Source organism: Rattus rattus, chromosome 2, assembly GCF_011064425.1.
Source record: "Rattus rattus isolate New Zealand chromosome 2, Rrattus_CSIRO_v1, whole genome shotgun sequence".
Taxonomy (NCBI): domain Eukaryota; kingdom Metazoa; phylum Chordata; class Mammalia; order Rodentia; family Muridae; genus Rattus; species Rattus rattus.
In genome coordinates this window covers 226622292-226910649 of record NC_046155.1, presented here as the reverse complement: position 1 = coordinate 226910649, position 288358 = coordinate 226622292, and the positions used below count along the sequence as shown (strand labels likewise).

The following is a 288358-nucleotide window of genomic DNA, read 5'->3' as shown; positions in this document are numbered from 1 at the left end:
CTTCTGTGGGAGACCAGCCAAGAGATGTTCACTCTCTAGGCTATAGTAGGTCTTCATAAACAACATAACACCATTTGTCATAAACAGTTGAAAGTCCTTGCTTACATTCTTAGTGCTCTAAGCAGACCAGAACCTCCTGAAAGTAGGACTTTCTTACAGCACATAATCAGCAGTCCATTTTTGATAATATTACATATTTACTGACTACAACCTCAATTTCACCAAACTTTAAAAATGAATGTGTATAAGAAGGATGGCTTATGTTGGCTCTAGAGTATGCTGATTAGTTTAATTAGCTGAACTCTCTCAGGAATAAACACTGGTGAGAAATTGGCATTGGATTTTCAAGTATGTATTCTGTTTAGAATAGTTAAGAAATAAAAGCAGCAAGTCAATACCTAAGTAGAGATAGGCTGTAATTACCTCTTTCATCCCAGAAAAAGAAATCATAAAACTGAAGAACGGGAGAAACCTTAAAACATATTCAAGCCAACTTCCAGGTACAGTGGAAATAAACTTCCCCAAGGTCTCACACAGGGTTACTGGCTGAATACCAAAATCCAAGTCTGGCAATGTGTAACCCTGCACAGCTCTCTCCATACTCACTGCTGTGAAGTTTCCATTTCCAGGGCTCATCCATCCAGCATGGAATGTAGAGAATGTGGTCTTCTCTCCCTCTCTCACTGAATAATTTTTAGCAGCTTCTTTGATTACTTTCTGTTGCCCTGCTGTGCTCGGCTGCGCTCACCCTTGTAGAGGACATCTGGTCATACAGCAGAGAAAATTATCCAGTGCTTTTTCTTTTTTTTCCCCCCTTAAACAACATCCCCTCAGTCAATCAGCCAACAAGTTATTTATTGAGCAGTTGCTCATGCGACCAACACGAGGCTCATGAGATAGGGCTGGCTGCTTTTAAACTCGATTCATCCATTAGACAACTGTTTGCATGATTTTGACTTGGCATGACTCAAAGGACAATATTTTTCAAGGTCACTGAGAACCCAGCAGTGGGAAGCTGACTTGGTAATTGATTTTACATGGAATCATGCATCTTTGGCTGGGTCTCAATGTTAGCTTTAAGGCTATTGGATAGGCAGCAACTAGGATTGACTTTGGTCCTCAGCCTGTCAACCACTGTGCCCACCTGACCTTCAAATTTGATCACTGATACTGAGTAGCCACAAGGAAATAGTCACAACACAGGGCATCTAGTTTGACTTCTAACATCTTCATTTGAAACAGGTAAGCAGTAAACTTTTTTATTTTAACTAGACTGAAACACTACATGGACATATTTACATTAAACACAGAGCCAGATAGATGGCTCAGTAGTAAAGGCATTTGCTTACAAGCTGGAAGCTTTGCATTTGATCCCTGGAACACATAGTAGGAGAATATTAATTCATTCAACTTGCTCTCAGAGTTCAACGTATGCACTACAGCATGTGCATGCTCCATATACACAACTTTCAAAAGAAATGTCAAGAAGATATATTGAAAATTAGAATACTTTTTCCTGGGTATCCTGCGTTTCTCTATGCTATATCTGACGATTCTAACACCAACTACATGTAGATAACATTAAGGACAAAAAGCTTAAGTCTTACCTACACAACCTTTTTTGAGTTCTATTTTCCTATGTTAATCAGTAACAACTGGTCTAACAGTCAGTTAGCAAGGTCAAGCTATTGGCCAATATTTTGGGTCAGAAACAGAGTTTTAGTAGGTGTGTGGTGCACATAGTGATTATCAACTCAATTTAGAAGCCAGATATAGGAATTTGAAGACTGATTTTGCCAATATTTTTTTTGGGGGGGAAGTTATGTCATGCCCGTGTATGTAAAATGGGGTGATAGTCTATACCTTAAAATCACCAGTGATAGGGCCACCAACCCACTCACAAAACTTTTGGCTCCAAATTTATCCCGTGTATAAGAAATGCAGATGGGGATGGAGCAGAGACTGAGGGAATGGTCAACCAATAACTACCCCAACTTGAGACCCATTGCATGGGCAAGCACCAATCCCTGACACTATTAATGATACTGTATTCTGCTTGCAGACAGAAACCCTAGCGTGGCTGTCCTCTGAGAGGCTCCACTCAGCGCTGACTTAGACAGATACAGACACTCACAGCCAAACAGTGGATGGAGCTTCGGGACTCTTATGTAAGGATAGGAGGAAGGATTACAGCCCCGAAGGAGGTAGGGAACGCCACAGGAAGACTACAGAGTCAATTAACCTGGACCCTTGGGACTTTCAGAGTCCGAACCACCAAGTAAAAAACATATAGGGGCTGGACCTAGACCTCTCTGCACATATGTAGCAGATGTGCAGCATGGTTTTCTTGTGAATTCCAAACAACTGGAGCTGGGGCTATTCCAAAAGCTGTTGCTTGTATGTGGGATATGTTATTTTATCTGGGCTACTTTATCTGGCCTCAGTGGGAGAAAATGTGCCTAGCCTCACAAAGACTTGAAGTGCTAGGGTTGATGGATACCCATGGGGTCCCCACTGACTCAAAGGAGAAGAGGGGTTGGAGGAAGGTTTGTGGAAGGGGGTGATGGGGAGGGGCCCAGGGTAAAGTGAGATTAAAAAACTACTATAGAAGTTAATAGACTGTACATACACCAGTATGCCATTAAAAAGTCATTATTTACAATACCTATTTACTTATTTAAAATAATCCATTGAGTTTTTAAATACTACAACAAATATCTAACAAACCTAAAATAATCGACTTTAGCTTACAAAACTTCTTTTATCCAGGTGTTGTTGTTTCACTTCTGCTCACAGGTTTGGAATGGTGAAGAATCAGTCGTTCCTAATGCTTTTTGCTTTGGAGTTTGTGGCAGTGTACCATAAGGTGAAAAGAGAATGTTCTGCAGGGCAAAGTTCAAATCTGGACACAGCCCAGGGAGCTAAAAAAGAGAGAAACAAACACAGGACACCCTTCCTGGCAGATCCCTCCTTGGAGAAATCCCATGACATCTGGGTGCACGGCAAGCCTACAGCATATGTGCCTTTAAAGAATTTCCAGATTTAAAGCAGATCAAACTGCTTATGTGTAACATTAAGCTCAAGCCACCTGTTCAAATCCATTTCGTAAAAGGATTTAATCGAATGCCCCTGAGAATTGACTTATTCAATCAAGCATCAAGCAGCACTCTGCTGGCTTAGCTCCATATCAAACCCTGTGTATCAAACCACCGATGTTACGCATCAATCAAGATTAGTCCGCATCTACAGGGGTGTCCTACTAGATGAATTAGGATATAAACGATTTTGGGAAAAGTAAGACATTTTAGAATTACTTTTAAGTATAAATAAAGCAGTGGAAGAAGGAAGTGACTGTCAATGTGCTGGTAAAGACTGCACACCAGCATTCTTCTAAAGGATTGGCGTCCTCCAGAATTGGCTGACAAAAATCCACTATGATTAGGAAGGATATGAATACAGCATCTGGATAAAAGAAGTTTTGTATGCTAAAGAATCCACAGGCTCTTAATGGGAAAAATGGACTAAAATTTGCTGAGTAGGAAAACTCTTGACATTTTTTTAGATAATGTCACAGTCTGTTTCCATGTAACCATGCCATTAAATTAGGAAATATAAATATAATTTAGGATTCTGTCTTTGGTCAATGAAAAAAGAATCATTCTTCTTGGTCTTTTTTTGCTTCCAATAATCCAGATATAGAGCTTCTTCTTCTTTTTTTTTCATCTTCTACTGTAATATAATGAAAAAATAATTTCATTTACATGTAAATTAAATTATATCCTGTTATTCTTCAATTGCCACTTGAAAAGGAGATGAAAATTTTAATACACTCCAGAAGCTTTGGAAATAAGGTTCTGAGGAAGGCCTGCCAGGAAGTAAGGCCCCTTGACCAATGCTATATGCTGCATGCAGTGGGCTGCCTACGAGGAGCAGGTGGCTTTTGGCCTCAGCACCCTGATGTTGGGATGACTGCCTTGAGTGCTATACATACATGTCTTTCCAGTTGGCAGCAAATTGAAAATTTTGTCTTTCTCTGTTGAGGTTTTGTCTTTTACTTGTATTGTTATGTTAAATATTGTCCCCCAACCCAGGGAAAGGGACAAGAGATTCTGCATGTATCCAAGTGACATATCTAAGTCATGCTCTGTAACCTTGCTCTACAAGTTATCCCTAATTGGTGAATAAAGATGCCTATAGCTAATAGCTGGGCAGAAGAGATAGGCCAGGTTCTTAGGTTCCTCGGGATTGGGGTCTGAGAAGACCATGCAGAAGAGAGAAGGCGACGAGAGGAGAAAGCTGCCAGGGGATAAGTGAGTTCTGAATACATGGCCACGAGGACAGCCCAGTTGCAGTTAAGAGCAGCCTAGATGGAACATAGCAAATTATAAATCAGGGTTATTGAAGGAAAAATGGCTTCTAATAACATAGAGGGTAGATATCTGCCCAGCTCTAGTGTTGATTAAGGCTTATTGTAAAAATAAAAGTTGTGTGTCTTTTGTCTGGGAACTGAATGATCAAAGGCAGGATAGAAACCCTGATTTGAGATCAAATATATCCCAATTAAAATGCCTGTGGAAATTTTGCGCCTGGATCAGAAATGTGAAGTTAGTGAGAGAGAGAGAGAGAGAGAGAGAGAGAGAGAGAGAGAGAGAGAGAGAGAGACAGGGATAGAGACAGAGAGACAGGGAGAGACAGAGAGACAGAGAGAGAAAAGAAAGGACAATGAACTAAAATTTATATGTATGTAAAAAAAATATATGTATTAAAACACAGAAAGAAACCTTTGCAGTGAAGTGTGTAGTATTTAACTAGAAAGACATAGAACAAGGATGATGTATGTTTTATTTAGTCTCATTTCTGCTGCTGTGACAAATACCAGGATTCAAAGGCAACTTATGGGAAGAAAGGTTCATTTTTTTGGCTTACAACTCCAAGTCATGGTCCATGGCTGAGGAAAGTCAAGGCAGAAAGTCAACTTAGGCCTGCTTGCCACTGCACATGGCAATACTGCCAACCAAGGTACTCTGCAGACAGGAAGTACAGCAGGCACCATGCAGAGTGCTGCTTGTGAGCTGGTTCACTCATAGGCTTATGCTTCTTATGACAGCCCATGAGCAACTGCCCAGAACTAGTGGCACTCATACTGATGTACATTCTCATATATCAACGATCAAGCCAATACCCCAACAGACATGGTCACAGGCCAATTTAATGTGAGCAGTTCCTCAACTGAAGCTCTCTGTCAGATGACTGTAGGCTGTGTGAAGTTGACACTTAAACCTAACTAGGACAGTATAGGAAGCTATAATGTTGGTAGCTGATAAATCTGATTTATCAGTTTTATCACTAAACACTGAAAATATGTTGTAACTTTAATACTCGTCACCAGAATGATTATGATTCATAAAAAATAAAATTTATAATCTCATGAAATACAACAAAATAAAAAACAAACTGTTGAGATTCCAGAGTATCAAATAACCCTATTAAAAAAATAAGGTACAGAGCTAAATAAAGAATTCACAACTGAGGAATATTGAGTGGCTGAGAAGCACCTAAAGAAATGTTCAACATCCTTAGTCATCAGGTAAATGCAAATTAAAACAACACTGATATTCCACCTCACACCAGTCAGAATGTCTAAGATTAAAAACTCAGGAGACAACAGATGCTGGCAAGGATGTGGAGAAAAAGGAACACTCCTCCATTGTTGGTGGGATTGCAAGCTGGTACAACCACTCTGAAAATCAGTCTGGCAGTTCCTCAGAAAATTGGACATTGTACTACCTGAGGATCCAGCTATACCACTCCTGGCCAACAGATGCTCCAACATATAACAAAGACATATGCTCCACTATGTTCATAGCAGCCTTACTTATAATAACCAGAAGCTGGAAACAACCAAGATGTCCTTCAACAGAGGAATGGATACAGAAAATGTGGTACAGCTACACAATGGAGCACTACTCATCTATTAAAAACAATGACTTCATGAAATTCATAGGCAAATGGATGGAACTAGAAAATATTATCCTAAGTGAGGTAACCCAATCACAAAACACACACACACACACACACACACACACACACACACACACACACACACACAGTATGCATTCTCTGATAAGTGAATATTAGCTCAAAAGCTCAACATACCCAAAATATAATTTACAGATCATGTAAAACTCAAGAAGAAGGAAGACCAAAGTGTGGATGCTTCAGTCATTCTTAGAAGGGGGATCAAAACTCACAGGAGGGAATATGAAGACAAAGTGTGGAATGGAGATTGAAGGAAAGGCTGTTCAGAGACTGCCCCAATCTTGGGGTCATCCCATAGACAGTCACCAAACCCAGACAGTATTGCAGATGCCAAGAAGTGCATGCTGACAGGAGCCTGATATTGCTATCTCCTGAGAGGCTCTGCCAGAGCCTGACAAATACAAAGGCAGATTCTCACAGACAACCATTGGACTGAGAATGGGGTTCCCAATGGAGGAGTTAGAGAACTGAAACTCCTGAAAGAGCCGAAGGGGTTTGCAACCCCATAGGAAGAACAATAATATCAACCAACCAGACCCTCCAGAGCTCCCAGGGACTAAACCACCAACCAAAGAGTACACAGGGATGAACTTAAGGCTCCAGCTGCATATGTAGCAGGGGATAGCCTTATCTAGCATCAATGGGAGGAGAGCCCCTTAGTCCTGTGAAGGCTCGATGCCCCAGTATAGGGGAATACCAGGGCAGAGAGGTGGGAGGGAGTGGGTGGATTGGTGGGGGAGCACCCTCATAGAAGTGAGGGAAGGGGGATGGGATAGGGCTTTTCCAGAGGGGAAACTGGGAAAGGGGATAACATTTGAAATGTAAATAAAGAAAATATCCAATAAAAGAAGAAAAAAATAGCAAAAATGCAGAGAAATCAAAGAATGAGTGAGTTTTTCATTAAGTATAACATTTTTCCTTTCCCTTCTCAAAAATAATGTAGATTTTCCTTTTAAAATGTCTATTAAAAAGCAACTGTATCCCAAATTTTGAAAATGACAAATTAATAGAAATATTAATAGAAATGTTGACTTATCATGACTGGTTAATGATCTCATATATGAAAAGATTGTGTAAATTAACAAGGAAACAAATGTCATTTTCTACAAGGTAATATCATCTACCAATACTATCTATTCAATATTCTTTCTCTCAATCAAGCCTACTGTCTGGCACATTATAAACACTCAATATAAATCAGTTAAATAAATTATTAAATTGAAAGTACTAAGGGGAAACTCGCACTGGGGGAAAAAACTAATTTCAAGGCTCAATTACAGAAGAAGAAAGATATTAATTTATAAATATACATAGGAATCTCTAACCTCACTAGTAATTAAAGATATGCAGATTAAAATCCAATAAGACAATGCTGTCTGCTTTTCAAATTAGTCAGAGCTGTGATGATTAATGAACAGTGTTTGAAGAGTTTGATAGAACAGATAGTAACATGGAAAACTGTTATGAGATTTTTAGGGCTTATGTATCTTAATAAGAATACAGCAAGAGTCTTTTGATTAAGCAGCAACTATCAGAGCTATTCAAGGATATTTGTAACTAAAATTATACATTATTTTATTACTGTTTTATTAAAAATAACCAGATATATCAATAGTATAGAATTACTTGAATTTTATAAAGACACATATAATGTGAACTAGCATGCAGTCATTACCGCTGTGTTCTAGAGAGACATTAGTAAATGGCTTGAGAAGAGGATTAGGAAAACTAATGAGGAAACAGTAAGTTACAGAGACTATGGTTTCATAGGTGTGAGGTCAGATAATTATACTTGTGAGTTTATTCTGTTCTGTGAACCAGAGATCTAGGGAGGAGGAAGCAATCTGTGCAGTCTTCTCCTAATTGTTTGCAAAGGGTAAATTATATGTTCCATAGAGAAAGGCTGTTGGATAACTCATCAGAACAGTAATGTGGCTTCCTCTGGGAGGAGAAATCAGCTAGGATTGTTTAAGGTTTTAATATTCTGATGTATTAGTTTTCAAATTTTATATTACTTCTCTAGTGAGAAGTGTATTCTAAACAAACATGAGCAACAGCCAAGTTTTTCTTTTTTGTATGGAGGTTCAGCAGAGGCTTTAGGGTCCTCTAGGGAAGGAGGGAGAGTCTCCGAGATATCTCTATTTCTTTCCAGAGGAAGGGAGGCTAAATGGAGTCAGTCTTCCTGGAGTCCTGCTGGGAGAAAGCCTGGTTGGTGGGAAGCAGGCACAGCAAGGTGGAAAGACACCTGGTTAGGTACAGGAGCCTCTAGAGTTTCCTTACATTTCCCATCATTCCCTGTGAGGCTCAGGGAGCAGACATGCAAAAGGGAGACTTAGAAGCCATGCAAATACAGTCTCTTGGAGTGACCTACTATCATTTGTCTGCTGGAACTTCACAGGGGTAGCAGATGAAACACCCTCTGTAATGAAATCATGGAATAGGTGTGTCTCTATGAAGAAGGAACAGGAGAGGCTGCATAAACTGTTGAGGCAACAAAGAGAAAGAGCTTGCCATACAATCTGGAGGATGAGAGTTCAATACCTAGACACTGTGTAACTGTGGAAGGACAGGCCCAACTTCACCATCATATTTTGATTTCCATGCATGAATGGGTCCACAGAGTGCGGACCATACATTCGCTCTAACAATAATAAATAACAATCTTTAAATATAAAGTGGAATGTGACAGATTTGACAGGTTAACATCTGATATGAGCTCAGGCTTTTGCACACAAATGCATAAGCACTTTGTACACACATGTGCAGAAAATGGAGAGAAAGCAAGAATGAGGGCGAGATATGATTTTGATTGATTCAGAACTACAGGGAAGAAAGCCATGTCAAGACCAAGGCAGAAGCATAGAACTGATGCATCAACTTTAGAAGACTGCCACATCTGTAACTGGAAGGGGTAGAAGGACAATCTCTCAGAGCTTTGAGAGGAGCAAGGCCCTTTTGATTTCATGTGTTATGACTGATTAACCTGACATAAGGTTCCTGAGTTGTGGTCTTCATTGTTACAGATCTACCTAGGAAGCTGCTTAGTCTGGGTGGGATTCTGGGGTGGAGCGAAGCCCAGAGAAGAGTCTTTCCCATTCCTTTTAGTGCCAGACAACTTCCTCACTACAATCCTCACAGGGAACCACACTGATAATGACTCTCTCTGCCATCTTCTCTTACCAATTGTTTATATTTTCTTGAAAGGTTGTAGGTCAAATACTCACTGGTGCCTTTGGTGATCCCTTTGAAAAGGAGGTTCATACTTGCATGGATTTGAAAGATGTCCACTAAAGAGTATTAAAGCAGCCAGTAGTTCCTGAGAATGACCCCATTTTCAAGAGCTTAAATATCTGCTGAATTTTGCCTGAGTGCTTCTACATGGCCTCTCTGTGAAAGTGAAGTAGAAGGAACCCTCATTTCACTGGGTTATAAAACACAAGCTTGAGATCACCTGGTCTCTTCTCAAAGACACAACACTGACAAAGAAATAGCCCAGCTTCCATCCCAAATAGAGGATGACTCCCCATAAGAAGGGCAAGCAGCAAGATGTTTTTCCTTCTTCTGTTATATTAACTTCTCACAGATAGAATTCCAGGCAAGACCTGAGGCAAATGTTAAGACCTGTGTTAAATGATTAAAAGAAAATAAGATTTGAGAGCATTTGCATGCTCCTGTTTAAGGCTGATCACTTTAAAAAATATTATTGACCAACATTGTTTCTAAGGTTTCTGGGAACCGTGTGAACCTGCATACAGTACTGAATGATTTCTGCTGCCAGTATCTTATTTACAGCTCTGCTATAAGAGAACAAGGGAAAAGCTATTGCTGATTTGGTTATTAGACATGAACACACATGGGTCAGAGTTTCAAGGGCATTATTCATTGGCAGCACTCTACAGCCTGCTAGGAACACCGATGCATGCTGTGCAAATACAGCAAGAATGTCTTTATAACTAATGTCAGAAACACCAGCAGTGTAGATAGGATATATAGGCAGCAAGTTTACATGTTAAGCCCCTGGGTCTGTTTAATTGTGCAGGCTAGTTTACCCAAAGAAAATGAAGAGAATTGTCTGTGGTAAATGTAGCTTTTGGATTCCATAACACTCTTCCACCTCAGCTATCCTTGTAGTCTTAGTACACATCCTTCTAACAATACTGCAATTCACTTGGCTCCCAAAGAATTATATCTCCTTATAAGATACACTAATTCTGCTGATCAGAATGGATTGTATTTTTCTCTAATTATAATTATCTTTTACCAGTAACAGAAGTAGATTTCTAGCCTGTCCAGAGACATCAACGTCTGCTTGATTTCAGGTTGCTTGTATGTGGAGGAGGTATTAGTATAAATTTACGGCTCAGGTTATGAAAAATTGTATTGATCATGTATACAGACCACAGTTACGAGATGAGAAAATGAGAGAGGATTATGTATAGAGAATTATTCTCTAGAACATGATCTCAACATGTATGTTTGAAGCATCAGAGATACAGTTTCCATAGGACTTTTTCAGACAAGTGTAATTTGTTCCTGGATTCATACTAAGTGAGAATATGGTGAATAAAATAAATTCACTGCTTCACTCCTTCTTTCAAAGGGGAACAAGAATACCCTTGGCAGGGAATAGAGAGGCAAAGATTAAAACAGACACAGAAGGAACACCCATTCAGAGCCTGCCCCACATGTGGCCCATGCATATACAGCCATCCAATTAGACAAGATGGATGAAGCAAAGAAGTGCAGGCCAACAGGAGCCGGATGTAGATCTCTCCCGAGAGACACAGCCAGAATACAGCAAACACAGAGGCGTATGCCAGCAGCAAACCACTGAATTGAGAATAGGACCCCTGTTGAAGGAATCAGAGAAAGAACTGGAAGAGCTTGAAGGGGCTCGAGACCCCATATGTACAACAATGCCAAGCAACCAGAGCTTCCAGGGACTAAGCCACTACCTAAAGACTATACATGGACTGACCCTGGACTCTGACCTCATAGGTAGCAAATGAATATCCTAGTAAGAGCACCAGTGGAAGGGGGAAGCCCTGGGTCCTGCTAAGACGGAACCCCCAGTGAACTAGATGGTTGGGGGGAGGGCGGCAAGGGGGGGAGGATGGGGAGGGGAACACCCATAAAGAAGGGGAGGGGGGGGGGGGGATGTTGGCCCGTAAACCAGGAAAGGGAATAACACTCGAAATGTATATAAGAAATACTCAAGTTAATAATAATAATTAAAAAAAAAGAAATAGAAAAAAAAATAAATTCACTAACCAGCCCAATAGCCTAATCATTAGTACTTGTGAATCTGTTCCATTATATCTAAACAGTACCAGGCAGATATTAAGCCAAAGCTCTTGTGATGGTGAGGTTATTCTGGATTATGTGCGTGAATCTAGAGCAATTAATTATGAGTCTTGAGAAACAGAAGCAGATAGTAGGGCAGAGAGTCAGTGTCCGAGAGGTGCTGCATGAGGAAGATCTGACTGGACTTGGCACCTACAGACAGGAATGTCTGGAAGCTGGAGGAAGCAAAGCCACAGATGTCTCTGTCTTCTGAAAAGAACACACCTTAGCAAAACAACAGGAGCCTGGGAGGATCCCTGTCAGAAAAATTATAAAGTAAAACTGTTCTGAATGGCCAAGGTTATAGAAATGATTGCAGTAGCAACTAGAAGCAAATGTGGGAAATTATAAATTCACATCAACACTTCCATTAAAAACGTAATCAGCTTTACTCATTCACTTACATAAAGACAGAACAACTTTTCTTAGAGTTAGCTCGGAGGTTGCATGTTTATTCAGCATGCCAAGGGTTTACTTCCTATTACTCCAAAAGAGATACAGAACACACACACACACACACACACACACACACACACACACACACACACACACACGAGCGCGCACGTGCATACACTCTTGCATGGATTATCACACGACTGATGTCTACCAAGTATGTATGAGCACTGATGGTGTATTTATCAATGATACACCATCAGGTATCTACTCTCAAAATAGCTGCTGCGTGCCCAAGGCACTGTTTCTGGTATACATGAGTGACCAAGAAAGTAGAGACTCCTGCCTTTGTGTGGCTTTTGCTTTTCCGTGGGCAAAGCAGCAGATAATACAAAATTGATAGACCAAAAAAGACAAATTGCTTGGTGCTACCAAGAAAATTAAATAGGATAAATGATAGAGATAAATTAAGGGAAAACATCTGCGTTAAATGAACGTGGAAAACCTCTATGAAGGGACATTTTAGCCTAGACCCGAATAAATAATAATAATAATAATAATAATAATAATAATAATAATCAGTAAGGAGGAGGAAGTGGAAGAGGAGGACAAAAAAGAAAGAGAAGAAGAAGCAGAAGATAGAGGAAGGGGAGAGAGGAGGAGGAAGAGGAGCACAGGAAGAAGACAGGTGGGAGAAGAGGAGGAGGAGGAAAAGGGAGGGGAAGAGGAAGTGAAGTAAGGGAGCAACTTTAACATTCCCAACATGGAATGTCTCAGACTTAAGTACAGTTCCCATTGTAAGTGCAAAGTAAGTGCAAAGATGACTACATCAGCCCTCTCTTCCTGTGGAAAGAGTGTTGACATTGTTGATTTGGCTATGGGACATACGGGTCTCTCTTGCCTTTAGTTTCCGTACTTTTTACACTTGCTGTCTTGTTTTCTCTCTTTTACTGCGATAACGTCTTCTGAGAAAAGTGCCTTAAGGAAGAAAGGGCCCATTTTCAGCTCAGACTTCAGCGTTCAGTCCATCATCCCAGAGAAATCAGGGCAGCAGTCATTTGAGGACGCTGGTCACAAGACACCCACCGTCTGAAGAGGAGAGCAATGGGTGTATGCTGTTGCTCAGTTCAGGATTCCAGCATGGGAATGGTGCCCAGGGCAGGGGCTTCCCACCTCAACTACTGCAGTCAAATAATTTTCACAGGTATGTGTATGGGCCTATCTTCCATGTCACTGAGTTTCTGTCAGGATGACGATTACATCACACCACTGTGCTAGATTTGTTTAATTTTTTTTCTTCAGTGTTGGTTTCACCCTTGCACCCTCTCTTTTAAAGCAGTTATTTGGAAACCAAGATCCCTTTGCATAGATTTTGACGTTCTGTTCATCAGTGACTGGAAGCGGAGTCAGAAAGTAGATCAAGATGGCAGGAAGAGAAGACGAGTGTCTGCCTGTTCTTCCGTCTTCATGAATGGCCTTCTCCTAGGTCTTTCATGTTGCCATATGAAATGTTATTTCTAGTAACAACCCGCATAACCTTTGATGTTTCCTCGTTCTTTGTCTAAGAGAGAAGAGAAGAGCAGAGAAAGCAGGAGGGCTGACTGTTGCTAGGCACCAAGCTGACATTCAGGAAGTGACAACGAAACACAAGGAGATTTAAAAATAAACAACGTTTTAATCTTCAGCTGCAATTCCAAGGACTCAGATTAAGTTATTTGATTATTGGTATTCTCTAAATAGATTTTTTTTAAACAGGAAATAAAAAAACAGGGGTCGGGGTGGTATGTTCTGTCAATTGTTACAATTACAGTTGTTTCTTCTACTAACATGTAGGACATTGAGATTTACGTTTATGATTTGCAGGTCAGTGGACAGAGGAGTGCATTTCTGCAAGGCTAATAGCAAACTTGTGCCGTTCAAGTTTCAGTAGAGCAGGTCTGAGTGCTTTCTTTACAAGGTGGGTAGGAGTATGGCCACAACCATGTTAACCCTTGGGTAACTGCTGTTTGTACCCCTTTCATGAGGAGAATTTTACTTAGACCCCAACCTTCTGAGTCTCCAAACCCACTCATTAGACCAACAGGAAGGTTCTCTCTAACCTTCCTTTGCAATCACCACCACCCTAAAACTCTCCTATGAGCTCTGTGGAGCCACACTTATCCCCTAGGTGCCTGACATCAGCATCGTATATTGATTTTTAAATCTGTAGTCATAAATGGTAATAAGTGAGGGAAGCCTAGCCCTGCTTAGAGGAGCAATAACCAGGTAATGTGTTACTTTGCAGAATTAGTAACAAAGGCCCAGGAGACAAGGTGGCTACTTGCAGTGGTTGACAACATATCTTCCAAAGCTGAACTCTTTGGTTTTCAACTTGCTGTGGAGTTTGCATGCAGTGTGACCTTAGTCAAGAGCTCTATCTTCAATTTTAAGCACGGGAAAATGGCGATAGCTATCTCATTGTTTTTAAGATGATTAAACAGATGACAGTTGGAAAGTTCTTAGCAAAAAATGCTTGACTCAGAAAGCTTTGTGTAAGGAGTGGCAATTATGTGGTAATACTCTGGCCCAAGGAATGACCCAACTTTCATGTGATCCTAGTATTTGGTCAATGCTTTTTTTCCCCCCATTTTTAAACTATATTTAGAAAAAGGAGCTGTATACTTCTTTCCAAATGACAACCCTTGTGAATAAACACATTTATTGTTTTTATTCATATAGCAAGATAGGCCTTGCTATATGACCCTGCCCACATAATGAGTTTCAGTCAACACAGGTTAGTGAAGATAGTTCTCCATCCTTTTTATTATAGATTACATGACTAATTGTATACAGTATGACCTGCCTCTTTGCTCTTTAGCCCACACCCATTGTACAAATACCAGATGTGCAGCATAATCCCTGACCAATCACCAATCACGGCATTCCTCTGACACTCAGTAGCTGAGCAGTACAATCTGTCCACAGGCTTCACTAAGGGAGCAAGCCCTGCTTGTAGTTCTTCGCTTTCTTCTCCAGATGAGTCTATTAGATAATTTATGCAACTGAACAATCACCAGAGGGATCTGGCCAACCAAAATGAGGATGTACCAAAGACATTAAGAGGACAGAGCATTGAGTGACTATGGAGAAAGCTGCAGGAAATAGCTGCCTGGAGGATGCTGATTCTGGCCTTCTCTTGAGTGACATGGCTGTACAGGCCATGGATTGTAGTGGGAGTGAACTTACCAACATAAATAAGGTAAAAATCATGTGGCAAAAAGAATAAGGCTTGCCTAGAGAGTGTGACATAATCCCTTTGAAAGCTCTCTGTGAGTTATTTCATGAACTTCACAGTGTAGTGATGAAATGCTTGAGAGCTATCAAAACTAGACAATAGGGTGACAGTTCTCCAATGTGATGATGATGCCCTTCCTGTAAGAGGGCAAATGTTCAATCTATGCTTGGTGAATGAACAAAGAAATGGCTAATTCCCAATAGAGTGCATATTTTAACATCAAAATAAGTTTAATCAAAACATAATCCATGGGGCTGATGTGTGGCTCAACAGGTTAAAATGCCCACTCCATGAGCATTAGAAATATTGATTCCCAGCAGCCCAGTAGAAGCCTACTGTGGTCACATGGATCTGGAAGCCTAGTGGTTATAGAAATGAGTGGGGCACACAAGAACATATCTAGAACTCATTGGGTAGCTATTCTAGCCAGTCACTGAGCTCTGGGTTTAGACAGAGACCCTACCTCAAAGTAAACGGAAAATTGTAGTAGAAGACATCAGATGTCCACATCTGTCCTCCATATGCATATGCACACACATGCACACACACCCTCAGACACACACCACAAACACACACACACACACACACACACACACACACACACACACACACACACATATCCCATACCCATCATATCAAACTAGGTTCTAAACATCTTTTGAGAATTCTCTGTTTAGATCCGCACCCAGTTTTTAACTGAGTTATTTATTTTCTTGGTAGCTACTATTTTGAGTTCTCAATATATTTTGAATATTAGCCCTTTATTGGATGTGCAATTGGTAAAAATCTTTCCCATCCTGTAGGCTGCCACTATGAATGATGATATCCTTTGTCAGGCATGCAGAAGGCTTTCGGTTTCATGAGATCCCATTTATTAGTTGTTGATCTAGTGCCTGTACCAATGGTGTTCTGTTCAGAAAGTATTTTCCTGTGCCAATGACTTGAATGAAACCAGTAAGCTAAATCAATATCTGATTTGAACGAAGACCCAGTCCATGAGATGGAACCCATATCCAACACTGTTTGGGTGACCAAGAAACTAGATAGCCCAGACTGAGGATGAAAGCAATACTACTGTCCTACTAAAAGAATATAGTGACAAAATGAATTCTAATGGCATTCTGCTATACTCATGGCATCAGAGAAGTTTCCTCCTGCAGCAGATGGGAACAAAGACAGAGACCCAGAGCCAGACAATATGTCTAGAGCAAGGGACCTTGGAACACTCAGCCCTAAACGTGATGTTCCCATCTGTGCTGGAGAGTTTCATGTCAACTTGACACAAGCTTGGAATCAAGCTTGAGAAGAGGGAGCCTCACTTGAAGGGGGGAAAATGCCTATAAGATCAGTCTGTAGGCACGCCTGAAGGGCATCCTCTGAATTAGTGATTGATTGTGGGTGGGGCCGCTCCTAGTATGGTCATCCTGGGTTCTATAATCATTGGCCTTTAGAAGTCTGTTTATTTTCTAATGTGAGATTGAAAGGGCTAAATCTGGTTGGAAGGTGAGATGAGGAGGAACTTTGAGAGTAGAAGGATGCAAAACCATAATCAGGATATATTGCATGAGAAAAAAATCTATTTTCAATGAAAGAAAAACAGAGACCTTTGACGTATTAATTAATTCCATTGAACTCATTTAACATCATGCACATGCATATATATATATATATATATATATGTGCTCATTCACTGTGGAATCACTTATAGTAGGAAAGTAAAAATAACATGTTATGGTAGTGAAAACTGAATTTATATTAAGGAGTCAGTAAGGCACCAGATCATGTGTCTGGTTACCAAGGAAATGTTATGCAAGTGGCTGTATGTCACACGGTATCATCAGGCCTGGTAATGATTTTATGAATTGTACAACTGCAGAGAGAAAACAGTGGTTTTCTGTTTGTTTGGTCTTTTAACTTGGCTGACCTTGAACTCACAGAGATCCATTTGCCTCTGCCTCCTTCATGCTGGAATCAAAGCTATGGACCCCCATTCCCTGTCATTACTGTTTATGAGAGAAGAGGAGGAAACTTGTCTCAGATGTCTGCCTAGAGGTGTGGAGGAAACTTGACAACACCGGACAGGAACAAGGTAGAAGCTGTTCTCAGAAGCCATACCTAGAACTCATGTGTACTCAGACTATGGGAAAAGAAGAAGACATTTTCCCAGCAACTAAGTCTCTTAGCAAAACAACACCATCAAAATGATGAAATTATTTATACTCCTGTATCCTTTCCCCAGTGGGCAAGGAGCATCTACAGGGACCCACATTACCTTTGCCTGGAACACAGGAAGGTGGCCACTAAAATCACCCTACATTGTGTTATAAGGAACTAAACTTTGTGTGAAGGCCCAAGCAATTTAATGGCAGCTTTTACTGGGAATTCTGACTACATTTAAACTGAAGTGACTATGGCCATAGACTATCCAGTGTCATCCTCTGGTCTTCTCTTGGGGGAAGATGATCATCCTTGTGGAGTAAATATTGATGACAGATGTACCATGAAATTATGTGTAATCCATCAATTACTGACATGATACAGTATTAGGGAAATCATCACTTAAAAATTGGCAGGAAATGTGTGGCAGTGTGAGCCATCTGTAGGCTACACAAATAAGAGAAGCTAGGCAGAAGCATGACAGTTTATATTTACGTGAAATAATAAAACTTGTATATGAGTGAGTGTGTCTGGAAAAGTGCGTGAGAGAGAGGTGAAAGCAATTGCCACTAAGAAGGAAAAGGGAACTATGGTAAAGGAAGAAATTTATGATTCGCCAAATCTTCTATTGTTATTTATGTGAGATGTGTTAAGGTAACTGAGGAAGGAAATATTTCTAAAACCATAACAAAATCCTCAGTTGTTTAGATTACTAAATTTTATAGTTTCCAAGTCAATACTGTGATGTGGTATGATCATTTGTGGGCAGGGAGAGAGACTAAACAAGGAGCCGTCCCATGGGCATATGCTTACCAGATGCTGACCAGGGTAGCATTCTGCCTTCCGGTTTCAACCTCATAATCTCATTGTAAATAAATATAGTGTTCACTCTCTCTCTCTCTCCCCTCTCTCTTTATGCTTTTCTTGAGATCTTTTATTTAAAAATGCACTCTGACTGCATACATGGTGCTGACAGGCTGCCTCATGCCTCTAACTGCAGGAAGGTTGTCGTGTCACTGTTCTGGAAAAATGAATAATTTTGGGCTTCAGGTTGCTCTTGGCTATTGGCCCAGTGTTAATGAAACAATATGTATGAAATGAGATTTCTTCACAGACAGAGCACAAACACAGCTATACATTGGCCAGTTGATGAACACATGACTGGACATGAGTTCCTTGCATGAAACTGCCCCCGTATTTCTCATAGGAGTGATGTTTCTATAAATCATTGTCTAACTCAGTGTTTATGGAGATTTCTGAGAGTATAAATATAAATAACAAGACTTAGCCACACTCACCATGTGTGTTTTTGTGTGAATATATATGTGTGTGTGTGTTGTATTTTCCTTCATCCTCAAGAATATATTATTGGACACTTGAAATACTCTACAATCTTCTGGTTTTCATGATAATTTCTAAACAGATATAACTGAAGAAAAGTACAGTGGTCCTATTTATTTTCATTATTGTGTATGTATGTGGTGGAGTGTAAGCAAATCAAACATGTGTATTCAGGTATGTGTTCCCACTTTGCAGTAGAGGCTGTTGGGCCTCTGACCTGTCACTCCATGGCTCATTCCCTTGAGATGATCTCTCATTAAAGCAGGAATGAGACTGTCAACCAGCAAACCCAGTGTTGTTCTCTATTCTGCCACCTGCCTCCAGCACTGGGCTCATGGGGTCATGCAGCCACGACCAGCTTTTATATGAGTGCCGAAGGTTCAAACTCAGATCTTCATGTTTACCTGCTGAGCTATCACGAAGGCCTGAGTGAACCTGTTTGCCTTATAGGAGAGATGCCCTCCTTATAAGAGACAGGCATTTCCTGTAGCTGAGACCTCATCCTTAGCAAAGTTCAGCCTTGCTCAAGTGCCTGGAATCCAATGGGTTTACCGCTCAGATTACTGGAATCATCAGCTACCAGAATGGTATGGTAGACTGTCTGGAGCCTGAAAAGACGGGAGGGGAACAGTGCAAACTCACACAGCTTGCTCCTGGTGAAAGACATTCCACAGCTCAAGCAAGATCTCTCTTTCCTGTTGGGGAGAAAATACCAAGGACAAAGGCAAGGGTGACATCAGAATAGCCAGCATTAGGAGTTTAGAAGAGAGACACTGTTATCCGGGTGAAGATACCCATAGTTCATGGAAGTAGCAGAGGGCTTCTTGGTGGCAAGTTAGGCATGTGACAGAAGGAAAGGGAGATTGAGACAAGAAAGGAGGACATCAAAGGATGGCCATAATAAAGAACATTTCCCCCATAATGCCATGGAATGCATTCCACAACACATCCTGAAGTTCATTAAGGTTTGTTCATTTAGGGAAATCTGGGCCAAATGGGAAGCAGGGAGCAGCCGCTGAAATCCAGCCGTGGGAACTGACTCGGAGAATAGCCTGTTTAAGCACTGCTGCTGGGCATCTGATAGCTCTTGTGTACTTTGACCTGGAAAAGACAGATTAACTGGCATTAAGACTAATCTATGCTTTAAAATAGAGCTTCCATTTTATTTTCTCTTTCAAGGAGAGTAGGGCTCATCTTTGAAAGAGTCAAGTTACCTTTTTTGGTGGGATTATGTATGTTTCCCCATCATTCTCCTGTCCCTCCCCTCCCTGCAATTCCTCCTATCTCACTCCGACTCTTTCTCAAAACTGGGCCCTCTATTTCTTTAATTATAATCGATGCACCTGTGTGTAATCATTCACATGTGCTTAGGACTGACCTCTTCAGATTGGCTCACCTAACACAGGGACCCTGGAGAAGACTGATTCCCCCTCTCTCTGCAACCGTTAATTCCCTATAACTCTTCCTCTAGGGGTTAAGTAAGCCTTGTACGAATTCCCCCATCTACATTGGAATGTCAATTGGTGGTGTCATTTTTTTTTAGGTCTTGTTTTCATATTACCTGTGTATCTCTCTCCTGCCACATATAGCAGATACTATCACATAGCACATGTCCAGTCCTGGGCCTCTGGTTCTTACAGTCTTTCTGCTTCCTCTTCCTCAATGTCCCCCAAATTAGGTGTAGGGACTGAATTGTAGCTGTATGAGTTGGGCTGGACGTGCCACAGTCATTTATTTGTTTCCTGCATTTTGACTAATTGTGGCTTTCAATAATGTGCATCATTTTTCTTCAAAATGAGACTTCTTTGGTGAGGGGTGAGATCCATAACTATCTGTTGGTAAAATGGTAAGTAACTGGGATCATATTAAGTTAGTGAAATAGCAGTAGTAGTCTCGGTTTCCATAATGGATTCCCTTCTGCTGACTGAGTCTTGGGTCCAATTATCAAGCTATTTTGTAAAGAAAGAAATATAGTTATGGAATAGATTATAACATATTTCTGGCATAAATAATGATGTTACTTTTGGGCAATGGATAAAGTCCTTTGTGAATGTATGTTTTTGACCTGGGTGTGGCCGTTTCAAGGATCCCAGATCCTCACACCTATGGGAACGCCAAAGCATTCTCCTGGGATCCATGCGCAGATGTTGTCAATGTGTGCAGAACATGCAAATCATATCTTTCTCCTCCCAGATGTTTATAGCCTAAGACTGCCCTCCTATAGAAAACACTTATTGAGATTAGCTAAACTTGCCTCCTTGTTCAGCTGTATAAAATAACCCCACCTCTTTCTTGTGAAGCTGTATACAAGTCAGGTGACTCCTTGACTCAGGTGTATGAAAGAAACTCACCAACTTTCTGGGGTGCTGCCGCTGTGACTCCCTCAGAGTCCATGGCCCACCGGATCCCAGGTTTGCACGTGTACGTGTGTCTGTTCTTTCTTCATTCCTTTGTTGCCTCAGTCAGGACAAGCCCAATGCTGTGCAGATCATGACAGCTACTAATAGTATTGTGGACTCACTAGGAATCTTAGGTGTGGAGAGTATAGGAATCTTTTAAGAAGTCTTCTTCTTTTATGCTTACTAACAGGGAAATAGTCAAGGAGAAGGATCAAAAGCATGATCATGTGACTCAGTAAACTTCCCAAAGGATTATGGATATTTCAGAAGTGTCATGAAGAACTGATACAGATTTGTCTAGTATATTATCCATACTTTGAGTGCAGTACTTTTGTTAATGCCTCTAAATGTCTTCATCACTAATGACTTTCATGATCGTCACATAGCATCTGCCCCCAGTATCAGTATCAGTCCATTTCAGCAGTGTTACCTGTAACTTAACTAAAGACAAAGGCAGACCATGTACCCATGCTTGAGTGATAAACACAGTGTGTTGGAAGATGAATATTTTTAAGCAGTTTGGAATGATGAGTCAAAAATGAAGCAGATGTAATTCAACTGAAATGAATACAAATGGTCCCCCTTTATATCTTTAAAACATTAAATGTAAAGTGCAGGCTTTGGAACTTAATGTACAACACACGAGCATGTATAAGATGAAAATCTTAGGAAATGTGGATTTTCAGAGTAGAAGTTTGTGCCCAGATCAAGGATAGGGAAGCCCAATATGCTCCAAGCACAGTAGCCCATATCACAATCTTTAGATTCTACTTTGTTAGATGTCATCAGACTCACAGATATATTAGATCATAATTCTGACAAGCCATTAGAATCAGAGCAATTAGGGTTATTTAATCTGTGAAAGGAAAACCCCAAATGTAAGTAGTCTACACTAGCTGGACTTTGATATTTAAGAAATGATCATGTGAAAGATTCAGTAGACTTGTCGTCTGTACTTGCAATGAGAGCAAAATGCTGCAGTGAGCTAAGTGGATTGTTAGAACCTGACATGGTGAGAAGATGGTGGCCAGGGCATACACAGCAACCACATCAGGGAGAGTGGGCAATGTACAAGCACAGGAGAGCTCTAAGGCACTGGGAAACAGCAGCATGTTTGTGTTCCAGGTTGCTTTGCTGTGCTGGAGAAGAACTTTCTGCCATCCCAAGAGATTATAACAAGGTGAAGGAGTCTAGATAAAGTAAACACAGAGACTGTGGGGTTTGACTGTAAACAGAACTTTGGAGAATATCGAAACGCTACTGCTTAATCGCTTTTCCAGTTCCTCTTATAATTAACAGGGAAGGCAACCTCTCCAACTGCTTCAGAAAATTTCAAAATTCTAATCTAGAAGTACACAGAAAGACGATGAATGAGCAAAAGGAACACAGTAATAAATTAGAAACTGGAATTTAATTAACAAAGAAGGCAAAGCACGAAGCAATTAAAAATATCTTGCTTGACGTAGGCCTAAAGTTAATGGAGCTCTAGAAAACAGGCTTGGGGAATATTCAGATTGGAAATATGGTTATCATAGTTCCTTTCAACAACAACTGAACCTCAAATCTCCACGTTTACTCTCTCTATTCCATAACATGCTTCTTTGTAAATAGTGGATATTAAAAACTGAAGAAACTGTTGACCCAGAATAGCCAAGTTCATGAGTTAGCAATGGGTGGGGCTACTTATTACCTGCTCTGAGGAAAAGGGAATAGCAAATTCATGTGGAGTCAACACCACCTTTCTCAACAGGAATCACTTAGTGGAGATTATTAACCTATTCTCTTCACTAGTTTTCTGAGACGTTTATTTTATAGCAGAGACTTGTAGTCAGACAATATTTTTTATGTCTCCTTATTTATGAATTCAAAAGAAGTCACTAAGATAACAAATTAGAGGTTAAATGGCACGAAAGGGCAGAGACTGGAATAGTTGAAGGTTCAAGTGGTTAAACGTGGACATTTTGTCACCTAGCTGAGAATGTAGTCTGATTCTGCTCTTTACAAAGCTATACGATATCAGCCAATACTCCTGTGTGTCTTTCTTTATCTATAAAATGAGCTACTTCATAGGATTGTTGAAAGATTAAAGAAGTCACTTTGTAACTATTCCTAGACCATGACAGAAAGCAAAAGTATGCTAAATTTTACTCTTCTCTGTGGCTCATAAAATCACCTTGTTGGTCAAGTCCACCAGCTTCCTTAAGATTCAGCTTTCTCTACTCTGAATTTTTATCACTTGACTGGATACTGGCAAACTATCTTTCTAGGTCCTCTTAGTAAATCAAATCATTATTCCTTTCAATATTCTGTTAGTTATGTATTAGCTACCAATTTTGTTTGGTAATTTATTCTTGAATAATTAATCATATGGATATTTTACTAGCTTTAAGCATTTAAAAATATAAATAAAATGTATAATAACACAGAGATGGAACTACCATGGACATGTTGTGTGATAACCTTGTGCACTTCATACAAAGGAGCAAAGAAAACTGAATATAAAGAGCAGCATCTTGAGTAAGATCTACACAAAAGCATATACATGAAAACAAAAGGTTTTCAAGAATATAGCATGTGTGCAGAATCCACTGGATCAACAACAATAATTCTAGCACTCAGGAGGCTAACACAGGATCATGACCAAAAGTTCCAGGCTATGTTGTGAAACCATGTCCCAAGAAACACCACCACCACCAAAGGGAGAAGGTCATATAACAAATGAACACGGTAGAGGTTCTCATAATAAGAGTAGACGACCAGATTTAAAAGCAAAGGGGTTTTGATCAAGTTTCTATCCAATTCCTCTACTTTCAATTACTCCTATTTGCCTAAACTTTTCATTCCTAATTTCATATGTTCTCTCTTAAACACACTCAGCCCACTTAGTGTGGCTAGTGTATGCCTGAGTATGGGACCATCCATAGGAACATAAGGAGCCTATATTAGGGACCATATCCCAAAAAACCTGAATCTGTTTTCCCCAAGAAGGTGTTAAAGATTTCAGCAATGCACCATGGTCTGAGAAATAATGGGAGTTGTAGTGAAAGAAGAATGAGAAAACCCCAGATAAGAGGCAACAGCAGTAGTGGCAGGAATATTATAGGAGTAACTTACTACTCTATGCCTGGATATAAGACCTTATCTGCAGTGCAGAACACCTACCTTTGACATGGAACTTGTGTCTATTTTAATTATCCTTGATATGGTCTGATCTATTCATTACCAGTTCCTAAATATGCACTTTCACCTCTATACTGATGTTCCAGCTGAACATCTCTTTTATGACTTGGGCATATCCCTCCCAAATTCATGTGTAAAAGCATTAATTCTTCAATGTTAAGTGCTAAGTGTGTGTGTGTGTGTGTGTGTGTGTGTGTGTGTGTGTGTGTGTATGTATGTATGTATGTCTGTCTTGGACCTGGTGGAAAGTGTTCAAGTCACAGGACTGGAGCCTTCAAAAATAAATGAATGTCTTTCTCAAGGAATGAGTTAGCTGTCTTGACAAGGTTACCCCATTATTGGATGATCTTATGTCCTCTCTCCCCTTTAGATTTCCACAGTGTCATGAAGATCCTTGAGTCCCACAGCAGATACAGCTACCAGATCTTGGACATCCCATTCTCTAGAACCATGAGCCAGCATGAACTTTTTTCCCCTTGTACATTACAGGTCCTAAATGCAAGTCATAGTAACTAATACCATCTCCTTTATAAAACCTTGGACTTAACATAGCTGTTTATGGTTCATAAACTGGCTTCATATGTCTTACTCCTAACCTCTGTGATATTGTAACCTTGTTTGGTCAATCACAGTGCTACTGTGATTATATTGAGGCTCTTTTCTGTGATGTTCTCTGTGGACACAAAGGCCAGCAGAGTCGGGCAAGAAGGAAATTCATCAACAAGACTCAGTAATTAGTGTTGGTTTAAACTTCCAGAATCTGACACTGGTAGCTTATTTTAGACATATTTAAATACAGCACAACTTTGGAACAGTTTCCTGGTGTCAATTATCACAAGCTTAAGGCATGACTGCATTGAAACTCTTTGGCAAAGGGCATGTGGCTTCTTCCATTAAAATGGATTCTATTGGCTGAGAAATGATGCTCAGGATAAAGGTCAAGGGAGGGGGGGTGGGGATTTGGCTCAGTGGTAGAGCACTTACCTAGCAACCGCAAGACCCTGGGTTCGGTCCCCAGCTCCGAAAAAAAAAAAAAAAGAAAAGAAAAAAGGTCAAGGGAGGAAGAGTCTGGGTACAGACAACAGTCTGGTAGATTCAGGTGTGGTCTGGCCCTACAGATTGTATAGATCACCAGGCTATTAACTATACCTATTCCCCCAAAGCAGGTATATATTCCTTCATCGAGGAGACAACCCTGCATGTTTAACATCTCTCGTTACCATGTGTTTATCTGTGAGCATAAGGGTCTCATCCCCTCTACAATTTCCTACCTGGAATTTCTCCCTTTAAAAGGTCTCTATCCTGGAAGACCAATGTGGAACTCATCAAAACTTTAAGCTTGTGCATTCTTTCCCTTCGAGCTTTTGTGTTATTAAGTCTTAACTATTCCTTCATCTTCTGCCCTCTATAGTCCTCCAGATCCTTTCATAGCGCTGGAAATAAAGAATATGACAGCCAGGGGAACATCTTGCATCATGACCAGGAAACTACAGAGGAGAAAGTTATATTTGCTAGTCCCCATGAGTTTTTCCCTCAAGTAATTTTTTTATCCAACCCTGAGCAGGGTTGGGTACTGCTACGACAGATATTTTTAAATCAAGGATGTAACTTTCATATTTCCATTTCTGGAGAATGTGAAGACAGAAAGGTTCAGAGAATGAAACAAATTGTACCCTATTTGAAGTTGGGGGTCAGACTGAGCTGTCCATTTGTAGGTAGCTGCTTATGTATTACTGGTACTTTTCTAGATTTCTGTTTTCTTAGTTGAAATTGGCACCATGCCTGACAGATGACATATCACAAACAGGAACTCTCCTTCCTCTCCTACAGCAGCTCCTCCCCATTGCTTATGATACTTGCTACCTCCTGTTGGTTTGTTATCTATTCAAAGTTGTAGCAGAAAATGTCACTGCCAACTTTGACAACTCTATCATATTGCCTAATTTTGAAATATATGGTCTTATATGGTACTAAAATTTAGTGTTCTCTTCCTTATTTAAAGTATTTCACTATTCTGAGGGGAGGTAGGTGGTATATCTAGGAGAGAAGGGAGGTGGTGAGGAGAGGCTGAGGGGAGGGAATTGCAGTCAAGATGTAGTATATGAGATAAGAATACAACATTTTTTTTTTATTAACTTGAATATTTCTTATATACATTTCGAGTGTTATTCCCTTTCCCGGTTTCCGGGCAAACATCCCCCCTCCCCCCCCCTTCCTTATGGGTGTTCCCCCCCCCTCCCCCCCATTGCCGCCCTCCCCCAACAGTCTAGTTCACTGGGGGTTCAGTCTTAGCAGGACCCAGGGCTTCCCTTCCACTGGTGCTCTTACTAGGATATTCATTGCTACCTATGAGGTCAGAGTCCAGGGTCAGTCCATGGCATAGTCTTTGGGTAGTGGCTTAACCTGGAAGCTCTGTTGCTTGGCATTGTTGTACATATGGGGTCTCGAGCCCTTCAAGCTCTTCCAGTTCTTTCTCTGATTCCTTCAACGGGGGGTCCTATTCTCAGTTCAGTGGTTTGCTGCTGACATTCGCCTCTGTATTTGCTGTATTCTGGCTGTGTCTCTCAGAAGCGATCTACACTTCTGCACTTCTTTGCTTCATCCATCTTGTCTAATTGGGTGGCTGTATATATATGGGCCACATGTGGGGCAGGCTCTGAATGGGTGGTCCTTCAGTCTCTGTTTTAATCTTTGCCTCTCTCTTCCCTGCCAAGGGTATTCTTGTTCCCCTTTTAAAGAAGGAGTGAAGCATTCACATTTTGATCATCCGTCTTGAGTTTCATTTGTTCTAGGCATCTAGGGTAATTCAGGCATTTGGGCTAATAGCCACTTATCAATGAGTGCATACCATGTATGTCTTTCTGTGATTGGGTTAGCTCACTCAGGATGATATTTTCCAGTTCCAACCATTTGCCTACAAATTTCATAAAACTCGTTGTTTTTGATAGCTGAGTAATATTCCATTGTGTAGATGTACCACATTTTTTCTGTATCCATTCCTCTGTTGAAGGGCATCTGGGTTCTTTCCAGCTTCTGGCTATTATAAATAAGGCTGCTATGAACATAGTGGAGCACGTGTCTTTTTTTATATGTTGGGGCATCTTTTTGGGTATATGCCCAAGAGAGGTATAGCTGGATCCTCAGGCAGTTTAATGTCCAATTTTCTGAGGAACCTCCAGACTGATTTCCAGAATGGTTGTACCAGTCTGCAATCCCACCAACAATGGAGGAGTGTTCCTCTTTCTCCACATCCTCGCCAGCATTTGCTGTCACCTGAGTTTTTGATCTTAGCCATTCTCACTGGTGTGAGGTGAAATCTCAGGGTTGTTTTCATTTGCATTTCCCTGATGACTAAAGATGTTGAACATTTCTTTAGGTGTTTCTCAGCCATTCGGCATTCCTCAGCTGTGAATTCTTTGTTTAGCTCTGAACCCCATTTTTTAATAGGGTTATTTGTCTCCCTGTGGTCTAACTTTTTGAGTTCTTTGTATATTTTGGATATAAGGCCTCTATCTGTTGTAGGATTGGTAAAGATCTTTTCCCAATCTGTTGGTGGCCGTTTTGTCCCAACCACAGTGTCCTTTTTGCCTTTACAGAAGCTTTGCAGTTTTATGAGATCCCATTTGTCGATTCTTGATCTTAGAGCATAAGCCATTGGTGTTTTGTTCAGGAAATTTTTCCAGTGCCCATGTGTTCCAGATGCTTCCCTAGTTTTTCTTCTATTAGTTTGAGTGTGTCTGGTTTGATGGGAGGTCCTTGATCCACTTGGACTTAAGCTTTGTACAGGGTGATAAGCATGGATCGATCTGCATTCTTCTACATGTTGACCTCCAGTTGAACCAGCACCATTTGCTGAAAATGCTATCTTTTGAATACAAATTTTTAAAAAAAAAAAAATAAAGTATTTCAAGCATTTGTGCCTCTGATACACATTTGTATGCTGCAGATGTCATGTATTTTAATAAAGACCGTCTGTAATGCTATCCTTGCTCTCTCTTCAGGGACATCTCCAGAGTATCTTTTCTCAGATCTCCTTTCCTATCACTTAGCAAGGCCAGTCATCATTTTCTCCAACTTTCTCTGAGCTGTGTGAAAACTTGAGTACAGCACTGTCATGGTTTGAATGAATATAAAACATTCTCCCAGTTTGTGTGTTGAAGGTATGGTCTCAGATAGTGTAGTTGCATCACGGAGATTGGACCAGGTAGGTGATGACGTCATCCATGTTGATCTGTTGGGTTATAAATGAATGGGCTATTAAAATCTAGGTCTTGCCTGGAGGAAACGAGTTGCAGGAACTGCCTTTGTAGAGTTTGTTTGTTTTCCACTCATCTCTCACTTGCTCTTCTTTCTGGTTACTAGGAAGTGAATAAATGTCCTTTTGCCCTTCCTTCACCAGATATCTGGACACACTATTTCAGCCTTTCCTTAAGCCCACAGCAATGATCTCAGCTGTAAAGGGTCCGAAACTTTTGAAGCTATGAGCCAAAATAACACTTTCCACCTTCAGTGCATTCCCTTGGGTATGAGTCCCAGTGGAGTAGAGGTGAGCAATACCAACACAATCTTCACTGCACTAAAATGAGGGGACATGAACTTTGCCTTAAACATCGACTATTGAAATTGCTGTCAGGAATTGTACCCAGATAAAGAGCACCCTATGGAGACACAGCTACTGTTTCCTTAGTAAATGTCATCAAATATTGAGGTTAACGCTGGAGCCGGTGCCTCAGATTTCATCTCATACAGACAAGCTGTGTCACCTTGAGCAGGTGATGTAACTTCTCTGTGCTTCATGCCCATCAGTGACTACCTCCATATGTAAAACGATGCTGATGAGAAGTGTTATTTCTAAGAGACCCGATGGTTAATCAGTTTAATGCACGTAATACAATAAGGAGGTGCCTGGCATGTAACTGTTCCTACATAAATACGTTCTGTCGCTCTCAGAGTACCTGCTCAACTCTATGGTTATAATTTCAGGTAATGAAAAACTTCATTAAAAGACTCTGGCCAATATTTATTTTCCAGATCTCTGAATTCAATTACTATAAATAATGTGGGTAAAGAACATGCAGGGATGTATTTATAATTCTATTCCTTGGACACGGGCTTGTTTGCATACACGATGGAGCACACACAGGAGCTAGGTGTTTGGTGAGCATGGCTTAGCTTGCTACTTAACAGTGCTGTCAATGTGAAGAATGAATGCTGTACATAAATCTAAAACTTGGAACCTTACACAGTGTCTCCAAGATCAAAGGGGTTTAAGGCAGTGCTTCTCAACCTTCCGAATGCTGTGCCCATGTTGTGGTGGCACCTAACCATAAAATGATTTTCATTGCTGCTCCATGGCTTGTGATTTTGCTTCTGTTATGAATCATAATGTAAATATCTGTGTTATCTGTTGGTCTTAGGCAATGAACCATGAAAAGGTTGTTCTACCCCCAAAGAAATCATGACACACAGGTTGAGAAACACTACTTTAAACCCTAATTCCTGCATACAGTGCTGGCTGACATGCAATAGCAATGAGAAGCTTCCTTTCCTCTTGCTGTGATAATGCTCAGAAATGATGTAGCTTTGGTCACGATGTTATTTACACAACAAATGCTGGCCCTGTACAAACCTAACAGCTTAGCGAGTATGTCTATACCAGAACTGACTAGGGACTATCTAAAACCATACCCTATATAGTAAGTAAGAATTTTACAATTTTAGTTTCTTTAAAAATATTATAAGAATATTTTATAAGAAAAATAAGAATGTAATATAATGTAAAGTAATATAAAATAATAGAAAATATAAGAATATAAGAAATATTATAAGAATTTATTTTCATTTTAATCCCAGGTAAGGCATATGGGGCTGCTTCAGACTGCCCACTGGAGGTGACTGATTTATCTCATGCTCTAAAAGGTGCATGATTTTGCCAGCTGCAGATAGTTTCTGAAACTGGGCGACCTTTAGAATTCTGGGGACCCTTCAGAGGTTATATGAATGCTAGGGCCCTGAGATTAGGGTGGGCTGTTGGTTGATTGTTGTTGGTTGAGGTCATGCACAAAGAAGAAACAACAAAAAGTAATTAAATATTCCAAGGGTAAAGATCAAACTTGCCCCAAGGAATGAAAAGATCCTAATCAGCAGGAAGTAGTTTAATGATAGCGTTACTTCCTTTCTGACCTCTGTCTTTATTCTGGAACCTCTTTCCTTTCCTCTCTGTCCTTTTATCTCTCTTACCTAATTAAGGTGTGAAAGAAAGAACCCACAAAGTAGCAAAAGACCAGCTATAGTACACCAAAGAATGAACCCCACAAATCGATGAGCATAGTAAGAATAGTAAGAGACTTTAAAGACTTTTTAAATAAAGTTTTAAAATCCTTCAAAGTTACTTTTAAATAAGAGAAAGCACTGTAGGCTCATTTGCTCACAGTTCTGCTTAACAACTTCTTGAAGCCACTTGAATGTATCCTTCTATGGCAGCCAAAACACAGCAGTGGGCGTAGAGAGCAAGATCAGTCCCTTCTTGTTGAGCACATGAATGACAGAGTGCAAACTTCCACTAGTTAGCCCTTTCTCTCAAGAAAGCACACTTTCAGACTATCCATAATCCAGCATCCTCTCAGTTTTTGTATTTTAGGGGATTTTTCATTCAAGAACGAACTCAAGAAACAGCAAGTCTTTCTTTAGACTGGTTTTCATAGAAAGTATTTTACACCAGCTACCCTGATAACAAATTCACCACAGTAATTGCTGCTTTCCTCGTGATCTGTTTATTGCTTCACAGTCACAACATATCAAGTTATTGTGTGACTTAGTCTCTCACAGTGTTCACTAGAGCAATTTAGAGGATTAGAAACCGCTTCAGAAGCATGGGCATACAGACCTTGGCTAGAAAAAAGAGAGAAAAAAATACATTAGTCAGACAACATGTTATATCAAGAGAATGCAGTTATGGATGACATCAGATATAGCTGACTACATCAGCACTGACCATTTTCAATTCAGCAGATCAATCCATCTTCGCCCAAATTAATTGAGAATCCAATAAATGTACAGTGTACATAGATCAATTCCTCTTCGTTATGAATTACTGTGCCTAGTTGCATTGAAAGATTGTGTAGCAGAGCTTCAGGGCTCTTACGTAGAGAGATTTTCATGAACGGCTATTTGGGACTAAATTTGTGTCTTTTCAGATCATGAATATGGCTTAAATAGAAGTGATATTTATTTCTCACTGGGGAAAGGGCTTGCTGGTAAAATACCACTACATAGAAAGTTTGTTCTGAGCTTAGGGATTGGGAATGGTACCTTGGGTTTTAGTATTAATTCTCCGATGGTATAATTTACACTTAGAGAAGAGACTGTGATTCCTGCTTGGAGAATAGACCTTCTTCTGGACACCAGTGCTGAATTTCCACTTCCAAATAGTCATGCAGGGCTGTTTTAGGATGGCCATCCCTTGCCACTAAGTTCCTTCCACCTAGTGCTATAGGTTTCATTAGATCAGACTCCCAAAATATCTGTTTCACTGTGCTCTTTCCCCACTCAAAAACTTTTCTGGAAGTGAAGAGGTTCTACATCTGGGTGATGTCATCTGCGGTTCTTCATATGAAGTCTAAGCCTCGCCCCAAAAGATCCTGCAATGGTTCTGAGGGGCCAGTCCAGTTCTGTCATACTCACTTTCCCATGGAAACAGGTATCCTGCTTCATACCATTTTAGGGTGTTCCTCACATTAGAGTGGCCCTATATCCTCTTACTGAAATTCTTTAAACATATGCCCACGATTCAGTCTCTACTGCTCTATTCGGGGCTATGAGTTTTCAAAGAAATCTCCCCCTTTAAAAACTTCTATAAATCTGTTGGAATGAGTTTCATCCTCTTATTACTACTGGTTAGTTATCCCTATGTGTTTTCTTTCTAAAAGTGTTTATTAGAACTACCTGCTCTTATATATTTCTGTGAAGGGACCAGTACCTAGATTTGCATATATGCTTTGATGTGCTTAATTTTTAAGTTAAAGATGAAACTTCATTAATACATAGATATTTCTTTTAAATTTTCAAGCCTTAGGAATTTGTATTTTTCAGGGAATATCTCATCTCATCGAAAATATTGACTTGTTTGGTATATATTTATATTGTTAGGTAGTTTGGTTTTCTTGAGTCTGTTTTTATCTTTAAAAATCACTGATTCTAAGACAATGTGGTGGATGATCAGACAAAGGCACCTGCTACAAAACCTAATAACCTGATTTTAATCCGTCCTGTGTGGATTAAACACACACACTAATTTTTAAGTCATTGAACCATTTTTCTATAGCATTTAATTTGCTTTTGAGATCATTCAGTGAATTCTAAATTTCAATTTTAGCTTTAAAAAATCTACCTTGGTGCGTTTACATAGGCTCATCATTGCATTCTTTATTAATGATTTCCTTAAAATTGAGTGTTTACAACTCTTATCAGATATTCTAGGCTCTCAATAATGCCTGTATTTATTTTACTTTTAAAATTATTGTATATTATTTATTCATCTCCATCTTCTCTCTCTCCCTCTCAGAGAGAGAGAGAGAGAGAGAGAGAGAGAGAGAGAGAGAGAGAGAGAGAGAGAGAGCTAGTGAGTTTGTTTACATGTATGTATGGAAGTCATTGAACATCTTTCTTTCTACCATGTGGGTCACAGAAATCAAATTTGGGTTCTCAAAGTTGATGACCCTCCCTCCATAATTCACTGAGTCCTCTCACTGTCCCTTCTGTGCCTATTTCTATTGATTTCTCTTTTGAAGCTACAGTTATTTCACAGCTACTTTGTATGCTCAGTGAACAATTATTAAATGAGGAATGTTTTGGCAATTTCACTGTTGACTGGGTTTGCTGTCTTTCTGTCAAGAAGGTTGAATTTGTTTTGGTCAGAAAGCAACTTACTGGAGTGTTTTCACTCTTTGTGTTTACATTCAAGAGAGTAGATATAAGTATCTTTCACTGTCTGTTATGCTACCTACTGCATGTTAGCCATTCTGTGGTCTCTTCTAGATAGTCCAGATGTGGACATGTCTTGTTATAAGTTAAGCACAACATGGCTGTAATAGTTCCAATTATAGGTCTGTACTTATCTCAGTGGTTCTCAACCTTCCTAGTTCTGGGATCCTTTAATACATTTCTTCATGCTATGGTGACAGCCCCAGCCATAAAATTATTTTGTTGCTACTTCCTAACTCTAATTTTGCTGCTGTTATGAATTTTAATTTAACTATCTGATATGCAGAGTATTTTATTTGTGACCCCACCCAAAATGGGGCTTGAAACCCATAGGTTGAAAAACCACTGTTCTAAGAGTTCAGAATTTGAAGGTCTGCATGTGTCTCTGCTTAATTCCTTGAACATGCACCCTGTCCATTCTTCTCTCTACAGCACTCAGTAGGGCTATTCAAGCCATCATCACCCCCGAAGCTGTAGTTAGATAGGTGTCCATGATCTACCTGTCTCTCCTATGCCTCTACAGAGAGTCTGGGGCTCACAGGGTTTCTTTCCTTGTGTTTCATCCCTGGACCTGTGATACCCCTTGTCCAGCATCTGAAACATTCTCACATCTATTTTGCTCAGCCTTCCAGATGTGAACTAAAGGCCTGATCCAGTATTGGTTGATTCATGAGCAGCAAACATAAGGACTAACATTTTTCAGACACAACCTTTGTCATTGGATTTTTATAACTTGAAGAGACTCATAGATAAGTGATTTCTAAACCAACTTTCTATGTAGCGTATGAAAAATAATTTCTTTTAATTTTCAGAAAATTTATTTTTTTTCTTTTTTTTTTCTTTTTTTCGGAGCTGGGGACCGAACCCAGGGCCTTGCGCTTGCTAGGCAAGCGCTCTACCACTGAGCTAAATCCTCAACCCCAGAAAATTTATTATTGAATGTGTTTTATATATACGTAGCTGTCTAATTTTAAGAAGTAAATGATCCATTAATAAGACTTCTTATTTTATATTAAACTCTATTGACAAGCCTTCCCACTGGCATGGGTATATGCTAAAGATAGTAAGTAGTATTATTACATTCTTATCTTGTTCAATTTTTATGTATTTTCCTATTCTTTCTGAATCACATCTATCTTCTGGTGCTCCTCCTTCGTGTTCAGAAGTCAATTCTCTTTGTCTAATTTCTTTTCTTCTACCTATCAGCTCACTACTGAATTTCCACATGGGCCCTGTTGTTGACTTCCAAATCTAGAACACTGATATTTTTATTGAGCTCAGGTCATCTATTCTGAGCTTGACACTTGTGTTTCTACTTTATGCCACTGAAGATGCTTAAGTAATATGCCATGAGACGTTCTCATATTCCAAACTGACAACATTCACAAAGCTTTTCATGAGTTACTCATGTCAAGTCAGAAATCCACTTAGCTCTTCAAAGCCCAAACCCTAGAAACATGTCTTATTTTCATATATACATTCAGAATTTTCTGTATATAAAAAAATTTAATAGTCAACACATAGGAGAAAACACACACCTTTTGACTTCCTTGGAACTGCCTTAATTTGCTTACTGTGATGATCTTCAATTACATCTACTGTCTTAAAAATATCTTCACTCTTTATGGTAAGCAAAAATCTAATATGTATGTGTACCACTTTTTCTTTATCCTTTTTTTTTGTTGTGTGAAACCTAGGTTTTGAATAGTGAATAGTGAATAATAACCTTTGGTCTTCAAATATCTCTTATAGTCACTAAGAGTCCTTGAGTCTTTCTCTCAATTCTGATGCATAATCATTGCTGAGTCATGCAAGCTATACCTTCTCTAGTCAGACTGACTCTTCCTCTCTCATCTTTCTATACAAATTGTCTTCTAACACATCCTGGACAATCAGCACCACATGCCATATTTAAGGAAGTATGGTATCATACTCACCTCTTCTAAATGACCTTCTCCTTTACCTATGCAAAAGAGACCACGTTCTTATTCTACAATATGGCAAAGGAATTCTCTTTTCCATCTATTTTGTTTGAGAGCTGCTTCCCACAATACATCATAACTATGACAATTACCACAAATGGAAAGCTGCTAAAATGTCCTTAAACATCTTTGAATTCTCTCCTGCTTCCCTGACCCCAAGCTCATATACAGACAAACAATACAGTCACTCCACAGGCATGTCTGATGAACATATGAAGACCAAATGGACATTGGGAACAGGGACTGAAAACCAGAGCCTTAGTATGTCATTGTACAGGGATATCAACACTCCAGTGTTGGAAAGTTGGCAGCATTTCCATATTCTTAGACCTCATTTGGCCCAATAGAAATGTTTTGACAATTCAGACAAACCTAGAAAGAATATTTTCACTAGCTATAAATGTTAGTCTGTTGTATTCAATTGGCTTTACACTAGAGAAACCAAGGGAATGAGGAACATTCATTCCACATCGATCCTCTTGCTCTTAAGTATATGTTCACACATGTTCATGTGTGTTGAGGTTTGAATGAGCAATGAGCACATTACTTAATTACTTGGTCCTGGGTTGGTAACACTTTTTTGGGAAGGTTTTGGAAGCTTTAGGAGGTCAGGCATTGCTGGAAAAGTTACAACACTGGATGTAGGTTTTGATGTTTTACAGCCCTGACACTGCTTCTTGTTCTCTTGTTCTGTTTTCTATATGATCATAAACTGTGATCTCTCTGCCTCCTGGCTGCCAAGATAGCCATGACTTCCAAACCATAGTAGACTGTCACACTTTGGAACCGTAGCCAAATTAAACCCTTCCTTCTTGATCTTGCTTTTTGTGGGACATTTTATGGTACCAAGAGTAAGGTAACGAGTACAATGAGTCCATATATGTGATTACTTCTCAGTAATTCGCTGCCGTTAGCAGTGTGTTCATAGTTCCAAAACCACTTTGGAGTCCTTGTTTCCATTGCCTGGGAATTAAAGGAACATAGCTGGTGCTAATGCAGTGTGCACTTGGTTACTGTAACCAGCTTGGTGTTATATAACTCTATTCTAAACAATTTGGCAAAGGCTGCAATCAGAGGTTGCAGAAGAACATGTTAAACATAATGCCTCTCTCTTCTCCAACTGTCTTTGCTCTTCATTTATTTATAGGCATACTTTCCACTTTCTCAGAAATGGTTTTAGAATAAATAATCTGGTACAACAAGATGTTTAAGCCTTCATCTTAAAAGCTACAGCACATGCTGGAGGAAAAGCTGATTCAAATACTCAAATAATTTTTTAATTGAGAGCTTCTTTTCTAATAATCCACCAATTAAATGTGAATGAAAATGTAAAAGGAGAAGCATAACGAAGTATGTAGGAGACCAGGAGTCCAGGAACATTTGTATGTATGATCTGAAAGCTGGTAAAACTAAGCTAGCTGCAAAGAGACAGGCTAAAAGCTGAGTCAGTTCGTGCTAAAAATGTACCGGCCTTTCTGAGATCAAATGTAAAAAGGGAATATCATTTCACGGACCAGTGTAGCCATTGGAGAGTCACTGATGTGTTCCCAGCACACTGGTAAGCTATAATAAAAAAACTGGTCCTAAAAACAAAGAGGGGGATGGAGCATAGAGCTGGAGGGAACCAGTGAAATGCCTACCTTCTCTTAGTTGTGGAAGAAGAGTCTTTGGACATTTGATTCTTCCATCTGCAGCCGTGCAAAGACAAGGAAAAAGAACAAAGAGATTCTGACAGGAGGATCATTCCATCACATCAGCTCAACTCTAAAGTTAATGTGAAATGATGATTTTGATAAGCGGCGACACTCATTAATGAGGACTGCAAGACAGGATTGGTAAAATTGTGAGAGGGGATTTTAGGGATGGAAAAACAGTGAGCTTAGAAAGAAGGCAGGAAAAGAGGACAGAACAGCATCCCCCTTCTCCTTAAAATGTGTTGATATTTGCAAAAACACTAACAGTGTGACAGCGTGGCCCTCTCTGAGAGGAACAAAGACATGACAGACTAGCTCAGCTCTTGATGAGCCATGAAATTCTATATTAAAAATGAATAAAAGTCATGATGCTAAATCCGATTCTTTGCAGCAGTCATTTGCTTCTCAGACAGGCCTTCGCATTACCAATTACCAGATTCCTGCTGGCAGGATAATGTTTTCAAAACACTTGCCTTAAGAGAAGAAAATATGAAAGTGGAGCTATAACCTTGGACAAAGTCACCTTGATGAGAACATATCTGCAACCATGCATGACCATCCCTTGGCTTCACCTTTCAGCAGACACTCATTTTTCAGATGTTTCTGTGCAATATAACATTGAGTAAAATGAATAAGTACAAAACTGTCTTGTTAATCAGGCAACCAAAGTGTTTTCCTTGTAATTATGGCAATCCCAAATTGGCGGCATCTAGAAGGGAGTGAGGAAAGAAGAGGAGGAGGAGGAGAGGGAACAAGAGGAGGAGAAAAAGGAAGAGCTGGAGAGTACAAAACTACCAGGACTTGGCACAGTCCTTGAGCCATATGGATATTCAGAATCATGATTAATAGGGTTATAAAGATTATAATAGCTTTGTAATGAAAATAATTCTCATTGAGTATATGTACTAATCAAATGGGCAAAGTTATTTGGAAATCAAAATTACTTCCTTCATTACAGATGAATCTGTTAGACGTGCTTTATATGTGGAATAAATGGCTCAGAAATCAACTTGACCATGGAGCCTTGGCCAATAAATTTTGAAGGGAGAGGCAAGTCCATCTGAGCCTAAGCTTGTGTTCTTGCCTGTCATCTACCTTCTCCTCAAAGTCTCTTCAGTTGTTTAATAGTGAAGAGTCATAATAAATAAATACTATGACTCTTGGTATTTTATAAAACTAATGCATATATATATAATACATATATATGCATTATAAAACATGGCATAGTAAATAAACCTAAATAGGATTATAAAATTTCAGGCCAAACTATGAAAACAATACTCTACCTTCTGTTTAGGTATCATTTTCCATATTTCTAAACAGTTTGGTAAATCTAATACTTTCTGTGAAAAATAATTTCATGCTTCCTGAAACACTTTTACATATCTTTGATCAACTGCTCTTTTTTTTTATTTATTTATTTATTTTTTTTATTAACTTGAGTATTTCTTATGTACATTTCGAGTGTTATTCCCTTTCCCGGTTTCCGGGCAAACATCCCCTTCCCTCCCCCCCTTCCTTATGGGTGTTCCCCTCCCCACCCTCCCCCCATTGCTGCCCTCCCCCCACAGTCTAGTTCACTGGGGGTTCATTCTTAGCAGGACCCAGGGCTTCCCCTTCCACTGGTGCTCTTACTAGGATATTCATTGCTACCTATGAGGTCAGAGTCCAGGGTCAGTCCATGTATAGTCTTTAGGTAGTGGCTTAGTCCCTGGAAGCTCTGGTGGCTTGGCATTGTTGTACATATAGGGTCTCGAGCCCCTTCAAGCTCTTCCAGTTCTTTCTCTGATTCCTTCAACGGGGGTCCTTAAAGATCTGTACAATAAGAACTTCAAGACACTGAAGAAAGAAATTGAAGAAGACCTCAGAAGGTGGAAAGATCTCCCATGCTCATGGATTGGCAGGATTAATATAGTAAAAATGGCCATTTTACCAAAAGCGATCTACAGATTCAATGCAATCCCCATCAAAATACCAATCCAATTCTTCAAAGAGTTAGACAGAACAATTTGCAAATTCATCTGGAATAACAAAAAACCCAGGATAGCTAAAACTATCCTCAACAATAAAAGGACTTCAGGGGGATCACTATCCCTGAACTCAAGCAGTATTACAGAGCAATAGTGATAAAAACTGCATGGTATTGGTACAGAGACAGACAGATAGACCAATGGAACAGAATTGAAGACCCAGAAATGAATCCACACACCTATGGTCACTTGATTTTTGACAAAGGAGCCAAATCCATCCAATGGAAAAAAAGATAGCATTTTTCAGCAAATGGTGCTGGTTCAACTGAGGTCAACATGTAAAGAATGCAGATCGATCCATGCTTATCACCCTGTACAAAGCTTAAGTCCAAGTGGATCAAGGACCTCCACATCAAACCAGACACACTCAAACTAATAGAAGAAAAACTAGGGAAGCATCTGGAACACATGGGCACTGGAAAAAATTTCCTGAACAAAACACCAATGGCTTATGCTCTAAGATCAAGAATCGACAAATGGGATCTCATAAAATTGCAAAGCTTCTGTAAGGCAAAGGACACTGTGGTTAGGACAAAACGGCAACCAACAGATTGGGAAAAGATCTTTACCAATCCTACAACAGATAGAGGCCTTATATCCAAAATATACAAAGAACTCAAAAATTAGACCGCAGGGAGACAAATAACCCTATTAAAAAATGGGGTTCAGAGCTAAACAAAGAATTCACAGCTGAGGAATGCCGAATGGCTGAGAAACACCTAAAGAAATGTTCAACATCTTTAGTCATCAGGGAAATGCAAATCAAAACAACCCTGAGATTTCACCTCACACCAGTGAGAATGGCTAAGATCAACTGCTCTTTATAACATTCCAGAGAGGTCCGCTGGCCCTCTTCTAACTTACTTGTATATCCAGAGCTTGCAAAATGACCTTTAGATGCAGGCCATCCGCTTCTGTGTTTCATGAGCCTTCTACTGCATACAGATCTAATCACTGATTTGAATTTTAGCACAGCTTTCCTAAAATAGCACCACTCAGTTATTCTGAGTCTGCAGGACCCATTGTTATATTCCAGTCCATGTTTTCATTAAGGTTTAGTCAATACAGTTTTCTTCTGTCTTTTGGTCTGTAGAATACAGGAAGGTATAGTGATGGAGATCCTAGTAATTGTTGCTATATATTTGCATCTCTAATGCCCTGGAAGGCCTGGGAGCCTTATCTCCAACCAACCACCATTCAAGGATGGAAATATACTCTGATACTGCTGAAAACCTTTGCCCTGCTCATCAAATTCTTCAGAAAGATGTTTAAACAAATGTCTAGCTCAGGAGGATAGAGAGATGGCTCAGCGGTTAAGAGCACTCACTGACTGTTCTTCCAGAGGACCCAAGTTCAATTCCCAGCACGCACATGGCAACTCACATCTGTACATAACTCCAGTCCCAAGGCTTCTGACACCCTCACCCAGACATACATGTAAGCAAAACAGCAATGAATATAAAATAAAAATAAAGACTGTAGTGGGTAACGTCCAACTGCAGGCAGCCAGTAAACACATCTTGACTAAAGTGTAGAATAGCTGATAAATACTGACCCTACTGACACTGCAATGGCCTCAGATACTCAGTGAAGGGATTTGTTCTATTTGAATCTGATCAGTAGTCTACTCTTTTGATGAAACCCTGTAATTATAGGTAGAGGGCATCAGTGTAGTAATAGAAGGCAAACAATGTTGTTTATGGGTAAAACTGTGACTGTGTGAGTCATAGTAAACTATCATATATAAGACTGTCTAAATTAGATCATCCATGAATTCCTTTACTTGAAAGATATAATAATGAAGAAGCAAAGATATGTTCAAAGAAACAACACTCTTTGTGAATAAGAAGCATCAGTACTGTCTACTGGCTGATGTGACATGGGTTACAAATGGAATAGGAATGACTGACAGACTTGAGCAGGTCTCCTAGGGAATTCTGGGAGGTGGGGCAGGGCTCTATTTCTCCAGCTCCTTTCATTGAGAGTGATTCCTTTATATCCCCATGCATTCACAATTACAGATGTAATACTGGAAAATTTTTGCTCGTTAACTTCTGACCTGTGTGGCCTGATGTTACAATTTTACAACAGATGAAGATGTTAGTTAGCTAGCAATGTGTTTTATAAAACTTGAGAATGATATATACTTAAATTCCATAGGCTCCTTTTTAAAAAAAAATAATGCAAAGACTATGAGGAATTGGGGGCTAGGAAGGTGCATAATAGCACTTGCTGCCCTAGTATGAAGATATGAGCTTAGGTAGGAGTGCTATGGAAGACAAAAGCAGGAAGTTCCTTAGAGTTTTGTCTGTCATCTCAGCTCCAGGTACTGTGAGAGAAGGACACTTAAAGTCTTCCTCTGGCCTCTGTGTGCACCTTTCCCAAAATAGCACACACACACACACACACACACACACACACACACACACACACACACACGCACACACACACACACACGTGCATGGATGCACACACGTAGGCACAAAATGGCTGAGCATGCATACACACATGCATGCATGCACATGACCAAAGGCCACCTAGAACTAAAATCTATGAATCTAGTAGTGAATCTAGAAATGTGAGTAGTTCTGATCCTCATATGATGAAGAACATTTGTCTTGGTTTGAACGCGAGGCATCGCTATAGACTTTGAGTCTTTGGTTCTCATTTTAGTGTCACTGCTTTGAGAGGTGACAGAACATGAGAAGGTGGAACTCGGCTGAAGGAAGATCACAGGAGTGTGCCTCTGTGTGTTACTTGGCCCATCTATATGGCCTGTAACAGGATGCTTCACGCCCCCCGTCTCTTTTCCTTGATGCAATGAAATGAGCAACGTCCATCTGCCAAGATGTTCTGTCTCATCCTGACACAGTAACCATGGACCAAAACCTTTAGGACTGTGAGTGGAAACAAATCTGTCTCGCTCCTAAATTCCTTCTTTCTAGTGTTTATCATGAGGAACATTCAATGGGGAAGTGGATAAAGGAACTCCTGCATAGTAACTGGCTTATAGCACTTGTTCAGTTAAAAACCTTAATAATGTCCTCACCCTTCCCTTATCTCTATTGGCCATGGCCAGTCACACTTCTATACAGAGGTACTTTTAGATGTTTTTTTTTTTTTTTTTAGCAGTTTGGTTTCCATTTTAAAGTTGTGATCTGGGCTACAGTTCTTGTACCACTCTCTAACGGGAACAAGAACCTACCAAGGGACAGTGCGCTTCTGGAATTGGAGACAGTGAGCCATAGCCTGCCACATGGACAAGACCAGGGTCAGCTCTCTCAGGCCAAGCCTAGGTTTGCTGTGAATTCTCATAATTGTATCTCTTTAGGAATTTCCTGCTCTTTGCCTTAAATGTTCTTTTTCCTCTCCTAGATTACCTTTGACAGAAAGATGTTCTTGGTCAAGATATATGGTGTACAGAATACATTACAATGCAATAACTCTGCCCTTGTGGCCATCTCACACACATATAACTTTGAAAACCACAGAACCCTTGTGAAGGATGGGAAGTCCCCTTTCCTTTTGTAGGAAAGAAGAAACAAATTGTTTTCCCAGCTGCTCAGCTATTAGAAGATGTATTAATAGGGTCAATTTTTCTTAGTTTTGTTCAAAATATTTGCCATGATTCAATTATCTTTAGATGGGAACTATTTCTTGGTTATCTCCTAGAACCTTTGTCTACGCCCTAATCTTCAGATAACAAGCGATCAGGTAACTGTTAGCATTGCCTTTCTCTATGTGTTCAGATTTCAGGTTCTGTGTCACACATCTAGCTCCTCGTTTTTTCCTTTCCTGTCCCAAAAGAAAAACTCTGATCGAAGCGATGCTAAGGCCAAGGCATTACATCATAAGAACAAAGATTCTCCTGCACTCTTTGATTACTTGGAGTTTGACTTGCTTTCTGCTTCCCTTTTTAATCTATATAATAGGAATTATCAATCACAAATAACTTTTTTATTAACCTTGCCTCTGAATGTTGTCACAAGAACACCAGTACAAGCCATACTCTGACTACGATCATATAGCCCAAAGACTTCTGTTCGTCCAGAGTTTATGGTGATGGCCTGTTGAGAAAACATGCTATGGCTTTGTAACTGTCCTAGAGACAGTAGGGGATAGCCAGTCTCCTCTATGCTGATCTGCATACTGACGACACCATGTCTGTTGTGTATATTTTTCATTCTGGCTCACTTCAAAAGACACACTATGCATTCAGTTGTCCAGGTTCAAGGAAGGCTTGGCTTCCTGAGTGCTCACAACTCCTGTGCTACTTGTGAGACAGTGGTGAAAGTCACCTCAGGAATGGTCTAGGTGCTGAACCTGAGGAAGGACACAACCTTCTGTCTATCAAAACGACCTCTTGGCTCCAGACTTAGATTTGAATCTTGCTCTTCTGAAAGGAAAAATAAAACCTTCATCTTCATTCTGCTTTGTCAGGAATGTCTTTGCTCTTCTCATGCTAAGCACATCGCTCTCAAAAAAAAATCAGCTTCTCAGATCTAACTGTGACCTTTCTGATGGAAAGCAAATGTCCCCGTTTTTTACCAGCTGGAGGCTGTGGCTTTGGGCGCGGAATCGCTCAAGGTGATTTATCCGCGTCTGCATCTTTAACAGACTCACTCGAACCTGTCTTGCTGATGTCTTTCCTGATACTAAAGGAAAAGGCCATTTGAGAATAGAAATAGCAGCTCCAAATCTGAGCTGAATTTGCCTGGAGAGTCTTGATTGGTTCTGTTCGGATGACTCACTTTACAGTAAATCCCGAGTCCACGGTCAGAAATTTTGTGAGTAGGAGTCAGACAGAAGAGGAGCTTAATAAAATACCGACTGGCAGCCCTGGCACTCCACATGGCAGTGGTGAATGCACCGGCCCTCATAAACTGGCTTCGGAATGGTCTTTCTGGGAATATCTGTGTGCTGCAAAAAGGTTCATTCTTCCTGCAGACTCCCGTGTGCTTTCCTGAGAGAGAGCCAGGGAAGCAGGACTTTCGTGTTCTTGTGTTTTAATCACTATTGTGGCAACACAGGGTAATATTATTGTAGCATCCAGCCAGCCGAGGAGAGGAGATTAAACATGATTTCCACAGCAATACATTAAAACTCCGAATGAGCCCGAGGAGCTGCGGTGACCTCCAGTGAACCCTGGCTTCACGGCTCAGGAGCAAGACGCAGCCAGGTTGAGAACAGGATGGATTTTGAGAAGAGGCAGGTTCTGCCTTTTCTGCCCCACTGAGCTCTCTGTGCCCAGACCCAGAGCTCCTGGCACAAAAAAGAAGAGAAACTGGCAGAGTCTCAGGCAGCACATTAGGAAAAGGGATTTTATTTTAAATGAAAAGAAGTGTTTCTCGTGCTGATCTTAAATCCCGGTGGTCACCAGAGGTCCTGTCTGAACGACCACATATCTCTTTGGAGCACTTAACTGCATGCCTCTCGGGAGAATCCTAAGGATGACCTTGAAGTCTCTGGAGTCTCGCGTCTTCCATGAGACAGATCGTATTTTTGTAGTTTGAGTTCAAGTCTGCCAATCTGCATTAGCATAGCATCTGCCTGGTTACCAAGACAATGCGTCTGAAGAAGAAAAACCAAGTGAGCATGTCCGTGGTCGTCAGGTTTGTGTCAGGAGCATGACTCAGCAGTCTGAAGACGACACGGCTGAGGTTGAGCATGCCAGGGAGCCAGAGCAGCCTGCAGGAGAGCCCTGGGCTGCCTTCTAGAGCATGGCGGACGACGTCATGGGTGCACGGCATCCTCCTTCCGCTAGGGAAGAGCCTGGAAAGAGATAAGACACAAGGACTTCCTTATGCCAAGAAATCTCCATCTCACAACTTCTCTATCAAGCAACTGTAAAAACAAAGAAAACAATTGAAAGCCGTACACGCGAATCTTTGGTGTTCAGAAGATCTAGAGACTCGTGTAAAAATAAGCAAAAATATGATGTTTTGTGATTTGCTCTGGATATTTCATTATCATTGGTACAGAGAGCCAATGCTGACAGAAAGGCCCTTTTGCACACGCATAATGAATGTGTACAAGGAGGGAAAGAATTGTCAACTGCTATCATTCTTGCCCCTGGTTTGCTTATTCTGGTCTCTCCTGTGCCTAAAGCAATGCCCCTGCCTCATAATAAATACTCAGGAAATGATTAGCAAGTACAGCACCTTTCCAAAGGAGCATTCTGGAAACACAACTTTCCACTTATCAAATGAAGAAAGGTAAGACACATCCAGGTTAAGGGCCTTCTCCAAAATGAAGGGGACACTTGACAGCACAGCCAAGCCTTGAGCCCACGTCCGACTATTTAGCTCTTGACAGTGCCACGGGTAGCAAGGCTGTCAATCAAAACCTCGGTACCTCTTCCCACAGCTTTATGCTAGGGCGCGAGGCTGCAGCATTTTGTCTCACTGGGAGTCTGTGACTCGCGAGCGATGACGAACCAGAAGCACGTAGAAAGCATTACTTCTAGACTGCGTCTTAAGGTGTCAGAGGCTGAGTCTCTGCACTGATAAGAGTCCACAGTAGTCCAGCTCGAGTAGCGATGGAATGTGGCGATATCACTAGACACCAAGCCTCAGGATACGAAGATGCTCGCAAGAGGACAACTGCCAAAGGAGCAGGGCAGTGCTTGAGTAAGACGAGGTGTTCTCCCTTCTGCCCTTGCCTTCCTCACCACGAGACCTTTGTATCTCCCGGGTGATTCTCTGATGTCCACACCTTCGTAACAGTTAGATTATTTGGATGGCTCTACGCAGAGTCGGACGGAATGCTAGTTTGCCTGGGTTTTTTCTTTAATGATACCCTATGGATTTCTCAGATGCAGTTCCTATGAATTTATTTCTGTATGGGGTCCTCTGCTGTCACAGGAGATTTTCTTTCTCCTTAAATCAGGTGGCCTTATTTTAAGCCTCCCAATGAGCAGAAACTCCCACTAAATACAGCTGTGTACTGAATTCTGCATTCCGTATATTTCTTATGAACTTTAGGGAAAGATCCTTACTTTTTGTAGACTTCAGAGGAATTTATCAGCATAGCCTCTCTTGACAGTCTCGCTGGAATACCAGACTCTTACACAAGGAAGGAGAAATAACACACTGCGAGGCTAAGCCATATGTGCCTTAGTCTTGACTTCCCATGGCAAAACAACTTGACAAAAATCTGACTATAAATCACTGAAAGCTTTCTTAAAGACAGGAAGATATGTCTTTTTAAGAGATTGGAAGGGAGCAAAGCATGGCCAACATAAATAGCCTTTGCTGTTTTGTTGCTGTTTAATAACTCGTGAGGCCAGGGAGTTGGCTCATCAGTCAAATGTATTTGTGCACCCCTGAGTTCAGAACCCGGTACCCTCATCCAGTTGCTCACAACTGCCTGTAACCCCAGCACAGGGCAATCTGACACCCTCTTGTTGCCTCCCCAGGCATCTGCACTGATGTGAACATATTCACATGCATATACATGTCAGTGAGCATGAGAGACAAAATGTCTTTAAATGTCCCCTAAAAGTGCATATTGAAGTAGACGTATTTCTTTAAGTGCTTATTTGGTTATAAATTTAATAGTCACTGTTACTGCATTGACTCAAATTCACTTTAAGATTTCAGAAGTGAGGTACAGCCACAAAGGCTCATCATTATTAATGATAGGGATTCCGGGAGCAACTGTCTTGGCACCATTTCCTGAAAACTTGCTTGCAATCGCTTATGTGATCTTAGCCAGATGTATAGACTGGAGCAGACCTGAGAAGCTGGACTATGCTGCGGTCTCTTATCCAATAGCCCCTTCCTGTGTCAGAGTGCTCAAGCCAGAAAAATATGCAGGTAGCTGGGAGTTTACAGTAAACTTAGAGTGTTTCTACCTAGAGCTAGAACAAAGTCATGTGCTCTGAGATGTTTACTCTTCATCTATAAACTATTTAAAAACCTGAAATGTGAGGTTAGACGACCATCGAGACCATGAAAACCCTATATAAATATGCATGCTTTGTGGCTCTGGTTTTTAAGAGGTTATTATTGCCATGGTAGTCAGCTGTACTCTCATGGAAGTATATTGTTTAAATAGGAAAGAGTTTTCAACATTAAGATCAGCTGAAACATTAAATGAGCGTGTATGATTTTTATAAGCATGCATCAAATGCAGCATCTGCCCTGCTACAGTAGGAATAGATGAGGTAGGCCTAGAGGCAAAGGACTTGGAGAAGATGTCTTCTGACAAACTTAGAAGGAAGTTTCAAGGCAGCCACACACAATTCTGTCTTCCTTTACCTTTACTCCCTAAATAATTGAGAAAATACAACTCTCTCTCTCTCTCTCTCTCTCTCTCTCTCTCTCTCTCTCTCTCTCTGTGTGTGTGTGTGTGTGTGTGTGTGTGTGTGTGTGTGTGTGTCAGTTAAGTATGCTTTTTTAATTTTTCTTCACTAGAAGGAATGTTAATAGAGGACAAACAAGAAAGTGCTCTAAATCATGTACGGAGACGCTAAAGGCACTAGACAGAACCTCTGCCAGGAGAGTGTAATATTGAAAACAAGGAAGAAGGTAAAATTTGTTGCTGGAGAAATGAGGAACAAATCAATAGAAGGCCATGTAGATGCCAAATTAAAGGAAAAAGGAGAGACCGAAACATTTTTGGACTTGTCAAAACAGCTCGTTACTGTACTGTCTGTGCCAAGGTCTTCAGAGTCAGTACATTCATTTATATTTGGTCACCAGACCACTGTAACTGTTTAGTATACTCGTCCGCCTCTCCCCAAAGACAAGCATTGCTGACCTGATATCCTGAATTCTGCATCAGCAGCCGCACTTGCTCTCTTAAATGCTTTACTTGGACCATGGCCCTGGCACAAGTGTACCTCCAGGCTCACAGTAGAGTCCTTTATTATATTTTCATCACTATTTAGTGTATTTAAAGCAAGGCATAATCACGTGTGTTCAGTATAGTGGCATACACTCAAGCCTCAGGAGAATAAGGAAGGAGGATTATGAATTTCATGCCTGCTTGAGCTATTAGGGGATAGGGAGAAGGCAAGGACAGGGCAGGGGGAAAAACAGAGAGAGAGAGAGAGAGAGAGAGAGAGAGAGAGAGAGAGAGAGAGAGAGAGAGAGAGAGAGAGAGACCTACACACGAGCCTCCTACAGGGTTCAGAATCCATTCACTCATGCCTCCCATGATTTACTAGTGTCACCCAGAAGTTTCTGGAGAGGTCTAGTGACAATCGACTGCCTCCACCACAAGATCACTCTAATAAGACATCAGATTATCACTACAATTTAAACATGCTGTCTTCTGGATTTCTACTTGTCATTCCATGAAGGACAGGCATTAAAAATCGCCTTAGTAATGCAGAATCTTAGCCACAGATGGGAAATTAAGAACCACTTTATAGTTTACAGATGAAAGAGGTTTGAGGAACACAGTTTCTACCAGGCCAAGGTCACATATTAGTTATAAATAGGCAGAATAATACCTGTCTCTACTGATTCCCAGGATTCCTTTCTTCCTCCTTGTATTGCTTTCTCCAAGTAACAAAACACTGTGGTTTATTCTAGTGGTCCTCAACCTTCCTAATGCTGTGAACATTTAATACAGTTCCTCATGTTGTGGTGACCCCAACTGTAAAATTATTTTCTTGCTACTTTATAACTGTAACTTTGCCTCTGTTATGAATCGTAATGTAATATCTGATGTACAGGCTATCTGATATGCAATCTTTGTGACAGTCATGACCCACATGTTGAGACTCCTGGTTTATACATTCTCATGTTTTAAGAATCTTCCACACTTTTCTGTAACTGAGTCCTTGCTTTATCAGTTCAAACTTGCTTAAAACATTTATTTTTATAGCAATGGCTTGGAGGGTTTTTTTTTTCAAGAACTGAGAAACATCATGCACAAAGACACTGTGTGCAGCATACTTAATGTCAGCTATACTTGCTGCCAGGAGGATCAAGAGTAGAAAGAAAGCTACATACACGAACTGGCCTGGGAACAAATCTTCAACCTGCTTTACTTGAGACGTCTACTAAAGATGAGAAGACGCTGTCCCTCTAGACCAGTGTTACGTGGGCAAGGTTCTGTATCATCATATTGCCTTGTGACTTAGCAGTTCTGCATCTGAAGAGCTCTCTAAATGTCCACAGAAGAATCCAACTCTGTAAGCCAGAAGGAAGAAGGAAGCCAAAGATTTCTCAGTCTATGTGCCTAGGACAAAGCCATTTTGGCAAAAATGACATCACCGAGGGTAATGAGAAAAGCTACTTTTTATATTGGTGTTACTACATTTTGTTACAGGTTGTGTTAAAATCTTCCTTTTATTGAAGATTATCCTAATTTGAGTTAAAACTTGTGTCCTTTTGCATATAGAATAGATTTACTTTTGATTAACCAAACTAGTTTGTAAAAAACATAATCTTCTAAGTATGTTTGGCTTCCCAAGACAAGTAGCTATAAGAATAATTAATTTAGTGCTTAAATTTCCAAAGCTGATAAAGAAGCTGTAGCATTACTCTCTATTTGTATGAACCATTTTATTTAGTTTTATGCATTGAAAGAGTTTCCAGTTTCTCGGACCTAAGAGACTCCAGTATAATGCTACATTTTTCAAGACTTCTTTGTTGTCCCTTATTGTCCCAATATTCTCTCTTGTAAACTGTAGATATTTAGACTGATAAAGATATGGTAGATACTATCTCACTATTTTTGTAATTGTGATTGGTTTTGGCTACATTTCAAAGATGATGATTGGATAACAGGGTCTCTACAGCAGCTAAACATGATTGGTGTTTGTCATCAAGCGAGACTAGGTGTCTGGTTCATATTTAAACGATGGTGTATTTATCTTTCATTGCCTGGTTATATCTGACAGTCCTGACTTACCTCACTGGCACTCAAAGAAAGGAAGGGCAGTGTCTGTAATTCCAAAGAAAGGAAATCCAGGGCAGACTAAGGCAATGGGACACTTACTACATGACGTTCCACTGAGTTGCAATATCACCAATAAAAAAAACTACTGTCCATTCTCCAAATAGGTAGAATGGATTCTTTTTTTTTCATAGCTCCAATATTATCCACGAAAATATCATTCCACTCTCCCCTTTCACACATACACATTAGAATCTTCTTAAGAGACGTGAGAAACCTCCACACTCCTGTTTCACTACGAATTCTTCCCTATGAAGAATCAGGGCGTTTGTGTTGATATTTGCTCATGTCTTCTCTGTTCTCTTTGAGTCTTAATCTCTGGATATAAGGCCAGTTGTCTAGGAAGCTGAAGGACATTTTCAATTTGTGTTTACTGATCTAGAACATCAGCGAGGATGGAAATTTTATGTGTGTGTGTGTGTGTGTGTGTGTATGTATAATTGACAAGTACATTGAAAATAAATTAGTAGCTTGAACAGAAAGTTGAATATTCCATCTACTTTGTGGAAACATAGGCATCCTATTTCACTTTATGCAAGGTCAAAGCCAGGCTACTTGTGAATCCTTCAAAGTGTGTATCAATTGGTAGTAAAGTATTCCCTGACATGTCGAGTGAAAAGTAAACATTTGTTTAATCATGTTTTCCATTGCATTTATTATTCGATTAAGGAATATTATTTTACATTTGTTTCATTCAATTCATATTGCAACAGAAGATTTCATCCATCAAAATTGCGAAAACAGGCAAGGGTAGTAAGAGAGCTTTGGTTTTAGGAAGACCTGTGTGGGGCCAGGTCCACCTAAGGCACAGTCAGTAGAGGTGAGCTGAGGGTCACAGTTCTACCTGCCTTCCTGAGGAGGCCTGATAGGCCCCAGAAACATCCAGGTTACACACCTCTGGGCCATTCCCCTTCCTGCCAAGTCCCCTGGGGGGCACAGCCAGCAGCAATGAGCTGTCCCCTGAGCTGCTTTGTTCAGATCTGCCTTCCCAAGGAGTCCTGCAAGATTTCCAGGAACATTCAGGTCCATCTGGGGCAGAGACTAGCAGAGATGAGCAATATACTGGTCCCAGAGCTCCACTGTCAGGTTTACAGTCCTTTCTGCCTTCCTCAGTAGCCCTGCCAGCATCAGGAACATCCAGCCAACACAGGGAATGGCTAAACAACAACAACCAGACAGCCAAAGGATAATATGAAATGACAATGGACAAGAGCCAGGGAAATACTATATAACAAGAATGGACCTATCCTACTACAATGGGCCCTGAATATCCTAACACAGCCTGAATACAAAAAGATGATCTTAAATCCAACCTTATAATGATGACAGAGGCCTTGAAAGAAGAAATGAATAAATCCCTTAAAGAATATAGGAAAATGTAATTAAACAGGTGAAGAAAATTAATAAAACTGTTCAAGATCTGAAAATGAAAATAGAGGCAATAAAGAAAGCACAAACTGAGGATATCCTGGAGGTGTAAAACCTAGAGAAGAGAACAGAAACTACAGATGGTGAGCACCACAGACAGAATACAAGAGATGGAAGAAAGAATCTCAGGCATAAAAGATATGACTGAAGAAATCAATACGCTGCTCAAAGGAAAGGTTAAATCTAAAAGGAACCAACATCCAAAGAATTCTGGGACACTATAAAAATACCAAACCTAAAAATAATAGGAATATAAGAAGAAGACTCCCTGATCCTGTTCTTGTAAATATACAAGAACATTACAGAACACCAAATAGATTGCATGAGAAAAAATCCTCCCAACACACAATAATCAAAACACTAAATGTACAGAACAAAAAAAGTATATTAAAAGCTGCAAGGGAAAATGGCCAAGTAACATATAAAGACAGACATATCAGAATTATACCTGACTTCTCAACAGACTGTTTGAAAGACGGAGGGGTCTGGAGAGATGTCTTGCAAAATCTTAAGAGACCATAGATTTGTGCCCATATTGCTATACTCTAAACATTTAATCACCATAGATAAAGAAAACAAAAATAATTTCATGTCAAAACCAAATTTAGACAGTATCTATCTACGAATATAGCTCTACAGAAGATACTAGAAGGAAAACACCAATCCAAGAAAGTTAACTACACCCAAGAAAACAGAGTAAATAATTCCACACTAGCGAAACCAAAAGAAGGGTCTCTCTCTTTCTCTCTCTCTCTCTCTCTCTCTCTCTCTCTCTCTCTCTCTCTCTCTCTCTCCATCAACATTCAAACATGCATTGACAATCACTGATCATTAATACTCTCAACATCAATGCACTCAGTTCCCCAATAAAAAGACTTTCCAAGAAAATGAATCCAAGAAGCAAGCTGTAGTAGCCATTGTAATATTTAAAGGAATAGAATTTCAACTAAAATTAATCAAAAAAGATAAGGAAGGACACTTTATACTCCTCAAAGAACAAAAAAAAAAATCCAGCAAGATGATGTTTCAGTTCTGAACATCTGTGTCATGAAAACAAGGGCTCCCATGTGGAGCAGTGAAAGACATCCTGGTTCCTGGTTGAGCTGAGGTTTGAAACCCTGGTAACCCTGAAGGGATGGAAGGCATTTTGCCTGAAGCCCAGGAAACCAGGCTGGTCACTGGCCTGAAGCCTTCTATAGATTTGTGACCATCAGTCACATAAGGGCAACACTCCAAGTCCCTTTGCAGGTGGAAGACTAGGCTCAAGATAGATCTCAATTATAATGAAGTTCCTAAATGCCTGGAGGCTTAGTCAATGAATTTCTCTTCCCAGATACTCCTCCCTGCAAAAGGTATTTGATCTTAGGCCCACTCTGAGAAGTGGGGTACAGTTTTACTCATCCACTTTCCACCGTGACCATAAATGCCTTGAAACCATGAACTACCTCTTTTCATCAGGATCCTTCTGGGGAGCCACAGAGAAGGCCTTCACCTACAGAGCTGCCACCTAATCTCCTGCAGAAGGCCTCCCTGTGCTCCCAGTGGCGGCTGCCACCAAGCCTGCAGCCTGCCACCATCCACCCAATGACTCTCCCTGCAGGGCCAGCCAGAGCTCCCCTGTTTCCTCTTCAGCCCCAGGCTAGATCCAGCCCTGTAGGCCCCTACTCTATTCTCAGCTCTTTTGCAGCATCCCAGCTATGACTGGATATGCAAGAGACTGAGAACCAAATGACCCCAGCTTTCTAGCAGGCCCAGGTACCTCCATTCCCCATCCCCCTGGAGCCGTGTCCTTTGGCTTCCCACAGCCCAATACCTACCCAGCAGCAGCATGGGGTAAGCATGGTCAAACTTCTCATGTCCAGCCTCCCCAATGTCCCAAGCCCTGTGGTGCAGCAGACAAGGGACCCCACTATTAAACCTACATTCCCATGTTAGTGAAAGAAATATTGAAGCCCATACATTAATAGTGGAAGACTTCAAGACCCCACTATCACCAACTGAAGGTCATAGAGACAGAAACTAAACTGAAAAATAACAAAACTGAGATGTTGGGAATCAAATGAACTTAACAGATATCTACAGAACATTATATCCAAATAATGAAGAATATACCTTCTTCTCAGCACCTTACAGAACAGTCACCAAAATTGACCATATAGTTGGTACAAAGCAAGCCTCAACAGATATAAGAAAATTGAAACACAGCCCCCTCCATTTCTTATCAGACCACCATATAATAAAGCTGGACTTCAACAACAAAATCAATAGAAATCCTACAAACTCATAGAAACTGAGCAACACTCTACTCAGTGTTTACTGGGTCAAGAAAAAATAAAGAAAAAAAAAATAAAGACTTTCTAAAATTCACTGAAAATGAGAGCATAATATACCCAAACTTAGAGGGACACAATGAAAGGAGTTCTAAGAGGAAAGTTCATAGCACTCAGTGCCTTCACAAAGAAATTGAATAGATCTCACACTAGCAACTTAAAAGCACATCTGAAAGCTCTAAATTAAAAAGAGGCAAACACACTCAAGATGAGTATACAGCAGGAAATAATCAAACTCAGGCCTGAAATCAATAAATTATAAACAAAAGAATAATACAAAGAATCAACAAAATCCAGAGCTGGTTCTTTAAGAAAATGAGGAATGACAAACACTTAGCCAAACTTACTAAAGGCAGAAAGACAATATCCAAGTTAAGAAAACCAAAAGACAATTGGGGATATAACAGACACTGAAGAAATCTACAGAATTTGGATTATCCCCTACTTCAAAAGCTAGTAGTACACAAAATTTAAAAAGTCTTAACAAAATGGATGATTTTCTTGATATATAGCACTTAGCAAAGTTAAATCAAGATCAGGTAAACAATTTACATAATCCTATAACCCCTGCAAAAATAGAAGCAATAATGAAAAGTCTCCTAAACAAAAAAACATGGCCAGACGGTTTTAACTTAGAATCCTATCAGTCTTTCAAAGAAGAGCTAAGAGCAATACTCCTCAAACTATTCCACAAAATAGAAACAAAAGGAACACTGCCAAACTCATTCTGAGTCTACAGTGATCCTAATACCTAAACCATAGAAAGACACAACAAAGGAAAAGAGTTTAAGACTATTTTTTCTTCTGAACATTGATGTATTTTCTTTAAAAAGCCTCATAAACTAAATCAAAGAACACATCAAAAACAGAATTTACTATAATCAAGTTGACTTCAACCCAGGAATGTAGGGGTGATTCAATATAAGAAAATGTATCAACATAATCCACCATATAAACGAATTGAAAAGAAAAAAAATAAACACATGATTATCTCACTAGATGATGAAAAAGTCTTTGACAAAACCTAATACCCCTTGATGTTAAAAGTCTTGAAGAGATCAGGGATACAAGGCACATACCTAAATGCAATCAAGGCAATATACAGCAGGCCAATAGCCAACGTTACATTAAGAAGACAGAAACTTAAAGCAATTCAACTAAAATCAGGGATAAGGCTGACCACTCCCTCTGTATATATTTAATATAGTACTTAAAGTCCTATCTCAAGCGATAAGACAACTAAAGTAGATCAAGGGGATAACAAATTTGAACTGAAGATGTATTGCTACCACAGATGATAAAAAACCAGGTAAACAACACCTTCACAGTAGCCAAAAATAATAAATGATATGTTGTTGTAACTCCACCCAAGCAAGTAAAATATTTGTATGGTAAGAACTTCAAGTCTCTGAAAAAAGAGATTGAAGAAGATCTTAGAACATGGGATGACCTCCCATGCTCATGCATCCACAGAATTAATGTCGTGAAATGGCCATCTTATTAAACTCTGTCTCCAGACTCAATGCAATTACCACAAAAATTCCAATACAATTCTATACAGACATGGAAAGAACAAATCTCAATTTTACATGGAAAAATAAAAGACGCAGGATATCTAAAATAATCCTGTACAATAACAGAACTTCTGGAGGTGTCAACATACCTGATTTCAAGCTGTACTACAGAGCGATAAAATAAAAACACACGGCACATGGCACTAGCATAAAAACAGACAGGTTGATCAGTGGAATCAAATCAAAAACTCACATATCTATGGACACTTGATTTTTGAGAAAGAAGCCAAAACCATACAATGGGTGAAAAAGCATCTTTGACAAATGGTGCTTGTCTAACTTGATGTGTGCATGTAGAAGAAGGGAAATAGATTCATATTTATCACCGTGCACAACACTCAAGTCCAAGTAGATCAAACCCCTCATCGTAAAGCTGCATACACTAAGTCTAGTAGAATAGAGAGGGGAATGGCCTTGAACACATTGGTACAGAAGACAATTTCCTGAACGGAAGACCAATGGCTTAAGCACTAAGATCAACAATGAATAAATGGGACCTCAGGAAAGTGAAATGCTTTTATAAGGCAAAACAAAACAAAACAAAACAAAAAACAAACAAACAAACAAAAAAACCACCATCAATAGGACAGAACAACAGCCTACAGAATGGGAAAAGATCTTCGCCAACCCTACATCTAACAGAGGGCTAATATTCAAACTCCACAAATTAGACACTAACAAGTCGAATAACCTAATTAGAAATTGGGGTTACAGAATTTTCAACAGAAGAATCTCTAATGGCTGAGAGTTCCTTAAAGAAATATTCAATGTCCTTAGTCATCAAGGAAATGCAAATCAAAAATAACTCCAAGAGTCCATCTTATGGAATCAGAAAGTTTAAGATAAAAACTCAAGAGATAGTATGTGTTAGTGAGGATATGGAGCAAGGGGATCACTTTTCCATTGCTGGTGGGAGTGCAAACTTGTACAACCACTTTGGAAAACAATTTGGCATTTTCTCAAAAATTTGGAAATAGTTGTACTCTAAGACCCAGTTAACTACTCTCAGGAATATACCCAAAAGATGTTCCATCATACCACAAGAACACTTACTCAATTATGTTCATAGCAGCTTTATTCACAATAGCCAGAAACTGGAAACAACTTAGACATCCCTCAACTACAGAATGGATAGAGAAAACATGATACACTCACACAATGGAATTTTATTCAGGTATTAAAAACGAAGAAACCATGAAATTTAGAGGCAAATGGATGAAACTAGAATAGATCATCCTGAGTGATGTAACCCAAAAAGATTGGTATGGTATAAACTTACTTATCATTGTATGTTAGCCATAAGGTATAGAATAGTCTGTTACAATCCACAGAACCAAAGAAGCTAAGTAATGAGGAGGTCCCATGAGAGGATGCTTGAATCTAATTCAGAAGGAGAAATAAAACAGTCATTGGAAGTGAAGCGAGGGAAGGAACTGAGTGGGAGAGGGGATGGGGAAGGGAACAGAGAAGAGGATCAGGTGTTGGGAGAGGAGGACAGAGGCGGGCTGAGAGAGGATAGAAATTGATAGGCGGCATTTCTGACACAGAGAAAGTTCCCAGCAGTCTATAGGGTGACCCTAGCTGAGACTCTTAGCAGCAGGGTATATGGAGCCTGAAGTGACCACCTCCTGTAACCAGATGAGACTTTCAGTGTAGGGATGGGACCACCAACCCAACACACAAAACCTTGAACCCCAGATTTGTCCTGCCTGCAAGATATGAAGGGATTAAATGGAGCAGAGATTGAGGAAATGGTCAGCCAATGACTAACCCAACTTGAAACCCATCTCATGGAAGAGAGCCAACTCCTGACAACTCCTGACAATGATACTTTGCTGGGCTCACAGACAGGAGTCTAGCATAACTGTCTCCTGAGAGGCTTATCCAGTAGCTGATGGAAACAGATACAGAGATCCACAAACGTTAGGTGAGCTAGGGGTGGCAGAAGGATTGACAGAGCCCCAGAGATCAAGGACACCACAAGAAGACATACAGAGTCAACTAACCTGGGCCCCTGGGGTCTCACAGAGACGGAACAACCAATAAAAGAGCATGCATAGATAGGCTGGACCTGGACGCCCTACACATGTAGCAGATGTGAAGCTTGGTCCTCATGTGGTGCTCCTAATAATTGAAGTGGGGGGTGTCTTTGACTGTTGCCTGCCTTTGCATCATTTCCCCTTAGCTGTGCTGCCTTGTCTGGCCTCAGGAGGAGAGGATATGCTTACTTATGTTCCGGGGACAGAGAAGAGGGCAGAGATGAGGGCTGGTACTCACAGGGGGCCACTGTTCTCTGAGGAGAGGAAGGAGGAACGGGTGGAGGGGGAATGAGAATGGGACTAGAAGGAGAGGAGGGGGGGTGCTGTAATTGGGATGTAAAGTGAATGAATGAATGAGCGAATGAGTGAATGAGTAAATGAATGAATGAGAAATGCTGTTTGGGTTTAATAAAAAAGAAACCATTGTGTGTCTAGGTGTTCAAAGCTATTGTTATGTTTTCACTCAAGGACTTTTTTAGAAGTTGAAACAGGACTCCGTAGCATAATTGAAAATGTTTAAACATCCTTGGGTATGGGAGATAAAGTTCCAGAAGAAAGTACATCCTGGAACACTCAAGGTTATAATATAAGTGTGCAAGTGTGAAGGCAGTGAAAGATAAGACTCTTGGTCCTGTGTTACCACTTCATTCACGGAACTGCAGAATAACTGCATAGGTCAAGGCAAATGAGGATATTCTCTATGCAAATACAAGTTGAATCCAACTTCTGCTCTTCTGAGCTGCCCTTAAGCATAGACTCTGTATATACTTGGGAAGTAAGCAATTTCTATTCTAACAGTAATCCTCGCAAACCTCTGAAGATGTCTTCTCTGGACCTCAGGATGACTTAAAGCTTCATTATCTCCCGGGAGAGTCTTAATCTGAAACAGAGTACAAATAGCAATCATTTTGTCACTCGAGTTCCCTCTACTCTTAACACTGAGCATATTAAATGGATTATTATTTTTAAGCTATGTTTTCTATTTTTGCAAGTATATTTGTTTCTCACAGCAGCACTGTATGAAATAGACACAATTGTTTTTCTCATCTCACTAATTGAGAAAACATAATCTCAAAAGACTAAAAATTACTTCCTAAATATTATATAGCAATGGCACAACCAAGACTAATCACATAAAGCCTTCTTTTCAGTCAACCCAAGCCCAGCATCATAGCAAAATGTTACACAGGTGTTTTCAGAGTCTGTACACATGTGGTCTGATGGCTTCTGGGAAACTAAGCGTGAAAGTTGCTTGGCTTGCACGTGACAAACACATGCTTTTTCTATTTTCTGAGGTATGGGGGTTAACAGAAACTGGGCCCAGGAGAAGGGAAGTACTTGATGTAAAAAGTACCTAGCCTTCATGGAATAGTCAGCTCTCCTGCAGATAAGTATGAGGGTCTTAGAGGCATAGAAACACTGGCTATGGCTATGGCTTCACAGAAACAAATCTCTCCATCTGCGCCATTGAAGATGAATATATTATCACCAGGTAGGATCAAAAGATGGAAACCGGGGCACATGGTTTCCTGGGAACTTTCACTCCTGTGGTTACAGCAGGATACCAATCAGGCCTGCATTTGAGGTTGATAAGAATTGATGTGGGTTTGTTCAAACAATTTTCCTTTAACAACAATCAAGTGCATGGAAAATGCAAAGTCTCAAGGTTAGGTAAATGCCAGCAGTGGGAAGCCTGGCACCTATGCTGCTGCCACTCGGAGAACATGTATACTTATTTCCCCCATTATGTTTGGGCAAACACCAAGGTCCCAGCATCTAAGAAGCAGAGGGAGTCAATGGGAAATCGCCAAAGAACTGGGTTTGCCTAAAGGTTTCTACCAGCAAAAATCATTCCAAAGAAAAGGAGGCAGAGGCACAGCCAAATTCACTTTGCCCCTGGAGTTCTTTGGGTGTTTAAGGCTCTGTAATATACTGCTAATGTGATTAAAATGGAGGCATTCAGACTTAAATGGTTGTTAGAATAAATTAGGGGTATCGAAATTGGCAGTGTGTAGGTTTTGGAGAACTCTGTTCTGTCAGCCTTCCCTGGAATTCAATCACTCCAGTATTAAGCCACTGTTTTGCACGATGTGAAATTTGGCAGAGAAAGAATCGACAGTGTCACAGAAATCTCAGTCAAGGGTTGGTCCCTAAGAATGTTGTTCTTAAAGGACAGATAAAATGATAGTAATCAGGTACATCATAAGAAATCAGTGGGCATCTTTACGTCCATGTTCTTTATGTGTTGCTCGTGTATGTGTGCAAATACACATTCACGTGTGTTTATGAATGCCGTATGTACTGTCAAGGTGTTTGCACTTGATGGAATATTACCTGCTGCTTATTTTTGGGAAAGTCAGTAAGAAAATGTTAAATGTCAGCAAACTGCATCAGAAATGTGACCCCTAACTGACTTTCAGATAATATGTATTTGTAATCATGTTGGGCATGTACAACACACCCCTCTCAGACTTACCTGATTCATTCCCATATGTGCAGTTCATGGCAACATTTAGCTGCCCAGGGAACCAGAAAGTCATCCATTAGAGTATCTAACTGCTTTAGAATCTGAAGGGTCTGTCAGTCATTACTTCATTAGATTTAGAATGACCCAGAATGTCAGTGATTCCCCTCTTCTGCATGTTTCTGTGAGTGTATATTTGTGTAAAAATTAACTAAGGGTGAACCCACCCAACATAGGAAAATAGGGAGCACTGTTCTTTGGGCTGGGGGCTGGATTGAATAAAGAAGAAAAACAAAAACACCAGCAAAGCACTCACACTTCTCTGCCTGTTTCTTGCCTAAAGTTGGGGATCGAATGTCCTCTGCCATCATAAAATCCTGCTCTAACGTGTGGGACCAAGCAGCCATTGAATGAACCTTTTGAAGACGTGATCCAAGATAAACTGTTTCTTAAATTATTTCTTCATATATTTTTATTATATCTAGGAACAGTGGCAATTTAAGAGATGTAACCCAGGTAACTTAAGGTAAACCTTTGAAGAATGCTAACTGGATGTTTCTTTCATGATGGTAAACTATACCTCAGGCTGCTGCTACTTATTTCTTGGTTTAATCTGTACATCCTCAGCCTTTTAAGCTCAGATAGAAAGAACTTAAAATTTGAGAATTGGTTTGTTGGTCTGTAAATGAATCAGAAATCATGAATAGGCTATTTTCTAGAGAACATACATTTTTCCTCCCCCCACCCTCTCCCTCTCCCTCTCCCTCTCCCTCTCTCTCTCTCTCTCTCTCTCTCTCTCTCTCTCTCTCTCTCTCTCTCTCTCTCTCTCTCTCTCACACACACACACACACATACACATACACACACACACAAACACACACATCTGGACACATGTTTACACAAATACACAACAGCATTCTGAATTTTTTATCTATGCCTCTTTACGTATGTGCCCAACATGAAAATAGGATTCACTTTTAGGATATTTTAAAGATTTCCCTGCAGGTTATCCAAACAGTAGCTCTGAAAAGAACACATCAGAAGCCACATTCAAATTGTCTTTTGAATGATGCCCTTGCCAGCCATGTAAACGAGCTCTTTCCTGAGTGCCCAGGGGCAGTACTAAAAAAGAAGCAGGCCCTGGCCTTAATGAAAATCCAGTTCTAGGGCTAGAAGCAATTTAACACACTGTATCTTTCCTGGGAGGTCATGACTGTATCCCAAGAAGATTCTAGCAAACAATACTTGGGAGTGAAAAGGACCACGTGTAAAATAGCTCCTAGGAAGTGATCTTTGCATTACAGCATTCCTGTACGGAGGAGATAACGAAGACTTCACTTCTGGTAACATGTCAATCGTGAGCACTTTTCCTGGTCAGGGGAAAAGCCCAGTGAACTAACAGTAGGTCTGAAGTTCTAGTCAAGTGTGACCTTGATTCTGTCTACTTTCTTATCTTGGCCAAGTTATTTCTTTAATTCGAGATTCCTATCTGTAAAATTATTATGGACATGTCAGTTTCCAAATCATCATGGCTAAAGACAAACAAAGAAAATGACTTTTAGATGCCAAATGGTTTGAAAATAAACTCCCTTACAAACGTGATTCAAGACATCAGGGATGCTCACAGAAGGAACTGCTGCATGCACACCAAGAAGGCAGAGCTTACAGTAGGAGCAGCATCCAGACAGAAGAAGGGTATCCTTCAGAGTCTGGAGTGATGGGTGCCAAAGCCACTGTTATGTAAGCATCTTTTCCATTTCTGACTTCCAAGTGCCCACTTGGGTTGAATGCCTACATGACCAGTTAACGATGAGTACCTCCACTGCTAGTATGTGCTTGTTGTGGTTGCCATTGAGAAATGACTGTAGCATCCCTTGCTTGATCCTTCCCCACATCCATGCTAATATAATGAAAATGATGACTTCAGAAATGACCTAAGACCTTAGTTGATTCTACAGCTGGATGTAATTGTGAATCTGTGGCCTTGAAATCCATACTGAAGTCTTGCTGCTGGAACATTCCAACTATGGCTTGGATATGAACAGGAGAGAACTTTGAGTGGGGATATTAATCAGACCAGTGACTAAATATTGATGCTTTTACCATATTCTAAATTGCTAATCTACTCAGCATCTCCAAAGTACGTAGTCTTTCTGTCCCACATTTAACCCACATTTATTCTGCATTTAGGCTATGTGCTTCATCTTTGCTTAATATGAGGATGTTTCTAGGCACAAAACCGAGTTGGTGACTTTTTTTTCATTTTAGCATATTTGAACAGGTAAATGTGCACATGTATAAGTGTGTGTACATATATTTATATAGGAACATGGGTACTTAATGAAAGCACTGAGACTGTAAATGGCAGAAGGACAATTGGTGCCATCTCATGGAGATCCCTACCACTACATTTTTTTTAAATTGCCTCTACTAAAAACTGTTGTTTGATGTAAAACTAGACCACTGTTCTCTGCAGTAAATATTTTCTTCTCTTTTCAAGTTGCTTGCATACATATTAAAATTATTCTGGGTAAATACCACACGATTCAATGTGTCATGAGGCATCATAGGGAATGGACCTATGGGATATGGGGATTTTGGTGAGTCAGCAAAAAACAAATTCACTGCTGACTACCACCTCAAGCAAACAAATGAAGTGTGTGACACTGTCTAATAAACAGACTGTAGGACTCAGGTATGTCTTGTGACTACTTTGTAAGTATATAATATTGTTCAGATTCTGACTACAAATCTATAAGTGTTCCTAAGATCTAAATATATATTTCACTTGGTCTCAGTGAGCTGGCATCATAATCTATTAGTTTATAGTCTGGAAGTTATACCAATGCAGTATTGAACCAGTTGTTTAGAATACATATGTGAAAAAATACATATATAGATACATGCTTGCTCATAATCTGTTGTAAGTAGATATTGACATAGTTGAACTTCTTAGTATCACTGTGATCAAGGTCCTAAGTTCATATTGCAGAGGCTGGTGAAAATCCACAGGGAAAAAATATTACATGAGCCTAGTTAACTTGTATTGAAGTTCATGACTTCAATAACTACCCATTTCGATAGTTATTACACAAACAGGAGTGGGTAAAAATAGCCCTTTCAGAGTTGTTGACCCTCAGTGGAAATGATATGAATAGTAGTAGGAGTTCACATGTATCCTTCCATCCAAGCATTCGACAAATATGAAAGCTGACTCTGTGTGCATTCCTACACTTGACATAGCACATGAGATCTATCAGGCTAGACTGGACTAACTCCTTGCTCTTAGGGGACTTGTGCTCTAGTAGAATAATATGGAAAACAGGTAAGCAAATGTCCTTTTGTTGGACTACCTAAGACGTATAATCCTAAATAAACCACAGAGATTAAAGAACACAAAGAGATGGGTGAAGTCAAGAAAGAAAAAGGGACTCAATCGCTATGGCTGTTTTGTACACAGAGCAGGAATTGAGTGTAGGCTGTCCTGTAGCCAGCTGTGCTTTAATCACGAGTAACAGAGAAGAGGCAAGAATCACTCCCAAAGTTGAACTTCCCTACCTGGACTGAATAAGAGGAGGAGCAGTCCTGGGTTCAGCAGCCTCCTTAGCAGCTATCTGCTTTCACCAAGGCTTCCCGGCTTTGGTCTTCTCCCTGTCAAATCACACAGATGGATCTGTGTTCAGATCGACTGTTTTGTTTGTTTGTTTTGGTCTTTCCTATACATTGCATATCCTTTCCTCCACATTCCCCACATACCCTGTCACAACCTTTGTGAATTGCCAAAGCTTTTCCTCACGTCCTCTGTCTAGAATAAAATCAAATATTTTTCATACTCTGATTTTGTTTCTCTTTACCAGGTCACACGAAGGTGGCTTCTTGTCTGCCATGTTACCAGGAAGTCTATGATTATTTTTATTCAAAATGAGACATGCTGGGTTGCTTCGCCTGTTCCTGGTCAGGGGTAGTTTTTAGAGTCTCCATTTTTTCCCACATTGTGTTTTGCTGAGACACTGTCATAGTTAGCTTTACTTGACAGCTTGACATCATGGGATGAGGGAATCACAGGTGAGAAATGGTCTTCATTTGGATGGACCTGTGTACATGCTTGGGTGGATATATTACTAACTGAGCAAGCCAGTAAGGACCTTTCTCCATGAGCTCTGCTTCAGTTCCTGCCTCGCGGTTCCTGCCTTGAGCTTCTACCCCAGATTCCCTTGTTGATGAACAGTAAAGCAAAATAAAACCTTTATCCCCTAAGTTGTGTTTGGACAGTGCTTTATCAGAGCGACAGGAAGTGTGCTTATCTGAACGAGTGGTGTACAAGGTTCAAGATGTCTCAGATAGGCACTCCCTTTTTTGTGAACCCCAATTCTGTCCTGGCTTGGATCGTGCTGCACATCTAGTAATTCTTCACTGAATGTGTTTATTTCAAGCCATCCACGGAACATATTTTCCTCACAATTCCTTTAAAACCAGTTGTTCTACGTGCTTAAAATGTATCACATCTACTCTTTTAAAGATTTGTTTACATTTGTTTTATGTGTATAAGTGTTTTTCCTGCTGTATGTCTGTGGGTTTTGTGTCTGCAGCACCTACAGAGCCAGAAGAGTCAGATCACTTAAAATTGGAGTCATAAATGGTTGTTAGAGTTGCCGTATGAGTACTGAGATTCAAATCTAGTTCCTCTGGAAAAGCAGCCAATGCTCTTAGATAGTGAACTATCCTTCTAAACCCTACATTTAATTCTAAAGACATAAATTTAATGGTCAATAGATACTATCCTATTTATGTGGGCAGAATATATATATATATATATATATATATATATATACTCAGCCTTACAAAATCTTGGTGCAGGCAATGGTTTACTATTGACCAAATGGCTGAAATTAAACAAGAGCAAGATTTATTCTGTTTTTCTATTATTTTAACGCCGCTTCCTTCAAGCTTTTCAAAATAAAAAGAAAGATTTATCTCTGCTCTCATCTGCTCATCTCATAACACTGTAGCATAAATCTCGGCGAAATAAAAATGCGGTTTCAAGAACATTCTAAATCTTTCAAATTGCAACTGAACGCTAAAAAATTAAGAAGATTTGCACACCTCATTTAGGGCTAAGCACTGTGCACACTCTTTCTCTTCAGATACCAGTGGAAGGAAGGAACATGTCCCCATGGGGCTCCAACCATGAAGACAGGTGAGGAAAGAAGCCTCATTCCAAGGGGAAGCCATATGTTCCTGGGGAAGCCATGTGTCCCTGATGAAAGTAGACTGAGTGTGCTACCCAGAGAACAAGCTCACGCTGGAGAACTGGCTTGGGTTTGGGTGAGAGTACCGGCATGACACAGAACCTATTGTTTAAAACTGAGCTATCTTGGGGGCAGTAGCCTCATGTGAGAGACTGAACAACAGGAAGCCATTTCAGAGAGCAGGAGGGATGGAGCTGACAAACCCAAGGCACAGATGATAAAAGGATCAGCTTGGGAAAGTGGACGAAGGAAGATATCCCCACTCTTAATGACTAAGGAGCTGACACCCTCATCTAAGTATACTTTTGGAATTTGATAACACTTTGCCTGAGATCATTGGCTCAATACAAATCTTTAAAGCCACATCTTACAGTGGCTTACAGATATTTAAGGCTTCATAGAGACATCCACAGCTGCATCCCTCCAAGCATTATGCTTAGTCAAAACGCCAAAAGCACAACTCAAATAATAGAATCTATTAAGGAAAAAAATCTTCAATTCACTTACAAATACAGTCACCAAAAATAACGCCATAAATCTTAATAGAAACCATAAATTCCAGGAACATGTGTATCAATGTATATCAAGCCTGAAAACGAATAACTGTCAATTATTATTAATTTAATCTCAAAAATACTTGGTAAAATTGATAGAGAAGTAAGACATTTCAAGACAAGCACAAACTAACCAGTGACAACCAAACCAAAATGTGAGTAGATGCTTAAAGGAATCCTACATATAGAGGAAGAAAGGGTCTCAACCAAGAGAGCACAGCAGAATAAACTTCATTCAAAAGTAGACGATTAAAGAAAAGTGTGTAATAACTCACCACATCTAACACAGTACCAAAGCTGAAGTGACTTCCTGTATCTTCTCTGAGTAGACTAAAGGTAAGCACCAACACTAAAAGTGCAGGAGAGCGCATACTAAGAGAGTGAACGTTATGCTTGGAAGACAGAGTAGGCAACTGAAAAAGTCAGAAAATGATTATTAAAGTTCTCAGTATCAAATGAAAAGGAAAGCAAGCATCTCTCTGGAGCAGCCCATAACCACACTTTGGTGTGAACTGCCCTTTTCCTAAATGTCTTTCTATTAACTCTCATACTCAAGTCTATGTAAAACACACAGACAAAAAAAAAAAATTCTTAAGAAGCTCTGACTTTGTTTCGTAAAAACATAAATGCGTAACTTTTTTAGCCTGCAGCTTATACAGCTATACAAGGAAGGTCTTTAGTTATTAGTGTGTGCATTAAAAAGCCAGAGAGATCTTAAATTGCTTAAAGATGCTACAGAGACACAAAGTCGGCAAGTGGCAAGAAATGACAACGATTAGAGCAAAAATTAGTTAAACTCGGATCAAAAAACAAAAAAACAAAACAAAACAAAACAAAAAAAACTATACTCATCAAACCAAGAATGTGTTATCATTTTTTTAAAATAGGATAACAAAATTGATAAAAAATGGAAGAAACTAATTAATCAGATTGGAGATGGGATTCAGCCTCTTGTGTGGACTCACGGCCCCTCATCATTTCATTGTTACTCCTGCAGACAGCACAAAACCTCTCTTTACCATGGCAGCCATGTTAGGCTGGGACTCAAGTAATTTATCTTTTATTCTATCACGTATAAACAATGTTCATCATTGTTGCTGCCTTTCATTCTTACCTCCCCAGACTTAGGCTTCATTCGACTGCAGCCTGACCACAAGAGCTCCTCCTCCAAGCCCACCTCTATCACATAAGGACTCTGCCTCTAGCTGTGGACCCAGAGTCCCTCTAGCTATATTTTGCTGCTCCTTTCCATCAATATTTATTACTTTTTTACTCCCACAGACCTGCAGAACTCCTCATTGCCAGGGACCCCACAGCCACTTGGGTAGAACCCAGTGTTGGCAACAGGTTTTTTCGTTTGTTTGTTTGGTTGGTTGGTTTGGTTTGGTTTTTCTTTTTCTTTTTCTTTCTTTCTTTTTTTTTTTTGCCTTTTTCCTTTTGTTTCTTTGCTTGTTCTGACCTTCTTTTCCTTTCTTTCATTTTTGTTTGTTTGTTGTTTGGGGAGTTATTTTCAGTGGAGAAAGAGAGGGAAAACAGAAATGTGTGTGAGTAGGGAGACAGGGAGGAACTGAGAAGAGTTTGACAATGGGAAAGAATGTAGTCAAACTACGTTATACGGAAACTGGTTTTGATCTGACATCAACATGGCACTGACATGGATGCCTCATCCTTATTGACTAGTGTTCATTGTACTAGAAGGTGCTGTGTATACTACCAGAGCTGAAAAGTAACTATCGGTCTTACCCAGCTGGGAATCCCGTGAACTACAATAATGACTCGTTTGGTAATTCATACCCACTGGTGCAATGGCGGCATGGTTGTCATAGGAATGCTGACCACTTTCTAGTTAGATTGAATGACTGCTCTGCAAGTTGATATCCACACCTGGCACTGGCCTTTGGATGATGGAAACATTTCCTGGAAGATCTAAATTGCTTTTAGAATTACAGAGTGGGCACAGAAGTTTCCTTGTATACTATTTGCCTCCTCAATGGGTTTTAAGCTATTAATCTTAACCCCTATATCTATAGGTGTGTAGAGTTCAAGGTTAGACCCCTAGTGTCCATTGGCACCTGTTGTTTCCTATGCTGGATAAAAAGTCTTTGGATAAATCATTTAGCGTTACGTTAGTGAATGCTCTATGAAATAGCAAAATCCTTACTGTGAAAAGTTCTAACTCCTAACGCTGGACAAAGCAAGAGCAATATAGCTTGTTATACACAGTCTTGTATGTTTATGAGTCTGATTCATGGTCTGGATCAGTGGCTTCATAGTCTTTGCCTTTTACAAACACAGAGTCTAATATCTTCACAGCCACAGATTCTTTCTCAGGTGTCACTATAGGGCAGAGCTTCAAGGTCCACCCTGGTCTTGATGAATGACCCCATTGATTTTTACTCAGTCTATACTATTTTGACATTTGGATAACTCTAATCGAAAACCCAGGTGGGTAAACAGTGACATCTCTGTGCCTGTGGTCTCTTGCTTCTCGGAATTCAGCCCCTTTGTTTCCATCATTCTCCTGCCTTTCCTTCACAACGAGGAAAATAGCATTTCATAGTCAGTGTTCAGTATTGCAAGTCTGATCTTTTGATTGATCATTTCATTACTGATTTTTATGAATTAATCATTTTATTTATCTACATCCCAAATATTCTCTCCCTCCCAGTATCCCCTGATGGAGTTCATCCCCCATCCCCTTTCTTTCACCAGTGAGAGGGTACCCCCAGGTATCCCCTCACCCTGGGGCATCACATTTCTACAGAATTAGGTGCATCCTCTCCCACTGAGGCCAGACGAGGCAATCCTCTGCTATGTATGTGCAGGGAGCCTTGGGCCAACCTGTGTATGCTCTTTGGTTGGCGACTCAGTCTCTGGAAGTTTCCAGGGGTCTAGCCATGTTAGTTGACACTATTGGTCTTCCTATGGGATTGCCATCCCCTTCAATTCCTTTAATCCTTCCCCTAACTCTTTTATAGGAGTACCCAATCTCCATCTAATTTGTGGTTGTAAGTGTCTGCATCTGACTCAGTCAGCTGCTGGTAGAACCAGGCTCTTGTCTGCAAGTACAACATAGCCTTGGTAATGGTGTCAGGGATTGGTGCCCACCAATGGGATGGATGCCAAGTTGGGTCAGTCACCGGTCATCCATTCTTTCAATCTCTTGTCCAATTTTGTCTCTGCATTTTTTAGACAGGACCAGTTTTAGGGTTGAAAGTTTTATAGGTGGGTTGATGCTCCCATCCCTCTACTGGGGGTCCTGTCTGACTACTAGAGGTGGCCTCTTCAGGTTCTATGTCCCCACTGTTGGATGTTTCAACTAAGGTCACTTACCTTGAGTCCTGGAAGCCTCCTTCATCCCAGGTCTCTGGAACTTTCTAGAGGTTCCTCCCACCTCCAGCAGCTGCATATTTCCATTCATTCTCCTGGCCCCCTGGGTTTCTCTATTGTCTCCCCTCCCACCTGATCCTTCCCTTTTCCCTTCCCCCTTCTACTCAGGTCCCTTTCTCTCTCTGCCTCCCATTATTTTGTTCCCCCTTCTCAGTGTGATTTAAGCATCCTCATTTGCTCTCTTGTTTAGCTTCTTGGGTCTGTGGATTATATCATGGGTATTATGTACTTTTGGCTAACATTGACTTCATCAATGAGAACATACCATATACGTCTTTTTGGGTCTAAGTTACCTCACTCAGGATAATATTTTCTAGTTCCATCCATTTGCCTGCAAAATTCATGACGTCCTTGTTTTTAATTTCTGAATAGTATTCTATTGTGTAAATGAACAGCATTTTCTATATCCATTCTTCAGTTGAGGGACATCTGAGTTGCTTCCAGTTCTGGCTATTATGAATAAGGCTGCTATCAACATAGTGGAGCATGTGTCCTCATTATTGGTTTTTACCGAGATAGTATTCGTGTTATTAGTATGTAATGTGTGTAGATGCACATTCCATAGCACAGATGGGATGCCAAGAGACTTTTTGAAGTCAGTTTTCTCCTCCCATCTTCATGTAGCTTCTAGGGATTGAACTCAGTTTGCTACGGTTTCATGGCAAGCCCTTTGAACTATCTTGGGGACCCATGATGATTCATTTCAATGTTTACTAGTATTTATCAGAGTGTGAACATATGCAGTGCTATTACAAACAAGGCTAATAATGTCATTCCCTCAGGGATCCATCATGTACACCGTTTTACAAAGATGATTCTGTATAGCTCTGTAAAAATGATGATTGGATTTCAGAGAGGACCAAGGATATTTGACATGTGTGACTACAGGACACTGCTGTACTCAAAGAATTATGGGAAATACATGTTCAAGAAATTGTGGGAAATCCTTTACTTTATGTCTTATAATGGTGTTTGGGAGATTTTTCTTTAAAAAATGAAAAAAAGACACCCGAGGATCCTGGCCCGCAGCAGCTCTCTGCTCCCAGACCCCGTGGGAAAGAAACCTTACCGCCTGGTCAGGTGGGCACTCCTGAGGCTGCAGAGCGGAAGAGACCACCAACACTGCCCACCCCTGCCCACATCCCTGGTCCAAGAGGAAACTGTACAAGGCCTCTGGGTTCCTGTGGGGGAGGGCCCAGGAGCGGCAGGAGCCCTGCCTGAGACACCGCCCGGAACCTGAAGGAAACAGACCCGGATAAACAGTTCTCTGCACCCCAAATCCCGTGGGAGGGAGAGCTAAACCTTCAGAGAGGCAGACCACGCCTGCGAAAACCAGAAGAGACTGCTCTCTACACATTGCTGATTCAGAGGAAAACACGGAGGCCATCTGGAACCCTGGTGCCGGAGGCTCCCGGAAGAGGCAGCGCAGATCTTCCCGGTTGCTGCCACCTCAGAGAGCCCGTGGGCAGCCCCCCGCGAACGAACTTGAGCCTCGGGACCACAGGTAAGACCAACTTTTCTGCTGCAAGTGACCTGCCTGGTGAACTCAAGACACAGGCCCACAGGAACAGCTGAAGACCTGTAGAGGGACAAAACTACACACCCGAAAGCAGAACACTCTGTCCCCATAACTGACTGAAAGAGAGGAAAACAGGTCTACAGCACTCCTGACACACAGGCCTATAGGACAGTCTAGCCACTGTCAGAAATAGCAGAACAAAGTAACACTAGAGATAATTTGATGGTGAGAGGCAAGTGCAGGAACCCAAGCAACAGAAACCAAGACTACATGGCACCATCAGACCCAATTCTCCCATCAAAACAAACATGGAATATCCAAACACACCAGAAAAGCAAGATCTAGATTCAAAATCATATTTGACCATGATGCTGGAGAACTTCAAGAAAGACATGATGAACTCCCTTAGAGAACAAGTAGAAGCCTACAGAGAGGAATCGCAAAAATGCCTGAAAGAATTCCAGGAAAACATAAATAAACAAGTAGAAGCCCATAGAGAGGAGACACAAAAATCCCTGAAAGAATTCCAGGAAAACACAATCAAACAGTGGAAGGAATTAAAAATGGAAATAGAAGCAATCAAGAAAGAACACATGGAAACAACCCTGGATATAGAAAACCAAAAGAAGAGACAAGGACCTGTAGATACAAGCTTTACCAACAGAATACAAGAGATGGAAGAGAGAATCTCAGGAGCAGAAGATTCCATAAAAATCATTGACTCAACTGTCAAAGATAATGTAAAGCGGAAAAAGCTACTGGTCCAAAACATACAGGAAATCCAGGACTCAATGAGAAGATCAAACCTAAGGATAATAGGTATAGAAGAGAGTGAAGACTCCCAGCTCAAAGGACCAGTACATATCTTCAACAAAATCATAGAAGAAAACTTCCCTAACCTAAAAAAAGAGATACCCATAGGCATACAAGAAGCCTACAGAACTCCAAATAGATTGGACCAGAAAAGAAACACCTCCCGTCACATAATCGTCAAAACACCAAACGCACAAAATAAAGAAAGAATATTAAAAGCAGTAAGGGAAAAAGGTCAAGTAACATATAATGGCAGACCTATCAGAATCACACCAGACTCTTGGCCAGAAACTATGAAGGCCAGAAGATCCTGGACTGATGTCATACAGACCCTAAAAGAACACAAATGCCAGCCCAGGCTACTGTATCCTGTAAAACTCTCAATTAACATAGATGGAGAAACCAAGATATTCCATGACAAAACCAAATTTACACAATATCTTTCTACAAATCCAGCACTACAAAGGATAATAAATGGTAAAGCCCAACATAAGGAGGCAAGCTATACCCTAGAAGAGGCAAGAAACTAATCGTCTTGGCAACAAAACAAAGAGAAGAAAAGCACACAAACATAACACATCCAAATATGAATATAACAGGAAGCAATAATCACTATTCCTTAATATCTCTCAACATCAATGGCCTCAACTCCCAATAAAAAGACATAGATTAACAAACTGGATACATAGCGAGGACCCTGCATTCTGCTGCCTACAGGAAACACACCTCAGAGACAAAGACAGACACTACCTCAGAGTGAAAGGCTGGAAAACAACTTTCCAAGCAAATGGTCGGAAGAAGCAAGCTGGAGTAGCCATTCTAATATCAAATAAAGTCAATTTTCAACTAAAAGTCATCAAAAAAGATAAGGAAGGACACTTTATATTCATCAAAGGAAAAATCCACCAAGATGAACTCTCAATCCTAAATATCTATGCCCCAAATACAAGGCCACCTACATACGTAAAAGAAACCCTACTATAGCTCAAAACACACATTGCACCTCACCAATGGACAGATCATGGAAACAGAAATTAAACAGAGACATAGACAGACTAAGAGAAGTCATGAGCCAAATGGACTTAACGGATATTTATAGAACGTTCTACCCTAATGCAAAAGGATATACCTTCTTCTCAGCTCCTCATGGTACTTTCTCCAAAATTGACCATATAATTGGTCAAAAAACGGGCCTCAACAGGTACAGAAAGATAGAAATAATCCCATGCGTGCTATCGGACCACCACGGCCTAAAGCTGGTCTTCAATAACAATAAAGGAAGAATGCCCACATATACATGGAAATTGAACAATGCTCTACTCAATGATAACCTGGTCAAGGAAGAAATAAAGAAAGAAATTAAAAACTTTTTAGAATTTAATGAAAATGAAGGTACAACATACCCAAACTTATGGGACACGATGAAAGCTGTGCTAAGAGGAAAACTCATAGCGCTGAGTGCCTGCAGAAAGAAACAGGAAAGAGCATATGTCAGCAACTTGACAGCACACCTAAAAAGCTCTAGAACAAAAAGAAGCAAATACACCCAGGAGGAGTAGAAGGCAGGAAATAATCAAACTCAGAGCTGAAATCAACCAAGTAGAAACAAAAAGGACCATAGAAAGAATCAACAGAACCAAAAAGTTGGTTCTTTGAGAAAATCAACAAGATAGATAAACCCTTAGCCAGACTAACGAGAGGGACACAGAGGTGTGTCCAAATTAACAAAATCAGAAATGAAAAGGAGACATAACTACAGATTCAGAGGGAAATTCAAAAATCATCAGATCTTACTATAAAGCCTATATTCAACAAAACTTGAAAATCTGCAGAAAATGGACAATTTCCTAGACAGATACCAGGTACCGAAGTTAAATCAGGAACAGATAAACCAGTTAAACAACCCCATAACTCCTAAGGAAATAGAAGCAGTCATTAAAGGTCTCCCAACCAAAAAGAGCCCTCGTCCAGACAGGTTTAGTGCAGAATTCTATCAGACCTTCATAGAAGACCTCATACCAATATTATCCAAACTATTCCACAAAATTGAAACAGATGGAGCACTACCGAACTCCTTCTATGAAGCCACAATTACTCTTATACCTAAACCACACAAAGACCCAACAAAGAAAGAGAACTTCAGACCAATTTCCCTTATGAACATCGACGCGAAAATACTCAACAAAATTCTGGCAAACCAGAATCCAAGAGCACATCAAAACAATCATCCACCATGATCAAGTAGGCTTCATCCCAGGCATGCAGGGATGGTTTAATATAAGGAAAACCATCAACGTGATCCATTATATAAACAAACTGAAAGAACAAAACCACATGATCATTTCATTAGATGCTGAGAAAGCATTTGACAAAATTCAACACCCCTTCATGATAAAAGTCCTGGAAAGAATAGGAATTCAAGGCCCATACCTAAACATAGTAAAAGCCATATACAGCAAACCAGTGGCTAACATTAAACTAAATGGAAGAAACTTGAAGCAATCCCACTAAAATCAGGGACTAGACAAGGCTGCCCACTCTCTCCCCTACTTATTCAATATAGTTCTTGAAGTTCTAGCCAGAGCAATCAGACAACAAAAAAAGGAGGTCAAGGGGGATACAGATCGGAAAAGAAGAAGTCAAAATATCACTATTGCAGATGATATGATAGTATATTTAAGTGATCCCAAAAGTTCCACCAGAGAACTACTAAAGCTGATAAACAACTTCAGCAAAGTGGCTGGGTATAAAATTAACTCAAATAAATCAGTAGCCTTCCTCTACACAAAAGAAAACAAATCGAGAAAGAAATTAGGAAACGACACCCTTCATAATAGACCCAAATAATATAAAGTACCTCGGTGTGACTTTAACCAAGCAAGTAAAAAGATTTGTACAACAAGAACTTCAAGACTCTGAAGAAAGAAATTGAAGAAGACCTCAGAAGATGGAAAGATCTCCCATGCTCATGGATTGGCAGGATTAATATAGTAAAAAATGGCCATTCTGCCAAAAGCGATCTACAGATTCAATGCAATCCCCATCAAAATACCAATCCAATTCTTCAAAGAGTTAGACAGAACAATTTGCAAATTCATCTGGAATAACAAAAAACCCAGGATAGCTAAAACCATCCTCAACAATAAAAGGACTTCAGGGGGAATCGCTATCCCTGAACTCAAGCAGTATTACAGAGCAATAGTGATAAAAACTGCATGGTATTGGTACAGAGACAGACAGATAGACCAATGGAATAGAATTGAAGACCCAGAAATGAACCCACACACCTATGGGCACTTGATTTTTGACAAAGGAGCCAAAACCATCAATGGAAAAAAAAGATAGCATTTTCAGCAAATGGTGCTGGTTCAACTGGAGGTCAACATGTAGAAGAATGCAGATCGATCCATGCTTATCACCCTGTACAAAGCTTAAGTCCAAGTGGATCAAGGACCTCCACATCAAACCAGACACACTCAAATTAATAGAAGAAAAAACTAGGGGAAGCATCTGGAACACATGGGCACTGGAAAAAATTTCCTGAACAAAACACCAATGGCTTATGCTCTAAGATCAAGAATCGACAAATGGGATCTCATAAAACTGCAAAGCTTCTGTAAGGCAAAGGACACTGTGGTTAGGACAAAACGGCAACCAACAGATTGGGAAAAGATCTTTACCAATCCTACAACAGATAGAGGCCTTATATCCAAAATATACAAAGAACTCAAGAAGTTAGACCGCAGGGAGACAAATAACCCTATTAAAAACTGGGGTTCAGAGCTAAACAAAGAATTCACAGCTGAGGAATGCCGAATGCCTGAGAAACACCTAAAGAAATGTTCAACATCTTTAGTCATCAGGGAAATGCAAATCAAAACAACCCTGAGATTTCACCTCACACCAGTGAGAATGGCTAAGATCAAAAACTCAGGTGACAGCAAATGCTGGCGAGGATCGGAGAAAGAGGAACACTCCTCCATTGTTGGTGGGGTTGCAGACTGGTACAACCATTCTGGAAATCAGTCTGGAGGTTCCTCAGAAAATTGGACATTGAACTGCCTGAGGATCCAGCTATACCTCTCTTGGGCATATACCCACAAGATGCCCCAACATATAAAAAAGACATGTGCTCCATTATGTTCATCGCAGCCTTATTTATAATAGCCAGAAGCTGGAAAGAACCCAGATGCCCTTCAACAGAGGAATGGATACAGAAAATGTGGTACATCTACACAATGGAATATTACTCAGCTATCAAAAACAACGACTTTATAAAATTCGTAGGCAAATGGTTGGAACTGGAAAATATCATCCTGAGTGAGCTAACCCAATCACAGAAAGACATACATGGTATGCACTCATTGATAAGTGGCTATTAGCCCAAATGCTTGAATTACCCTAGATGCCTAGAACACATGAAACTCAAGACGGAGGATCAAAATGTGAATACTTCACTCCTTCCTTAAAAGGGGAACAAGAATACCCTTGGCAGGGAAGAGAGAGGCAAAGATTAAAACAGAGACTGAAGGAACACCCATTCAGAGCCTGCTCCACATGTGGCCCATACATATAGAGCCACCCAATTAGACAAGATGGATGAAGCAAAGAAGTGCAGACCGACAGGAGTCGGATGTGATCGATCCTGAGAGACACAGCCAGAATACAGCAAATACAGAGGCGTATGCCAGCAGCAAACCACTGAACTGAGAACAGGACCCCTGTTGAAGGAATCAGAGAAAGAACTGGAAGAGCTTGAAGGGGCTTGAGACCCCATATGTACAACAATGCCAAGCAACCAGAGCTTCCAGGGACTAAGCCACTACCTAAAGACTATACATGGACTGACCCTGGGCTCCAACCTCATAGGTAGCAATGAATATCCTAGTAAGAGCACCAGTGGAAGGGGAAGCCCTGGGTCCTGCTAAGACTGAACCCCCAGTGAACTAGACTGTCGGGGAGGCGGCAATGGGGGGGTGGGGAGGGAACACCCATAAGGAAGGGGGAGGAAGGGATATTTGCCGGAAACCGGAAAGGGAATAACACTCGAAATGTACATAAGAAATACTCAAGTTAATAAAATAAATAAATAAATAAATAAATAACTTACAAAAAAATGAAAAAAAACTAAAAGAGCATTGGACAAGAGAGATGATGACTTACTTAAGAGTATGTGCTGCCCTTTCATGGAACCCAAATTCAATTCCTAGTACATGCATCTGGCATTTCACAACTGCCTGTAATCCTGTTCCAATGGATCCAATGACCTCTTTTGGCTTCCATGGACACTGTACTCACAATGCATGCAAAGGTACAGACCCTCACATATACAGAAAAAGAAAAAGAAATTCTCAAACCAAAATGTAAAACAGCAAAGAGAGGAAAGGAGGGAACTAGTTGTGGGGGGAAGAAGACGGGCAGTGGGGAGCCATCTTGTGAGACCTAAAACATCGTGTTTACTCATGGTCTCTGGGCTCATATTCGCTCCCTGTGACATGTCAACATTGCTTCTGCCAGCACACGCATGATCTCTTAGCTCTTCCTTAACCCTGTCTTCATCACACCAGCTTTCATTTATGTTATTTAAAGAAGCCATTAATTCTGTAGACATTTTAAGAGATTTATTTTTAAAAAACATTTTAAATAAAACCAAACAAAAAGATTAGAGACGAAAATGGGAATGTTGTAAACCCAAAGGATCCCAATGAAACCCAAAGGATCATCACAGAATATGTTCTTAAATGTTAGTGTTGAAAACTTGGAAAATCTAAAAGAGACCGGTAAATTCCTAGATACATAGGACTTATGCATTAGTTACTTTTCTGTTGGTATGATAAAATGCCTGGACAAAAAGCAACTTATAGAAGAAAGGGTTTATTCTGGCTTACAATCCCAGAGGGAACGAGTATATCCTGGTGGAGAAATCAGGGCAACGGGCATGAAAATGTGGTAACAGGAGTGGGAATCTTGAAAACTTAGAAGCTTGATGATCACATTTTCATCCGCACACAAAAAGCACATGAGGCGGGGAGGGGGAGAGTGAAGAGGGAAGGGATGGAGGAGGAAGAATAAAAGTTAGAGGGAGGAATGGGGAGGAAGGAGAGGAGAGGGGAGGAAGGAAGAAACAGGGATGGAGGAGGAATAGAGAGTGAAAGGGAGAGGGAGACGGAGGGGTAGGGGAGAGGGAAAATAGGTAGTGAAGTGAGAAGTGAGGCTATAAAACACTCACACCAATCCCCACTGCCATACTAACTCCAGCAAGGCTCTACCACCTAAATCAGTAGCCTTTCCCAAACACCAACAACTGGAAACCAAATGTTTTGATGTATGACCCTGTAAGGACAGTTCACATGGAAAGTACCATGCTTAATTAATATTAAATCAAGAAGCTATAAACACTGTAAACATTTCCATAGTAAGACTAAAGAAGGAATAGAGTGCTCCATCAGAGAAAAGTTCAGGCAGGATGGATTCTGTGTCAAATCCTACTAACCCTTTAAGTAATACTTCTCAGTGTGTGTGATAAAATAGAAAGGAGAGAAACACCACCACACTTGTGACAAAGAATAGGAATATCTGCAATAAAATACGGTTAGCACAGAACAGAAAAGGAAACTACAGTTCAGTTTCCAGAAAGGACATAGATATAGACACTCTCAATAAAATACTCGCAAAGTAAATTTATGAATATGTTTAAAGATGACCAAGTTGATTTCAGTACAGGACGTACTATACATTTACACATGTTCAACATATGCACATCAGGAAGTGTAATGCAGTCTATAAATTGACTTAGGGATAGTAATTACATGATTATCTCAGTAGATATAGAACAGGCCCTTGAAGTTCAAAGCACTTCATAATAAAAGCCCTGAAATATCTAGGGCTAGAATGAAAAGAGGAGAGGAACTATTTGGGGAGAGGAAGAGGACCAAAAAGGAGCAGGGGAGAGGTAGGATAAAAAGGTGATGCCCAGGATTACAATAAAATAATGTACATGAAAATATCCTAATGAAGTCCATTGTTTGTATGCTACCCAAAAATTATTTTATAAATGAACAGGAGTTAAGCTACTATAACCTTGTATTTTTATCCTCACTATAGCAACATATGCCCAGCACAACACACACACACACACACACACACACACACACACACACACACACACCATAGTTTTTAATTATTACTAAAACTGAATAAAAATCTGACAGCCCTGCTCCTAATTCTATGTGAGGGCCTGACTGTCACAATTTGCAGAGGCATCTACAAGAATAGAATACGCACATATCCAGAACAATTCCTCCTAGGATAAGTGGAAGAATCACTTTGATTGAAAGTGCTTATGGCAAGAGAAGAGATTTCCAAGATTCATACTTCGGCAGCAGTGGCAAATCTCCTGCCTGATTTGGATGGTGGGTCAGGTGAGGGTAGGCACATATCTGCAGAGTGGGTTTTGTTTTTATGCTCAGATCTCTCATCTTAACAGTTCAGCATAGCTGCGAGCTAGCTTCCTCCTTTGACCAAGACTTTCCAACAGACAACTCCTCTCCTTAGCATAAACAACTACAAAAAAAAAAAGAAAAAGAAAAAAAGAAAAGAAAAAGACTCTCGTCTATTCAAATGATTAACTCTGAGAATGATCCCCCTTCCTTGTGCTCTGTGAGATGTGACTCTCCCTGACCAAAGACTAAGGAGTAAATACCCAACTGAAAAAGAAGTGCGGTGTGAAGGACAAATGACTAACCCACAGGTCAGGAATAGTCTTACATACCCACAGTCAGGGCAAGCCTGGTCCTTGGAGCGCTTTCCCCATTCTGTGAGGCCTAATTGCTACAGCGTGTTCCCAACATTTCCCACCAGCATTTTAGACATGGCTACTGCAGACACAAAAATATCAGATTCATCCAACCAGCTCTAGGCTAAGAAAAGAGCAATATAATCATGTCAGCCCTGAGAAATACTTAGTGAGGTTTTTTTTTTAAAAAATAAAATAAAATTCAAATCCTCTAGAAGGTAAAAATGTAACAGACGTGGCCTGGACAGACCTCGACGCCTTTCTCATCAGACTGTGGAAAATTAAGAGTCTCCTCTTGTTAAATAGGAAAGGTTAGCATTTAATAGTTAATGAAGCCAAGAGAATCTGAACAGATAAGAGTGCTGTCTGCTCAGGCTGTACTTGGACAAGCCCAAATCCTCTCTTATCTTGTCTAAGAAAAGTCATCTGTTGGCAAGACACTGTTTTAAGCACAGGGAGACAGGACCAGCAGCATGTACAAGGAGAGCTGCATCCTTTTGGGGGAAAAAACGCTAAAGCAGAATAAAGGAGGATGAATGCTGTGCACTTTATAGATACTGCAGCAACAGACTGCCTTTATCCCTTGGGTTCCAAGCATGAAATCTCCTACTAGATGAACCAAAATACTGCATTATAGACATACCATGGCACTCTACCACCCCTTGTTACTTACACTACTCTTTGTTCAACCATCTACACATTCAAGATCCCAGTACTGAGGAAGTGTTCTGAGCCCAGTGAATTCCAGAAGGGAACAGAGAAGCAGGTAAATGTTCTCATGTAGAGGAACTCTGATAACCCTTTGAAATAAGGGCTGAGTCCAGATTGTGAGCAAAGTAAGAGACGTGCCCCAATTTTCTTTTCGACTGTTCTTTTGGGTTACAACTAGCTCAGCCTCCTAATTCTCTCGAGAGTAGCACAGTTGAGGTTGTGATCCTTCCCTCTGTCAAAGCTTTACCCACTTCTCCCATCAGTATCTCTTGTCCAGGACTGATGTGATAGATAATGTCTCTTTGTCCTCCTGATTAGCACGGATGTCTCTGTTCCTTTTTCATCCTCTATCATGCTGCTCTCAAGTTCTTCTTTGCTTTTTCTCCCTGTTATCTAATGTTTTCACCCATAAACTTCTCCCCTACCCTTGCTTATTCTATAGCTATAGATCCATAACTCAAGCTGCTTCACTGAACATCCTGTCCATGTCTCTGCTTTTTCTGATGAATCATTCACCGAGAAGACATTATTTCTTCCAAGGATAGGTGGCCCAACCTCTCACCTTCAGTAACATGATTTACCATCCTCTCCTTTCCTAGTGCCGTTCCCAGACCAGGGTCTCTTCCCATTCCAACTTCTTGCTCATTTGAGACTTACGACACCGTCTCTCCTCATCATATGCCTTTACTACATTCTTTGTTGTTCTTGGCTTAGTTTTTCCCCTAATGCCTGTCTCTACCCTGGTTCGCTTTCCTGTTTATGTCCCTCTGTGGGACTCCATTGCCTCTGAAAGTTTGATGCTTTAATGTGTGTGTGTGTGTGTGTGTGTGTGTGTTACAATTTTATTATTATTTTACTTACTCACTTTATATTCCTCTCACTGTATCCCTAATGGTTGTCACCACCTCCCACAACCCTTGCCCCATCTCCACTCCCTTTGTTTTCCCCACTGGGTACCCCCTCATGGTACATAAAGTCTCTGTGAAACTAGCTATCTCCTCTCCCTTTGAGGCTAGACAGTGCAGCCTACCTAGAAGAACATATGCTATGTACAGGCAACAGCTTTTGGGATGGCCCCTGCTCCAGTTGTTTGGGACCCACATGATGGTCAAGCTGCACAACTTTTACATATGTGTAGGGAGGCCTAGGTCCAGCCCATGTGTGCTTTTTAGTTGGTGGTTCAGTCTCTGAGAGGCCTAAGGGTTCAGGTTCTAATAACTGTCACTTTTTCCCATTTGAGAGCATCACTCTCATGGTCTCACACTCGTCACGACAGACCTCTGGGCACAGTGTCTTCTGTTCTCTGACTTACTTCTTGAGGTCTGTAGTTTATGTTCATCATCCCCTCAAGCAAATTTAGTTTTATACTCATCTTTCTGTGCATCAGCTCTACTGTATCCTTTGGCAAGTCTGCCTCCATGATATGTTCATGTCACCTTCATTTACTGTCTTTTCAATGCCCCAGATAGACTCTCACTTTGGACAATTCAACTCTAAGACTTTGTGGTTCCAATGGTGACTATTATATGATCAAATATATGTACACTCAAGATCAAGATACCTCTAGCTCCAGTCATATTTTTAGCATTGATTCTGGAGCTGTTTATTTCTGACACTACAACAGATCCCCAGCTTCTAACAGATCCCTGGGTCTGAAGGGAGGTTCTACCAGACCATTTTCTGTTTGCCAAGGTCTGAGAATCACTATCCTCACTATGATTCTGATATAGCTGTGATTATCCATCGCCTTAGAATTTGATGCATTAAATTGGTTTGCCACCTTTGTTGTTCCTATTCAAGTTCACAGTAAATTTCCTACTATTCTTCTATAATGTCTATTCTACCAGGTACCATGAATGGTGCCTAGTTGACGTTTCATTAGAATTTACTAATATCCACAGGCTTACAGAGCAGTAAATATTTCTAAAGTCCCATTTTGATCTCTCCCCTCTTTCTCATTATAGCTTCCTCACAGTCCCTGTTTCGGGAGCTGAATCGAATTCTTAGAGGATAGTTTATGCTTATGAATCACAGCAAATTTTTTCCTTACATCTAACTCCACTGTACACATTAAAACTTCCTCAGTATAAAACGAAGAAGAAGCCTAGTGTATTGCAGAAAGCCCCCTGACTCTTGAGGAAAATTTAATCCAAAAGAAACTTTGAAAAGGTATATTTAGAGGCAAGATATTGGTTTTATTCACTTTAAAATAATAAATCTTAAAATCTACAATATGCACAATTTTACTTACTCTATTGTTTTTATTTGAACTGTAAAAAAATAGCACACATTCATGTTTACAAACTCTGTGTTTAAATTCTGTATAGAGAAGTATAGAATTTATTTGTGTTCACTAGACAAAGTATACTAAAGGAGTATACTACTCCTTTTAAATGTCTGTCTTATATTATAATAATTAATGACTTTATTAGAGGAAAATGATATATTTTCCAAGGCTTATGAATATCAATTTTCTTATAATAACTCAGGGATGATAATAATAGTATATGCTGAGCTAAAAATCCCATAAATGCCATTAAATTCATGGTGACAGTTACGGAACAACTGTTTACCACTCCCTGTCATCCCTCAACTCCCAGAGAACTAACTGGCCCATCAGCATATACAGTCACTTCTTATCTGAGAAATCACTTTTATCTCTGTATTGGAATAAGTCATTCTTTTCCAAAAAATGAGTAGGATCCTGGTTAATCTTCCAGTGGGGAGAGAACAGGCTTTGGTGCTTTGAATCATAGAGAAGTTGCCCATCAGCCCTGAAAGTGCAAAGAGAAGGATTCAAAAGCCTAATTACATGGGAAAGAGAAGGCTGGGTCATGCTACCAGAAAAGAGGAAGTAAGGATGACTCAAAAGCACAAAACCACTGGGGAGAACATGTTTTTGTTTAAGCGTTTGAGAAGAAAGTACCATCAGATTGTAATTTTGCCTGCTTTGTAACACCAATAAAAAATAAGTGTGAATTAATTTAACCAAATGACTTGGAGTTATGTGATAATGTACGCACGGTAAGGGGTAGCAGGCAATCAGGCTGAGCATGCCTCACCTCTCCGTTAAACTAAACTTGTAATCCCTTATTTTAATGAGGCAGCTTTAAGAAAATCAAAGATCCCCGGTGGATCTTAAGTTAGAGCTCACAGCTTTTCATACAACACATCATTATCTGACTCTAATCTGGGGCATGTCAAATCTTTCACTTTATTGATGGAAAACGAATGAATACACACATGTCAATTTGAGTGACTTTCCTTTAAAAAAAAGATTTATTTACTTCATGTATATGAGTATTCTATCTGCATGCACACATGCACACCAGAAGAGGGCATCAGATCTCACCACAGATAGTTGTGAGCCATCAGGTGGGTGCTGGGAATTGAACTCAGGACCTCTGGACAGTTCAGCCAGTGTTCTTAACCACTGAGCCATCCCTCCAGCCCTCATGATTTTTCCTCTTTAAATGAAACCTACAGTGACATTGTTTCGTGGGAGCAAACTGTTCGTGTGTTCCAACTTCTCTGTTGTACAGTGCCTGTCCCATTCTGCTGGTATATGTACCAGCTGGACTTCACAATCTAAGTTAGTAACACACCGTGGGGTCACTTAAGATTTAAGACTGTTGTCCTACTGTGTGCTGAGCCTGTTTATTTAACCCGACTTTAAGAAAACGATGTAGCAATTAACCTTACTTGCCTTGGCTCCCAAATAATCAAGCTTTTACACTCTAATTATGTAAGTATAATCGTAAGATATGTGCTCGTCCACAACCATGATCCAACATGTATATTTGTAATACATGTATATTTGTACGTGTGTTATGATAATTGCTTGCTAGGAAAAAAAAATGGCTAGAAGTAACCTCCTAGAATAAATATCCACCATAAGCGTTCGAAGCAGCATTTAGATATGAATTGATAGTGTTTGTTTGATATCTGGGTCTGTTGGAGTCACTGACTTATTCCCTTGTAAAACAGTTAAAGATTCTGTAAAGTATCCCTCCTTCCTTCCCCCGTGTGATGCTTTCTGTGCCGATCATCAACAGAGAGAGCACAGCCAAGGATGGATGTGTTCAGTCAGGCAGACAGAAGGACAGTGACAGATTCACAAGACTTCCTTCGGGCAGGCACACTCAGAAGCACAGATTCAGATCATGCAACAGATAAACCTTGGACCTTGGGAGACACAAGGAGAGTTAAGTCTAGCTTTCAAACCTGGGCACACTCGGTGGTTGTATGACACGATGGGGAAATCTTCGATTTCTTTCCTTTATGTGACACTGGTGTGTGATGTTGGTGACTGAGTTTAGGATTACTGTGTTCAAAACAACCTCACCCCCCTCCCCCCAAACCAAAACCAAAACCAAAAATCAAAATCCCAGAGGCTTCCTTGGCTTTCTGGGATATGAGCACACTCAAGACCGTTGTCTGCACCCTCATCTGGGAGAAACTCAGATTTTATTGGTTTTATGCAGATCTCATAAATCCATGTGGATGCCATTCATTGCGATGTGTGTGAACTGGAGGGGGTGTGACAGGTGAGTAGAGGTGCTGGCAATCTGGGAGGCTCAGGTGTGAGAGGCAAACCCAGGTGGCCCACATTTTGTGGTGTGTGTGTGTGTGTGTGTGTGTGTGTGTGTGTGTGTGTGTGTGTGTGTGTGCTGTAAATCTCAGCAGCAGGGTATCCAGGGACTCATTGTGTGGATAGGCCTCCATAACCTGGGCGTTCTTATTTATTTCTCAATACCCTTTCCAATTTTCTGAAAATTGCTTCAAGAAGAAATAGCCGCTACTTCCTGGAATAAGCAATCACATTCTATTCTTGGGTAGAATGTTTTTTGTTTTTTTTTTTTTTTTTTTTGTGAAATGATCAGAATGACTGTAGTGAGCAATGGAATTATATAAAATAGGAAGCGATTAGTAAATGATTTAGAGGTCAAATACGAAATTATTTTTGGAACTTCGTTGAAAGCCAGTACAGCTGATGATTTTTAAAAAGGACCCTGTTTTATGCCCACTCCTCATCAAGCCTATCACAGGTTCACAGTTAATAGCGTTAATATGTGTATTTGGAGTAATGCGTTCATTATTTACAGCAATTATACGGATGCCTCACTTTAATCTTCATTACGTTGTGCAGACACTGGCTAATTCAGGGGTAGTTAGGTCCCTGGGGAGTGCAGTATTATGGGAACAGGACCAAGAATGGGGGTGATGAGAGACAACGGAGTCTCATGGAAAACCCCAAGGAATCCAGACTCTGGAGAACAGCATCTGGGTGTGGACGTGAGTTTATTCTGCCCAGAGCATCATAAGTTAATATACAGTGTTTGAGTCAATCCCAAGCTCCTAAATTCCCAGCCAATAGTATCCTGCTACACTGTCACGGTGCTCCAATGAAAGCCCTGCCTGATGAGGTAGTTCCGAAGGAAGGGGAGGGCGGGGATTGTCACCTGTTAGGTCTTCTATAAAGAAAAGATAGGAAATAGCCACCGTCCTGGCCTGGGTTCCTTTTGCTCTCTTACCAGTGTTCGGGGTGAGCCATCTTAGATCTAATGCCGTGTACAGCAGATGAAGATTCTTCGAGGAGTCTCCGGAGTTTGTGGCGCCTCACTCGCCATCCACTTTTTCCTTCACAAGGTTGACCTCTACATGCTCAACCGGCCCTGCAGTATTTTTCTTATCACTAGACAGAGGGGTGGATTTCAGAACAAGATGAAAGGCCTTGGTCCTCTGAGGTCTCCTTTTTTTTTTTTTTTTTTTTTTTCCGAGCTGGGGACCAACCCAGGGCCTTGCGCTTCCTAGGCAAGCGCTCTACCACTGAGCTAAATCCCCAACCCCTGAGGTCTCCTTTCTGAACACCGATTCAGCTCCAACAGCCAAGACAGACTTGACAGTGAGCGAAGGGAAGGTAAAATCTTTACCAGGCTGATTGGAAAGTGTTGCTGGCGTTTACTTATCTCTGAGGACTTAGCCAAAGGAGGGACCTGAAAGCTAATAAAGTCACATATGCAGGGCCACTTTCATGCTGATGGTAACACCAGACCTCACTCCCACAGGGAGCATCCAAGACTGGTCCAATCCTTCCCTCTAGGGAGAGAGGGGTTAGCTTTGCCTTCCTTGGGGTTTGGTTACTCTCTTTCTGCCGTAGTTGTGGTGGGCACCCTTAAAGCAAATGCGTGTGTCACCATGCAGGTTTGCAGTACTCTCTCCTCCTGTGAGACTTTCCTAAGAGTGAAAGTATATTTATCCATAGGACAAATGACGTGTCGTTACATACCAGCTTTTAGATGCTGCAAGTCTCTTCCGGGTCTCTGTCCTCTGCCTGCCTCATGCCCACCACCTAGGGCATACGCTACACTCAACTCCAAACCCTACAGTCTTCCTCCTACAACCAGTAAAACTCCACTGCCCCCTCATGGTAATCTATTTTTCAGTTGTTTCTCTTTAGTTCATCTAAAGGCAGCACAGAGGACATGAACAAAAAGTTCGTTTTTAAAACTCTGGTGCAGTCGTAAGACAGAACGTTGATCCCCTGGAAGGAACACTTGGGGCTTGCTTTGTGCTCTGTCTGCAAGTCCAGTTTTCAAACCCTGGGTCTGGGTAGGTTGTATTTGCGTGCAGTTTCTTTGCCAGTCACTAAGCACAAATTCAAAAACTTATGCAAATTGCGTTATTTCTTTGAGTCTTAGCTTCCTTATCTTTAAAAAACGAGAGTAATCTGCTTGGGATGCATTGAAAAACTGTGAGACGACACCCATCGTTTCAAAGCTTTCAAAAATTTAATGTACTTTTTGCAGTTGGATGTGGTTATCGGTTAACGTTTCCCCTTTCGGTGGCTCCGAATCTTGTACTGTTTTAAATTTTCTACTTCTGGGAAGGGTATTAAAGAAAATAAAAACTCCGTTCCCCTGAAAAGATCTGAGGTTTGCAGCAGGGGTTCCGTGTATTTATTACCTTGGCGCATTTGTTTCCTCTTTGGAATTTCCAAAATTTCCCCCTCCAAAAACCTCCCAGAATTTCCCAAGAGACATCTTCCCCTCCACCACTTACAAGCATCCCTCTGTCTGACCCTGGAACACCGCCTTTCTGCCGGTTTGCAGTAGGCTACATAGTTTCTGAAAGCTAGGAGCAGACAAGAGTGAAGTTTATTTGTCCACAGGACAAATGACAGTGAGAGAACCGTGGGGTCATCAAGGCTGTTGCTAAGCTCGTTGGTCCTTCAAGCTGCTGCCAGTCTCCCTGTATTTTTCCTCCTTTTCTCTTTTCCTTTTTCTCTCATACAATACACCCTGACCACAGCCTCTCCTTCTTCCACTCCTCCTCCCCCCTCCTCCTTCCTTCTCCCCAGATCCACTGCTCCTCCATTTCCCTTAGGAAAAGAGCAGGCTTCCAAGGGATACCAACCAAACACAGCATAACAAGATGCAATGAGACTAGGCACAGTCACTCATATCCGGGCTGGACAAGGTAACCCAGTAGGAGGAAAAGGGTCCCAGGAGCAGGTAAAAGAGTTAGAGACAGCCCCACTCCTACTTTTAGGAGTCCCACAAGAACACCAAGTTACACAACCATAACATGCATTTTAAAAGTTAGGAAACGGAAGGTGGCAAAGGGAAGTGAATTTTTCCACAGCCTGGCCAGTAGGTGAAGGGAAGATTTAACTTCCCCTCACCTCATTTGTGATCTACTCATGGATTATATAAGGGCTCGAGGCAAAGGCTAAACCACAGGTGATTTTAACTGTGATATCCCAAAGTTAAGAAGACCCGGACTCCAACTCTCCTCCTAAGGCAGTTTTTCATTCAGGTTGAGGCTAAGGAAAAATGGGATCTCAAAGACCTCCCAATTTTGACTCATGTGCGTCTCTGTGATATATGCATATGGGCACTGGATATATGTGGGTGGTGTGCTAGTATATGTGTATGTGCATGCCAGTATGTGTATGTATGCTAGTGTGTATGTGGCTGTGTGTGTGTGTGTGTAGTGTGTGTGTGTGTGTGTGTCTGTGTGTGTCTGTGTGTGTGTCTGTGTGTGTGTCTGTGTGTGTGTGTGTGTGTGTGTGTGTGTGTGTGTGTGTGCTAGTGTGCTAGTGTGTGTGTGCTATGTGTGTGTGTGTGTGTGTGTGTGTGTATGTGTGTGTGTGTGTGTGTGTGTGTGTGTGTGTGTGTGTGTGTGTGTGTGTGTGTGTGTGTGTGTGTGTGTGTGTGTGTGTGTGTGTGTGTGTGTGTGTGTGTGTGTGTGTGTGTGTGTGTGTCTGTGTGTGTGTGTGTGTGCTGGTGTGCTGTGTGTGTGTGTATGTGTGTGTGTGTGTGTGTGTGTGTGTGTGTGTGTGTGTGTGTGTGTTGTGTAGGTAAGAGGTCAAGGGTAAAGTCTTCCTCTATGTTCTCCACCACGTGTTTAAGAGAGGGACCTCTTTTTGCTGTACTTGAGCTTCTCCATTTGGGCCTGATTGGTTATCCAGGGAGCTTGAGGGTTCCTCCTGTTCCATCCCTAGTACAGGGTTACAGCTTTTTACCTGAGATCAAACTCAGGTTTTCATGCTTATGCACCAAGCACTTTATCCACTGATCTATCTCTTCAGCCCTTACATCCTCCATTATTGAAAACAAAATAAAATTTGATATTTTTTTATTTGAGTCATATAAAAGCACACCTGTTCCAGGCCTGGATGAGTTCTTTGTTTGTTCCTTTGATGTAAGTCCATGTCCTTTAATCGTACTAATTTTGTAACTTAATGGAGGTCTGATAGCCAAAGGGAGGGACGGAGCATCCCTGTTTAGAGTATCATCTCCCTTCTGCCAGGGCCTCAGCCTTAGGAACACAATTAGAGGAATAAAATAGTTCATTTTGATTCTGTGGAAGAAAGGGGCTCTCAACAGAAACACACGGTTTCTCTTATTGGCATTTCTTGCTGGACTGTGTCTCTGTAGGTGATGCCTTGGGCAATGAACACACCAGGACTAACCTCAGAACTCCCTTTGCATAAAGCAGTGAACTCTTTCAAAGCCATGATGCACTCCAGAGAAAACCGAGATATGGAAACAGCATCAAAGCAGGAGACAGAGAAGTAGCCACAAGTCCAGCCTGGCCAGACAGAGGGATGCAAAGAAACAATTTTCAGGGCTGTGTGGACAGAGTAGGCATTCATGTTCTTTTCACAAGTCATGTTCATCGCTCTCAAGCAAGCTGAGAGTAGCCTGTTGGAAAGCCATATTTTCTAACATCCTGAAAACAAATGTAAAAGTGACATTTTTCTTACTTTCAAAGTATGATAGTACAAGATCTGTGTGTGATATGAACTGGAACCTGAACGATTTGAAAAGAGGAAGGTTGAAGTGTCTCTTTTGGAATAGCTGTTATTTGAGGGAAACATTTTCGCAATTGCCACTTGAATAAAATATACTCACTATTTAACATCCTCAGATATTACCCAAATGTGCACACATGCATCTGTGCTGTCTGTGTCTCTGTTCCTTTGCCCCAAATTACAGTAAAGAAAAAAAAATCTGCTCAAAAGTTGCCAAATCTTAAGAAATAATTCTTAAAACGCTAACGAAATTAAAGCAACGATTGCAAAATTCTCATAATGTTGCTTATATTAAATCGGATTTTGGTCTGGCTTGGGGACATTTGGTGTCTGTTCTTGATTCGGTTAGAGATAGAAAATAATTACCTTAGCTGAACACTGATGCTGAAACATCTGTATTTCCTTTAAAATGGCTCTCCTGCAGGTTTGCCTTGTTCTCTGTTGTCTTAGGCATAGAACAGTCACCTTTTGCTTTAGAAAGAAAACCTCTAAGAATAGCCTCTAATGAGTTACCATAAATCTTAGATGTGAAATTTGCCTCATACGCATTGAGGCTGATTCACCCTCGTTACCTCTGGAGTTTGTTTACAGTGAATACCTCACTGAGGTGAGGGGATGGAAACCAAAAGGCATGTAAGCCCGCCTCTGAGTTTCTTCCAGAGCTTCACAATACTGTTTTCATACTGTTTTGTTTTGTTTTTTGTTTTTTCTGGACCTGACTGAGGATACTGTCTAATGACAATTCACTCCTCCCCACCCTCTTTCAATCCTCAGAAGAGCAGGAGGGCAATCAAAAGCTAAAGGCCTTTGCCTCGTACAATTTTGAACATTCATCTGAGTCTGCATATGCACAGGAAGGCTCAGATGACTTCCTTGTAAGGGTGTGGGAGTGCTGGATTCATATCTACATAAATATTCAAGGAACATAATCTTTCTCTTAATAACAGGAAGAATACAGAGAAGCTCACACGAGGGAGTCTGAGACGTTTCAAGGCAAATGACGTTTAGCAGCAGAAACAACTAGCTTTGGTTTATAATGTTTGGCGAGGATCCCGATATATTGTTTTATGTCCTTTAAGATATTGTCAGGCTTTTGGTAAAGTCCGCTGCTGCCCATGCACTCCTCTTTTCTGCATCAACTGGAGGAAGAAACTTGAGTTCAGTGCAGAGCAGGGAACAGGGATTCACCGGGACAGGTGGAACCTGGAGCACTATAAGATCATAATCCTGTAGGAAGCCAAGGGATCCGTAAGAAAGGCAGTGGATGTCTGGGGGATGACAAAGAGACTGAAGGTGGCATGTGCAGGAAGTGACTGTTTCAGCATGACTCTCGAGAGACGGCTAACTGAGTCTGAGACCCTGCCCAGACCCCGCAACCTCAATAACGTCAAATAATGGTTGGTAAGAAGAAGGCAGGACTTGGTGTCAAATTTTCTCAGTGGTAAAACGGGCGCCATCTTTTTCATAACCGAATTCTGTCATAGGCATAATCTTGTTGAAGAAACAGTACCTCAAAGGAGAATTCCCCCTGTTACATTTTAAGTCAGAGGAAAATAGTAGCCCTCATCTAAGAACTTATGCCATCACCTGTGAGGATGGTTCAATGGTTCTGTAGATGAGTGTCTATCTATGTACGGGGTCATACATACTGAAGTACTTACAGGCAAAGCATATCTCTCACTTACTTTAAAATGTGTATAGGGTGAAAATATTATAATCAGTGTGTAGTGACACAGAGCAGCTAGTTAGTTCACTGCGTCAGTCTTTTAATTTTTTCTTAAAATACAATGTATTATTTATATGTAATTATAAGTAAAATGTTTAGCAATACCCAGGCACTGTGTTTATGCTTATGTTATGTTCATTTTCTCTTCCTATTTCTCCTACTATTCGTTTTCTTTTCTGATCGTGGTAAACACCCACTATAATTAATACCTTGAGTCTAGTTCTATTCCCCATTAAAATAGAGTAGTTTCTGAAGAGGAACCAAGCGGAGATAGGAGAGTAAATTGCCAGAGATGGCACTCACGGCAGCACAGCCCAAGAGACGGCCATCTCCAAGTACTTACTGTGATATTATCTGCAGTTAAGAGAGTGAAAACCAAAAGTTTAAACAAACAGAGACCTGTAAAACATTAGGTCATTTTTTTAAAATATAAAAATAGACTAAGTACTTACTGGAATAGAATGGAACAGAATGGAAACTTGGTAATTCAAAGCCACGATCTCTCTTCCTTAGAGCCCCTCCTCGTGGTGAGATGCTTTTGTGTGTATATAAAGAACATTGTGTGGACATTGCCTTGGAGCCCAAGTCCTGTGCAGTTAACACTGTCCCTTTAAAATGTCTGCCTCCCTAAGCTGCTGCTCATCGTAGAGGCCAGTGTCTGCTTTTATTTCTAGGATAAAACTCTGGAGTTCTGGGTTATCTCTTCTTTGGCATCCCTAAAGCTGGATTGACAACAGGAAGGAGGAATTTGTTGTCTGTTGTCCCTGTAGGCTGTGATTCTTGACAGTTCTATTTTTCTTGGTAACTTTGTAAAATGAACCCTTTTATGGTTCCGTCTCTAATTCTCAAGAACTCTGTTGGTAAAGAGCAAGAAATGGCAATTTCTTTATCATCCCAGCTTGTAAAGGGAGAGAAGGATTCATGGAAAGCTATTGTCTAAAGTAATGCAAGGGAACCTCAATTTATCCATCAAGTGTTGGTTTGCCCCATGTATATAAGACTTGGTGTGAAATATGCAAAGATGTGGGGAAGAAAGGAGTTGTGCACATTGTTTTCTGTCTATATCTTAAGAATAGTCTAAGGGGAATATATGAAAAGAGTCACCATATATACTATAGATGCCTGTCTACATGGAAGCTAGCGTTAAGAGGATTACTGTTGTATTTATCAAAGTTACCATCATTTTTTCTTATCTTCCGTGTTCATGACTTTGTAGTTCTAAGGGACTGAGAAGAAAGATGAATGGTTCCTATCGAGAAATAAACTAGTTGCTATGTCATTGTGCTGCCTAATTTTTATGTCAACTCAATACATGCTTAAGTCATCTAAGGGAAGGGAATGCCAGTTAAGACATCACCTCTATTTATAAGATTGGATTTCAGGCAGCTGTAGGGCATTTCCTTAATTAGTGACTAATGTGGGACGGGCTCAGCTCATTGTGGGTGGTGCCACCCCTAGGCTAGTGGTCCTGGCTGGTATAATGAAGCAGGCTAAGCAAGTCATGAGGAGCAAGCCAAAGGAGTAGCACCCTCCCATGACTTGGTTCTTGCCTTGTTTGAGTTCTTGTCCTGATTTCCTTCAATAATAAACTATAATATGGAAATGTCAGCAAAATAAACCCTTTCCTCTCCAAGTGGCTTTTGGCCATGGTGCTTCATCACAGCAATAGAAACCCTAAGACTGTAAGAAAATCTTGAGTGACAGCCATTATTCTGGAAGTTTCAGGACATCGCTGAAGAAGGAAGGGCGGTCAAGCTGAAATAGAAAATGTGCCAAGTGTGGTAGACGTTAGAGAAAAGTGACAAAATCTCCTGATTATGACAATGGTAAATTTCTATTTTCTTTAATATTGCTGAAACACAGCAATCAGGGAGGAATCAGATGTGTACAGATAGGAACTGCAAGATCTGGAAAACAATAATGCCATGGCCTCAGATTATAATTGGATTTGGGAAGCAATCAAGAGAAGCTAAGGTTTTAAGGAAGGAAATATTGTGGTATAGTAATACTTAGAAAAATGTTGTCTTTTCAAGTATTTAGAATAGATTGTCGATAATTAAAACCAGAAGAGGAAGAGGATTTTTAGATAGAACTAACTCAGACAAAAAAAAGAGATCTTTGGGTCCAATGTTTTAAGATTCTGATAATGGTTGTTCTAAGAGCAGTTGTGCTGCAGAAGGAAAACCATGGGAACAAAAAGAGGTGACAGAAGTCAGAAAAGACCCCCCAGCGGGCACTTGGGAAGAAAAATGATCTTTTGTGTGCATGACATGATGTGCATTTGGTGACAATGGACACAAGAAGAGCACTGGACACTGTCTAGCTCCCTTCCCTCTTGGTTACCTCACTTTCAGTCATCTGTGAGAGACAGCTGATCCTTGGCTCCTTTTCTCCAGTTCTTTCTTCCTGGACTTGCTGAGAAATGGTCTCTATCTATCTTGTACCTACCACGGCTCCAAATGACTAGTCTTAGCCTCTCATCTAGGATAGGAGAGATGCCATGCTTGCATGATTGACAGGAAAAGGTTGAGTCTCCTACAATGTTTTCTCTTAACCCAAGTATGTGCTACAGTCGTGCATTTGTACATGGAAAAGATGGGCAGGCTGTTCTTCAGGTTTCTCTTTCTAGCACTGTTTCTCCACAGTCCTCACTCGGCAGTAATTGTCTTTGTGTTTTAAGAATTTAAGTGTATGTAACTGTGTGACTGTGTGTGTGTGTGTGTGTGTGTGTGTGTGTGTGTGTGTGTGTGTGTGTGAGAGAGAGAGAGAGAGAGAGAGAGAGAGAGAGAGAGAGAGAGAGAGAGAGAGAGAGAGAACCTGCCAGAAAGCATTGGAACTCTGGATCTCCTGGAACTAAAATTATATGTGGCCATGAGCAGTTTGACATGGGTGTTGGGGAAAGATCTCTGGTCCAGTGGAGGACCAGCAAGCACACTTAATACTGAGCCATCTCTCCAGCCCCTTCCTAGTGCTATTACCCTTGATGCTAAGTGTCTTGGGTCATTTAATTCATTCTTGTTGCCCGAAATAGAAGAATACTCAATATTCCAATAAGACACTTTAAGCCATCATGCCATTTATTCATGAGGAAGGTGGCTATGTGAATTTTATGTAAATCATTGTGGACCTGGTTTCAGGGGAAATTATGTGATCTTCAGTATACATGTATAGAACCTTTGAATGTTCAGGATATCTAGGGTTTTGTCCTATAACCTTCCATATTTCATATGAGCCTTTAGGGTCGCTATTCTCTTGTGGACAAAAAAGTGTCCGGATTTAAGCGGTATGGAGAGAGGTCATGTCCTCCTGTAATTTACTCTCCTTTGTTATGAGGTCTTAGTTTTCAAAGGTAATTGGTACAAGCAAGTCATCCAGGTGCTTATCTTAGTTTCTTTTCTCTCTTGTGACCAAATATATGACAGAAATAGGTTAAGAGAGGAAGGAAGGATTTATTTTGCCATACAATGGTAGGGTACATAAACCCATTTCAGAAAAACCACCGGGTGAGGCTTCTGTTTGTGCTGGTAAACTGTTTTTCAGTTCCCTCCCATCATGGTAGATGAGGAAGCAAGGAGCTGGACCAGTATTAGAGATGGAATCATTTTCAAGGCCAGCCTCTGGCTGCTTATGTCTCATTCACGAAAGATTCCATGGACTCCCAAACAGTGCCACTGGCTGGTATCCCCACATAAAAACATGTGTGCTGTGGGTCAGATTTCAAATTCAATCCACGAATGGCTCTTCTGGGCACACTAGTTGGGACAGGATAGCATCTCTGTGATTAGTTGGGTTGCTCTGGATCTACCTACCTCCTCAAAAGTTCATGCTTGGGTTTCAGTACCAGGCAGCAATAGGCGGTTCATCCCCACATGAAGAGCTCTTTGAGAATGGCAAGCCCCAGGACATGCATATGCAATATACCTCCCTGCCTGATTGTATGTATGCTCACTGAACTATGGGCCCACTTGGTACTCAGCTACTTTTCTCCCTTGATGTGTCTTTTTCTTCCACTGATGATGCCTCGCTTCTGAACTCTACATAATCTTAAAACACAGCTACAGCTGTCTAGTAAGTCTTTTATATCACTGGAAAGTGATTGCTATCTTGATGAGATTAGCCCTGGCTATAATAATTTGTACACCTTGTGTATAGAGTCATTTACTGGTATTGTCTATTGCTATGTGTCTGTCTCCCCTTGCTAATAGCACCGAAGCCATTTCAGACTCCATAATACATACTTAATAAAGGTCTGCTGGCTGTAACCTTGGCGAATCCCCTAGGGTCTTGGTTATCTCTTGTAGTCCAGTCCCTCTCTCCCCTGTGCTATTAGGATAATTGAACCATACGGAAGATAACTCAAGTGTAGTGTCTTATGTATTAACCTAAGGCAAAGAGAACAATGCATACAAAGAAAGAGGGAGTGGAGGAGGCACTGACATGGAGAGACAGTGACCTTCATGACTTTATTTTAGAGCAGCAGGGACTTCACACTTCCAGAATCTAACCTGTTCCAAGGCAAGCCACCCAAGGCAGTAAGGATGCATCAGTGAGTTACGAGAAGGATTTTCCACTGAGATTTTGCCAGTCTGCAAACAAATATGAAAGAGTTTTGTGAACCGGAACATTAGTTTAGCATCTAGAGTAGAGCCAAAGGCTGTAACAGTTTGACCTTGAGAACACATTCTATTTCAGACTACATTTTATTATGGAAGCACATTCCACTGTATCCCCGTTGTGAGAGCTAGAATCTTATCAGAACTGACAGCAGCTCCTCGCCTCCTCAGCAGAGGAACAGTGTGATCAGGAACCTGACTGAGTGAGATTCTGTAAGGAACCTGCATGGGAGCCATAAACAAGTAGCCAAGGTAGCCCAGGGAGGGCCTGTCGGGCACACGGCAATTACACGGCTGAGTTCACCAGTGGTCAAAGGTTAAATAACTTACTGTGTGGCAGCTGTATAAATGCTGTTTGGGGAACCTGTCGACAAAACCCGTGTGAAGAAACAGCTAAGAATATATAACATATTGGAAAAAATTTAAACGATTTAAGAAATGAATACTGTGAACAGAAGGGTTAGCCTCAGCATATCGTACTCTTTTTTTTTTTCTCAAGATCCCAGCTAAAGAAATAGTCTTTGAGACAATGAAGATGGTTAAGAAACAGACCAAAACAATCACAAATCTCTCTCTCTCTCTCTCTCTCTCTCACTCTCTCACTCTCACACACACACACACACACACACCACACACACACACACACACACACACACCACACACACACACCACACACACACACATACCACACACAGACACAAACACACACCACACACACACACCCCACACACAACACACAAACACCACACACAGATACAAACACACCACACACACACACACACACACACACACACCACACACAACACATACACACACACCCCCACACACACACAAAACAAAACAAACAAACAAACAAACAAAAAACTCCAGATGAGTTAACACTTTGGAATAAAAAGAAGAGTCTTATGATGACGGTGGAAAAAAGTATAAAAAGAGAAAACGACTTTCCCATTGTAGACAATGACTCAGCATGAGCTCAGGTTTTGAAATATAGATTTCTTGGCACTCACTGTAGGAAAATGCTTTGATGTCTAAGTTCTGTAAAAATGGAGTGAACAATTGCTGCTGAGGGTTTGGGGCCTTTCCCATAGGAAGCACGTAACTCCTCATGTAGAAATGACTGTAACAGAGGAAGGCTTTGGGTCTTTACTTCCTTTTCTATCTCTTCTTACCTTTCTTTATCCTCGAGTTACTTCAGTTTTTCTATTCCTGAGTCAAGACAACACATGAACACAACATAAATCAAATCCACGGCCCTGCCATCTCATTCTCTCAGTCTTACTTATTAAAGCAACATGTTCCTAGTTTCTCCTGTACCCTTCCAGAGTTAGTTGATGTCCTACGTTCATGCATAGAAAGGAATTATATTTTGTATGTTATTCTTCATTTTTGGTTTTGTAACTGAATTTGCCCTGACATTTTTATGCATTTGTCTGCCTTATCTTCCTTCTTTCAATTTTAACTTCTCTGCTATTATAATTAGTGTGTGAGTACACACAGGTCATACTCCCTGTAGAAGCCACTGGACAATATTCAGGAGCCAGTTTCTGTGCTGAGGTAGGGTCCTTCCTGGTTTGCCATACTGCACACTCCAGGCTCCCTGGACCATGAGCATTCAGGCTGCTCTAAATTCTCGGTTGTCTGTCTCACTGCTGGAGGGCTGGGGTTGCATCAAGCATTTGGCCTGGGTTCTGAGTATCAAGCTAAGCACCCTTTAGAAGCAGGCAGTTTTACTCACTGATTCATCTCACCATTGTGTCTCTCTTAAGTGCTATATATATTTCATTTAAATTGTAAAGTGAAGATCAATATTTTACAATCTATACACGGGGGTGCATATTTGTATTGTTTTTTATTTCTTTTTATCATCATCAACACTTCGATTAGTAGTCTCTGTTCAAAAGCATTGTCTCTACTACAAATGTACTGATGAAGTCCATCATTAGTAGTTTGTGAAGACTTCTAGAGGTCTTCATCATATCAGACACATCAGCACAGAACTCCTGTAGTACTTTGAAGTGCACTCTTGCTGCACTGTTAGTGTTCCTATAAATGGAACTGTCTGAATTAGCTTGGTTTGGTGTATCTAGAGTGTGAGTGGAAGTGGTCAGTTTGCTTCCCTCAGAACCTCTATGAACTTTCATGTTCCTCTATGAGTTTTATGTTCAGTGAAAAAAGTGGTAATTTGTCCAAGTCCTGGTCAATGAGAATGTTAACATTTTTATTTCAGGGATATGTGTGTGTGTGTGTGTGTGTGTGTGTGTGTACACATGTGAGTAGATGTGTACAGAGACCAAAGGTCTCCTGAGAAAGGAGTCTTTCTCGGTGTTTCTTTGCCTTTTCTTTTGACTAGGATCTCCACTGAACCTGGAACTCATTAACTCTTCATTAACAGGCTAGATTGGCTCGCCAAGCAACTCCAGGAATCCTCTCACTTCTTCCCCTCCAGGCTGCACTGCTTGGCCAAGTTTCTTTTTGGGGAGAGGTAATTGGGGGAGGAACAGGTAACTTGGCTTGGGACTGAGGTCCTCATGCTTACATGGCCAATACTTTAGCAACTAAGCCTTTTCAGCCCCTCTCTGTCAGTTTTATTCATGCAAAAATATTATCTCAACATTTTAGTTTTTCTTACTTTGAATGAGAACAGATATCTTATTATACTTTAAAGGAAGTTTTATGCCTTTTCTAGAAGTTATTCTTCAACTTTTTAAGTTTTAACTCAACAATAGTCTTAAAAATTAATTTTGAACGTGGCTTCACTATCTAGTTTAGTGGCAACTGACTGTCTAATGCTTGGCCTCTCTCCACCTTCTCTAAGCTATTTCATTGTGAAGGTATGTGTAAACATTCGTGTGTGTGTGTGTGTGTGTGTGTGTGCATGTGCATGCGTGTGCATGTGTGTGCTTGTGAACGCACACATGCATGCACACATGTGCACATGCAAACTCACACAGGTAAGCCATCTTGAGAAGTGGGTTATCATCACAGTTGCTTTTAATCACGATTCCAGCAACAAGCTCACTTTTCCGTCCCTTCATATTTAAGTATCAGAATCTTCTTGAGTATACCCTATCTGTACATGAACTAATTAGCAACTGGATTGACATCAAGGAAATATCAGAATAAAGGGAAAGACTGTCCTAAATATTCCTTTGAAAAGGACTGTTGGGAAAAAAATCCCTTGTACATAAAACCTTGTATTTTTCTTTTGTAATTTCAGTTTACCCTCACACCCAACTTCCCTAATTTTTTTCTTAGAGATTCTTGCTTGTTCTAGGAATAGGGGAGAGATAAGCTATCCGAATGTCTTAGGAAGATCTGAGGTCAGTGTAGGAAGTCCTGCACCCAAAGAGGGGGTTTTAACCAGAGAAGCAGACTTGCTTATCTCTACGCATATTAGGCTGTACTGTCAAGGAAAATGCCCTCTGGGAGACCTTCTAGTGACTGCCGATGCCATGCTGATGCCATCCCATTGTCTGCTTAGAAAGCCCCTGCATTTGCCCAGCCTGCCTCTCTAACCTCATCTCTATGAGAACTCTAGTGGGGAGTAACAGTGTATGCCTGGCAACACTCCACTCCATCACATGACTTGACATGACAGACTGGAGTTGGGCAAAGGGACTGCGCCCGTCTCCGTTGTCAGTTTTATTGACAGAAAAACAATGAGTCATTAGAAAAGGCCATCTGAGTCGCAGACTTAATTTAGTTCCTGTGTATTAACCAGCAATTCAATCAAGCCCAAGACAATTTTCAAGAACTTGAAGCAACTGAGTGCAACTGGCCTGAGGTCTGTTCAGCAGTCATGAGACATCGACTGACTTCTCGCCCCTTGTCCAAGGCATGCTGTCAGCAGAATTAAGACAGTTTTCGGCTTATGTATGGCACGATGGCGCTATAACTTCAATGCCCCATCATCTATTCACATATAATTTAGGAAGTACAAATTACTGAGGACTGTGTGTTTTCTCATTTGATGGCTTAGTTTTATACTTTGACATATATCATTTGGCTGGTTTACTCCTGCTACAGTGGGGAAAGATTTGCTTACAACTTAGTTTACCAAAACCATCCCCCATCACAGAGACCTCCATAAAACGATAGTTGAATATAAAAATAATTAGAGATTTTTACAAGAAGTGAAATTTATTATGATGCTGGATGTTGCAGCTTTATCTTTTGTTTGGCAAGAATATGTCTTTGTAATCTTTTTAGGTCTGACAGCTAAAATCAAATTGTGGTAAGGAAGAATGCTCTGTAATCTTGACATATAGCAGTATATTTTTATATAAAAATATTTCATCAAATGAGGGACTGCTCAGAGATCAGTTCTTCTCTGAGCTTGTGATTTGTCAGAAGGATCAGGAACTCCATCCATACTGAATGGAACATGACAAGGAAAATTGGGTCAAGTGTGTGATTAATAATAGAATGTTTGCCTTTTTCATTATGACAACCACAAAAAGTATGGTAGAATATAATTAATATGCGCTAATTTGAGATGAAAATATACCATTTAAAATAACAAATATAGGAAGCAAGTACTTTGAAGGAAGTGACAGTCTATATGGAAACAAAAGCTAATAACCTTTCCTGAGAATCACGCGGATGGCTGTAATAAATGTCTTCTAAACTGGAAAACAAAGTACAGTCTGAGTGCTAACGCCACCGAGAAATGATGTTCATGTGTGATACGAGCCCGTAGAAACATATGAACTGTTGAGAACATTTCAAGTCGTCATCTGAAAGCATAATGTTGTAAGTTTTACCATTGTGGAAAGAAACATATTGATGAGATTTGCATTACTGAAAATTAAAGCATGTTAGAAAGTTCCAAGTGTGAAACGTACTGACTTGAATGACTGAATCAGTAGGCACACTGGAATAGAGACCGATACAGGCGGGCCAGCATAGATTAAAATGGCGTCTCACATGAACTTCAAGTTACTAAGTTAACTTGGGGGTGAGGGGAGAATGAACTGGTTCAACAGCTTGAATGACTGGCTGTATTTTCAAGAAGATCTTATATCCAAAGTGGCAAAGTCCGTTTTCTGCTATGCCTGAGTGGCAGAGGAGCTCAGTGATCCTCACAGCCACTGAACTACTGAGAATCTTCCTGGGAACAGCCTCTTTGATTTATCCCACAACAGCATGAAGCAAACCTCACCTCCTTCCTTACCTCTGTCCTTCCCTCCCTCCCTCCCTCCCTCCCTCCCTCCCCCTCCTTCCTTCCCTTCCTTCTTTCTCTTCTTTCTCCTTCCTACCTTTTCTTTCTAATATACAAGTCACTTTATTGTAACAAACTCATAAATTAAAATGGCACATAGCTTAACTAACATGGCCACTCAAACAAACAGTTGCCTAGTTCTACACTCTGAATTCTCAGTGAACGTGTCCATGGTTCGAATGGTCATTCCAAAGCTGTGGGGCTTCGCTTAGAGTTTTACACTTTCACTATGAATTACATTTTTTATGTACTTATCCATCACAAAAAAAAATGAAAGAAATGAACTCTCAAATCAGAAACAAAATTATCTTTATATTCTCTGTCTTGGCGTGTGTCCTTTGCCTGCTTCCTGTCCTTGCTAGTCACCTCATATCCCCTTTCCTGTTCTTTCTATATGCTACCCTCTACCCACATGCACATTGTTTTACAGGTATCCACTTAAAGTGAACCTTATGTACCTTCTTGTGCAAAACGTGCTAGGAAACACTTTCTTCTGTATGTACCAAAGTAAAATTATAAAAAGAACTGTAATAAAACATAACCAAAGTCTTCATTCCATGGACTCCATTAAAATGAAGTACTCCATCCTGTGAACTATGGTTCTGGGTGGGTGAGGATATGTAGTCTTTACCGATTGTTCAATAGTGCCAACATCAGTGGTGACAACAGATACCTCAGTGGACTGGATTTAAGATGGTGTTGGTGAATGAACAGCAAGTCGTGCACCCTCTTTGTAGCAAGGACTTTTCTGGTTTCCATTTTCTTATTCTCTCCATAGTCAAGTGAATTAGCTGCCAGGATCCCTCTTGGCAGCAACCCTGATTTGCAACACAGGCAGCTGCTGCAGTGATGTTGTATTCCAAGACACAGATGCTGAGAGACAGGAGAACTGGGTCTCTGAGTGAGTGTCTTGTCGAACTGCTGTTGAATGTGTGACTTGGGTACATGTCCATTCTCTTAGGCACAGGTGGGCATTAAGCCTCCCACTCAGAAGAATGTCCTGGTAATTTAGGCTCAGGACACAGAGATGCAGCTATGGCTGATACCAGAGGGCAGAATGCACCACTGGCAAAGTGCCAGGGAGGAAGGTTGTTCTTGAGGTTCAGGCTGTCGAGCACCAGGGTGGGGCTGCAATTAGGTTCTATAGTCAACAGAGCACTATGTCAACTCAACAGCAGACGCGAAGGTGTTGTACCATGACAACTCTGGACGCTGAACTAGTGGAACCAGGCCAAGAGCTCAGAGAGTTCTCTGTGAGCTGATACAGTGGTACCCGGGACCTGGGATTAGTGTGGTGCCTCTGTGACATGGGCTCTGTGAACTAGGGAACGGTACAGTATTGGCTTCTCTGGTCAGGGGTGGGTCATCTCAGGAGTAGGAGCTCAGGTGATACTGCTGTAGGAAGTGTGTTACCATCGTGTGGTTCCGAGGATGAGCTAAGCTTACGATTCTTTAGGATACAAGACACTATGTAGGTTTAAGCACTTGATCATAGCTATTATCCTGGATTAAGGCTCTGATTCCCTAGGGATAAACCATGAGAGGGAGAGAGGGACACACACACCCATACACACAGAGAGAGAGAGAGAGAGAGAGAGAGAGAGAGAGAGAGAGAGAGAGGGAGAGAGAGAGAGAGAGAAGAGTCCTAATCAAGGTCTCTAACACTAAGATATACCCAGTGCTCACAAACTACTAAGTTAACCCCAAAGGGATGGGATGTTTTAGTAGTTCAGATGTGCTTCTTTCTCTGGTCTAGGGCATCTCTCGAGGTAGAATACAAGTGAGTGTGTAAGGCCCCATTAGGGCCCGGCTCCTACTTCAGGGGGGTCACAATATTGGCTTGACTGAAGCATTGAGGGAGCATGAGATATTCTGCCAGTCCAGATGTGGCTTTCCCTCTGTGCTTGCCCACCTAATCCTAGTGGGACAGGGTAGCGTTTGGGCTCAGCTACTGTATTATGGCTGTTCTGATGGGCCTAGGCTCTGGAGTAGCACAGCTGTAGAAACCACAGGCAGATGTCTAAACTGAGCTAAGGGCCTGTGAGGACTGGGTAAAGGGTACCAAAGGGTGCGGGACTCCACAGTGACAACTGGAGTTGCTCACTTTTCCCTTCTCACTATGAAGTCCACTCTAGTTGTGAGCTGATTGACAGGCCGGTGCTGGGAGGAGGATGCTCCCTTTGCCGTGTGGCCCTCTGGAGTTTCTGTGTTTCACACTACATGATGGAGCTGCAACACTGTTCTTTGTTCGTTAAGCTGTGCGTTCATTTCTCCAGTGTGTTTCACGCGAGCAATTAGCATTAGGAACCTGGTAGACCATTCTGCGGCCATGCTCCTGAGTGTATATACACTCTTCCTTAACTTTTTAAGAATCAAAGGCAAATCATACATGGGAAAGAGGGGGGCTGGGTGGGTATTCAGTAGGGATTTTATGTATTCTTCATAACTCAGGGCGTCTGATCGAATGAACTGATAAAGGCTGGTGTGTCTAGGGACATCCTGGTGACTCGCAAGCCATTTAATTGGGAGAGCTTTCCGGGTGAGCATGTGGCTGACATCTATCTGTAATGCACATATAGCAGCCCCTTCTGACAAAACCCTAAGACCCATGTTAATGGATCGCAGGAAGAATTTCACAGCACGATTCACTGGTGTTTCGAAGCAACATCGATTTGGCCATAATAGGTTTCTATGGTTTCCACGCTTATCACTCTCTTGCCTTGATAATAGCCACCAATAAAACATGACCTGAATGGGTCTGAATGGGTTATAGCAAGAGAAGAATCCAAAGGACACTCTTTTTTATAGTTTCCTTTCTTGTAAAACACTACAGTGACTCCTTTTGCTAAGGCTATCCTGAAATTTACTGCTCAGTGCAGTATGAGGTAATTGGCTTTCAGTATTTCAGGAGGGTTCTTTGCAGCAACAGGATCAATATTGTGAGCCTTCTCTGTGATACTAGAAGCAACGAAAATCTGCATAGAAGCAGGAGTGAAAGACAGACTCATCAACAATTGCTTGAGTGTGGCACAAGCAAAAGATGCTGCCGACAGGTTAGATGCAAGAAACACACACACACACACAAACACACACACACACACACAAACACACACACACACAAACACACACACACACACACACACACACTTATGATTAAAAAAAAGTTCTCTTAACCGCTGAACCATCTCTCCAGGCCCCGAGATGCACAGAACACATGAAACTCAAGAAGGATGACCAAAATGCGAATGCTTCACTCCTTCTTTAAAAGGAAACAAGAATACTCTTGGGAGGGAATAGAGAGGCAAAGTTTAGAACAGAGGCTGAAGGAACACCCATTCAGAGCCTGCTCCACATGTGGCCCATACATATATAGCCACAAAACTAGATAAGATGGATGAAGCAAAGAAGTGCAGGCCGACAGGAACCAGATGTAGATCTCTCCTGAGAGACACAGCCAGAATACGGCAAATACATAGGTGAATGCCAGCAGCAATCCACTGAACTGAGAACGGGACCCTCATTGAAGGAATCAGAGAAAGGACTGAAAGAGCTTGAAGGGGCTTGAGACCCCATATGAACAACAATACCAACCAACCAGAGCTTCCAGGGACTAAGCCACTACCCAAAGACTATACATGGACTGACCCTGGGCTCTCACCTCATAGGTAGCAATGAATATCCTAGTAAGAGCACCAGTGGAAGGGGAAGCCCTTGGTCCTGCTAAGACTGAACCCCCAGTGAACGTGATTGTTGGGGGCAATAATGGGGGGAGAATGGGGAGGGGAATGCCCATATAGAAGGGGAGGTGGAGGGATTAGGGGGATGTTGGCCTGGAAACCGGAAAGGGAATAACAATTGAAATGTAAATAAGACATACCCAAGTTAATAAAGATGGAGGAAAAAAAAAAGTCGTGCAATGCAAGTGATCTTTCTTGCAGTTGCCGAGAGACAGACTGAGTTTGAATTTGGGCTGACCAGGGCTAAGACACAGATGGGCAGTTGTTCATGCTGTACTAGTGCAAGGGCCACACACTTACACTGACTTCTTTTGGTGGAGGACAACATCTCGTTGCATCTTCTGTGCCCTGCAGTGTGCCTGATCTTATCCTTGTTAGGATTTCCCAGTGTGCCTTTCTGCTTCACATAAAGCTCACTGTGATTGGAAAGAACGGGCCTGCTCCGTGCAGAATCCCCACCACCAGCAGCTGCCAGCTTAGGTGTCTCTACTCCAGCCCGTTCTTTATTCTCCCCATCGGCCATGACAAGCCACTGTCTCCTTGGATTCACCTCTGAGCCTGGAAGTGAGAACTTCGCCAATGGCTTCTTTAGTACACATCCTGAAGGGAGAAAGTGACATCATTTAGTTGTCTTGCAGGACTTTTTATTGCCAGCCTTTTCCCGAGCGGTGAGATGAAAGCAGGGTCTCGGGCTTTCCCTGGGGCAGCACAACCTGACAGCAGCCATCTTGTTTCCTAGGCTTTTACCTCAGATGAGGTCTGAATCAGGTGGAGAAAAAAGTCCCTAGCAACAAGCCCTAGGGACCTGCTTTCTTCTAATGCGTTGGACGATCTCTGGTTCTGTTCAGTTTTTTGTTTTTTTTTTTTTTTTTTTTTTACTTGTGTAACTTTTATCAGCTCACTGGTTGTCTCTCGTTCACACGCTCTTCACTTTTAAAAATGGGAATAGTAACAATGTCCCCGACATGATGGCTGCGAAGTTTATATGGGACAGTGCATATGGGGGTGTGGCGTACCATAAAGATTCAGTAAACCGGGTTACAATCAGGGAAGCACAATGATATTTTAACCATTATTCATTTTCTGTTAAGTATAGATGGCTTTTATTTGGGAAAATACTTCAAAAAGTAACTTTGCCTCTTTAGGGTCCATTAAAAGGTCTAGCCATACAATACGGACTTTTGATTTTAGCCACACAGACCTGCTCAGAGGAGATGAACTCTGGGGCAGACGAGGCTACATTACACGGCGTTAAGCAAAGCAAAGCATTAAGCAAGGTCATTCGAAGTGAGATGGAAAATACGCTCTGCCAGTGGAATCCAAGGACAAGCCAAACTCAGACAAACTGAGCCATTCAGAAATGGTTTCTAGGCTCTTGAATCTGTTTTCATTAAGTTTTTGTTTTTTTTTTTTATCAGTTATCTGTTGAGCTCTGTCTGTGAAATGCTATAGACTGGTTGCATCGGGACCATATAAGATGTGTAAGATACAACCTAATCCCTGGGAGAATACTACAGTAAGAAAAGTATTGCACACAAAAAACCCCACCATAACTAAAGTAAGAGTGAGAACTACTGTGTGAATTACGTGAGCATAGGGATAGAGGTATTTCCTTCTGGATTTCCATGGCCTTTCGAGGAGGCACTTCTCCTGGTTGAAGCAGAGCCTCTGACCAATCTGAAGTTCACCTTCCTAAGCACGCTTTAGACATACCATAACCCTTGCATGTCATTTGGAGTTGGGAGAGCTTGTTTTCGATGACCTAAAGATCCGTTTAATTAAGAATGGATACTGAGAATGGAGGGAACTGATGGGAGTAAATGGGTTTAGTGCAACTAAAATCTTTTGAATATTAAGAACAGTTGGCATCGACTAGGCAAATCTAGCCGCTGGTTCCTAGAACCAGTCTTGCTACACGGTGCCTGAAAAGACTTCCCCGGCACCCCATCTCCAATCTGCTCCCTGCTATTCCTACACAGAATCAACTTTGCAGGGGCTGAGCTTATATTATTTCTGTAGTGGCTGTGACCAAATAACCTGACAAGCCAGTTAAAGATGGAGTGATTTATTCTGGTTTGCAGTTAGGTGGAGTTAGGTTTGCAGTTAGGTGCATATCCTCATGGTGAGAGAATCATGGGTATGGGGCAGGGAGGGGGTGGGAGAGAAAGAGACAGAGACAGAGAGACAGAAACAGAGAATTCCTTCAGTCCTATTTTCTCTGCAGTCTAACAATAACAACAAACAAACAGAAAGTGAGACTGGGCTATGAAACCTTAAGGTCTATCCCTGTTATTCTACCTCCACCAGCAAAACTCCACCTCCTAAAGGTTCCACAGCTGGTGACCAAGTATTCCAACACAAGAGCCTATACCGGAATTCCACATTCAAAGGACAGCAGATTGTATACCACTCTTCTTGGATGGGTTGCTAAGGAGGCACCCAAACAAACATTAATTATGTTAGCTAATTGGAACATTCAAATAATTAAGGGGGTTAATTGATTGGGAAAGCATACAGAAGATGTGACCTTTGTCAATTGTTTGGTTTTCTGGTTTTATTTCTTCGTTTGTTTACTATTTAAGACAGGGTTTCTCAGTGTAGCCCTGGCTGTCCTAGGACTCACTCTGTAGATCAGACTGGCCAAGAACTCACAGAGATCCCCCTGCTTCTGTCTCCCAAGTGCTGGGATTAAAGGTATACAACACTTGATAAAGGGGGCATCATGGGCAGGACTTGAAACACGATCTTTTTAAAACTACGGTCAGTAAATAAAGTGACTTGTGCTGCTATACAGGATCGTTATTAACTGTATACGTAGACATTTATGTTCTGAGACTTTATGTATTTGGGCTTGAGGACTTTGAAGTAAGCAGGCATGGGAAGAATATTATAGGAACAGTAATGGTAGCAACTTTACGAATTTCCAGGAAAACATCTTCAGAAGGGAATGGATTCTTTACCTAGGAATTGACCTATTTTAAAGAAAATCATGTACACCCAGGCTCCTACAGTCTCCCCAGTGCATTCACATGCCACCATTCATATGGAGAACAGGATTGAGCTGGAAATCTTCCTGGGACTGAACTTCAGCAAATGTTGGAGGAGACCCCATGCACACTTGCTGAAAGGACTTGGGTTTCATTTTGTGGAGCTAGTCAAATCTGTGACTTCCTTCTCACAGCTCTACAGGCTGCTAGGGAGAAAACAAGGGCTTGCAGAGGTGTCGTTCTTAGAGTAGGGTCACTGTACTTGTCTTTGGACTGGTGCCAAGCTTTCTAGCCCTGAGCAAACCTAAGAGTGTGTTCTACTCTTCACAGGCAAAACAGATCATAGAAATTATGCTCTGTGAATCACTGGGAGTTTTGCCAAGCTCCTTTTTGGCTATCATTCTATCTATTATTAATACATAATTGCATGCTGATCCAACGGTCTGATTTCTTTCCTTCTGTGTGCACTATGGCAGGATTCCCTTGTTTTCGACTTGGAGACATTTCGCATCACCCACCTGAATATTGACAGAAAGATTGTCCCCGGTGACTCACAGTTCTTCTGAGTGAGCATTAAGTTACTTTATCACTGGATTCACCTTTCAAAGGATGAGAAATGGAGACCAAAAAAATTTACCTCTGTGCACTTAACACCCGAGAACTGGACAAGAAATGCAAGGTGAAGTGATATGGTAAAGACCTTTAGGAGGAAGTAGGCATAGCACCCTCAAGTTCAAACTAAATGGGGATAACAAACATTTGATAACCTAATGTACAGGCATTTAAGTTAAAGAACAAGTACAATCGATTGGAGACATCAAACACTATGAACCACTTGAATAAGATTCTCAAAACATCTCAACTGTATGAGTTTGGAAGCTCTTGATAAAAATTTTAGAGACTAGTGTATCAAGAGAGGGATTGATATCTATATGTATATGTAGATGGTGTTTGGACAACCCAGCTCAAAGAAGGGTAAGTATACAGAAACCAATGTTTACCTATCCAGGAGGGGCAGTGCTTTCCGGAAAGATGTACATAGGTTAGCATTTTATTTATTGGTGTAACTCTAGCACCCACTGGGATACTGGGCTAACTGATTCCTTTCACTGATAATTGTGTAGAGAACATGGCTCTGATCAGAAGTTATTGGCATGATGCTGGTGACACTCAGTTAACACACGGCATGAGAGCAGTATCCAGTGGTACAAACATTGTGTGACAGAAACCTCTAATTTTGTACCACATTAATGTGTTTCCTTTACTGTGCTTCACTTTTTTAGCTATGATTTCATGTGGCAGGATGGACATTTTAGCCAAGGCAACACATTTCTTAGCCACCTTCACAACTTGACCCTGTGGTTACACTCTGACCATGAGACACAACAGCAAACATTGCTGTGGTTTCTGGCTTGGGCTGGGATCGTTTTTGCTGGGAACGGCTGTCCTTTGGACTCTCTGCCATTTGGGCTATCACATCTCATAATGCAGTCACAAGGATAAATCTCAAGCAGCTACCTGAAGCCAAACCATGGTCCATGACTGTATGCCCAGGATGGCGAAGGATGAATAGAATCTAAGTGCCCTACAAAAGTTAGTGTGCCTGGATGACAAAGGAGGCAAGGGTGGCCTATGTGCTAAGACCCAGATAGTTCTGAAACGTGGTCTCTCCTCTTTCTCTGGGAGAGGTGAACAATCTAGGTTTGCAGATGCATTTCCTGCAGGAAGCTAGAACCTAGACAGGGTTCCCTGTGCCACCTCACAGACCCATTTATTTACTTCAAGCAACATACGACAGTCTCAACTATCTTAAAGACAGACATGATAAGTGGAAGACTTTCTTCAATGACACAGTGTGACCACTCTAGCTGTTCTGTTCATTCCAATGAGAGATTAAGCACAAGAGCTTCTTCAGAGTGAGCGAGGGGCTCTGCTGCCTCTGATCATCAGTGACAATTGTTGTAGTTAATGAATGAACACTGTAGTAGTTAATGGATTAGGGATGATACGGCCCAGCCTTCCACAGATCTTTAAGGGAGCTAGCTGTGCTCTGGTGACTTCTCAAACAGACCCCTTTTTTTTCCTGTGTGTAACATGAATCTCTACTCCACTCCACGTGGAATACTTCTGATCTAATTTCCAACATCCCTTACATTTCAAGAGATGAATATAAACACCAGATGGGTACTATGAGAAAATCAGATTGCTCTGCAGTGAGGGATCTAAGGAAAGGCCTTTCCCCAACCAAGCAGCGGGCAAAATTTTAATGGTTAGATGTTCTGAAATAAAATAGATCACAGATCAGTGGCAACGCTGCCTTTTATGAAGTGTGAACATGTTCCTTCTGTTGGGTAGAAGGTAGATCAACAACAATAAAAGGAACATAACAGCTTTAAATTTCGTATTGATTATGTTCCCATCTGCCTTAATTCTCTTAGTTAGCTAGCTATCATGTATTTATCTATAAATCCATCAATCCATCTGTCTGCGCTTTATATTTTCCTTAAAGAGTATGTTTAATACACACTTGACAAAGAGCAAGTCTTGTTTGATCATATGGACAAGTCGTTCTCAGCTCTGGACATCTGTGAAGGTGGGTTTAAATGAGTAGGCCACTCAGACTTCACTGAATTTCTGGCATGACCGATGAAAGTGTTCTCTCTCCATTGGTCAGCTTCATTTCCTCGTTTATCTCTTTGCGCCATCCATCAGTGTACCTTTGACGACACTTTCTCTAGCCCACTCTTGCAACTTCCTTAGTCACAATTTGAGTTCCCATGCCACATCTGCTGAGATAAATACTGTCCCAGCTCACATCACAACCAACCTAAGACCTTAGGACTCAGTTCATAAACACTGTCTTAGAATTTCTGTGAATAAGTTTCTCTTCCCTTACACACGCTGTATATAAAGTGACCTTGACATAGTCCAGGAGCCGGCATGGTCCATACAAATAATACATGCGCAATGGATTTCTGTCATGATCCAATGTGCAGAAAAGTGTCTTTTGCCTAGGGTTTGTTTTTCTGAACACTCCCTACCATCTCTAATTGCCCCACCTTCCACGGCCACAAGAGCAAAAGATGAAGGGGATCCAGATCTAGTCTAAAATTAGGAAAATGCCTACAAAGTGGCAGAAAGTGACTTCCAGCAGCCATGCCCTGCCTGTCTCTCTCTTCTGAACACCAAGCTTTTGTATTCCATTTTCCTGGAGTGGATCACATGCTTGACAACTCGCCCCTGGGGCAGGAGAAATTAGAGGGAGCTAATTATTTTTGCTCAGTGTTGATTACCCAAAAGTGCATGAAAGTATCAGCTGGGGTCAGGGGAGGAGCGGGTGGTGAGGAAAACTGGTGAGCAGCATCATCTGCCCTACAATTAGGCTACCCCAGGTCCATGGCTATGGATACAGGTTGGAAAGATTAGTGAGCTCATGTCCAGAAGTCCATCACCATGGAAACTTCATACACATAAAAGGAAGAATCAAAATGGAGCCATCCTTGTGACCTCTTAACAACCAAATGGCTGTACTAACTGCAAGGGCCACGACGAACTTCTGATAATTACAAAAGTCTATTCACAAAGGACTCCCAGACCATAATCTCGCATCCGTGAAAGATACTTCTCCAAAGCCATCTGCCCAACTGTCTGTTTATCCTAGGACGGGTGCTCTCCTTACTGTTTGTGTTTCATTGAGGATTATCATTTCAAAATATCCAGTGTAAACTTCTTTGTTTCACTTGTGTGAATTTCCCCAGCTCCGGGCTCTTTGAATAGTCACATGGTTTGACTCAGCTTGTCTCAGAGCTTGCAGCCTGGTTGAGCCAGCTGGTGCTTAAATCTTTATGTTCTGTGTGAAAAGGTTGAATGTTGAGGGTATTCTTAGGAATGGCACAATCTTAAGGTTCAGGTAAAGTACTTTGGTTGGAAACCACTCCATAGAAAAAGCAGAAGGAGGTATTTCTGGAAGACGGTACCAAACAGGGACGGGAGCCAATTTGTTGAAAGCCAGTTTGCTAAAATTAACTTGAAAAATGACCAATTTCCTGACTCATTGAAGGTTCTGTACATAAGCATTAGTTTAATTCTGCCCTTACTTCTGCCGCCTATACTTGTACCTGCCTCTGAACTTGCTTTGGCCTTGTGTTTTGTTTTGTTTTGCTTTGTTTTGTTTTTGAAAGGAAAGAAAAAAAGAAAAGCCTAGGTAAACGTTGCAGATGTGAGCAACTTGAAGTATGGGTCAAGGCTGACTGAAATTCAAACATTTTAAGCTTTCTTAAAACTTGGCAAATTGGGTTTCTGGCAAATTGTTTTTCAGCAAATTGGTGCTTGAGTAAATGGAGTTGCCTCCCCAATGCATGGCTGTTTCCTAATGCTCTCCTTCCAGCATAGCTTCCCCGTGGCTTTCATATGCACTAAAATAAGGAAAGTGACATTGGCAAGGAGATTCAGTTACAGATACGAGGTGACACGGATCCACCCATACATGATGCACACTCTTGGGCTTGAGTCACAGGGTGATATACTTGTCAGAATCTGTCTCCACCTCCAAACCACAGTTCTGCCTCATGCAAGGTCAAAAATCCTCAGAATTTCCAGTACTTAGACTTCGTGAACTTAGGGATAAGTCTTACAATCATCATGGGTGAGTGGCCAAATTCTAGAATCATTCTAACCTGAATCCCTGGGGTCATCTCTTCCCCAATGTCAACAGCTACTGACAACCCCCCTTGGCCTACTATTACAGAACACCATTATAAAGATAGGAATGCACTACTGGCAGATCTGGAGACTGCTAAGCCTAAAATCAAGGCACTGACCAGTTTGCCATCTAGTGAGGCCATTTTCTGGATCACAGAGGTTGTCTTTTCGTTGTGTGTTCACATGATGGAGGGCAAGGGAAGTTTCCAGTGTCTCTCCTTGACAAGCCTGTCAACCCATTTGATGGATCTTATACTTCTATTAGCCAACCCTGTCCCAAAGTCTTCCTAAGACCATCCACTTGAAGACCGTTGAGCATATGAACTTCAGGGAGACAAGAGCAACCCATCCCATGCAGGTCAGATGCCCACGAAATCATCATTGTATGAAAAGAGACAAGGTCTCAGCAAATTATCACCTCCCCACTCAGCCTGCAAGTCTTCCTAGTTCCTTGTCTTCTACTTGTGGTTGAATCTGTTTCTTGTCCCTTTCCAAAGATCTTTTTAAAAAAAAATCTGAGAAATCCAAGAGAAAAAGACATGGGAATGCAAGTTAGAACAATGAGAGGCTTCTTTGTAACTGCAAAGCTGACAAAATTCTGGACCTCAACTGACTAGAACACAGACGGCACCATGATTCTGGGAAAGCATTTGCATACATACTGGAGAATCTTATAATTCCAGTTCACTCTCAATTTCTCTTCTAGCAATGGCCCCGGGGCAGGGAAGGGAGGAATACCAGAGTGTTCAAAACATACTTAATGATGTCATCAGGAACAAAACACTGAGAATAATGAGACCAACTCCTTGCCCTTCGTTCCTGCACTAAATGAATTTATTGTTATGTTTACATGATGAGGACTAAGAGTGAAAATATTTGAATTATGAATATTTTCAGGAGGGAAGTAATAGATTATAGCCACTATGACTAATAAAACACTTGAAAGCCCAGCATGTGTGCATTTGTTTACGCAATGAATCACATGGCAACAATGATCTCTGGACTGTAAGTTCACTTATGTTCTCTTCCTCCAGATCTACGTTTTTCCAAATCCCTTGCAGTCTTCAATGAAACAAGCCTGGGTTTGATATTTAAATTTTTAAAAAAGTAATCTATGGTGTTTCTTACAACGTAATAAAACGCAAAGCTACTAGCCCATTTTCTGACCCAGAGAGAATTCCATAATATCTCTCATCTCCTGCTTTACCAGGATCCTTTTGGTAAATACAGTATCCAGCTAGAGCACATTTGAAGGAAATAAAAGTAGAACAAAACAAAGCCCTAGCAAGAGGAAGCCGGGTTGGGTCAATCACCATGTGCAGAACCCTTCTCACACTCTGAACTCGCGCGCATGCTCTTTCCAGGGTAAATACATGGAATATATTTGAGGCTATTTGGGGAGAGACTGATGTCCTATGCTTCTCTTCTTCCCTCTCTGGGTTTCTAACAGGCTGTGTTTAACTCAGCGGGGAAGAAGATAAAAGATGCTAGCAGGACCCCTGGCAGCAGGTGGGAGGCAAAAAAAAAAAAAAAAAAAAAAAAAAAACATAGGAAAAGCTACATGATGCTTGCCCAACCCTGGCTCCCTGACAGCATAGAAGAGCCGCGCAAGAGATGGTTGGTGCCTTTAATAACTATTATTATTTAGTCTCAGGGGAAAAAAGAATTCTGGGCAGTCTCCTTAGAAAACCATCACCAGCACTTAGTCAGTGTCACCCCTTCACAGGCAGCTGACAGCTGTAGGCAGCCTCAAGTCAACCAAAATAAAACAACTAAGCAGTTTCCAGGGTTTCATGGGAAGGAGGAAGATTCCTGAATACCGTCCTGCCCTCTGGGGACTCGGGCCTCTTGGGCCGCAGCTGTGCGGGTTTTCTCCGGTGTCAGCCATCTCAGTCCCTGGAGTCTGCGTCCTTATCATTGCATAATCTCCCTAGTGAGACTACTCAGCCAGCACGCTGGTCCCCTGGTGCCCTCTACTGGAGAATCTGGGAAATGGTGCCCTGCCTGGCGTTTTAGGCCTCCACTTCGGGGGACACTAATTTCTCTTTGCACTGCATGAGAAGGGAATCTTCTGCGAAAAGAAAAAAGAAACAAGAAAGGAAGTGAACTTTCACGTGCAGCAAAAAACAACAGCCTCAAGTGTGTCGACGAATGTATGGATTCAGGGGCGGGGGCTAATTCTGCAGTTCTTACAAGTAGGAATCCGTCCTCTTTCTATACCTACAAGGAGGGGAGAAAGGGCCTCAGACGGCAGAACCGCATCTATTCTGGTGGAGGGGGTGCAGATGTGGAGGGTAGAGGGATTGGGTTTTCACTCACCTCTGGCTCTAATCACATCACGGAAGCGAACGATCCCTCAAACTGCAGGACCATCCGAAACGTATTCCTTGTCTTTAATTCCTTCCCTGCTGCAGATCCCTCTATACAATCATAAAAGCCTCTTTTGATGTTGGCTATAAGCCGCGCTTTGCCATAAGACATTCCGCGGTATTCAAACCCGTTTAATACATAACGGAAGGGTTAAATATTACAGAGTTGGTCTCCAGTAGGGTGACTGAGATGTAAAAGGACTGTTAAGAGGTGGGTTTTGGAATGATTGGAAATCACTGAGTACTTACTCCTTTTGGGAGGAACCAACTGAGTAGGACCCTCCTCCCTCTCTCCTGCCCTCCCTCTTTCCTTCCCTCCTTCCCTTCCTCCGTTCCTGCCTGCCTGCCTGCCTTCTTTCGTTCCATTTGATAACATAATGCTTGCATGAATGCTTTGTGATCAAATCCACTCCCCCCTCCAATTCTCCCTCTACCCTCCTCATTATTCACCCCCCCCGCCCCGTAATTGGATCTTTAGAGAGAGTTGTTGTAAGATAGCAAGGCTGACCCCTGACTTCCTTTGGCTCCCTGTAGTCCGCATCATCTCCTGTGAGCACTTCCTTTGGGGCATGTTTCTTATAGAACGCCATCAGCCATCTTCCGTTTTGTTATGGAGAATTTGGTGGTGGGGGCCTCTCAGCGGAGCTGATGCATATTACTAGAGGAATTAGTTCCCTCTTGGAGTTCTTAGCCTCACTAATGGCAGAATTTGAGAATGGACTTGAAAGAAAGCTTGGGGCCATTTTATTCGCGTTTGAAAGACACCCCACCCCCACCCCCTCACACACAGGGAAGAAATAAAGTGTGGCCGCTGCCCAGGAAAGGAAGGTAGAGAAGAGAAAGAGGATATTGCTTCCCTGTGAGTTAAGGCAGATATTGTGGTGAGACACGTGATGGACAAGCCGCAGAATGGTGGGGGTGGAAGCATTAAAGAAAGTCCAAAGTGTCAGGGAAACCATGCTTAAAGGGAGATAGAAAGATTGTCTTGTCACCTACTCTGCTGCTGGGCACCATCTTTCAAGGACCTCAAGATTCAGCTTCTTTGACCTTACCATATGCCCTGGAGACCAGCAGCTCTCTGTAGGCCTCCAGTGCCAGATGAAGACCACTGACCCATTTGAGTGTCATGGACCGAACAGCTACCAGCTCTTAGCCTTTCCACTGTGGGGCTGCCATTATTGAGCTACCTAGGCCAGAGCTTATAAGTGAATCTAAGAAATCCTTCGTTTTAATATATACTCATTCTGTTCATTCTTTTCCTCTAGAAAACCCTGATTAATATAGGCTGTGCAGGAGACTTTTAGCGAGGTCTTGATACTAAAGAAATATTCATTAATTTGGCATTAGAATCTTTGTCCAGTCATCACATAGCTCCTCCCCACCATTAAAATAAAGACTCTGATAGTTCCTGCCATTTAAAACTTCATGCTCAGGTGTGGAGCGAAGCCAAGCCTGTGTTCCTGGGAGAAGGCAGGAAGCATGGCCTCTCTCTGCCTTCGGGTTCTACATCTTTCCTCATTTGCCAGCTGCTGTCTTTTTAAACCCATGGTGTGGTGTCCAAGGAGAGAGAAGCAAGGACAATGAGCAAAGAATGCTTGGCCAATAGAGTTGTCGTCTAGTGCTAGTACTCTCTGTCCTATCTGGGGTTCCATGCTCTCTTGGGGTGTTCGTTGTGAGTTTTTGAGGCTTCTTGACTTTCAGGGCCCTCAAAGGTTTGTAGCCTGGCATCTGTTGGTCGAATGTGCCCTACAGTTCTGACCCTAGATTCACAAGTTGGACTCAGAGCAAGCCAAGCTCTAGCTCGGTCACTCTGTGGAGCCCTATTTCATACCCTCCAAACATCACATGTCCTCCACGTGCCCTGCCTCAGCACAGGTCTTGCCTCATCATGTGCATCCAATCAGCTACAACACACCACCAGAAGGTTTTTGATGAGTTTCTTTCTTTGGCTTCCTGACAAATGCAGCTGGATGACACAATATAAGGCCGACCAATTCATGTGTGTCATTAGCAAAGAATCTTTCATCACGTGTCCTTTCGCACTCTTGCTTTAGCAGAACATCCTCCCTTTTGTGCCTGCTTCAGTGAAACCTTCCTTCATGAGTCTGCTTTAGTATTTCACCGGTGTTCACTTTAACGAAACGTTCCTTCATGTGTTTGTCCCATCAAAACACCATCTAACTGACTTTCCAAAGAACCTTTAAGTTTCTACTTCAGCCCTCAAGCTGGGAACCCTCCCAGGAAAATCACTGCAGGGGAAGGAGTTATCAGAGTAACCCCCATCAGACAAACTATCAAGGACAATATTCTTTGGTAGCTTGCTTACACGGTATACAAAACAGAGCCTGGAAGAGATGGCTCAGTGATTAAGAGTGCTGGCCGAATATGCAGAGGACCAGAGTCAGTTCCCAGCATAGGCACAGCAGCTCACTACCATCAATAACTCCAGTCTCAGGAGATCTGATGTTTGCTTCTGGCCTCCTTGAGCATCAGGCATGCGTGAAGTACATCTTTGTGCATGCAAGAAAAACACTCATACCCATAGCAGAAAAATGAATAAACCTTTTTAATTTCTTTTCCTGGAGGATAAAAGGCACAGAACAACATAAAGCGGGAGATCTTCTCTTGAAATGCAAGTAAAGAGCCTGTCTGTCTCCTAGCAGCTAAGAGGAGGAGAGTGAATGGTGAATGGGAGGGCGAAATGGAAAAGAAGGACTACAGAAAACTAAGAGAAGGCTTTGAATCTCTGGTGATTTACCAAAATACAGCTTTTGTTCTCTGTCTTGTTCAAAAAACAGTGAGGGCTCGGTGGTGGGACAAGAGGTGGGTAAAGGCACACGCTATCCAAGCCTGAGTGTCTTAGTTTGTCTTAGAACACAAGATAGAAAGAGATCCAACCTGACGAAGTTGTCCTCTGACCTCCAGAGGGGCTCCACAGTATGTGTCCGCCATACATGTTGAGCACGCATGCACACATACATACTCAGTTAGGCCTGAGCTGACTTCACCCTTTACAGTAAACTTTTCCCTTTGGCTTCCTTACTTTTACATGCTCTCTAGTAGGATTGCTGAAGACACTGAATTACTCAGCCTTGTATCTGAGGCTCTGAATCATCTCACACCTCAGCAAACTTTGGGGTGCCTCATGACCAAATTTTCTTTAATTCGTTTTTAACCACAAAAGTCTAGCCATGTTATAAAACAGATAGGAAGAGCCACTTGGAAAGGAACACTAATAAAATAATTTTACTTTCTTTATGAAAGTGAACATTCCTGTGCTGATTTAAAATAATCGAGGGTATGTTTCAGACCCTCGGCATTTGGAACACGACTGACTTGAGAATTCTTGTAGCAATGAGGTCCTCTTTTGTAGCCTTACATAACAATCCAGTGTTCTAGATATTTCTTTACCAACCCTGTTGTTTGTCCTGCACATCATCAGTGCTGAGCTCCTAGTCATGTAGTATTGTATTTACTGGCCTGGAGAGCAGCTGGTGTTTGCTATACAAACCTCCATTCTTACCTAGGATGGCAAGCAAATTGTAACTCTTACAGGAGGCTGCTATCTGAACCAGGTGCTTCCAGACTCTTGGGATCTTGTTAGAAGACCTGAAAATCCTTCTCTTCTTCAGTCCAAAGATTGAAGAGTTTTAAAGGAAATTTTATGTAAAGGTAAGGCAACCATGTAGATCAATACACTGCAAGCTACCCCCACCCCCAGACTCTGGAAGAAGCCTACAAACACTCAAGGGCCCCATGATCTTGTTTATAACCTCTCTTATGTGGAGTTTACGAGGAGGAACTGCTGATTACTAGAGAAGTAGAATATAGGTGGTCTCTTGGCTTCAATAAGTTTGATTTTGTGTTTCTTCAATGCATATGCCCCTTTGATTTTTTTGCCATAAAATGAAATTATTTTAATCAGATGCACCTCTCGTTGCTCGTAGGCATAAGACGCTAAGTAGGAGATTCTCCCTAGTAATTCACTGAGGACACTGCCTTACTGTGCACGCAGGCAAAACCAGCCTAAACTTGACTAGCCTATCTCTCTCGTTTTGAGGATGTTTGACTTGGGGTTTCCATTGTTGTGAAGAGTCACCATGACCAAGGCAACTCTTACAAAGGCAAACATTTAATTGGGGCTGGCTTACAGTTTCAGAGGTTTAGTCCATTATCATCATAGCAGGAAACATGGCAGCATCCAGGCAGGCAGACATGGTGCTAGAGATGGAGCTAAGAGTTCTATATCTTGATTCAAAGGCAACCAGAAGAGACTGTCTTCCAGGCAGCTAGGAGAAGGGTCCCAAAACCCATCCCCACACTACACACTTCCTCCAACAAGGCCACACTTCCTAATACTGCCACTTTCTGGGCCAAACTTATTCAAACTATCATGATGTTTAAATACAACCAGGATGGGATGTTATCAAGGAAGAAACGGAATCCCTCAGTTTGAGGGAGGTATCTATGCCTTTTGCTTTGGCAGCCTGAAGAACATCTAAACTTGTGTCATTTCCACATTTTGTGACTGTGTTTCATGACAAGGGATAAATATCACTCCACAAAGTGATGCCATTGTAGTTTTAGGGTACAAACCTGGGCTCTGGCCACCCTAATGAGTTTGGCCACCCTTCCTCAATATGCTAATTAAAGAGATGAGTAATAATTAAAGCCAGAGAAGGGAAATTTACTGAATTTGGTGATATTTAAGAAAAGAACAAAGAGAGAAGAGTCCCAGAAGACTTCCTGTGTCCGTCTTTGGGGTTCTGATTTGGATTTCAGGTTTAAATAGAGTTTAAGTGATAGACGTATATATGCAGAACAGTCAAGGATTGGCTAACTAATCATGATTTAATCACAGATGCAATCAATTATTCTTTAGTACATAAGGTGTTTACCTAGAATACTCACAAAGTCACTTGTTTTTTGGGGGGTTTCTTTGTATAGGACCCACAGGGGTGTGTGGTGATGAAGCATCCACATGTGTTCTGGCTTGGTGAAAATAGGAAATGTCAGTAGGAAAAGTATCAGCAGATTAGAAGAGTGGGCTTTTGTAATTAACGAAGTGAACAAGACATCTTCAGTTTAAGATTAAAGAAAACAAGAATTTTGTAAAATTATAAGCACACATGCCTTGTTAAATTATAGGCACATATGTACATCTAATTAAAACATAGGCAGAGGTATATTCCTGGTTAAATTTTAAGCATGCAAATATGACTGTTTAACGATTAAGTCATACACATGCATGCCTGGCTGTATTAAAAGTAAACACGGATGTCTGGTTAAATCAAAGGCATGCATATATGTCTGGTTGAATCACAGGCATACTTGTTTGTCTCATTAGATTGCAGATATGCCTGTCCATCTGGCCAAATCATGAACAGGCATATATGATTGGTTAAATGTTTTGATATTTGTTGGGCCCTACCTTGGGGTGTTTCCTTTCTCCCTTGCTGAGCCTTTCAGGCAGCTATGGCAAGAAGTTGTTTACACCCTGGGCAGCTGCTCTTGGTCTCTGATTTGGGGCAGGGACTTCCTATGGGACCCTTCTCCCTCACCCAGCCTTTCAGCTTGTTGTTGTTAAGAAGTTGTTTATGCCCCTGTTTTGGGGCCCAGACTTTCCACAACACAGACTTTGTCTGTTTTCCTGGTGGGGGATTTTCACCTGCTTTGTTTTTTTTTTCCGTGGCTTTTGCCTCTGGTATATAAGGAGATCTCAGTAAAGCCTGAACAACAGTCTTTTAGCATGAGTGACCCGAGTATGTGTTTCTTCTTAAATCCTGCAAGCCTACACCCGGTTCTCAGTGTCGTGACAATGCAGGTGTCATCAAATGGAGGTCCCACCGAGATCGGGAAAGAGAGGACAACTTGACGAGATTGTCCCAAGAAGCTGGCCGGTGAAGAAGGAGGGACATATTGGGGAAAATGGTCCAGGAAAGGCCTCAGAAAGCAGGATTCGGAAGGACCGTGGGAATTGAAAGCATGTGCAAAGAAAAATAAATATTTGAGCAAGTGGTGAGTAAACCTTGTAAAAAGGGACAAGGTAATAATGGTAAAATGTTTTTGTGTATGTGTTCTTTTAGAGTTATGCTAAAATCTAGAGAAGTGAAGTCAATTCTCATAGATGCTTTTAGTCTTTTAGTCAGTAAACTGACTAGAGACAGTTTACATCCTAGACAAGAGAGAGAATGGTTTTTAGAAAAACAGTCCTCCTGGACTCTCTGCAGATGTTTTGGCGAAAGAAGGAAAATGAGCTTAAGCTTTTTAAGAGCTCTCCTTGAGAGAGAAGGAGGAAGAGAGACATCCTGCCTCCTTGGCCGATTGGAGAAGTGCTTATTTCTGGTTCTGGGTCCTTTAGGTAGGATATCTGGGTCCCTTTGGTGGGACACCATCTAGTTCTTTCCCTCTATTTCTATTGTCTGTCCCTGGTGCACCAAGCTGTCCATGTATGTCAATTTATGTCTGGGTTTTGCTTCTCGTTGCTTGAATGTTTTGTGTTTCCTGTTTAAAAGAAAAAAATGGTTAAAACTTTAAATGCTGGTTGATTCACCCCTTGATTTAGTTTTAACTCCTTTCAAGAAGGGAACAAATAAATAAAAAGCAGTTTCAATTGACTTTTGGAGCCCTGCATCTGTAGCTAGGAGCCTAGGTCAGCTGGGGAAGCTCCCCAGGGGGCTGGCTAAATGTTTACACTACCAGATCCTAAAGTAGTTTCACAGCTTCTATGGTAATGGAGCTGATGGCTGCTTCTCTTAGAAAAATCTTTGACTTTGATTATTGGATTCAACAGGTGACAAGGTGCTTCTTTTAAAATTACAGCTAGAAAAAGTAAAAGTGGTGTTTGATCTAAATATTAAAGATATGTGTAGCCACTTCATTTTTTGTTTCTGATTGGTTTTAAATGTATAATATGCTCTACATGTCTTGGTTATAGGTTACTAGCTTTTAAGTTATTGGATATGGTTAAAAGTTTCTAACATTGGTAACATAAAGTTGGCTTAAAACTGATAATTCGGATGGAGTCGTTTTAGACAACACATGGTGTGAGCCCACCCAGGGAAACAGGTCTAAGTTGGGATAATATCTTAATATAATTAATAAATAATATAATAGAAACCACACTTATAAAAGAATTTAGGACAGTGTCGCTTTGTTGAGGTATTAGAGCCTGCACCATTGTCCATTCATATGCAAGAATTGACCGTCAAACTTTAAAGCATGAGGAAGGACTTGGTGTTTTGGAGAGACTGGATTTTGGAGAATAGATGGTTTGTTGGAGGTTGAGTTTTGCTTTCCAAAGTTATGGTTGTGCTCTGGTATTACAAGGAAACTTAAAGATTATGGTTAATGATTGCCAGTGTTACATTGGTTACAGTTTACAGTTCGATCACAGATAGGCTCAGGATTCTTACTCACACATATTTGTAATTAAGGGAAAAAAATCAAACAGGTGGAGATTGTTACAGGATTTATGAAGGGTTGATGAGGCTATGGAACTTATAGGAGCATTATGGCCTGTTTGCTTATTCCAACTGCTATTTCAATAAATACATGTAGAATTATTATAGATTTAAAAGATTTTTTTATTTTTTTCTTTACGTCCTGGTGATTGTGAAAGATTTTCATTCAGTGAGTTTGTTTATAGTTTTGGAGAACCCATGAAGTGATATCATTGGAAAGTTTTGCCTTGAGAAACCACTTATGACCCTATATTATGTACAAATTTTTGTCCCTGCTTCAATACAAGAAGTTAAGACTTTGAATCTTTCAGTGTATAGTATTCATTATCTAGACATTCTAATTTTACTACAAGTGTTTACTCTTACAACGTGCTTTAATTTTTGGGGAGTAGCTGCTGCTCCAGAAAAGATTCAATATTTCCTTTCAACATTTGAGACATTATTTATATCCTAAACAAACTGTGGCACAGAAAATTCAAGATAGTTTATACTTTAAATTATTATTAAAATCTTCTAAGATATGTTAAGTTCACCACAGTAGGACTTAAGCCTTTGTTTGATATCCACAAGTGAGATGCAAATTCTCTTACCCTAGACAATTAACTGAGGGGTGACTGAATAGCTTTACAGAAAGTAAACTGAGCCAGATGTACAGAATTGTAAGATTGAGTCATGGAAGTATTTTAGAAAAATAACCTGATAAAACATACCTTATTCCAAACAGCAATCAAATTGGTTATCTAATGAGAAGGCAACACATGCAATTGGATCACATGTTTATTCTCTTGACTTTCCCCCTGTACACAGATTATTGAATTACATGCTGTAGCCACTGTTGTTAAAATATTAAAAATATCAAGCTTTCAATTCATATATTGATAGCTAATGTGTAGCTTATGGTTTGCAATTGATTAAAAATTTTCCTCTTTTAGATACTGTTAACCCTAGAAACTTACAACTACTTATGTTAATACAACTGATTTAAGAGAAGTGAACTGTTCCTTTGTAAGCCATTTAAGAACTCAGACTGGATTGTCTGGACTCCTTAGTGAGGGCAAAGTCACAATAGATTTATATACCAGGCAGATTTTGGGCCTTGCATAGGAACAATTAGATAATCTCATTCTTTATATCATCAATATAGTAATCGCTAAAGACAATAATCTGGTATTTCTAGATTTGTGACTATTGACACTTTCTCAGACTTTCTGGTTGCAGCTGCTTTAACAGGAGAAGCAACTAAAAATGTAATTAGTCATTACGTACTTTACAAGGAGTGGGGACAGCTATAACTCCTTGAAAAAGTAGTAAAATACTTAAATGGAAAGAGGAAGGACATATGGGCTATTTTCAACCCTTTATCATTGATAATATTCCTGTTAATCTATGGGGAAGGGATGTTCTTCATGATATGGGAGCTGTCTTGACTATGCAACCTGTTCAAAGAATGATTATTTTACCTTATGATCAAGAACAGGTAAGTAATTTGATTAAACTTTTGATGATTGGTCCATTTTTCATGTTCCACTACTAGTCATTTTGATAACCATTATCCTGAAAATAAAATTTGTCAGTATTTTTTAAGTTACACACTGTGATCTTTCCCTCTATAGTAAATAAAACAGCCTTTAAGTAAGGCCAGAGTAGTTTTCACTGATGGTTCTTCTAAGGGATATGCTGTGGTCCTTTCAGAGGGCAAGGTGGAGAGATCGATGCTTGATTCTGTCTTGGCACAGTTGGCTGAATTAAAGGCCCTCCTTTTAGCACTATCTTTGTTTCCCAAAGAGCCCTGCAATATTTATACAGATAGTGTTTACATATCTAACATTATTTTACCTTTTGAAACTGCTGCATATTAATGCTACCAATGCTAGTATTATAGGATTGAGAGATATTTTGTACCCCATTAGTCTTGTAAGAAATGATAGTTATCTGCCTCCTAGACCAACACATTGGTGCTGGCCTGGACCTTTGAGTACTGCCTCTTCAAGTGTATCTGATATTTTTGAAACCTCCCTACATTTTAGCCCAATTAAGGAGAGTAAAAATTTTCTGAAATCTGCACCACGCGTGTTGGCTCCCTTTTTTCTTTTTTGGTTTGGAATGGGACTGAGGCAGTGTCAAGGGAGGAGATTCTCAATTGTTCTTCCAGGTCCTGTCTACTGACCAATTGCTGGAAACAGGAAGATTTTGCATTGATTGTTCGAGTTCCTGGTGTGATCCCCATACCTCTGGATGAAGGCTGATTCTCAGTGGTACTGTACAGGCATAAAAGAGACTTTTGCATTACTGTGGCAGTCATTGATGCCATCACCATTTCAGCCACTGCTGCTTCAGTGGCCAGTGTGGCCATATCTTAATCAGCAGCTGTCATTGGAACTGTGGATATGTTGTCTGGAAAGGTCACCATGGCATTGACTGTGCAGAATAGCATTAATACTCATATTCAGTTGGTCATTCTTAAGCTCAACCATCAAACTGCTCTCCTGCAGGAACAATTGGACTTTCTCTACGAAACCTATGTTATATCTTGTTCTACCTTTTATCATTCTGTGTGTGTAACCCCTGTTAAGGTCCTTAATAGCAGCAAAGCTGTTGGGGATTTAAATGCTTATCTTGCTAGACCATGGGATTATAGCTTTGTAAATATTCCATAGATTTATGAAATCTTGGTAACACCTCTTGCTGGGGATAGTCTCTTTGAAGCTCTTAAATACGCTGGACATCTCGTTAAAGAGTGGTCAGGATCCATCATTCTGGGATTTCTTGCTCTTAGCAGCTGCCCTTGGGCTGTTTTGCTGTGCCATTTTAAGTACCAACAGATCCAGTCTCAGGCTGAAACCAAACAGGTTTGGTTTTCATTGGCCAGGAATAATCCATCGGCACAAATTGGGCTCAGTTTGTAGGACAAGTAGTGAGCCAAAGATGGGCAACCTTTTGGAACCATAATTGCCTAAGACAGAAACCCTGAGGACTGGCAGGGTATTCAGGGATGGGAAAGAGTTTTGGAACCCCTGATTGATCCTAAGACAGGTGCTACTTAAAAATAAATAAAAGAGGGGGAATTGTTGGGCCCTACCTTGGGGTGTTTCCCTTCCCCCTCACTGAACCTTTCAGCCTGCTATGGCAAGAAGTTGTTTACACCCTTGGCATCTGCTCTCGGCCCCTGTTTTGGAGCCCGGACTTTCCAAGATGCAGATTTTTGCCTGTTTTTCTGGTGGGAGATTTTCACCTGCTTTATTGTTTTTCCACAGCTTTTGTCTCTGGTATATAAGGAGATCTCAGTAAAGCCTGGACAGCATTCTTTTAACACAGATGACCCAAGTATGTGTTATTTCTTAAATCTTGCAAGCCTACACCCAGTTCTCACTGTCGTGACGACTCAGGCGTCATCAGTTATTTCAAAATTAGACTATAGATTACTACTATGTAGTAGTGTAGCCATATAGGTGCAACCAAAGAGGAAAAAATAAGTGGTTAGCTTCAAATAGCAAAGACCTTCAAAATACATTGGTGCTATTCTGAGAAAATACACTTGTGGGTAGAAACTATTTTTTTTCTAAATTAAAAAAAAAAGCACTATCTGTTATGTAATTAGCTGGACAAAAACTTTATGACAACAAATTGAAATAAAACACCTTCATAAAGTGACTTCTAAAGTGTTCTGTAACTACTAAATATTTATCTATAAAGAGACTTTTGTCAGGGCTGGAGAATATGACTCAGTTTGAAGAAGGATTACCTGGAATGGGTGAAACTGGGTTCCTTGCTACAGAAATAAATTGTAACATATGCCTTTAATGCCACCACACAGGAAGAGGAAGAAAAAGGTGGGAAGTACTGGGCCATCCTTGGCTGCATATGGACATTGTCTCAACACACAAACAAACAACAAAACGAACAGAAAAAGAAGATGTTAAATCAGCCAGTGTCATCTAGTCTTTTATGATGTATATTAATTATATATATTTATGGCGTACAGTGAGATAACTTGATATATATGAGATACATAATGATCAAACTAGAGAGACCACAATGTAATGTTCCCACTGTTATTAGTGGATAGAAGCCTCAAATCAATGCATTTCCAGAATCATTGGTGAAGACAACAGAGTGGGGAAATTTCTGCTCTGTGTCGTAGAGGTTATGGGGTGATAATCTTAGCTTTGGGGTTGATAAATGCTAATGGTCTCCTATCTGAACCAGAAAGGTTTAACCTTACACATGTCAGACCTGGTTAGTACTTGGATGGGAGGTTATGTCTGAGAGTCAAAAGGAAGCGAGACACAGACATGGTAATGAGTAGCTATTAAGACACTAAAATCTGCCCATACTTTTATCTTTGGCTTGAAACATTCCAATTCTCCACAGTCATGAAGAACTAAGCTGTCAATCAATCTTGTAAAAACATGGTTGAAACATAGGTGTAGCTGTTTGATTTTTACTTTCATTTTTCTCTGGAAACTCACCTCACCCAGATCATTTATTGAAGGCTTCCTTTTTGTGTCTTTAATTCTTGGTATCCTTGTCAAAAGTCATTTGGCCATGAACATGTAGGCTAAGTTAAATCCTTTAAACAAAGATTTTGTTAAATAACCCAAAGGCATCCATCAAAGTGAAGCAATTTTGAGTAAAAAGTACTATGGTAGTTTTCATCAGGAGGCTGGACTGGAAGCTCTGGAGAGAAATGTCCCCACTTTCCTCCCCAGATGATCTTCTCATTGCAGTATAAAAAACAAACAAAGAAACAAACAAACAAAAAACAAAAAACCAGGTACATAACAAATGTCTGTTTTTCCAAATCCCGTGGGGGAAAGAGCTGAACACCAAGAAGTGGGGACAATCCTGAGACTGCAGGACAGACTGCCACTTCTGTCCACCTCTGCCCGCATCCCTGGCCCAAGAAGAAACTGCATAGTGCCTCTGGACACACGAATATAGGACCAGTCAGCAGCAGGAACCCACTGTCCAGGTCTGCGCCCAGAACTGAACTGAACCGGTCAAACAGGTCCCTGCACCCAAATATGTGGGCCGGGGGGAGGTAGACCCTCAGAAGTGCATACACTCCTGAGAAATTAGAGAATACTCTCTGCCCATATTCCTGATCCAAGAGGAATTTGCCTAGTGTCATCTGTGCCCATAGGCACAGGGAACTAGGAGCAGTCAGGGGCAGAACCCTTCCAATTCCTGCCTGCACAGTGAGCAGAAAGCCAGCTGCCAGGAGTGACTAAACACCTGAGAGCAAAACACTCTGTTCACAGAACCAGATGAAAGAAAACAGGAAAACAGGTCTACAGGAGTGCTAACACTCAGGCCTAAAGGAGGGTCAAGCCATTGTCAGAAAAAGCAAGACAAACCAAAACCAGAGACAACCTGATGGCTAGAGACAAGCACAGGAACCTAAGCAACAAAAACCAAGACTACTTGGCATCATCAGAGCCCAGTTTTCCCACCAGAGGAAATACTAGATATCCAAACACACCAGAAAAGCAAGTTTTAGATTTAAAATCACATTTTATTATGATGATGGATGATCTTACAAAGAACATAAATAGCTCCCTTAAAAAAAATACAGGACAACACAAGTAAACAACTAGAAGCCCTTAAAGAGGAAACACAAAATTCCCTTAAAGAATTATAGGAAAACACAACCAAACAGGTGAAGGATTGAACAAAACCATCCATGATCTAAAAGTGGAAATAGAAACAACAAAGAAAGCACAAAGGAACACAACGCAGGAGATAGAAAAACCTAGGGAAGAGATCAGGAGTCATAGATGCAAGCATCACCAACAGAATACAAGGGATAGAAAAGAGAATCTCAGGGGCAGAAGAAAAACATCGACACAACCGTCAAAGATAATGTAAAATGGAAAAAGCTACTGGCCCAAAAAATACAGGAAATCCAGGACACAATGAGAAGATCAAACCTAAGGATAATAGGTATAGAAGAGAATGAAGATTCCCAACTTAAAGGACCAGTAAATATATTCAACAAAATTATAGAAGAAAACGAATAGACTTAACACATATTTATAGAACATTCCATCCTAAAACAAAAGCATATAGTTTCTTCTCAGCACCTCATGGTACCTTCTCCAAAATTGACCATATGTCACAAAACAGATGCAAGAAGATAGAAATAATCCCATGCATCCTATCAGATCAGCACGGACTATGGTTGGCCTTCAATAACAATAATGACAGAACACCCACATATATGAGGAAGTTGAGCAACACTCTACTCAGTGATAACATGGTCAAGGAAGAAATAAAGAAAGAAACTAAAGACTTCTTAGAATTTAATGAAAATGAAGGTACAATATACCCAAACTTATGGGATACAATGAAAGCTGTGCTAAGAGTAAAACTCATAGCTCTGAGTGCCTTCAAAAAGAAACAGAAGAGAGCATACATGAGCAGCTTGACAGCACACCTAAAAGCTCTAGAACCAAAAGAAACATATACACCAAGAGGAGTAGAAGGCAGCAATTAACCAAACTCAGGGCTGAAATTAAGCAAGTAGAAATAAAAAGAACTATACAAAGAATCAACAGAACCAAAAGCTGGTTCTTTGAGAAAATCAACAAGATAGATAAACACTTAGCCAGACTAACCAGAGGGCACAGAGAGTGTGTCCAAAATAAAAAAATCAAAAAGGAAAAGGGAGACATAACAACAGAATCTGATGAAATTCAAAAAATCATCAGATTCTACTACAAAAGCCTATATTCAACAAAACTCGAAGATCTGTAGAAAATGGACAATTTCCTAGACAAATACCAGGTACCCAAGTTAAATCAGGAACTGAGAAACCATCTAAACAATCCCATAACTCCTAAAGAAATAGAAGCAGTTATTAAAAGTCTCCCAACAAAAGAGAGCCCAGGACCAGATGGGTTTAGTGCAGAATTCTATCAGACCTTCATAAAAGACCTCATACCAATACTGTCCAATCTATTCCACAAAATCGAAACAGACGGAGCACTACCACATTCCTTCTATGAAGCCACAATTACTCTTATAACTAAACCACACAAAGACCCAACAAAGAAAGACAATTTTAGACCAATTTCCCTTATGACTATCAACACAAAAATACTCAATAAAATTCTTGCAAACCAAATCCAAGAACACATCAAAATGATCATCCATCATGATCAAGTAGGCTTCATCCCAGGAATGCAGGGATGATTCAATATATGGAAATCCATTAACGTAATCCATTATATAGACAAACTCAAAGATAAAAACCATATGATCGTTTCATTAGATGCTGAGAAAGCATTTGACAAAATTCAACACCCCTTCATGATAAAAGTCCTGAAAAGATCAGGAATTCAAGGACCATACCTAAACATAGTAAAGGCAATATACAGCAAACCTAGCTAACATCAAACTAAATGGAGAAAAACTTGAAGCAATTCCACTAAAATCAGGGAGTAGACAAGGCTGCCCACTCTCTCCCTACTTATTCTATATAGTTTTTGAAGTCCTAGACAGAGCAATCAGACAACAAAAGGAGGTCAAAGTGATATAAATTGGAAAGGAAGAGCAATTTGCAAATTCATTTGAAATAGCAAAAAACCCACGATAGTGAAAACTATTCTCAACAATAAAAGAACTTCTGGGGGAATCACCATCCCTCACCTCAACTCAAGCAGTATTACAGAGCAATAGTGATAAAGAAAAAAAAACTGTATGGTATTGGTACAGAGACAGGCAGGTTGATCAGTGGAATAGAATTGAAGGCCCAGAAATGAACCCACACACCTTTAGTCACTTGATCTTTGACAAAGGAGCTAAAACCATCCAATGACAAAAGATAGCATTTTCAACAAATGGTGCTGGTTCAACTGGACGTCAGCCTGTAGAAGAATGCAGATCGATCCATGCTTATCACCCTCTACAAAGCTTAAGTCCAAGTGGATCAAGGACCACCACATCAAACCAGATACACTTGAACTTATAGAAGAAAAGGTGGGGAAGAGTTTCGAACACATGGGCACTGGGAAAAATTTCCTGAACAAAGCACCAATGGCCTATGCTCTAAGATTGAAAATTGATAAATGAGACCTCATAAAACTACAAAGCTTCTTTAAGGCAAAGGACACTGTCATTAGGACAAAATGGCAACCAACAGATTGGAAAAAGATCTTTACCAATCCTACATCCGATAGAGGGCCAATAACCAAAATATACAAGGAACTCAAGAAGTTAGACTGCAGAGAGCCAAATAACCCTATATTAAAATGGAGTACAGAGCTAAACAAAGAATTCTCAGCTGAGGAATACCAAATGGTTGAGAAGCACCTAAAGAAATGTTCAACATCCTTAGTCATCAGGGAAATGCAAATCAAAACAGCCCTGAGATTCCACCTCATACCAGTCAGAATGGCTAAGATAAAAATCTTAGGCGACACCAGATGCTGGCGAGGATGTGGAGAAAGAGGAACACTCCTCCATTGTTGGTGGGACTACAGTCTGGTACAACCACTCTGGAAATTAGTCTGGAGGTTCCTCAGAAAATTGGACATTACACTACCTGAGGACCCAGCTATACCTCTTCTGGGCATATACCCAAAAGATGCCCCAACATACAACAAAGACACATGCTCCACTATGTTCATAGCAGCCTTATTTATAATAGCCAGAAGCTGGAAAGAACCCAAGATATACTTCAACAGAGGAATGGATACAGAAAATGTGGTACATCTACACAATGGAATACTACTCAGCTATCAAAAGCAATGACTTCATGAATTTCATAGGCAAATGGAATGAACTAGAAAATATCATCCTGAGTGAGGTAACCCAATCACAAAAACAACAACAACAACAACAAAAACAAAACACATAATATGCACTCATTGATAAGTGGATATTAGCCAAGATGCAATCTACATACCACATGAAGCTCAAGAAGAAGGATGACCAAAATGCGGATATTTCCACTCCTTCTTAAAAGGGGAACAAAAATATCCATAGGAGGGGATATGGAGGCCAAGTTTAGAGCAGAGACTCAGGAATGGCCATTCAGAACCTGCCCCAAATGTGGCCCATATATATACCAAAACTAGATAAGATTGATGAAGCTAAGAAATTCATGCTGATAGGAACCGGATATAGATCTCTCCCGAGAGACACAGCCAGAGCACGTCAAATACAGAGGTCAATGCTACCAGCAAACCACTGAACTGAGAATGAGACCCCCGTTGTAGGAATTAGAGAAAGGATTGAAAGAGTTGAAGGCGTTTGTAACCCTATTAGAATAACAATGCCAACCAACCAGAGCTTCCAGGGACTAAACCACTACCCAAAGACTATACATGGACAGACCCATGGCTCCAACTGCATATGTAGCATCGGATGGCCCTGTTGGGCACCAATGGAAGGAGAAGCCCTTGGTCCTGCTAAGGTTGGACCCCTAAATAGGGGATTGTCGGGGGAGGTGGTAAGGGGGTGGTTGATTGGGAGGGGAACACCCTTATAGAAGAAGGGGAGGGGATAGGGGCTTGTGCAAGGAAACCTGGAAAGGGAATAACATTTGAAATGTAGGTAAAGAAATAACGAACAAAACAAAACAAAACAAAACCAAAGTATCTCTGCCAGGCCCCCATGCTCACTGCCAGGTTCTGAGTCCTGACACCTTGTCAGTTGCTCTGGAACCACTTTGCCCAGTAATGAATTATTTTACTAAAGTTCAGCTTTTCAAAATAATGACGCAGTTATTAAGAACTCATAAACCAAAACTCTAAAATATTTGAAATTTGAAGCAGCTTCTTTTAAGGATATACATACCTACCTTCATTGATTTTTTTCAAAGTAATCTTCTTGATTTATTTAGGGTCTTGTTTTGCTACTGGATAAACGTTCAGGGGACTGGAGGAATGGCTTTGCAGTTAAGAGCTGTGCTGCTTTTATAGAAAACCTGCTGTCACCTCCCAGAGCCTACATAGGGTAGGACACAGCACTGGGGGATCTGACGCCATATTCTGGCCTCTGCAGGTAGGACACTTTTGCAGACATACACACAAACACAAGTAAACATAACTAAAAATAAAATGCCTCGGTGCATACAAGGGGGTTGTGATGAGAGTATGACGCTTTGAGTCAGAATTCCCTAGAACTTATGTCTAGTGCCACATGTCAGCACATCTGCAATCCTAGTGTTTCTATGCCGAGTTGGCAAGTAGATACAAAGTCATCTCATTTGTAAGCCTGTGGCCCAGCCAGCTTGGAGTTCACAGCAAGCAGCAGAACTAGATACCCTGCTCAAAGGATGTGGAAGAAGAGATAGCCCTTCTCCAAAGTGTTTCTGCCCCCTAAATGCACGGCAGGAAAACATGCACACATGTGCATGCACACACACGCGTGCGCACACACATACACACACACACACACACACACACACGCATGCACGCACGCATGCACACACTATGAACACTGGGATTTATTTTAATGCGGGAAGTTCGAAGTGAAAACCACAGAATGTTACTTACAACTTGAGCATTTGTTAACGATTTTAATGAAATTAGAACATTTGAGAAGCTAGTGCCTTCAAATATTTTGTAGCAAAAACCAACATGTTAACATTAAAATGTGTTAACCATGAGTGCGGAACATTTTCTCTGGTTCAGTTGATCTAATGTTTGACCAAGAGACACCGTGATTGACAGTGCATCCGACGCTCCCCCTGTGGCATAGTGCAACGTGGGGCATTACTTTTTCTTTCCTCCTTTCTTCTTCTTCTGTGAGTCAGAGGCTGCGGACTTCTTCTCCGCCTCCAACTTCACTGCGGCTTCCTGCGCTGCCAACGCTTCCATCCTCAGACGCTCCGCCTCCAGCAACTTGTTCCTGTACTCTTCCCGTATGTCAAAGATCTTCTGCCTGGCTTCATCTACGGAGTCCTATTCCCAGACAAATCCCACACCGGTCAGTCTCACTGATAATAATGCAGAAGTACAAAGAAAAATGAAGACTTTTCCTTTACTCTTTCCTGATCCTGACAGACTAATGGGGAAAGTCACTCAAGACAGGAGCCAGGTTTGTCTTTTATTACTAAGAATAAACAAAACACAAAACTGTGATGCACGGCGAGTGAGATTTTTAACGTGGGATGAATGACCAAAAAAAAAAAAAAGTATCCGTGAGGGAAAAAAAAATGTACAAAGGTAGAGAAGTTGGTAGAGAGGTTTTGGTAGCGAAACTTTGCTCTCAATGAGTTCTAGATCAATCTGTCAGTCACGCCACAACTGTGCTCAATAGATCACTTGCTTGCCTGCTGTTTTCCAGCTCTGACAAGATATATTAGAGCTGGGCAGGCCTTCTGAGTAAAAGTACCTAGTCCTCTATCGTCCTCTCATTCTAAGAGCAGTAGATCTAGATCTTCTAGATCTAGGATACTGGTCAGCAGCATACAGCTGGATTCACTCTTATTTCTTGACTCTGTTCCTATTTAAGAACCTCTTCGTCATCAGTAGATGGCTCTTGGCTCGCTGTCATGTTACTAACTCTGCCTGTCTCCCTGGTTGATCTCTCACTTTCTCTTTCCTCTCTGAACGTGCAGGAGGCCTCAGTGTTGCTTACTGCCTCAAACCCAGTACAAGGGAATAACAAGGATTAGTGGGTGATTCTAACATAAAGAGAATTTTCTCAAAAGGTAAGCATTCTCTTCATGTTGAATTATTTGAGGTTTTTTTTTTTCCCTCCCCACATTTCTCCAACTGGCATGTTTTTATTGAGAGGCTGGCATAGCTGGTTGTCAGAGTCAGACTTCAAAATGCTCTTGATGAAATAAAACTACAATAATGCTGCTAAAATTGGATTCCTAAAGCCAACTTCATGGGTATAAAATGACAGCACTAACACCTAGGGAAAAGAGAGTGCACAACACACGAACATCTTAAGGGCGTGTATGAAGTCGGGTGAATGTATGCCAGTAAACTCGAGGGGTGTTTTAGAGAGTTATTTTCTCCTGCTTGATCAGAAATGTGTTACTCTTGGGTTTCTCTTTAAATAGCTTCATTCAAAATAAGAGTGTTTATTTGAACCCCACCCTCGAATGACTAAGCTCTAAATTCACTGTCCCAGCAAATACGTCTTCTCTACATCTCCTTTGTCTGTTTATTGTATTAGCTCAGCTACAAACCACAATGACAAATGACCTTGAAATTCTCTATTTCTGATAATAATGTTACATTGTTAATATGCAATTTTAATAACTCGATTCCGATTCATTTTTTCAATTCACTCTTCCATTTAAAGCATAAGAATAATCCAGAACAAAGGCCTTCTCTGGGAGAGACAGACTTTAAATGCCTTCATATTTCGAGTCTATATTACACTTCCATGTTAGAGAATAAGGAAGTACATACATAGGAATATATGACTTTAAAAAAATCAAAACGAGGCATGACTGTGCCATTGGTGCAATGGATAAATACTTCACTCTTTCTCAGGCTCGAGTTAACCTCTTGCCTTCTGTACTAGATTGATAGGGCTGAAACAAACTAACAGCAACCAGAATGTTTAGGTACCAGAAATGGATTGGTTCACATTCAACCGAAGTTGGCTCCATCTTTGAAACTGGGTGTGGTCACGTGGTTTGCTTTAACCAATGAAATGCACGTGGCAGTAGTGTGCTGTTTCTAGATAGAAATGTCATGGCTGAACTAAGGTTCAGCATGGTCCCTTACATATAGCCTTATGTATTATATATCACTGCCATAATGGTCATAGGAGAGTCTTCTGCATAAGAGTCTTTCAGCCTCATTCAGTGTTTTAAAAAGCATAAGAAGGAACCCCACTGAGCTGCATTAACCTGTTCCTAGAGTGAGAAATGCCAGGGCTTGGTAAGCTGAAGCCTGTTGTTTGTTTGAATTTTTTCCTAAACAAAGTATTGCTTATTTGATGCATTCCCACTCAGTTATGTATGATGTTTGATTTTGTGTTATTATTGGTAGGGTGAAGTAACTAGAAGCCGTACATGTGCTGGACAAAAAGCCATAGGGCCCAGAGAGACAAACATTTCACTGTCTTTTATAGAAAACAAGTTTGCCAGATTCCTGCATCAGACACTAAAATAGTGAGATTGTTTGTCGCCAGAGAATAAAACAGTTCATCCCGAATGGCAGGTCCCCGTGACTGCTACAGACAAACCATAGCAAAGAAGGTCAAAGATGAATAAAATACTTAGAAAGTTCTATAGCTCTCAGTGCCTCTGTGTGTGTGTGTGTGTGTGTGTGTGTGTGTGTGTATGTTTGTGTCTACTGTATGTGTATGTATGAGTGTGTGTGTATATGTGTATGTTTGTGTCTACTGTATGTGTATGTATGAGTGTGTGTAGCACGTGTATATGTGTGTGACTATGTGTATGTGTGAATTTGTATGTCTGTTAGTACAGTGTGTGTCTGTGTGTCTCTATGAGCATGTTTGAGTGTAGTCATGTGTACGGCAGCGTGTTAGGGAAGGAACAGGAAAACAATGAATCCCTGTCATCACAGATGGACATAATCCTTACACATTTACCGTGGTTCTCCATTTCTAGTACCACAGTCTTATCTTTTTTCTTTTCTTTAAGTTAGGCCTTCCATGGCACAGAGAGCTTTTCTTTGGACCATGTCTACATAAAGCACCTCAATGCTGTTGCAGAAATAGGGCGGGAAAATGGCCACCCAGAATGAAGGGTTGTGGTTTTGATCTGTGGCTTTCAAATAGACCTAAACCAAGGAAACCTCCTTAGATTCCATTTCATTTTCTCTCCCTTACATCCAGGGCGCCAGCCTGCTGGGCCTGTGGGTTACTCCGTGTGAATGCTGCGAGCAAACAGGTAGATTCTAAGGTATTCTCCCACAGCCAGTCTGTCGCAGCTCAGGTAAAGGAGTTTCCTCCAGTGGTTTTCTACATCCATCTCATAAGATAGATTCCTGTTAGGATAGCTTGTGGGGCTGTAAGGAGGCTGTGAATAACTAAGATACGTGGACATCCGCCCATCCTTACTGGGAGGTGATAAACAGTAGAGCCAAATATTAAGACTTCTTTCTAATCCGACGAGTAGGTCTGCTTTCTTTTTACTACCACAGTCGAGCTTGGCAAACGTTGCCGTGCGGACTACTGAGCTTACCCGCATCTCCCCATACATGTCCAGAACCTCATCCTTTAGCTTGACGCGCTCTTCCTGGTCAATGTCTCGGAGGCTGAGGATACGGGAGCGGTACTGCCGGAACTGGTGGATCTCCTCTGCCTTCTGCATCGCCTGATGCTTACTCAGTTCATCTGTCTGCAGCACGGCCTCATCAGCTGTTTTCCTGGGTGTGGAACGTCCAACGAATGGGGAAAGATCATTTGAGAACTTAAAAGTGAATGTTACTTCAGAATGCAGAGTAATTTAAAGTTTTGCTAACTGTGAGTCAACCCAAACGTGAGGGATGGCAGAAAATAAAATGTTAACCTTTTAAAAAATGGGATAGGTACTGTATACTGACTCATTGATATTTTAGCAAAATGTTATGGAGAATGTCAGTAAACTCAGGTATATCAATAGATAAAGTGACTGTAGAACTGGTGTTCAAAACTGAGTATTTTGTGGAGTTTACTTTTGAATTTATCCAGTTAGCAAGTATGACAACATTCTCAAACACATAAACATGCGTGATGGACTCTATTAATTCTATTATTTAGTTCTGGAGAAAACATAACTTCATGAAATGAGAGTAGTGGGTATCATAAGGACTTTATGTAGGTCCAAAAGAATTTTTTTTTACAAAAGTCACGTAAATGAATTGGTGATTGAAATAATGAAATACTTGACACATTTAAGTTTCAAAATTATACAGCTCTAATGCCTTACACAAAATTAAGACATAATAAGCATTTAATTTCTACTTTTTGGTTACTTAGCAACTGCCCATTGGGGCCATATCTAAGAGTCTATGAACATACTTGTACACACAGTATGTACAACTTACCGTACATAGTGACTGAAATCCAAAAACTCTAGTGCTTTACGAATTTGTTGTGGAGATGTTTCCAAAATTGTCGGAGATCGTGATTGGACCAACACTGAAAAGCAAAGCACACAGGCTCCCAGATTTAAATAACCATATTGCTATTATATCTCCTGGTTGAAAGCAATGTTTTCTGTTTAGGAACAACCCTGTGCTTTTGTTATGATTTTATTGAAATACTCTTATGAATTATATTTTACAGTTAGCCTCTGTTTGGTATACATTTATGTATAGCTAAATGAAGGAATAGTAACAAATTCTTTTCTAATTACATTAATTAGAAATGTTAAATGAAGGAGGAAAAACATTCAATTCAAATTACAAAGTTTCATTGTAAGCGAGTTAAGTGATTAACAATTTGAAGAGTTTGAGAAATGTCTGACAGTCTAATAGCTAAGCACTATGGTAGATGGAATTTAAATGTTAAGATACAGTGTTGTACCTTCCACTGGATTAAACAATATATAAAATAAGCACACTGAAGGTCAAAGGAACAACTTTTACTCCATGCACCCAAAGGGAGCCACAAGAACAGATCTGATAAAAAAATTTAAGTCTTTGGATGATATTGACCTTTTGATTCTTCCAAACCTCCCTATCTTCAAAAAAAAAAAAAAGCAAAGTTTACATGCAAAAAAAAAAAAAAAAAAGCGAAACAAAACAAGGCCCACCCAACTTGAAGGGTGCAATTCAATACTTTAAATAAATCTATTAGGTTTTTTTTTTATCATAAAAAGTCCAACTTCAAGACCTTTACATTATTCAAATGAGCTTCCCAACCTTCTATTGTCATGGCACCCTCTCTCCTAGAAGCTTGGACCTGTCTTAGTCTACACCACTGGATCTAGACTTTGTTTGTTTGTTTGTTTTCTGGATATCTCCAATGAACAGGAATGGGTTGGATTGCATGGTAAAATTACAGTTACCCTCTTAAGGAACTTTGAAACCACAGTAGGCTTTTGTTTCTTTCTTTCCATGTTTCAGCCTTCACACACACAGTGGCAGGCAGGGGAGGGCAGAGGACGACTTTTGGGAGTTAGTTTTCACCTTTCACCTTCCGGAGATGGAGACGGACTTTCTCTTATTTCTGATGCTCTGCACTATGCTCCAAGCCAGCTGGCCAGTGGCCTTCCCTCCCCATAGTTCTTTCTCCACTTCCCATCCTCATGTGGCTTTAATGTGGGAGTGAACTCAGGTTGTCAGGCTTATGTGGCAAGCAGGTACTTTATCCCACTAACCCAACTCCAACCCTCTACCGAGAGTGACTCTTATTAATACCATGATACAAGTAGAAATGACATAGAAAAGTCTTTTCATCTCATTCTCTAGGTCTCAATTCTTATTCCTAAGAGCAGCTTCAGGTTCACAGCAATGTTGGGAACTGTTCTGCTTAATTCTTTACAAATGCACACATATCTTCCCCCATTGTCAATACTTCCCAATGTCATTATCCCCCAAACACTGAGGGTTACTTTACAGTCCATTCTAGGTCTTATATACTGTATGGGTTTGGATTACTGTAGAGAGCCTTGTATCGACATATCATTGAGAGTACATTCGCTGGCCTGGAAGGGCTATAGGCACTCTTATATTTTTCTCCCATCTATAGCTCACTCAACTACTGATCCTATTAATACCTTTTCGAGAAGGCAACAGTGTCTTACGATACTGTATGGGATGAAGTATTTTCTGATCGCTCCCTTTACTTGCCTTTCCATACTCCATGTTCATTTCTCAATGAATCAGACAAAGGCCATAAGAAGACCAATTTAACATTACTGAACAGAACAGAGTCGAAAGAAGTATCTTTAAGGTCTGGAATAAGATAAAAATTTCACTTTCATCGCTTTTATCCAACATAGTCTGGGAGGCCTTATGAGAGCAATTAGGCAAGAACAATAACAAATTTTATTTAAATTGAAATGATGTCACCACTGAAAAGTGCCTATGTATAGAACTGTTAGAGTTAGTAAATTAGGTCACAAGACCTTAATGCATAGGTCCATAAAATATTGTACGGATCACATGATTATCATAGGACTGGGTATCTGATCCAGAGGTTGAGTTTGGCCCAGCCTCTGTGCTTTTTTGTCCTTCATTCCTATTTGATGATCTTTTGAACTATAGTTATGTCCTTGGTTTGATTCCTACTTAATCACAGTGAATAATATTTTACTGTCCTGTTATATATGGTTAGTCTGGGTTTTAAAGACATATTACTTTTTAATTACATATGTGTTTTGTGTGTGTGTGTGTGTGTGTGTGTGTGTGTGTGTGTGTGTGTGCGCGCGCGCACGAGTGTGTATGCCATGAAAGTCAGAAGAAAACATCAGACTCCCCTAGAATGGAATTATAAGTGGTTGTGAGCCTGAAGGCATGGATTCCAATAAGAAAGCTCAGGTCCTCTTCAAGACGAGCGAGCACTCTTAAAGACTGATCCAGCTCTCTGGTTTGTCAGGTTTGCTTGACACTTTTTCATCATCTAGTTTTCTTAAGGATATTGGCTCTTTTGTATTGCTGTACCTGTCTGACTTGAGAACAGTGCAATGCTCGCTCTAAAGAATAAGGATTATCTTAAGAACTCATGTCGTTTAGATTCTAAAAATCACATCTGCGAGTCAGGGTTTTTGATCCAGAGACAATGACACTGATGGGATGGAGCTGGAAGGCACCATTGAGAGGAAGTGGAGCGAGATTGTGGACAGCTTCGATGACATGAATCTCTCAGAATCCTTCCTCCGCGGTATTTATACCTATGATTTTGAGAAGCCCTCCCCCATGCAGCAGAGAACTATTTTTCCTTGTAGCAAGGGTTCTGATGAGATTGCTCAAGCCCATTCTGGGACTGGGAAGAAACAACTACATTTGCCATATCAGTTCTGTAGCAGACTGAAGTAGATCAAAGAGTCACTCAGGCTTTGGTTCTGGCACCCACTCGTAAATTGGCTCAGCAGATACAAAAGGTGGTTATGTCTTTGGGAGACTACATGAACGCCTCTTGTCATGCCTGAATGCTGAGGTGCAGAAGCTGCAAATAGAAGCTCCTCAGATCATTGCGGGCACCACTGGCCAGGTGTTTGATATGCTTAACTGGAAATACCTGTCCCCCAGATACATCAAGATGTTCGTACTGGATGAAGCAGATGAAATGTTAAGCCGTGGGTTCAAGGATCTAATCTATGATATGTTCCAAAAGCTCAACAGAAACACACAGGTAATTTTGATGTCCTTGAGGTGACCAAGAAGTTCATAAGAGACCCATTTAGATTCTTTCAAGAAGGAAGAGTTGGCCCTGGAGGGTATCCAACAATTCTATATCAATGTAGAATGAGAGGAGTGGAAGCCTGATACATTGTGTGACTTGAATGAAACACTGACCATCACCCAGGCAGTAATCTTTATCAATACCAGAAGAAAGGTGGGCTGGCTCACTGAGAAGATGCGTTCCTGGGATTTCCCTGTTTCCGCCATGCATGTAGAGATAGACCAAAAGGAATGAGATGTGATCATGAGGGAGTTCTGGTCTGGCTCTACCCCTGACCTGCTGGCCAGAGGCATTGATGTACAGCAGGTCTCCTTAGTCATCAGTTATGACCTTCCCACCAACAGGGAAAACTACATCCACAGGATTGGTCAAGGTGGTCATTTTAGCCAGAAGGGTGTGGCTATTAACATGGTGACTGAAGAAGACAAGAGGACTCTTCGAGACATTGAGACTTTCTACAACACCTCCATGGAAGAGATGCCCCTCAATGTTGCTGACCTCATTTGAGGGACGTTCTGCTTCCTGACCCTAGCCCAGGGTTCAGTCCTGGGGGTGCTGAGAGACAGCTGGGGAGGGGAAGTAAGGGAGGAAAGGGATGGACATCCTGTTTTTGTTTTGTTTTTTGTTTACTTGTTTTTTTCTGTCTCTCTCTTTCTCCCTTCCTCCCTTCCTCCCCCTTTGAATAAATACCACTTTTTGAGACAAAAACAAAAAAAAGAACTCACATTTTTTGACACATATCTGATTTAAAACAACGGGGAAGATAGCTTGTCCTGAGATTTTTGTTTTTTTGATGGAGAATTTACTATGGGTTCAGTCTCATAATTGGTCTGTTTAGGTTATCTATTTCTTCATCATGAACTATTTAAATTTTAATCATTTATTATTTTGGGGTGTGTGTGTGTGTGCATGTGTACAGAAGCCAGAGCCAGAGATCAACAGCTGTCTTCCACTTTGGCTGGCTACCTACTGTTTGAGATATGGTCTCTCCCTGAACCTGAAGCTCACTGTTTTACTGGAGTAACTGGCCAGTTAATTTTAATTTCTTCCTTTCCACTTCCTAGATTTACTTCCTTCATTCCCCAGCCCATTTTAAAGGTGTGGCTACTCATTTGAAATTTTAGTCCTTATTTCATTTATCTCTGCTATAATTTTATTTCTTTCCTTCTAAGTTTGAGTTCACACTGTTTTCAGTTCTCTAGTTCTGTAGCTGTAGAGACGGTGGTGAAGTTGGTTTTTGAAGGAGATATTTGTCCCTATAGACTCCCCTCCCAGCGCTGCCTTGGTTATGTCCTGATGGTTTTTCTATACTGCTATTTTCATGTTTAGCAATAATTTCCACAACACACATTTGCATTTGCAGCACATAGGTATTCATGCAATCAGGGTAAGAAAACACTTTCCTTATAGAGTTCTTGTTCTATGGCCACCATTGGTACTATTATGGACTTGTTGGTTATGAGTCAAAAGCCAACCAGTGCAGCTTTCTAATTACTCTTCTCAACTCAATCTTAAAAAAACTCAGAATCAGAAATATGATTCTGATTTCTTCAAAAATATATCTATAGAATGAACTTTCCTTGTAGATCTGAACCACTTTCTGGGGTTCTTTCCTCTTGATCCAGATGATTTTCTTTGACACTTACTTGAAGCTATTTATTCTAGACTCACATTCACCAGTGTTTGTCTTTAGGAAGATTCACCTGTCTTCCTGTAATCACTATCCCTCCCCACCACACACACACACACACACACACACACACACACACACACACACACACACACACACACCCCACACACACACACACTTTTTTTTTTTTTTTTTTTTTTTTTAGTGCTGAAAATTGAACTTAGAACATTGCATGTGCTATGAAAATGCTCTACAACTGAGTATACCCCAACTCCTATTTTGGTTCAAGTTTTTAAGGATGGTTTTTACTTAAGAATTGTTAGTCAATAGCATTTTTCTTTTAATTCCAGCATTTGCTATAGACCTGGGTGGAGCAACTGGAAAAATCTAGATTAATATGCTAAGGAGACATGCTGTGCTCCCAGTTGTGACAGGTATATATTTTTTTCTATTCTGGGGAGTCCTAATTTCACTTGTATTTGTTATAATCTGTGATATACTGTAATTTCAAAGACAGATGTGTGTGTTAACTTACCAACAGGACCAGGACTCACCAGGGGTTAAAATCTGTGGCATAGTATTATTTCAAAGACAGACGTATGTGTTAACTTACCAGCAGGTTCAGGACTCACCAGGGATCTCCTTCCGTGGTGGCTCTTCCTTCGGTGTACTCTCACTGCTTGTGGCTTTTGACAGAGCACTGAGGGTCTTGGTCAGTTGCCACTTTTTCCACAGCATACTTCCTGCTGCGGTTGGTGGCAGTTCTTTTGTGTCTGCATCTTTCCCAGTACCTCCTGCTTGTTCTCCTATAGCACAATGTATATGTTCCTGAAAAAAAATAACTTGTACTCTGCTAAGTCCATGCAAACAAATCTAACAGGGTTTGTTTGTAGGAGCCCAGATTTGGAGAACAGGATTCCAGAGGTTTGCAGTATGTTACCAGGTACAGACACCATGACCATCTGGGATGCCCACGTGTGATATAGCTATTGTAGGCACATGTATGAGTTGCGCTTGGAAGCCTCTTCAGGATACGAAAACCACGTCCAATCAAAGGCCTTAAAAATTGGGATAATTTTGACAGAGCAGAGGTCTTTAAGTGTTGGGACCACTGTTTATAGACAAGGTACTTTTCTTTGAGAAGGGACTACTGAGTCTTGATACTTATTGAAATTGTCTTAAAATCAACTGAAAAGCATTCTTACTTGTGATGATCCTAAAGCTGGGAGAATTTTCCTTAGCAGCAATACTAATAGTGACTCTTTGGCCATGAAGAAATTATACAAACCGACCTCAACTTGGGCGTTAGCCATGCCTTATTCTCCATTTATTCATCCATTATAGGTTGTCTACTTTTCACCATATTCTGATTTGAATGAAATGAAAGACTTGGAGTCTGAATTGCTCCTGCTTCCAGTGATACCTGGACATACTTAGGTTTGACTACACATGTGACAATTCAATGGATCAAAGAAGGGCCAGGTCTGCAGGCTTTCAGGGTCTCCTGTTTCTCACAAACTCAGAACTATAACTGAGACTCCATCTTGGAAATCAGAATATACATCAATGGGTTGGTATATAAGTGTAAAATAAAATATAGTTTGTCTTCTGTATCTCTTGGTTCTACATCCATGGATTCTGTCAACTAACAAGTGCTCAAGAATGTGTTAAGGTAGAGCTAGCGAGATGGCTCAGTGTTTAAGAGCACTGGATACTCTTCTAGAGAAGCTAAGTTTGATTCCCAGCACTCATATGGCAACTGTCTATAACTATAGTCTTAGGAAATTTGCTGCTGTCCTCTAGACACTAGGCAAACATGCGGTACATAAACATACATGCATGGAACACACAACATAAAAATTAATTAATACATTTTAAACATATATAGTTAAAGAATGACAAGACACCCAGGGAGGTAAAGTAATGCTTACTGTGTAAGCCTAGTGACCTGAGTTCAACTCTTGGAATCTGTGTAAGGGAGAAAACTGACTCCACAGAATTGTCTGTCCTCTGTATGTGTAGTGTGGCAACCCTCAACAGCATGCACATACACACAGTACAATAAATATTAAATAATTCAAAGTATATTGTTTAAATTTTTATATGGTTATTTACTACATAGTTAGTTCCATGTTAGTTTTCTTTGTACTAAACATATATACATGTTCACCTTTTTATTCTCTAAATGATACAGTATAACAAATACTTAGAAAGCACCTTGGTTAAATTATGATTGTAAGATATATAAGGACAATTAAAAGTATGCAGAAGAATGTGTACAGTTGTCATACCAAGGCATGACAATAATTCCATATAAGTAGTTGTTGTGGTTTGAATTTGCTTGGCCCAGGGAATGGCACTATTGGGAAGTATAGCCTTGTTGGAGTAGGTGTGGCCTTGTTGGAGGAAGTGTGCCAGTGTGGAGTGGGCAATGAGACCTGCTTCCTTACCACATGGGAGCCAGTTTTCTCCTAGCAGCCTTCAGATGAAGATGTAGAACTCTCAGTTCCTTCTGTACCATGCCTACCTAGATGCTGTTATGTTTCTACTTTGATGATAATGGACTAAACCTCTGAACCTGTAAGCCAACCCCAATTAAATGTGATCCTTGTAGGAGTTGCCTTGGTCGTGGTGTCTGTTGACAGAAGTCATACCCTAAGACAGAAATTGGTACCAGGGAATGAGGTATTACTATGATGGTTCTGACTATGCTTTTGTTTGGAAGAATGTGGATTTGGGGACTTTGGATTTGGAAAGCAGCAGAATGTTTTAAGTGGGACTTGGGCTATCCTCTTAGGGATATGGGAGACTGTTTCTGAGAGTGATTTGAACTGTGCAGACCTGGTCCAAAATTTTGGTATGTAGCCAAGAGACTGTTTTGTGGTACTCAGTGAAGAATGTGGCTCCTTTTTGTCCTTATCTGAAGAGGCTGAGGCAAAGAGATTTATATTAGTTACATTGACAAAGGAGTCTCAAAAAAAAGTCCAGCAAAGACTTTGTTCTCTGGTTTAGTCTTATGAAGATTGTTTTAGTAAAAAGAAGCAAGCTGAGAAAGGAAAAATGTAAAATGTGTGGATCAAGTAATAAAGGGGCATCAGGAAGTCAAATGGAGCTATATCCTATGTTCAAGGAGATAAATAGATTAAGGGAGTGGTGACTTTGGGGAAAGACCCCACCCAGCTAAGCTTAGGTCCAAGTACACACCTTTAATCCCAGGAGACAGAGCAAGCAGATCTCTGAGTTTAAGGTTATAGTATAGAGCAAATTCCAAGTAAAGAAATGCTTAAAAGGCAAGGCTTGGTAATGCCCTTTGATCCCAGCATTCAGGAGACAGAGCCATGCAAATCTCTGAGTTCAAGATCAATCTACAGAGCAAGTTTCAGGACAGACAAGCTTAGGCAGTAAAGGAGTCTGAAAACAGAAAGCTGGTGATAATGTAATAGAACAAGGGAGCTATGTTTCTGCTCCAGCAAGCAGTGGAACTTGGCAACTTCAGCCACATGGCTCTGGCTTTAGAGTCAAAAAGAGAAGAGACTACAGGGACAACTGATGCTGGTTACCTGGAGCTAAGAAATTAGCAGTGATTGTGAAGAGAGCAGCACCACTGAGGTGAAATCTGGTAAGAGTTTTCTGAGAGCACAAAGAAGCAGTGTTCCAGACACATCCGTGGTTGTACTTCATGCTGCAGCTGGTAATGTGTAAGAACCACCCAGGTGGTACTGTTTTGAAGGTATGAAGGGGCTATGAAGAGCAGCTGAGGCTTGGCACTGTGAGAGACCAGAAAAGGGCATTGGTAAAGATGTAGCATCAGCTGCATTTCAGACCCAGGACTGAAGGGGTCATGCAAAGAAGCTGAGACTTGGCACTACAAAGAGAGTCTATTAGAGGCTATTGGTGAAGCCTCGTTGCAATGGAAGACCCCAGTGTATTGGAGATGCCAGTACCACGAGATGATCAATAAGAACATCAGCAGCAGTGGAATGGAGTCAACCAAAGCCTAGAGTGCTACAGAGGGCACAGCTGGAGAAGTGACCCCAGCTCTTTGGAGGAGCCGAGAAGATCATGAATGGATCCCAGACATTGGAACAAGAAGCTGTAACACTAAAGTTGCCTTAGAGACCCTAAGACATTTGAGATGTCAACGCAGTGTGATTCCTGCAGAAGAAAGCTACTAACAGGGAGTGGAACCAGCCCCGGAGAAAGAACTTTGTTGCAGTCAACAAAGATGAAAAAGAAGTGGAGATCTAAAGATTGCTTTGACATCAGCTATGGAGATGCAGAGTTTGGAGTTTGCCAACTGGTTTCCTGTTTTGCTTTGGGGGTTACAGTTAATTGATTTGATTTATCTCAGAAGAGACTTTGAACTTTGGACTTTTAACATTGTTGATACTGCTATGGACTTTGGGGACTTTGGGAGTTGGACTAAATGTACTTTTTTATTATGCTATGGCTAGGTATGCCCCCATAGACTCATGTGTTTGAACAAGCCTATGGGAGCCAGTGAGTGGAATGTGGTGATTTGTATATGCTTGGCCCAGGGAATGGGACTATTAAGTGTGGCCTTGTTAGAGTAGGTGTGGCCTTGTTAGAGGAAGTGTGTCACTGTGGTGGTGAGCAATGGCACCCTCCTCCTAATCAGATCAGAGCCAATCTTCTCCTAGTGGCCTTCAGATGAAGATGTAGAACTCTCAGCTCCTCCTGCACCATCCCTGCCTGGATATTGTCATGCTACCCACTCTTGATGATAGTGGACTGAACCTTTGTAAGCCAGCTCCAATTAAATGTTGTCCTTACAAGAGTTGCTTTGGTCATGGTGTCTGTTCACAGTAGTAAAGCCCTACCTAAGACAATAATTATATTTATTATTCTTATTCTCTTAATCTTATTCTCTTAATCTTATTCTCTTATTCTTATTTTTATTCTTAAAGAAGATGCCATATTATTAAGTAGCAGGTACCATCACCCTGAATAACAACCTCATGTCATGTCTGGTTTCACCTTATCATCTTTCTTTTAAACACAGGGTCTCCTGTAGCCCGGGCTGGCCTTGAATTCTCTATATAGCTGAGGATGGAAATGAACTCCTAATCCTCCTGCCTTTAACTCTCAAATTGTAGGGTTACAGATGTGTGGCACCACACCATATTCATCAAGTTTTCTTATGCAAGGAAAACCATTTCTGCTATGTGTGGAGAATGGCTCCATGATTCTTGATGAGAAAATAGGTCCAAGAGGCTCAATTATTAGAAGGCTATTTGTGCCCTCATTTGAAGCCTCATGGTCTTTCATAATCCTAAGGACTAGAAACTCAGAAATGATTCCTTGTGGTTAAGGAAGTCCCACCAAAATTCCTGAGCAGCTTGTGGTCTCCACTGACCTTCTTCTGAGGATTTAATTTGGCTCTGAGTCACAGACAAAGCCTCAGGGCTGGTGGCAGGAGCAGAGGTTTCAGGTGGCTTCTTAATGAATTGGGTCAGGTACTTCAAACGGGCCTGGGAAGCCTGGAAGACATATGTCAACCTGGTGAGGTCTTTGAGAAGCAGCAAGTGGTGCAGGCTAAAGCAAGGTACTCAGAAGAAGAGAGAAATGGGGGTTCCAAAATCGAAATTGAAAAAGAAAACACAAAGAAGGGTAGTTTATACCAAGACAACTGTCCATTAACTAAGACTAAAGGTTTAAGCCCTCAAGGTGGTCCTCAACCTATGGGTAATGTCTCCCTTGGCCACCCCTCTCTCCAAACATATTTACATTATGATTCATAATAGTAACAACAAAAATGATCTCATGGTTGGGGTCACCACTCCATGAAGAACTGTGTTAAAGAGCTGCAGGGTTAGGCTGAGAAACTCTGCCATGAGGAGGGACAGTTATTTAAATTTCACAAGGGGCATCACATACCTTTTCTTCTAAAGCTATTTGAAGTAGGAAAGCAGACATTAAGCACTCTCTATATAAACGCTCTCTTATGTAGAGACACATGTGAATCCAGCCTTCATGGCCATGTATAAAGGGGAATATGTCATAGTTTGGACATGTGAGCGGTAACTCATGTCCCAATTCCAATCCCACACCTTTGCCCATAGTGCTCAGCTCCCAAACTACATCTAATAATAAAGACAGAAAGAACCGCCTTTCAGGCAGGCGACCTTGATGGCCCTCCCGGGTTCTGTCGTCTCCCAAGCTTGCTTCATGGCCCGTATCTCATCGGCTCGTTCTGTGTCCTTTTTCACATCCACGTATTCTGAGTCGGTGTGTTCAGAGACCAGCCGCAAGGTCCAGTAGGGCTTGTTTGGATCTTCTTGCTGAGAGTGAGCAGCAGTGGGCACTTGCATTTGCTAGTGGGGAAAAAAGGTTTATAAAAATGAATGCTTTCCAAAGCATTCACTCCCTAAACTGATATCTCACTGTTGGCTACTTGCCATATGGATAAATAACCCTAACTTGCATAAGACTCCTGTAAGAATGCTCTTTGTGTTCTTGTTCACAGCAGCTATTACAGCGAGATGTGTCAGCTGGTGAACAGACAACTTATAGCATGTTCCTATGTTGGGTGCTAAGCACTGAATGGAAAATGAACATCTGCCTGGGGGAGAACCCTGCAGGCACAGGGTAAAAAGAGGAAGCTCAGTACAAGCTAATTCAACTGTGTGAGGCATTGATATGAACTCTGTGACGGCTGAAGGTAGGGAGATGAATGATGAATGAAGGGTTGATACCTGGAGCTTTGGTGCAGGGATGGCAAAATGAACAGTAACAGGTTCATGGACATAATCTTTACCTCTTGCTTTACCGTGGGTATGTTTATTGGAAGTCAATGAATTGTGAAATTATGAGTTGTGCCTGTGGAGCTGAGCCCACGGCTTAGTAGATAACAGGCTTGCTTTGAAAGTGTGAGGAGGAGAGTTCTGAGTCCCAGAGCTCCAAGGCTGACTGTGCATGGCAGTCCACTTGAAATTCCAGTGCTCAGCAGGCAAAGAGGGGATCTCCCCACCCCAGAGTGAGCTGGCTGTCTAGGCAGACCACACAATGAGTTCTGGATTCAGCTGAGGGGCTTTACCTCAATGAATGCGGTTGAAAGTGATCGAGGAAGATGCCCAACATAAATCTTAGGCCTCTACAGGCACAAGCACACACATGTACCTGCACACATGTGCACATACATGCACATCAGAAAAAGAAAAACTGTTTATACCCATCACTTTATTCAATCTTGACTTAAGATTATACACAATAAAGTCTATGGGGCTTGGGCCCATGGGTGCTGGAGTTTGCTTTTCTGTTGTTGTAATAAATTAATGTAATGGCCAAAAGCATTTTGGGAAAGATAGGGTTTATTTCAGCTTATACTTTGAGGTTCACCACTGGAAGAAAGTCAGGACAGAAGCTCAAGCATGAACTGAAGCAAATGACATAGAGGAAGGCTAATTAAGGCTAATTCAATGACTCATGCTCAGCTAACTTTCTTAGTTAATCCAGACTCACCTACATAGGACGTGTGCAGCCTGCCATGGGTGGGCCCTCCATCGATTATCAAAGAAGATTGTTTCTTACAAACATGGCCATATGCCAATCTGTACATCTTCAATTGACTTCCTAAGTGACCCTGGGTTATATCAGCTTAAAAATAAAAGCTAGCCAGTGAGGTAGGTAAGGGTGCTTGCAGCCAAGCCTGATGCTCTGAGTTCTACCCCAAGGCATATATGATAGAAGGAGAGAACTGCTTCCCACACTTTGTCCTCAGACCTGCAAAGATACCCATGGATACGTTCACACAGGCATGTGTGTATGTTTTTTTGTTGATTTATTGAACACCATGACCAAAAACAACTTGGAAAAGAGGAGGTTTTCTTGGTTAATTAGCTTTGAGCCATAAGGTTCTAGAAGTGGGATCTTCGGGGAACCCACCAGGCAAGTTAAATAATAAACCTGGGGTGGGTGCAGAGTACATTATGTAGGGCCAAAGCTATGTCCATCTGAAAAATTATAATCAGGGAAGAAAGAGGAAGAGTTTGCAGACATTGAGTAAAGTTTCCAGGGAAAGTTTGGTTTCATTGATTCCCAGAAGACCTTTGCTTCCTATGTGATTCTCCTAGTATTTCAATGAGAACCAAATCTCATAGATGAGAATTCTTTTCTTTCTTACTTAGAATGTTAGCTTTTCTCTTTAAACAACTCCAAAAGTGAGTTGACCAGTATGGAGTTTTGACTGATAGGGAACTGTCAAGGTACTAACAGAAGAATCATAGGATACAGTCAAAGCTGCTTCTACTTCACGATACTCCCACGGGCACAAGAGATCTTTAAACACAAGTGGACATGACTTCTCATTCACTTCTGGAGTCCTCGTTGCTAACTCTTCCCCCACAGTCCATTTGGCAAGTGCCACCTGGCTCTGCTCAGTAAGGAGAGTGTCACATGTGTGCCCACCTGAGGTTCAAACCGAGGAGTTTGTTTTTCCCTGGCCGACTTTTCTTTCTCGGCAGACCTCTCCTTGCCTTTCCGTGTTGTTTTGGGCATTCCTACAGATTTCTGCCCTTCACTGACAGCATGGGAATCTGGGCTTCCCATGGGAGCTGGTTCTTCATGTTTCTCTACATGAGCTAAAGAGACACAAAAATGGAGACCAGTGAGACCTTACATGATAACAAGACCTTTTCCTGTAGGGACGAGGCAAGCACCCTAGAAAGATGCTTCATCTAAAGAGGTTAGATTCCTTTCCTTGTAAACAAATATTTCATGAGATGGTCAAAATTTTTACATAAAATTGAGGAATAGTTAATATGGTATAAACTCTATTTGTGTATATAAAGCAGTGGGCTTTAGAATACTCAGGCTGTGTAGACATCGGCTCTCTGGCCACAGTGTTTGCCTGGTGGGTGCCTTTTATCGCCTTCACAGCACACTTTACCTGATTGTTACCTATGCTACACAATTCATTCATCTCTGCTCTAACCTTTACCATTTCCTTCTTTTTCATTTGGGATTGATTTTCTTCTCTTTCTCTAGTTTGCTTTAAAAGGAAAAAGCAGGTGATGGTGGAATAGCGGTCCACCATGCTGGAATAATGGTCCACCACGGCAGGGCTGGGAACTGAGCCCTTGCTCTCCGCAGGGGCAGGTAAATGCTCTTTAACCACTGAACCCATCTCTCTAGACTTTGTTTTTCAGGTTTTTTTTTTAAAAAAATGTAGGAAATTATGTTACGACCAGGTTGCTTTTGACACATCTATGAACTCCCCACATTAACTTCTTACTGCCTTTTAGTTTTCTTGCATTGCGATCAGAAAACAAAGCTTCCCCGTTCCCTGCCCAGTCGTTTATCCCCCGTTTGTTCCCTGCCCAGTCGTTTGGACTCCAGGTGCTGCTTCATCAGCTGCCGTCTTCCTGATGCCGAGGCTGTGTAAAGAGTGCGTGTTCAGAAGTCAGGAATAGAGAATTCTTTTCTTAGGGTAGGCTGTTTGCCATGTTATTCAAGCATTTTTATAATCACAAATTGTTTAAATTCCCTTGCACTACCTAAAGTGTAGTAGTGAAATTTCCAGCTGGCTGTAGAATCAACCATTTCTTTTTTCAACACTAGCATTCGCGTCATGCATTTTAAACTAGCTGTTGGACTCAGGTGTTTATAATGGTTTTGTTCTATGGACATGTGATCTCTTCAGCGTTACAATATAACAAATATACCTGTTTTGGTTTTTAAAATCTATTTTTTCACAAGAGTATGACCATTCCATGTTACAGAACATACAGAGTATGACCTATCTCAGTTACTATTTGTCATCTGTGTTCTTTTCTTTTGTCATAAAACTCTTTATATCTGATATTAATGTACCTCTTATGAACATATACAGTTATGTCATGTTTTGTTGTAATGCACATTTAAGTTACATTAATCATTAATCCAAAACGAAGGATTCATGTCAGGTATTTTAATACTTATCTTACTATATATTTCATATCTTTTTTGTTCCTCTAATCTTGTTACTACCTTCTCTTGCTTCAAAACCATACTCACTACTGCAGCATTTTAACTCCCTCAGGTTTTTGGTTTTCTGCACATTTTCATTTTCTTCTTGGTATTTCTGAATAAGGCTATAATTAAAATGGTGCTTTATGACAAGTTTGTATCAATATCAACTTAACGTCATTACTATACAAAGACCTTTTCTCTTGTGTAGTTCCTTTCTCTTGGTGTTGATAAGAAGTAAACTTGGTCTGTATTCATACTGCATGCCTTAAACCTAATTGATTAATTCATAGGATACAGTCATTACTGTTCGAGGCTTGCAAGAAATCTGCATGCATTGGTAAGCAGGTATCAGAAAAAGCTGTGGAATAGAAAACATCTTACTAATGCAAAAGTTATGGACGTTGTGATTCATGCACATGCATGTGTAATTAGAAAGCTCTGGGGGAAGGAACCTGCACCTTTGTGGGGAAGAAGTGCTGGGTGAGAGTACCTGCTGAAGACAAGAGTTGAAGAAGCCTTTTCTGTGAGGCCCTTTGCATGTTAACTCCACACAGTGTACAGTAGAGGGGAACCCTCAGTAGATGAAGAAACGTCCACAGAGATAGAAGTGCAAGTTCTTTTTTATGATTAAGTCAGTGCTTTGATCTGTATCCCTAGAAACTGAAATCTGGTTGATATTTGAACATTCTTGTAATTTCTAAATTTGTTTAGGACAAAGTACATGTTTGATAAGAGACTTTCTTTTAAGCGAAAACCAAAACCAAACCAAAACAAAAAAAACCATACACACACATACATGTGTATTTTATAATGTATCTTAAAATGCTTATTTTATATAACTACAAAATATAGTTATATTAAATAGTATATTAATAATAATGATAATGGCTGGAATATTTTGTTTTGTCAAAGTCTTTTTGGCTTGTATTCACAATGACTCATCGTGTAGTTCTCTCCTTACTAAAAAAAAGGCCAACAACAAGCACTTTACCACCTGAGCCCCTAAAGCAAGCGCTTTTGATAAAACATTATATGTTTTAATAGAAAAATTGGGACTTCAAAGGCCTTGATTATCAACATAAGGAGGCAGCGTTTTGACAAAAGAAGTTGAGAATGACAACATTGCCAATCTGAAGGCACAAGTCACTGAGAACTCACAGCTTAAGACCCTCCTGCCTCGTATTTCCCTCAGCGACTCAGTCAACAGCTGTTTTAGTGAACTGTGGGTACTGAAATGAACAGAAGGTGGCGGTATTGTCTTACTATAGCATTAAGCCATGTTTCCTATAAATAATAGCAAAAATACCTTAGGTTCGTCCCATTGGGGCTCACAGAGACTGAACTAACAATGAAGGAGCATGTGTGGGCTAAACCTAGGCCACCTACACATAAGTAGCAGATGGCTAGTATGTTCTTCATGTGGGTCCCCTAATAAGTGGAGCAAGGGCTGACTAACTCTGTTGCCTGCCTTTGGATCCCCTGTCCCTAGCTGTGCCTCAGTAGGAGAGGATGAGCCTAGTTCTGCTGCTTGGTGTGCTAGGGTGTGTTGGTACCCATGGGGAGGAGGGAGCTTCCATTTTCAGAGAAGGGAAGAGGGAGCTGGGAGAGGGAGGTATGACGGTGGGACTGGAAGGAGAAGAGGGAAGGGGGCTGCAGTCCACATATAAAGTAAATAAGTAAATAAATTAAGGAAAAGGAAGGAAGGAGGGAAGTGAAGGGAAGATCCTAGGTCAGATATATCACTGGATCTACTATATATTAGATCTGGGGTTGTTTGTTTTTTTAATCTTGGTTTGTTTATTTGTTTTGTTTTTGTTTCAATTCTGGGCTATAAGGATGTAAAGTTTGAAAAATATCAAATCATAAAGTTATCCAAGAGAGAAGGAACTCCCACAGTGCTCTCTAATTTCCATACTCAAAAGCTGAAGTAAGCGTGTCTGTGTTGAGTAGTCAGTGCTCTTAGGTTCTGAGCCTTCTCTCCAGTCCCAGCATGAGATATTTTTGAGACAATGCCTCATTATGTAACCATGGATCACTATAGTTTTGGAGACGACAATGGCCTTGAACTCACATCCACCTGTCTACCTCCTGAGTACTGGGGTTAAATATGTGTGCTTTCAGGGTCTAACTTCATTGTTATTCTTCCCTAACGGCTATGAGAAATACAATCATAAGTCATCTGTATTTCTTGAAAGGTTACAACTATAATTCATGCATAAGTTTTGCTAAATACATGAAACATGTTTATGCAAGGCCTTAATGATGAAATACTTTTATTTTTTCATAAATTATGAAGTAAAATATTGAAACATAATATGACAAAAATATAAGAGACTACAGGTTATGAGCGATGACGTTTTAGAATTTTGTGGCCACCTTACTCTCCAGTGTTTGGACTGTAAGTGGCGTGAGTAATACTTGAGGTGTGTGCTGGAGAGATGGCTCAGGATTAGGAACACTGCTGCTGTTGTACAGGAGTGGACTTTTGTTCCCAGGACCCACATGGAGACTCACAATCAACTGTAACTCGGTTCCAGGAGATCCAATGCCCCCTTAAGACCTCCACAGGCACCACACATGCACATGGTGTACATACATACATGTATGCAAAATACTCCTACACGTGAAATAGAATAAACGTTGTAAGAGAAGTTAAGGTGACTTACCTTTGATGTCAATTTTCTCCATGTCTTTTAGTGCTTGAACAAATGTCAGCTGAGTTTCATTCAGAGGCCAGCTGTTGAACAACACCAAGCACTGTATGATGTACTTGTAGCACTGTGACGGAAAGGGTGTGAATCAGGACAACCACCAGAGCCTATACAGCACATGCGTCGAAAGACTTACTAGGTCAAGCTTATAGTGTGCAGTTTTTCCCAGTTAAACCAGCAGCATACCTGAAACCCACCTTTTCTTCATAATACCTGTGGTGAAGGCCTAGAAAGCTCTCTAGCTTCCGATAGACTAGTCACCTTTTCTCCCTTCACTAATAGTTTCACTTCTGTTTTTAATTAGCCTTTCTTTTTTTGCTGGCTAGTTTTATGTCAACTTGACATAGGCTAGAGTCATTTGAGAGGAGGGATCCTCGAATGAGAAATTTTCTTCTTAAAATCAGGGTGCAGACAAGCTCGTAGTGCATTTTCTTATTTAGAGGTTGATGTTGGAGGAGGGCCCATTTCATTGTGGGTGGGGCCATCCCTGGGTTCTACAATAAAAAAGATCGAGAAAGCCAGAGAGAGCAAGCCAATAAGCCGCATCCTTCCACGGCTTCTGCATCAGCTCCTGTCTCCAGTCTCCAGCTCTGTTTGAATTCCTGCCCTCACTTCCTTTGATGATGAACTGTGATATACAAGAGTAAGTCAAATAAACCTTTTTCTTCCCAATTCACTTTTGATTTTGGAGAATCAACTATGCTTAACAAAAGACTAGAAACACTCAAGAAACCTTTGCTTTGCTAGAACAATGACTCGACATGTGTCGAGTCTTCCAAGTGATACTGGTTTTGAAGGCAGGAAGAGGTCATGGACAGCAGCTGAGGTTTGGCACAGGGAAAGGCCGGAAGAGGTCACTGGTGAAGGTGCAGCCTCAGTGGCAGGTTAAGGTCTAGGACGGAAGGGGTCAGCAAAGAAGTTGAGGTTTGGCACTAGGAAGAGAGGCTAAATGAAGCTCTTGGTGAAAGTATAGCCCGGCTGTGGCAGAACCGTAGTTCTGCTACGTTAAGTGTGGCCCAGCATTTTGGAGATGCCAATGCCACAGAGTGAACATTGGGAGCAGAAGAGCATTGGAGTGGAGCCTCCCTGAGCTTAGAGACAAGCTGTTTGTGCTGCAGAAGATGAAGCCGGGGAAGTGACCCAAGCCCTTTGGAAGAGCCCAGACATTGGCCATTAAGTTAGTTCATTTAAATTTGGTTCTGTTTGGATTTGATTGTGACTGTGCCTTGGTTCTTACAGACCACAGTTGAGAGATGGATTCTAAAAGACTTTGAATTTTAAAAGAGAAAGGTATTTTAAAGAGACTGAAATTGTGTGTGTTTGAATTTTTAAAGATTGTGGGACTTTTAAACTTCTTTACTTTCTTACTTTACTCAAGTTACTTCCATACTAACCAATATCAATTATCACAAGAGATTGTTAAGTACAATGGCTCTCGACCTGTGGATAGTGACCCCTTTTAGGGGTAGAATAACTCTCTTGCACAGGGGTCAACCATACCTGATATCCTGAATATCAGATATTTACATTAAGATTCATAGCAGTAGCAAAATTATAGTTAGGATATTGAAACAAAAAATAATTCTATGGTTTGTGGACACCATAGCATGAGGACATGCTATGAAGGGTCATAGCATTAGAAAGGTTGAGAACCACTGGTTTGGTATGTCTTATATTTGAAAAGGGAAGTTCTTTGTGCTCTTCCTTTTTAACAATGACTTATTCAGATTATAATTCACCCTTATACATTTTAGAGTAATTTCATGGAATGGTGAGGGCTTTTATCTGGATTATGGTTGCACTGAATTTCAAAGTTCATTGCAGGTTACTTGACAGATGGGAGAGAAGTGTTGAGGCGTGGTCTGTGGTTATGCATTGTAATATGAAGTGCAGGTGCCCAAGACCTAGTCGTCCCGAGATGAGAGAGTCCGAACTTATTTCCAAGTGATGTTCTATTACCTTGCCCCCGAGTTATTTCTGATTAGTAAATAAAGATGCTGGCAGCCAATAGCTGGGCAGAGACACACAGGCGGGGCTTACATTTCCCAGCTTGGGATCAGATGAGAACCACAAGGGCAGAAGGCGGAGAGAGGAGGAAGCCACCATGGGTTAGGTGAGTCATAACATAATGGCCACGTGGGTTGGTTAATTGCAGTTAAGAGCAGCCCAGACAAAACATGGCAAATTATATAATGAAATTATTGGCTGTGAAATAGAAATAACAACAAAGGGTCAATATTTGCCCAGCTCTTGTTCTGATTAAGGCTCACTGTAAATATAAAGGTTGTATGTCTTATCTCTGGAAACTAAATGGTTAAAAGCAGGGTTAAAAAAATCCTAGATTGAGATTAAGAAAATTTACAAAATTTATGAAAATTTATTAGTGTCCAACATGGGGCAAAGACTCACTTTAAAAAATTAATTTTAGATCGCCCCCCCAAAAAACCCCACAAGCTATTCCTCTAAAATTGGTTTCTTAGTAAAGTCAGTTTTTCATCAAACCTTGTGGTTTTCACCCAAACCATGTGGGATTCCAGACAAGGTCTAAAATATGTGCTAATTTAGCACTCATATGCCGGTGTTTATAGGGTAAGCGAAGGCACAGATGTGCCCCCCAAATCAAACAAGCGGCAGGCTCGAACGTCAGACTGGGGGGGGGGCTTCCCAAATGTTGCTCTATGCTGCCTTGCAGATGCAGCTTTATCATGCAGATGCTAAAACCCCTGCTATGCAATGAAGCAAAGTCCTGAAGCTCAGAAAGCAAAAAGCAAGGCTGCATGCCTCTGGCAATCAAAAAAATTATAAAACATTAAATAAATTAAGATGTCAATGCTGCCTTACGCAACTGGTTTCCTTCAACATGGGCTCCACGGGAAAACTGGGACTGCTTGGCCTAGCACATGACACATACATGATTGCTTGATATAGGATTATACAGTAAATAAAATGAAATTTAAATAAAGTTAAATATAAAAAATATTAATTTATATAAAGATAAAGGGGATATACCTATATTTATCCACAGAAATACTAATCTCCAAAGGGAGAAATAAATGAAAAATCGATATAAATGTTTTTAAGGATACATGGATAAATGGATAAATCCAGGCCTTTGATCTCAATGCTTAGGACACAAAGGCAGGGACAGATAGGTTTATTGTGAGCCTGAGGCCTGCCTAATATACTAATCCAGGTCAGTTCAGGCTACACAGAGAAACCCTATCTCAATAAATAATAACTATGATTATTTTAAATTGTTTTAATTATCAATGTGAAGATGGGCATGGCTTCAGTGGTTATAATGGAATTTTAAATCCTCTATGAGAGAGGACAAAATAGAGCAAACCTAATAATAAAAAAAAAGAGGCTGCTAAATCAAATCAATCTATACTTTTGATGACTTTGGGTTGCTGGAGCAAGGAAATACTATTTGGGGAGAGAGGCTCTGTATTTGTGTTAACAGGAAATTTAAAATGGCTTTGTACTCCTTGCAAAGTAATAAAGGATCAAATTTGATAGAAGAAGGCTCCTAAAGACCTTGGCTGTAGCAGAAAAAGAAATAAAAAAGATCAAACAAGTCAGGTAACATGATTTGCTTATCCCTCTACATGGGAACAGCCCTGAAACTGTCTGGACCATAAAAATGTCTCTAGCCCAAGCTATACATAATCAATGGATCTTGTTGGCTACAGAGTCCTCAAAATTCATCATGGCATCATTTCAAACAGCATATTCATGTACAAATGTACATTGCAGCCTGAGTACATGATCACACTAACTCATAAAGAAAGACAGTTGTAGTTCACCTGCTCAAACAAGAAACACGCATCCATCCTTAACTAATCTGTTCACCTTGCGCGCCATACAAATATCTTTATAGAACTGAATGTTGGTGTTAAGGTTTATGTATTACAGGATGAAACACCAAGAGGGCAGCTCTGACAAGATTCACCCTCGGGGATGCGGAAACGACCTGGTGTTCCAGCTCTCTGCATGATTCTGTCTCAATTAATGCTGTTTCCAGAGACTTGCTTCAGGAACAGCCTCAGAAAGGGCTGCTCATTCCTGATCACCTTGCCTCATGCAGCCTTTCCATCATCCCGTCTTTCAGACTGTTTCAGTCAGGACTTCAGGTAAGCCCTGGTCTTCTCAACACATAAAGGCTGGATGAAAAATAATGCCAGCTAGCTTTATTTTGACTTAAGTATTTTTTTCAACTTCCTTTTGGCCTCCAAATAGGAATTCGTTACCCAAATTCAGCAGAAAGCAATTATTAAAAAACAAACAAACAAACAAACAACAAACCAACATTTTAATCTTTTAAATTGGAATGTATAGTTTTGGTTATTTTATAAATTATGGATATGTTGAAATTTTAAGGAATAATTTATAAATAATTATGGTCTTGGACAGGAAAGAAACAAAACAGGGAGCTTAGACTCATGGGTTTCTATCTTTTCTTTCTGCTTCTCTATCCTTCTTTCTTAGGCAAAGGGGAGGGGTTTGAAAATGAAAAATGGGGAGATAAAGTAATATTATAAAACATTAGACAAATAAGGATAGGTTATTAAATCTACTCTTAAACAAAAGCATTTTGTAGTAATAATTTTACATTGATAGAGCTCTTTATATTTTGATGCAGAACTGGTTATATTTTGTTACATTGATACAGAACTCTTTACATTAATTCAGGTTTAAGGTTTTCATTGGTATAAATCTTTGTATATTCATAAAAAATTTAATTAATTTTGTTAATCTTAGATAGGCATTGCCCCTATGAAACACATTAAAAAATACAAAATTTAATCCCAGTGCTTTTAACAAACTCTTTAGGATAAATAAGTAATGCAAGTTAATAGTCAGATAGTCAAACTCATGGTCATATTAGATACTAATTTAGTTATTTGCAGTAAAATATTTTCAAAGTTATTCAAATAGTAAATAGCTAAAAATCAGTAATGTGTAATTATTAGATATGCTCTATATAGACAGATGGTCTTCAAAAGCATCAGAGATCCACAGACTATGGCACTTAAAACTGTTTCATTATTAAAGGATCTTTTGACTATTACACAGATTTCCTACTGGAAGCACCCCAGTCTACTTTAAAGAAGAAAGTGAGCATCTATAATCTCCATATGGAGTTGCTATAATTGTTGAAAGCTAGCCACTGGGCAAGCATTTCATCTCCTTACAGAATACTGTCTATAAAGGACAAACAGACACAATAATTGATCACTAAGCTCTGATAAGGCAGGGTAAGTTAGTCCTTCATAATTCCTGCTTCACTCAAGATCCTGCGAGATGTTCTGGGCCGGATAGATTATGAGCAATACTGGGGATTGTCCAGGTGATAAGCTATCTCTGTTATTTCTATAATTTTTGAAGCTGTGCTCTATACTAACTACATACTCAAACAATATTTATTCCTTCTCAAATTTCTGATGGGGTTGAAGATGAGTTAGTTATAATCTCACAATTTAACTTGAGTTGTTTAGGATTTAAGAAGATGTTCTATGTCTAAAAAGATGTTTTTAGAATGCTAATACGGGTTAAGAAAATAAGTAATTTATATACAAAATTTTAACTCACCAAAATAGGATAAATGATAAAATAATTTGTCTAAATTTCCAAATACAATGGGTTGGACATTATAAATGTATACCTTATACTTTTCATAATTGTTATAATTGTATCCAAGAGAAAAGGAGGCTTTTATTGGACTAAACAGGAAAACCGTTGAGGTTTGGTCCGTTACTATGTACTGTAATGCAAAGTGCAGAACCCCAACACCTGGTTGCCCCAGAGAGTTCACACCCAAGTGATGTCACATGACCTTTCCCCCAAGTTATTTCTGATTAGTAAATAAAGATGCTGGAAGTCAATAGCTGGGCAGAGGAGACATAGGTAGGGTTTATGGTTCCTGGCTGTGACCAGAGGAAAACCATGAGGGGGGAAGGTGGAGAGAGGAGGAAGCCACCATGGGTTAGGTGAGTCATAAAATAATGGCCATGTGGATTGGCTATTTGCAGTTACGAGCAGCCCAGACAAAACAGGGCAAATTATATAATGGGATTATTGGCTGTGAAATAGAAATAATAACATAGAGGATAGATATCTGCCCAGCTCTTGTGCTGATTAAGGCTTATTGTAAATATGAAGGCTGCGTGTGTCTCTTTTCTCTGGAAATTAAAGGCAGAGTAGAAATTCCAGATGGAGATAAGACAAATTCTACAACACAGAGGTTTGTATGTAATATTTCTTCAATTTTAAGCCTGACCTTAAAAGATTAACAAGTGTTTTTCTAATGTTGTGTCACTTGACTGAAAAGCACACACTACTTCTCTTAGTAGTCATTTACAGTGTTTTGAATGGCTTACTGGTTTTCATTGTCCTGCATTAAAGTGTAAATGCTTATTGTGTGGAGAACTTGAATGTGCTTGCTGAGGTCAACTGCCAGTTAATTTTCGATTACATTACTGTTAAGAAAGACAACACATTGTGCTGTCTTGTGTTCCAGTGTTGATACTGAGCAAAGCTGATGACTGGTGTGACTCTAGGAATAGCAGAGTTGGTAGTTAAGGGTACAGTGTTGCAAAGGGGAGCAGTGTCCATTCAAGTCCCGCTTTTGCATATGCCAGTTGGTTGCTACTGAGCAGGTCACTGTGGCTCTCTGTGGCCAGGTCTCTTCATGTTATATGAGAAGAATAAGGGTACATGTTTAAGGGTTAACTGGAACATTGAGGATCTGTGTCGCGCAGAGGGTCAAGTAAATGCAGATGCATTGTATCTGGCAACCTTTTAAAATCTCATTAGCACTAAACTTTATTTATTCTGCTGGCATTTTTTTAGGCATGTATAGACAAGTAATCATATTATCTCCAAAGAACTCCGTAGTTCTCTTACTTTGCTTGCTACTAACCAGTTTAATCCTTTACTGCCATAATGTTGCAATGTTATTAAATATTATCAATAATACTGAGGATTCTTGTCTTATGCTATTTTAATGAAAATATGACAAGTTCAAATATTAATATAATATTTTGTACAAATTTCTAGATGAAGGTTCCTGGTGTGTAGTATTTGCGTTATTTTTACATTAAGCATCTGTAAGTAGGAGCAGAACATGATAAGCTATCCGAGGGCCACACAACTATTCTTGTGTATCTGTTTCTGTGGATTTACATTAATAGATTTTCCTAATGACAGATCTCATGAAGTCCTGGAGCGATACTCTGCCCACTCTTACCAATGCTGGAACTGGTTAACTGGTATAATTTCTCACCATTTGGTCAGCTAAATTTATTCAACCATGTTCTCCTTTTCTGGCTATGGGCTCAAGATTGTGAGGATGGCTGTAAAAGTGGCATAAGAATCTAGGTGCAGGGCCTCTGACTCTTAATTCCAGCACTTTGGGAGGCTAAGGTTTGTGGGCTACAGCACAGAAGGCCAGCTTGGGAAGTTCCAACATAGCAGGTTCCAGTCCAGTCACAGGCTGTAGAGTGAGACCCTGTCTCAAATGGCCTATTCAAATAAGAAAAGATTGCACTTGTGTTTTCTAGAAAATATTATTCCTTGACCCATTCCATAAGCCAGCTGGTGATGTGGTATTTAGCAAGAGAAAACTTTGAAGGTATTATAATTGCAATTTTTATCACATTGCTCAGATTGCTATTTTCTTGTTAGTGGGTTTTGCCAAACTCCTTTCTCAACCACCACTAATTTTGCCTGCCCTAGTGTTTAACTGACTAGTTTAAGCATAGACTAGCCTGTGCTACTCAATGGCCTTCCAGTCCTGTGCCATTTTCCTGTGTTCTCCCGGATCTTATGAGTAGCATAAGCTTTAGAATCATAAAAAGCAAAAACTATGGATAATTCATTTTGAGGCATTTTGTTTGTAAGTTTCATTGGCTTATTTTCACATCATTCTCAGGACCTTGTCTTTTTTCAATGAGTTACTATGCAGCTCATTTCTAACTCTGCTGCCCTGAGCTTAGCTCACGCACTTCTGAAAATTCGTTACTCACTGATTGATTGAAAAGTCGGTATTTCACTAAACACACATTAATGTTACTGACAAAGTATAACTTTAGAGTTGTTATTAAATACTCGTTACTGAGTTTTATGTTTCATAAATACTTAATTGTTCTTTTCAACTAGAAGATTATTTAACATTCTTTATCATGTTTTCATAATTGTAGGCTTTAAACTATTAATTATTACTAATATATTTGCAACTGCATTATGCTAATACTGCCCATCTACAGGTACTTTGGTTTGTATTGAGGCTGACTAATTTTTCATCATAATTTATCTTTGTAATAATAAATACTTCAGTGTTGCCTGTGCAAGCATATGAATACAGGGACCCTGAGGGATCAGAGAATATTCAGTCTCTGGAGCCGGAGCAGGTTCTGAGCCACCTTGTGTGGGTGTTGAGAACCAAGCTTGTATCTTTTACAGGCACAACAAACATTCTTAACCCCTAAGCTCTCTCTCCAACCCCCGAATAAATCTTTGAAAATATCTGGAATGGACTAGAGAATGCCTGAGGGAAGGAAATACTTCTCCTGAAAGTGTGGGGACCTGTACTCAAATTTCAACGACCCCTTTAAGGGTAGGTGCAGAAGCTGTGTTTGTAATACAGTGCTCCTGTGGCAAGATAGGGGCTGGAGGTGGGGGCATCGCTGCAAGTTCTGTATGCCCTGTAGCATACAACAAAGAACTCTACTACAAATGAGGTAGAAGGCAAGGGCCGCGACCAGAGGCTGTCCTCTGGCTTTCTGTAGTATGCCTTGACACATGTGCTCCCGTACTCACACAGAAGTGCTCACAGGCACACGTAGGAAGGAATCCAATGTCCAGCATACGCTAAGACAAAGGCACTATAATTAGAAATTTCAAATCCCCAAAACGGTTCTTATTTGGCTCCTCAGCTTCATCAGTTTCCAGGAAGCATGCACTGAACATTTCGATTGGATTTCTGACTTACATTTTTCCTGTACTATTCCAATAGTTGCTCAGTTTCTATTGGATTGGATAGTTGGGTGTCTCCATGTTAATTAAGACTGCTGTTTCTTTGATTCATGCTAATTTTACATCTGTCTCTAATGATTTCTAAGTCAGATGATCTTGATCATCATCACAGCTCTTACTGTTTACATCCTGTGGCATAAATTCTTCCCTCTCTTGACACATATGTGCACATGTGAATATGGGGCACTAGTTGGTGCCCATGTGCGTGGAGGCCAGAGTCAACTTGGAGTTTCTTTCTCAGTCTTTCTCTACCTTATTTTTGAGACAGACTCTCTCGCTAGATCCAGAACTTTCTATCTTTTTCTAGGATAACTGGCAAGTGGTATCTGCTTGTCTAGGCCTCCCAGACTGGAGTGTCATACATACATTTCACCCAGTGAACTATCTTCCTAGCCCCTAATAAGTAATTGTTCTTTTCATTTAATGTACCTGCTGTGGTGTGCTGGAATTTTCTTCAATAGTGGGTACGCTCATAACTTCTTCTTCCAGCAGAGGCATTCCTGTCTCTGTCATCCCTCCTCCAGTTCTTCCTTTGAAGGATTTCTGGCCTGATTGCCCAGATTTTTTCTTGGTCAGTACTTCTGGTTCTTTCTTAGGTACGGTGTGAGTTAAGAGAACTTGCTTGCTAGCTAAAAAGGAGAAATATTATGTTAGAATATTTGATATTATTGAATAAGTAAATAAGTTACATATATACCTATAGAATATAGTGTACTTATGATTACTTTAAGAAGATAAAACAAAAATACAACATTAGATTATTCAAATTTTCTCCAGTCTTAGAGAAATTTATTAAGGACTTTCTTGTGGGGCTGGAGAACTGGCTCATCAGTTCACGTTGCTCAGGAAGAGGGTCCTAGTTTAGTTCCCAGCATCCACATCGTGCCTCAAAACCACCAGAGGCCCCGGTATCAAAAGATTCGACTCCTTCTTCTGCTCTCTGTGGGACCAGACATCCACATGGAGCCCATTCATACATGCAGGCAACACTCACATACATACACATAGATAAATCTTAAAAATTAAAAGCAGGCTTACATATATGAAACAAATTTTCTCAATGAACAGTGCTTAAAGGAGACTCCTAAACAACCTATTGGTTTTTTTTTTTGGAGCCTACTTAGACATAGAATTACAATGGCGTCACTGAGGTTGGCCCCGTGTTTGTCAAGTATTGAGTGTTTTTTTTTTTTTTTAAACATGCTAAATGCCACAACAACAAAGGCATCTGTTTCTGAATGGAGGCCAAACTCCAGACATGTACTCACACTGGGAGCTCAATGCTTTTTCATTGCCCAGGAAGTAGAAGGCTGGGATGAGGGCTTGCCCTTTGCCCACAGTGCTCGTGATGATCTCCTCGCTTTCCAGCACCTGCAGCTTGATGAAGGCATCGGGTTTGGATGTGCGGACCTGTATTGTAATAGACTGTGCCATTGTCACTTTAATGGAGTACCTGTTGTGAGAAAGGTTCATCTCTATGAGCAAATCCATTTGTCTGTCCCTTATGTTGGTAAAGGACACGCTGTGGTTGTTCCCATTTGACTGAAAGTGGTACAGCTTTGTAAGGCACACAGACATGGCAAGAACTCTAGAGTCCCTGCAGACTTTCACAAAAGAGCCAATACTACAGCTGAGAAAAACAGTAGCATATATTTCTGTCATTAGGAATCCCAAGTAGGAAATACATCTTTTTGTTAAGTATGAGAAGAAGCTGTTTATGAAGCAGTATAGATCTAAAAGCTACCATCCTTGACAGTCATGTGACTGCTACTATGTGTACTTTTTAATTAAAAAATTATTATTGCAATATGTGTGTGTGATTGAGAGAGAGAGAGAGAGAGAGAGAGAGAGAGAGAGAGAGAGAGAGAGAGAGAGAGAGAGAACATGCAAGCACTCATGTACAAGTGAGTTCTCTTTCCACATGAATTCTTGGGATGGAACTTAGGTTGACTTTACCCTCCAAGTCATCTTTCTAGTTTTTGGTTTGTTTGATATTTTTATTTTTGTTGTCGATTATTTTTTTCCTCTAGTAATTCTTCACAAATGCTCAGGACTTATTGTAGACTTTCAATTTCTCTAAGTGAACGAAAATAATACAAAAGGCAGATCAGGTAAGTCCATCACTTTGCACTCCAGAGTGACCTGCCTTCCCTTCCACAGGCCCCTCCCCACTTGCTTTTGTCACCAATTCATCTCCTTCAACTCCCACTAACTTGCTCAGCACAAACCCAGAGTCTTGATTTGCACTGGCCAGGATTCCAAGCAATATGTACTTCCCATATGGAAACTTCTGGTCTTATCTTCTGACCTCTTGGGAGAGCCTACCAGGGTTGAAGAGACCATTGGTGCCTTGTCTTTAGAAACATGTCATCCCTGAGTAAAGCAACTTCATGTTGTCCCTTCTCTTCAGGTCTGCTTTCTCAGGCCCCTCTGCCATTGATATTCCACGCTTGTCAGGGAAACAATGCTGTGCTCTCATTCATAGACTGAAAAAACAGCCTTTGGTCTACAGTTCCCTGGGCTCTCTGTGAACACAAATGGAATCAAGTTTCCTAAATGGAAGCCTCAAGCTGAGCTCTCTCTTCAAAGGGTCACATGGCTGTTACTGATATTTACAAGCAAGAACTCTTTTCCTACTGACCACCTTACAAATTAGCTTCTGCCCTGTGTAAATGTAAATTAGCTTCCTTGCCTGAAATAATTGATGTCATCCAGATAATTTCTATCCTGAGGCAAGCCCAACCAGCCAAGGCTGTCAATTTTACCTCAGTGTTTTAAAAGGTTTTCTCTCCAGATTCATGCACTTCTTTGTGATTGGTGCAGTTGTATCTCTTCTTCTTACAAAAGCCATGTTGGAGCCCTCACAAGGTCATTTTATGTAGAGATAATTTTCACAGGAAAAACTAAAGGATGAGGCCAAATCAATATGGCTGGTGGCCTCAGCATAATAAGGTGGGATTTAGAAACAGCCACACAATGAAACACTGTATAAAGATGAAAACAGAGATCTGAAAGATATCTCAATAAGCAAGAGAACACCAGCAAACACAGAGTGATGAGATGAGTCAAGAAATAGATGCTTTCCAGAATGCTCTGGAGACCCCATAACTTGGTGACAACTTAACTTCAGAGTAAACTTCAAGAGTGTGAGATGAGACATTTTTGTCAGTCACCGGCTTTGTGCCAAGACCTTGACAGGGCAGCTATAGCAGACCCATGGTTCCTATTGCCAGGGTTACCACCTGAGCTATCTTACAGCTATCTGTCTATCCCTCTACCATTTGAATATTTGTTTCATTCAGTTCAGCATCTGGAAGCCATCTCAGATTATAATCTGTTAATAATCTATACCTTGAATAATTGAATAGAATTTCATAATAATATGGAGATAGCTTTTGTCTTAAAAATTACATTGATCTTTTCAAATTCATACATTATAGACATATTTTTTGACACAAGTCTGATAATGTCTGTTTTCTTAAAACTCTTTAAAGCATTCTGTTTCTGTGAAGGTACAGGCCTCTATTTTCTGTTTTAGGAGGCCACACTGGTAAGCAATTCAATCATTCCATTTTTAGTTTTTGCTTTCCTTTTTTAAAATTCTCTTTTTTACACAGCCGATGTTCAAAATATGTTACAGGAAGAGAAATTGAGAGGCAAACCCATAACTTTCATGCCTGCACATCAGTGCACGTTCACTCAGAATATTCTTTAAGTCTCTACCTAGGTATAAAATATGCTTGTGTACAAAGGCAAATATGTGCCTAAGGTTTTATTGTATACCTTATTCTATAGTAGAATGTTATTACTTTTTTAGTTTTTGTTTAAGAATTATGTTTTTAAAGAGGAACATTTTGCATTAAAATTATTATAGGAAAAAATCAGACAAAGCATATTATTTGTCAAATTTTATCAGAAAGACAGTTTTACCTTCTGAAAACCAACTCACCAATTTGTGGTGCCTTTAAAACATATCATCTCTTCCATATAATAAAACATATCATCTCTTCCATATAATACAACATATCATCTCTTCCATATAATAAAACATATCATCTCTTCCATATAATAAAACATATCATCTCTTCCATATAATAAAACATATCATCTCTTCCATATAATAAAACATATCATCTCTTCCATATAATAAAACATATCATCTCTTCCATATAATAAAGTCCTAGAAATAGGTTTTTTTCTACACAACACAGACCGCTATGTCATGGCTTTAATAATGAGGAGCATCCTTTAACCAGGTCAATGATTGCATATTCATAGCAGTTACTTTGGACAGTCATAAAATAGCTAAAAGAAATCTTGATATTATTAATAAATGATTGTTACATGATGCTATATGAAATGTCAGAACTACAAAGCTCCCATTGCTGTGATTTTAAAAGTGGTAAACTATGACCAGAAAGAAGTGATATAAGCGACAATTACAAAGCTAAAAAACTAATGCTTTTGTTGGTTTTCTGATTATCAATGACATTTATATATCTGATGTGTTTTCTAAATTTGGGTGCAAGAACATTTTCTATTAGAAAGAGAAAATATTTAATGCATGCCAATTATGCTTTGGGCACTGTGCTAATTTCTATGTTGAAAAACTATGTTTCCCATTCACATTAATTCTCATAAAGGGTAATGCACAGATAATCAACTAAAATGTATACATCACATAAAATGTAAACCATAGAAATGGCACCAGGATCAACTACTTATATTTGGGAATTTCAATGCAAAGGGTTTAAATTTTGAAATTATCATTGTTTTTTTAAGTGTCAAAATGAGGATCATGAACATCACAAAATAATATGCCAGGAAAATAAAACTGTACGACTGACATGTCTTAGGGCGGGGGCACTTTTGTTTTAGTAAGAGCCAGGCCTGGTAGTGCTTGGAGGCTGGGTAAGGCTCCTAGAGTCTACAGCTCAAGTTTTTACCCTACAGTCAATGGAAAGTTTACAGACATTTTATAGCTCATGTGTAAATATGTATGTTAGAAGGGTAACTACCTTGACAATAAAGGCTTGACACATAAATTTGACAGTGCAATTTTTTAAAAAGGAATATGATGGAGTCCTAGATTCCAAACGCAACAATTCCATGTAACAAATACAATGAACAGCTAAAGTAGTACGAGAGCCTTGGGAAGAGAAGGGGAGAGCACACAACAAGTGGTATATCAGAATCACAATCCACAGAAGCAACTAGTGAAGCAAAATAGACTCAGGACTGGGAATCCAAGGGTGGAGGATGGGGGAGCATGAACAGATGGTTGGGAGGACAAACAAGGACTGCCCTACCAGAGAGGAGCCACCAGGAGCCACGGATAGGGCAGAGTAAGAAGAGCGTCAAGTATAGTAGAGGATCTGGAAGAATTCAGTGAAAGTCAGGTAAAAAAAAAAGCCTAAGAAATGGGATTACAGTATTTGAAGTTGTATAGGCTTGTTCAAGCATCTACTTAGCCATGTTATTGCTAATTAGTTATTTCCATAAAATGACAGATTATGAATTCACTTTAATAGAAATATTAATATTTTTTTAAAAACACCTTTATCCACCTATCATATACTTGTACCTGAACAGAATTTTCTTGTCGTTAGGAATATAGTAGTCTCTGATTTCCTTTATGGTGAAGGTGCTGCATGGAGTGTCTCGGGCGAGAAACGGGAGTGGGTTGTAAGAGCCAATGAGCCGCAGTTTCCATCGTGAGCCTGATACGAATGAGTCACCAGTATACGCTTCAGCCACAAATGTATATCCCTTCTAAAGGAGAGAGCAGTAACACACATAGGATTCATATTGCCACTAGTCTCTCAAATATGTGGTCCACTTATTGAAATAAGTGTTACTATATTGGTATATGCATAAGAGCCCGGAATCTCCTAAGGATTATCAAGCCACTAACATTCTATTTAAGAGTCTTCTTAGAAGTAATCATTTTAGGGCTGAGGGTGTATCCAAGTGACAGGATGTTTACTCAGCTTGTGTGAATTCCTGGGTTAGATCCTCAGGGCTCTAAACAAACAAACTCTGAGAAATCTCACAGGTCAGTGTTCTAAATTACACTGTTTGGTCTTTGAGGAATTATGACAGTAGAGAAAACAGCTGTTTGCTTGAATTGAAGAGGCATATACATTTGCAAGCCTAGGTTTCATGAGAGTCCTTGTCGAGTTTCAAAGCATGCCTTGTGAAAATCCAAGGGGACAAAACTGACTCCTAAGAAGCCAACATGAGTTTATAAGGAAGAGGAACTTCATTAGATCATACAGCACATATGGAACATATAGCACAGGTAAATAATGGCAAAGCTGTTCAACACCACGTGACGCAGGATGACTCTTGATGAGGACTCAAGACTGGCAGGTGTTCAAGCTGGGTTTCACACAGGGATACATTTTATGTATCTTTACATTTCTTTTAGACGTCCTGTGTGGGTGAAGATGTTCACCTGTCTCTGGACACAACCCTGGGATATCACATCAAAATGGTTCATCAGGGCTGAGGCAAATTATTTAATGGTTAAGAGATTGACAGATAGCAGTGCCATGCAGGAAAATGACAAGGGCTTCAACTTACAGCAGTGTATTCCAATATGTATTTTATAAAATATTGATCCAATATATATTATGAAAATGGGTTCCTATGATGTAGTACTTTTGGGAAGAATTACACCTTTTCCCCCCTCTGGAAATATTCAATATATATTAGCTTATAAAAAGTCCTGAGAAATCTTGAAAAAACGAATTTATCCCATAGTTTCTTAACTTCAGAACACTATATTTTTTTGTAGAAAAAAAACACCTAAAGGACACAAATTTTAAGATGCTACATTGGAAATTGATGATTTTTAGTAAGTAACATACATGCCATTACACTTTTCGCTTACCAAAGTATTAAGGAGGACACAGACTACAGAACAGACTACAAAACAAAGACTTAGATTTTTTTTTATCAGCTGTGTTGAGGTAACATTCAGCTCTGCGTGCAAAGTTTTACCTGGGCCATAAGTAATTTGCAAGCATATTTAAAGACTGAGCGTCCTGAAGACATGGACATCCAGGTCATAGAAAAGCACAGAGGAAAGCTAGTTCTCTAATCGCACATCTCTATCTTCTCTGCCACAACCTTCTCATTTCTTTCCCTAAACTTAAAGAAACAAAGAAGGCTGAGACCTGAGAGGAATGGGCTCATTTGGTGTCATCTGGATTTGCAACACAGATTCAAATAAACAAAATAATTACTAAATGGGGAAGGAATGTGCCTCTACAGTTTGATTCAACTTGCATTCTTGAAAGAAATCTATGTGATTTAACCTTAGTTTAGAGAAAAACAACAACAAAAAGAGAAAATTCAAAACCACACACACACACACACACACACACACACAGAGAGAGAGAGAGAGAGAGAGAGAGAGAGAGAGAGAGAGAGAGAGAGAGAGAGAGAGAGAGATGCACTGGTCCAAAAACCTGTAGATAAAAGTTAGATTCTTGGGGTTGGGGATTTGGCTCAGTGGTAGAGCGCTTGCCTAGCAAGCGCAAGGTCCCTGGGTTCGGTCCCCAGCTCCGGAAAAAAAAAAAAAGAAAAGAAAAAAAGTTAGATTCTTGATCTGTTCAATTAAATACTCTTTAAATGTCCTTAACCAAAATCAAAAGCCAATGACTAATATTAGTATAATGTATTTCATGAAGGAAAGATTATTTACAGATTTTGATAGCATATATGACTTTGCTAGACCTATCCTTTACACCAATGGTTCTCAACCTGTGGGCTTTTATTCCCTTGGGAGCCCAATGACCCTTTTACATAGGTCACCTAAGACCATTGGAAAACCCAGTTATTTACATTACCACTCATAACAGCTGCAAAATTATAGTTATGAGGTAGCAACTGAAACAATTTTATGGTTGGGGGGAGTTACCACAACATACAAAAGTGTATTAAAAGGTCATAGCATTAGGAAGATTGAGAGCCATTGCTTTAGAGAGAACCATTTTCTTGTTTTGAACTTTTTTTATATTTTAATATTTGTGATTTATTAATTTTTTCTTCTAAGATTTTTTTCAATCTAAGACAAATTTGATAAATGACAAATACAAAAACAAGTTCACTAGGGAAGGGCCTGCAAACGTTTTCTAATGTTGGATTTAAATACAAGGTCTGGTGCTGTAGAAGGCAATGTCCATAGGTAAGGGAGATATCACGTTCCTGGAAATTTTGATGAAATGTCATTTATTAGACCATGCTAGTGAATACAGAGCAGGAGAACATGCTGTTGGTTAAATGGGGTTCATAGGGGAACAGTTGATGTGTATAAAATGATAAATGACACCAAAATAAAGAAAACATGAATGTCATTTTTAAAAGTAATAAGTATAATGAATATAAATTAAAGTGGGATGTGTAAGTATAGATAAAGTAACTGATTCATTGGTTTTAAAAAATGAAGCATCTGGATTGCCAACTTTTCCAAAAGCAAATCCAACAGCAGTAAACTGCCCCCCATACACATTCCATTTCCTGCACCAATCCTGCATGCCTTCCTGGACACCTGATGGAACCAGGGACAAAAGGAAAGAGCCTGCCTCAAGCCCAAAAAGAGTTGTACCCTGTACCCTATCCTCCTTTTTCTGCTCTACAACCCTGCTTGCATTCCTGGAGGAGCCTCAGGCACTAGAGACCCCAGGCCTTGCTGATAAAAGGGATGCTAGAGTAACTTTAGCAGATGTAAGCTCAGACAACACTGGCTACAAAAACCCCTATGGAGATACCCTACTGGACCTGAAGACTTGTTCACCAGAGCCCTTGGACACTCAGACTCAAGTCAGAGGACCAAGAGGAATCAGAAACAGAGAAGGAAAAAAAAAAAAAAAACACCTATCCAAGAAGGAAAAACTCAGAAGTCAACATCTGAACCTATAATAACCACAAAACCCTTCTTTTCCCATTGTCCAATCACAGACTCTGGCCTTACCTTGTGCCTGCCCTCACCTGAATATAGACAGCAGTCCATACTGTGACAGCTAGTCACAGGGGAGGATAGATGGGAAGATAGAGAGTGGTTCCAGAGTGGTTCGGAGGCAGGTGAATTGCTGGAAACTGGGAAGACCACAGCTTGGAATTCCCATTAGGGGAGGGAAGACCACATTACTAGAACATAGCCAGTAATAGTGTGGATTGTTTTTAACATTGCATGCAACAGCAATTAAATGAAACACCTGTATGAAAGAAACTTCAAGTCTTTGAAGGAGGAAATTAAGGAAGTTTTCAGAAGATGGAAAAATGTCTCATGTTCATGGATCAGTAGGATTAATATAGTTAAAAAGGACATTTTGCCAAAGGCAATCTACAGATTCAATGCAATTCCCATCTAAATTCTAACACAAAAACAAAAAACCCGGGATAGTTACAACAGTCTGTACAATATAAAAACTTCTGGAGGTATCACTGTCCCTGTTTTCAAGCTGAACTACAGAGCAATAGTAATAAAACCCCCATGGTACTGGCATAAAAACAGACAGATTAATTAAGAGAATCGAATTGAAGGCTCAGATACAATCCACACTCCCATAGACACTTAATTTTTGACAAGTGAATCAAATCTATACAATGGGGAAAAAAGAAAGCATTTTCACCAACTGGTGCTGCTCTAACTGTATATCTGCATGCATACCAGTTAAGATGAAATTAGACCATATCTATCACTCACACAAAACTCATGTTCAAGTGAACCAAAAACCTCAACATAAAACTGGGTACAGTAAATCTGATAGAAGAGAAAGTGGGGAGTAACCTTGAATACATTTATATAAGAGACAACTTCCTGAACTGAAAAGCTTCTGTAAGGCAAAGGACACCATCAATACGACAACAGCAGCTTACAGAATGGAAAAAGATCTTCACCAACTCTGTATCAGGTAAGGACTGATGTTCCAAATACATAAAGATCTCAAAAAACTAGACATCAAGAAACCAAATAACCCAATTAAAAATGGGGTGCAGATTTAAACAGAATTCTCTATACATGAATCTCAATGGCTGAGAAACACTTAGAAAAATCTTTAAGGTCCTTAGACACCAGGGAAATGCAAATCGAAATGGCTCTGTGATTCCATGTTAGGCTGTCAAAACAGATTACATCAAAAAGTTAAATGACAGCTCATGTAGTGAGGGTGTGGATCATGGGGACACTCCCTGGGGGAGTGCAAACTCGTACAATCACTTTGGAAACCAATTTGGTCGTTTCCAGAAAATTGGGAATGGTTTTACCTCAACATCCTACCATACCACAAGGACACTTGCTCAACTATGTTCATAGCAGATTAATTTGTAATAATCAAAACTGGAAACAACCTAGATGTCCTGCAACCAAGAAATTATAAAGGAAATGCAGTACATTTACACAATGCAATATTGCTCAGCTATTAAAAACAATTACATCAGGAAATTTGCAGACAAATGGATGGAACTAGACAAGATCATCCTGTATGGGGTAACCTAGACTCAGAAAGATAGGCATGGTATGTACTCACTTGAAAGTGAATATTAACATAAAGTCAGGATGCGCACATTACAATGCACAAACTCAAAGAAGCTAAGTAACAGGGAGGACTCAAGGGGGAAAGCCAGAATCCCACTGTGAAGGAAAAATAGAATAGACAGTAGATGGAGGGAACCAGCTGGGTTGGGGAGGGGTGTAGACAGGAACAAGAGGGATCAAACTAGGGGAGGGTGGTGGAAGTGATTAGTGGGAGAGAGAACTGGAATCAGTTGGTGGGGATATCTCTGGGATGAACTAGAAGTATAGGACAATGAAGACTCCCAGGAATCTATGAGGCCATTTCTCTGACGACTAAGGACATTTTTTTTTTTATCAGTCATTAGAGATTCCTCTGTCGAGAATTCTCTGTTTAGATCTGTGCCCCATTTTTAATTGGGTTCTTTGATTTGTTGATGTCTAGCCTTGAGTTCTTCCTATATTCTATATCTCAGCCATCTGTTGGTAAAGATCTTTTCCCAATCTGTAGGATTTTTTTTTTTTTGTCCTTTTGATGATATCTTTTCCCTTATTGAAACTTTTTGGTTTTACATGGTCCGTTTCTTGTTAATCTGAGTACCTGACATGTTGATATTCTTCTGTTCAGGAAGATGTTTCCTAGTTCAGACTCCTAGCAGTGGGGGATACGGAACCTGAAACAGCCATCTCCTGTAAGCAGTCAAAGCTTCCGGTAGAGGGATGGAGACACCAACCCAGCCATGAAACCGTCAATCCACAATTTATCCTACCCACAGATGTGCAGGGTAAAGATGGGACAGAAATTAAAGGAATGTCCGGCTAATGACTGGCCCAACTTGAGACCCATGCCGAGAGAGACAAGAGCCCACCCTGGCAGTCTTAATGGTAGTCTGCTATACTTGGAAACAGGAGCCTACCATAACTGTCATCTGAGAGGGTTCACCCAGCAACTGATGGAAACTGATATAGAGACCCAGCCAAACATTAAGTGGAGCTTGGGGAATCCTGTAGGAAAGGGCAGGGTGGATTTAAAGGAGCCAGAGGGGTCAAGGACACCACAAGAAAACCTACAAAATCGACTAATCTGGGCCCATGGGGTCTACAGAGACTGAACTACCAACCAGACAGCCTGTGTGGGATGAGCCTAGGCCACATAACAGTCTACACATAACAGTTGTACAGTTGGGTCTTCATGTGGGACTTTTAACAGTAGGACAGGGGCTGTCTCTGACTCTGTTGCCTGCCTTTGGATCCCTTTGCCCTAACTGGGTAGCTTTCTCTCGCCTCAGTAGGATAAGGTGTGCCTAGTCTCTGCAACTTCACATACCAAGGTGGGTTGTTATCCATGGCAGGCATCCCCTTTTCTGAGAAGCAGAGAGTGGTGTTGGGAGAGGCAAGAGGGGATGAGAGGGAGGGCCTCAGAAGAAAGGAGGAAGGGGATGCTGTAAATAAATTAATGAAAAAATGAAAAAAATTTAAATTATGCTGCAGAACATAATATCAAATACAGATGAGTTCCGTAATAGAAGAACTGTGTTTACTAAAACATAAGCTTTTAAATTATAGTGAGAACTAAGAAATTTAAGTAAAAACCATTTTAAAACCTCACTGTGTATGCGTATACACACATACATAAATAATCAGTTGGGTTGTTTTACCAAGAATTTTGGCAGGATATGTTAGCATATGCCTTTAAAATCAGCACTCAAGAGGCCCAGAGAGGTATATCTGTGGACTTGAGACCCACCTGAGCTTCATGGTGAATCACAAGACAGTCTAACAGCCTACATGCTACAAAGCAGGGCCTTGTCATAAAGTTAAAAACAAACAAACAGTTATTTTCCTTATTTAAAAACATTTCCTCAAATCTCTAAAATGGTTCAAAGGAGCTGTTCAGTGTCTTACTGAATTACTACATTTTATGTCTATTCTTCATCCTCTGAAGCCAGTACTCATAAGGGATTCATTAGAAAGATATGTATAATTTCCATAAAATAATGAATAAGATGATAGGCTGAAATGAACCTCAAAACAAACAAAAAGCAGCAAACAAACAAACAAAAAAAACCCCCCAACATTCTGAGAAAAAAAGGAACAATGGTCAAAACAACAGAACTACACAGAACAGAATCTAGGAGCTAAAATAGATCTCCCAGCTTCCAGTCCATATGCACTAGGTTTCCCATGATTCCCTAATGTCTAATGGAGAATGTGACTGAAAACATGAAGGGATTAAAATATGGGAAGAGCAACATCTGATGGAAGGCCAGGGTATCTCATCTATACAGCAGGCAGCCCACAGTGCTTCTTGGCCTAAGGAAGTCATGCCGCCTTTGAAGACCACATGTGGGGGCTGTGTGTGTGCTCTCAGTTCCCTGAAAGTCTTAGGAGAACAAGGCTCCCTGGGAAATAGCGGCACCCCTTTGACCTGTTTCAGAATAGGACCAAAAGAACTCCTGGGATCCGTTTCTGTGTTCAGAGTTAATGTGGCTTTGTTTCTATCCTGGACATGTGTAATGTGTTTTTTTCTGAAATGTAAAAGTGTGCTGCCAAGTTGCTCACTCCCATTGTACAGGGATGGAGCAGGGCACCCTTCCTTCTAGCAGAGCTGCCGAGCTTGCTGTTGGCTGCTGTTTTATCACCTAGGGCTACATCTCGCACCTACCTTGTTCTTGGTGTAAAGGTAAGGCACCACTTTCTGAAACACCTTTGGCACCTGCTCCAACGTGTCATTGTTAATAACATGCAGCATGCATATCTGGAGTGTGGTATATACTTTGGGGAGTAAGATCATATCTTGAGGAACCAAAAATGTTTCTCTGTAATTACAAAAGCATGAGCCTTTCTTAATGCAACTCTCAGAGCCTGGAATAGAATTTAATCCCTAATAATCTTTGCAAAACTTTCAAGTTGCAAGTAACTAAAAGCCTTACACATTTTTTCCGTTCCATGTTACTATTACTGTGTCATTTTCTTGCCACTTGTGACTTGTACTTAATATGCTATCGCTTGGAAATAAATGTTATCTATCTGACCCGGAAACAGACTGACTTATTATGTTAGCATATTCACTGAAAATGTACAGGTTATTTACACATTTCATGTTTTGATGTAAGGGATAATGATAAAAATTTTCTGACATCATATCATAAATATGGAAAGCTTTGATGTATCATTTATGGAAAAGTTTTTAGCAAATATCAGAGTCTACAGGTTGATACTTTTACTGCTAACCATACTTTTACTCTTGAAACTGCAGATCTGAACACTTCATGCTGTCTGACGATGGCGTCATTCACCACTTGCCTGAATACTATAAACCAGGAATTTGGTGGCTGGTCTGTATAGTTCACGGTGTGGTCAGCAAAGGCCAGCTTGGTCTCCTCATCTTGATAGCATGGGTAGGACTCCATAGACTTACACTTGCTTTTAAACATTAGTCTAGAAATGTAAAAATAACTTGACTGTCAATGACAAAGCACTTTTAAAGTAAACTTCATTTACAGAAGAGACCTAGTAGCCCCTGAAATAGCCTGCCAAAGTTTGCCAGTTAAAGGTCAAAGAGGCAAGGTGTGATTCATAGCATCTGGTATCAAGCGGGGAGAAGTACACTACAGCTCAGGTGTGAATGGTATCCTTTAAAGGCATGTAACTGAAAGAGGATATATTGCTAAGCAAGAGAGTAATTAATGCTCATAGAGGGAAACGAGGTTTGGTGTTTAAGCATAAAGCAGGGCAAAGCAGTTATAAGTTGTATTATACTAGAATTTTTTGTTCCCTGTGTTTTCTGGCTCATGCAGCTGACTACACAAATCATGGGACACCCTGTCTCCCTTCAGAGAACCTGGTGACTTCTGGGCTATCTCTATTCCACAACGGGGAGGAGTCTTCCCTTCCTGACTGGATCTAGGTCTAGCTTCAAAAGCACCATGAATCCTGGGTCTTTTCCAGACTGTCTCAGCAGCTATCTGGGATGGAGGCCGTTATAGCCATACAGAACCATTCTTCCCTGGAGATCTAGAGTATTCTTTAGCTACAAGAGGTCTAGCAGGGGTTGGGGATTTAGCTCAGTGGTAGAGCGCTTGCCTAGCAAGCGCAAGGCCCTGGGTTCGGTCCCCAGCTCCGAAAAAAAAAAAAAAAAAAAAAAAAAAAAAGAGGTCTAGCAGTGTTCTTTACCTTAAGAGAGACAGTGCATATTGCTCCAAATTCATCTCCAATACTGCCCAAATTTTCTGAAGTGTATCTGCAACACTGATATTCTCCTTTGTTTCTAAACAAAAACAACGGTAATAATATGGTAATGGTGGTAATAACAGTCATAGTTAGGAATAACAACAACACTAAATCCATAAGATATCTGAACCATGATTTTGTACAATTTTCATTTTGCAAGTAGAGAATTTGAAATCCACTAGAGGAGGCATGTAGATCCTTGTGCTCCCAGGTAAAGTGCTAGGGAAAGCGGGAAATGTTAAACACACAGGCTTCTCTCATAAAGAAAAAGATATGTAACCTACTTTCCAGTCAGAAACTTGTGAATGGATATAGTTAATAGTCTAGTGACTTCCGTGCTATCTCTATGGCCAGACCACATCAGCTCCTTCAGACACCACCATGGTCTTGATTATCTTTAGCCTGTGTTTCAGTTAATCTGTTAGAATATATCTTTGTGGGAAAATACCACTTTGCTTTGCAAGAGCTTTGACACAGTCATGTCTTAAGTTTTGTTGCACAGTCAGGATCGAGTTATTTATCACCAGAAAATTGTACTTTGCTTAAATGTGCCTAAAATAAACTCAGTAGGGTCAGACTCTAGAAGTTTGAGCCAATGCAGACTACCAAGTTGTGTTGAAGAGGGTATCTTGCCTCTCATAGATCAATGCTCTGCTGGCTGTGGTGTTTGCAAAGACTCCCACAATCCTCAAGTAAGATGGCTCTAGGCTCCAAACTGTGAGAGGCATAAAAGCATGTTTAAAGCATAGAGCTATCAATGTCTAGATGAGAGCACTGCTTATGGTATTCTACTGTTTTCTCTCATCTTCAACCTAAAAACATAGGGGTTTTGATGTTGTTTAAGTGATTCCTGAAACGGTTTATGTAAAACGATCTTCTGTCAGACCAAAAATTCCCATGGAAAACCTTCACTCAGAAAAAGCAACTGCCTACATCTAATTATTCTAAAGAATACACCTGGCTGGATGGCATGACCTTCTGGCTACTGCACTGCCCACAGATGGCTTTCCAGTACATGGACAAATAATTGCCAGGGGACATGCGATCCTGAGTAAGCATCTCCAAGTCAACATGACAGAAAAGGGCTCTCTCTTTTTCTTAAGTCCTGCTTGAGTTTTCTCATTGCTTGACCAGGGTCTGAAATGGGAACCTTAGCATTTGCTTCTGTACTGTGTGCCTGATGTCAAGGGGCAGCTTTGCCTGAGTGGCTGTCTTCTCTGACTGAAACCATCATGGGGGAGTTGTCCCTGAGATTCATTCAATAAATACAAGTTGAGAGAGCTACATTATGAAATTGCTTGCACTTCTTCAGTTTCAAGAATTGGGAGGTGGGTGGAGCTCATCATAGAAATATAATAGTTACTACTAACAGAGAGAACCAAAGATATTTTTTGATAAATGACATTTGTTGTCTAAGCAGAAAGTCATGAAAATCAAATAATTATAATTTACTTCTATTTCTAGCTTGCTCTTTCCTTCCCCTCCCCCCTTCCCTTCCCTTCCCTTCCCTTCCCTTTTGTTTCTCTCATTCCTTTCTTCATTCCGTCTTGCCTTCCTTCCTTATTTCTTGAGCTGGTAACCCAGGTCAACCTCAAACTAACACTAGCAATCCTTTATCCTCATCTTTCTGACTGCTGGAACTACACTGTATACATCAGCATCCCTTCACTAGCAATGCTTCTATCACAAACTATTTATTACATATTCTAAAAATCTTTGGGTATCTAAACTCTTTGCTCCTTCGACAAACATTTCAGCAAACTACAATGTTCTATCAAAGTAAATCTTTCCCCCTCAAAGGGTCAATGGGTATTACATGATGAATGGAAATGATTGAATATACCTTTTGAATTTTAATTTGATATTAAACACTGATGAGTTCTGTGAATGAGAAAATAAACTCTAACCAGTTCCTTGCCTCAGGGGATTTCAGTACTTAGTAGATAAAATTAATGAAGTATTCTGTGAAGCAAGTGACTCTAAATTACCACTCATTCCTTCCTATACACCTTTCAAGGGCCTTAAAACCGTACCTGGTGTCCTGGCTTTCATGAGCAGTCTGACATAGTTCCCTTTCCACATGGACTGAATTTTCACCGCAGCAGCTATTTCCTCGGGAGAATACTCCTTTTCATTTATTGGCATAGAATATTTAAGGTCTACCCATTCCGCTGGCAAGGGAAAGACAAACACTGGATTGGGATTTGTATTTACTCCTTTCCCCCAACATTTAATGCCTGCAACTGTGAAAGCCTTCAGACATATAAAATTCCACAAGGCTGGACTGAACAGCCCATTTCACAGAGCCCACTGAGCTTAGGTAAAGGTCTGGGGAAGGAAGCTGTGGTATTTCAATGACCTGCCTTAGATTTCCACCGGAAAGGGGACAGATGCATCCCTCAGAACTGAAAGGAAACAAAATAGAGAATAGAAACAAGATGGTAAGAGTAAGAAGAAACTGGGGCATCTGCTCAAGGGTCCTTAATTCAAGCCAGTCAGGTCAATGACAATACAAAGGAATTCTGGGTCCCCAGGAAGTGCGCATGACTGGGATGCTTCCTCGGCAGACCATGGGAGCCTCCGGAGCATCCATCCTAGAGAGAGCTGGAACGCCATGTTCTCAGGCAGATATTTGTCTCTGCTACACAGCAGATGAACATATCCATTTTAAGTTATTTATTACTTCCGTACTCAGATACTTAGAATGAATCAGCACCTAAAGAGGCATCCTCGGAGAAGGAATCCAGCAAGTCCGTGTCTAAAACCATAGCCCGAAATGCAAATTTGAAGTTTAAAGGAGGCTTGGCTACTTGAGATTTTTTCATTAAACGCCACAATGATATATGGAAAACCTGGAAAAGATAAAAATATTCACACACACACACACACACACACACACACACACACACACACACACACACATGCACACACAGATACACACACGCACACACACATACACACACAGATACACGCACACACGCGCACATACACACACGGGCACGCACACGCACACACACATACACACACAGACGCATACACATACACACACAGACACACACACGCACACACGTGTAATTAACAATAGTGGACAATGTAGGTTGAACTATGCATGGCAAATGGAGCGCAGTTGTTCTTTACTAGAGGATTTGCCTTGTCTGTTGAGAGTATAGGTAAATTATGATAAAATATTTTTAATGCAAAGGAAAATTTACTTGCGCTTGTTTTAAGCATGGTGCATACTATTAACTTACACAAAATTACAGCTTAACTGAATGTCTTGTGTTTTTTATTTTGGCTATGAAATTCCTCCCTCAAGAGCTTTTGGTAAGGTCAGAGGCATTTTCTGTTGTCACAACTGGATGTTATTGGCATATACAGTGGCAACAAGTTATCCGTGACACATACCAAAGGGCATAAGACAGTCCCGTAATAAAAATAACTTAAGCTGAGTACCAGTTGCACAGACACTGAAAAAAACAAGCAAAAACAAACAAATGAAAGCAGATGTAACTGGACTGCCCTGCAGCTGGGGTAGCCATTACTCCTCAGTTTCCTTCCTTAAGAGATAACCAGGAGTATCCTGACTTCCCCTCCTGTAGGGTATCTAAGAAACCAGAAAGCCACTCAACCTCAGAAGAAGCTAGTGCTCTATGAGGGAGGTTCCTGGGGGCAACTTGAACCATTGAAAAAAAATCACTGCCTGGTGAGTTTCCTTTATGGAAACATCATTCTCAGTTTAGCAAAAGCCTCTGGGTGGGTAAGGCTCAGTAACCCCCAGCAGCCACTATCATATTCTTTAATTTCTTTTTCTCACTCCTCTAGACTCCTCTCTGCAAACCACTGCCCCAGACTCAGCATCTGGACTACCACTTTCCAGACAGGAGGTTTGCTGCTGTGAGCTTCAGAACCAGAGATTGCTTACCCGGAAGTGTTGAAGCGTGAGTTCTTTGTTGTTGAGGGGGATAGGGTAGTGAGCTGCCTGCAGATCCCTCAGAGCTGTAGGCAATTTACTTCTGTCTTTGAAATTAGCAATCACGTTGCCAATAGCCTTCATAATTAATATAGACTGTTCTGTAAATCGGTAGCTCTCCTGTGAAGACAGAGCATGCATGTAGCAACCATCCTCCTTTTTATTAAAGGGCAACTAACTTCACAAATGTTCAGTCTCCAGGGAAGAATATCCTCTGCTCTGTGACTGACTGAAGGTTATTTTATTTGTATAGAATCGAGTGAACTGAGGCTTTTTATTGGATGCTATGGTCTAGGAGACATGAAACCTGGGTTGGAAGTCCTCTGAGAGGGGCTGCAGGAGAGGAATTCTACCCTTAGGATGGAGTGGGAAAACGCCATGGTATTAATGTCCAGAGCTAGTTCTAAAGGATGTCTGGGAGTTAGATTGACAGAGATTGGGATTTTGAGGGCTGAGGAGTAGAGAAGATTGCAGGGAGAGAGTCTTGCAGGATAAAGACCAGTGTGTGGGCTAGCTTTGGCTGCCTGCTCCCTCCAGCTCCGAGAAACAGCAAGAGCTCCAAGTTGACCAGAGAGTCCAGGAATCAACCAGTCTGAGATGTCTGAGGACTGTTCTGGTTGGTGTCTATTGGGTAGAGTTTGAGTCGCCTGGAGCCACTTATGCTGACTTAGAGGAAGTTGGAGGAAAACCGACTGAGACATTTTTGCTATCTCTCTAGGGGGTGTCATAATGCAATCATTGTTTTATGGATATGCAGATGACTCAGAGGAGGCCCAGCAAATGTGCCTTGGCAACACGGATGCCCTGCTGGGTGAGAAACTATTGACAAACAGGTACTTTCTCACCTTCATGCTTGAACCCCTACATGATCATTGCAAACATCAGTGTCGAGAAAGGTCTTGACTCAGTGTAGTCTAATTAAAATAAGCCTCTACCCAGAGAAATTATCTGGTTATGTAGCAGATCTGGGAATGATCAGTTATGACTCTGGGAGTTAGATCATGGGAAGGTTATGTTTTTTGTGCTTCCATTAAAATAAACACATCATAGAGTTTAATCTTGACTCCAATAACCCTTATAACATAGGAACATTATACCATCAGAGAAATAAGAACTTTCTCAACAAAATAATCCTTAGGAATTCATTCTCCTGCAAGTTGGATAATGCACAGCCCACAAATGGAATTGCTTTAAAGAATTTGAAAAATAAGCAGTATAAAGTGAAGCATGGCATGTGTGTAACCCAGATACTCTGGAAGCTGATGCAAGAGGACCACAAGTTCTAGGTTAGCCTGGGATATATGATGAGCTCCTATCTCCACAAAACTGAAGTAACAAGACAAATAAACCTTCCAGAATAGTCAAGGAAACAAAGAACACCTGATGAGATCAACTTGATGTTCCCTTGGTGCCTACTGAGCAGAATAGAAAGCATGTGAAGAAGAAACGCGCATCCTTCAGATGGAAGCCTAGAGGAAACCTGTAGACTCCTATCTACACAGGCTAGCAGACATGAGGCAGGCAGGTCTAGACCATCAGAACACAGTGGAAAGACCCACTCTTCAACCCTCTTGCTGTTGTTCCAAGATTTTTCTGGCTGCCTTAGAGAATCCCGTGATTGTACCATCTGGAGGTTTCAGCTAGTTTTCTGGGGTTTTTAGTTTGTTTGTTCTGGACATTTTAGTAAGTCATTAGAGATGAGAAGGCACTAGGTGTCAGACAGCAGAAAATAGCAAATTCTTACCTCCCCTAGGCACATGAGTAAACCTCGGATATTTTAAACAAAGGGGGAAGGGTTAGTGGAGTTACTACAGCCATTTTCTCTCTGAGCAGAGAAAGGAATAGAAGAGAGAGGAGAGAGGAAGAAGTGATGGGTGCTTCCAGTGGAACACTCTGACTCCTCCTCATCCTGAGGTACACTCTTTTAAGGAAGGGATGGATAGGGAGGAATGCTCAGATTTTAAGTGTCATCCAGAGGACTTTACTGGTGCTTTATCCCTCTCAAGGACCACTGCATCTACCTGAGGAGATGCTGATAGACGTCAGAGACTCAACAGAGGAGAGGTGTGTACAGTTGTCAAGGATGAATTAATTGTGTTTCTCAGAGATTACATTTCAACATTTCTTAGAGGATATACAAATCATTTAATAGGGAGGAGAAAAGCTAAATAAATAAATAATAGAATTGAGTTAAAACCTTTGCAACCAGAGGGGGCTGGTTTTACTAGGATATTTACCGGCTCAAAGTTGGGCAGTACAACATCTTCATCACCGATGACAAATGTTGTCATGCTGCAGACATGTATGGCATGCCCCACAGGGGAATATGCATTGAAGAGCAGCATGTGCCTCCTAGAGAGAATGGAAACCATGTGAAGACCACGCTTCTTCTGTTAAATGTATTTCACCTCTGCTAGTTGCTTGATCAGAGTTTGGAAGACAGAAGTTAGTGAAAAGTTGTTTTGTTTTGGTAGGTTTTTTTTTTTTTTGGTTTGTTTTTTGTTTTTGTTTTTGAGACAGAAGATGTGTACTCTAGGACAACCCTAGATAATCACAAAACCTGTGTTTTACTAGTTGTAGGAGACAGAAACAGTTAGACAACATGACAGATTTTCACACACTGAAGATGTCTCCCACAGATTGTTTTTCTTGTTGAGCACAGGGCTTTGCAGATTCACAATCACATCTCATTTCGCACATGTAGATTCTCTCTCTACTATCCAGTATCACTGACAACAGAGACAACCACCTTCCTCCCTTACGAGGCCTTTAGAGGGTGCTCAAAACAGTGTTGGCTTAGGGCCTGTGTAGAGAGATGCAACTCCAGGACCATCCTTTTTAAATCCCTTGTGCTTGGTGGGTGAACAGTAGGATAAGTGGCTCTCAGCTTGTGGTTCATGAAGCTTTTGGGGTCAACTGACCTTTTTCACAGGGGTCATGCAGCAGACATCCTGCGTATCAGATATTTACACCATTATTCTTGACAGTAGCAAAATTATAATTATGAAGGAAAAACAAAAATAATTTTATGGTTGAGGGACCACTGCAACATGAGGATTGCAGCATTAGGAAGGTCGAGAACCACTGAGTTAAAGAGTCTCATAGAATTAATTTGATTTCTGGAGTGTCCTTATATATAGAGACTAGATTGAGAAATTTGTTTTTTTTTTTTTTTTTTTAGATTTTCTAGACATTAGGAATGCGTAACACACATTGCTTTAGCATTTTGTTTTGTTGCTTAGGATCTGCTTTTTGCACACAGCCTATAACTTTTCACTAATGGCATATAATTAAAAAGATTGATTTTAGGATAGAATTCCAGTAAAAATATTTTCCATTTGAACTATGAGACAGTATTCCAAATTTTGTACACTAAAAATCAATAAAACACTTCCAGGGTGTGTAATTTTCTTCAAACAGAAAGTGTGATGTGTTTGCCTAATTTTAGTATAATTAAAATATACCACAGGTGAAAATTCTAGGTTGGTGGGAAGAAATGCTATTTTATAATCTAAATGCAATCCAAACTCACACAGAAACATGTAGAATTCTTGTTAAAGAATAGTGATTTATGAGAACATAAGAGAAATTCTCGACAGATTCATTCTAGAAACTTCTGGGTTAGGCCAGGCTCTTTACATATACACCTATTGGACCCCCACAATGATCCTTCCAAGGAGCATCCAGTGTGGCCCTAAGAATGTCATTTATTGAAAGGATTCTTTCTCTTGAGAATCCCAACGACAGATAGGCACCTTGTGGAATCTCACACCAGGAAACAATGAAGTAGAATCCCCAGTGCCTACTCCATTAGTCACAATCTAAAATCCACAAACATGGGAAAACAAGTCAGACCTTACCCAACAGGCAGACGCACCATGCTGGCCTTCGTAGCATAGGTGTGAATCCTCAGAACAACGCTAAGAGGCTTCAGGGACTTCCAGGTGATGGCTTCGGCTGTCAGGAGCCCAGGCTCCACAGGAGGACTCTCTTTTGTTAAGGCTTTGGGAGAAGGGAGATGTGTTGAAATATGATCATGGAAAAATAACCGGCCTCCACTTGCCTTGCTTCCTGTCCAGTAATACTGTATGTAATCATGAAGATGAATCAGGTATTGAAGATATTTTAAAAGCATTGCTGAAATGCCAGAAACTACATTTGGAAATCTGGGAAATGGTGCCTACCTTGGCTCCTGGCTCTGTCTCCCTGTTCAGTTTGCCCTTCATAAGCATCTCCTCAGACAGAAAAATTAGGATGAAAAAGTTGGGAAAAGGAGAATGTGCAGGTAAACTTCATCATAGTCTGCCACTATTTCTTCTCATCTCTATGTACATGATTAGAATATCTTCTGGGAGTCAGTTTTAACAGGCGAAATTGTGTAATATCCAGGATAGTAGGAGATTTCTAAGACTGTTAAAGAAAATCAAAATATTCCTTTGTCTGTGTAAGTGTTTGCCTTTCAAATTCAGCCTTTGAATTTATGTAGAAGTTGCAAGGAAAAACCTTCAAAGTTTTTCTTTAAATGTGCATCAATAATTGTTTTTCATTGATGACTGAGAATAAAATGCATTTTGCCTTTCTTCTAAAACACTCTCAGGCTAAAGATACAAGGCCACAGCACCCTCATGCATGGCGAATTTCAATGTCCTAGAACATGAGAACTTCAGAGCTGTAAGGCAAGTCAAGGTATTAAACTGAGATCGCTAAATTTTGAAAAGTTTACTAAATGATTATTTATTTGGTGTCAGCTATGTAACATTCATTATTCAACACAATTGAGATCCATGCTGAAGTGTAAAAGCCCTTACCATTAATATTGCCACAACACTCAATTCTTATTGAGCAACTCTAATGTGACAGCCTGAGTTAAAGATATGCTTCAACAATGTAGGTCAGAGGAGCACAGAGTGATCACAGCACATATCAGAAGACCTTGCATTATGCCCACCTAGTAAGTAAGAGGCAGAGTCGGTTAGGGCTTCCTGGAGTTTGTGTGGGAAAATGAGGGCAGAGATTTCTCACTAAAGTCAGCAGCATGGCTTCCAGTGGTAGTGAATGGCAGTAAGAGCAGAGACTTGAAGAACGGAGACTTCAAGGTTTAAAGTAGTCACTTGTGAGAGCAAGAGTGGAGGAAGGACGGCGCACACTAGGGACTGCCTCCAGAGAGGGGCTTGCTGACACCAGGGCTCCTCAGTATTGGCTCGACTGGTCAGGAGGGATTTTCCTTTTCCCAGGCATTTCAGATGCTCTTTTGCAGCCAAGGATTAGGCAGAGTTTAGCCAAGCATGGGGATGTGTATCAGGGAATGGTGATAGAAAGAAAAAACAGAAAGGTTCATATAGTTCAGAGTCTAGAAATCCAAGGAAACTACTGGATTTCAGGATAGCACTCCTTCTGCCTCTATAACAGTAATGGGAACTGGCTGTGTGCACAAGGGGCCAAGCACATGCAGAGGATCCACATGTAACAACCTACTCTCATTAAATCAGACTCGGTCTGAGACCAGCATTAACCCAGTCCAGGTGCAGCACTTCCAGGGTTAGACATTTTCCACAAGGCTCTACCACACAAAGACCTCGCTAACAGCATCACCCATGCTGGGGGGACAAGCCTCCAGTACACAGCCTTGGAGGAAAGGGCCCCATAAGTCACAGAAGAACGTAAATGGAATGAAAGGAAAGGATCACTTCTGATCATCGTCCAATCAAGTAGGAAGATGAGGACCAGTAGAGATGAAAAGAAAAGTAAGATTAAACATGCCAAAGAGGTGAGTGAAAGACTGTGACCAAGAGAAAATTAGGGGGCAAAGTCATCACAGTCTCCAGTGTGGAGAAGCAAGAACAAGAGAGGCAGTGGCAGGGCAGTCCTGGGTAACTTGGTTTCTTTACCTATGTTGTGAACTAACGTTATCGTTACATGGTCCTGAGCCCACCTGTGCTCTGGACATCCACTCTCAGCACCCTCTTACCTCCAGATTCCCCCCAGCGCACCAAAGCAGAAAAGCAAACCAGTAGTTCAATAGGCTTCAGGCTATCCACAAAGAGATAGTAGGGCACACGCTCTTCCATGAACTGCAAGAAATCAGAACAGGGGTCAAACTTAGCAATCCACTCACTCATCCTGCCAGTCACAGGATGGTCCACACTCTTCTCCATGAACAAAATAGGGGAACTGCAAATTCCAGAACTAAAGTGGTGAGAAAGTGAGAAGGCTGAGGGTAGAGAGTGAAATACAGACAGACATGGACACCCAGACTGAGCATAGCAGAAAAGGAAATTGCTTAGTAGGGATGCTTTTAGGCATTTTGTAGAATGGTATATGGTAAAAACAGACAAATGAAAACTTCTTTTCATTCTTTTCACAAGCTCTTCAGAAATACAACCATGGCTTGCTGGTGTCCATCCAGGATAAGGTTTTGTTTTAGACATACAGTGAAGGGATTGGTCAGACCAGAGTTGTTTGAAAAGGCAGTCATATACATCCATGTGGTTAGGGTTTCAGTGCATTCTATAGAGAATTATGAACATTCCTAATTCCCAGGAAAATACAAAGCAGGATGAGTGGGCTGCCCAAGGCACAGTTTGTAACTAGCAAAACCAGGGTTGGAACTTAAGTTTGACTCTAACACTGTACTTGAGACTATTACCTTGTTAGTGCTTCATAGCTCCGTGGTTCTTTAGTATAATTTTAAATGATGGCAAGAAATAAGTACATTCAATAAATCTAATTGTCATTCTGCTGTAGAACTATGTATAGAAGTGCTACTTTACCACAATACAAACAAGCCGTCAATATAGGAATGATGAATAATCTCTAGCCATATTGTAAAAGGAAACCTTGTGATTCAACAAACTATAAAATGATTGAGAGAAATGTCTGGCATGGCATAAGACATTCCAAATCACTGCCTCCCTCATCCAATATTTTCTATCAGTTACCATCCAACCATTTACTTCATGTTTCCTTTAATTTGCAACATACTAGTGTTATGGACGGTTGCTTCAAATAGTAGAGCGTGAAGGACCTTGGGTCTCCCAGCCCAACATGTGTGTACAAGGAGGAGTTTCTTCATTTTTAAAGGTTTAGCAGTTGGGGTATTGGTCACCCCTAAAGCCATCCATGAATGACTTTCAAAGGTTTCTAACCCATCCTTACCTTGAGCATCAAGAGACTGTGTGGTGTACTGTGGCCACTGGCTCTGTGCTAAGTTGTCAGGTTCAATGACTAAAGCTCAGCCTCTGAGCACAGCCAATCCTTCCTCTCAGGCTAAATGGGAAGCTTTGAGCTCCAGTGTCTACAGCATTTTCCCACCATTATGCATGTCATAACCATTCAGAGGAATGAAAGAGCCTCATAGGCATGTCACCTTATTTTGCTAAATTGACATTTTACAGGAAAAAATAATTATGACTATCACTTTATAAAAATAACAGAAGAAAGAATAGTTGACTGAGTCACTGTATATATGCCCATAATTTAAAAACAGTTGGTGGGTTTCAAAAACGATGAACTGTATTTAATAAATCACAGCCAACATATATCATGATTTATTAATAGGTATTCTTCTATGTATCTTACGTACATTATCTCAATTATATTCCAAATGTGTGGGTGAGTGACTTTTGGGGTTGCAAACTAGTAAAGTATGCCTCATTGTCTGTTCAAGGGGTGAATTAAAAAACCAATTATAATTGGATACCAGATTTAGAAATGCTTGAGACATACAAAAAATCTTTTAGTAAGGTGATTCTACATAAACCTTATGCATAAAATGGAAACCTTTATATACTTACCTTGAATTCTGATTTTTGAAAATTAAGACAATAAGAATTTGGCTTGTGGAAAATATATATATGGCTGAAAAAGAAAACATTTATAACTGGTTATTGTCAGTACATACAAAACTAGTACTGAATGTTCAGTTTCTTAGACTCAAATAATTATGGACAGAAAAACTTCTAAAGAACTGAAGCATTTGTTGTTATAATGGGACAAAATGATCTGAGTGGGAAAATTCGTCTTCATTAAGAAGCATTTGAGGAGAAACTAAGAGCACCTATACTGGGGTTTGGCTGCTAGTGTGCTCTTTGGATAGATTTTCAGTGCATCTGCTTTCTCCCAGCAGCAGGTTGAAGAGGGTGCAGAGGCCACATCATGGGGAAAATAAATAGGAAGTTTCCATTGGATCCTTCCTGAACCCCCATGCAAAAGGAGGATCCGAGGGGATGGAGGACAGCAGGAAAACATGGTTCACTGAATCAGCTAAGCAGGGCTCATGTGGACTCACAGAGACTGAAAGGGTAAGCACAAGGCCTGCATGGGTTTCTACCCAGTTCTCCCTCTGTGTATGTAATGGCTGTCAGCTTGGTGACGTTTTGGATTCCTAACTATGAGAGCAGTTGTGTCCCTGACTCTTTTGCCTACTCTTGGGACTTCTTTTCCCCCTCTCAAGTTTCCTTGTCCAGTCTCAACATAAGAGCTTTCGCCTTGTCTTAATGTAGCTTGTTTTGTCCTGTTTAGCTGTCATCTCTTGGAGGCCTGCTCTTTTTTGAAGAGGAAATGGAAGGAGAGTGGATATTTGGAAGGGGGAGGTACAGGAAATGAAGAGGTAAGAAGAATGAAGGGAAGGGAAACTGGTCTGGAGTACTGTATGACAGAAGACTATTTTCAATTAAAAGAAAAAATATTTGTATTTTGCTAACTCCCAGCCAATATTTGCTTTCCTCTTTTGAATGATAGCTAATAATTGATAGATCATAAGAACAATAAATAAAAACACAGAAACTGACCCAGCTGTGAACCTATATTGTACTAGAGCTTGGAGTTGATCCAGTACAATCTAGTCAGATGAATGTCATTTGAATACTTACTGAAAGCACACACAAAAGTCTTCAAAATCTAGCCATATTTCTTTGGCAACACTTTCGTTTACTGCTAGCTCTTCCTGTGACTTGTCCAGTGTTGCTGTAGTCAAGCTAATCAAGTCCCTTTCTAAGCTCATAGCCTCAAGTTGGTGGGCATCCGCCAAGGCAGGCTCTGAGGGTTCATCTGGGAAGGCCAGAGGACACATACATCAGGCATATCTTACACTGTTAAGTGACAGGCTCCTAAAGTATAAAAAATAAATGGTAGGGAGCATTTCAAATTCAAGTCCTATTTATGAGAATACATAAATAATAATCGCTTACATGCAGCCTTCTGAAGGCATGGTTCTCACACTTGGATTTTATGATTCAGGAAACTAGAAATGACTTTGTTAAGTTAGGAACAGGTTCTTTAGAAATCGCAATGTTAGGACAGAAACTAATGAGCCTATGTGCTTAAAATCTTCTACAGAGGTCTTATTTAAAAAGGACAGTCCAGGGAACAGAGCGCACCATGAAAATATGACAGTCTGTTGGCCTGGTGTATGCAGTCAGCCTTTTAATCATTCCTCTCAGGGGCTATGTAGCCACAACTTACATTTATCAAGCTCTGTCACAAAGCTCATGTAGAATCTTAAGTCAACTTTTTAATAGACACATGTGTGACATGTCTTTTGAGTCTGAGTTCTTACCGAGTCTTTAGTTACTAACTGGAACTGCCAATGGCTTCAGTATTCTGACCACAGCCTTCATGTATTAAAGGGCACGCACCTGTGGGCACTGGCCTGCAAACCCAGCAACCCTGAGAATTCAGAACTTGAGACCAACTTGGACCATAATGAGTTGTACGCCAGTCTGGGTGATTTAGCCACACCATGTCTTATATAAAATACCAAAATAAAATGATCATATGGACTTTCCTCACAGACCCTTGATCGTATCCTCCTCCATTTCTATTTTAGATTGAATTTAGCCTATAAAATTGTCACATGTCTCTAGGATGGCATAGCTAAGAATTAGTAAATCATAGGAAAAGCTGAGAAGAGGCTAAGCTGGGAGAAGGGAGAACTAAGTCTGTCCAGAAGCAAGAATTTTGTGTGCTTCCATCTCCACGAGAGAGCAAAGCCGTGAGAGGATTGTTAATTTACCTTTTCCAGGTGTCGTTTGTAATGCAATATTGGCCTGCAAAGTGAAAAGGAACAATGATAAGCATATACATAATTGCCCACATTAGAAATGTATACAGTTTCTTAATAACAGGTTATAGGCAGTGAGAGCTAGAGGGGACATGGTGGATTGCACAAGTGGAAGGGAATGCCACTTTCTAAATGCCCACAGAGGCATGAGCGGCATGGCGGGTAGGGTTTAATGGAATTCTTCATCCTTCTGAGATGTGGTGTATACACACTCACAATTGAAGATAAGTCTCACATAGTCCAGGCTTGAGCTGGTCGGTACCTGAGACTGATTTCCAGCTATTATGCTCATCTCCCCTTGGCTGGTACTTGCAGTTAAATCACTTTCCACAAGGGTAGGAAGACTGGATCCCAGCGGCGTTCCTTTCTTAACGACAGATTGTACAAAATGCCTAGTGGAGAAAAATCCCACACAACTTCTGTTACTGTGATTTCTGACTAACAGTGGTCAATGACTAAGCTTAGTTTTGTCAACAACAACAAAAAGGTTTGATTCTGTTCATTTCCTTCTTATTCTTTTACAGAGAGGATTTTAAAAAATATTTCTGAATAACTTATTATACTACTTCTTATACTACTACCTCATCAGTCAGCACATTGCTGTAAATTTTTTTTCTGGGACACTGTTTTAAAAATGAGTGTGTTTATTATCAGAATTTACAGGGAATTTGATTATCGGCATTAGCAGAGTTAATGGAGTGTGTGTATGAATGAAAATCTCAGTGTGAGAAGTTTAATCCTGGACTATAAGCCCTTAGGCTTCTAATTGTGACTTTCATACTGTCAACCCAAGGCAGTTCCTAAAGAACTCATTGCTAGAGTCAGACAGTATCACTGTAGCATGAATTTCATTAGCACAATGAGATGTTTATCATAGTACCTGCATTTTACACAACAGTTTCAAAGATAAAATCAAATTCTACACATATAGCTGGGCATAATGGCACATGCCTTTAATCCCAGCATACAGGAAGCAGAGGCAGGTGAATTTCTGGGAATTCACAGCCAGCCTAGCTTACATATTAAGTTCTAGGTTAGCTTGAAATACATAGTGAGATCCTGCCTTAAACCAAAACAAAAATAATTTCTCAATATGTAGACTTCATAGATTGACTTCTCTGACTTTTATATAACTCCCACTAGAGGGTAGCAGACACATATTTATGAGACTCCAATTGTCTTAGACAAAATCATGAGCCAAGAATGAGCAAACCTGCGTTGTTACACTGATGGAATGTCAACGAAAGGAAATCCTGGCATTCTCCATGGAGACTGCTCTTATGCTGACCTATCTGGTTAAATAGCAGAACAGGTCTAGGGTATGTCTTCTGCAAACAGTGCAACGACATTCCCATATCTTTGTCTTTGCTCCAGAGCTTGAACTTGTGAATGAATTATAACAGATTACAGCAGATAATAGATTAGTGGAAGACACTAAAGTGATGGTTGCCTGTTTTGGGGTACCAGAATTTTATCCACCTTAATCAAAGAGTAAAGGTAAAAGAACTTAAATTCGTGTATGGGAGCAACTTGGTGAACTTGAACTAAGAAATCAGTCCACTTTTGATCCTATTAACATAGAGATTCTTAAAGGCTGAGTATTACAATATAAACTGTAGAAAAATTTGTTCTGGTGTCAAGCAGCTTTATAACCCATATAACCTCTAATTAACATGTACATTCATTCAAATGAAAGTGGTGATCACTGTTCAGTGTTGGTCTCCTCAACTTGACAAAGGCATCTCTAGATCACTGGTAAAGCACCACTTCCGGGAGTGTCTAGGAAATAACCTCTGCTGGACATTGATGTGCGCATTGGTGCACTGAGTGGGAATGTTCTGCTCTCAGGGTAGGCAGACACTGTCCAGTCAGCAGTGGGCCTGGACAGCACAGGGCCACTGAGGAAAGACTCTTGTCCTGCTCATGGGCATCACAACTCCAAGATCTCTACCTTTTGAACTCCAGGCCTTGCCCAGTAGCATCTCTAATTGTTCAGCCAGATGGAAGTCACACTGTTGCTTCCTGGACTTCTATAATGTCAGGTTGAATAGCTACACCAATGTCTTCTCCAGTTCTCTAAATGCTGATGGTCTCTCATGGCATGTCTCGATCACCACGACCATGCAAGCTAATTAAATCTCATGTCGCCCATGTGCTTACCTGGCTTCTATATCACTGAAACAGCTATCATGTAATCATACATGTAGTTGGTCTGTTTCTCTAGAGAACTTTCAGTATAGAAATAGTTGTGGAATGTATGAAGCATTAATAAAAAGTAAAAATACAACAACCAAAATCAACTCCCCCAAACATGACAGAAACATCAAGGTAAAGGTGGCAAAATGGTTCTAATATATTATGCCGAACAGGAATAAGACAGTGTGAGTTAATTGATTAAGAAAATGCACTTGATATATTAAACTTAACGAGAGTAAGACAGTGTAAGTTAATTTATTAACTGGCTTTGGTCCCTAACATTAGAAAATATTGTGATTGTTTTTCTTTTTTCTATCATTTTATATTTCTACCATGGATCTAATCCATGATATGTCCTCAGAAAGACTAAGCTTATATCTGAAAGCACATACATCTACTGTATCCTGTGAGGGCTAAGATTGTCAATTTGACAGGATCTAGAATCACTTGGGAGAAAGACCTCTAGGGATATCTGCGAGGGAATTTCTAGTTTGGGTTACACTGAAGTGACATTACTTTGGACAGCATCATTCCAGTCTGGTCCTAGACTGGATGTAAAGGAGAAAGGCTGAGCACTGGTGTGCATCTGTTTTGCATCCTGATTATAGGTGCAGTGTGATCAACTGTCTCGCACTCCTACTGTGTGTGCCTTCCCCACCATGATGCACTGTACCTTCAAACTATGAGTCAAAACAAACCCTTCCAACATTTTGTCAAATCAAAGGGAAAAGTTATAATATATATCCCATTATGTAAGCCATTCAATACTTTACAAATATTTTTTACTTTTTGAATTAAAATATGCTCACTTTATTTTCCATCTGGCCTTTTCTCTCTTCAATGTATCCCCTTGCTCTCTCTCTCAAGTCCGTGCCCTAATTCCCTTTAATTGTCATGAGATGTATGCATATGTGTATACACATATATGCACATAGATTTCTAAATACATAAATACAACCCGCTTAATCAGTTTAATGTTAATTGTATGTATATTATTTCAAGACTGACCACTTGATGTTAGATAACCAGTCAGAGAAGGGTGGTGGTCTTCCCTGGAGAAGACTATTTCTCTTATTCAATACTTTAAATAAAGTGTTTCCAAAAATTAAAGTACTCTAAAAAGATGCCCAAATAAGTCAAATATTCATAGCTACATGTGACTAAAAATACCAAGTTAGAAGATATTAAAAAGCTTCTGAATGACTTGAATGCCTCAAAGTATTTTCCACTCAATATTTACTGATTAGAAGCACCTGTTGAATACTTAGTGCTGTATTAAATACCAAACTGTATTCAGCTAAAAAATGCAAAGGGAATGGAAAATAAATCCCACAATACTACTCCATATGTCTAGAAACTTAACAATAATAAAATAGGTGTGGAAACAGTCAGGGGAATAAATCCAGAAGCATATTTTAATAGCTTCATGAATTATCCTTTTGGGGGAAAATCAGGACACATGGCTTCACAGAGTGTCAGGTAATGCTATGCTCTGAAAGTGTGTATACATTCAAGGTCACGTTCCTGTGTTGAACCTAAACCCCGAGGCAATGGTCATAGGAGACAGGATTCTAGGAAAGCCATTAGGACAAAGAGGGAAGTCCTTATGAATGAGATTTCTACTCTGGAAAGTGGTGCTCTAGGGAGTTTGGGTGTCACTTTGAACCTATAAGGAGGCAGAAAGAGGACTGTGTAAGGAAATGGGTTCTTCTACACACCAGATGAACCGACTTCCCGATTGTGGACTTGCTGGCTTCCAGGACTGAGATATATTCTTGCTATTAAGAACCAGCAGGCTTATGATGCTTTGTTACCACAGTCTGCACTCAGACGGAACAGGTGCTCAGAGTAGGCCGACTGCCTAGAACTGTAGACACCATTTTGGTACTAGGAAGAAGTTGCAAGAGTTTTGGAGAACTTTATAAAAATGCCCACATTGCTGTTAAAGATGCTATTTTGTTAAAGATGATTTTGGTACTATACTATAAAAAAGAGAAAAGTTTAGGGAATATGTAAGTGATTTTCAAGATTATGTTGGTGCAAATATGGAGGGTAAAGAGCATTCTTAACAGAATGTTAAAGTCTCAGATAAAATGAAATGCTGTTGGACAACAGCGAAGACTGTCACGGTTCCAAAGCTGCCGGGTTATTTTTGTGTTCTATTTTGGTAAGTAGTGGGTGAGAAAGGGGGTTCTAGGCAGGGCATCAGGAAGCAGAGGGCACCCTTTCTTTAGGCTCCTCCCTTGTTCGGCTGCTCGGGAGATCATCTGCCAGTTCGTTTTCTTCAGTCCAAGGAGGAAACTATACTGCTCACAAAACATTCTTCCAGACCTTCAAAACCACTTCTAGACACAAAGCCTTTGGCACCTGCAATCCAGCCACCTTGCTTTCTAAATGACAATAACTCTGTGATGGTCTACTGATGCTCCTAGGTCAAAAGGGACACATTTTAGGGAAAATTCATCCCAGCGTACACAAAGTCTGACTTTGGCCAACTGTATATGAAATCTGATGATCTAATTTATATCAAGTGGAGAGACAATTTAGTGGCTCCACTCAAAACTGTTCCTCAATTAGCATTCACCAACACACAAAAATGCCACCTCAACCTTCCCCATCCCTGTCCTCACTCATGAGGTGAGCCACGCTGCTTCCTGGCACACAAACTTAAATTTATTTTATTCTTTGTGAATTCCATACATGCATGAAATGATCTTCACTCCCTCCACTTACAACTAGAAAATTTTCCCTCATAACCTGTCTTCTTTTCTCCCTTTCCTCCCTCCTCCTCCTCCTCCTCCTCCTCCTCCTCTTCTTCCTCCTCCTTCCTCCTCTTCCTCCTCCTCCTCCTCCTCCTCCTCCTCCTCCTCCTCCTCCCTCTTTTGAGAACCCACTGAGTCCAAAAGTAGCTGCCCATATGTAGGACTGTGGGACAACCCACAGAAGCAATATAACTGAGTCCACACATACAAAGGAAAATGACTCTCCCCCCACTCAGCCATCAACTAACTGTCAACAGCTCCTCAGCTAGGCCAGGGCTCTGGCAGTTATCAGTAAGAGCAAAACTCATGGGGTCTCCCCATAGACAGATGTTAACAGATCACAGCACCATATAACTCAGTTCCACCTTAAAAAGATCATTCCTTACAAATTCAAGCTACCCACAGGCTAGAATTTCCCCATTTCATTTTGGGGGAATAGCAAACATTTACCCTCTAATACTCATACATAAAAAATGTGAACCAAAGTATTTGAAAATAAATGAGATGATGTAATCATGGTCTGTAAGACATCCCTTTAACAGTTGTATAAATATGCATATGTATTTGGCTTCCACGTCCTTCAAACATTCTTTCCATTAAGTGTGATTATGTTTTTAACCACACATGTCACAGATGGGAAGTTGAGAAGAGCCACCAGTGAGAAAGTCACATACTTACGTTTCTGTTGGGATTGTAAATGGAGCCATTCTATAATTCAAAAATGGACTTGAAATCTCAAGAAACTGCTCAGGCTTCTTCGGAACAGCATCTGAAAAAGATGGCAAGTATGACCCATGCCTCCAGAATCCTTCAGATTCTAAGGCAGTGCCGGTTAGAGTACACGTTTACTCCGGGATTTAAATAGAGGTAAGGCAAGAATGAACAGGGACATTTCAGTTAGTTGAAACAGTTTAAATAATTCTTTTGTCTATAGCCAGTTTTTTTATGGCTGTGCATGGAACAATGATATGAAATGGTGAAGTTTCACAATTCTTTCCATTTGCTGCAAAGTTGACTTTTCATATAACCTTTTCCTTTAGAAAGAAATAATATCCATCAGTTAACCTCCTCAAACAACCACTTAGGACAGGCACAGGAATGTTAGGTGGTTCATGGAAACTACAGTAGAAGCAGAAGCATAAATAACATAAATAACAAGGAAACAGTGTATTGAGAGAGGACTGTGGTTATGCCTAAGTGTTAAGTTTAGAAGTAAGAAGTTCCCAGTGAGAAAGGAGAACAACACACGTCACCACAGTGAACCCTGAAGTTGAACAGAAAAAGAGGTAAGGCTCAGACAGGTAGCAAATCCTTCTATCATTCTGCATTATCCTTCAGAACAAAAGTATCTTCTTGTTATTTTAGATTTTATTTAACATATTAAACCCAACAGAAAGAAGAGAAATAGATGATAAGCCCTAGCATAACCACTGATTGACACTTTGAACCTATAGTATATATGACACATACTTTCCTACTTTTTAAATTCATAAGAGAAGGCAGAAGAGTCAAGCAGCTTTAGGTTCAGGATGGCGTGATTTGCCTCAGCACATACCTCAGTCCATGGAGGAGACTGCTAAGCCTCCAGAGAAGTGTCACCAGACTGCTTGGCAACCTTGGTGCGTACCTTGAGCTTCATCGGTGATCACTGTTTCCTTTTTGTGGCGAATGAGTTTCCAGGCAGGTAAGGGAGGCGGTTTGGGGGGTGCCACCAGGGGACAAGACCTACTTCTGGTCACCAGCACGGGGTGGCTACAGATGTGAGAAAGACCATATTCCCTAAGTTTCTCCGCAGAATTCGCCTAAGAGATGGAAAAAGGACTTGAAATCTTTCATTGCCTCTTGTATTTAATAACAATACTTTTGCTAATATAGAAAAGTTGAAAACACCCATGATCCTAACTCCTTAATAGAAAAGACACTGCCATTTCTATTTCTTTGCATCTTTAAGTTTGCCTGAGACCCTGTTTGCTTATGGAAAAGGAAGGAGTTAGGCCATTCTCGAGCTTAAGTTCCAATGAGAATATAAAAGCTCTAGGTAGTGTTTTTCTAAGTTGAAGCAAGTTCTGATTATCTAAAGAAAAAAAGTAAACTCACTAGCAATTGTTACTTAACACTTAAACGTTTTTTCAATGTATTCAGGACTTTGAGGTGGAAAGAATGGCCTTATCTATGATAAACTATAATTCTTTACCAATGGGTTTTTCCTCAGGAAGTCCCCATCTTTGGAGACAATGGAGACACTGACAATGGGGACAGAAGCTGCCCTGATGGATATGTCTCATAGCCAAACATTCTGCTCTGAAGAAATTGGGAATAAGTCAGACCATAATTTCAAAAGAATTCTACTCCCTAATTGCTGCTTGAAATATGTTATAGAAAGAGAGAGAGGAGTGAGAAAAGCAAGAGGAGAGAGAGAGAGAGAGAGAGAGAGAGAGAGAGAGAGAGAGAGAGAGGAATTGATCCACTTAACCACCACAGATTGCTTTAACATTTAAAGAAAAATAACAAAACACCAACTACACTGAAGCCTGTCCTCCAGGAACTATTTTCTTTCCAAGGACTTCATATGATTGGATTTCATGATAGGGATACAGATAATTAATTCAGATTTAAGAGAAAAGTGATACTCTGCCTTTTAAAAGTAGCCTAAGAGAGAAACTGTGTTTTATCCTTTTTCCTTACAGTCTCTTACCAATTAACTAAAAATAAATAAATAAATAAATAAATAAATAAATAAATAAATAATAAATTCAGAAATGTCTGTAATTCGTAGAGTAGCTTAAAGACAATTATTTCTCTACACCATCTAAAAAGTAAGCTTCCTTACCACCTTTATTCTGTTAGGTGTAAAAAGTCTCAATGAAATCAAGTCACCCTTTGAGAGTAATTGCTGAAAATTCAGGGGTGAATTTAAGGTCATTCAATAGAGGATACCTCAAAATAACATTACTACGAGGGTTACACATTGATACATTTTGAAATAAAGCCACAGTCAAAGTAATACTTATCAGTAGAATAAATTCTAGACATTTTACAAAAGATAATTTGAGACACGAACTTGTCTCTATTTCCCTATCCTCCTCTGTGCACTCTTTCTGTGCTCTCTCTCTCTCTCTCTCTCTCTCTCTCTCTCTCTCTCTCTCTCTCTCTCTCCTGATTCTTGCTCTCTGTATGTGTCTGTCTGCCTCACACATAATAACAATCAATCTTGTAATCTAAAATGAATTTTTTTGAACTTTAGAATATAAAGTGCAGGTTGAAAAGCAAAGCAAGATATTAATTCCATCCCACAATTACTAATCTATCAATGGGCTGGCCTGACTTAGCAAAACAAATTTCAAAATGACAAATTCTCATATTTTATTTTCAATATATTATGCAATGCTTGGGTATCAAGTAATGCCACAAATTCTAGTTTAAATTTTGATTCTAAGGGTCTCAGAAGTCCCTAGACAGGAGTTAGGGGCAAGGAGAGATTTAGAATAGCATCCTTAAGATTAAGTAGGTACTTAATGTTTGTTGAATGATTCACACAAAAAACTTAAGCTGGAAATTTCATTTTCTAAGACCCCTTTACTCATCCCCCAATTCTATTCCAAGTTCTCTAAAAGAAGGGGTGAGAGCTGACAGGTGGGGGCAGCTTATTCATGTACAGCCCAAGCTGTTTAGGATGCCTGAGAGGAGGGGTGCTGCATCACACAGGGTAGTTTGTGATAATTTGCTCTATTCTTCAGTACTTTCCATTGCTTCTTAACTAAATGTGAGCTCTTAATTATGAGTGTTGGCCTTAACACTCTTTGAGGCTGTAAATGTAGTGAAATATTCCATTTTTGCAAATTTTCAATAGAGAAGAAATCATTCGTTATGGATTTATGATTAAAATAGTATATTTATATTCTCTATTCTCTCCTGACTGTAACTCAGTCTCTGTTAGCTCCCGGAACACAGGGAATATGTGGGCTCCTGGCCGCCAGATTTTCTAAGATAAACCTCTCTCTGCTTTGAACACACTTTTTGTTATTTACTAGGATAACTTCCTATACCTCAGGTTAAACAGTTAGCTTTCTTTAGAAAAACCACCCTGGCTGCTCACTAGAGAGTCTTATGGTTTGTGTCCTGTCTCCCCTCCCCCATTGACTGACCCCCTATTCACATAGGTATTTTTTTCTGTCATTACTCCAATGACACTCCAATCACTATTTATCTAGATACCTTATAAATTCTCTGTTATAGCAGTTTGTTACTTGTTTTCCACTTACTGCTCTGAGCTTTGTGGTAAAGAATAATCAGGGCTGTGATAATCAGTATGAGTAGACCACATTGTCTAGCATGTATTATATAATACAAGAGTTGATGTGTAGTGAGTGTTACACTTTAATAAGCAGTTTGAGTATTTCCTGGATAGGAGCCATGACAGCCACAAAATATGGCTGATGTCCTTTAGTGGTCCATACATTGAGTTATCATCAAGAGCATCTGAGATGGTGCCATGACACATAGAGAGTTTAAAGAACATCGGAGAAGAGGAAGAAAACCCTAAAGTCAACAGGAGGCTTCGCTTAAGAGAAGATTTGAGTGCAGACTTGAACTGAAGGGAGCTGCAGATTTCCAGACACCATGAAGATATCTGATCCTGCTCTTTAACCACTGCTGCTGCTATTTAACCTTGGATTAAAAGTAACAGAGACTTCTTCTGTCCCTATTGCATATGCTAATGCATGTGCCCCACCATTTTTTTAATATTACTGCTGTGTAGTAACATTTGCCAGTGTGGGATGATGGTATTAGGCTTCAAGGCCAACAAAGGATGAGAGTGACACATGTGGCAATGTGACCCTACTGGAATATTTACTTTTCAAGCTACTCCTCATTAAAGTTTTAAAGTTCAACTCTGACAAAATGGATATAGTGTGCAATTCTATCTATGCACACTACTCTTTATCCCAGTCCTACATTGAAAATCCTGGTACATTAAACTGTCCACTGTAGAGCATGTAGAACCCCAGTGGTAAGGTGCGAGGGGTCTAAAGTCCCCACACAGGGCCAGGATTGAACAAACACTCAATGTTTTGCATTAGTCTAGATAAGCTAGATAGGTAGATTTTTATCATTATGAAAGGAGAGAATTTGATTTTTCACTCTCAGAACCAGAGAAATGGCTCAAAGCTGTGGAATTCCACAAATATCATGTAACAACTAAACATGTTCATTAAAAAGCAATGCCTTGGGCAATATTAATAAAACTGTAAAACAAAAGTCTGGCCTCCAAATAAAATGTAAATATGATTTCATTCTGAGCAAGAGTATAGAGCATAATACAGAATGTGTGTATAAGAAAGAAACCAAAGGATATATACCAACATGTATACAATACCTATGCCTACATGTTTAAACTATGCAAAATTTAATTGTATTGCCTTTGGCTACATTTACTAAATTTTATGTTCTTGATTAAATTTAAAGTTTAAGAACAGAAAGCATTTATTCCATACTACATTATGATGCAAGAAGGCCATGGTAGTTGCTCCCCAAATGGAGTGCAAAATTATGTGCATCATCCCACTTTAAGAATGCTGAGGGCTGGAGAGGTGGCTCAGTGGTTAAGAGCACTGTCTATTCTTCCAGAGGTCCTGAGTTCAATTCCCAGCAACCACATGGTGGCTCATAACCATATGTAATGGGATCCGATGCCCTCATCTGGTGTGTCTGAAGAGAGTGACAGTGTACCTATATACACAAAATAAATAGATAAATCATTTTAATAATTATATAAAATAAAAAATATATGTGCAGTTGAGTTTCTGAAAAGCAATTATTAATCAGTAGTGATGTTCACAAGTTTCACTGAAATGTATGTAGTTCCTTCATCTTTAGCCTTTATCTTTGTACATAATAGAAAAATATTTTAAAATAAACTGTGACTGTATTTTACCTTTCTATAATTAGATAGTACTGTGAACAACTGAAACAGTTTGGGATTTTCCATCTCCCTAGTCTGAGCCAAGGACTATGTCCCTCCCGACCACCACACGTAAGGACCTATATCTTTGGTTTTGGATTCTTACCATCTTCTCTAATGTAAATATCTTGTTTTCAAACAAATAGAGTGGTGTAAAGGTAGCATATACGACCATCTGAGGGGACTGTATTGCTGAGGAACCTGGAAAATAAACATGTATTACATGAATAATTCTCATCAACACAAATGTAGACAATCACTTTCTCATTGTGTACTCTTTTGAGGGAGATACGAAAAAGATATGAGGAGGAGAGGCAAAGATATGGGAAGGAGAAGAGGAAGGAAATAAGAGAGAGAATGAGAGGGAGAATATATCTGGTATATTTTCCTCTTTTTATAATGATTTAGCCTTAATTACTACCCTTTAAAAGAATCTCCCAAAATACATTAGAGTTTAAGGCTTCAATATATCAATTTAAGAGAGAAACAGTTTTTTGCATGATGTTCTTCTCCTCCATAAACTATATATACTACCCACATACATGAACTTCTTTCAGCCCAGAACAACAGAACGAAGAGCTTTAAGTCAGTACACCCTCAGTCTAAAGTTCAAAGTCTCACTGAAACATCTAAGTCCTTTCCAGTAAGGCGTAAGACATGACTCATCTTGAGGCAAAACTTCTCTCCTACAACTCTTTGTTTGTTAACATGTACACAATGAAAATTTATTCACCTATAAAGAAAACTGAATTTTTCCCTAGGGTTCTTACATAACTTATGACCCTGTGACACTAGACAAAAAAAGTAACTCCAAATTACAATGGAGATACAAGCATAGGATAGGACAAGGTAGGCAACCAAGTCAGCATAAAAGCTTAGCAAAATAAGTTCCATTGCATGTTAGGCTTCAGAATAGTTCTCTCTTTGTCTGTAGTCTCAGCCCACTAAGTCCACTGTCCCCTCCAGTCCTCAGTGGTGGCTCTATCTTATTAGCTTTGACCAGAGAACTGTAAGAATATTTTGCAGTGGCTTCACGAATAAATAGTGCTTGCAAAGAGGCCCTTTGCATGGGTACTGTGGGTAACTGAAAACAAAAAGCAGGGCCCACTCTCTACAGATGAACTGAAGACAGCCTGGGGGTTTGGCAAGATGTAGTTCTGATTGCCTGTGGATCACCTTGGGGACTTACCTGCATATTCACATTCACATTCAAATAGCTCTGTGGTCCTATTCTGTAGCATTACAGACCAACGGTCTTCCTCTATCCCATCTGTGCCTCCTCTAAAGCTACCTCTGCGTGAATGATGCCTTTTCTATCCCTAGTCTTTGTGGACTTGACTGATTAGCTTCCTGGTGGGTAACTTCCATGTGGGTGATTTCAAGCTCCACCCTTGGCATTTCATTTACAAGCTTCCTCGTTTTAGGATAAGGTTAGACTGAAAATTTTTCTAATCTTCCAATTTTTATTGCTTTCTAGTTTACATTTCCTTCCATTCACCTCCTTCCTCTCATATTTTACTACTCATAGTAAGGAAGTTAACCCTTATGCCCAATAATCTGCTGAAAGGCCACCTCTGATAAATAGCCAGTGTCCTTGTTAACAGGTTTTAGCTTCTACAAAACACCAGACTACACTTCTGGAAACCCCCTTTCTGGTTTACAGCAGGGACTATTTTTTCCAGTTTTCCAATTGCATCTTCCTTGTTTCCAGCTAGGACTCTTCCCACAGCATCTATCACTTATGTAACTCTTACCAAGCAGGCTTTCAGAGCTACTCAGACGTTTTTAAGTATACATCTTAAACTCTTCCTAGCATCCACATATTTCAATATTTGTTATACTGGCATGTTGTTAGGAGTTTGTCCATGTAATTACTGCCCAATCTACAGGGCAAGCCAACTAGCTGGGGTAGACCCAGGAGAAGCAATGGTTGTTTCTGCCTGAAGATGAACAGACTCCAGTACCAAGAATTGCTAGTGTTTTGCTCTGAGTCTGTGGGCATTCAGGTGACAGGAGTGTGTGCCTTTCATATCCAACATTTACTTGATTGGATCAAGTTTGCTCACAGGACGCAGTACAAGCTGCTTCACTCTGCCTACTGATCTGAATATAAATACCATCCAAAAAGCATCTTCACACAGTGTTTCCCAAATTTCTGTATGACATGGCCCAGTGGAGACATAGAATCACCCACCACATTAACCTCCTTCTCAGTTTTGATATTAACATCTTTGCATAGAAAACTATTTTGGCCTAAATTATAGCCCATCACTGAACATTGAACACTGAGACTTCTGAAGGTCTTCCTGTAACAATTTCCTTTTGTTTGTTTCGTGTTCTGTGACAAGGTGGTGGGACAAAGCTGGCCTGAAATCTGCTGTGTACCTCAGGATAACCCTGAACACTCCATGGTTCTCCTATCACAAACTAAGTGTCTGGGAATGGAGGAGGTTAATAATTTTCAAAAACTTCTGAATAGCGTCTGTTATTCCCCAAACAGAATTATTTATAATGAGGCTCAGATAATCAATATGTAGCCATTATCTGTTATCATTCTATTTTATTTTACAAAGAACATTGCATTGCCCACTTGTTTTGTTAGATATAAACCCAAACACCTTTGGAATATCCTAAAGGCAAATATTTGACTCTTAACGGTTTGGTAATATCGTGATACCACAACTCATGACAGAAACAACGTGATTTTGTTATCTAACTTTCCGGATGTTGAAACAGCCCTACATTCCAGCATTCTTGTTAACTGACTAATTTAAGGGGAAGGAGGAACACAAGACCCACTTTGATATGAAGGGATGGTATTTTAAATCTTAACTTCTAAAATGGCTTTAGTATTTCTCAGTATTTGAGTCTCCTCCTTGCTAAAACAGCCATGTTAATTGTAAATGCTTTCTTGCCTAGAGTTTTTTGCCATGTTGCTATCATTTAGATATCTCATTTTACACGGAAGGAGGTTATTTGTGCTTCCTATAAGCATATATCAGAAAGTTCTGCTGTAAAGTTCGTAGAATTACTTAAGTATCACTTTTATGATTAATCCGTCCTCTGTTAAATTGTACTGTTTTAATATATTACAAGTTCAGCCTGGAACATTAACTTATCAGTAGATGAACTCCAAATCACTACAAAATTACTTCAGGCCCCTGAAACACTTGTTGAAGGGTGTTAATCTATCTGCAGATGTGATATTCAGTTTGTTAGAGTGGTTAACTTCCATTGATGCTTCCTATGTGGTAAGCACAGCCCTAAGTATATTACATGAGTCAATTCTCATACAAACCCTATGAAATAAACTGTATGGCATCATTTTTCAGATAAGAAAACTAAACTGAAGATAGGTTAAGGACTATATCCAAGATGCATTGTTGAAACGGGCAAATGTGGACAGTGAGTGTAAAAGGATGTCTAGTCTTTCTGGTTGCCCCCTATTATTGCTTATTCTCTAGAGCAATAGTGGAAGAGTAGGTAGACGAGAAGGCTTTTCAGGTCACTTCCACTAGAAGGTATTTGTAATTCCACAAGATGATGCAAATCTCAACGACAGCAGAATTTTGCTAGCTAGCTAATAATTTCTTAATTTGATATTGTGCATGTGTGTGGATATGTGTATATGTATTATGAAATTATGAAGGGGATTATGATAAAGGAGAAATAGACATGTTAAGAAATGGATACAAAAGAGGATAAAGGAATATATATGCCACAGCAGAAGAAGGAATATTTGGACAAAGAATGGAAAACAGTCAGAGGGAGGCAAGGGAAGGTAAGTGAGAGGGAGAATGAAAGACACATGTATATGTCACATGTATAGGATACATGTATATGAAAATTATGGGCATCTTAAATTTTTAGGTCAAGTTATTTGTGGTCAAGAAGTAGCCTTCTTCTTAACTTTGTAGTTCTTTGATTTCTCTGTGGTTTTTGTTTGCTGTTAGTTCCTTTTTGGAATACAGACCATTCTTGCCTAACTTATCTTTTATTTGAAGTGCCTTGCTAAGAATAAATATCATAAATTAACACTATGTGTGTTAATAGCCACTCTACCGTTTATTTCTGAAATATGATATCACAAACCACATAGCCACTTTCCAACGTATAACAACTTCCAGTTTTGTGGTGATAAATGTCTACGTCTTGGTGTATGTCAAGCTTGAGTTACTTCCTTCCTGGTTGCCAGCCACCCTACTGCTAAGTAAGGCCTACATATCTTCACCTTGTAACTGTCACTCTAATCTTGGCAACATTTTATATATCACTAAATGTTTCCAGCTGCTATAACAATCACTAAGAATCAGACAACTTTACAAATGTTGTTTCGTTTTGTTTACACATAGTCTGAAGTGGACATTGCAGACACTCCAGCAAATCTCCACATAGATTTTCACAGCTTCCCACTCTTTCCATTCATGACTATGCTCTCAACAGTGCCAGGACAGCAAAGGGAGAATCGTATATGGGAGCATTTCATAATCAAGCTGGAAGTGAGGTATATCATTCAAGTTCATGTTTCATGGGTTACAGCACAAGAAAAGGCTAATGTAAGTTTCAAAAAAATCTGGGAATATACAATATAACTTGCCTTTAATCAGTGAGAGAAAATTACAAATGGTGGCAGTCTCTCTCATATTCAGAAATGCCCTCCTTATAACCTCACGAAGTCATTATTGAGTTTTGCTCTTTTGCAACAGACTCTTGCTACGTTACAAAATCTAAGTTACCCTCTAGGCAATGTAAAGGCCTGTGTCAAAATTCAAATATCTATATTTATGGTAATTTTTGTCAGATTTCAGAAGGACTGATTTGTTCATATAATAAAACCTGGGTCTTTTTCATTAATGCCACAATCTGAATTCAAGCTTCTTTTTATGTTATCTTTTAAATTTAGGTGGTCAGGAAATTGTTCAACATTTAAATGTGGTACTATCAATAGTTGTTGAGGGGAAAGATAGTGCCGTGGTTAGAAGCATGAACCCTGAAGTCCAACTTTCTGGACTTCCAAACCCACTTCCAACTCATCTGGAGTTGTTTCAAAATACCGCAGCCCAAGCCAAAGGACTTCCCCTTTTTGGGGACAAAGGTCTTTACAGAGCTGACTCAGAAGAATTTTATAGTTGGTAATGGCCAGTGACTACAATTCACCCCCTTGCTTCTTTTTATGAATGGGAATTCATATTGCAGAGTTCCCATTAGGCTCTGTCTCTAGAAATGAGGTGGAGGTGTACGTATGTGTCTGCCACTGCACATGCTAAAGTTCTTGGAACCTGAACGAGATGCAGTTGCTGGATAATTTCAGTCATAATTTTGTCAAGTACTGACTACAGGGTTGTGGGCAGAGGATGAAATGAGGTTCCAGTGTTCGGCGAAGTCAATTTTGACAAAGGTAGCTACTGTCCACCAGAGGGGGCCCTCTTTCTCTACAACACTTAGCTAAGCCATGTCTCCAAACCTCTTAGGTATGGCCAACTGCAACTGTAAGGGAATGTAAACAGAAATGGTCCTACTATCAATGAGTTTGGCCCTTAAAGATCTCAGCTGTAATCATCCAACCCGTTTCCCACTTCTGTTGTTAAAATACCTGAGAATCCATACGGCTAAAGGTGTCAGAACTCTAGGACAGGCCCATATTTCCATTAAATAGTGTGGAAGAATTCTTTCTGGACACTCCTAATAGTCTTAACGTCATGTAATTGGGGAAAAAATGTGCTGTTTGAATCATTTGTAGGCTACGTTCATGAATACACTTACTTTGAAAATAACAAACTAAGGGGGAAACCTTTAAATGTCACATAGTTATTACCGTGTAGTAGGTTGCAGTAGATATTATAGAAATGTATGCACATACAGATGAAAAACATGCATAAATATTTGTTCAACTTCTGTCCCCCTTCTTTACCATAGAATTTTTAAAACTGTGAATGTCTTTTTATTTTAATTACTGCTGTGATAAACATTAATCTCAGAAAATTAATAAAACATGTGTCTTTTATATTAAGTTTCCCATGCCTTCTTAGAGCAAGCTAAAGCATATTATATTTCTATTGTCAAGTTGAATGCGAATAGCCTAAAAATGACGTCATTCTCTCCCATAGGAACTGGGTCTACAAGTCAGCTATCTTTAGAATACTCATAACCTCCAATCACTAAAACGAAAGCAGCTGGTTGGAAAAAATGTACCTCCAAAATCCACTTAAAATCACCTGTATAGGGTAGGAGCTCTATAGACCGTATAACTTATGTCAGATAAGATTCACCACGTAGAGCTCAGCAGAACCCAGTGTTCTGTCTTCAGGAATTTTAAGAACTCAAATAGTCTTTACAAGTAAGCTGAAGTATGACATGCAAACAGATAAGTGATTTGGATTTTAATCCTTAATCCTGAGAAGCCCCTTAGATGCTGCTGTGGTGGTATGTGGAGCTCGAACCCGGCGTTACAAAAACCTCCTTCCCTAGCCTGGTACTCAGACCCTTTGTGTGACTTTAGGGAGCGCTCGCAGCCCAAACCTGAGTCACATCCTGCTCATTCTCAACCTCCTTCGTTTTGTCATTGGATTTTTTTTTTTTTTTTGAGACAGGGTCTCACTGTGTAGCCTCATATGGACTGGAACTCACTATGGTAGACTAATCTGGCCTCAAACTCAGAGATCCACCTGCGTCTGCCTTTAGAGTGCTGGGATTAAAGGTGTGCACCACTATGCCCAGCATAATAATGAGTTCTGAGGCAGGGGAGGGAAATGTATTATTGCTTCTACTTTCACAAGGAAAAAGAGGAAAATGGCATTTAGCAACATTTGGTCCTGTTTAAAGGTGAAACTTTGTCAAGGGCAATCTTGCTCCTGTTTTCATCTCCAACAGGCAACCCATGGGTCACACAAAGGACCCAATGTTTGAGGGAAACGTGCTTAGATACTTCAAAAGAACATTTTCCATCAGCTTAGGCAGTGACTAAGATAGTTACTGTAAGAGACTGAAAGCTTACAATCTGACAAGGACTGCATAGAGTACTGAACATCAGATGAGGGTCTGGAACCATGGAGTGAAAATTTGAATCTTTCCTTCTCCTTCTCTCCATCCTTCTTATTCTTCTTCCCAAGGTCTTTTGCATCTGCTTTCTCTGACACATTAAAAAAACATAGTAAATCTTTTATCTAGAAACCCCCAGAGGCTGTTACATATTCAGCCGTGTGTTTAAAGAAAGCCAAAGCAATAACACTCAAGTGTAAGACGATAGCCTTAATTTCTCCCAAGACGTAATCTCCTCTGATCAGAAATATCACAGTAAAGCAAGAGAAAACAACCCTAAAAATTAACATGGGCTGTAAAATCTGGGCAGAATTAGCAAGTATTTGATGCATAAAAACAATTATTATACATAACTTTATGTATAATAAAACTATGCAGCTAGTGACCTGGAAACATGCTTGTGTGTGTCCGTGTGTACAGGTATCTGTGGTGCATATGCACAGGCAGAGGCACAAGGGAATGTGGGATCCTTCTCTTAGTTTCTCCCCTGTCCTTTGAATAGGGTCTCCCTTCCATTGAACCCGGAGCCCTTGTTTCGGCTACACTCCTTGGCTAGTAAACTCCAGAAATCCTCTTGTCTCTGGCCCCAACAGCAGCCCAATGTTCTCTATGTGGGTGCTTGGGACCCAGATTCAGATCCTAATGCTTTGCAGAAAGTACTCTTAACCGGGAGGCCATCTCTTCAGCCCGCTCGGTAGATTTTATTTATATATAATCATGATGCCAGGCTAATTTTCTCATTTTGAAAGTGGAAACAAACAAACAAAACCAGCAAAGCATGCATTGGAAGTTTAGTCCTATCTATACAGGACCTTCTCAATCTTCTCTACTTGGGACCTTGAGTTCAAGAAAACCACTATTTTCTTTCAGTAAAATATCCTTTTTTTGAGGCTGAAATCCAACCACACCCATCAATGAACCAACCGCCTACTTTCAGTATGGCTTGTGCAATAAACCATTTAATGAGCTGTTCTCACCATTTGAATTCTCACTCATGAGCATAGTTCTATGAATGACTGTCTCTTTTAAATAAACAAGGTCAAGATTTTTTTCATCCTAATAAATCTCTTCAATTCAGAAAGGGAGTTTAGATTCTCAGCATCAATTGCTAAATTTATAAAACTTATTCGTCTCCTGTTCCATTCTTTAAAAAGATGTGCAATTATTTAAGATTATTACCTAAACAACTTATGATGTCCCTCAGCACTGAAAACAAACCTGTCTCATAGAGTCTTATATATATTAAATATCTTATACATCTTAGAGTCATATATCTTAAATATATGTTAGACATAAAAGCAAACATGAGTAGAACTTCAAATATAGGCTGAGATATCTGAGAAATTTAAGTATTAAAACATAGATTAACAGAACCTTTATTTTGTATAAATATCAACTTAATTTAAGCAAATTTTTTGTAGCAATATGTGATTTAATTTACAGTTTTAAAGCTGAACTTTGCTATCAAATTCCTACTTGAAATTTGATTTATAGTATGTCCCATAAAAACATGTACATAGAAAAACAATTCAGCTATTTTAAATGTTTACCACTAGACTACCATGTTTTCTGTCATTTAATTCCATGATTTTGAAAAACCCACTATAAACAACTTGACATCTTTGTGCTACAGCTGCTACTTTTCTCTTCCTACCTCCACAAACCCAGTACACTGCTGTTAAGTTTCCAGCTCAGCCTCACTCTCAGCCCATGACTAGGCTTCCTAGAAACAGAGAATATTCAAATCTCTTGTCAGGAATCTTCATCCTCTTCTAAACCAAGTTTATCTACTTACCTACACTCATATCTGTTCACCGCATGGCCCCAGTGACCTGTGCTGGCCCATTGTGTATTCTCCATATGAATGGATTATTTTTCAGTATATTCCCAAATAATTTTCATCTAGAAGCCCCTTTTGATGTTTCATAAATTAACATTCAGGCATCCAGCCACCAATATTTACCTAAATATATTCTTTTCTAAAAAAAGTGCTGGTAATTTTCTAGGAATTTGTGATAATCTTGATAAGCAGAAACAGATGTGGAAGAAGTCGCCTTCTGAACGTGATGATCTAGTGGGGAACACTGACTAACGAAAAGGAACTATGCTAACCAGAAACTAAAAAGTGAACTTTGAAGGGCAATGACAGTCAGTGTGCGGACCTGTTGCAGTCTGCCAAGATGAGAAGGGGTAACCCAAAGGAGGAGGAGGGCTGTGGCCAGAGTGCTGGCAGCAGAGATATTGGAAACATGTGGAGCATGGAAGGGTATTGGAGGGCTGGTGTGGGATGTGTTCAGATGAAGCTGGGTGAAAGGGTTTAGGAAGAGCTGGATTGGTGCCACTGAGTGTTGTAGATCACGTTCGGAGTCCTAGTTTTCATTGTAAGCATGTCTGACAGGCAGTAACGAGTTTACAAGGGAATCGAGATGGAATTTGCTTTTTCAAAAGATGGTTTTGGCCACGACTGAGAGGAATGTTTTGGAGTTTTCAGAGAGCATCAGTGAGGAAACTGTGGGGAAATGCAGAGAGGCAAACAGTTTGGAGCCCGTTGGGAAAGAGTTGGGCCAGCTCATGTCAGATAAAGTGGCATCTTGGGATACAGAAAGTTTAGAGGCCCAGTAAGATGACTGTTTGAAAAAGAAAACATTTAAAAATAGCATAACTTGGTCTGGTAAGTTATGTAACTCTGAGATGTTCAAACTGGATACGCAGTGAGGCTGACAGGAAGGCACCACAGAATGATTTTGGTCATATTTAGACTGAGGAGGCAGAGCAATGAGTGGCCAGAGAACTGGAGAAAAGAAAAGATACATGTGCTGGGATTGCAGTGGGTGCGTGTTACTCACACAGCTAATCTTGATACATTTTTATAGAACTTAAGTAAAATTTTCTGTATACTACATGCTAAGAAACACTAACAGATATGGTCTTTTATTATTTAATTTGCCTTTTCAGAGCTGGGAATCAAACTTAAGACATTGCCTATGCTAATCAAGTATCACACCAATGAGTTATGGCCTTCGGATTCTTAAGACAGGGTCTCACAATAACTCACATGATTATCCATGCTAACTACGATTTGTGTCCTTCCTGTCTCTCCCTTCCAGGTTAGAAGCAATCTTCAAAAAGAATAATTTTGACAAAATGTTAATACTTTATAAGAACATGGACACTCGAAGGAGCCTTTTAGATACTACCAAAACATACAGGAAAAACTTGAATACTTCTAGTAGGTTTAATTCTCCTTCATAAGCAGTTTCTTCATACATGTAGTTATAAGATAGTTCAGTGAGCACAGAATAAATAATTATTTGATCCACTTTTTAACTTGAAAATAGAAATGACTATGTACTTTGTAAAAGGTAATTTGAAATTATTTTTCTTCAGATTTGAACTTCTATCTTAAATTTTAATTCATGTAACCCATGCTCATATTACATTCTCTAAAAACAGCAAGGTAAGATTTTTTGCTTTGTTTGTGGGTCCATCCCATTCTGCATATAAGTATGAAAAAGATATTTGAGTAGTGATTTAGATGTCAGTATCTTGTCTTATTATTATACAGCAGTAATTTAATATGAGCAAAACTGGGAGCTGCCTGTGCTAGTTACTAAAAGGGAGGTAGAAGACAATAATGACCTACCGGCCCCACTGAGAGCTCTAAAATCAAAGGGACAGTTAAGACATGGTAGCAACATCAAAAGACCATCATCAGCCTCAACAGGGGCCGTGTAGCATCTCTATGCCATGGCTGGTAGGAGGACTTTCAATGCCTTACCCTTTGCAGCTCTGTCACCTTTCTCAGGAGCCCTCAGGGTCGTAAGGGAGATTTCCGGTTTGAAGTCCTTTGTATCCTTCGTTTCTTTGCCGTCCTTTGCTTCTTTGCCATCCTTCGCTTCCTTGCCATTCTTGCTGTCCTTGCTGTCCTTGCTGTCCTTGCTGTCCTTCCCATCCTTGACGTCCTTGCTCTCTTTTGTGGGTTCCTTCAGTTTGTTTTCTATCACTGTGATTTTGCTTTCAGAGCTGGGCTCTTCTGTGAGCTTAAACTCAGGCAGTATCTCCTTCAAGAGCTCCCAGACTCTGTCCACATATGCTGGACTTAGAGGAAATAACTGTGTGTTAGTCTCCAGATGATGGTTTTCTACCTGATATCAAGATGCTATCGACAGGATAATTAAGTTCTTAATTACCAGGACCAATTTCAATTGTTACCTTGATTTTTTTTTGTTAGAAATATTATTCACTGACTGTGCTTTTATTGCATTCTTACTATATACAGTGTTTCGATGATACAGAGACCAAAACTTGTAAAAAAAAAAGTCAAGCTGGCAGAGGAGACAATATATGAAATATACACATGTGATTATATGCTATATATGATTATATGCTATACACATATGTTATATATGCTACATGTGTATATATACTGTATGTGCACATAAGATATATATGTATAAATGCCACATGAGTACATAGGGATCTTCCTGAATAAAATTTTCCAGTGATAGCCTCCCTCTCCAAGAATTTTTTAACATGTTATCAAAAGCCTTTAGCATATGATGCTGCTCCTCCCTAGTCCTCCTCCAATTCCTGCTCTAGAATTCACTAGCTTATCAAATACTTTTGGGGGATTATACTTTTCCTAACCCACTTCCTTATTATTGTGTCTGTTCTGAGTTGATTTTTTCCCACACTAATTAATCAGCCACATTAATTTTAACTAATCTTTTGAAGTTGGTGTGAACATCAGTTTCAGGGATAGGGGCAAATACACACTTCTGCTTTAAGAGCCTGAAGAATTGTTACCATTTTTTTTTTTAAGAAAGACTTTGAAAACACTTTTCAAACTACTAACTCAGCTCACATACACTGATTGAGGACATACTCTCTGACAGTTACTCAGAGTCACTATTAGGCACAGCAAAGAATGACAGTTGAAGACAACTGTGGCCTGAATGGGTCTCCAAATCACATCAGAATGACCTACACAGCAAACTGCATTAATTTGTCCTCTCAAGCAAGGATGCATTCTTGTCTTCTGCCGCCTACAGCAATCAAAGTCTTTTTCCTTTGTTTTGCCTCCTCTCTAACAATGCACTGTTCTTTCCTGAAGACGATGTACAGGCTTAGGTTTAGAACTAGCTATTTAAGTAATTGGATGTCTCCCAATATGTATGAAATATATCTGTCAAGAAGCTATGCTTTCTACAGAAAAGGGGGGCTGAGCTTTGAGCACAGAACCGATAGTGTTTGCTAAGGCATTAGGATGAGCTCAGTGGAGAATGGAGTTGCTGCGTCCCTGTGAGAAGGTATGGGATCAGGCTCGTCTGGTGCATGTGAGGATGCCCCACAGAGCAGGGCTGTACAGTCATCGTGCACTTCCAACTCCAGCATCTGTGACTCATTGGCATGTTGAGCTGTGCTGCAAGAACCCTAATTGGAGAAAGGTTGGTCTGTACCACATGGGAGACTCGCCTTCTGTGTGCTGGGGGCATAAACCTTGCAGATTGATAAGGAGAAACAGATTTTGCTTGATTGCCTGTGTTATTATTAGCCTGTCCTTGATTCAACAAGGAATCTAGTGTGTTCTTCTGCTATGTAAGGAAGAGTAACTGACCCTCAAACTCACAAGGCAGTTTAAAGGATATTACAAAATGCTGTGCTCCCAAATATTTTGTAAAACATGACCATTTTAAAACCAATCTTAAAGAACATCTTAGAGAAATGTTGGAAAGAAAAATAATATAAGCAACTTAATATTAAAATATAGTGAAAAAGGTTGATGAGATAGACAAGCATGTAAGTGGTGATTGTTGCTACTCCTGCTGATCTGCATTTGATCCCTGGGACCAGCACATTGTCTTCTGACTTCCACATGTATACCTTGGCAGACCACTCCCTATATCCGAGAGATAGATAGATAGATAGATAGATAGATAGATAGATAGATAGATAGTTATGGATGGATAGATAGATAGATAGATAGATAGATAGATATGGATGGATAGATAGATAGATATGGATGGATAGATAGATAGATAGATATAGATAGATAGATAGATAGATAGATATGGATGGATAGATAGATAGATAGATAGATAGATAGATAGATAGATATGGATGGATAGATAGATAGATATGTATGATAGGATAGATAGATAGATAGATAGATAGATAGATAGATAGATATATGGATGGATAGATAGATAGATAGATATGGATGGATAGATAGATAGATAGATATGGATGGATAGATAGATAGATAGATGGATGATAGATAGATAGATATGGATAGATAGATAGATGGAGATAGATAGATATGATAGATGGATAGATAGATAGATAGATAGATAGATAGATAGATAGATAGATAAAATAGATGAATGAATATATTTTTTGTAAAACTTACTGAAGAGGGATGACTTCAGGTAACCACCCAGTAAGAGCGTGGATTACTGTGAGTTCTCCTAGCTCTCTCCTGTGTGCTACATGGATGCTGGGGAAAAAAAGAATACATGATATTACAGTTACCAACATTTGGAAACATATAGCAATAAATAAAGAGCATCATAGTAATGAGTATATCCTAGAAGCTGCACATCACAGTGTAAGGGAATGTTATCTCACAAGCTCGATGCTTTTGTTTGTTACAAGTGCCTGAGTTGACCCAGTATCAAACCTTCAAATGTATTTTGAAAGCATGAAGGTATAATTTTGGTCATTTCTTTTGACAAGGGGGGCACATTTTAGGAACTATGTCTTTGGAAGCTCTAAAATTTCCATTGATTCCTAAACATAAAACATACTCATAGTACAACTTACTGTTAACTTGTTTATATAATCTGTGCGACTCTGTTCTTTTCAAAGTGGAATAGTTTTACCATTCCAACTGTATAGGCTACGTTGAGATGCCCACAAGGCTGTGCATTCAGTCTCTTGTATGGCAACTCAAGAAGAGCATGAGGAATCCTTAGTGAAACTGACAGTGGAACAGAAACCAGGAATATCTGTCTATCCTGTGAAAGAGTAGCCCCGGCAGTGTGACATAAAATCAGAAGTTGCCATTAACCAGACACCACGCACTGCACTGGTCCTTCTGCCTTTGTGTGCTTTCCTTGGCTGGTTAGTATGTTTGCATGTACATTAATTAGTCAATGAAGAGAAATATAACCCACTCCACCCCAGAGTGGAGGCATAGTCTACCCTGAGCCAGACGTGCTGCTGTCACTGCTGACTGACTGACCAAGACACATCTTTTCCTTCAGAAAGAATTCGTAGCCTGTCAGGGATGTAGCCCACTGTTTGCACTGGCTTATTTAATGGATTATGAATTCTGATGCTTCTACATTTCTCAAAGACAACATAAATCCAGTGTATGGTTCACTGTATCCCCTAAACACCTCTGGCAGTTTCATTTTATAAGTGATTTTGCAAGCCTCATAGGAATGATGCTCTCTTCTCTCCATACTTCACACGGGGCTGTAAATCACCACAAAGCATTAGGTTTGTCTGTAGAATAGCATACTCACATATAAAATCCAATCTGCAGTGAATTCATAGAAAAAATATACATGATGTTAAGTAAGACAGGTTCTACTAGAAATCTTTTAAAAAATATACTACACTTTAATTAGTCTTTTCTTTTTGAGCTGTCTATGTTTATTTTAAAAGAATAACTCTATTAGTCCCATTCTTAATGAATTCACTGAACCATGGCTTTACAACCAGTGAAAAGCTGCTGCAGCTATCCAGGTCATCTATTCAAGGCTTTGCCAGCCTGGCAGCTCCAACCCTTAGTGACACCAAGAGCATTCTCCTTACTTTTGCCAAACAGACGTAATTGTCACTGGCGGAAATACTTAATATTTATCTACCTAAAAGAAAAAAATAATCTGGGCAAAAGTTTTCACAAAACTACCATTGAAATGTTGGACTGAAAGCTGAATGAACCACATTGCCAGAGGAATTGAGGATAACCAAGAAACTTAAGGAGGAGGCTGGCAATGTGATATCCTCAAAAAAGAAACAGAGTCAGAGGACTCTTCACAATGCAACCCAGCCATCTGATGGTGTTGTTAATGCTTCTTAGAGAAGGGAGGGGCCTTTCCACAGCAGGCTGACAGGGCCTACTCAGCAAGGGGGCCAAGCTCTAAGGAAGCTGGCATTGCTATGGCACATTGCAGGGGATTCTGAGATCGGGCCTGTGCTGTGTGTGTGAGGATGCACAGTTGCCACCACATCTAACTCAGAATCTGAACTTTGTTCTCACGGTGAGTTGTCATGAAGTAGAGAAAGGCTTGTCTTTAGGACATGGCAACCTTGTATGGTGGGTGTAAAAGACTCACAGGCAGATAAATACAAGCAGAGTTTGCAAATACACTGAATGAGATGAGTGGTTTTCATCATGACGGTATCTGGTGGCCAGTGAGAGCAAAAGCCGGAAGCGAACTTTGGCATACTCCTAAGAGCTCACGTCTATTTAAGGTTTATACATCATGGCTGCAAATGCAGATTCAAAAGCATTAATTAGATCTGAGTATAGATTATTCAACATTTAAACGATTTGATATTTTCCCTAAGAAACAATTTATCTGATTAACATGAAACATTTTCTGTGATACACTTTGCACTCCTAGTAAGAAAACGAAGAGTGCAGGTTGTTTTTTGAGTGTGTTTTCTTGGGATGGATTTTGTCTTTTACTCAGTTAAACCAAACTTTAGACCTGTGCTGTGGTCATATTAACTTTTATATTTGAAATTTTATACTGTGTAGAAGGAAAGACTTCCTTGAATAAATGTTATTAAAGGCTCTCAGCATGGATGTTGTTGTCCTTGCCCTGTTATTTTCACAGAAATAAGTGATAATTTCTCTTTACGTACTCAACATTTGCCAGCTTAATGATAGCTTTCGACAGTAGCATGGGCCAGAGCTCAAAGTCATAGGTTGTAGCTGGAAGCAGTAGATTGTTATCTTCATCGAATGGCAGGAAGTCATCGACAGTTATCTTCCTCCAGCAACCCTAAGAACGAGAAGAAAGCAAATGAGTGTGATTAAATGATTGAAGGATGTGTGGGGTTCTCCCCATCAGACATCACTACATGTCCCCACTCACTTTTACCTCTGATTAAATAAAAGAACTGATGCTAACATTATAGGTGAGAAAACTGAGATACAGGTTTCAGAACTAATTAGATTGACAATTTTAGCTTCTGAAATATATTATTATAGCATATCTTCTATAGTGATATCACTACTGTTCCTTCTCTTGGTTGGTTTATGAGCATATAATGAAGTAGATAGCAGAATGAAAACATGATTTAACCAAAAATAAGATTGAACATAATACAGTTTGTATAGAAAAAATTAATATTCCAAATATATTTTAAATTCTTTAAATACAACTTTAATTATTACTACTGATACATACATATGCTTACTAATGTTATATTTCCAATCTCTGTACTTTGAGTGCTCCTAGTTAATTATCTAATATAGGGTAAAGTAATACACACACACACACACACACACACACACACACACACACACACACACAGTTTCTTAAGGCAGAGTTTTTCTATGTAAGCTGTCCTGGAACTCACTCTGTAGACCAGGCTGGCCTTAAACTCATAGAGATTCCCCTGCCACTGCCTCACGAGTGCTGAGATTAAAAGCATGTGTGATCATTGCCTGGGTAAGTAATATTTTCTTTAATCAAACAATTATATGTTAAATTAAAAGCTCTTTATTTTATAATTAAAAGTATGAATCAAATGATCACAAATTATTATTTTTTGTTTTAGCTTACATGCCTAGATTTCTTATAAATTCATCTTTGCATTAGCAAATATTTTCAGTAGTAATATCAAGTAAGAGATGCCCCACAGTATTCATAACAGGTGGCTAGGGCTATTGCTATTCAACACTTAGGACCTAGTGGGGGAAAGCCCATATATAAACAATACAAAATGTAGTATATTCAAAACACTCTAGGACAAGGAGAAAAGGCAACTCACTGTGCTAGAGGGAAGTCACAAGAATGTGACATTTGAAATATTTTCCTTCTATGGGACCTGGAATTCAATATTAGATTATTTAGTAGCTTGTATCTGTCTTTCTTCCTCAATAGATGACACAGGGCAAGATAGAGTTAAAGTTACAGTGTAAAAGCATCCCCACTCTTATAAATTCAAATGAAATAACAGCCTCAATAAATTCACAGAGAAATGAGCTAGATACAAGAAGACAAGTGCCTCACCCACGTGAAGCACCTTAAAAATGGCGTCCTCGCTGAGGTGGTTCACTTTCACTGTCAACTTCACACAACCTAGAGTTACCTGGAAAGAGGGTCTTGGTGAGGAGCTCCCCAGATCAAGGTGGCCTGTGAAAGACTTTGATTTAATTGAGTTGGTTGAGGTAGAAATGTCCAGCCTGAAAGTGGATAGTACCATTCCCCAGGTTAGACCCTGAACTATGATAGAGAAATCTAGCTGCACGTGAAGCTCCTGAATATGGGTGTGACGTAACTGACTGCTTTGATTACCTGCCTTGACTTTTCTCCAATGGCAAACTATAATCTGTAAAAACTCTCAGGCAAATAAACTCTTTCTCCTCCATGTTGCTTTTTGTCAAGATAATTAATTACAGCAACAGAAATGGAGTTAGGGGTCTTGTGGAGATGGAAAGTGGCCACCAAGTGGTGCTATGGGAACTAATGAGTAGCCATCATCCACTAAGTTAAAAGTCTCTGCTTCCAGTGATGAGACATTCTGGGAATAAAAGCTGTGACCATTTTCACAAACTGTGAAAATACTGAACAGAACTTAATTGCACACTTAACTGGTTAAAACAGTGTGTTAAAATTGGCATATTTTGTCACAATTAAAAAAAAATCTCTCACATCTTGATTGCAAACCATGTTATGAAGTGGCCAATTGGATTCCTATGAAAGAATTTTTAACTATCCTCACTAATTAGACTTAAATAAAAAGGCCTTTGATAAAATACAACACCAATTCACGCTAAAAAGTCTTGGAGAGACTGGGGTTACAAGACACATACCTAGACACAATAAAGGCAATATACAGCAAGCCAATAGACAACATCAAATTAAATGGAGTGAAACTTAAACAATTCCAGTAAAATCAGAGATAAGACATGGCTGTCCACTCTCCACCTAGCTCTTTATTATAGTCCTTGAAGTCTTCAGTAAAGCAGTAAGCCTGCTCTTTTCTGAAGAAGTGGAGTGGGAGTGGATCCTGGGGAGGTGTGTGGGAGTGGATCCTGGGGAGATAGAAGCTCCTCTTGAAGAGAAACTTGATTTGTAGCTACAAAGGAAAAGCCACCCCCCATAATATGATCTATCTGGCTACCATGGTGTTTAAGAAGAAAAAGTATATTTTTCAACTAACTAAATAAATGTTAAAATAAATGGGACCTCATGAAACTTAAAAGCTTCTCTAAGGCAAAGGACATTGCCAAAAGTACAAAATAACAGCCTCTAGATTGGGAAAATATCTTCAACAGCCCTACATCTGAAATAGGGAGAAGGGTAATATCCAAAATATGCAAAGAACTCAGCAACCAACAAACCATATCACCTGAATAAAAATGGGGTACACAACCAAATAGAGAATTCTCAACCTTACAAATCTCCAATGGCCAAGAAGCACTTAAAGATATGTTCAACATCCTTAAGTCAGCACAGAAATGCAAATCAAAATGACCCTGAGATTCCATCCCATACCCATCAGAATGGTTAAGATAAAAAAACTCAAGTAATAGCACATGTTGGCGAGGGTGTGGAGTAGGATGAACTCCATTGCTGTGTTCAGAATTTTGAACCAATTTTGCTGTTTCTCAGAAATTTGGGAATAGTCCTAACCCAAGACCTGAACATATACCCAAAAGTTGCTCCCCGAAACCACAAGGACACTTTTTCAACTAATTCAAAGTAGCTTTATTCTTAGTAGCCAAAAACTGAAAACAACCTAGATGTCCCTCAAATGAAGAATGGATGAAGAAAATGTGGTTTGTTTACACAATGGGATACAACTCAGCTCTTAACATCAAGGGCATCTTGAAACTTGCATGCAAATGGTTAGACTGAGAAAATGTCATCCTGTGTAATGTCATCCTGAGAAACTGGGTAGGAGAGGGGATGATGAGAGGACATATAGGGAGAGTGGAGGACAGAGAATGGAGATCAGTGTGGGAGGGGAGGCGTCTCTAATATGTGCCAGAGATAGAGGTTGAAGGAGGCTCCAGAGAACCTATGGGGGTAACTCTAGCCGAGACTCCTAGCATTAGGAGACATGGAGAATGAAGGGGCCACCTCCAGTAGCCAGGAGGACTCCCAGTGCAAGGATAAAGATACCACCCACAAAACCTTCAACCCCAAATATATCCTGTCTACAAGATGTGCAGGGACCAAGACGGAGCAGAGACTGGGGGAATGGCCAATCAACTTGAGATCCATCCCCTGGGCAAGAACCAATCCCTGACACTATTAATGATACTGTGTTATGCTTGCAGACAGGAGCGTAGCATAACTGTCCTCTGAGAGGCTCCACCCAGACGCTGACTGAAACAAATGCCACAGACCCATAGCCAAATTTTAGACAAAACTTGGGGAGTCATGTGGAAGAGTTTGGAGATGGATTGAGGAACCGAGAGGGGATAGGGATTACACAGGAAGACCAACAGAATCAACTAACCTGGACTCTTGGGGACTCCCAGTGACTGAACCAACCAAAGGACATACATAGGCTGGACCTAGGCCCCCTGCACAAATGTGCAGCTTGGTCTTCATGTGGGTCCTCCAACAACTGGAGCAGGGGTTCTCTCTGGATCTGTTGCCTGTCTGTGGATCCAGTTCCCCTAGCTGGGCTGCCTTGTCTGGACTCAGTGGGAGAGTAAATGCCTAATCCTGCAGGAACTTGACATGCCAGAATGGGGGAAGAGAGGAGAAGAGCAGCGGGGAAGGGATGTGGGTTTGTGAGGGACCGAGAAGAAAGCCATGATTGGGATGTAAAGTTAGATAAATAGATAGACAGATAGTAAAGAAAAAAAGAAAGAAAGAAAGAAAGAAAGAGAAATATACGTGAATCATGAGTGTGATTCTTTAAATATGTTAATATTACAAAAGAACTCAAATTTTCTATAGTGAACATGTTAACAGTCTTTGAATTTGCCTGCTAAAAGCATATAAAATTATAAAATTAAACATAGTATTTCCATGGGGGGATACAGTAACTGAGGAAGAGATCTTTCCATTGCCATTGTTTTACATCTTGAAAGCATTGCTCATTGCATTTAATTAATGGAAATAGCATGCAGAATTTACTTGAACAGCAGGGTTGTAAGTGTTGCCTGATGGCTGATACCAGCTCTTCCCTCAGATGGGAGATGAGACCAGGACAGTTCAAAGCCACCCGGTGCATGAGACCCACTCTCAAAACTGACACAGCAGACAGCAAACCAGTGCTGCGGCCTCTGCTCCCAGGTGGGTTCAGGTGGTCGGGGAAGAGCTGGGGCAAGAGCATGGGAAACAGAGACTGAAGTACCCGAGCATTTTGCTGTACCCCACAGTTCTAGAACCTTTAAATTAGATAATACGTGAATGAAGATATAAATCTCAACGAGAAATAAAAACAAAAATTATTTTTCATATGAATACATGGATAACAACTGGGATAAATTATTGGTCTTGGTGTATGTGTTAACTCTTTAAATTTATTTATTTATTTATTCATTTCTTTTTCTTATTTACATTGACATTCAAATGTTATCCCCTTTCCCAGTTCCCCCTCTGAAAGTCATCTATCCCATTCCCCCTTGCTTCTGTGAGGATGCTCCCCCATCGACCCACTCCCTCTTGCCTCCCCACCCTGGCATTCCTGTACACTGGAGCATCCAGCCTTCACAGGACCAAGGGCTACTCCTCCCATTGATGCTTGACAAGGCTATCCTCTGCTACATATGCAGCTGGAGCTTTGGATCCCTCCATGTGTACTCTTTAGTTAGTGGTTTAGTCCCTGGGAGCTCTGGGGGGTTCTGATTGGTTGATATTATTGTTCTTCCTATGATGTTGTTATCTATTTATTAGAGGCACATTCGAGCACAGAGACAAAGGGAGACTGGCCACAACATTCTGTACTTCAAGTGGGAAGCAATGGATGAATCACTTCTTCCTCTCCTCTTGGGAGTCAAGGCAATATGGAAATCAGAAGGTACTTGGAAAGATGCCATGCATCCCTGCATCCTGCCATCATAGGCAGATGGAAGGGGAGACCAATCTCTGTCCTTTATGCACTGTTTCAGTGTGACCCAATGTGCATGCAATCTGACCGATGTCAAAGAACCTGGACAGCTATCTGAGACTCCAGACTGAACCTGTGCACACTTTCTTGAGGAAAAATACTCTGCTATGAAAATCACAACTCATTATTCAATGTTACAGTACTGGGGATTGGAAGGACTGCACCCAGAACTTTACAATTAGGCAAATACTCTACCATTTGCCTCACATGCATACATGTTTTCTTTTTAGTTTAACTTTTTATTTGAGAAAGGATCTCATTAAATTACCCACAATAGCCTTGAACCTACTCTGAACTTCAGAATCTCCTGATTTAGCTTCTTGAGTTTTGGATAATTCAGGCATGTACTACCAAAGGCAGTTTTAAAAAAAAATCAGAATTGTAAACATTAGAGGCCCTGAGGAAATGTGTTACCTCTAAGATGCCATGAGATACCCATGCAAAGAAGAAAAAGAATCCCCATCAGACCAGAGAATGAAATTGCTCTACAGTGGAAGGAAATAATTACAGCAGAGGGGAGAGAGCGAAGAGGAGGCCCTGCAATGGAGGAATGAGCCTCATCGTCAGCAGACCACGCTGACAGCAGGAGGGAGCCAAGTGCATTTTTAGGAACATGTTTCCTAAAGTTTTGCAGGGTGAAGGAAAGGACAGACAAGTATGTGTAGAAAGAGCTGAAGAACTTTCAAAATAAAAAAAAAAAAAACCATAAGAGGTTTGTGTCTGGAAAGGGACAAGAAAGAGGGGTAGGGGAGAGTACATCTTGTCTGAAAGATTTACTTAAATTCTGTACTAACGCACACACATGCGAGTGTGGACAGAGCCCTTCTAGCTGGAGTTGCTTTAGAAGCGATAGAAATTCTTCTACGGCTGAGAGACAGCACATGTCTATCAACTGCAAAACCAAGTAGCCACCGATCTCTCAATGCTGGCAAAAGTAACCCATGTGGAACTCGCTGAGTTTCAGTGCTTGTCTGTGAACAGCAGCTCTGCGAGGTGCTCTTTGGAGGAGGCCACTGAAAAATCCCTGGAAATTGCTGAAGTCCGCCTCTAGTCTGGCTGCCCAGTCACACTCCTAGAAGTCTGCCATAGAAGGCTAGCCTTCCTAGAAAACTTCCGAGACTGCCTAAGAGGACTAAATATGGCCTTTTATTCTGGTTTCTTATTTTCACTGGAAGGGCAAACGAATTCAAACGCACAGCAGCATGAACGACTTACCATCCAGTAGAGCTTTACCACATACTTCCCGTAGCTGTTGAACAAAGGCATGTGACCCTTCGCGGCCTTGCAGAGAGAGTATATGTGTTCCCAGGGCTTCCAGGGTAGAATAGGAAGCTCTCCTGAATTTCCCTTATAGTAATTGCTTAGGATCCCGCCATTGAATATTTTCCACACCGCATAGATTTCACTGATAATCCACCTCATAAGCTGAATGCAAAGCAACGAGAGTCACTGGTATTGATAGGTTACTTTAAAATGATATTGCCATTATAATCACATAGGATAAAAATATGTTTCCAAGAGTGATAATAAATTACACATACAGTGTATTCATCATTTTGATTTCTGAATTACAGAAAAATTCACAGGTCTTAATTTTGTTTTCATGACATGACATAATACATAAATTAAAAGACCCAAAATGCTGACTTTTACACTGACTGAGTTAGCTGAAAGTGTAGGTGTGTATGTGTACTACACACACACACATACACATACACATATACACACACACATATATACACACACACATACATACACACACACACACATACACACACACACATACACACACACATACACACACACATACACACACACACACACACACACACACACACACACACACACACACACATACACACACACACACACACACACACACACACACACACACACACACACACACACACACACACACACACACACACACACACACACACACACACACACACACACAAACACACACACACACACATACACACACACACACACACACACACACACACACACACACACATAAAAACACACACATACCCATATACATATACCATGCATTCACACATCTGTGTTGGGCGGGGGACAGCTAACTGCTTCAGAGAACGCTAAGAATTTTTAGAACAAAGTAAGCTAAAATGGTCGATTTTATATGTTCTCAACATACGAGCAAACACTTTTAATTTGTTAGTCCATTCTGTGTGTATGTTTATTGAATCAGTAAAATGTGTACCATAAATACATAAGTAGATGAAATTTTTAATTCACAGCTACGCTTCAAAAAAGTTTGGGGAAAAAAAAACCCCACTCAATTGTACCACAACTCAAAGACACACAAGGGTGAATGCCAATGACTGCCCAGGAGACTGGCCAAGAAGCCATTCCTCAGTGGGGACAGTGGGCCCATGGCCCTACTTACCTCACTGCAGAGTAAATGTCCATTTGATGAAAACAAGTCAAACGTCATTTCATTTTTCACAACTACAGGAATCTGAAATTTAAGAAAAAAAGACATTTATTTGAATAAAAAAATAAAAGAAACCTAACTTATTAAAAGACAGTTTTATGAGAGAAAAAAATCTTTCCCAGGAAAGTGCACATCAACTGGTTATCTAATGCCCAAAGTCCTGAATGATATAATCCACTCCAGAATGTTATAGGCCGCCACACTTTATTAAGTCAATCAAGAGTGTATTAAGTCCCCTAGTAGGCTACTGAAAACAGACCAGTGCCTGGGAAAACTTGGTGGCCAGAAAGATCAGGATCTTTAAAGGCAAAGAGGCTGAAATTATATCACACTAGGTGCACGGCTTTTATAAACCTTTGATCTCCTAAAACATCACCAAGGCCATTCCTACAGAGGAATCAAACCATGTGCACACATCAAGATCCCTTCTCGGCAGGGAACCAGGGCCAACAAGAGTACTGAAGTCATCTGTTTACAGGCAAATGTGGCTCCCAGGGCAAGAGAACCCTGACCTTTCTTAAACTACTACACTGAAAAGCATACATAGGAGTAACATTATTCAGACTCAGCACGTTATATTTAAAAATGTATATGTATATGCAAACATGCATGTACATGCATATATGTGCCTATAACAGCGATCAGTAAGAGTATGTGGAAGTGTTTGGAGAAAGGAAAGGGAAGGGTCAAATGTTACAATTAAAAAAAGAGCAACAGAAGTTAGTTTTATGAGACAGTTGGAAAGAAGGGAGATGTCATAGACCAAACCTCATATAAAGTCTTGGTTTTATGAAGTATTTTGTCATTGTTTTAACCTTACTCATGAGTATATTTAATGATTCTGACTGTGAGTCTATACAACAAATCTTGAAATCCTATTCTAAAGATTTTTATTAGTTAGATTTTTCCCTTCTGGATGTTCTGTGCCACCCATTCTAAGATGATACATCCAGAAAGAATTCTTTGTGGAGGACAGGTAGCAGTGTGGAGCAAATGACCTGTTCCAAGGTATGCGGGTGGAGAGGTTATCAGCCAAGACTGAATTTATTTTTAATACAAATGTAACTCTTAGACCTGAGGTCTACTAAAAAGTGGAGATCATTCACAAAACACCTATTTATTCAGTTTATAAAACCATTTGTGTCATTAGGGCATCAATGATTAATTTACAGTGAGCAGATTACGAAGTATTAAAAAAACTATCACTTTCAAGTACATTATGTAGTCAGTGGGGATTTATATTCACGTCAATGTTGCCCGATATTGAAATTGATTTAGAAGCAGGTTTTGTGCATAATGGTCTCATTTGAAATGTCTTACAAGGAAGCATTCAAAAGACACTGTTGTTTTAGTAAATCACTCAACACAGATACAGCTTTTTCCTAATTAGTAAAAGGACTAAATTGCATTTTCCTGCATTAGTACCAGCTCTGATGGAGGCTAACACTTAGAAGAACAAAAACTACTTTGTATGGCAACAGAGACTCAATAGACTACAAATGCACAGAAAGAATGGGCTCCATTACCACTATTTGACTTGGTACTAATTAATTTTACCCTACTGGTGTTTTGGCATTCAATGAAAAACAGTAAGAAATTCAACTGCAAGGAAAAGTATTACCAAGTGATAATTAAAACCTAGAGACAAGAAACACTCAAATTAATGTGTTAAGATGTTAGACTGAGCAACTGAAGTGCTGAGGTGTGTGAGCTGTTTAAAACAGAGCTGTCACCACAATACCAGATTCCTGTGATTGAGCGTGGAGTCTAGAAGTGAAGATGAGCTTCAGGAGACGCTGGGAGGATCCCTGAAAGACGGGAAGCCATGTGCAAACCTCTTGGTTGGGAAAATTAATTCCAATAAACTCCAGAGGAAACAGACCTTCACAGCCTGTGATTTCATGCTGAGATGTAGAATCCACCAGTCAGAAATAGCGAATGGTTTTGAATAACATTTTTGGCTCTCATCTGGTATTTTGGATGGATAGAAAGTGAAAAAACAAGGCTATAGACAAAAATACAATAATTTCCTGTTTGGTGTGTGTGTGTGTGTGTGTGTGTGTGTGTGTGTGTGTGTGTGTGTGTGTGCAAGCCTGTGCCCATGTATAGTATGTCTGCTGCGACACTTGAGTGGTATATGTGGAGGCCAGAGGGCAACTCTCGTGTCTTCCTCAGTCTCTGGGTTTTGAGTTGGGGTTTTCTTTTCATCTGAAGATCTCTAATGCAGGTGGCTGGTTGGCTAGTGAGCCCCAGAGATTAGCATGTGTACCTATCTCCAGCACTGTGTTTATAAGCATATGCTGCCACATCTGGCTTTTCAAACAGGTTTGGGGATTGAACTCAGGTCTTCATGCTCACACAGAAAGCAGTTGATCGTGAGTCTTCATAGCCCCCTCAATAATGGAATTAAAATACACTGATAAATATTAGCTTCTGCGTTAGAGGCCAAAGGGCAATTACTTTTGCTCTAAACCACAGGGAAAACATGTAAATTACTTGAAGACTAAAAACTTTGGTCAATAAGATATCCCATCCTAGTAGGTAATATATATTTCATTCAATAGCGAAAATAATTCTTACTCGGCTAAATATAAAATCTTGCGGGCGTTTCCAGGAAAACACTTTCAATGATTGTGGTAATTCAATCTTTCCTTCAGGGTCTTCGAAAAAGTGCTAGATAAAGAAGAAAATTTAAAATTGACCTTTTTAATGTGGCTCTATTATCATAAAAATCCAATCTTAATAATAACCAACTAATATAAATATCAGATCAATATAGAAGTATTTGTAGAGTAATATGTGTGTAATACAAGCTTTGGCCTCTGCTCACTTGCTGCCCCCATTCCCAGGGGACTAAGCAGATCCTGGTAGAACATGGTGCTCCCTTTCCTCAGGCCCCTCCTACTAGCCCAACCCCATTCCTAAATGTCAGCTCCTAATACCCAGAAATACATTTTACCCCTAGTGGCCATATCTACCAGAATCCCAGAAGAATTTCCTACCAGGTACCACCCACCCACCATAAGAACCAGAGAGTGCAACAGAAACCAAGGAATAAAACACCTACCCAACAAAGAAAAGACCAGATATCTACATTTAGAAAGATTCCCAAATCTATATGCCTAGAAACTAGCATAAAAACACAATCAATAACAGCCAGACTGATATGTCTCCACTAGAGCCCAGGAACTCTACAACAGTAAGCTCTGAGTATTATAGCACAACTGAAGCACAAAACAATGAACTTAAAATAGACTTTGTGAATATGATAAAGATCCTGAAAAAGGAAATAAACAAAATCTATCAATACACAAACAAATAGTTAAAGGAAATGAATATAACAGTTTAAGACCAAAAATAGAAACAATTAATAAAGAAATATCATACTAGGGAAATCTGAAAGTAAAAATTTTACTAATTTGAGCAGAAACTTCAAAGGTAAGTCTCATTAACAGAATAAAAAAATGGAAGAGAAACTCTCAAGCTTTGAAGACACCATAGAAGAAATGGATATCACAGTCAAAGAAAAGGTTAAATCTAAAAAAATTTCCTGGCACAATATATCCAGAAAACCTGGGACATTATGAAAAGATCAATTCTAAAGACATAACGGATAAAGGAAGGAGAAGAAACCCAGATGAAAGGTACAGAAAATATTTTCAAAACATAAAAGATCATTTGTCTAACCTAATGAGGAGATGTCTAAAAGATACAAGAAACATAAAAAGCATCAAATCAACTGTACCAAAAAGAAAGTCTCCTCCAAACATAATAGAAAACTAAATGAACAGAACAAAGAAAGAACATTTAACATTACAAGGGAAAATAACCAAGTATACTTATAAAGGCAGACCTATTGGAATCTGACTTCTCAATAGAGAATCTAAACCCCAAAGGGTGTGAATAAATGTTCTACTGACTCTAAATACCATAGATATCAGCTCAGACTAATATACCCAGCAAAACTTTCAGTCCCAATAGATGAAAAGATAAAACATTCCATCTTAAAACATAATATAAGCAATATCTATTTATAAATCCAGTCCTACAGAAGGTGTTAGAAGGAAAACTCCAACCTAAAGAGGTTAACTACATCCAAGAAAATACAAAAATGAATAATCCTAGACTAGACCATCAAAAGAGAGGAAACATACACACACGAACACCACAACAACAAAATAGTAAGGATTAACAAACACTACTCATTGATATCTCTCAACATCAACATCTCAATTCCCCAATAAAGAGACACGGACTAAGAGTATAGAGGTGAAAATGGGATTCATCCTTCTGTGCACCCAGGAAATATACCTTAACAGCAAAGATAGACATCACGTCGTGCTAAAATGATGGAAAAGACATTCCAAACAAATGGACCTAAGAAGCAAGTTGGTGTTTGTGGCTGGTCTGGTGCTAAATTCTATACCCCAAGATCTGGTTTTCCTCAGACCAGAAAATTGTCATATATGCCAGCCTTTGTGGTGTAAACCTTGGTCCCCAATTTAAAGTTAATTGGTTAATAAAAGGCTAGAGCCTGTAATTGGGCAGTAAAGAGAGACAGCTAGAACTTGATGGTTGAGTGAGGGATCTCAGGAAAGACATGAAGGAGAAGGAGAAAGGAGACAGAGAGGACGAGGCTGCCATAAGAGCAGATGGACCATGAGCACATAACCAGGAGAAATAAATCCTGAGGATAGGCTGATAAAGCAAAAAGGCAGCCCAGGAGAGACTCAAAGAGTAAGTAACAGGGGGTATATGGCTAGGACATAAGTTAGAATATGTCAAATCTAACCTTACAGCTTGTTCATAAAATACCAGGATTTTGTGTGTTTTATACCAACTAGTAGCTAGAATAAATAATTCATTTATACACCGGTGTAGCTCTTTTAACATCTGACAAAGTAGACTTCAAACCAAAACTAATCGTAATAGATAGGGAAAGATGATATGTATTCATCAAAGAAAAGTCCACCAAGAAGACATCTCAATTATTAACCTTTTTGCACCAAACATAGGGGTACCCTAGTTCATAAAAGAAATGCTACTTCAGCTTAAATCACATATTGACCTGCACAGTCTGAAAGTGGGAGACTTCAACATCCAACTCTTACTAATGGACAGGTCATCCAGGCAAAACCTAAACAGAGAAATGCAGAGCTAACTGACATTATAAACCAAATGGACCTAACATATACATATAGAAATATTTACCCAAACACAAAAGAATGTCTTTTTATTATTACCTGATGGGATTTTGTCCAAAACTCACTATGAATGTGGACACAAAGCAAATCTTTTTTTTTTTTTTCCTTTTCTATTTTTCGGAGCTGGGGATCGAACCTAGGGCCTTGCGATTGCTAGGCAAGTGCTCTACCACTGAGCTAAATCCCTAACCCCCACAAAGCAAATCTTAAAAGATACAAGTAAACTGAAATAACCCCCTGTATTATTTCACCTATCTGACCACCATGAATTAAAGCTGAACATCAACAACAGAAACAACAAAAAGCCTACAAATTTGTGAAAAGTCAGCTACTTACCACTGAATGAAAAATGGCTCAAGACAAAAATGAAGGAAAAATGAAAGACTTTCTAGAATTGAATGAAAATCAATACACAACATAACCAAGCTTAAGATACATTATGAAGGCAAGCAAAGAGGCAAGTTCATCGCATTAGGTTCTACATAAAAAAAAATTGAGAGATCTCATTAGTAACTTAACATCACACCTGAAACTCCAGAAAAAATCACACCCCACAAACGTTGAGAGCAAAGAAATAATCTAACTCAGAGGTAAAACCAATAGAATAGAAACAACAATAGAAACCAATACAAAGAATAAATGAAAAAGTTTGCTCCTTGAGAAAACAATTAAGATTGGCAAACTCTTATCCAATTTAACCAAAAGACACAGAGAGAATATCCAAACTAACAAAGTAAGATCAGAACAGGGGAACATAGCAACATACGCAGAGAAAATCCAGAGAATCATTGGGATACATTAAAAGCCTATACTTTACCAAATTGGAAAATCTAAAATAAATGCCTAATTTTCTCATTACATACTGCTTACTAAAGTTAAATCAAGACCAGATAAATAATTTAAAGAGACTTATAAGCCCCAGTGAAATAGAAGAAGACATTAAATGTCTCCCAACCAATAAAAGCTAGGGCCAGATTGTTTTAGTATATAGAACTCTACCAGACTTTCAAAGAAGAGATAATGTCAATACTCCTCAAATTATTCTACAAAATAGGCATATACTTTAACATAAGAATCATTGCCCAATTTATTTGATGAGGCAGTCATCCTGATACCCAAACCAAAACACCCAACAACAAAGAGAATTTCAGATCAATTTCCTTATGAACATAGGTGAAAAATTATCTGCAAAAAAAATTCAAGAATGAATCAAAAACACATCATAAAATCATCCACTATAAAGTAGCTTCATTCCAGGATAAGAGATGGTTCAATGAATTTCCAAATATCATCTACCATATAAAACAAACTAAAAGAGAAACCCACGTGATCATCATATTAGATACAGAAAAGATCTTTGACAAAATCCAATACCCTTTCATGTTAACAGGATCTAAAGAGATTGGGGATACAAGAGACATACCTCAACATTGTAAAGGCAGATTACAGCAAGCACAGAGTCAATATGAACTTAAATGGCAAAAAATTCCAAACAATTCCACTAATATCAATAACAAGGCACTCTCCATACATATTCAATATAGTACTTGAAGCCTTAACTACAGCAAGGAAGAGACTGAGAGGAAGAAGATTAGAAAGGAAGAAGCCAGAGTATCTTTATTTACAATTGATATAATAGTATGCAGAGTGTCCCTAGATACAAAATTAACATAAAATTCAGTGGCCCTCCTATACAAATGATAAATGGACTGAGAAATAAATCAGGGTAACAACAACTTTCACAATAGTCTTAAATAACATAAAAATCTTGGGTTAACTTTATCTAAGCAGGAGAAAGACTTGTATGAGAAAAACATTAAGACACTGAAGAAAGAGTTTGAAGGAGACACCAGAAGGTGGGAAGATCTCCCATGTTCATGTATCTGTAAGATTAATATTGTAAGAATAATTACCTTGCCAAAAACAATCTACAGATTCAATGCAATTTCTCATTACAACTCCAGTACAGATCTTGAAAGGACAATTTTTAGCCTCATATGGCAACTAACACACACAAGAACAAAATAATAAAGACAAACAAACAATAGCTAAAATAATCCTGAACAATGAAAGAATTGCGGGACGTATCACTATCTTCGAGTTGTACTGCAGAGTTATGTTATGATAAACAGTATGATATTGATATTCACACAAGAAACCCACATGCTGATCAATGAAATTGAAGTGAAGACCAACACATAAATTTATACACATGCAGACAACTGATTTTTGATAAAGAACCCAGAAATATATACTGGGGAAAAGACAGTATCTTCCACAAATGGTGCCAGCATGGCTGTATGTGAAAGAGTCCAAATATATACATAATTATCACCCTGCACAAAACTCAAGTCCAAATAGATCAAAGACCTCAAAATAAACCAAAATTACATGATCTGATAGAAGAAAAAGTGGGGAATAGCGTTGCACTCATTGGCACAGGAAAATACTTTCTGAACAGGATACTCTGAGCCCAGGCACTAGATCAACAATTAATAAATGAGACTTCATGAAACTAAGACGCTTCTGTGTGTCAAAGGACACCATTATTCAGACACAATGAGAAAAGTTTTTTTTTGTTTGTTTGTTGGTTTTGGGGGTTTTTTTTGTTTGTTTGTTTTTTGTTTTTTGTTTTTACCAATTACAAATCTGAGTGAGGGCTAATATCCAAAACATATAAAGAACTCAAAAGAGAAAAAAAGAAAAAGAAAAACACAGTTATCAAGAAAACACCACCATTAAAATAAAATGGAATTTAGATCTAAACATAGAAGTCTCAAAAGAGGAAACTCAAATGGCTGAGAAACTCTCAAAGATGTGTCTACCATCCTTAGGCACCAGGGAGGTACAAGCCAAAGCTACCTTGATATTCCGTCTTACATCCTCAAGAGTGGCCAAATGCCAAACGTGCTGGTGTCTTTGATACAGGTGGGTACTCTCCACACAACCAAATACCTACTTAGCCACAAACCCTTCATCCACCACAGAGCCCTGCCAGGAAGTCCTGCCACATGCCAGGGCAATGAGGCCACAACGCTTGTCGGAACAACAAACCAGTATCCGAGTTGACTTAAGTCCACTCCACATTATGGATCCCAATACCCAACAGGATGACCAAAAACCTGAGACTAGATAGCCTGGAGCCTAGTATAAAACTAAGTACTACTGTTCTGAAGAAAGAAAAAAAAAGACAATGAAATGACTTCTATTAATATTCTGCTATACTTACAGATCAGCGCCTACCTTAGCCATCATCAGAGAAACTTTCTTCTGAAGCAGATACAGCGATCCACAACCAGACACTATGCAGATAGTGAAAGGCCTGGAACACTCAGCCCTAAACAGGAAGTCTTCATCAAATCCCAACCCTCCGGGCTTGGGGACCCTGAGGAGGAGGGGCCGGTGAAAGTGTAAGAGATAGAAAGGGGTGGAGGACACCAAGAAGACACGGCCTTCTAAATCAGTGTGGGCAAAGCTCCTATGGACTGAGAGACTGAAGCAGCAAGCACAGGGCCGGCAAGGTCTGCTCAGATGGTGCCCCAGAGACGAAAGAAGTGAAAACACGCACCACGCTGATCGCTGGTCCAGACACAATCGCCAGCCACTTACAAATGGAAATCTAGATTCCCCCACGGATGTCTCATGAGGAGCAAACAGACAGAACATATGCGCAGTAATAGACAGAAAACGAACCCTCAGACATCTTTAGAGGTTACTTGTCTTGCAATGCCCTGTGAAGGCCTTTTCTATTTTTTAAAATTTTATTATTATTATTTTCTGGTTGATATATAGCTATTATCTATATATTATGGCTTTCAGCTTAGTGTTTTAATAGGACTCCTAGGTGTGCAAACAAATGGGTCTCTTCCTTGTGCCTTCTGGTGGGCTCTTTTCTTTCTGTTTGGTTGGTCTAGTTCTGTTGTATCAGTTTTGTTTTATCTTATTACATTATATTATATTTCATTTTAATATGATCCCTTAGAAGTATGCTTGCTTTCATATGAGAGAGAGAACCTGGGTGGATCCAGACAGGAAATGGAGAAAAACTAAGATAAAAGAAACCATATGCAAAGTTCATTATGTGACAAAAAATTATTTTCAATAAAAGTAAAAACCTAAAACAATAATGAAAAAGGAGGAGGATGGCGTGTGTCCTTGACAGAACCTTGGTTGTCAAGTAAAATTTTATGTGGACCATTATCGAGATTCACTTAAAAAAATGCACATCACAAACTTTTTGAAAGGCATGCAAAATGACCAGAATGATTAGATTGGTCTATGATGTCTTTATTTGCATAGAACACTCTCAAATGATAAATATTAACATTTAAATTCTGTTAACATGATGCAGAGTTTCAGTGACTGGAGCACAGATGATATTTAATCAAGGTAAGTAATTACTGACTTTGTTAGCATTTTAATGGCCAAATTAGCAATATGCTAGGCAAAACATTTTTAGCATCCCACCTAAAATGACTGGACCTTTCATTCTCAAAAGATCTGTTGAACCCTTTACGTTCAAATGAAGATGCAACTTAAAGCTTTTGGGGATCTGCTATTTGCCTGTGTATGGATATGTGTCTGTGTGACTGTCTTTCAGACTTTACAGCAGGAGGCTAGATTGGGCAAGTCCACAGTTAAGCAATGGAGCTGTATAGCAATCTGATGAGTCAATCTAAAATGTGAAGAAACTTTGAGGAGGAGAAGGCAAAGGTGCTTGAAAATTCTGATGGAGACATAAAGAAATAGCCTTTTAGGAGCAAACTGTATATTTATCCAGAGATATAGTGAAAAATCACTTGGGGATCTGATTCTAGGATGTATCTATATTGTTAAAACACAAATCTGTTTGGAAGATGGGAAGAAAAAGAGGAAACGGAACATTAGCCAACTGTTTCACTTTGTAGCATCTCATGTGTGCTAAAGACTGAACAGCAAACGCCAAGGTAGATACCTAGAGACTTTACTAAGGAGTCAACTATTGGTTCCCATTGTTCAAACCAGTTGCTAAAGCAGCTCATTCATCTTTCATTTTTTCCTGTATTTCATGAGGATACCATCATGTTTCTTCCCAAACACTTTCCCAGGATAACAAAGCTTGGAGAAACCAGGTAGTGTAATGGGGGAGGGGATCAAGAGGAAAGTAGTTTCCTTTTGGAATGGAGATCGGAGATTGGAGTGGAAACTATTAACAACCGTATCTCATTATTAACGAGCCAGGGGTACAACTAAGGGGCAGAACTTGTCTAGCATGTGCAAGACCCTGGCCTCCCTCTCCATGACTGCAAACCACGCCACTGCTCATCTACAGCGTCAGCCACGCCTACTTACGAAGATGGGGCTCTTGCCGGTCTTGTCCTTCTCCTTCCCGCCTTTGCCTGCATCCCACTTTTCAGCATTTATGTCTGCCTCGCTCCACTCGGGCCAGATCGGGAACTTCCCCCTCTTCTGTTCGGAAGAACCAGGTGGCACATTGCTGCCAAAAGGGTAGAGACTTGAGAGAGGGAGTTCAAGAGTCTTAATTAATTAAGAGTCTTGATTAAACTACTGAGATAAAATGGAGAATTAAATGCATAGCATAAATAGAATGATCTTGTCAGTAGAGAGGTATTGGGTGCACTTATCAGGAAGATCATCCACACGCGACAATTCTAGAGACAGAAAGAACCACAAAGCGCTCAGTTCACAAATGTTAAGCACTGGTCTCCTCTCACTAATATAGGACACTCAAAAATTGGTGTGAATAGAGTACTGCCTAGCTTCATATAAATGTAAAATAATTAAAATACAACTCATGCTCATGAAAAAATCTTACAAGAATAATAGGTTTTGGAGTATTCCTACAAACAAGATTTTAGTTTTTCTATATGTAAAAGTAGTAAATGGTCATTATTTTGATATAAAAAAAACACCTGCTAAATAAAAAACACTTCCCTTAAGAACCACATTGTTTATCACCATCAGATCAATGTGAAAACTGTGATTTTTTTCCTTTTAAAACAATTAGGATATATTGTATTTTCCCTCTATTTTGTATATGTCCTGTGTAGAAATGCTTATCTATTATTTTAATTATTGCATAATGCAATATGCATGTTACAATATATTAATATAGTACATTATATTACAATATCATCATAATAATTTCATAATATCTATCTTCTATTACACATTTTTGTAGGTTCATGTCAATATGCAGGTGAGGGCTGGCACCAGTTCGGTCAAGGCTAGGATTGGACAATAAAAAACAAGGTGGGGACAAAGTTTTTGTAAGGGAGGAGAAAAAGAGAAGGAAGAAAAGAAGGAAGGAGACTCAGGATGGAGACGGGGAAAGACGACCCAGACCGCGTGGTCTTGAATTGGAAGGGGGTTGGGATGGCTTTCTGGAGGCAAATTTATCTTATGTCGGCGGGTGGTTTATATCCTTATCAATTGGTTGTGAGTTATTGTGTGGATGTATTGTGGATTGAAATTTAACATATAAATCTGATTTCTGGGTTACAGTTTGTTGAGTCTTGACTTCATGGGTTGTTGGGAGTGTGCTCAGAGTCAGTGACAGGGAGCCGCGGTAGGCCAGCCCGTGCTGGACTTCTAGCGCCCTGATTTACTGGGTAGCTGGCACCAGAGAGATTGAAGCTAGCAGAGAGACGCAGGGAGATACTAATTAGAGATAAATTATGGATATTTCAATGACCCGCTCTAGCCAGAACTGGCAAGGGTATGGGAACCAGTTCCACCATTTTTTATTTTTACTGCAAGACATTTTATTTAAGCATCAATAATTCGGAATTTCAAATTTGTGAATTTTGATTTTAAAGCGTTTTGTTTTTATAATACAGTTTGTTTATTTTTTTCTATGTGCATTGGTTGCCTGTATGTGTATCTGTGTGAGGTTGTCAGTTACAGACAGTTGTGAGCCACCATGTGGTTCCTGGGAATTGAATTCAGGACCTCAGGACCTCAGGAAGAGCAGTCAGTGCTCTTAACCACTGAGCCATCTCTCCAGCCCGAGTTTTTCCTTTTTATAAACAAAACAGTTTCATTGTTGCTATAAATTTTGCACAGTTTCTTTTTTTTCCCTTTTCTTTTTCTTCTCTTCTCATTTCTCTTCTTTCCTTTTCTCTCTTCTCTTCTCTTTCTTTTTTCTTTTCTGTCTTTCTCCTAATTACCAAGATATTTTTCCTTTCTAGGACTCACCCTTCCTGCTACACAAGGAAGCCCCAAGGGAAGAGGAATGACTTCAAGGTGGAGGCGATTGGGCGGGGGACCTCGCTAACACCCACAGAGGCTCCAAATGGACTGGTTCCCAGACACTTTTGTTGTAACTCAATGAGCTAGCCAGAAGGCCCTGTCCTCGGCTGTGCCCCACAGTATTACTCCTGGTGCTCCCCGGAGTGGTCTGAGCCTCATGCCTGAGCTACTCGGGCACTCAGAGCCTCTCTGGAAGTCCTTTCTGTGTGCATTACAGTCTTTGTAATCCACCATGCTATTGGCTGACAATGCTTTTGCTAAAGTCAACCCTTCTCCCAACCTCGGCCAAGGATATTCCAACAAAGGTTTCCAGAACTGTGCTTCCACTCAAAACCTTCTGAAAAGCAACGATAGTCCAGATTCAAACCAGCCACTGCTTTGTAGAGGGCGATAGAGGAAATGTTAGGCAAACATGCTCTGGCGACAGCCACATTCTGCCTGGGTGGTGACTGTGTTCCTCCCCACAGCAGCCATGAGCAGAAGGCGACCTGAACTTCACGCAGAAGTTCCCATTACAATGCTCAAGGGTTAGGCTCAGCTTCCTCATCCCTCCCTGTCTGGAGCCACAAGAGTTCACACATCCGGTTCGAGAGCTTGCATTTTTGTTGTGGTGTGTCCCAGCATCCTCTGTCAGTGTCTCCTATAGCCGGCACCTTCACGGCTGCTTTCAGACGTTGGAAGGTTTGTTTGTTCCTTTCCTCCTTTATGCCCAAAACCTTTCCCCACATTCATTAAAGCAAAAGATCCTGTGACACTGCCCAGCCTTGCTTTAGAAGACGCTGCCATCTTCGATTCTTCCTCAGTTTTGGGTCCGAAGTTCCCCATCCTTTTTATACATTTTCTAGTTTTGTTTTTGTTTTATTTCTCAGTCTGCTGACTGGTTAGAAATAAAATCTGAGAATATATATATTGTTGGGAAAAATCCCTAAGTCGTGTAGCATATCACAATATATAAGAAGTCAGGAGGTAAAAAATAAATTTTTAGGAAAAATGGAACATTCCTTACTATTAATAGAAAAGCAAGTCCAGGCAAGGAATAAGTCTTTACACTATTGTGTCCTATTGAGTGCCACAAGATATAGGTTAAAAGAAAAGATGATGTAACAAAAGAAAGAAAGAAAGAAAGAAAGAAAGAAAGAAAGAAAGAAAGAAAGAAATGAAAAAAAAGGTTACCTCCCTTAGAAAGCAAACAGTTTTGGTTTGTTGGGGTTTTGTTGTTGTTGTTGTTTTGTTTTGTTTTGTTTTTGTTGGGGTGGGGGCAAGATTTCTCTATACAGTTCTGGATGTCCTGGAACTCCCTATTTAGGTAGACCCGGCTGATGTCAAACTCACAGAGATCCCACTTTCTCCGTCTCTGCCTCTCTGGTGCTGGTAATAAGAGGTGCACTACCACAAGCAGCTCTAGAAGGTTGACAGTCTTAAAACTTATTTTTAAAAGGAAGATTTCATTTTTAAAGAAATAAGGGCTTTTGTAATATCTGCCTCCACCTGCAGTCTGTCACACGTAAGTCAAGGCTTCCTCTCCAAGCTCTTGAGCATTGTAACTAATTAGCTGTCTTTTCTTGGAATACATCAAATATACTTCAATTACACTGACTATTACTTTTAAAGACTCCAGTTAAGAGCATCAAACCAGTCTGTGGGATTGCTCATAGTGTTAGGCAGTCATGACAATGCTCAAGTGCAGCCCAAGGTCGAGTATACTGAGGACTTCATCAGCACGGTGTATGTGACTTTGAAGTTGGCTTGCAGACACTCTAGCATAGTTCAGATCCTTTTCGGTATTTAAAGTACCTTATGCCTGGTTGCGTTGATTCTGAGAATAAGATAATTTTTAAATGTGCTTTATATCTTAAATTTTTTTATGTGCACAATTGTTTTGCCAGAATGAATGTATGTATGCCTGGTGTCTGTGGAAGTCAGAAGAGGGCATTGGATTTCCTGTAATTGGAATTTTATATAGTTGATTATGAGCTCCCATGTAGGTGCTGAGACTAGAACCTAGTCCTCTGCAAGAGCACCACATACTATTAACCACTGTACAATAGAGGAAGATTTGGGAACTTGGAATAATAGAAAATACATGTTGCCAAGTTTGGGAAAATTCAAACCTAAGAGCTATGCATATTTAATTTATCTAGCAGTACACCCAAATACTAGTAGATAACATATTGTTAAAAGCACAAGCTGTATCAAGTTTTCAAATACAAAATTTGAATAGAACACATTTGATGGAAACATTTTCTTTAAAAAACATATTACAAGTTAATGGAGAAGATTTATAGCATAAAATCTGAATAGTTCAAATCGTTAAAGTGGGATTTTAAAAAACCCAAATGAACAATGCAAGCAACAAGAACGACAAAAGCCCAACAGCCTTCGAAGAGAGGAAACATTTCAGATAAATGAGTGAAAGCTAGCTCCCATAGGAGAAAAGCTAACCCAGGAAAGGTGCCGCTGGAGAAGAGAGAGCACACGTGAGGAAGCAGTGCTCGGTGATTGACAATGATCGGTAGACTGATTACAGAAAGCCTTTGTTGTGAATTGTGGGGTGAAAGGGTTCAGTGCATAAGTATTCACTGGGAAGTGGATTCAAGCAGTGCAAAGTGGAGATTGAAGAACTCAAAGTCTAGCTATCCCAGAAAGGTCATGAGAAGGGGATGGCCAGAAGGAACAAATGTCAGAGTCACTTATAAACCTTGAACTAAGTCTGGTACTGCACTCCCTGTAGTTTATGGTATGACAGGTTGGGCACCTTGAGTATAACATGAGGGATCGTATTTCCCAATATAGTAGAGAATTCAAGATTCTAGCATGAAGATCAGGGAGGAGGGGGAGTTATGGTAAAACTTTAAAACACAGTAAGTGTTCTTATGTTGGAACCAAGTGCTAGGGGCCTCTGCTGGTCCACTGGCTAGGTTGTAGTTCACTTGTAGCTAGGGCTTGAGTTTCTGGAGAAAGACTAGGGCTTGAGAGAAGAGGAATATTCTTTAGGTAGCTCCCAAAAGCAGCCATTTGCCAACTGAATAGGTGTCCGCTCAGGAGTGTGGATCAACTGGCTTCACCAGTGGCTTAGGGACCTCATCATCCCAGGAGACAATAGCAACTTGATAGCAGGAATGAGGTGTCAGACCTCAGAATGTCTACAAGAGATGAACAAAAACTATCGAGCAAAAGGCAAACAGGAAACCGGGAGCAGCCAGCATCTCACGAGGAAAGAGTTAAACCCAAAAGAAAAGAAAAGTAATAACTCTAAAAGCCTTTAAAATGAGTGCAATTAGAGTTCTCAAAAGGGATGAAAGGGGCAGTTTGTACTGGGGTGAGATTGGGAAAGCATTAAACAAAAACTCAGAATGAAGAAAGACCTTTTAAAAATACTTAGTAGCAAAACCTTAAGAAGTTAAAGTAATCATTATAAAATGACAGAAAGAATAGATAATTTATCACTATGTGTGTGGGGGGCTGTCAGAAAGAAGATGTTTAAAAGCTAGTATTCACATAGAAAGCAAAAGTGTGAAGTAGCCTGAAAAACATAACACAGGCATAGTAGGGCTCCCAGAAGGATAAAGTAGTTAGAATGGGGAAAATGCCATTAGCATGTTAGAGATAACTTAAGTATGTAAAGTTGACAAAAGATGGGTTTTCAGATCTAAGCTTAACCATTTTTAAAAGATGAATCAGATATAGGGAAGTGGTAATTTGAGCCTACATACTAGTATATAAAATAAAAATATAATATATATATCTATTTATATAACTGAAAGTCAAATTGCCTAAAATGAAGAACTATCTCAAATTCATAGTAATAACAGGTACCAGAAAGTAATAAAGGGGATCTTCAGAATTGAGGTAAGCCTATTTGCCAGGTCTAAAGTCAGTACCCAACCAAACTCTTATACGAAAGATAAAAATGTTCATCTTAAATGAGATACAAACATGACCACATCGACTCTACCGTAACAAATTCTTTACTAAACAGATAAGCAACCTGAAGGACTTACTTTAGGAAAACGGGAAGTGAACATACACAAGGGCAGGCCTCAAACAACAAAGGTAAGTAAATTCTATGAGGTGTTAGCAAAATTTTTTAAAATATGTGCTACAAACACACAATAGGTAGTAATAATAGCTTTGTGAGTTTCAAAAGATATAATTAAATTACATATAAAAATAGAGCTGATAACAAAAGGAATTCCGAGGGATACAATTATCCTTACGTTTCTCTGCAGAAACAATGCTGAATGATTATAGACCTTGGCAGGGGGTGGCTGTGCCAGTACAGGTGTGTGTGAAAAGAAGTTAAGGACGCTCTGAGATGGGAGACATGGAGCAGAGGAAGCACCAAGGACGGATGTGTGTTAGTGAGGGATGAAATGCATGCTATACTGTAGGAAGACAAGAAGCCCAGGATGCAGACTTACTTAAGTGAGGCAAAGTAACAGGTGTATCTGGGAGGAAACCATTTTAAGAAAGTCTATCATTTCAGACCGGTTTAAGGAAAATGCTCACTTACACCATGTCTCACTTATTTCTAAGTAAAACTGATCACTGACTCATCTGTGGTAGCAAGTAAATTAAATATCTTGCCTGATTTGTAATTGAGACAAAGTCATAATTGTCTTTGCATATGATTACATCAGTCCACAATTTAAAATATTTCATAGGACTATTATTAATGTAATAACTTTAGGAGACTTAGGGCACTATTAACTCATACTTTGCGAAGACAATAAAAGGATTTTAAAGTTACTTTTAGCAATAATGATACATGCTAGGTCATTATACAGTCAGGACTTCAGTTATACCATTGCCACAAATGCATTGGATACATTTTGCTCAAATTCCCATCCTCTGTGTATGCTTTTCTTCCTCCTTGCCCCTACTCCTCATCTAGTACAGCACACCTTTTCTCTCAGCACTGAGGAAGCAGAAAGAGGAAGACAGAGAATCTGAGGACTGCCTGGAGCACCACAGCAAGGTTATCTCTAATTAATTAAAAACCAATAACTTTGTTAAAAGTAAATCTTGAGTCAATAAGCAAGACTCTAATACAGTATGAACTATAAACAAACAACAAATCCTTCAACAAAAACAGTCAGTTCGAAGGTAGGAGGCCTTTGGGGACTTTGAAGAACTAAGAAGTAGCTGAATTTGGTTTGTCCAGACACAGACACAGTCCTGGATCTCTGCTTTAATGAGATTATTTTGTGGATGCTGGTCACTGTAGGGATATTAAAGTTTCAATAAAATGGGGGCCTGGAATTTTGCCATTGTTTTCTCAAAGCATGCTGTTCAGTGTTGGGGCATGGCTTTTCTCCTGCTGGGAGGCAGCTTATTTATGCAAAATGCAATCAGCAGGCCTTCTTAAGTAGTGTCAGCTACCACACACAGGGAGTCTGAATATGAACAGAATTACACAATGGACTTAATTTGGTTAAGGGCATTCTGTGTCACACTCTTCAGAAAATCAAATTCCTAAGGAAACACGTTGCAAAAAAATTATTTTCTCTAATTGAAAAATAGTTTAAAACTGGGTGTTATGCTGACCTTTTTTTTAACCTTGGTTTTACTAAAATTATTTAAATAGAAATTGATTTTGGCAGTTCCACATTTGTCCATTGTAAAAAACACGGGTGCAAGAGTGTACAGAAAGACTAGCAGAATTCAGTTTCTAGCCTCAAATTAGGGAGGATAAAGGCACAGGAATACTAGAGCATGAAGACAGGAGTGGAGAGGGTTGTAAGGAAGCAAAGGACAGAGTACCTCACTAGCACAGAAGAGGGGATACTGTAACCAACTGGAGAAGTCACTGTTGGCCTCATGGGAAAAAATCTTGAGTTTAGGATGGGCTGGATGGATGAATGCAGTCAGGGATGTAGAAAGAAGGGTAGGAGGTGCAGAAAGGTGGAAGATTAGCATACATGTGAAATGGTGTGTTGGGTTTGGTTTGATACAGAGACTCAAAGAGAGCAGAGGTCAATGGGAACGAAAGTGAAGGTCCAACTCCAACTATTGGAGAATGACTTAATTAGGAGGGAGAAGGAAGAAAATAAGGCAGAAGGCTATTGGAGAGATGGACTCCAGAAATGGAAAGAGGAGGTGAAATCAATGGTGAGTACTGACAAGTAGCTCACACAGACCAGCAGGTTTCAAAGGTACGAGGTGTTTCAGTGAGGGGTTTATGGCTGTGAATAGACACCACGAACAAGGCAACTCTTATGAAGGTAAACATTTAATTGGAGCTGACTTACAGCTTTAGAGGTTCAGTCCGGTATCATCATGGTGGGAAGTATGGCAGTGTGCAGGCAGACGTGGTGCTAGAGGAGCCTAGAGTTCTACACCTTGATCCCCAGGCAGCAAAAGGAGAACGTACGTAACACCGAGCATATCTTGAGCATAGAAGATCTCAAAGCCCAGCCCCACACTAACATACTTTTTCCAACAAGACCACACCACTCAATAATTCTTTTTCCTATAGATCAGGCATTCAAACATGTGAGTCTATGGAGGCCATACCTATTCAAACCACTACATTCCACTCCCTGGAGGCTTGTAGCTATAACATAATGCAAAATGCATCGAGTCCAACTTCAAAAGTCCTCATGGTCTATCACAGTTTCAACAATGTTTATAAGTCCAAAGTTCGAAGGTTCTCCTGGGATTCATGCAATCTTTTAAATACTAAAAAAAATCATATACTTCCAACATAAAATGGCACAGAATATACATTACCCTTCCAAAATGTAGGGAAGGGAGCATAGTGAGGAAATACTGGATCAAAGCAAGACCAAAAACCGGCTGGGCAAACTCCAAACTCTGCAAATCCATGTGTGATGTCTAAATGCTGCTCAGGTCTTCCAGCTTTGTAGACTGCAACACACTTCTTTTTGTTGGACTGTCTCACTAGCTGGTAGCAGTTTTTCTCAACAGATATCCCAGTACTGGCAAGCCCAGTTTCTTGGGGGTCTCTAAGGGAATCCAGGCTTCACCTCCACAGTTTCACACAATGACTTCTCTGGGCATCCAGGTAGGGACATCCCTGCTAGATGCCTAGTCAGAAAGGAAGAATCGCTCTGACCAAAACCGCCAAGTTCTGCTGCTGACTAAGGCTGGACCATGGCCCCCTTGTTCAATTACATCTTCACCAGCTTTCTGCTTTTTAATGTTTTCCTTCGCTACCTAAGCTTGACTGTCCTAGAACTTGCTTTGTCAACCAGGTTGACCTTGAACTCATAAATTTGTATGCCTCTGTCTCCTGAATGCTGGCACTAAAGGCATGTACTACTACACCTTATATGCCTGGAGCCAAACTGTTCTTTATTTTACTATTGGAAGCTTAGCTGAATAGAGTTTTGGCCTGAGTTCACCACTCCCTTTATTCCTCTTAGCACCCAGATTTTCTTTAATCTGTTTATTTCATTGAACATAGGATTTAGCTCCATTCTTCCTGGTACCCCCCTTTTGTAACTTTCCTTACTCAGCTTGCTCCTTTTCATTATAGATCTTTGTAAGGATGGCCATTAAGAACTACCTGACAGTACTCCACACTAGGTTGTTTTGAAATCTTCTTTGCTAATAAAATTAATCCAAAACCTAAGCTTCAGACAAACTTTATGGAAAATGGCAAAAAGCAGCCACATTCTTCAACAAAGAATCACAAGAACAGTCTCTAGGCCACATACTGAAATTCTTCTCCTATGAAACCTCTTAAGTTAGGCCCCCACAGTTCAAATCACCCTCTGTACCACTGCCTTCCATGTTCTTTCTAGGACAACCCATTAAGCCCTACTTAAAGCATCCAACTTTTTTTTAATCCAAAGTCCACAAACAAAAAAAATCAGGCCTATCACAATACCCCACTCCTGGTATCAACTTGTATCTTAGAGTTTTATTGCTGTGAAGAGACAACATGACCAAATCAATTCTTGTAAAAGAAAACATTTAACTGGGATATGGTACATAGTTACAGGGGTTTCATCCATTATCATGACGTTAGGAGGCATCGTAGCGTGCAGACAGTCATGCTGCTAGAGAAATCTAGAGCTCTGCTTCTTGATCTCAGGCAGCAGCAGGAGACTGAGTGCCACACTGGGTGTAGCTTCAGCATAGGAGACCTCAAAGCTCAAACCCACAGTGACACACTTCTTCCTACAAGGCCACACCTACTTCAACAAGGCCAAACCTCCTAATAGTGCCATTCCCTATGGGCTAAGCAAACACATAAGTCTATGAAGGCTATAACTATTCAAATCACCACAGCAGGATTATCTCATCCCTTATGGTTAACATGCTGCAAAATAAGGGATTAAGACATCAGGACATTGATAAGGCAAGACCAGGACCTGTCAGCATGGGACCTGAGTCATCTATCTGGCCTTGGAAGGAGATTTGGTAACCCAAGGTGTCTAGAAGGTCATCTATAACTATATAAACCTGGCTCCGGGAGTCTTAGGCCTTATGATTACTTGATATCAGGAGACTTTTGGGGAAAGAAAAAAGGTATCTCATTGCCTAGATAGGACAATCTCCTGAGAAAAACTTGCTGTTGAGAAATATTTTTCCCCTCTTAGCACTGGTAGTTTAAATTAGGATCCTCCCTTATGCTAGGCAAGCACTCTAGTACTGAGATATAACCTCAGCCCTTGTTCTAGGGATTTTACAAAATAACATATAGTCATTCTCAAATGCATGTGTGAGCAGTAGTCTCCTGGGCCACTGCTGGCACTAACTAGAGAAAAAGCCCTACTCTGATCTGTCAGAAATCCTGCCTGCCTTCCACACTGTATTCTATCCCAGTCGATTAGTCTTCTTTTTAAAGCTACATATGTGTGTTTTGTCTGTATGTATGTTTGTGCACTATTTGAGGGTGTATGATGCCTTGGGACAGGAGTTATAAATGATTGTAAGCTACCATGTGAGGGATGGGAGTTGAACCCTAGTACTCTGAAAGAGGAGTCAATGCTCTTAACTGCCAAGCCATTTCTCCAGTCCCTTATTTGAATTCTTTTGATGGAGATGACAAGGTTTGTGAAGCCAAAGAGAATTCAGAAAGAGATCTTCAGCGATAGTTTAAAAACAAAAACAAGAACAAATAAAAAAAATCTCGAAATTACACTAAAACAGCTCTCACGTCAAAATAAGTAAGAGATGTTTATTCTGGAGCCAAACGTGAATGATCATGACTTAGGAACACAGGCTTAGGTGACAGATGTGTTTGTGAGTACATCAGGGAGACAGATTATGGCAAAACGGGGAAGTCTTGGCTCTAATGCCTCAAATGCCCTCTGACAGTGTTCTTAGACTTTGGTAGAAGCTAGTGGTCAGTTAGAATGTCTCACATGCTAGTCACGAGGATGTTAGATGAAACAGATATAAGCAATGAATAGATATTAAGAAGGCTAAGGCAGCCCCAGACAACTTGGCTCAGTATTTGCAAGATTCCACTCTCTTCACGGTCAATAAAGTTCTGACTTGTAGGTATGACTTCTTCTGAAAAACTTTAGTTCACATCAATAAGGTTCCTTAGAGATGGGAGGGAATCAGGCAAGCCTTCTAAGAAGCAGGCTGCTGCTGCTGCTGCTCCAACCACACAACAAGTACACTGGCTTCTTCAGTCATAACCGTCAGCCACTTCCAGAATGGGTCCTCTTGTGCCTCCCACATTTATTTATTAAGAACAAACATAACAGGATGTAAAATCCCTAGATATTGTATTTTTCCCCAAATTCAGGCCTGAAATAAGCCCTCAGTACTGGAAGGCTCTTAGATGTACGGGCTTAAACTAAGCCTATGTTTCCCCAATGTGACACCACAGGTAGTGCAGGAAATAGTTTGCAGAAAAGGATCTGTTGTCAGTTTAAGCTTTAAGCATTATCTTTATCTTAAGGTCACCTAGCTAAGTTTATGCACTACCTACCCTTCTGGTTCACGATTGGGGCAGAGACTTGCCTAAATAATTTCTAGTTCTTTCTGTTTTCTCTCCTTTTGCCTCTGCAGCCACAAAATATTGATGGCCTCTGCTGTTCTTAACTGCCCTAGACACACGCTCCTCACCAGCCCCAATCCATTGCACTCCTGAACATATCCTTCAACCCAATAAAGTGATTCTTTGCATAATTCTGTCTATGCACGTGTTCAACACACAGTCCTGGGTTGGCCCTGGTCTCTTGGTCTACAAAGAGGCTATCAGTAGGAGCTGGTACTCTAGGGTAGAGACAAAGGGCTGAGGAAATGGGGGCAAGGAACAACACACTGATCTTAGGAAATGAACCAGAATAATATGTGAGGCTCTGATATTCATCAGCTCAAGGAAACAGGATAAAAAGAATTGCTAAATGTTTGGGCTGGAGTATTCATTATGATACCATTAAAATAATGCCTAGTTTAAATGTACTATGTATTAATTTAACTGTACAAATTAGTACAAGTACAGCCTCCGACTCTGAAATTTGCTTGGACCCACCCTGAGAAGGGATACAGATAGCCTCAGGATCCTGAGAGGAAATATTCTCAATGAAATTTTCAAAGCACCTATTTTGTGATTCTTCATCATGTGGGCTTGCTGGGGGTGAGAGAAAGCAAGATAAGACATCCTTGCATGCTGTATTTTAATCTGCTTGGCTATGGTCTTAAGTCATTCTACCTAACACTACATAGCAGATTAAGGACCATTTCAATTAATTTCTTCATTTAAATGACTTCGGGTCTAGAAATGTCAAAATCATCTGCAAGACAGTGGGATGTTTTTAAAGTTGTGCTTGATGAAGCCACGATTGACTCCATTGGAAGCTTTACCCAGGATTCTACAGTATGAGAGCATAAACTTGATCATGTTTTAGGAGGAACAGCATCTATGAGCATCTGCTTTTAAATCTTTTTACCTAGTAACCTTTTTTTTTATTTTTTTTTTCATTTTATCATTCAGTAGAATGGCTTAGATCTATTTCCTCCTTGAAATTAAACATGTCAAAGGTTGGTTAACTCTAAACTGGGGAGATGGCTCAGTGAGTAAAGTGCTTGCTGTGTAAGGGTGAGGATCTGAATTCGAATCCCTCCTACTCACATAAAGCCAGCTCTAGTGTCCACTTATCATCCCAGAGAGGGTACAGTAAGATTGGGAGGCAGAGACAAGGGAACCCTTGGCATGACATGAGCCAGCTGGGCCCCAGTGTAGTGTTAAACAAAAGACTGTCACAAAAGAGGTAGAAGTTCAACACAGACACCCAAAGTTGTCCTCTGACCTTCACATGTACATAATGCCACAAGCTTGTGTGCATACACACTACACATACTACAACTTAAAAAAAAAAGATTGATTTCAACAACAAATCAAGTCCCTGTCACAGGTAACTCTTAAACCACACCAAATTGAGTGAATTACTACATAAATCTTCAAAGTGAAGACCAAAGGAGAACTAAAGACGGAGCCTGTTACGGTCGAAAGGCAGGCTTAGCTTCATTAGGCAAAGCTATTTGCTTTGTATTTTAAAATATGCAATGGGCACTTACATAATGCCATGGTCTCTGCCAAGTGTTACCCAGGGGCAGGAATTCTTGTGTCCAAGGATGAGACTTTGCCCTCTGGCTCTCATGTTCCAATTCAGAGGGTTTTATGACCCAGCTACCAGACTTGTTTCCACTTCAACTCAGTTAAATTACACATGCATTTATTACTGCACACTGTGCCAGGCCCCAGGGAGAATACAGAAGAAACAGTGCATTATACTAGACCGATCGCTTGTTAACCCTTCCCTTTCTGGGCACCACCCTATCTGAACCTGGACAGCATCGCTGTATACACTGCCACGCAGGATTGCAAGCACAATTCATGTAGATTTTTCCATAGTTACTCTTCAGATCTGCTCTGCAACCCTGTGCTCCTCATACTCAGCAGGAATGGACAGAAAGAGGCATCCCACGAGCTCAAATGGCTGCCCATTTCATTCTACCTTGGTTTGAAGAGCAGCATAAAGTTCTGTGGAACTGTTAGATGTCTAAAGTCCACACTCCTTAACAGTTCAAACTCTCTTAGCCTACCCATTCCATTCCACTACACTCATACACCCGCTTCATGACCTAGTACCTACATCAAGACCCAAGACCTCTCTGCCCAAGCAGTTCAGATGACCTCTTGTGCCCCAACCATCCCCCGCCCTGACACAAGCTGTCTAAGGAGTGACTGTTAGGGGAAATTATGAAAGACTCCAGTGAGAAGCAACTTCCTCTCCTAACACACGCAGCCTCAATCTAGGAGTCTCATGATTTTGCTAATCTAACCTCATGCTGACACAAGACTTGTTTGCTATCTAACAAGTCCCCAGGGAAATTTAAAAACAAAACAAAACAAAACATTATGATAGATTCCCTAGAGGCTGCCATTATGAATTGTATCCCTGCCCAACCTACATTATAACTTCTTTGACAGAAATTACCATGTCCCGAAATTTCTTATCTTTTGTGGCTTTCCAATGACTTGGCTGTGAGTCATGTTCATTTAGTAGTTCCAAGTGTCAAGAAGAATTAGGACTTTCCCTCAACAGGTTTCTATCAATGAAGCTAGCTTTTTAAATTTGTTAGGTGTTCTTAATTTTTGAGATCCACAAAGATCAACCACGGAAATCACAAAGGCCCCTGTAGTCCTTCCTATGTCCCTCCATCTTTGCATCTCTGGCTTTTGCCTTGGTGAGGACTGTGAGGATGGAAATAGGTGATAGATTAAATTCTGACATTCGGCTCGAGGGCAGGACTTTTCTGGTATTTCAGAGGATAACTCTAACCAGATTCCTCTGTACTTCTTACCAACTACTGCTACATGGACTCAGATCTCTCTGGGTCTCTCTCTCTCTCTCTCTCTCTCTCTCTCTCTCTCTCTCTCACACACACACACACACACACACACACACACACACACACACACACACACACACACACACACATACACGGCCAAAAACTCAATTTAATGCTCAGCAAGAAATTTATTGTTCTATTTTAGTTGCTTTCATAATATCATTGAACTTAAAACTTTTAAGTAAGCCTATTTTTCACGTGTCATATGGTCAGACACATGGACCTTTTCTGAAAATTCTATAAATTTAAGATGTATGCTGTTGTCATAAGGGTAAGATTAGCATGGAGATGAGTCACGTGCCTCTCATTCTGAGAGAGGTTTGATAACATGTCATCACCATTACAATATAGAAGGTGGCATACTTCTTGTTACTTGGATAAATTTCTTTTGGTGTTCTAAATCATGGTTCTAAAATGTTATTAGAGGTAGAAAGTTTGGTGGTGATCAACATCAAATAGTACCCCATGGGGACCACCCTTCAAGTTCCGAATACTTGAGCATGTCAAAGCGCACAGTAACATTTCTAATGGCGTGGGTGGGGAATGTTGTACGTGTGAATACAGTGTACATGCAGAAGCCGGAGAAGACATCAGGTCTGCTGCTCTGTCACTCACTACTGTGAGAAACAAGTACCTACAGGTGCAGTTCCTGGACGCTGCATTCTATTAAACGCCTTAGAATTGCCTAAAGTACTGAAATTAAGAAGAATGATTCCCGCCAGTCATGCTAATATTCATTATGTTAAATGGTAGCCCAAAAAGGTCAGGTAAGACTTTAAATATTTTTACTATACCAATATTCCCACACTTATTTTTTTAAAGCTAACAAAAAAAAATCTAATCAAATAAGAATGAAAAACAAAGCAGGGAGCGTTGGGGGTGAAACCAATCATATGTCCATGGCCCTCAAGAAGAAAACTGCAACATTTGAAACCCACACATTTGTCCAACTTCCTAAATGGCTTGGTGCTAGGGTAAGCCTTAAAAAGATTTCATATGGACTAAGAAAGAGGAGTGCATACAGTAGAAATACTAATGGGATGTAAAAGCTGACAGCTCAGCCATATTTACTAGGAAGTTTTACCATAGAGGAGTCAGCTGCAGAACAGAATGCAATAATGAAGGATGCCAATAGAAAATCACGTTGGGAATGATGGGAGAAATGGGTTTTAATCAAGTCCTGAGGAACTGAAAACCAAGGTAAGGAACCAAACTAAGAGTTTACTTACCAAGCACGCAATAAGAGCTCATCAGATGTTGGTGACCCCAGTAGGCAAAAGCCAGGCATGGCCACTGTCTGCAACCTGATACATAATTTTAGGGTAGAAGTAGGAAGGATGGCTCTGGGTGGATGACTGCTTTCAAAATTCTGAAAACTTGTTCCTTATTTCCTTATCCTGGACCATGATAGAGTTGATTGATTTTATTGGTTCTAGAACCACAGGAGTGGTCAATGATGTCGAGTTCCCTAAATTTCTCCCTTGGTATTATGAAATGGCACCAGAATCTAGCTAGACTTTGATTCCCAGTGCTTTGTGAGCGTGTGACACTTCATTCCATGCTTGTGAAACAGCCTCCTGTTTACCCTTGGTTCTTTGGTAAAACTTCAGAGGAAGGACTTGATTTAGGTACTTCCTAATGTAAGCTCTGTGAAGATGGCATGCGTCTTAACGCTATGTCAAAATAATGATTTGGCATTTAATGTTTAATCAATGGTAGCAATGCCTATCTGTAAAATATTATATTGTGAGAATACTTATCATTTTTTTCTGTTCTATAAATCAAACATACCTTTGCATCAGCAGAATTTAATTCAAATTGTAACAGTATAAAGAAAGAAAGAGATCTAAAAATGCACCGTCTTTTCCAAAAGAAATCAGCAGTTCTGGCAAAGGAAGATCCAGCGTCTTACCAGTGTCACCTGTCACTATCACAGGATCCTGCCAGACCACGTCTTCCACACCATCCAGACACTGATGAAAACTGGTGGCCTTCTGGAGCTAAAAAAAATCTCATCTTCTTCAGTGTGTAATAAACTACTTAATGTTCAGGACTTCCCACCCTAAAGAGGTTCGAACCTTTAATGTTGGTTAGTTATAACTACCATTATTATTTGGAAAAAAGACACATTTTTTTCAAGCCTGGTAAAATCTATCACTGTTATTTATTAATTTAGCCCATTAAGTATTTATTTTTTTTAACAAATACCATGTAGACCATTCTCTGTCTACATGGAACAATGAATCAGTTAGTCTGCCAGTGACATTCTTCTTAAAAATGATCATGAATCCTCCCGACGATGGAAATAGAAATTTTTTATTCTGAGGATCTGGTCTATACTACTAATCAATTCTTTCATATACCTATATGAACGCCCACAAAAATGCATGTTTCAATACCTTACCATACATGACCCAAGAACCATCCTAGGTACCAAGAATGTGACAACTGCCCACCTTCACAGAACTTACACTGGGAAGTACCTAAAGGTACCCTGTATTGGGAAGACGAGTTAAAAAAAAAAAAACTATATGCATGTATGTATGTAGTGTAGGTATGTATGTTTGCATGTATGTGTTTAAAGCAAACAAACACAGCAGCAAGAATCAGTGAAAAGAAACAAAGTATAACAGGAGACACTGAGTACTGTGAGTTTTTGTTTTGTTTTGAACAGAGAGGTGGGGACCCAATTTTAAATCTGGCAACTGAATAAGAAGACAGGGGAAAATGTAGAACCTGTGAGAATGATGGGGTTGTTGGTGGTGGTAGGGGAAAAGTCAGATGGACCCATCTGGACATAAAAGTACTTGTCAACAGAGAAGGCCAAGAATATGAAGACCCTGGAACTGGAACAAGCCTGAAGAGAGATCCTGGGAGTAGAGGGGAGTGGTCTTCCAGAGTATGTGAGGGGAAGTGAACAAGTGGCAGAGGTGGTGAGGGCCTTGTGGCTCTTGGACTTCTAGAGTGGAACATCAGACGGTGTAGAAACAGCCCTAGTCACACTGGTACCTGAAAAGCACAGCGATCCTGCTAAAAATAACTCTGAAAGTTCAGCTAATGAGATGAATGTGTTATCTGTGAGGTATCTAGAAGCTTGCTTAGTTAAGAGGACAGACTCTCAACTCCCGACTGAGCCCAGGAAATGAGTTTACAAAGGAAAGATTTTAAACACTAAGCACAGGGGTGTAGAAGACACAGGAGAGATTTTTTAAGAAATCGGTTAAGTCTTGTACTGCCCATCCCACACGGGTACTGCATGAAGGCTGTTCAGGATACCCTTGAAGTACAGTTTGGTCTTCCAGAGCTGCAATGGCTTCCAAATGTGCTAGGTTCAAACAACGGCCCAAATCCTGTACTGTGGAATAACTCGATGTATCCAAAGGGAAGCTATCGATGGAAAATACTGTGAATAGAGAGTTAAAAGACACAACAGCCACTCAGAACAGAACCGGGCTAAGAAGATTTCATGAACTGGGCTTGGATGTCCTCGGAGTGAACATTAGGAACACAGACCTCAGGGTACAGACTTTACTTTTAGATGTCTGAAATCACTCCATGTCTGACTTCATCTAATTTAAAGTCTAGAATGCTGTCCTGCAAAAAACAAACAAACAAACAAACAAACAACAAAACAAAACCTCTCCCTCCTCCCCCCTCTTCTCTTCCCCTTCTTCCTCCCTGGGGACAGGTGAAAGTGAGATAGCTTTTAACTAAAGTCTTCCAAGATGAGTATCCTTTTTAAGGAAACGCCAGCTTTTTAACTTCTAAGAGGCATAACCCACTCGGAGGAGCTGGGAGAGGTCACAAATGGGAATTTCCAGAGCAGGAACGCAGCCTTTGGTGGCTCTAGACTGAGGAGGATTAAGGAAAGGCATCTTTAAGATGGGTTCCCTGGAAGGGAGGACAGACACAGGCCAAGCAAATCAAATTCTGGTATGGTAGTTTGCTCCAGGGCTAATCCCAGCTCTGGGTGGGACAGGTCCAGGGGAAGGGAAGGGAAGAGAAGGGAAGGCATTGGATGATAGAGGTCCCTTACTCTTTAGATTTATCTGATCCATGGGCAGAATTGATCCGATGCACTTCTTTCCTTTTAGCTTGTTTGGAAGTCATGCCTGAGGCCCACCCGGGCAGCCTCCAGCAGGGCGGAATGAGAGCGCACAACAAGGCCCTCAAGGCTTCCCGCGTCTGCCGTTGCCAGGAGACAGCGAGCGAGTTCTGAGAAACGGAAGGCTCCTCCCAGGCCCGCTGGCTGGAGGGCGGGCTCTGTTTGAAGACCTAGGAGTTGCTTTAGACCTAGGAGTTGGTGTCTAGGAGTTGGTGTCCAGGAAGGAACTGTGATGGGGCAAGCTTTGACAGGCTTAAATAGCTGCTGACGGGATTCTGCAACATGCTATGCCTGGATCTGTGACTCTGAACCTTAGACACAGACTCTCTCCGCTTTTCAACTAAGAGAATACAGACACTATCGTTGTCACACTCCGGGTGTTCTCTTAGCTGAACATAGCAGTTCCTTCATTAAATACTACTGAGTTTGCCAAAGGCTTAGACAACAACAAAGACAAAAAACAAAAACGGTGGATCTAGGAAGGAATCCATTTGTGTAGACGTTGAAATAAACCAGTGTGTCTTTGTCTGGTGAGATGAAAGGATTAATGTGGTCATGGAATGGAGGCATGTTGAAGAATGCTGGACAGTGGGGAATCTAAGTAAACCCAAGATCTGTTATAGCTCTGTATTGGTGCCGAGGCCGTCTGTGCAGTTTTGATTTAGGGGTGGTTCTCTTTGAGCCTCCTTTGCCCGTTTGTTACCGGGTGATGGTTTCATCTACTCTAAGGATAAAATGGATATAAAGTGTTCGGCACAACATGCCAGACGCTTTATGTACCCTTTGGGAGCAAGCAGATAAAACAAATGAGTGTGGCCAACCTGCTAAATACAGAGCTGTGGATCCTATGCTCAACTAAGAAATGCTTGTTCTGGGGTGGGGGTGGGGGGCAGGTGGTATGGTCAGGAGCATGTGCAGACAGCAGCCCAAGCCTTCAGGATAATTCTTCCGGCAGCGCCGCTGTAACTGCTCTGGGCTCAGAGATGAAGACAATCAAGAGAACTACCCACGGGTGGCAGCTCAAATAGACGAACTCGTCCTGCCCTCCCACGAGGCCCTGCAGCATGTAGAACAGGCCCTGCTAGCGGATGGAGTGCTGAGAACCAGGATGGGCAACTTCAAGTCCCGAAAGCCCAAATCCACCCTCAGAGCCGAGAGTGGCCGGAACCACGGAGAAAGCCAGTTACGAAGACAGTTCTGTATTGCAGTAACCATAGGAATTCAGCCCACCGTTAAGAATGATCAGCACTTGAAAGAAGTGAGTCCTCTGTGCGGCTGCTCCACTGCGCCTGCATCCGTCCATTGGGTTTCAAGACTTTATGCTTCCTTCAATAAACCCCAGAGATAGATAAATAAATAAATAAATAAATAAATAAATAAATAAATAAATAAATAAATGCTTATTCTGGAAAACCGCCACTCACAGAGACAAAACCTTACTTTTTCAGCCCTTTGTAACTTCAGGTCAAATTCGACCTAGTTCCCTGAGGTTTAGAACATGCAAGTGGCCTTTCTCGTAAACCCGGAAGTACTAAGCGTGCTTAAGTTGAATAATTCCCTCCGTTCTTCAGACTAAGAACATGAGTCTACCATCCAGGTGAAAAGCAGCTTCTTAAAAATTATATCTTTCAACTGTGACAAGTGACTGCCAAGCTCTCTCCAATCAGCAGAACCTGGGCTGTCAAAGGACTGCAGTCAATATTGTTGAGACATACATACATACATACATACATACATACTACATACAACCACATAACAACTTCATATTTTATATATAAAATAAATCAGGCGCCCCACCCCCAAATCCTTCCTTTAAACTGCGTTGTTCACAGACAGTAGAAACTCACCCCACTCTTTGTGAGCCTAATTCTAGAATTTCCATTGAATTCTTCTAAATGAATACAGAGTAAATGGTGGGAAAAGAATATTGACAGCAAACTTTAATGAAGGAATAAGGTACATCACCACAACTTGATACAAATGACGCATGGAACTGGCTTAACCACACAGAAGGGTAATTTTAATTCTGAGCCAGGATGTTCTTGACATGCTCGCCCATGGCTGTAAACGCCAAGACCCTGAGAGGAGAAACACTCTTCAAATCACAACAATCACATGCCAGACAAATCCAAACAAAACACATTTTACGTATAAAGAACCCCAGACCTAGAGGAACAAACTGTCTTGCAGGAAATCACAACACCACATACTGTCCTTTTGGAGTAATAGTTAAAACACCAGCTGTGATTTGCCCTATGGCCGCTACGGGCCTGATTTGGAAAAGGGTGCTGGATCCTTTAGCGATGACCCCGAATTTAAACGCTGGTTCTTGTTCCCTGAGTGCTCGTGGGTCAGATGTCTAACTTCCATTTTCTTTATTAGTAAAATAGTGAAGAAAAGGGATGTGAAGACTGAAGTGACCACTTCCCGTCGCCAGGTGGGACTTCCGAGGGAGAGGGACACCAACATACCCACAAAAACCTTCCATCCAAAATTCGTCTTGCCTACAAGATATGTAGGGATTAAAGATGGACCAGAGATTGAAGGAATGGCCAACCAATGACTGGCCTAACTTGAGACCCATCTGACGGGAGAGAGCCAAACTGGGACACTATTAACGATACTCTGCTAGGCTTGCAGACAGGAGTCCAGCATAGCTGTCTTTCTGAGAGGCTTCATCCAGCAGCTTACGGAAAAAGATGCAGAGACCCACAGCCAACACTAGGAGGAGCTCGGGGAGTCTTGTGGAAGAGTGGGGGATAGGATTGAGGGAGCCTGAGAGATTGAGGACACCACAAGAAAACCTAGAGACTCAACTAACCTGGGCCCAAAGGGGCTCCCAGAGACTGAACCACCAACCAAAGAGCGCGCTTGGGCTGGATCTAAGCCTACGTATTTGTAGCAGTTGCACAGCTTGGTTTTCATGCGGGTCCCCTAAGAACTGGAATGGGGGCTGTCTCTGACTCTGTTCCCTGCCTTTGGACCCCCCTCTGCTAGGTGGACTGTCTTGTCCAGCCTCAGTGGGAGAAGGTTTGCTTAGACCTGCTGTGACTTGATGTTCCAGGGAGGGTTGGTCCCCATGGGGGACTTCCCCTTCTCTGAGAAGTAGGGAAAGTGGTACTAGGGGGGGAAAGGAATGTGAGCGTGAGACTGGGTGCAGAGGGCATAAATAAATAAAAATAAAAATATTAAGGAAGAATGATACCACAAATGTACTTGGCATGTCACAAGCACTCTGGAGGGTTGACAGTATTATCCTCCAGGTAATTGCAGAGGGGAAACGGAACAGGTAGAACAGCACGCGGCAGGTCATGCCTCGTCACTCTCTCAGGCTACCCTCTGGTCACATTGCATCATCCGGGCAGTTGCCTTGGGTTTCAGTTTAGAGAATTTCAAACCTGCTTTCTATTGGACATCTTTCAGAGACTGGGGGGAAAAAAGAGTATTATTTCTATTGCTGCTGCTGTTACTATTATTGTTGGGTTTTGTTTTTGATGTTCTAATAATAATAGCAGTAATAATGTAATTATTATTTTTAAGTACGTAGTCACTGCCCCTGTTAGACTTAGAGGAAGAGAGATTTGACTGAGGGCAGCAGTAGCCCAGCCTCGTAGGGAAGTGGTTAGAAAGGCGCACTTCCTTCTGTCAACGGAAACAGAGCAAGCCTCTGAGGATCTGCCTAAATGAGGAATCAAACTTCGGTACAGACTATCTCTCGAACACTTTTTAAATTATTATTATGAGCTTTAGAGTTTACAATAAACCATATAGTCAATATGGTTCCAGAAAGCTAAGTGTAAACCCATGATAATCTGGGTTGTTTTTTGTTTTTTTTTTAATCCTTACTTGTGGATCAGTTTTTTCACTAGTAGAACTACAGGATCACCCAAAGCAGGAATTATCTTTTCAACAAACTCAGTTGGAACTTTCAAAAGCCCTAAACTCCTACTGATTGGTTCTCACGACTGCTCAGCACTTGTCTCAGGCTTGGCACACGTCCAGGAGCCTTTACTCTCTGAACTTACAACGCGGGATTACTACCAGCCCATTTTACAGAGAGGGAAAGTAAACCGTCCAAAGGCAAAGTAACTTATTTGAAATCTAAAGCATCCAAGAGCTCAGGAAATGGAACTAGAATATAACTTTGATTCACAGTACAGATTCATAAGCAACCTGCCCCCTTCCTCTTTCAATTAAAAGGAGTTTGTAGTCCTTTTTTTGGTAGTTGTTCTTTGCTGCGCCAAAAATCAAAAAAATCCAAAGTCTTAGGCATGAAAAGTGAATTCCAGAGAGCTACATCCCCATCCTTAAATTGAATAAACTGAAGATGTTTAAAAATGGCTTTGATAAATCGCAATTTTAACTCAGCCATTTTTCCTAGTGCTCAGCCTACACATTTGCAGTGGGAGATCTGGGTTCGGTTTGTGTCAAAACCATGTAGCCCTGACCCGAATGCTTATGAGGGGATAAACTTTAGCTCTAGTGCTGTTTGAAATTAAATTCTGAGTATAGGTTCATTTAAGCAAGGGAAGCAGAAAATAAGGTATCAGTCCCTAGCTAGGCATGCTAATGTTATGTCGTTAATCCCATCCTCTAGGAAGCATGGCTTTCTGTGAGTTTGAAGATACCTTGGACTGAGATAGTGAGTTCAAAGACAGTTAGGCCTGCCTAGTTGAGACCCTGATTCAAAACAGCAACAGGAATAATATAAAAAAGTGGTGTTTTCTCCTAACAGACCTTGTGGTGTTTGAATAGCTTCCCCCATCCCCGTCCTCAGCCCATAAAAGAATGTTTGAATGCTTGACTGTAGGGAGTAGCACTGTTAGGAGGTGTGGCCTTGTTAGAGGAAGTATGTCACTATGTGGGCGGGGCTTTGAGGTCTGCTGTGCTCAGGCATTGCCCAATGCGGAGAGAGTTTCCTCCTGGCTGCCTTTTAGAATAAGATGTAGAATCCATGGTTTTTCTAGCACCATGTCTGCCTGCAGTGCCCTCTTTCTTGCCACGATGATAATGGACTGAACTTCTGAAACTGTAAGCCAGCTCCAACTAAATGTTTTTCTTTACAAGAGTTGTCTTGGTCATAGTGTCTGTTCACAGCAATGCAAATCCCAATGGAGACAGACTTCATACATAATACTTAAGACTTCATACATTAAAAGACCATAGTATTTTCAATAGCAGCATCCCAGGGGGAAAAATATCTCAAGAACATTCATAGAACCACAGAAACATCCAGTACCAAAATTGTATAATTCGCAATTATTGATAGCCAATAAAAAAACCAGTAGGCAGGAAGATATATTCCATTAAGGAAAAGAAAAAAGTTAAGTCAAAAGGAATAAAGCAAAATGGATGATGGAGTTAGCAGACAGATCATTACAACAGTTATCATTACTGAAACCCTTATGTGCAAAAACCCAGAAAACAGATGTGTTAACTTCACCTAGAATTAAAAAAAAAGTCTATATTGAAAAAAACACTGAATTGATGCTAGATAAGACATTACAGGAAAATTACTTCCTTTGAAGCGCCAGAAATAGAAGCTATCCAGAATGAAAGAGAGAAGAAAACAGTTGAAAAAAGTGAGTACAGTCTCAGGAGAGTTGGCCCAATGTCTGTGTGGTTAGAACACACAAATGGGCAGCGTCATGGTAGATGCCAAGCAACTGAATACAAAAAACAGTTATATGGAAACTAATGGCTGAGATTTTTATAAATTCTATAAAGGTTATAAACCTGCAGATCGGCAGTGAAGAGTTGCGGCCGGGTACAATTATGGGAGAAGACTACTTCAGGAATGCGTCAGAATGGGGCGAAGAGGCGGATGGCGGCCAGCATCAGGAAGATGGTTCCGAAGAAGGAGAGGATGATGCTGAGGTGCGGCAGGAATGTCTGCATAAGTTTTCCACCCGGGACTACAACGTAGAGTCCTCCATTTTTAACATTTGAAGAGCTATTTCCAGGCAGGAGGGTCCCCAGAAAATGTCATCCAGCTCTTACCTGACAACTATACGGCGGTGGCCCAGACTGGGAACCCGCTGTCTGAGTGGCTCATTCAGACAGGTGTTGAGCCAGTGCAGGTGCAGGAGACTCTGTGGAAAACCACTCGAAGAGTTTGCTGATCAAGCACTTTGACCCTTGGAAAGCAGATTCTATTTTCACTGAAGAAGGAGGAGACCCCAGCTTGGCTTGAGCAGATGATCACACACACCACTTGGGGAGGTCTGTTTTATAAGTTGGCTGAGGCCCATCCTGCTTGATGCGGGGTGCCAAGGTGAGATCACCAGCGTGTCCACAGCCTGCCGGCAGTTGGAAGTGTTCTCCAGAGTTATTCAAGATGTTCACCAGCATGGACCCTACTCCTGTGGAACTCATCCCGGTGCCAGCCTTCCTGGACCTGTTTATACGGTCACTCTTCAAGCCAGGGGACAAGATCAACCAGGTTTACAAGCACAAGTACATCCACATCCCGGCTCATGCTGCTAGTGTGGTTGAGATCTGGAAGAAGAACAAGCAGGTTAGCATTGGCAAAGATGAGCTCAAGTCCACGTCAAAGGCTGTAGAAACTGTTCACAATCTATGCTGCAATGGGAACAAAGGGGCCGCTGAGCTGCTGGCTGAGTTGAGCACACTTTATCAGTGTATTAGGTTTCCAGTGGTGGCAATGGGTGTGCTGAAGTGGGTAGATTGGACCGTGTCTGAGCCAAGGTACTTCCAGCTACAGACTGATCGCACTCCGGTTGGTTCACCTGGCCTTGTTGGATGAGATCCGCACCTGCCACCAGCTCCTGCGCCCCCAGGTTCTGCAGCTGCTTGTTAAGCTTTGTGAGACGGAGCGTTCCCAGCTAGACGTGATGGAGCAGCTCAAATTGAAAAAGACGCCTCTGGACAGGATGGTGTATCTGCTGAGCCGTGGCTATGTCCTTCCTGTGGTCAATTATATCCAAAAATGTCTGGAGAAGCTGGACACTGACATCTCACTCATCCGCTACTTTGTCACGGAGGTTCTGGACATCATCGCCCCTCCATACACCTCAGACTTTGTGCAACTTTTCCTCCCCATCTTGAAAAATGACAGCATCCCCGGCACCATCAAGGCAGAGGGCGAGCATGACCCCGTGACAGAGTTCATTGCTCAATGCAAGTCTAATTTCATCGTGGTGAACTTAGAGCATCCATCACTGAAGCCAAATCCTCCGTACCCAGCTCGGGAGGACAAGGACTGGTTCAGAAAGCCGCTCTGTGAAGGAGGCTCACCCAGCCTGCTATAAGCAGGGCCTGCTGGGAAGGAGCAGGCAGATTTTCTCAAAGGTAGCTGCTGTAGTAGACAGCCGCTCTGTATTGCAGTGTGGCTCGAGTGGAGTGCCAGGGAGGTGTGTACCACCTCTGGAGAGGAACCCAGTGGGCCTCTGGGTAGTGGGTATCCAGAAGCTGGGATGCTTCCTCGAAGGGTTTCTGTAGGTTCCCTTCCTATGACCCAGATGGTTGGTTATTCTATTGCTTATGCTACTCTCATGAAAATGAAGTACACAAGTGTGGTGACGCCAAAACCAAATTAAAAAATTAGATAAACATACAGATCCAAAAATGTAAGTGAACCCTAAGCACAGTAAATAGTTAACACTCCATACTCAGGTTTGTTATTATAACAACATTTCATAAAACTGAAGAGAAACTTCGAAATGAGTCAGGTGTGGAACTTTAAGAAAGGCGATTACGACTTGGGATCACAGTGTGACTGATCAGCTTGAAGATGTGGTTGACTAGAACAGGATTTTACTGGACAGCGTGTCCTAAGAGTCATAACATCTCCAACCTACGAAGGTTCCAGGAGCTGGGAATTATAGAGGAGTTTAGTATCTGGTACCATTTTAAAAATGTGCTTCTAACAGTTGTATTAATGTCCTTGTCTAGTATCCACCATCCCTGTCCCTTTTGTGTTAATTTCTGCTCATTGATTTTTCACTCTTAATGGTATATAGTTTGCCCTTTATGTGCTGTTTTATTAGTTATAACATATTTTGTCTTCTTTTGTGATTACATAATCTATTATAAATATTTTTTTGTTTCTCTGTGTTTATCTGTTGGTCTTGGTTGGAGATTTAATTGCAGGCATTGTGCATTTCTTAAAAGATGAGCAAGGATAGACTCCAGACCCTGAAGAATTCATAACTCTGTGAAATAAACAGAAAATATCATGGCATTTACAAATGGTGTGTGAATTCTACTAGATATCCAAAGATTGAGCCTTACAGTAGCCCCAAGTAAGACACTGCCCTAGTTTACTTCTCTCTTCCTGTGATGAAACACTGACCAAGAGAAACTGTGAGAGCAGTTTGTTTTAGCTTATAGATTAGAGCCCATCACCCAGAGAAGTCACAGCAAGAGATCCAGGCAGGAACCTGGAGGCACGAAAAACCTGTGCTAACAATCTTGCTCCTCATAGTTTGCTCAGCTCCTTTTCTTATACAGCCTGGACCTGTTGAAGTTTGGTCTGTTGCTATGCACTGTAATGCTAAATACTGGCCCCCAAGGTTTGGTTGCCCCAAGGGACAAGGAAATTTACACATACACCAAAAGGTGCTATGTGACCTGGCCCCTCAAGTTATCTCTGATTGATCAATAAAGATACCCACAGCCTATAGTTGGGAAGAAGATAGGTTCCCAGGGGATTGGGGTGTGAGTAGAGACCACAAGGAGGTGAGAGAAAAGGGAAAGAGGCAAAGACATCATGAGGTAGGTGAATGAAAACATGGCCATGAGGACTGGCCAATTGGAGTAAGAATGGCCCAGGTGGAAGTTATATAACACAGCAAGTTATATCTTGGGGTTGTTGATAGAGAAATAGACGAAATAGCTCAGAGGGTTGATATCTGTCCAGCTCTAATGCTGTTAAGGCTTACTGTAAATATGAAGGTATTTGGGAACTGAATGATCCAGAGGTGGGGATAGAAACTGCCAATTAATTTATGCTGTAACACAAGCCTACCTGTCCAGGGATGTCAACAATGGATAGGACCCTCGTACATCAATTATCAATCAAGAAAACGCACCCCCATGTATGCCTGCAGGTCAACCTGATGGAGCTATTCTTCAATTGTGGCTCACTCTTCCTAGGTAAATCAACTTGACACACAGATTAGCTTTCACACCTCCAAGGTGACCTAAGAGATGGTACGTGTGGAGAAAAGTTCCTTGATGGCATCAAGACGTGTGGACACGGCTCAAGTGACATCCACAGGGAGAAGATGGGAATGCCCACTCAAGTCCTGGCCATGGGGGCAGCCCTGGGAAACAATAGGACGAGAAGTTGTGGAGAGTAGAAAAAGATGCATCCAGGGGACTGACATAAAGCAAGGAACAGCTGGAGGAATACTGAGACAGACCGCTTCCTTTTCTTACCATGAGAAAATAAAAGGCCATCAAAGTAACTTAAAAGATTCCATAGAGACAGTTGAGCATGAGTATGTTGGCATTTGGACTTGGAAATCAACCTTGCTGAATCACATTCCCGATGAACCACATAATGAGCTAGTTAGACTCTCAACCTCTACTTCTCATCTAAAAGCATGGCTGCTGACTTCATTTCTCACTCTTGTTTACTGCCATGATTGACTGTGCTGCTTATGTTTAACAAAGGCAAAATGAAATTGAAGCGGTTATTCTTCTAGGAGACATGATTTCTTATTCCGTATAAATTTCTAAAATAAATGAGCAAAGCTTGAAATTGCAACGAAGAGACTAATAAAAGTTTGTGTGTGAGGATTTCAGATAATTCTTTGACATCTTTTAGGAGCTTACAGATTAACTTCAAGGTTTTATAACACGAAGATTAAAAAGAAAAAGAATGAAATGGAAGGATTATGATAAATGCATTTTCTCTCTTTACATTTTACATCCTGTCAGTTTATCTAGAATCCACTCTCTTTTTGCTGAGTTGCCAGTAATTCTTTACATTTGTGAAATATTCAGTTTTTGCATATATCATATCTGACATATGCTATTTGTACATGCACACACACACACACACACACACACACACACACACACACACACACACACACATGGATTGCCCATAGTGTCAGTTTGCATTGAATAAAGGACAATTCATTCAAAGTAAGCTTCTTTACCTTATAAGAGTCAGAGGAAGAACACAGCATAGGCACAATGTACTTCAGACCACAAATCCACCCCTCCTTTCACTTAATGTATTTATTAGAAGCCCACTATGTCCAGGGCCTAGTTCCAGGGGATGAGATTAGAAGAAAGTGTCCTAGTTAGGCTTTCTATTGACGTGAAGAGATACCATGGCCACAGCTACTCTTATAAAGGATAATATTTAAGATGTGCTGGCTTACTGTTAAGAGGTTTAGCCCATTATCATTATGGAGGGGAGCATAGAGGCATGCAGGCAGCATGGTGCTGGGGATGTAACTGAGCGATCTACATCTGGGTTGGCAATCAGCAGGATGAACGAGTGAGACACTGGGACTGACTTTAGCATCTGAGGACTCAAAGCCTGCCCCAGTGATACACTTTCTCCAACAAGACCATACCTCTTCCAACAAAGGAATACCTATTCAATCAAGGCCACGCCTATTCCAATAAGGCCACACCTCCTAATAGTGCCAGTCTATAAGAGCCTATGAGGTACATTTTTATTCAACCCCCCACAGAAGGGTTTAAAAATCGGAAAGGCCTTGCCCTCATTAATTTACACTCCAGTAAAGGGAGACATATGATGAATGCATAGTAAATAAATTAATAAATTACGTTTGTTACAAATTAGGTCAGGAAAAAGGAAGTAAGGTAAAAGAAACATGAAACATGAACACTAGGCAGGAAGTCGCTATTTTATATGAAGGGCATAGGAATGATTGCTCATTTGAAGAGATAACCGACCCGAGTAAGAGGAAGGGTAAGCCACCCAGACCTCTGTGGACAAAAGTACTCCTTGAGAGGTCATCAGCAAGGGAACTTTTTAAGGTAGAAGGGTTCATGCTATTGGCATGCTGTGAATTTCTGGAACCCAACACAGGGAAGCATAAAACGTTACTTCAGAGGGGCCCAGGGGAGGGGGCAGACCCTACACCCCTAGTTAAGCTCAAGGAATTTATTCTGAGTCAAATGGAAGCAACTTAATTTGGAGCAGACATTTAGAAATGCTACTGAAAATAAATACTGGTGGATAAGGAGAAAGAAAAAAGCCATGTGAAGCAGCGAAAATTCTTCTGAGGTTGTTTAAAGAAAAGCACTGTCAATGACAGCAGCCTACAGTATAGGAGAGTATGGTGGTTTGAATGAGAGTGGTCCCCCTAAGCTCTTGTAGCTAAATGCTAAATTCCTGCTTAGCGGAACTGTTTAGTAAGGATTGGGTGGTATGCTTCAGACATGTTGGGGGAAGTGTGTCACCAGTGGTAGATTCTGAGATTTCAAAAGCTCACACCATTCACTGTTAGCATTTGATTTCACCCCCTTCCTGTCTTTCCTCTTCCCACCACGCCCTCTCTCTCTGCCTCCAACCTGTGGATAAGTACCTCTTAGCTACTATTCCAGTGCCATGTTTGCCTGCCTGTCTCCAGGTTCCCCACCATGATGGTCAGGGACTCTTCTACCTTTCTGGAATCACAAGCCCCCAACTGATGCCTCCTGTAAGTGGCCTTAGTTTAGTCATGCTGTTTTGTCATGGTCTGAGAACTGGTAGACCCCTGCTGTGTTGAGAAGAAGCATCCAGGTACCTTTCCTGACAGACAGATTGGTTTGGGTATGTGGGATAGAAGAAAAATAAAAGCCGTGGTAGGGATTTGGGTGTAAGTAAATGACAAAGTGGCGCTGCCACTTTCCACAATGAAGATGGCACAGGAAGCCTGTTTTGGCAGAAAATACAGGGTCCTTGAGCGTGTGCAATGACCGAATGGTTCAAAGTATCTAGGCAAGGTGAAATGTTCTATTTCTGAGGAGGACGTGTGGCCAAGCCAAATCAAGAGAGCAAGCACACACGGCCATCGTCCTGTTGGATTTATGTTACTAATGCAAGAGGGTTCTGTGTCTCATTGCCTGTGGTCAGAGCGTGGCCTCTCATTTCTGTGTGGTTGATTAATTCAAAAAGGGAAGTGGGAACTTTGGGAGGAGAGTGAAACCTTGGATGTTTGCTTTGATGTTAGAAAATGCTGACCTAGACAGGGGCATACCAGAGGCATCTTTATAATTAAAAAACAAAACAAAACAAACAAAAACACCACCACCACCAACCACAAAACCCCAGAGTTTCCTTCATCTCATTTAACATTCAGATAGTGAAGAGAGCACATTTCATTTCATTTCCCTGAAGTGTGTTAGATCCATAGGAGAGTTTGATAAGAACATGGGAAAATACTGGGTTACCTGTGAAAACAGTTGACAAGATTTGTGTTTGTCTCATTCACTCAAGTAAAGTTGACCCTTTTTAAACGATAATGGAATTTCCTCTTTAGAACTTTCTAGATTATTACTTTACTGGAAACATGGCCCTAGTGTTCTCCCTCTCCATAGACCAACCATTCCTGTAAAGAAAGCTTTTACTAGAAGAGGGTAAGGTTTCATAAGTAGTTAAATCCCAGGCTGTATTACTGCAGGGTGACTCCACATTTCAAAAAGTGAAAAGATTTTGTCAAAGCCATTCGGTTACCACTATCAATTCCTTATGTAATACAATATCTGCTAATCTCACAATCTGGGTGATGTGCTGAGGATTAGGGATACACAGTGAATGCTGTCACCTGGAAATCTCAGTGAATTTGGGGTACTAGAAAACAAGAGGCTCAATGCACATTACAGACCACAAACAATGGTCACGAAGGAAACTAAATCAGAGTAAAGGCAGAGTGTTTAGCAATTTAAAATCTACATCAGGACATGTCAAAATAAAGGGCTTTGAAAACAAGATGGAGGAAAGAGTCAGCAAAAGCAAGCTAGGATGTTTTACAAGTTCAAATGGAAGCCAGACATGGGAGTGCATACCTATTACCCCAGCCCTCCAGAAGCTGAGGTGGGAGAGTTGCAAATTTGAGGCCAGCTTTGAATACATGCTGAGTTCCAGGCTGTCCTGGGCTATATAGCCAGGTATTGTCTCAAAAAAAAAACCCAAAGAATATAAAACAAATTAATTATTAATTCCCTTATATAAATTGGTGATCTGAGGCAAGGATGCTGATGGTAGGGGATGAGTTATTTATAAAGAACAGGTCAGAAATTAGATAGTGCCGTGACTTCTGTGACTTCTTTAGATACCTAAAGCCAGAGAAGGAAGAAAACGTGAGTCTGTTTTGCACAGATTGGGACTAAGGATTTACACTAGAGAACTACAGTTGTGAAACTAAGCACAAGCCACACTGGTGTGCTGGTAACTGACGACCCATTTAGACTCCATTTCCTGGAATTTCCTCTTCTTGTTTAGATTTGGTCTGAAGAGGAACTTGTGTAAGCTTTAAAGCAATGTGAGTATAACGATAACCATAACTCCTGGACGTGCCCCAGTGCTACACACAGCATATATGTCCTCTGGGAAACACCCTATTCTCATCCCTCCCATGTCCTGCTCACCTTCTGGGCTGCTGGCCCTGCAGACCAACTGAGGTATGGTTCTGACAGTGAAGGGGGTAGACTGAGACCCCTTCCGTTTACTTCTCTGTGAAACTCCTCCTCTTGGTCCTGCTGTGGCATCTGAAGTGCGTGCGTTTTTAGATTGCCCTAAGTACTCTACTGCCTCTTTACATAAGCCGATGTTTTTGCCCTCTGTCCTGCATCATTGCTCCCTCTCAAAGTGGCAACTCTTCTCAGTAAAGGAAGGCTTCTATAGTTCCATCACTTAAATAGGCCCCTTGACCACGGCATTCCCTTGGGCTCCTGAAACATTAGTACACATGAGCCATGCAGAGGTCTGACAGTATAAATGTACTAGAACTTGCTTTTGCTTGCTGACTTTTCCAAACTAGCTACCATGCAGACAAGCTTTGGTGGTTTCTGAAACACAGGAAACAAAGTCATTCCATCATCTCTGTTGGCAATGAAATCAAATAATACAGGGGAGGTGACTGGCCTTCAGCCAGTACTTTTATGTGTTGGCTCAGATCAGCGTTACTTTATGACAGTAAATGTTTTGTTATAAAACAAAACTACTAGGTACAAATGACAAATACTAGAGCAGATACAAGCAACTGATGGGAAAGGACTCAAGGAAACTATTGAATCATTGACTGTAAATTTAAGAACCTACTTTCATAATATCCAACAACTTTGGTATGGACCCAAGAGAAAAGTAACATATGTTTGCACAAAGATTCACACAAGGAAATTTGTAGCAGATTTATTCATGATGTCGAAAAAACTGGGAACAACTCAAATCTTCATTAACCTGAGAGAAAAAATCATAATAAGTTCCAATAACAGCTTTCAAAAGTGAAAGGAGAGAGCCTTAGCCACATAGACGAATTGTAAAATTGGTAAACAGAGCAAATGACAATGCACTATGTTTATTATGTGCATCAAAGGTGTGGAAGAAAGAGGGCCAATGAGGAGAAGCATTGTTATATTGATGACGGATGGATACGTAGATATACAGATAATAGGCAGTTGATTTATCATGGGACTCTATTCATCTATTTTCTGATGTTGAGAAGCTTCAGTTGTAAGTTCGAGAATAAACAAAGCTGCAGGTAGAGTCTGGTTTGAGTTTGAAGGCCTGCACACTGGCGAAGAAGAGGGATATGCTGATGTAACTTCCATCTAATAGTCTAAATACTCAATGCTTACGAGTCCAAAAGGATGGAAGTCCCAGCTAAATAGAAACACAGAGTGAACTCTTCCTCTCACAGCTCTCTTCTAGCCTTCAATGGATAAGATAATGTATACCTCTTTAGAGAAGGGACGTCTACTTGAGTTGAAAAAAAAATTCAAATGCTAAACTCATCATGAAGCAATCTTGATGGACACACTCAGAAATTGCACTTTGTAATCAAGAATTTTCCCAGGAGAAATATGATAGGAAAGAGAAGCCAGGAAGTAAATACTATATGCATGTGTATGACTAAAATGATGAAGGGATCTCAGCTGCATCGAAAGAGAAACTGAGGATACAACGAACAGGAGAACACGACATCAGGGAATACCTATAAATTTCAGGACTCTGTAGGTTGGAATGAGCTCAAAAGAGAAAAATGTATTGTAAGTCAGCATATTTGAAATTATCACTTCCTGTGTGAATTGTTGTTGCTGTTATAATACCATGACCGTGGCCAACTTATGAAAGAGTTTATTTGGGGTTATGGTTCCAGAAGGCTAGATGTCCGCAGTGGTAGAGAAGGCACGGTTGCAGACACAGGAAGCTGAAAACCACACACTGGAAACAGAGCGGGCAGGAAGTGAGACAAAGTCTCCACCTCTGGTAATGTATTTCCTTCAAGAACTGCCATATGTCCTAAAGGTTCCATAATCTGTACAAGCAATGCTACCAACCGGAATGTTCAAGTACACAAGTCCATGGCAGATATTTCTTATTCGAACCACATCTTGTTTTTTGCTCTTTTGAGTGAAGGGTTATTTTTTCATCTCTACTCAATATTCATGATTTGTGTCCCACCTTGTAGCATAAAATATTTAAAAACATCCCATGCTAACACTGGCTATTACCTGCCAGCGGTCTCATTCTGTCTCTACCCCAGCAGGCAGACTGAGACTGAATTATTTCCTTTTAGCCAGGGCCTGTCTTCACCCAGGCTGGCTCTACCTCTCTGGAGCTCTGAAGTCGCTCTCTCCTCCTGTCTCACTAAATTCCCATGGCTGGCTTACACACCAGGCTCTGCCATTGTACCTTTCTCTGGAGCCCAGTTGAGTCACTGCGTGAAGGAAAATACCACACAATCGCAGTTTAGAATCAACAGGTAACACATTCGCTGGGACAGAACCTAGCATCCTAATTTTACAAACTATTCTATGTTAGAAATCCGCCAATGGCCAACCCTGGCTCCACCACTGAAACCACCAGCCTCTGCCTCTGCATGGGATACGGCTAGAGCCTGTGATTGGGTAGTGGCTAAAGAAGGCAGACTGGGAGTTTTAGATAGGTTCGAGGCGCGAGAAAGGGACACACAGAGGGAAAAGGAAGATGGAGGAAATAAAGGACAAACCAGATCCGCGTGGCTTTAAACAGCCACAGGTATCTATGAATATCATAGAAGGGATGGATTAATACAGGACAATTCGTTCTATCTAGGTGGGCAGCTTATATCAATATCAATTGGCTCTAAGTTCATCGTGTGGGTGTTTCGTGGGCTGAGAATTTACTGATATAAATCTGACTGGTAGATTACAAATTTTGGAGTTATGATTTTTGCCAGGTTATGGGAATTTGTGACAGCTAACCACAGATGGCTGGGAATGGGAGCACGATCTGCAGCAAGAGAACAGCGAATTGGGCAGCCACCGCATGGGGACAATGGAGACCTTGGGGGCGGGAAAACAGTGTTACTAGAACATAGCCGGCGCTAGTATGGGTTGCTTGTTTATTTCACGCAACACCACCTAGGTATAGATTAACTTTATGGGTGTCTATGAGCAAAGTAGCCCCGTTTACCAAAATCTATCAAATAATCAGCAATGGACTTCTGAAAAATGAGTTAAAGTATTTTTTTAGAATTGACAGAAATGTAATGCAAGAGTACTAGAAGGCGAATTACCAAAAAACATGACTCCAGAATTGGATCGTTGAAATGCTTTCATTCTTGAAACGAGCCTATGCTCACTTGATTTAGAAAAAATCCTTTAGATATTGGGTTCCTTAATTCAGAGATTGAGGTCAATCTATGCTAGCATATTATTCAAAATCACCTAAGTAGTATGTCCCCCCCTCAAAACCATCCATCCTCAGAAGACAGGTCTCTTAACTGAGTGTTCCGCATCTCTTAGATTCTGTTGGAAATAGGCCTTGCCATTCCACCAAGGCACTTGCTTGCATCAAGCCCAGCCCTTGTATCTTACACAAAATGCAGGCAGCTGTAAGGACTGAGTAGTTTGCACCAGCCACTGGTCCATTCAGACCATATTTTAGCAAATATATTCAGGAGACTGAATTTAAAACTTTAACGAGGGTTGTATAGATTCCTCTTTCGGGGTGACTGGGTTTACTATTTGGGTTGGGAGGGTGAGTGGATTGTTTTTTGTTTTTAGTTTCTCTGCACTTTCCGTGGCTGTCAGTAAATGTGTAAAAGGTTAGTGCCACAACTGACTTTCTGACATTCCTTTGTTCTCATCTCACTGAAAACGAGAAGACTGCCTGAAATTCTAAGTAAAAGTCTTGTCTCTCTCTCTGCTTCAAGTTCAGGGGTGACAGTATTTCCCTGTGTCACACTGCAGTTATTTATAGATATTCCTCATGCTTTTTGTTCAGAACCAGAGAAATATAAATTTGATACAAAGGGGGGGGGCAGATCACAGCATCCGAAGACAATCTTCTGAATTGCAAAACCTTCTCTGAGGAAGTTCTCTGGAGATGTAAGAAGCCGGACACAAAGGTAGAGATAGGTCAGGCTGCAAGTTTTCTAAATTCATTTTGCCATCTGTTATATTTAGCTTTTTAGCACAGTCTATTATAATGGTTATGCAGGATGCACATTTTGATGAGTGGTTGCTGCGTATCCAAAGCAGCCAAGTTTTAATAACTTGAAAGAACCATCCTGTTGCTCCCGAGAGTTCTGTGTGCTGACTGAGATCATCTTGGCAGTCCTAGTCTTGGGGCCAGGAAGCATCTGTTGGCTCCACCAGGCAGACACAACAAAGAAGACTCAGGGCCGACTGGGAGTGGTGACCACAGTGCTTCCATGTGGTGACCACAGTGCTTCCATGTGTTCTCTCACAGCTCAGCAACCGTAGGCTGAGGAATAGGATTCCAGGGGTGACAGCACCTGGAGGCAGAAGCAGGTAAGTCCTCTCTGTTCAGCCAGAACTGTCAGTAATTCAGCTCTCGAATCCAGAGGAAAAATACTGGCGGAGGGAAGATTAATTCCCAAAGGAGATAGTGATCATTTGATGGTAACATGCTGACTTATCCCAGGATGGGTTGATATTTGGACATGAGGGGCTTTGGGAAGGGATTTATTTCATGAGGTCATGAGGGTGGTGCCTTCAAAATGGATTTAATGCATTAGGAAAAAGGATACCAGAAATGTTCTCCCTCCTTGTTTACCCCTCTTTTTCCTGGTCTACCCCTCTGCTTCCTTCCTCCTCTTTCCCTTTTCTTCCCTCCTTCCATTTTGTGTGGAGGAGCAGTAAAAGAACAGCCATTTACAATCTGGGAAGGGATTCGTCACCAGAATCTGGCAGTTCCAGTACCTCGGTTTTGTCTTGCTATGTTAGAGGTCTGTGAGAGATTGTTATCCATTTAATCTGTTTTGCTGAGCTGACCCATACCCTACTTCCTGCCCAACCCCCAAATTTCTCATCAACAAAGCTATGGTTTCCAAAAATTCATTTTGGAGTAAAAATATTTTCTATGCCTTAAAATTTCTTCACTGTTTATATCGGCAATATTCCGGTTAGATGACAAAAGATGCCATGGTAACAATCAGAGGGTAAGAAGCCCATATTGGGGGCTGGTGAGATGGCTCAGTGGTTAAGAGCACTGACTGTTCTTCCAGAGGTCCTGAGTTCAAATCCCAGTAACTACATGGTGGCTTACAGTCATCTGTAATGGGATTGGATGCCCTCTTATGCCATGTCTGACAGCTACAGTGTACTCATATAAAGAAAAGAAAAAAGAATTGCTTTGAAATTAAAAAAAAAGAAACCCATATCAGATCTTGAAACACAGCAAGATAGCAAAGTAAGAAATCCTTTTGCATATATGAGTAGATAGTAAGAGTCAGGACAGCAGAGAATAGAGGGTAGACTCTATTACAATGACAGAAAAGGAAAGACCTTAGATGTCATCAAAGGTTCTCAGATAGCTAAAGACAGGAGTGCTGACGAACCAAAAAGAGGATGAGTCCTGTTTCTCCGGCCCTGTCTGTGGAGGAGGTGGGGACTTGAAATGTTATGCCCATAATAAGCCTACCCATAGGACAGGTCCATAGTTTTCATAAGCATTGACTCCAACTGAGGAATTTGATGTGACAGTAACTCTACCTGTGTGACAGGTCAACACTGGGGGAAGCGATCTACTTTGTCATGTTGTCATTCCTAATATTTCCGATTACTCCAGCCTGGTGCCATCTTGAGAGAGGACAGAGCTCGAGTCTCTCCAGACCCTAAAGATAGGAATCAGTTTTGAAATGTGCTAGAGAATAATGGTTGACTTAAAATAAGAAATGGTCACTAATGAGGGGGCTTGAGGACATGGTCGCAGTCCCTGGATGGCAACTGTAGACAGGAGGCGAACAGGAAGCAGACACACAGTAGCAACAGGAGCTTCTGGTTGCGATGGACACAGTGGTCAGTGGCTCTGCTGTATGTTGGCAAGAAACAAATTCCATCACATGAGGACGAGCAGGAGGAGTCTTCTCTTTGAGTCTATGGTCACTAGTCTATTTAGTCAGATGCATGGTTAGCTGCTGGGGGGAACCAAGAATTCTGGAGCTAACATCTAACAGAACACATCATAAGGGATTTGAAACCACCAAGACCAGTTCTCCAGTAATGACCTCTGTTCTGTCTGCTTTCTTAATATCAGTGCCCTTGGTGGGGAGGATCTCTTGACTCAGACACTAGGCACCCTGAGGTACTAACTGGGAAGTATCCAGAGTGAGAACTTGGTAGATGAATGGGCTGCAAAACGTAGAGAGGCTAACAGAGGTTCCTGGAATGCATAGAAGGGAAGCTGATAAAGTGAATGCAGCTCCAAGGGACAGCAAGGCACCAGGCTGAATGACAGGAAAGACAAGAGACTCCAAGATCAAGCAATGACTCATTCACCTGGCCAACTCCAATTCTAGAGGACTTAGAAACCACATTTCTAGCTAACTATCTCCCCCTGTTTTTTCTTCCCTCTTACCTTTGTCTCATTTCTCTTTGGCTGTAGTCTGCTGTCATTTTGGTCTTGGTTTTGTTGTTGATTCCTCTTCCTGCATTCAGATACTTTGTGCCATTTTCATTACTGGGCAATCTCCCTCTTCACACCGCTCTGCACTTCTTCCTTTCTTCTGTGTGAACTGATCTTTTCTCTCTTCTTCCTTTGCCATTGCCTTACCCTAATAAGTTTTAAACTTTGTGCATTACATTGTACAATTTTTGAGATTATAATATATTTATATCCCCCCTTTTCTTCCATCTAATCTCTACATGTATACCCTTGCTTTCTTTCACATTCATGAACTAGTGTGTGTGTGTGTGTGTGTGTGTGTGTATGTGTGTGTGTACTGAGTAATGAATTGGTATGCTCTTTCTGTGGTACGACTTTCATTCTCAGCATTCCTTAGCTGCCTGTAGTGTTTTTGTGCAAGATTGAAGCCTTGTGAGCTTTCCTTCTATGTTAGCATGTCTATAAAGTCAGCCATGTTAGTAAGACCTCATGGGTATATTTTCCTTGACATTTCTAGGAGAAACAGTCTTAGGGCAAATTTTCTGTTCCTCTAACTCTTACAATACTTCTGCTTCATCTTCTACAGCGATCCTTAAGACTTGGATGCAAACATTTTGTCATAGATGTATCAGTTGGGACTGAACACCACAACTCTGAATTGGGATCGATTGTGGTTTTCTATAATGGTTTCTGTGTGTTGCAAAGAGAAGTTGCCTTGATGAGGGCGAGGAATATAGTTATCTGTTTGTATAAGGATAAATATTCAAAATGTACTTGAGGATTATCCTTTTTTAGTAGGCTGGCAGTTGTAGGATGCTGTCCAAGATCTACGACTTCCCTAGCTTTGGGTAGTTGAGTAGGTTTCCAGTACCAAGCATGCTTATTTTCTTATTGTGTAGATCTCAAGTCTAATAGAAATCAGTCTGGAGGTTCCTCAGGAAATTGGACATAGTACTACCTAAGGGCCCAGCTATATCACTCCTGGGCATATACCCAAAAGGTACTCCAACATATAACAAGGACACATGTTCCACTATGTTCATAGCAACCTTATTTATAATAGCAATAAGCTGGAAAGAACCTGGATGTCCCTCAACAAAAGAATGGATACAGAAAATGTGGTACATTTACAAAATGGAGTACTACACAGCTATTAAAAACAATGACTTTATGAAATTCATAGGAAAATGGATGGACCTAGAAAATATCATCCTGAATGAGTAACCCAATCACAAAAAAGCACAGATGGTATGCATTCACTCATAAGTGGATATTATCCCGAAAAGCTCAGATTACCCAAGATAATCCAGACCATATGAAGCTCAAGAAGAAGGATGACCAAAGTACAGATGCTTCAGGCCTTCTTAGAAGGAAACAAAAAATATTCCTAGGAGAAGATATGGAGACAAAGGTTGGAGCAGAGACTGAAGGAATGGCCATTCAAAGACTGCCCCACCTGGGGATTCAGCCCATATACAGCCCCCAAACACAGACAACATTGCTGATGCCAAGAAATGCAAGCTGACAGGAGCCTGATATAGCCGAGAAAGGATTGAAGGCGCTAAAGGGGCTTGCAACCCCATAAAAACAGCAATACCAACCCACCATACCAACCAACCAGAGATCCCAGGGACTAAACCACCATCCAAAGAGTACACATGGTCAGACCCATGGCTCCAGCTGCATATGTATCATAGGATGGCCTTGTTGGGCACCAATGGGAGGAGAAGCCCTTGGTTCTGCCAAAGCTCAATGCCCCAGTGTAGGGGAATGTCAGGGCGGGGAGACAGGAAAGGGGGTGGTTGGGTGGGGGAACACCCTTATAGAAGCAGGGGGGGTGGGGGATGGGATAGGGGGTTAATAGTCAGGAAACCAGGAAAGGTGATAACATTTGAAATATAAATAAATAAGAAAATATCCAATAAGAGATAAGGAGGGAGGGAAGGAGGGAGGGAGGGAGGGAGGGAAGGAGAGAGGGGGAGGGAGGGAGAGAGAGAATTATGCCACTATTTTACTCTTAGGGTTATTGTGCTGTGCTAGTTGTTGTGGCTCACAAGCATGAGTTTTCCTCATAAGCTTCCCACCTCTAAAGTTCCCATGACATCTTTGGTTCATGAAAGCCAGTCGTCAGGAAGGAGACTCTCAGGTTAGAGCTAGATTTTCTGCATCCTAGGTCCATCCTGAATGTTGTTTTCAGCAATACAAATTTACCTTCTATCTCTGGGCAGGGCAACCAAGGGCAACACTAGCCTTTAGTGTCTCTGCTGTCTGTTGGCAGAGTCTGATTCACAGCCTGATCTTTGTATTTGGGTTGTTTGGGTGTCATTATTTTTGCAGTGGTTCCTCCTCTCGGAGCAGTACTGGTAACTGAGCCATTGGCTTCAGTTAAGACGATGGTAAGAAAAATTCTCAAATAAAACTAGGAGATGTCCAACCCAAAAGACAGAGAGACCATAACACAGAAACACAAGCAACAAGAGAAAGCAAGGCAGTAGCGATCAGCATAGGGAGCAAAAGGCACAATAGATTAATCTAAGGATACTAAAATATGTAATACACTAAATGAGAATTCAAATTTCTACATAAATTCATAATTTCATCATATAATATAGTCATTCATATAATAATAAATTATTATATAACAATATAATCGACAATTTCAGTGAGAATAAACGAGCAAAAGAATGAAATAAGCAAACTAATTTAGGAGGGATAAGAAAGAAAGAAACATGGAGAGAAAAATTCAACCATGAAACCGAGAGTTAAATAGTAAAATCAGGTGTTGGAAATGGGAATGTCTATAAATACTTTTTAAGGTGATGATAGGAAGCACTATCAATAAACTAGATCAAGAAGAAAAACTATAAAAGGAGGCAGACAAAAATCAGTAACGGATCATAGTCAGACCTAATGAAGGACAAGAAAGCCTGAAAGTCTTAATGAAAGGGAAATCTCTCTTCCACATTTTTCTTTCTTTTTAAAGGCTTACCTTCAATAATCATATTTATTCCTTCAAGACAGTTTCCTCCCCCATTGACTTCTGTGAAATTAAAATTTGAGCTGCCAAAATGTCCTTCAGATTACAAAGTAGGATCTCCCTACCACCAGGTCATGCTCTAGTCATCTGCCGCATCCCACACAGAGCATTAAATGTGGACCCGAATGACTTTCGTATTGTTTAGTCCCAATCTCTAGCCTCTGTGTGGTAAAATTATAACTGAGTGGGAAGCAATTTCTGTTCCGTTCAAGAATCTGTTGAAGTCATCCAGATAATTTGCCCATAGCAACAGAAAGAAGCCAAGTGCACTTAGAGTTTAATACTAAGCTTGGAAAATAGTATGGATAGAACTTTCCTTTTAATACATGTGTGGTTCAACTAGTGGACCAGGTAGGCTTCTATATAAGCAATCGAATGCTTGAAGACATAAACTATAAATCTAAATATGGCATTTAATGTTTTTACTTTCATTAACACTTTACCGCTTCTAGAAGTTCAATTTGTTGCTGTAGTTATGGGTGGAGTTCAAAATCAAACATTGGCTTGGTTATTTGAGGTTCTATTATGATAGACCTAGCATGACCCCTGAGCCTTGAACGGAGGAACGAGGTTACCAAGGTGTGCCAATGAACAGTCCTGGCACTCTGGTCTGCCTCTCACCATCTCACCTCCTTCTCTTTCTCTCCTCGCACCCCACTTCTCTGTGCCATGAGGTGAACAAATGCCTTCCCATGCTTGAAGCTCTTCCTCACAGCAGGAGCCAAGGGACTACAGACTGAAAAGATGAGGGAGAGAGAGAGAGAATTTCCCCTCTTTGCTTTTGGTATTTTGTCATAGCAGTGAGACTTCTAACACATGTCCCTTATACGTGCCTGGAACTTTCAGAATCAGTTCGTTCTTTTTCTACAAAAATGGCAGTTGACATTTCACAAAAGTAATTTCGACGTGGTTTTGATCTTGTCTGGTTGGGTTTTGGTAATTTGGGACTTTGGTAGCAATTGCATGTAATTTGTAAGCAACAAAATTAACTCATTAGGTCCCTGAACATGGGATACTTACCCATTTTTTTGAGATCTTTTATAATTTAAATTTATAAAAATAGTCTTGCCATTCTCATTACACAAGAGTTTGAGCTTCTTTAGTAAAAATTAATAGAAAATATTTTATTATTTCTGGTGATATTATAAATGAATTTGTTAATTTCATTTTCAAACAGTTGATTACTATGGATAGAAACATGGTAGATTTTCATATGTGGTGTGTTCTACACCGGTATTACACACTGAAGTTTTGCTCAGGTATTTCGTTGAAAACGAACATGGTAATTTTAGTGGATTCTTAATGGCTTTTTAATGGAAAGATCAAGTTGTATGCAGCTAAGAGTCATGTTAGCTCCTTCCTCTTTATCCTAATGAATCTCCATTCTTTTTTTCCCCTAAGTACACAAGCAAGAACCCCAGGTACAATAAAAATGGAAGTACAGAAAGGGTGTACAGTCTTGTTCTGGAAGCTTCCATCTTTCAACATTAAGTATGGTATTTATTCTGAGATTTCAACAGATGGTCCCTTAGGACATTTTCTTTTCTGTTTTTCTTTTAAGGGATGTGGAGAGACATGTTTTCTTCTTTACGAATACTAAATTTAGTATTATGTTTTTGTCATCTACTTTCTGTTTTTATTAAGGTGTGCATATCTTTTTGTTCCTGAATTAATATAGTATTTTGATTACTTTGATTTTCCCCACAATGTATTTATTCACTTCATATCCCTATAGCAGTCCCCTCCATTCTCCCACCTTATATAGTCTCTTCTCCACCCTCCCCCTCCCCCTCTCCTCTGAAAAGGGAGAGGCCCTCCTTGGTACCAACCCACCCCAGGACTAGGCACTTATTCTCCCACTGAGGCCAGATAAGTCATGCCAGTTAGGGTAATAGGCAGGCAACAGATTCAGGGACAGTCCATGCTCCAGTTATTGGAGGACAGCCATAAAGACCAACCTATACTTCTGCTACATATGTGTAGGGGGCCTAGGTCCAGTCCTAGGTCTTTGATTGGTGGTTCAGTATCAGGGAACCCCCAAGGATCCAGGTTAGTTGACTCTGTTAGTCTTCTTGTGAGTCCCTGTCCCCTCTATGTCTTTCAAGTCATCCCACAACTCCTCCAAAAGATTCACCAAGCTCTCTCTAATGTTTGGCTGTGGGTCTCTGCATCTGTTTTGGTCAGTTGCTCGGTGGAACCTCTCAGAGGACAGTTATGCAAGGCTCCTTTCTGCAAGCACAGCACAATATCTTTAATAGTGTCAGGAATTGGCTCTTTCCCATGAGATGGACCTCAAGTTTGTCCAATCATTGGTTGGCCATTCCCTCTGTGTCTGCGCCATCTTTGTTCCTGCACTTTGTATATTTGGGGTTGGTGTCCTTATCTCTCCACTAGGAGTTCTGCTTGGTCTCAGGAGGTGGCTACATCCCACTGTTCGGAGTCTCAGCCAGAGTCACCCATAGACTCCCTGGAGCCTCCCCCACCCCAGGTCTCTGGAACATACTAGAGATGCCCCCTCCACAACCTGCCACCAATTTCCACTCACTCTCCTGGCCCCGTCTCTAAGGATTTCCCTGCACTGGATACCACCTACCTCTGTATCCCTTCTCCAACCCCTCTACCACCTGTTTCCTCACTCCATCCACCTTCTACCATTATTTTATTTCCCCTCCAGAATGAGATCCAAGAATCCTCCTTGAGCTCTCCTTATTACTTAGCTTATTTCGGTCTGGGGATTGTAGCATGGATATCATGAACTTTGTGGCAAATATCCACTTTAAGTGAGTACATCATAATGCATGTCCTTTGGGTCTGGGTTATCTCACTCAGAATGATATTTTCTAGTTCCATCCATTTACCTGCAAATTTTACGATGTCCTTGTTTTTAATAGCTGAATAGTATTCCATTGTGTCAATGAGCCACATTTTCTTTATCCATTCTTTAGTTGAGGAACATCTATATTGTTTTCAGGTTCTGGCTGGAATTCCAGTATCTTTCCATGCCATGAAAAAAACTTAGGTAATTCTGCCAGGTATCCAGGGAGGTTCCTAACTCTTTCAAGTATCCACGTGATAAAACTTTTATAAAGTCTGAATTAATGTACACATATAATACACACACACACACACACACACACACACACAAAGAGATGCATCCATGTCTATTATTACATTTATCTTGACACGTTTATCTTGTTGGCTTGCTCCTCTGTCCACACTGGACACCCCACTGCCTCTTGCTGACAGCCCCAGGGCCATATGTGATCCATGCCCCCTTTTCATCCATTTATTTTTAGATTTTGTTTTTAATATTGAATGCTTTGAACATGATTTGAATTCTCACAATTTTCATCTAGGAGACAGAAGAGAAGACACAATTGCCATTGCCTGAATGTAAGAACACAGCCATCATTGACTATGACTTACTAACTCATAACTGGGACTCACTGTCATTGCCACAGAGCAAGTGTAGAGTCTACCTACAGCGACGCTCCTTCGGAGCATAATTTGCTATGGATTGGCGTTACTTTACTGTGAGGCAAAGCTAGAAGGACGGAGGAGTCTGCCATTTAAGGGATAACCACAGCTTCTTTTGTTGTATCTGCTACTACATGAGCTCTCCTCACAAATGCTTCCTTGTGCCTAAGGAAGGAAAGCACCCAGGTCATTCTTCAATAACTGATGTTGTAAGAATAGAAAAGCAAAATGTCTATCAGTGAGGGGCTGGCATCTCAGGTTTTGAAAGACTATCACCAAGAGAGCAAGTGTCAATTTATCATTGTGCACTCTAGGAGTTTGCTAGAGGGTAATATATTACGGGGTAATTTGAGGGCTGTATTTACTAAAGGAACATAAAACAGTGATGCCTTACACCATCTCAGTTTGATGGGATGCTGTAATTAGCTATGCAATTGTTTAGTAGGTAAAGAGTGCATGAGTAAGTGAATTGGAATTAACTTCATCATACAGCATTGTTCTCGGCATGTGATTCGGGCTTTAGAACCTCTGCCTTCTCAGCTGTAAGATAATGATGCTATGTGTCTTAACAACTAGTGAGGATAAAGTGCACACACACACACACGCACACACACACACACACACACACACACTGATCATGTAATGTTTTCTGAGTGTATTATCACTTTCCTTCTGACTGTGTATCAATGGGCTAAGAGTATTCACCACTTAACTTACTAGCAGCTAATTGAATCACGTGTGTGCTTTTCTACTAAGTTTCAAAATGATTCTGTCTTGGCTGACACCCCAGTTAATAAAAGCTGTTTTTACACCAACAAGAGAGACTACTTAATCCATTATTAGTCACTTGGAAGTGTTCACGCTAGGGAGTCAGAGCCAGGGATTTGTTTCTCCAACTTCCTGGTGTCATGTGGGTGCAGTTATTGTAAAGGTTTACACCTCAGACCTTTGTACACTTCTTTTTTAAGTTAGGATCTGGGTTAGTATTTCTTAGCCCAGTATATGCTGAACCAACAGAAAAAAAAGACCAATTCTTTCAGGAACAGAGGACACTGCAATAGCTCCTTCCATCGACTTTTCACTTCCAAGGTCATTGGTTTGGGGGCAAAGCTTTAGAAAGATGGCTTAGTCATGGGACAGAGTATTCAGGAACACAATTGTCATGCCACTTCAGTTGCCAGCCTTCCTCCTGCTGCTACTGGCTCACAGGGACACAGAGAAAGCAGCTGTCTTCATGCCAAGGCATTTGACTCTACCAGAGAACCTACATTGTGGACTTGCCAGCATTCAGAGCTGTGAGAATAAATTTCTATTTTTTAAGGGCCATTCTGTCTGTAAGAGTTTGTTATGGTATGTTAGCCTTAAGGTAATATAATTTCTTTTGTTTAGATTGTATGGGAGGCTCAGACTTCAATGGCATTAGTCACCGTAATGCAGAAAGCAGTTGTTGAGTGAAATATTCAAGATGATCCTTTTGTTCAGCATAGGCCACAGTGAAATCGTTTCTGTGAAGTCAGAGACATACATCAAGTCAGGAATGTTTTCCTTCTCAAATGCAATGAAAATGGCAGTTACTTTAGTCCTCTGCTTTTAGCATAACCTGCCAAGCTGTTATGTTCCCATTTAGAAGGGCCTTTTCTGCATGACTGCTTTTCTCTGATTGTGCAAATAACACCACAGCACCATTCCATCACTGACCCCTGCACTCCAAATTTCTGCCTTTGAAAATATCACTGCACGAAACAACATTATGGCTTGAGTTAAAGTTCTGGGTGCGAATGTCAAGTAGCATTTTCATACTTACTTCACTTAGTAAACTTTTACTTTGTTTAGGTTAATTTTTCCTGATCTATGTGGGGTGGGGCCTGAGTATAACTATAGAGAAGAGGACAACCTTTTGGATTGGGTCATATTCCATAGTTCTGTGAGTCCTTAGGGTCATACTTGTCTTCAGCCTTGGTAGCAAGAACCTTTACCCAATGAGCTAACTTGACAGCCCTATATGTTTTCTTCTGGACGGTATAAGAAATTAGATATGAGGCCGTGTGAATGCTAGACAAGTCTTTACCACTGAGCTGTATCCCAGCACTGTAATTTTAACTGTGGAAGATGTTTTTATATACATTTTCTTACATTAAATACATTTCACTGGCTTTTACAATCTCAGCAACATGAGAGCCTGTTCTACCATGCTTTAGTATGTTTAGCAATTGTATTTTTATCCAGTCAAATACAGGGGAATGCTATTTCAGTTTGGTTTTGAATTTGGATTATTGAAAGTTTGAATCTATTTCCCTTGTTAGTTCACCACTTGAAGTTTCACTTTTTGCTCAGTTTTCTGTTAAGCTTTTCCTTTGTTTCTCAGGAATTCCTTAAAAGTTAATGAAGTAGCAGTTTATGAAATCAATTATGTTTTTCAGGATTATCTTTTAAGTTCATTTATGATGATGTTGAGCAAGAATTTATTTTTGGTTAGTTTAATAAATTAAATTTCACAGTCATAATTTGTTAAAACAGTAATATGTTTTTACATTAAGAATTTAGAAAATATGTTTTTATTTAAATTATTATCTTATCTAAAACATAGTTGGACAAATAGTGATCTAGGGAGCTATGGCGGTTTGAATGAGAATAGTCCCCATAGGCTTATGTAGTTCAAAGTGTAGTCATCAGGGAGTGGAACTGTTTGAAAGACATGTAAGGATTAGGACACGGTGTGTCTTTGTTGGAGTAGGTGTGGCCTTATTGAAGAAAATGTGTAACTGAGGTGGGCTTAGGATTTTCAGGTCTGCATGCATTACACCACATCCCTTGCCATGATACTAACACTCTAACCTTTGAAACTGTAAGCAAGGCCCAATTGCCTTCTTTTATAAAAGGTTCCTTGATCCTGGTATCTCTTCAAAGCAGTAGAACAGTGATTCAGCCTGAAGTCAATATATTTTCCCAGATATATGCCTAGTTAATGCAACTTGTTCTACTAAATAATCAACTTTTCCTTGTTGATTTGAAATATCATCCCATCGTATGCTTTATTTATAAATGGCTTCGGATTCATTTTTGGATTTTCTAGCTCTAGTCTATGTTACTATTCTTGTGCTGGTACCAAATGATTTTCAGTTTAGACACACATGGGATACTTATTGCAACAAGATGTTGAATGATCCTAGCATACATCACCCCCCATAGTAAGGTCTTTTGGTCTATACACATAAATGCAAATTATATCAGCAATTTTAATTGTCACAACTGTTTTTAACCTTATTTATCTCTTCTTCATATACACCAACAGTTTAGGGTGGCCAACAACGGTTTCCACAACAGCATTTTTAGAAGTCGAATCTGAGGAAGTTGGCATTATAACAAAAAGGAAGGTGTTCTCAGCACCATATGATGTTCTATTGCTCCTGACGATTCTATTTCAATGCTAACCTGATAGTTCATGTTGATTGAGATAGCGGAAGAGGTGAATGGTCCTTCTGTGACTCTTCCATTTTCCACAGTCTATGATGCTGATGTTGCTGATGATGTTTGATATGCTTTGCAACAATAACTGGTGGGCCTGCCCTCTTCACCAGCTTGCATCTGCAAAAGTCCCTTTGTATCCTGCCCAGAGAAGATGTTTCTAGAATAATTTTAGGTAGATTGCTGTCCTTAAGTAAAAGATTATTCCCAGTGTAACTAAAACCAAGCAAGTATAGAGCTGTATGACAAGAACTTCAAGTCTCTGAAGAAAGAAACTGAAGATCCTAGATGATGGAAAGGTCTTCCATGCTCATAGATTGGCAGGATTAATATTGTAAAAATGTCCATCTTGTCAAAAGCAATCCACAGATTCAATGCAATCCCCATTGAAATTCCAACAAAATTCTTCATAGAGTTGGAAAGAGCAATTTGCAAATTCATTTGGAATAACAAAAAACCCAGGGTATCAAAAACAATTCTCAACAATAAAAGAATTTCTGGGGAATCACCATTTCTGACCTCAAGTTGTATTACAAAGCAATAGTGATAAAAAAAAACTGTATGGTATTGGTACAGAGATAGGCAGGTAGATCAGTGGAATATAGTTGAAGACCCAGAAACGAACCCATACACCTATGGTCACTTGATCTTTGATAAAGAAACTAAAACCATTCAGTGGAAAAAAAAGATAGCATTTTCAACAAATGGTGCTGTTTCAACTAGCAGTCAGCATTGAGAAGAATGCAAATCAACCCATTGTTATTGCCCTGTACAAAGCTCAAGTCCAAGCGGATCAAGGACTTCCACATAAAACCAGATACTCTCAAACTAAAAGAAGAGAAAGTGGGTAAGAGCCTCAAACACATGGGCACTGGGGAAAATTTCCTGAACAGAACACCGATGGCGTATGCTCTAAGATCAAGAATCGACAAATGGGACTTCATAAACTTGCAAAGCTTCTGTAAGGGAAAGGACACTGTCATTAGGACAAAACAGCAACTAACAGATAGGGAAAAGATTTTTACCAATCTTACATCTGATAGAGGGCTAAAATCCAATATATACAAAGAGCTGAAGAAGTTAGACTCTAGAGAATCAAATAACCCTATTAAAATGGGGTACAGATCTAAACAAAGAATTCTCAGCTGAGGAACATAAAATGACTGACAAGTACCTAAAGAATTGTTCAGCATCCTTAGTCATCAGGGAAATGCAAACCAAAACAACCCTGAGATTCCACCTCACACCAGTCAGAGTGGCTAAGATCAAAAACTCAGGTGACAACAGATGCTGGTGAGGATGTGGAGAAATAGGAACACTCCTCCATTGTTGGTGGGATTGCAAGTTGGTACAACCACTCTGGCAATCAGTCTGGAGGTTCCTCAGAAAATTGAACATAAGGCTAGCTGAGGATCCCACTACACCACTCCTGGGCATATACCCAAAAGATGCTCCATCATACAACAAAGACACGTGCTCCACTATGTTCATAGCAGCCTTATTTATAAGATCCAGAAGCTGGAAAGAACCCTTAACTGAGGAATGAATACAGAAAATGTGGTACATTTACACACTGGAGTACTATTCAGCTATTAAAAACAATGACTTCATGAAATTCAAAAGCAAATGGATGGAACTAGAAAATATCATTCTGAGTGAGGTAATCCAATCGGGAAAAAAACCAAATACACACACACACACACACACACACACACACACACACACACACACACACACATGGTATACACTCACTGATAAGTGGATATTAGCCTAAAAGATCAAATAGCCCAAGATACAATCCACAGACCACATGAAGGTCAAGAAGAAGGCCAAACTGTGGATGCTTAAGGCCTTCTTAGAAGAGGGAACAAAAATATTCAGAAGAGAAAATACAAAGACAAAGTTTGGAGCAGAGACTGAAGGAAGGGCCATTCAGAGGCTACCCCACCTGGAGATCCAGCCCATATATATGCAGCCACCAAACCGAGACAATATTGCTGATGCCAAGAAGTGTGTGCTGACAGGAGCCTGATACAGCTGTCTCTTGAGAA

At 40.4% G+C, this 288358-nt stretch overlaps 1 protein-coding gene and 2 pseudogenes across 1 annotated transcript; 2 read left to right on the top strand and 1 right to left on the bottom strand.

The window, feature by feature from the left end:
- Window positions 1-132250: 132250 nt before the first annotated feature.
- Adgb (androglobin) lies at window positions 132251-256338 on the bottom strand. The gene is made up of 36 exons (XM_032894985.1): window positions 256213-256338; window positions 237411-237573; window positions 229456-229548; window positions 226828-226899; window positions 225630-225839; window positions 218976-219115; window positions 216505-216591; window positions 214036-214193; window positions 213874-213990; window positions 203164-203258; window positions 198723-198897; window positions 197774-197864; window positions 192400-192529; window positions 192090-192123; window positions 190948-191125; window positions 189871-189934; window positions 188046-188148; window positions 185938-186079; window positions 184315-184429; window positions 182030-182197; window positions 180824-180959; window positions 180141-180278; window positions 178051-178144; window positions 177181-177315; window positions 176540-176693; window positions 168937-169124; window positions 164621-164805; window positions 163782-163981; window positions 154272-154383; window positions 150064-150236; window positions 147783-147971; window positions 147014-147137; window positions 142269-142442; window positions 136703-136796; window positions 135859-136042; window positions 132251-132643 (listed from the first exon to the last, which is right to left on the bottom strand). Exons 1-36 carry the CDS (start codon window positions 256284-256286, stop codon window positions 132455-132457), a joined length of 4878 nt encoding a protein of 1625 aa, XP_032750876.1. The 5' UTR covers window positions 256287-256338; the 3' UTR covers window positions 132251-132454.
- On the top strand, window positions 139358-140569 carry LOC116893024 (annotated as a pseudogene).
- A 5712-nt stretch (window positions 256339-262050) lies between the features above and the next one.
- On the top strand, window positions 262051-263552 carry LOC116893580 (annotated as a pseudogene).
- The last annotated feature ends 24806 nt before the right edge of the window (window positions 263553-288358 follow it).

Coding starts and splice junctions, on each gene's coding strand:
- Adgb (XM_032894985.1), bottom strand. CDS start 256,286: ATGACTTCCAAACAAGCTAAAAGGAAAGAAGTGCATCGGATCAATTCT. Junction 219,116..225,629: donor TGGTAAAGCTCTACTGGATG/GTAAGTCGTTCA, acceptor TCTCGTTCTTAG/GGTTGCTGGAGGAAGATAAC. Junction 192,530..197,773: donor TTTACAATCCCAACAGAAAC/GTAAGTATGTGA, acceptor TTTCTCCACTAG/GCATTTTGTACAATCTGTCG.